At 38.7% G+C, this 208,504-nt stretch overlaps 7 protein-coding genes, 1 long non-coding RNA gene and 1 pseudogene across 16 annotated transcripts; 5 read left to right on the top strand and 4 right to left on the bottom strand.

Annotated features, from left to right (window-relative positions):
• Positions 1-12,909: 12,909 nt before the first annotated feature.
• Positions 12,910-50,201, top strand: rnf24 (ring finger protein 24). 2 transcript variants are annotated; one of them, XM_042484520.2, is made up of 6 exons: positions 12,910-13,407; positions 30,832-30,981; positions 35,630-35,672; positions 36,608-36,649; positions 42,201-42,280; positions 44,316-50,201. In XM_042484520.2, exons 2-6 carry the CDS (start codon positions 30,839-30,841, stop codon positions 44,455-44,457), a joined length of 450 nt encoding a protein of 149 aa, XP_042340454.1. In that variant the 5' UTR covers positions 12,910-13,407; positions 30,832-30,838; the 3' UTR covers positions 44,458-50,201. The 2 variants fall into 2 exon arrangements, with proteins under 2 accessions (XP_042340454.1, XP_087932080.1); XM_088075954.1 differs by lacking the exon at positions 12,910-13,407 and adding an exon at positions 25,981-26,088.
• Positions 50,202-52,505: 2,304 nt separating this feature from the next.
• LOC148190001 (uncharacterized) lies at positions 52,506-73,597 on the top strand. The gene is made up of 4 exons (XR_015776277.1): positions 52,506-52,582; positions 55,509-55,611; positions 66,183-66,346; positions 73,461-73,597. It is a non-coding gene; the product is annotated as an uncharacterized LOC148190001 (long non-coding RNA).
• ccdc86 (coiled-coil domain containing 86) lies at positions 60,298-63,207 on the bottom strand. The gene is made up of 4 exons (XM_088075949.1): positions 62,555-63,207; positions 61,012-61,141; positions 60,846-60,920; positions 60,298-60,610 (listed from the first exon to the last, which is right to left on the bottom strand). The coding sequence occupies exons 1-4, from the start codon at positions 63,091-63,093 to the stop codon at positions 60,458-60,460; spliced, it is 897 nt and encodes a 298-aa protein (XP_087932075.1). The 5' UTR covers positions 63,094-63,207; the 3' UTR covers positions 60,298-60,457.
• On the bottom strand, positions 67,050-81,271 carry LOC121938522 (polyunsaturated fatty acid lipoxygenase ALOX15B-like). Of its 3 annotated transcripts, none has more exons than XM_088075950.1 (21): positions 81,192-81,271; positions 80,903-80,979; positions 80,403-80,562; positions 79,839-80,037; positions 79,554-79,679; positions 78,112-78,192; positions 77,161-77,241; positions 76,306-76,431; positions 75,839-75,916; positions 75,628-75,742; positions 74,295-74,417; positions 74,080-74,183; positions 73,484-73,650; positions 73,175-73,318; positions 71,888-72,091; positions 71,600-71,686; positions 71,319-71,488; positions 69,487-69,608; positions 69,264-69,364; positions 68,158-68,328; positions 67,050-67,896 (listed from the first exon to the last, which is right to left on the bottom strand). In XM_088075950.1, exons 3-21 carry the CDS (start codon positions 80,553-80,555, stop codon positions 67,717-67,719), a joined length of 2,532 nt encoding a protein of 843 aa, XP_087932076.1. In that variant the 5' UTR covers positions 80,556-80,562; positions 80,903-80,979; positions 81,192-81,271; the 3' UTR covers positions 67,050-67,716. The 3 variants fall into 3 exon arrangements, with proteins under 3 accessions (XP_087932076.1, XP_087932077.1, XP_087932078.1); XM_088075951.1 differs by having other exon boundaries at positions 80,903-80,956; positions 81,192-81,238; XM_088075952.1 differs by lacking the exon at positions 81,192-81,271 and having other exon boundaries at positions 80,815-80,958.
• Positions 81,272-90,425: 9,154 nt separating this feature from the next.
• On the top strand, positions 90,426-99,359 carry glb1 (galactosidase, beta 1). The gene is made up of 16 exons (XM_088075953.1): positions 90,426-90,647; positions 91,466-91,635; positions 93,192-93,342; positions 94,212-94,272; positions 94,362-94,456; positions 94,553-94,733; positions 94,959-95,017; positions 95,107-95,228; positions 95,690-95,730; positions 95,874-95,986; positions 96,139-96,213; positions 96,321-96,410; positions 96,521-96,634; positions 96,968-97,099; positions 97,933-98,166; positions 98,551-99,359. Exons 1-16 carry the CDS (start codon positions 90,591-90,593, stop codon positions 98,803-98,805), a joined length of 1,950 nt encoding a protein of 649 aa, XP_087932079.1. The 5' UTR covers positions 90,426-90,590; the 3' UTR covers positions 98,806-99,359.
• A 1,812-nt stretch (positions 99,360-101,171) lies between these two features.
• Positions 101,172-107,937, top strand: cyp2u1 (cytochrome P450, family 2, subfamily U, polypeptide 1). Its single transcript, XM_088075942.1, has 5 exons — positions 101,172-101,750; positions 103,536-104,186; positions 105,712-105,873; positions 106,372-106,539; positions 106,647-107,937. Exons 1-5 carry the CDS (start codon positions 101,330-101,332, stop codon positions 106,826-106,828), a joined length of 1,584 nt encoding a protein of 527 aa, XP_087932068.1. The 5' UTR covers positions 101,172-101,329; the 3' UTR covers positions 106,829-107,937.
• Positions 107,938-109,107: 1,170 nt separating this feature from the next.
• On the top strand, positions 109,108-148,047 carry hadh (hydroxyacyl-CoA dehydrogenase). Its single transcript, XM_088075948.1, has 8 exons — positions 109,108-109,290; positions 110,081-110,209; positions 110,300-110,457; positions 110,678-110,804; positions 112,223-112,312; positions 112,406-112,478; positions 145,564-145,680; positions 146,243-148,047. The coding sequence occupies exons 1-8, from the start codon at positions 109,174-109,176 to the stop codon at positions 146,359-146,361; spliced, it is 930 nt and encodes a 309-aa protein (XP_087932074.1). The 5' UTR covers positions 109,108-109,173; the 3' UTR covers positions 146,362-148,047.
• LOC148190000 (uncharacterized) lies at positions 144,263-145,557 on the bottom strand (annotated as a pseudogene).
• A 1,219-nt stretch (positions 148,048-149,266) lies between the features above and the next one.
• Positions 149,267-201,412, bottom strand: lef1 (lymphoid enhancer-binding factor 1). 6 transcript variants are annotated; one of them, XM_088075947.1, is made up of 11 exons: positions 200,325-201,411; positions 198,318-198,384; positions 197,047-197,171; positions 173,055-173,187; positions 168,402-168,492; positions 165,404-165,523; positions 164,506-164,668; positions 163,608-163,715; positions 161,781-161,820; positions 160,579-160,620; positions 149,267-150,780 (listed from the first exon to the last, which is right to left on the bottom strand). In XM_088075947.1, the coding sequence occupies exons 1-10, from the start codon at positions 200,523-200,525 to the stop codon at positions 160,586-160,588; spliced, it is 1,083 nt and encodes a 360-aa protein (XP_087932073.1). In that variant the 5' UTR covers positions 200,526-201,411; the 3' UTR covers positions 149,267-150,780; positions 160,579-160,585. The 6 variants fall into 6 exon arrangements, with proteins under 6 accessions (XP_087932073.1, XP_087932072.1, XP_042341591.1 ...); XM_088075946.1 differs by having other exon boundaries at positions 161,781-161,823; positions 200,325-201,410; XM_042485657.2 differs by having other exon boundaries at positions 161,781-161,829; positions 200,325-201,409.
• Between the last annotated feature and the right edge of the window lie 7,092 nt (positions 201,413-208,504).

Below are 208,504 nucleotides of genomic sequence, written 5' to 3'. Positions count from 1 at the left end.
GCTGCCTTTCTTACAGAGCTGCCAAGAGGACAAAGCAGCTTATCTTAAGTAAGGCTGAGAAGTGGTAACAATGTGCAAACACAATCATATGAAACATTTTTACCCTGCTTTTATTATATTTTTTTATTCAGAAAAAAGGCAAAAATATATATAGTATTGATATGAGGAACATTTGACTTAAATCATATATTTAGAACTAATGCGATTCGATTTAGTAAAGACTGTTTTGGTTTGGATTTTTGATGTATAAGCATGAAGTTATTAAAGACAATAGGAAACAAAAGCAAAATAGAAAAAATAGAAAAGCAATAGAAAAATAGAAAGCAAAACCAAGGGTTGTTACTCAGTTCTTTAATTTGATATGATTACTTTTAATATCTTTGTGACCATCTAGCCTACTGAAAGACTGATTGTTTTTTGTTTGTTTAAACTTTAAAAAGTTAGTGTCCGAACCACTTTAAAATTTTCAGTTGACTGAATTTAACAGGTATGGCTGAATCTTTACAAAGTTACCTCAACTTGTCTTCTCAAATTCAATCAGCTAAAAATTGGCAAGTTGAGCTAATGTTGTCATGATTCAGCCTGTCAAATTCAGTCAACTTAAGATTTTAAGGCACCCCGGACACTAACTTTTTTTTTACGTTAAAACAAATAGTTTCACTTTACAGTGTGCTTATTCAAACATTTTTGACATAATTTTTCTACTTTTTTGGCGTGTTTTGTTGTTTCCTAACTAAATCCAATAACACACTGTCATCACTCAAGCTTGCTCACTTTGTCAAATCAGTTGTTTGTTTGTCTGAACGTTTGTTTTAGTCAGCATATTAAAATCCTTGGTCCATTTCCCCTTCTCTATATGAAACAGGGGAACAGGCTGCAATCTGCTTCGATGGAGGAAACAAACTTAGAGAAAGACACAGGAAATGTTGAAGAAAGAGGAAACACCCTTTTTATTCAGACAACAAGATGTTAGTTTTTAGCCTTTAGCGAGGAGCATTATTTTTCAAAATTCTAACTTACATTTTCTTGGTATGCACTTCAACCATTGTCAATGGAATAACTAGTACACTCTCATGTATTCAAAGACAAATGAGGGAAAAAAGTTGCATAAAAAGTTGGTCCAGAAGTTGCTGATTTTGTCAGATCATGTGCACAAAGAGAGAGCAGAGATGATCACTCTGTCCTCTGATCAAACATTTATTTCTTTGAATAAATGTTAATTACATGGATTACCTTTTGAATAAATCCAACACAGCACATATAGCTCTTATGATATCGCTCACAGTGTGGATTCTGCAAGTCCACATCCACAAACAAAAAAGAGACAAATAAACAAAGAGGCACTAAACAAGCACTAAACACTTCAAGTTGGAAAGTTTTGTTGGATTTTTTTCCAAGTGAATGAAAATGATATTTACGAAGTAGAGGAAATTAAAGGGTAAGAGAGGTATCCATCCATTTAAATAAACAGTAATTTAGAGCCCCTTTAATTCACCAAGTTGGATGTGAAACGTGCTGTTAGCTTTATACATGTTAAAATTGATGTTTATTTAAATGAAGTCTGGGAGAACAAAGAAAGGCGATTTTGAGTATTTTCCTGCTTATGCAAAAAAAGGCATCTTACTCTTTAACTAAGAGGTATCTCTTTAACGTCAGACACTTATAATAATAATAATATTAATAATGTGAACATGTCAGTTGCAAAAACACACTTTTAGTAGATGTAGAGTGATGATGCGCTAATGCCGAGTGGTTACATTGCAGCCTGTTTTGCTGCAGTCGGCTGCAGTGCTTTCACCCAATACAAGACCAATTTCAAAAATTGTTCTTTTCATTAGTCATTTAGACACAAAAACATGGTAACATAGAGTGTAGGATGAAAAATCCCGAACCCAGTCTTTAAGTAGAACTTTAAAGGGATAGTTCAACATTTTTTGTTGCTCATTTTCTTGCCAAGAGTTAGACAGGAAGATTAATGCCATTCTCATGCCTGTACAGGAAACAAAGCCGACAGACGGTTAGTTACCTAACCCCAGCTTAGCATAAACACTGGACTCCAGGAAGGAGTTTTGCTATTAAAAAAATACTGCAAGCATGCACATGGCCACAAGGTCCCCTATATTTCTTATTATCAATATCATCCACTAATTCTTCTACTAACTAAGGAAAGTAGCCTCCAAAAAGGGGTTGAAATAGATACAGCAAAGGGCAAAAAGATAAATGTTAAGTTTGAGTCGGTAGGAAGCAGACAAAGATAGACATGAAGAAGGAGGGGCAGGATAATAAATATATAGCTTCCTGCCTTACTTTTGGCCTGAAGAACAAAAAATGATGCATGATAATTACATTATTGTCCAGGCCCTTTGCTGTGTTTCATCCGGTGGTCATACAGTGAGGACATGAATGGGAGGTGAGCGATAACCCTCTGACCCGACCTGTGCACACATGGAGGTTATTTTAGAGGTCCAGGAAAAGGATGAGAAACCGACGCCTTGATGCAGCCATTCTATGACGTGCAGCTATTAATACTTCTTTCAATCTGGTGCAAACAACAGCTCTGAACCTTTAATAGCACATTTTACCCACTCACTACATGGCGTGATTTATTAGTTAAATAATGTTATTGGCATCTCTCTTTGGTGATATTATTCAGAAATGTCAATTGTCACGTTTTAGTTTATAATTTAAACACAGGTTAATACTGTACAAGCCTACTGTCCATTCTTAAAGCATGCAGTAAGGTTACTTTTGACACGTCATATCACGGCGTAGCGTAGGTGGTGGTTGTCTGTCTCAGTGTGTCAGCCCAGTGACAGTCTGGTGACCTGTCCAGGGTGCACCTCGCCGCTCACCCAATTTCACCTTGGATAGGCTCTAAGCTGGCACAAATTTTATAGCGTTATCATTTTAGTACTGCAGTTGGCCCGGGAGCCACTGGTGCAGTGAGAGTTCTCCTGTTGAGTTGTGGTGATATAATTTAAGGTTTGCTGTGGCACTGGTAGTAATTTGGGTGTTTTTGTTGGGTGTCTATTGGGGAGAAGGTGTTTTAGCCTGGAAAGACCATCCTGATGATGTAAGCCCAACACTTTGTTTCTCTCTCTGTATCAATGTGGAATTGCTGTCACCCCAAACACTTGGTGGGAGACATGTTCCTCATTAACAACAATCCCAATGAGGTTTTTGCGATACCTGGGTATTATCAGCATATTTTGCCATTTCTCATTCAGCATTCACCTTCCTCTGGACTGCAGAATACCGGTAGGCAGCGTTCTTGTTGTCTGTCCGAAGCATTGTGAACAACGACCAGCATGGCCGTGATCCCCAGCTTTGAAGCCTCTTGTATCGGATCCTCCATCAGCCAAACAATGAACACTGTATTTGTACCGGGGAACATCTTTCTCATCACCAACAGAGCCAGCTGATAAATCAAGCTTTTGCCAAATCCAGTCAGAGACACATCAAAAAAATGTCTTATCCTTTGAGAAAGTCCACATGTACATTATCTTGCTCTTGCTCAGTTGTTGTTATTGACTCTATTTCTGCAATAGCACTTGTTGCTTCAAGAGCCGCCGTTACTGTTTTGCAAGCTGCAGCCTGCATGTCATATCATCAGCTATAAAGTAGTCCCTGATTGGCTGCTTACGTTAACTACAGTGCAGATCCCAGATTGGCCCAAATGGATTGTCTGATATAGAGAAGAGAAACAAAATGTTGTGCTCACATCATCAGGAGGGTCTTACTGGGCTAAAGGGGTTTATCTTGTAGTTTGGTTTACTCACAAATAGTTTATTTCCAGTGCATCCGCCTGCTGATTAGTGCACCGTGCTCCTTCAGCAAGACACTTTAACTTTTAACTTGTTTTAATAATCTTGCCCCATAAAGGCCTGTTATTGCACTTTGACCCACACTGACTGTTGGCTTTGTTATTGAAGTTCATCTGTTGTTATATAAGCGTTTGGTCAGGTGTTGCACAAAAAGAAGTGCTGCCTCTCATGGTCATGAAAAACCTGAAAAAAACATGGCATTGGTTAAAGTTACTGAAAGTTTTGGAAAAGTCATGGAACTTTTTTGTGTGTAATGAAATTGTCACAGTAATCGTCCATTGATAACCTTCCATGTAATGTAACATAACAGAAAATGTTTTTTCTGTTAGTGTAATGTGGCTCTAACATGCCTCAGTCTGTGTCAGCTGTTATTATTACATACGTTTCTTAATTTTTTCCTTGCATTGTGTCTTTCCATGCATTTATACCAGCAAGTTAAAATTACAATTACGGGCAAGAAGGGCAAGAAAAAAAAAATATAATGGGTCCTTAAAAGGTCATGGAAAATTTTTGAAATTTTGCTCATAAAAATGTGCGGGAACCCTGTACAATAAATTTGCAAGAATTATCCCTTTTGCAAACTATGGCAACAGCTGTGCATTGCGGGCAGCAGCACTCCTCCATACTTTGCTCCATGTGAGGTCAGCAAACCCAGTCTTGTTTCCATCTCGCCTGTGTTTGTCACTGGATACGTTGCCTCGTCACAGGCGACTCTGCTATATGTGTCTCACTGGGAGAGCTGGGGGGAGTTATGTGACCGTGGACCTCTCTTGTTACAAAACATACTCGGCAGCTGCACAACCTTGCTGATTCTAAATGTCACATAGACTGCGGGAGATGCTGACTCTCACACATACATACAGGATGTTCTTCTAATATTCAAACCAGGATGGCAGTCCAACACTGAACACTGTCTTGTTCGTGGCTGATCTGTGACTAAAACCAGCAGGAGTTGATTTTTAGTGGAAAGAATGTGGACTCCTATGGGCCTCTTTGTCAAAGTTAGTCAGTAACCACAATAATCTTGTTAAAGTGATAAGAAACATTGACATGTTGCATTGCTAGAAGCTCGTTGAAAATAAGTAAATACAGCTAAACAGATTAAAAGCATGTATTGTGTGCAGCATCACTGGAATGATTCTACCATTGTTCTGATTCTACCACAGTTAAATGCCGTCAGTTAAGGTTAGCTGAGACCCGCCAGATGGCCATTGGGTTAAAATGATTTGGTTGTTTTTGCAAAATAGCTGATAGTCAATCAGGTCATCAATGAGCCACCAGTGGTAAAGCAGGAACAGCTTATAACTGATCAGCTGCTGCAAACATGACTGCAGAGTTCTAGCCTGAAGAAATTCTCTGTTAAAACAATATAATCCAGTGATGGGCTTATCCCTATACCTGGGAAACCTCAGGAAAATATAATTAAAAAGATCTAAAGCTGTAAACTTGCAGAAGACTTAGATGCCAAAAACGTGAGCATTTCAGACTTCAGGGTAGGTCTATAGGTTACCGCAAAAAAAAAAAAAAAAAATTAAAAAATGTATGCCCAGTGATAGCAAACTGTCCAGGGTGCACCTCCACCCTTTTGCCCAGTGTCAGCTTGATTAGGCTCCAGCAGCTCCCCCACAGCTGTGAATAAATCAGAGGTTAGGGATAATGAATTAAATAATGTCATGCCATAAATTTGCAATGCAAGTTTATTTTTTAAAACCCATTTAAAGCAGCAGTGGGTAAGATTTAGGGGAATTTAGTGGCATCTGGTGGTGAGGATTGCAGCTGATTGCAACCAGCTTTAACTTCTCCCAGTATTCCTTCAGTGTTTATTGTTCAAGAGGTTTTTAGTGGGAGCTGAATTATCCTCAGGCCAGGTGACTACGATTCAGCACATCACAGATGGGCCATTAGCGAGGCACCTGTGTGCTTATTTATTTTCTCTGATAATGTGTGCTCATCTTGTTTCTGATCCAGATGTTTAAGGAGGTTTATACAAGGAGCCAAATAATACACAGAGGTATCATCCTCTCCAAAATAAAAAAAAAACCAAATGATATAAACTCCCTCTCGGCACTCCACCAGCTTGGTCTGCATTTCGGATATCCCAGCATGCTTTTTACAGCAAATCCAGTAAACCGGTAAAAACGCTTAAAAAATAAGCTTCACCTTGAGAAAGTGTTGTTCCAATGCTGCTCGTCTCGTAGGGGCTGCCAATTATGATAGCCAATACAAAAACACAAAAGGCAAATGGCCCTGTCTAGAGCCAGTGTTTAGTTTGTCTGTTCTGGGTTACTGTAAAAACATGGCAGTGTAAAATGGAAAATTATAAATAAAGAAAACAGACTTATTATAATATAATATATTTGGTTTCTGCAAATATGTCCCCCTAAATCATATACACTAGACCTCTAAAACACAAGTGCAATTCAAAGCAAATATAAGTCAATAACCTGAAAATATGATCCAAAACACAATAAACTGAAAGAAAAGATACATCTGTAGTCCAATGATTTAAAGTTGAGCACCGTTCCAGTGCAGCTAAAAGTTGCAGAAATAAGTCTCAAAAGTTGAGCACTGAATGAATGTTTTGCTGTGATCATTTAAACAACTTTAAAGATGGTGCAGACTTGATATTTTCGGAAATTCAAGTATCTTGTTTAGAAACAAAAGACTCTCATAATGTTCCCTTTTAATTTTCTCCCATTATACAAGTCCCAGCCTGTGCGAGGTGTGGTGTGTTCAACATGCAAAAGCAGACCAGAAACCTGAAACATTGGGAGTTTTTGTAGAAAAGCAGGGACATTTCAAAATCAATCCTTCATCACTCAGCAGGTCAGTGAAGTGTAGTAATGTGCTCTGTTTTCTTTGCCTGATTAACAGCTCTAGCGGCAGTGTCCTGACTGAGCTACACTGTTTCAGTGCTATTTTGGAAAGACACAAAGTCCAGTACCTGTAACTTAATCATGACATCTGTAGTACAGTGAATGCTTAGGAGTAGATATCATTTTCAAGATGCTCCTAACATGCCCTCTACAGACCAGCTTAATTTAGCCCACAAGGCATGAAACCCCCTACAGCCTAAAAATAGAAATAATAATAATAAAAATAGACAATAAACATGAAAAACGTAAAATGTATGGAACTTATTGAAGAACATTATATAAAAATTAGTCTATTGGCATGCAGAGAACAAAATGTTTATAACAAATTTTAAATAGTAATAAATAGCTATGAATAGTTTCTTTAATTTTTTTTTTTTTACTGCCAAAAGCCATGCTTTACCAAGTGCTTAAAAACTGTCATTTTATGGTAAAAGATGTAGTGATGTGAAGATATTAAGTTCACAATTTTTATGAAATAAAAACAGGATGAATATTCACTGTTGATAATATCATATATTTTATATTATATATTTGCTGAAAAAAAATATCAGTGTAATTTTTCACCATTTTTGAGAGGTTTTTGTTTTTCAGTACTGTACTGGTAAGTATCCAGAATAAATATGTGGAAATAATACTTGTGGTGGTAATAGTACTAGTTCCATATCGATATATAATTATTATAACAGTAAATGATATGTAATATCGACTTTTTTATGGTTCTATTAAAAGGCACTCGCGCGCACACACACACACACACACACACACACACACACACAAAGGTAATTATAGCTCAGAGGAAAGAAGAAATGCAAAGAATTTTTTTCCATCACTTTTTTTTCTTAGTAAGGGCCTTAAATTGATAATCGGGCCTCATATAGCACTCCTGCTGTTAAGTTCCATTTCTTAAGTGTCATCTGTTTGACATATTGTGTATATTTTACGTGTCTTTACATTGTCCTACTTTGCAATTCGAAGCAAATTCTTAAAATGTAATGCATGATGATTGCCACTAGAGGGTAGCAAATGGTGCCAAACTGTAGCTTTGCATTATTGCAAGTCAAACATCACACATTGACCCCTCAGGCGTCTCTCTCATGTTGAAACAGTGCACACAGTACAGTAAGTCTGTGACATATTTCTCTGGCCAACTTCTGGAAATAAAACAACCCAGCAGCTGATAAAACATTTGAAGAAACAACAGGATATTGTCACTAAAATATATAATGGTGTATAATCTTCTCTATTGATTTGTATTACATTAACTGCACTATGCTTATTTGATTGTGTCACAGTGCTTTTAGCATAAGTGCTCCCTACTTTGAACACAGTCATGCTGCTTTTGAGACTGAGTGCACTTTCATCTTAGTCTTCTTCCCATACGGACACATAAATCAGTCCCAACTGAACAAGATATCCTAAACCACTGTCCAGAAAAATTACTTTCCATAATGTCTAAAACTTCAATTTTTGCAGTATTCCTCCATCTCTGGTGTTATTTATATTTCAAGACATTTTAGCGGTCATTGTACTAATCAACTCTGTGATTAGATGCATATTAGTTTGTTATACTGGCAGAATTGTGTGTTGTTTTCTAAAATCCTGGACACAATATATGACTTAATAGACAGCCTAACAGGTTTGGCAGCATTCACAGAGTCATATCATGCTATTATTTGGACTGAAATCTTTGATAACGCATGTTTTTGAAAATCTAATATTGCTCTTTAAGCAAGTGTGAAAAGAAGGACTATTATGGTCTGTATTCAGTATGTTTGATCCCAATGGGAGACAGCTATTGTAAGCTATCATTACTTGTTCTGATGAAGCAACTGTCATTTTCGAGGTGCGAGATAACAGAAAACGTCACATTTTATTTTTGTCATCACTCTGCTTCTTTTGACCCTATTTTCTGTAATTGAATTAAATTACAGTATTTGCCTGACAGAGAACAGTTCTTACTTTGACCCATGTGGGACAGTTTGTCATCATGTCACCACGACTCTCATTTTGTGTCATTTTATGATGCTTTTGCGGTGCTGAAAACACAACAGCCTATTGTGAGCTGCATGATAAAGACATAGTGGTAAATGACACAAGACAGTGTATGTGCAGAAGTGGACATAATGGCCATCAACAGACTGAAGGAAGTGTAACACGGTGATAATAAACCTCCTCTCTCCAATTCTTCTGAAATAATCCCTCCATTCAGTCAGTACCAAGCAGCAGCCTCCTCCTGCCATCCCATGGAAGGGAAGGAGGACCAGTGCCAGTCTTGTACCTAGTCTGCAATCCCTCAATGGGCCATTGTGGATGCTGCCATCCTTCCCCCCCGGCCAACCCCCGGCAGCCCATTCAGGAGTGTCACATGGCACTCCCACTCTGCGCCCATCTCACAAAGCAGCCCTGTCATTCGCACCTCATTGACATGCGCTCGTAGTGATGCGCATTGGGGAATAGTCGTGCTCCTCCTTTACTTTCAAAGGAAATGAAGTGCCGGGCTGGGTGGCCAAAGCGTGGCTTCCTGGATACGGTATTCATATTTCTTAGGAGGAAGTGCTGAAACGTGTATGTGCGTGTGCTCGTGTGTTCTTGGGAACTGCCAGTGAGGTTTTGAAAATGTGTCATACCAACCTCCCACATACCAGTTACCCTGAAAAAATTGTGACAACTCTTGGTTTTATGCTTCAGTGTGAAGCATGACTGATTGAAAGTTACTTTGGAAGAAGTCATGAGTCAGTGCCAGGCTTTGACGAGGTAAGACTGCAAAGGATAAGTGAAACTGGTCAGGGATGACGTAAAGAAATCCTGACTTCTATATCACCACCCACATCTAATTCAGTCTGATTACCAGGCTATAGAAATTGATGATATTAATTAGATGTGATGTGGCCACTCCAGATAACAAGGGTTCCTCCGGCATTACACTCAGACGCAGTATTCGGATCAGTACTTTTAGAGAATGACGTGCAGGTCCAGACAAGTGCTTGCAGCTCAGCTTCCTGCCAGTTAGTGATAATCTTGTTACCTATGAGCTGATAAATAATGTTCAGCTTGCAAACAGAAGAGTTTACATCAGTTAGGTTGAGAATTTTATAGTCTTCCAAAGCTGACATAAATGCTCATGCTTAGGTGCTCAATCATTTTTTTACTCAATGGACAAATATTAATCTGTTACAAATAACCGAGAAACTGTACCCGAGGCTTAAGGACCCCCGGTGATCCTCTGCAGCCCAGTCAACAGAAGAAAATGTTGGCACTGTACATTTCTGCAAACCACGGATACATTACATTTCCATGTTTAACATCAACATTTCTAAAGTGACAATTGTCTAAACTGACTTTGTCATCTAGAGGTGGAGGGGATGGCAACACATTCTCATCAAAATTCATCACATCACTGCTTTTTCAGTGGAGTTTTGAGTCTACTTATTATGTTAAGGTGTCCTTCTGTGTCTGCTGTTTCAGTCTTGGATTTCACCACTACAATGTCAACAAATGTCCATGGTTGGATGATGCTGTATGTGGTTAAATAGTAAAAAAAAAATCAAAGTATTTCCAAAACCTACCAACATGAAAACGAGCAAAATGCGGGGATGTTATAGCATTGCAATACACGTCTGAGATTACAAACGAATTAGTGGGTTCAGAAAAACATTGAAAAGCTTTTCTAAAGATCAAAACTGACTCCAGTCTGACTCGATTGATGATTTTAGATTCGACTTATCAAAATCAAGACTTACAACTCAACTTGGTTTTAAACACCAAAAACTTGTGAATTCACTTGGACTTGAGCCTTTTGAATTGAAGATACTTGATTCACTCAGGATCCCCAGCGGTGGTCAACAAAAAACGAATAGCAGAATGCAAAACATAAGGGTCAAAAATACAAATGAGAACACATTACATCAGATCAGGTGCCACATTCCAAGTTGCACTAAGAACAGTAAAAACATAATACAAAATTAAAAAAAAAAACAAAAAAAAAACATTTGTGTTTTTTTCTAATTTGAATATCTGCATTTATTTTACTGAATAACACATGAAATGTTCAGGACTCAAAACTTAAAGTCTATGACTTGGGAATTGACTCAGGACTTCCATTTCCTTCACTTGGAACATGACTTGGGACAAAGACTTAAGTCTCACTTGTGACATGTAAAACAATGACTTGGTCCGATCTCTACTCATACAAAATAGGCTGCATGAAACTGTCACCCAAACCAGAGAACAGATAAGTGTGCAAAAATACTGTAGTATTAGAATTTCACTGAGTTTAAATTGCCTTTTGAAAATTTTACATTGTTGCATATTCCCATACAGACATTGCACATATGTCTGAGCAAATCCAAACTGCCTTCATGATGAAGTAATTTGAGAAAATTTGATGAGGAAAAATAGCCGTATAAATAGTCCTGACGTTCAAAAACTTAGAATGAGGCAACTTTCAGGTATTACTGTCATGCATGTTTGACTGTGTTTCCCCAGCTGTCTCCACCCCATACTGTAAGAGACAAGAGTCAATTAACATCACAATCACGTTCATTGAGAAAGATCAACAGTTAACTACAGCAGGCAGACGTGAATAAACTTGCTGCTATTTCAACAACAACCCTTAAAACTAAAGGTTCAATGTAGAACCTGTAGTGGTTCCTTATGAGGAAGTTACTTTTACCCTTTTGTGTTTGGTGCTTAAAGAAAACAAGTAAGTGTTATAAAATAAGATGGTTATTACCAGTGTTTGATTTTTTGGACCAGTTTTTATTATCATCACAACACTTTCATTTTACACTAAGGGTTTGTGTGGTGTAGGCCAAACTAATGGATGAATGGATAGTTAATAATAATTTGTATTAGAAACAACTATTTTGGGTTGGTCATTTATGTTCAAAGTTCAATAAATTAAAAAAAAATGTCTGATTTCACTAACCAGCATCATATAAAACACTGATATGTTCCACTTCAACCAGCTACTACAGTAAGATGCTACATGCACATGAATGCATCAGTCTTAATGAGTTATATATAACTCTGAAAAGGACCACTCTGCACAATGAGTACTCTTGATACTGTAATATATTGCATGCAGACCTTTTGCTTGCAATGGGGTATACTTACACTGTGGCTTAAACATCATAGCATTTCACTACCAAATTAAAGCAAAATACACATTAAGTTATTACCTATTCAAACCAACAAAAACAGATTGGTCTTCTTATTTCATTACTTTCGCTAACTTTTCATTTAAAAAGTTAAAAATAAAAAAAGTAATACAAGGTAGTAGTCATTAGTGATTAAAATGCCACAATATGTGTCCTAAAAAGTTATTAAATAGTTAATGTGTGCACTTGTATTGTGTAGCAATGCTGGCTTCACGAAATGGAACTCAGTAATCAAAATTTAGAAAACCACAATCTAAGATTTTGTAAACTTAAAAAAAATTGCCTCTTCAGCTATTGAGTTTCTCAATAGGTTTTCCAGAGGATAATTCTTCCCAGCCTCCCTTGTGGGGTGCTTCCCACCTTACCCCCACTGTTATACAGTTGATTTCTTGAATTTTGTACTCACTAATCAGGCTTTTAAACCTTTAATCTGGACCAACATCAGTTTTCTTGTAGTTTTCAGACACCTTTAGCAAGTAGGCCTATTTAAACCTTTGAAACAGGATTTCTTTCAAAAATATGGAAAAAGAATATCAGCAACTTGACATGAAATGTCCTGTGCATTGCAAAAAATAAATAAAAATAATTAAAAGGTGACAAAAAAAGATCTTGAACTTAGCAATAAACTAATAAATAGAAAAATAGAAAATTATCAAATGACTTAGGAAAAAATAATATATAAAAAAAAACTCAAATCCACTTATAGTTATTAGAATTGAATGTTTGAAAATTAGATTTCGGAAATTATCATTATTGTTGATGTATTTCAGGTAATTTTCTTGCAACTTTTACCAAATTCCTCGCAAAATGTTGGCTCATTTGTTAAGTTTGCAATAACCAATTTGCTCGGGTTTCAAAGGGTTAAAAACCTGACGTTTCCTCCAGCTCTGTCCCTCGGCATCACCATTGAGGAACCAGTGTTGGTTCTGATTTGAACCCTTAATTTTAAGAATCTCTTGCAATCGGCTACGTGACCATGTGCGGCATCCCCTCCCTCACTCCCCCTCTCCCTCTCTCCCTCCCTCTCTCCCATGCAAGCATCACTCCCCTCGTACACGCTGTCCTCAAAACCTCCAGCGGCATTACCCGCATCGGTCTGTGTGTGCTGAGCTGACGGACTGGGAGGAGGTGGGATCTAACTACTGGTGGTAGTGGGCTTAGCCGTACAGATCACCAACCACGACTGCCATTGCCAACGACGGATTTTTGTGGAAAATCACTTCGAGAAAGTCCCTCGCGGGATCCCTCCCCTCCCTGACACACATCCAATCGTCTTTATTTATCGTCGTTTATTTTGCCTGTGCTGCCGCTTCCCACTCATTCCCAGCGAGGCTCCTGTTAACCACAGCCGCCACCAGCGTCACCATCTCCGGCGGGGGCTGTGTGATGAGGTCGCCCTGCAGCAGGGGTTTCGCCACGCTAAGATAAGGATCTTCGCTTTCACTTTTGGGTCAAGTTGTCGCCTTTTAAAGCCTTCTAGCACCCCGAGTGTGTCAAGAAATACACAGCAGAAGAGCACAGCTACTGCTGGAGCTGAGGGAAACGCTGGTGAGTGTCCTTTATTTTTAACCCCTTACTGCTAGCTGCTAACTGTTATAATATATCGAACTTGGTACCAGGCACTGATGCGGTCATATTACGAGTTCAAGTCAAGTCAAACGTGTTGTGTACTAACACGTTTACCACCGCGAGTTATCATTAAACACATCACAGACTTTGCAGAGGGGTGTGTGGATGTTTTTGAGTTGGCATAACGTTATTTAACAGTATCATTTTTAGGTGCTGGCTGTTCTGAGATAACGTAAAGCAATGCGTTTGTAGCTACAGTTAGCAGTTAACGCTGCTAGCTAGCGCGAGCCTACGCCCAGCTGTCCTGCAATAAACAATAGCCACGCCAAGATTTGGTTAACCCCAGCTGCAGCATTAAGATGCACCGACGTAGATGATGTCAGGTGAAATCATTAGGCTCTCATAACGCCCAATGACGAGGTAAAAGTCAGCTCAGTTTAATGATGTCCTGTCACCGACACAATTTTCGCTCATCATAACGCAATCATGACAGTGCTTTACAGTGTCGTGCACAGATAGAGAAGCCACCATTACATCTAAAATCACTTTAAGCCAAACAGTGATGACCCTTGTTGATAGCAAAGGAACAGTAGGGCTTTCTCTGTGTTTCCGTCAACACTGACAGCATTGTGTGGGCTGCAGCACGCATGATCTATAACACGCTTCTACTCAGTGGGTGTAGCTTGCAGCAGTGCAAGACATTTAATATGTGTATACACAGTGTGTCATGCACTTTTTGTGTGGTAAGAAAAATGCACATGGAGCAGAAAATGTGTGCTAATGATCTCCAGTCTGATAAATGTTTCACTGAAATGCAAGCAAGGTTGTTTATGCACTTTGTAGACCTTATAGAGGCAGAAATCATATTCATATACAGCAGTCATGTCCACAGTCTGATCCCCAGTCCAATTTTAAACGGTCCTTTGCTTGTCCCTCAAAATATACAATATGACAATATTGATTCATCAAGCAAGATCACTTGCATTTATTTTCATGGCAGGACAATCATGACACAGACATGCACAAATAGGAACTAGGTAGGTGAAAATAATTTGTTTTCATAAATAGACAGCAAAGAAGCAAACAAATGGAACCTAATGCCAGATTTTCCCTGCGAAGTAGCAGACATGCCCATGTTAAAAAAGTCGACAGCGAGCATTGCAGCTTTCAGGAATGGTGTAAAGTAGCATACTTTTTCATCTTAAGAGGAAACAGTTGCGTTTTTTTTTTTTAATGACTCATGATGCAAGAAGCGGCGGAATATATGGTAACTGCATACTATGTCGTACAGCTGTCGAGTAAGGGCCCATGTCCTTCCTAAAATCAGCCACATTAATAGCATCTTTTGACAGAATATGCATCAAATATTAAATCAAAATACTGAACAACTGTCATTCAATATGAGGGAAAAAAAGTAATGCCTGCATACTTACTCTATGCCACACAAGTTTAATGAAGACAACATCCTACTTCAGTCTTTGTCAGGTCAAAATGTTTGAAAAGATGAAACCACACCTATATGTACACATAAAGCGCATCAGTAGATTGACAAGCTCTGTGGTGGCTGGTGTGGTTAACCACCTGAACCACTCAGGGTGGTTAAACAATTGATTATCAGCAATTCAGTAAATACATAGAAGAAGAATATATTGAGAATATATTCAAATTCATCATCAGTCGACATCACCTGTGTTCAAATGTTTGTTACATTAAGGTTAAGGGAGAACAGAAGTAATCTCCACTTTACACTCATACACACAAAAACCTTAAAAAAACAGATCAAATTTATTAAACTTGTGTGGCATGGAGTGAGCATGCCGGCACTTCTTTTTTCCCTTATGGACGCTGTTTTTTGATAGCCTTGCACCATTGTGATGTGTATATAAATACCCTCTTTCATCAGAGGATGCAGAGTGTCATGTTCAGATTGTAAAGCTCTCAGATGCAAATGTGCAAATAGTACTTTTGTGAAGAGGAGTTATATTGACTGGTCTTTCCCTCCCTATAAAAGTATGTGGTGCATAGCGCACTGCACCCAAAGTTCAAATTTGTTAAACTTGCGCTGACCTCTGAGGGTGATAACATCGACGTCTCTGTACACATGACTTCACATCTCATAACTGAATCTGCAGTGTCAGTAAACTCCTTGAAAAAGCTCCTTCAAAAGCACCTAATATTGTTCATGAACCACGTAGCCATGATGGTGCTATAAAATGAGTACATGCATTTCTGTGTAGTGACTTCTTACTGCGAATGTAGCTATCAAACAATGTTACAATGACCCAAAATACTGAAATCTTTCGAGCAGCTATGGACAGAATATAAGAGGACAAAATCTTTCTGCCCGTCATCTTGAATTCAGGTTATTTGACCGGCTGCAGCCCTGCATCAATGGAGAGCACCAAAAGTTCAACTAAGTTGAATGTTCTGTGCACTGACCTCTGAGAGCGATACCATTATTGATGTCTCTGCACACATGACTGAACCTTCTGTCCAAAATGAAGAAACAGATATGTAGTTACTCTGAATTTTAAGTAAAGCAAACTTAATTTTTAAAAAACAGAAATTTCAATAAAAGGCTGTCCTTACAACACACAGAGACTTTAGATGAAAACAGTCACTTTAGGTGTAACAGCAATGTCCCAAAGACCATATCTGAGACAGTATAGGTGAAGATCAGTGAGGGTTTCGTTAGTGAGCACTGCACTCACCGATCTCGAGATGGAGTGGTTAAACATTGCTCTGCACAGCCCTGTGTTGAGTGACCACTAGCAGTGTCTGCTCTCAGATACCTTAGAGTTTTTTTAGCAGCCTTGAAGCATTTGTGTTTGGAGACTATCATGCATGTTAGGCACTTAAGCAAGGTAGGAAACAGAAAACAAATTTTAGTGACCTGAGCACTGCAGATCATGTTGCAGTGCTTTTAAGGATGTATTATTTTACAGTTGTAGGGCTGAGGAGAAAGAACTATGTGAACACGTTATAATACAGAGCACTTCATCATCGAGCTTTCATTACATTTTCCTGCCAAAGAAGCATCAGGAATCCGCTGATTTGCTAAGTATTACATGGGCCATCTATCCAGCAATATTAATAAACCAATTCATATCTCCATGTTACTTTCCTAGAAGCCAGTACAGATAACAGTTTCATTTTTCATTGAGACGGCATAAAGCAAACTGAAATTACATCAATATTAAAATAGCTTACCTTCCTACGAATAGCTTGCGCAACCCAATCCTGATGAGATTTACTGTAAGAGAACGAGTGGAGACCATGCCTCTTTTCATTAAGTCATACAGAGTGAGTTTTGTTCCAAGGGATCATGTAGGTGAAACACTGGGCTTCTGTAACAGCAAGGTGCTGGTCTCTTTCTCTGACATCACCGTTGTAAATGGTTGTTCTGTTATTTACAGGGCGTCTGTGAAGGGTCTTTAGATGGTCTGAGGAAAAAATGGAGGTCAGCTATGTGTGTGTTGACACATAGTATTACTAAATATAAAAATGCATTGCTGTTATTAAAAGGATGCTGTCGATAGCCGTTTTTTTAGAAGGGGTCGACTGATATTGGTTTTTCAGGGCTGATACCAATTATTATTAGTTAATGAGACCGATAACCGATATTTGGAACCAATGTGCATTTACAATGAAAATGAAAATCTTTCTGTCAGTTTTTAGAATTTTGAATATAACAAACTCCAAAACAGAACTTTGTTTAAATGCCTTTGGCAAATGTTTAATCAAAACCGAGATTGTCAGCATCATATACAGCAAATTCACAGCAACTTTTTTTTTTTTAATAAAGTCAAGTGAAATTTTAAGTAAAAAAATGAATAAATGAAATAACTCCCTGAGGTTCTACAATGTAAAAGTTCCATACTGACACTTTCTTTGCACTTTTTGGTAAATTTATCGGCGATCATTAAAATCAAATGCCCATGCAGATAATAGGCAAAATGCCAAATATCATCCCCACCCAAAAATCAGCAAGGCTGAAAATCAGCCGACCCGTAGTTTTCAGACATAACAGTTGTGGGGACTCCCTGGGGAACTGCCTACTGGGGAACTTCCCCCCAAAACTACATAACTTCGAGGGTTTTTTTGTTTGTTTTTTTGCATCCACTCCACTGATAGGAACACTTAAGTGACGTACTGTAAGATGGGGGGGGGGTTAGAGTTGTGGAAAAGCACCTCCAGTCTGAATAGGCCTTATGTGTTAACACTAGTTATGTCATTTCCCAGTTAAGAGGAACTTACTTGAGGCCACTGGAGGGCAGAGGTTAAAGAGGTACTGCTCACTTAAACCTAACTTTTGAGCTGTAAACCAAATGATATGACTGCACTGTGATGAAGCACATCCACACTGGCGCAAATATGGACATTTCTCACCAAATTTATAAAAATCGACATCAAATTTCTGTTAAAAAAAATGGAAATGCTCTTTAATACCCCTCCTTCCTTATCCCCTTCTCGCCCCTCCTCTCAGCTTCTTGCACACTTTTCAGCATTTTTTCAAAATTATGCAGTGGGTGGAGTTAGGCTCAGACCTGGGGGTGAGGTTACACTTTGAATAGTCAAATACCACATTGCATAACAAATTTGTCTGACTAATGTCTCCTGCAACACGTTTAGCAGGTCCAACTCGTTCCAAATATGCATTGTTTCAACAAGAATGAATGAATGCTTGGAGAACTGATTGCATATTGAATTTATATTCAGAACCTAAAATTAGAGAACACAGCAAGTCCACTGCAAAGGTTGCTTTATCTGCCTGTTTGTGGGAAACAGTTATGTTTGGGCCAAATGCAGGCACAGAGTCATGCAGAAAGCCTGCATCTGCGTTGGTTGTTGGTCAATAAGTGGCCCGCTCCTGTGTCATCACGACACAGAGCAGTTGGCAGCTAACCCTTTTGACATACTTTATTCATTTATTGTGTTACTCTACAGTTTCATCCACTTACCATAATCATAATCATTGTTGATCTTGGCCTCAAGCACAAGGCTCTTAGCCAACGCAAACATATTTTTTTAAATAGACCGACTAAAGGAATGCATTACTGAAATTGAGAGTAGGTTCATTAGTAGACATATAGCATCTGTGTCTGTGAGAAAATAAACATTTGAATATTTTAGATTTAGTCATTGTTTGTGGACTTGAAACTTTGATATGCTTTGTTTTGTCTCAGATTATTTGTTTATTTCCTGTAGGTCAGTAGTGAATAACCCCAAGAAATGGCATGACTTGCGTTGGGTTGTGGTTGTTTTTATGCTTCAGTATGACTTACTCACCCTCACATGACTACAGGTGTTATTTATAGTGCCTGTGACCCTGCACTTTGCAAACTAAGGGTCCTGTTTCTCTAAAGTAGGTAGCTGTGAAAAGAAATATCATAGGATTACGTTTGTTACAATTTAAATATCATCTTGTTCTGAGACACTGTTTTAAAAAGATAATTTCCAGTTGAAATAACACAATACTCTTGATTTAAAGATGTGCGTGTGTGTGTGGCTACGAGACAACCGTAGACAAAAATAAAAATTAATCAAAATGGGGGGAAGTGAGTAAAACTTTGTCGGTCAAATGCTGACAGCTAATGAGGTGACATGGGGCGCTGATAGTAAAAAAAAAAAAAAAACCACCAGGCAAATGTGACACTGTATAGGGAGAGACAAGAGTGCTATGAGACAGCTGTGTGTGTCAGTTCCTCTTGTTTGTGTCAGCTTGTGTTACTATCGGAGTCCACTGAGGAATGATGGGCTGTAAGGGGAGGGTGAGAGAGCAAAAGAGCAAATAAAGGAAAGGTCATAAACTTTTTGATTTTGTTCCCATTTGAACGATTTTCTTTATCTTCTCTTCCAGTCAAGGTCCCAGAAGTATGTCAAGAGCTTTGTCATATTTACAGATACTTGCATTAGATTGTCATACACCGTTCTAGGGATTCATTACTTGCCACATGTATACAGATATTTGTTTACTTAATTTATTTATCATACAAATCTATAACTGTTAATCTCACAAATGAAAAGTATGTTTTTACTTTGAATACATATACATATATATTTTTTTGGAAGTTGGTTTCTTCATAGACTATCACGTGTTTTATTTCATTATTTGAATTGATAAATCCTTTAGATACAGCTTATCTTCGAGTGTTAGATTACGATCAGCTACTGTTAGTGGTTTAGCATAGACATAGAAGTTGTTCTAAATATATAATTTGTTTTGATTAGATTTATAAGTTACATTTTTTAACACCTGCAGTAAAGTCAACTTGTATGGAATGACCGGTTACTGATATGATTAACACTCATTTACACGTACTTTAGCATGTCAATGAGCATTTGTTGCTCTAGAGAGGGAGCTTTAACAGCAGTGGGGGATTTGGAGAAAGCAAAATATCAGATTATTTTTGACCAAACAACTAAATATTGTGATGATATTGAATGTTTGCTATTGATGCTTTTAGAAAAAAAACACATTTTTTTCCCAATGCATTTTGTTTTTTAAAAGATAATCATCGGCAATTGCTAATTTGGTAAAGGCAAACAATAGAGCAGTTTGAACAGTCTGGTAAATTCAGAAAAGTACTTTACTGTAATGCATTCTTTATAACTAGAAAAAGACAACACTTTTGATATTACTATATCCAAATTCTAAGACAATATCCACTCTCATATCACAATATTTATACATTGCCCAGACATATTTAAAATTAATATATTAAAAATCATGATAGCATCTTCCATTTAGCCCATTATGTGCCTGCCAAGGTGTTTAAATGTAAGTGTTTGACAGTACATAGAGATGATTTAGACGTAAATTTAGTAATTGGAATTATATCAGCAGCTGGCATTAGGTTGACCTTGTCAGCTCCACTCAAGTCCTGTGCCTCCCACAACTCCATAACTGGAGTTATAGTTACAGTGACCTACTTACTGTAGAACTTGGTCCAGCTTAAGAAAAACACGCTTTTTGTAATGCATATTTCAGAGCTTGAAGTGGAAACACTAATGGCTACTTTCACAAGTAATGCGGTGCGTGATAATCAATATCGACATCTTCATTCTCTCAGGAAACTGCTTTAAACAGAGAAAGGAGTTTTTAGAGCTTTCTACAGTCCTCGCTGACGGCTGTATCCAAGGCCTGCATTTTGTATGCTTTGAAACTGATCTGTTTTTCCTCCTCTGGCTGAAAGGATGATTTAACAAGCCGCTCTTGTCATAAAACATTTCAACTAGAAGCAATTATGCCTTGATTGACGGTCAGACATGTAAATGGCCAGTGCCTCCATAACATCCCCCACTCAAACTGCTGAAAATCTGATGTGCAAGTTCAGTATCGTATGAATGTGGGCATTTCACTTCCCACAGCCGGCACATTTTGAAGAGCCCTCTTGCTCTGCCTCTGAGGCCCTGGTGTTTGTTGCTGCCCTTTGGCATATTAAGTTTCAGATGTGCAAATCTCATGGCCGGCTGTAGCTGCTAGTGGAAATTTCCACTTCTCATTCGGACAGCATCCCATGAATGTGATGTTGTGGGCTGATTACAAGAAACTACTGAACAGAGCTAAGGTTTTAAGGGTTGTTTTTAAAGGGAATTTGTCATTTAAAAAATATGATTTTAAAAAAGCACCAAAGATGCATATAGAAAAGCTATTTTGGAAATTAAAAGTACATTTAATGAATCTGTTTTGGTCAAGTATTTGGATACATTCTTCTTGAAAAAAAAAAAAACAATGGCAGTTTTACTGAGCAACCTCATGAAACATACTTTATCACATGACAAACAAATACTAAATGTCATGGGTCCAGATGTCATCATTTGTCCATGTGATGTGTGTAATCATGGTTCAGCCCCTATTGATTACAAGTAGAGTGCAGAGGAGGGCTGGAGTGGTTGACGGGTGGGTGACTTGTGTGTTCATTATGTTTGATTAGGCTCCACAGTCATCACATTGTACGATGAATTAGTTACATAATGGCTGAGCAAGGACAAAGGGAGGGTTCTTTGGTCAGATGTTCAAGAATGATCTTGGGTTGTCGGAAAACATCAGAGGTCAGAGGCTTAGTTTCGTCAGGACAGGTCTATATATGGTTGTCTCACATGGTTTTATAGGTCTTTAAAACATACTAGTTTCTCTTTGCTCTACGTATTTGAGTGCTCATCTTGAACGAGATTCTAATCCATGTATTTTGATGTCAATCTGTGGACTGGTATCTCATGCACTGTAATGTATTTTTTAGTTGTTTTAAGAAAGTCTGCATACTTGTTTGACATAGCAAAGGTCGACATGAAACTGTTATGTGACTCTTAATACGTGACGACTCGTTGGCCTATGGTGTAAAAGGTCCTCCAATAAGTGTTTTCACTTAGTGTGGATTAAATGCTCAGAAGACTTTGTGTAATAGTGAAACTATTTACCAGCCAAAAGGGAAAAGTGTAATACTGAGGTGTTGTCTTTCTTTCACTTAGTTAGGGAGTGATGTTATCCTCATGAAGCCAAGAGTTCCCGATCATGAGGGACAGCAGCTCAGTAAATGGTTTAATTCTATCGAGGCTTCGCTTGAAATGAAAACATATTGCCGCTGAAATTCCCCCGACCTAAACAGAATGTAGCTTGTATGTCTGACAGTTTCTCTGTCTCTGGTGGGGGACTGGCCTATATTAAGTTCATAGAGTGAGTGCCCCTGCATGCATTAATGAGAGTTTGGCTTGTTTACATAGTGAGGTAGTGGCATGTATTTTTGTTTCACTTTCTTCATTGCTTCCCGGTTATGCACATTTTCTGTGTCAGTTCACGCTTAATTCATTAGGGAAGAATATTAGTCTTTGTTATTCTACTGTGTCTGAGTTTTTACCACCAAATATGGAAAATATGGTTCAGTCCTAATACACAAACTACAAATTATTTAGTTATATAATCTCAGATAGTTAAAAATATGTGTTGTGAGTAAGATCTTTTTTTGCCACTCTGTCCCAACTGCTACTTTTGAGGAGCAGTCCTAAAAATGTTATATGTGTGTATGTGGGTGAACTGACTTACACAAACTCTAAACTTACTGGGGTTTTCACATTCTCCTTTTTTTTTCCACAAAACAAAACACATCAGTTTGTTAATTATGTTTTACTTTTGCAAACTACATTGGTTTTTTTAGGGTGTTTGTAAAAAATGTTTTGTTAAGTTTTGGTAGGATATTAGTTTGATACCCATATCAGCTTTTCATATCACAGAAGTTAAAACCATACATTTTTCTTTTCTGTTACATCACGACACAGGAAAAGTGCAAATATATGCGAGGAGTGATTTGCCCACTCACGCTCATATCCTATGACTGTGATGTGATGTGATGTGCTGTGCGTGGCCTTGTTGCTGGTTATGTAACAGGGTGAGGCCATGTGAAAGCGTCACTGAGTGAGAGAAGCAGATGGTGGTAGAAATGGTGGGATGAGGAGAGCAGATGCAAATCACATCTGCCCTTTCCAACCAGAAGACACTGTTTGTTGCCAAGCCGTCACATTTCGCAGTGCTGTTTGGTCTTTCGCAGGATTACCCTTTATGTGAGATGCTTTCACATTTGTATCTGGGATCACTTCTACTTCAGTCGGACATTGTGCAGCAGAGATAGCTCTGTCAGCACTGCCTCACTGTACATTCACATTTTTTGGTAGTTTCATACCCAGTGAAGCATGCAAGTTTGGCTTTGGTCCTGAGTGGGCCCTTCCGTTTCAAAGAGGGACGGGGGCAACAAGATATTTTTAGATGCACAGGAAGTTATTTATTAGCAGGAAGCATCGAGGAGGGAATTTCGGACTAAGAGCAAAGTCTGGACTATGGTTAGTTTTTCATGTCATGGCAGATGTCTGCATTTTTCTACAGCTTGATTGTAAGATTTGTTAAATTCACACATGATTGATAAAATAAATCAAAACCCAACATTTATTTACTCAGTAAGCTTCCAGAGGAACTTTAATGGTTCTTGGCATAAACTTCAAGTCTGTTTAACTCTACTTAAAATACACCGTTCTTCCTAAAGGTATTCCCTCATTAAGTGTTTTGTTATCTGTACAGAGGCATGTTTACATATTGAGTTTCTCCAGTCTACTCAGATTTGTCCTTAAATGTGTCATCTGTCTGTGTATGTAATTTTATCTAATGATTTCTGATTGTTTCCTAGCAGTTACTACAGGGAAGAAATACTTTCACCGTGTTTCTGAATGTTTGGCTGCATTTTCACTTCTAATCAAACTATGGCGAAAAATGTATGTCAAGGACTTTGTTTGCCACGATGATGATGAGGACGAGACATTGACGTGCTAAAAAAAGGTCTTAATTTTGAAAAAGAAAAGGAAAAACAATGATGAAAGCTAGGTTTCATTTTCATTGACAAGACAAGACAAAAATGTCGTGGGCTATCAAACATCCGAAATCAGATGAGATGGGAAGAGAATGATAAATGATTTTATGAAATGTATTAAAAACATGTTTTAAAAACAGGAAGCCGAGCACAGATGTGCTTGCATTTTTTTTCTCATGCCTTTATGAGCGGTATGAGATTTTAAATAACGTTATTTTTCTGCTTTGAGGGAATCTGTTGCTCTTCAGACCCTCTACATGCGAAAGTTGGTGATTACAGCAAACACTTCAATGGGCCACTGCATCTTTATCAGAGTCAAACACTTGATACAGATCGAAAAAGTTTAATAATCCACAAAGAACAATCTCACATTGGATAATCAGAGAGGGAAGTACTCAACCCATAGACCACAACAATGATAGCACTCAATAAAAAAGAAAATGACACATTTTGAAACAACAATAAAATATATGTTGCCTGTCACAGGCTATAATAGTAATAAATCCTCTTAAATGAGAGATGGATCATAAATAACATGCTAGGCTCAGTTCTTTATTAAGTCTGTGTTTAATGTGTACATCCAAAAGGCTTTTCTTTTTGGTAATTTGTTGATCATATCACGTCTTCTGTGGAAGGGAGAGGTTTTTTTCACAATACCCCAGAATTATGTGATGCAGGTAAGCCATGGTTTGCCTGAACATAATGTCTCACTGTTGCATAGTCCATGTTGTGAATGCAAATAGCATTCTTGCGTTCAGCAATCTGTAACTTAAGGTGATGTTTGATCTGACCTACATACACGAACCTGCATGGACATTTCAACATGTAAGGATACTTTTGCAGTTTAACAAACTGCAGTACTACCCATGTTCTACATTTCAACTGCTGATATAACTTCTCACTTGATGTCAGTTTCTGATATCCGTATTAGTCCAATTAGATTAGTGCAAATGAAAAAAAAGACTAAAAGTAAAAAAATTCCTAAAATGTTTTTATCAACTAAATTGTTTTGAGATGTTATCGACTAAGTATAAACTCTAACTACGAAGGAAAAAAATTACTAACATGTGACTAAAACTAATGAGCATTTTCTTATTTAGATTAAGATAAACTCTAAAATAGCTGCCAAAATAAACACAGTTTCTAACAAACCTCTGTGTCTGACTATGTTGTAGCCCTGAAGTGTTGTAGTCGTATGTGGGTTGTTTACTCTGAAGGTATTGGATTTCTAGATTGCTTGATCTAGCCAAGAGCCTCTAGGTCAGCGAATCTTGATACTTTCGGGGTGTCGCACATGGTAAAGGGGACAGCCTAAGAGCAGATGTATTTGCAGGAGGACCTTCATTGAGTCTAACTTGCATTGAATGCTGCTATCTCCTAAACTCAGACCAGCTGAATGACCCACATGTCTGTGCCATAGCTTTCCACAGCACTGTATAGATTTATGCTTCCTCATTGGGTCTCCTGGCAGTCCCGTTATAGCTCACTCAAGTTTATAGTTCTGTGTAAGAGTTAACTTGTTCATAGCAGCACCGCAACATAAGAATGATGTGTAATACAGTAACAGGCAATGCCATGCATCCATAATAATACTGTATACAAAATAATTTTGTTTATATGCTTTAATTCACTTTGTGATATAGAGCAATGATTGCGAATCATACAGCCTGTTATTTCTATTTATTGGCACAGGGTACTTTCAGGGTTTCCCACACATAGATTTATTTGTGGCGGGCCGCCACAATTAAAGAGTCTGCCGCCACAAATAGATCTTTGGAGCTGGACCATTTATTGGGAGCACACGTGGGACAGAGACAGCACAGTGGAACATCAGGCGCAGGGAAAGTAAAACTTAACCGTTGATTCTGCTGCGTCTGAAACTTTGCTTTCACTTACATGTCTGGTGTTGAACCACAGCTTACTATTTATTGCTGATCTGTTAACAAAAAGTGCTAAAATTGTCGAGTTATTTCCCACCTGCTCTTCAGAGGTCTCCCTGCTTACTTAATTATCTACTGTTTAGAGTGGTTTGTCAGTGTGTTGCTCAAAAATGTTGCTCCACAGCATGTTTGTGTGTTCAGATAGGCACGAAACTGTTGTGGTTATTTAGAGAGAGTCAGAGTGAAACCAGGCTTGAGATTGGCCTGGAGCCTTTATCATCAGGGCAAAGAAGGGCTAGGATTCAAATATGCCAGCAGGAGGCAACCCACTAACAAGGACTCAAGGTTAAGTTTTGTCACTTCTCAAGGGCCTGTGTTACTTACAGACAGACTTTTCTGCTCTTCAACATGAAGGCGCCACTCGGGTATGTGTGTAGCATGCTATATATCTGTGTGTGTCTGCATTACAAGATTTAGATATCATGATGCAGTTATTGGTTGTCTTGCAAAATTGACACCAATCCTTTTCTTTTTAAACTTGCCAAAAGGGAAGTCAGTTTTAAAGTAAATGTAGACAAGAGTGAATGTTAACAAGTAGTTGGCTAGTAATTTTTCACTGGTTTTAGCTATCTCTAGCGATGCTTGTAGTTTGTGTGAAAAGCATGTAGTGCTGCAGCATGTTGGTGTCTTCAGATAAGCAAGGGGAGGTTGTCTCTGCGGTGTTTAGAGGAAGACGGAAAGAGAAGCGGGGCCTGAGTTTGGCACAGAGCCCAAAATTTGGACAAAAAGGACTTTCAGAATGATAACACATGGGGGTGGCCTATTTCATTTGCTAACTATAATTTTAGAGTCATTGTTTGGACTCTCTTGGTCCTATCCATAGTATCCTGAAGGCATCCATCCCCTTTGTCTTGATGTTTGCCACATCAAATGATTTGCATGGGGCAACTAACTAAAATTAAGCTTGGGCTTGTTCTCCTACAGTATCACAAGGTGCATTTACAGGGACCCAAATTTTGCCACTAATAATCAGAATAGTAGCCCAGCCAAAATAAAAATGAACCAACCATCTCACTCAGAAGAATAACCATGTAAACACTTGATCAGATTGTGTTTCTTTGGGTAGAATGAAAGCGTTCTTTCTGTGAAACATTTGTTGACATAGCTTGTGCATGTGCTGCATACGACATGACGCAGGAGCTGTTTCTTCGTGCCTCCTTCTGCTGATTTTGAAAAATAATTGTTCATATTTACAAATTTAGGGCTCTGCTAGTGCTGTGTTCTTATGTGAGTGCTCTGATTAATAACTATAACTAAGTTGAAAAAGCAGGCTTTTGTAACGTCGCTGTGACGGGCTGCAATGCAATGTGACGGCTGTGGCTCAGGAATTGGAGCGGATCGTTCGCTTATCAGAAGATTGGCGGTTTGATCCCCAGCTACACTAGTCTGCATGTCTATGTATGATTGGTGATCCTACAGGAAGATACTTTACCGCAAATTCCTCCCAATGGCTGTTCCATCAGTGTGTGAGTGCGTGAAATGTAGGGCGGCCTCAAACACCAGTGTATAAATGTGTGTAAATTGGTAAATGACACATGTAGTGTGAAGACACCTTAAGTGGTCGGAGGACTAGTTAAGGTGCAATATAAGTGCAGGTCCATTCACCATTGTGTGGCCACTAAACGTAACAATCGAATAGTAACTAGTAACGGCAGCCTGCAATGGGAGCGCGCTCCAGACGGCAGCATCCTGTTTACTTTTTGTCCCCAGTCAAAAATGTTGTATCAGGATTATCAACACATTGACCTTGTTTTTGTAGTCATTTAAATTTCTGCACTGCCGCAATCATCACACCGTGTGTAATTCAACAATGTTATTCAGCCGTTTTATATTCGCCATTTGCCTTAACGGCCGTGCACAAGTGAGGAAACAGCTTCAACTATGGCTATTAGGAGGTAGAAAGTAGACTTTTTTGTCATCTGTTTCTTAAACATAGTTTAAGAAAGAAAATTGTGCCTAAATCCTGCTGTATACATTACAGTGTCTGGCTGCTGTCACAGTCTGTAAATAGTTATGTTCTTGCCACATTAACTACTAAGTAATTAAGTACTAATTAATTAAGTAATAATAATAATAATAATAATAATAATAATAATAATAATAATAATAATAACAATTATTATTATTATTATTATTATTGCACAGCAGTGGTGTGGAAATTAGATTAACTTTTAAATATATATCGCAATTATCATAGTTTTTAGGAAATACAATTGAATAAAATTATTTAAATATTAATGAGACAAGTTTTTGACATTTATTTTTGGGTAAATTAATTTTTATATTAATCAAGTAATTAAAAAAATAATCTTTAGAATAATCAGTAAATTAGTCATTAGATTAGTTGACTTATCGAAAAAATAATAAGAAATGATTTCAGTCGGGTTAAATAAATATTGACCATGTAACCACAGCTTTTGGAACATACTGTATGCTGTAGAGACAACTACATGTTATTAATCCTGTCATCCCTGTTCTCTGATATCATGAGCCAGGTGTCTTGCCAAGAACATGGTCCTTATGTAAAGCTAGATAGAGCTGAACATATCTCGAACAGCAAACGCCAAACCCTTTTTAAAGGGGGGACAAGAGGCTCTGCGTTAAGGCGTCAGTCAAGACTTCTAATACTGGCTGGAGTAATGTTATATATAGAGGGCTTGAGGGTAAAGCCGAGAGTGTTCCCCATACTGACACCATCATTATATAATAGAGAGCAAGTTCAACTGTACACGCGTGGTGTAATCATAAACGTGGCCTCAGCAAAACCTACAAAACTTTCCACTTTCCAGAGTGCAGAGGAATGAAGCTCTCGGTGTTCAGTGAAGGGGAGGGGCACAAGACAGAGTTCCCAAAGGACACAAAGTTATTCCTGTCCTCTCCTCCTCCTCCTCTCTGGGTTGGCATAGGCATGTCTGGTCTTGTCCCTTTGGTATTGAGTAAGAGCACTTGACCAATAGACCCTTGTCAGTATGCCTTGGCTTCTATGAATCCATTTCAGAAGGAATTTTTTATGTATGCTCATATAACGTTGTCAAATAAATGTTAACATACAACAAACACTGCTTTTTGCCTGTTTTGTAACAAGAAAAAGTGGCGTAGAGTAAACGTTTGTATTTTATATAACAAAAACAAAACAAAGAACTCTTTATCTCCAGATGGCAGATGAAAAATGGAGAGCTTCTGCTGCAGGAACAAAGCTTTAACTGTTTGTCAGTGTCACAGTGTGGTTTCTGGGTTTGCCTTTAGAACGAGAGTCATAAATTTGCTGAGTGGGAATGGCTATTAGCCTATTAGTTAAGGGAGGGAGGGGAAAAAGAGGCAAGAGCATATTTATTTATAACCTGCGGTGGATTTTTATTGGATTGCTCAAATGTTTTTAATTTGGGATGTGACGGTATATTTGTCCTGAACCGTTTGGCACAGGATGTTTTGTTCAGTATGCGACATCCTCAGTTCGGTATGCCCTGTGACACAGACTGTCAAAACAGTCTATTAATGTCTACTACTACTTGCACACGCAGAACAGATATTCTGAAGTGCAAGTGACACTCGCAACACTTTGGCAGTGCACTAGTTGCCGTCTATCAGCTGTAGCATGCTGTGGGGTTAGACGGTTATCCGGGTAAGTCAAGCTCAGTAGACACGCATTGTGCCAAACTGTATGCTGACAGTCTTCAACTGAAGTCAGGTATATCTGTGGATATATTTCAAACATTTCACTTTTGATGACATCATGTGTCAATTAGCAGAACAAAACAAAAACAGACCGGAAGGTGGGTCCTTCTTCTCACAGCGTTCGGACAGCTTCCCGCTGCAAATTCACACCGCGCCAAAGCAGTAAATAAAGTGACGTGTGACCACACCATTATTTACTGTAACTTACACCATGTGACCTCTAATGTGCATTTTAGTCAGTCCGTTGTTCCTACTATATATATATATATATATGTATATATATATATATATATAGGGCAAGAGCAATCTGTAGTTTAGGAGTGAACAGGACAGATTCTTATGATGGAGCATTGCTGACATTTGTGTTATTTATTATTGACAATATGACCATTTGAGTGTGTTACAGTGAGAATTATGGCCAATATGGCATCAATAAATGTTTACATTCTAAACATAAATGGAAAAAACGGTATCCCCCCCCCCCCGCTGTACCGAAAACATACCCAACTGTGACTCAAAATCGGGGCACATAGGAAACAGGAACTCTGATTTGTTTTACAGCTATAGGTTTTAGTGTCAGTGTATTTCTGGGAACTAAAGCACTTTTTCTTTTTGCGTAATTTGAACCACTTGAGTCAGAACAGGTTCATCAGCTGCCATGCCTCTCCTCAAATGTATTACAAATTAGAGTTTCTGAACGTTGTGGAATAATTGTATGGATTAAGTATCTGGAGGCACTGCACATAGAGGATAATCAGGGCTATAGTTCATCTTCACTGTAGCTGAAGGGTGTCTTTTGCGTCATGTGGTGTGACAGTTTGCATGTTAAATAATACATTATCATGCTCCAATATAGACGCTATTTTTTTGGATAGGATTATGTGTTGAGATGCTGGTAATGTTTTTGTGTTCATCCAATATTCCTATCACTGTGCTGTGCTGTCATTTGAAAAAGATCTGTTGAGTATAATTGGGCATATAAACACACACATGATCCGCACTTTGTAGGTTGTTCTCTCTAATGCCACTCTGGGCAGTTGCTTTTTTGCCGATATATTTTAGGCTTCAGAAAAAGCTGTGAAAAAATGCTAATAAGTTATGGTAGTATCTTAACCCTGAAAACGCAAGCTAATAATGTTTTGGGAATAATGCCAAGAGATCTGATATCCAAACGCCTTTGGCTCCTGCAGTTGAAGAAAACTGTGTAAGACTGATAAAGCTAAATTTGGCATTTACAGTAAAATTAAACTGAAATTAAACCAAATTGTGGAATATATGTCCCTGTAATACTGAAAATAAAACTAATTTAGAAGTGGAACTAAATTACCTTTGCTTTCAGTTTTACCTTGTGTCATTCAGTGCTGTGTCAGTATTGTTTATATATAGGGAATATTGGTGGACTTATACTGTGTGTCATTTGTCTCCCTGTGCAGAATATCCATGAGCTCCGATTTCCCACACTACAGTTTCAGGATGCCAAATATAGGGTTCCAGAATCTTCCCCTTAATATCTACATTGTGGTGTTTGGGACTGCCATCTTTGTCTTCATCCTCAGCCTCCTCTTCTGCTGCTACCTAATAAGGTAAGATCCACGCACCGTTTAGCTTTGAACTATAGCTTTGCTTAGAATTTGTTTTGTGTTTGATGTGACTTTGCTGTGGGAGTTTTGCAGCAGTAAGTGTCATACAGGGGTCTCCTTAGTGAGGCAACATCGTCGATTTACTGGGTGCAATTATAAAATTTGGTGGTTAGGGGTTACATGCCCCTAACAGAAAATGCCCGGATGATAAATTAAAATATATCTCTTTGAAGAGACAAATTTTTGGCTTTTTCGGTGCAGTCAACCAGAGAAAGTTAAAACTCAGCTGCACATGTTGAAAACTCAACTATAATGGCAGCAGTTTTTTTTTTTTATTTATGTGCTTGTCTTTTGAATTTACATGTGAATTTACCATTCACATAGCTTTGTTCACAAAAGGCTTCAGGCTGCGTGACTTAAAAGCTTTGATCATAATGCACCAATAAGCAAATAGTCTGTATCTCTACATATGTCAGACTTTTAAAATGATAGTAAGATCTGAATGCTGATTCTCTCAGACTGACATTATGCAACATATGACATTGTACATTTCAGATCACATTGGCTCATGAATTATTTGTTCAGAAGTGTCCACATGTACTACTTTACTATAGCTGTATTCAAATCTATTCCTAAACAAGACACATTAATATATATAGATGTTTCTTAATGCAGTGGCTTAATACTATTAATTTAAAATCTAGTAATCCAGAAAAGAAGAAACACAATCGTGAAGGTCAGTGCAAAACTTGTGTGCACCCTGAGCTGGATATATTATTGATTTTTTTCAAAACAATTAATTTAAATATCTAATAATCATGTAGTTTCTATTCAACAAACTGTATGGCACTTGTCTCTATGGCTCTTAGCTGAGGTTGAATCTATTTTTATTTCTTTTCAGAAATGTGTGTTTTTGCATCTGTCTTGCTAATAGTTATTTTACAAAAAGGCAAAAATGTTTCAACAGCACAGTTTGGAGAACGTAGCTATGACACAATTGGTGACTTAATCTGAAAAAACAAGAAAAACAGTAATTTTATGCTGAGATCCAAAGCTGCTTGTCTACATTATTATGATCATGGCACTTGGCGTCAAAGAAACTAGTTATAACCTGGCGACCCTTTTTCAAAGAGTCACTTAACCTCCTTAATGTCCTCACCATATTCCTACGTTAATGACATTAACATGTGGCTTGTCATTAAATTTGCATTTGTTCATTTCTCTTGTTTGTAACATTAACTTCTTGTTAAGGCTCCTTTTTAAGCATTTAGTCTTGAGAGTAATCCAGTAATTATTTCCCATGATGATAAAGTGGTCTGGAGGTGGTTACTAGTTATTCCCCTGCCCCTCTTTTTAACCCCACTGGTCTAATCAAATGGCTGCTGTTGCTGCAGGAATTTTCTCCTGGCAGCAACAGTTTGAAAAGAAATAATGTCCAGCATCTTTTATCTAAGACAGTGAGAAGCAGCAGTCCCCAACAAAATTCACCCCTGCCACCCTGCCATATCCTATCTTGCAGGGCAAATGGTAAGTAGTTTAACGACTACTGTTTTCCTCCAATTTCTCCTCTAACTGTTAAAAGACACGTTATGACTTTGATGCAGTACCATGATTCAATACTGAATGTCAAGATTGCCAGATTTAGTCATGAAAGGCAAAAAGAGCGATTTTGCTCCATAAAAGGCGTCTAAAGATGCAGTCTCCCAAAGGACTGGCCCAAAATTATATGCACCATCATGCATGATGAATGCACACTTCAAATCCTCCTCACTGCTACATTTTAAGCAAATTTGTTTTGTTTTTTTTTTTAAATTCGACACAGCTTTGTCAAACCACCTTTTCAAATGTCATTGTTCTTGTTTACATTAACAAGTAGATGATGGGACCAAGGAATTAACGTTAGAGTTGATGTGTGACGGGTCATTAGTCCAACAAAGACAAACACTCACACATAGTTTAACACAAGGCAAACTCTCACAGAAATACTCAACCACCTCTATCAGTGAGTCTTCAGTTCACACACACATGAGAAATATGCAGTGCAGTATACATGACAAGGACAGACAAGTATATCTTCAGTTTGGGGTGTTCCTGAAAGTAAGGCTGTGTTCAGACTGCAGGCAAATCAGATCCATTTGTCAAATCAGATCGTAATGAAAGACTGTTTGTAATGTTATTTACAAGTGTGTCCAGGCATTATCAGCTTATTTGCATGGGTTTGCAGCAACGAAGGTGTGAGCTGGTGACACAGCTTTCAAATGCAGAGGCAAGAGAAATGAAGGTCCGTCATTTCATCTTCCAAAAAAAAAAAATGTGCCGTAAAGTCACGCTTAATTATTTCTATTTATTTTAGCTTTTTTCCATGGACTGTACTTCTTCATGTTGTCCTTTATAGCAGTCTGCTAAAAGCCGCATAGATTCTACTCAGCACTTCCATCACTCTGGATTTGACGTCGTCAACGTGTGCCGTGTGACACTTTGAAATCTCATTTTGACTTTCCAAAACATAGACTGTATAACAAAAATGGACGACATGACAGCTCCCCAAAAGTGAAGCAAAAATGTTTCAATCACAAAAACCCCGCCCCTCCCCGTTGGTGGCCAGGACATGAGTCAAACTAAAATATCAAAGTTCATGTCAAGTAAAATTTTCCCAAAGATGTTTTTGTCATTTTAGGCAGGTCTTGTTACATTGATGTATGTTCAAGGGTTCATTTTTCGGATGTTTGTTTTTTATCATTTATTTAAGGCTATAAAATGGGGGTTTTCATGTCATGGTCGACAGCTGTGTGAGCTGCTTGGTGTGCTCATGATCAATAGCACTGCTTGTGATTGATCAGACGCATGTATTAGTAGAATTTCAATTCCACACAGATTGCTACTGTGCAGACTCTGGCTCTTAGTCAGCAGTGCAAGATGGCAGCAGCTTTATCCGGGATATTTTGGTTTCATTTTTGCATAATGAGAGGAAGTGGAGACGCGTGGTCCATCTTTATATACAGTCTGTGGGCCAAACTTAGACGCATCTGTGGAAATCTTTTTTGAATGGCATTTTGCACTTTTTTCAAATGTGTTTTGGATCTGATTTGCAAACAAATCTGCATTTCATGTGTTTTTTTTTGTTTGTTTTGTTTTGTTGGTTTTTTTTTGGAGTGCAAACTTAAAAAAAAAAAAAATCAATCCGGATATGCCAACAAACAGATTTGGGCTGGCAGTCTGAACAAGGCCTAAGAGACAGGACACCTTGGAAGCTGAATTCATGAGCATGGCCTAAATGTTTGTGAATGTGCAATTAAAATAATAAGCATTTCTAATAGTAAGTTTGGTAACATTTATGTCGTGCTCATGAATTTTCAGTAAAGTGGCTTACTACAAAGTAGACAAAACCATTTGTACATTCTTCACTATGATGAAGGCTGTTAGTTTACATTTTGAGTTGCCCGTTGTCCTCAAACAAATTATGATAATAATAGCTTTGAGAGCAAGGTCAATTTGGACACCTGTTTTTCATTTTTCAGCTGGTTGCTCTCCTTGCCCACTTTGACATTCCACTCACGGGTCACTGAGCAACCCCCATCAGTCACCCACAAGCCGCGTCACCCAATGACCAGTTGTCCCCCTACCCTTGGGAGTCTCTGCACCTTTTCCTGCTGACCTCTTTCCAAATGTCAGTTTCTCTCCTAGACTGTGCTGCTTGTTTTACAGATCCCTCTCACTCTGCTGCGAGAGGTTAAGGTTACTTGTAATGGAGGTAAATCTTACAAACCTACGAATTTCTCCTATCTCTCTTGCTCTTGTTTTCTTTGCCTTTTTTCTACATATTTTCTCCTCATTCTCAGTACCTAGATTCTCTTCTCATCCAGTGCTCTTTATGTTCTCTCTTTGTTTCGTTTTTCATTTACAAGGGCAATGTTTATCAAGAGTAACACCAGGAGTTTGATGAAAACATAAAACATTGGTTGTATCTGTGGGTACTCTGCTTTTAACATGCTGTTTGCAAGAGTGTCTAAACAATCTGTAGGAATGCTTTTAATGTCTGATCCAATGTATTTTGGAGGACATTGTGAGTTGATATTTTACTTTATGTCTGGTGCTTGCTTTGACTAGAAACAAGGGCCTGAGGTCCTCTCAGTATATCTGCTAATAAGTAACCTGGCCTACTCTTGTATTACTATGAAAAACAAATGTTTAACTGAGTTCAGTGAAGTTTTATTGCTCTTTTCTCACTCCTTCCTGTAATTGGTTAATCTAATTAATATTTATTCAGTCGGCAGTCTCATTATGGTTTCACCTGACATGTGCCTGAAGCAAAATCCTCTTCTCCATAACACTCATGCAGAACATGAACATTTTTATCTCAAGATAAAAATCTGTTCTGAAACCTATGGTAAAACCATGGTACTATGACATGTATGCCAAATTTTTACTATATTCTCTTTTGATTGACAATTGCTTTTATGCCTATTTGGAACCAAAGTGATACACTAGAACAGACTGGTGTCAGAAGGCAAGTATTTATAAGGAAATTTCATCTATTTTTGTAAAATTTCTCTCCTTTTCCAGGATGTATGAATACTTGGTCTCTACTTGACACAGTCAGTTGAAGGCTGCTTACTAATCAAAAAGATGTTTTGTCCTTACGTCTCCCCAGGTTACGGCACCAGGCACACAAAGAGCTATATGCATACAAACAAGTAAGTGAGCCAGTGTCGCGCATACACACACACACACACACACACACACACACACACACACACACACACACACACACACACACACACACACACACACACACACACACATGCAGCTACAATTCAGAAATTTAAAATCATGCACAATCTCATGCCAAGAAAAAGTAAAGTGTCAGTATGTGTACTTAAGCGGTGAAAATCATGAAGATCCCCTCTGGTCCTTAAATGTCAGTTCAGCTGGTGCATAAATTCATTTGCCGACTCTTGTCGCAGCTGCAGGTGTTTGGAGGGTTATGCTCTCAATGGATCTAGCCCATTTGAAAATATTTACAGGTTTTAGGCCAGCACAAGTGTACTCCAAAAATCCTGAATTGCACTCAAGCTGGAGGGAAGCAAGTGGCTCAGCCGGAAAAATCAGGTTCTCAGTTATCTGTGGCCGAGCATTCCAGAAAAGTATAGCCTGCAAAGCACATAAGAAGGAGTGATGGACGGCATAAACATGACTCATGTCCGTCAGTCATATAATACGAACATGCAAAAGCAGTCAAACATGTTAAAGTTAAACACATGTACACACTGGCATAGTGACCATCTACTCTGCAGTTTTTCTCCTCATTACCTGCCAACTAAAAACATAAACATGTCCAGCTTCCCTGTTGGTTATATAAGACTACCAAGCTCATATAGTACACATAAAACAGGCACCCACACTGACCCACACACACATTTGTGCAAATGCATTTGGTGTGAAACAGCAACTATATTATAGTACTTCTTATCTCTGTGCCCCTTATCTAGCCTGATTGTTTTTTTTTTTCATCACACACTCATTATCAGATGTTAAGTCTTTTATTGTATTTTCAGAAGAACTGGTTTTTTATAATCTTGTTTCTGTTAGCAGTGACTTATCTTTTCTTATCTCTTATGATTCCTCTTAGGTCATTCAGAAGGAAAAAGTCAAAGAGCTAAATTTGCATGAGGTAAGCATTTGTCATCTTTGTTCAGTCATATCTGTTAATGACACTTTAATACCAAAAAAATGCTCTCTTTAAAAACTCGGCCTATCAACTGCACAGAATATTTGTAATGTAACCTGATTAGCACACACCATACTGTCATATCAGCTAATTTGGACTAACCAGTAATGTGCTTCTTAAATTTAACAATGTTTTAGTCACAGTGTTGTCCAATTACTTAGGTCATACTTTCTGACTTTGACAGTCTTGGTTGTGCAGTTAAGATGGTTGTGTCATGGAGTACTGTGATTTCCACTCGCCTAAAATAAAGAACTAACGCTGCGTTTATCAGGCAAACAGTAGATGGCAAACCAGATATTGTTTTAGTAGTCAAGAGCAGAACGGTAAAGTTAGGTTAGGCTGGTGACGGTTATCGTAGACAGCAAAGTTATCCAGAGTTAAAATATTTACAACTTTTTGCCGTCCTTTGTGATGGAATTTACGATCCAACGCTACACAGCTCCCTTTCCACTGGATCAAAACCCCACCAACACTCCCTTACATCATGCTTTTTTATTAAATGGGAAAGATTATGGTCGGCATTTTCAACCCCGGGCTCTGATCGCCAGTCATGGAAATACGACACCTGGGTTTACACCTGGGTTTATAAGCCCCTTTGCCGTGCAATGCAATGGCAGGCTGTCAGAAAATACCATCCGTCTCCACCAAAGCAGCATTGAAACATTGTTGAAAATTACTTAGTACAAAGTTTGAGAGAGAGACTGAAAGATTATGAGATATGAAAAAGTAGTGACCATTGTAACATTTTCACTGGCTTCCATGTTGCTTTCTCCTGTTTACTAATCTGTTTTCTGGCCTGTCTGTGACGACGAACTTGACACACAACTAAAGGGAGAAAAAACAGTTTTCCCATGTTTGTCCCATGTTAAAATAATTGCTTAAAATGTCATAATTTTATGTAATATATTATACATACAATTATTATTGTTGCATGTGAATGCAACATTAGGCCTGGGACTCCAAAGAAATAATTCAAGCTATCTTTATAGACACAAACATACTCAGCTTTGAGATGGACAATAAAAGGTTCCAATATGGTGCAAACTCCTGTTATGTAATGTGCATCAGGAGCAGACATATGCTACTGTCTGAACATTTCAGGACACATGGTAATGTTTGGGCTATCTGTGCAGCTGTACTGTATACCTCTGGGGTTTATATGTCTGTGTTTCTGTTTTTGAGAATTTTCTGGGGTTTTTTTTCTAGAGTTTGGCAAGAGGGCGGACATGTACATGGTTTTAATATCATCTGTCTTGACACACTGTCATGTGAAAACTAATATCTTATGGTTAAGTGATGAGTGTTCTTCCATTATTACATAATGCTGTGTGTCAGCTCAGCTTGGTTGAAAGATTGGAGGCAGCGGCCAGTGTGTAAAACAGAATGACTGGATCTGCAGTGGAAAAATGGTAGACTCCAGCCAGGAACACTATCCCTTTAACACTGTAGTGCAAATGAAATGTTAACAATAGCATCTTCATGTGTGCTTTGACACGTGGCTAAACACAGCTTCTTATCATCGGCGTTGGAATTTCCCATCAGGCCTCGGCTTATATTGTTTATGTTGTTAGAAACTGAGAGAAAGTATTCGAAGTGTCATGTGAGTGAAAACTGTGACAGAAAAACCAAGCTGTATTTGTTTAAGGACAGTAATACACACACATACACACTAGCCTGGGTGGATGACCTAGATTTAAAGTCTCCCACGCCAAAGAGTCACCCTGGAGACACGGTTACAGACTGAGCTGCACGGATTCAGTCTCAGCATTTTGATGGAATATCTAGAATATAGGTGTAATATGGGATCAGTTTACTGGTCAAGTCATGTTCAAGTTTGTTTGATGTGTAACCTGATCAGTTTTCCTTTTTGTAGCATAACATGAGCCCTCTCTCCATTTAACGGTGTCATATGTTGTGTGTTCCCCTCATGTAAGGATTCGTGTAGTACAATGTGGTATAAAGTTACAATGCTGTATGCCACTGATCTTATGAAAAAACACCAACTTACTCTCTCTCAGCCTTTTTTGGTGATGTGCATGAATTCATTTTGCGCCCACAATCTGTGAGTAATTAGTGTCTGTTTTACTAAGGCAGCAAATCATTATATAATCGGCTGCTGGGACTAACTTCTGTAGTAGAGAGAGAATAGAGAGCTTAACACTGCCGAGTGCAATGTTGCTCTGAAAATCTTTTAACACTACAGAGAAGTAAATGAGAGAGTGATGAAAATTTAAAAATTTAAAAAATTTAAATATTGTTATAATGATACAATCAGCACTCATAGAAGTACATTGCAGTCGACACAAATTTTGTTAAAATAATGTGCTGGAAACAAACATTTCCAATGTAGAGTCTATCATGGCAGCAGTTTGGTTTCAGTGAAAGTGACTACATACGGGGTGCAAGTGACGGAAATTTACTTTGCATAGTTACATTAAGTACTTGTAACTGCACAAAGTATTTTGCATAGTTACTTTAAGTCCATAAAAACGGGGTGCCCAGTAGCTCATTTGGTAGAGCAGGTGCCCCATGTACAGAGGCTATGTCCTCACTGCAGTAGCCGTGGGTTCGATTTCGGCCTCTGCCGTTTGCTGCATGTCATCTCCTCTCTCTCCGTCTTTCACACTTTGGCTGTCCTATCTCAAATAAAGGCAACAAAGCCAAAAAATAAGCAATAACAATAATAAATCAATTAAATTAAATTAAATTAAAAAGGTCAGTGAAGTCATGTAACTAAACTGACTTTTGGTTTCACACGGGACACAAACAATGATCTACAACACAACGACCAGCAAAGCTGAGGTTTGGTTGGCCTATCCACCACTCGTCCTGCCCACCATGCAAGGAATTATTTACGCTTCATACTGAATTTGTGTGTCCATCACGAAAGAAGATCTGCCTTGACTTTAATGTGGAATTGTTTGTATGTTGCCAGCACATAAATGTAACACATGTTGTGCCCACCATCATGTAATGCTTTGTTAGCAGTTTATATCCATTTCTATGCTTTGATACCAGTCTCATACAATACATCACAGTATAAATATGCTAAGGAAAACCCAAGAGTCTGTAATTAATCACACTTACTATATATATTCTACCAGTTTTGCAATCTTATTTTAGTGGATATACACGAAGCATAGAATGGCACTTTACTGGTTAGACACAAGGTGTTAATAATGATAAAACATTTTACTGACTTTTCCAAATGCAGTAGGGTCTTTGGCACATTTTAGACAAAGTGCAGCTATTTTTCATGGACTTGTGTATCCAGTACATTCTGTAAAAGGATGGCGGTATCTATAGTTTGCAACAGTCGTCTTGGTATATTCTCTGATAAGCCTCAGATTTTCTTTGCTGTGGGATTTGCAGTGTTGTGGTTTCACGAAACTATTAGAGTTTTACACCTCCACATTAAATTCCCACCTTAGTTTAACATCAGGATTGTCTCCCATTGTTTTATTTCTCCTTCCATAGAGGTAATTACTTTAAATTATTCTCACAGTAATCCTATCTGGCTTTAGAGAGTAAACTTTGCTGTTTTCATTTTGATAATGTAACTGGTTTCATATTTACAGTGCTAGATTAGACTGAAGGCCTTTTAATATTTGTGCCATGATATGGTTAGGAAATAGCCGTCACCTATACCTGGTGTGGTGTATATTGACATTAGCTTGTACTTTATATCTTTATTTTCAGATTAACGACTTGTGAAGAGTTTATTGCAAGGCTTTTATTCTGTTCATGTGCATTTAGTAGTCAAGTATGGCATTTATTATCACTAGTATTGTTTTTGTTGTTAAAAGGGTTTTTTTGGTCAATAGTGTGTCCATGTTTCAACACCACAGACAACAGAACTAATATTATTTTCTGTGTAGAGCATTGTGTAAGGTGTCACTGGGATTTAAATGCTTTTTTATGGCAAGTGCAAATTATTGACCACTTTTTGCAGATACATTTATACACCATTACACAGTTTTAATGAGTTTTTAGAGAGACAAAAATGGAAGAAAGTAGGTGCAGATCTGCAGAGGTGATGCCAAAGATTTAAAAAAACATGGCAACATGTTATTGTCACAAGAGATTCAGAAAGAAGTAGGGGGTTGGTCTGAATACCCACTTAGGTGAACTGGTGCCTATTCTGGTCACAAATGGCTTTTGAGGATTATTCTGCCTTGGCTCTTCTCCTTTCACTAACTCGTGTTGCTTGGTTCTCTTGGACCAAGCTTTTTTGTAAACTGAACATTTTTTTGTACCATATATTTGCACAACATTTGTTAAGTAAGTCATTTGTACCACATATTTCCCCCCTCTAATTAAATCCATGATCTTGTAAAGTTTTTCCACAAAATTAAATCCGTGTGTTTTGCATGGGATTTGTAACCAAGCTCACCAAACTCACAGGGTTTGTTCGGTTAATGGGGAGAAAGGGATTCTGTCAAAAGTTGGTGAAAGTTGCCAGATCCCAGCTGTGAGTGTGACACCATAGACAAGGCAGTGAAAGAAACAAAAACATTGATCTATTCAAAAATAAAGAGAGTAAAGCAGACATTTTAACAGAGGATTGTTCTGTGTCCAAAAATCATCAGGAGAGAAAGCTAAGAGCCCCCATGCTGTTCTTTTCATCCGTCCTTGTCCATCCACCCCTATAAAGCAGAGCGGAGAAAAAGAGAATCTGTGTGGCTAAAGGAGTAATAGTTTCAGGGTTAGAGTGCCAAAAAACAGTGTGCCAAATTAGAACCCTTTTTTATGGAAATGTTACCCACTTATTGGAAGAATGTTTTTGATGGGAATGCTGGACTTTATTCATATATTGCAGTTTTTTTCCCATTTTATCACAATTTAAAACTCCCACTTCTTTGCAGCTATTAGTTTGTCTGGAGAGGGTATAGTCAGCCATGTGTGGCTGACACTACATGTGGTGTTGTCAGTCGCCTATATTCATTTAATTTATTTCAGACCTGTCCTATGGTCATTAGCAGAGATTGTATTAGTTGCCACCACTATAAACCTGTTTTATCTATAATGACAGAAGCTAACAGCACTGAGATCATAAACTCATCTAATCAGCTAGAATGTCATGAGCTGGACAGCCATTAAAAACGTGTGTTTTTCTTTATTGTATAGGTTTTAATATACACTAATTGTCTGTCTGCTGTGATGTGACTACTTTCACGGCTGTGGCTATCTTTCAAATCTTTTAAATCTTTCTAACTGAACAAGTCCCCAGTGTGTGTGAAGTCAGAGTTATATAAGAGAACACAGTTGGTCAGTTACTGCTCTGTTGTTTGTGTCAATTTTTTGCAGATGTTGGCCGCAGTTGTTTTTTTCCATGGGTGTTTGACCTTGGTTGTTTGGATAGACTCTTTCCAATCTACCAACATAGCGTTCAAATTAAGCCTGAAAGAACGAAACACCAGAGAACAACCAACAAATTCCAAATTTTCATTGCCCTCCGCAGAAAATATCTCTTAACTCCCCCTCTCCCTTTCAGATTTGTGCGGTGTGCTTGGAGGAGTTCAAACAGAAGGACGAGCTGGGGATTTGTCCGTGCAAACATGCCTTTCATAGAAAGTAAGTATGAGGTTTTGTTGACATTCATGGACACACACAAGCGCAAACACACAGTCAAGGGCATGTGGATCAGTGCAGATTTTTGTTAACAAAGTAGTACATTTTCATGCATCTGCACCTGCTTTTAGGCATATTAAGTGTGATACAATGAGTGAGTATATGTTTAAAAAGAAACATTTTAAAAAGAAGAGAAATTTTCAGAGACCAGAGCGAAGTTATTGCCATGTCACTGCATTGATGGATAACACGTTGACTACGAGAGAAAAAAAAGTTAATAAGTATATGGTTTTGTACATGAAACTAAAGCCGAGTGTGTATAAAGTGCAGAACCACACAGGACATGATGGATTGCTTGAGCCAACTTTATCCCACACACCTCCCCCCCGTGCCCTGACCATTTCAACTGAGTTGTTTATATCAGCACGACACCTCCCTTGGCCTAGATTTTCCCCCCAGTTGCAGCAAGAGTGGTCACCACTCACTGAATCCACTGTATAAACAGTCCGTTTAGTGTGTGTGCAAGTAAAGCCATGCTGTTCAGCAGAGAAAACACATTCCAAGCAGACCATTACCAAAACACGCAGTGGTAAAGAGCATGCTATCTTCTTATTATTGATTAATTCTTCTATCTTTTTTCAGTTGCTGTATCAATCATTCACTCTGTCACAACATTTTTAAAAACACCCATTAAAATTCCTCAGAGACCATGACGATCTTCAAACAGCTTTTTTGTCTCGTCAGCAGTTCAAATCCCAAAGATGTTCAGTTAAAAATTATATAAAACAGACTAAGGGTGCAAATCCTCACAAAAAAATGTTAAACACGTTGGCTGGGTTCATTTAATCAGATGCTTGACAGTCTCAGCAAAAGAGGTGTGACGAGCATGACTTAAACACAACAGTGTCAGATTCTAGTGTGACATGTTGGCAGCTCTTTATAAACAATAACAATGGCATATCATGGCAACAACAGTTGCAACAGTCAACCGGCGTCCTCTCCTTGGAGGGCAAGGAGCTTGCGGACCCCAATTTAGGGACATTTTTGGCTGCTGTTCTTCTTCTATCTGCTAACTGCTATCACCTGCTTTTTATTTTGCTTGGCCATGAGTGGCACACATAACACGTCGTCAAAACATCACACCCCATCCCGTCCTGCCGGCTGTCCCTTTTACTCAGACGTCCATTCTGGGCTGTTACTACCTCCGCTGCCAGCTTAAAGGAGAGACAGACAACTCTGTCCCCTGTTCTGATATTGTACCTTTTTACTGAGGTGGAATAACAGCACGAAATTCCCGTCTTAAACAGGCAGTGTAAAATGAGCTAGTGATTGACAAAATAGTATTATAATATAAGTCATTAGTTCAAGGTCCAAACATTATATATAATATACTGACTGCTTCAATATATTTACAGCAGTGTTTCTCAGCAGTGTTTTTTTTTTTTTGGTGTCTCCTAAATGCTTTTGTTCCTTTGTACCATTTCTCTCTAAATCCAAACATTTTTGCGGGTCCAGTGTGCGTCACAGCTGGCACTGCTCATTTTTAGCTTGAATATTGCCTCAGCAGGCGATGGCCACTCGCTCCTGTGACTTTGCCCTCATATGTTGTATCATTGCAAAATATTCCCTCTCAGCCTTGAAGCACAAGCCTACCAAGCTCTTGAGCAAGTGTTGATCCATTAAAAGGTGAAGATTGTGAATATAAAGGCTAAAACTTTGAATAAAATTTGTGAGTCAAGCTAACCAAAGTTTATATTTCTGTACCCCTTCACATATCTCTGTCTGTCTCGCTTTATTTAATTATTTATTTAATGTTTATTTAAAATGGACATAGCATATTAATGACCATCAGTATTAAATACAAATGTAAATATGCCAGAGTTAGCAGGACCACTAATTTACATCTGTAGTCCCTTGGCAGGTAACAGATGAAAGAAAGAAAGAAAGAAAAACAACAATTCAAACAGAGGATGAAAAGGCATTAACAGTAGCAATGTAAACTGTATAACTATATGCTGACTGCTCTTCTTTCCTCCAGGTGCCTCATTAAGTGGTTGGAGGTGAGGAAGGTGTGCCCGCTGTGCAACATGCCCGTCTTGCAGCTCGCCCAGCAGGCCGGCAGCACGGAGCCCCCTGTCCCAATACAGCAGCCTCTACCCGGCATTGAGAACCTGGTGTAGCAGACTCAGACCCTCTCTCATAGTACACTACAGACACACACAAACACACATCCCATCACTCATACACTCACCTGTACAGGTACACCTTTGCTATGGGTCTGTGGACAGAGCGGAGAAACTGGAGTTCATGCGCAGACTGTCACAAAACCTGTGACTCTGCAGCCATCGTCACCTCTTGTATCCTTGCATTGGTTCACAAAAGGATTTCCTGTTATCAGTTCTGACTGATAATCAACTGCGTTCATGTTTTTTTTCTTTTCACGGACAATGAAGAAGAGATGATCTAGAAGTTTCCTTCTTGGCCGAGACGTGATCGATAACTTTTTCTCAACCAAAGCACTTTTCTGGGGACACCAGCTAAAGAGAATTACCAGGAGGAAAACAACAACACAAAAGCCAAGAACTACAATACACTAAAATATAAATTGTTAAAAAATATTAACAAGCACTTTACGAGAAGGCAAACCTTAATTGCTTGTGATGCTAGTAGCAAGGTTATGTTTTATATTTTAGTATTAACTATAATTTCTGTGTTCAGTACAAAGCCACATGGGTTTTCATTTGCAGTTGGTAAATTTTGATTTTTAAACAAACAAAAAAATATCTCAAAGGGACAACAAAACCTGTGTCGGCAGATAGATGTCAGGTAATTGCACACACACATACACATACACACACACAATCAAAAAATTAAGCTCAAAGCAACCTTGAGACTTTATGTCTGACTAAATGTGAAAGGTTTGAATGTGTTGAAACCCACCATTTTTCACACTAAGCCTATAGACTTCGTGCTCTCATCGCCTGTTTGTTATTCATTACAATGCGACAGTTGTTATGATTATTATTTTTATTATTGTGTCAATACAGGAAGGTGATTCAGTGAACAAATTATACTCTCATTAAAGGAATTTACTGGGTACAATCCTCCATATACGAACCCTGTCAGGCAACACCCAAGGCATTACTCACAAAAAAAACAGAAAACAAAATCAAAATAATGACTGTGATTATCTAAACCAGTATTAGTCTGTAAAACATGGTGCTTTATTTTTAAAACACTTTTACAGAACAAACACCAGTAAGGAGGCAATATTAAACAAAAGACTATAACATGTTACATATAAATGTTCCAGTTTTACTTTGCTCTGCTGCTGCTGCTTCATTTGATTTTGTTGAAGCTGAGCTGTGTAATTGTTACAGTGGACTGCTTCGGATTGAGACTGAAACACGCCACAAAACAACAAATTAGGGATGCACGATATGTATACATCGGGCTTGTCAATTATCAGCCGATAATGGGAAATTTATATTTTTATATTAAAGACAGACTGTTTTCAAGGGCAGCATCAACACACCCTGTTACAGTAGGTGGTGGCACAACTTTAAAGTTGATTTGCAAGCGGCCAGTAAACACAGAGAAGAAGAAGCACAGTACGTTGACAAGAGAGCCAAACATTTCTTTGCTGTGTGGACATCTTTCACAGTTTCCGAGGAAAACAACCCAATTGCACAGAGGGTCTGATCACAGGCCGCCTGACTCCCAGGCGCCCAGAAAGTGCACCAGGCTTTGAAGCCCATTTTCATAGTGGCCAAAGAGTGTAACTACACCATCAAGTGATGCCCCGCGGCCCAAAAAGGCATTTACCCATTGACTTACATGGCGAAAGAGACACATCTAAGTCAGTGGACACTTCAAAATAAGAGCTCTGTGCCGAATTCTTTTTGCAGATTTGACACATTCATGGGTCATTTTGTGGTCCATTCAGAATGGGCCTGCGACCCATCAGTTGGGAACCTGGTCTAGAAGAACGGCAAGATTAAATAATTTTATCCCCATTCAAGTTAGCGTTGCGCTAAAATGGAAGATAACCGCTTGGTCGCACATGTCCACGCGTTGCTAGTGCGCCTGCTCTATGGACCACACAGTGTAGAAGGTAGTGCTGATCATCCCCAGATGATTCAGGTAATTTTATACATTGCAGTTTTAACCATTTTGGCTTCATACTCCACTGAGCAACTCTTAGAGGAATGAATGGGGACCCACGGTCCAATACTGTATCCAGCTCTCTTTCTCATTGTGCTTGAACAGCAAGTTATAAACTACTTTTTAAAATACAAAAAAGTGAAATAATCAGTTATCTTATCAGTATTGGCCATGAGAAGCAGGTAATAAACAGTTATTGGTATTGGCTGAAAAACAAATTCATATCGTGCATCCCTTCAACAAATTTCTAACAGTCATGTTTTCTCAAACTAGAATCACATATGCTGTTAGAAAACAAATCGCTAATTCATTTCAGGAAGAGACCAGAATGAAGCAGGCTTTTGCCTCCTTTGCTGCTCAGCTCTGACTTAAAATATGCTGCGTACACAGTTGCAGTTATTTTTGCATCTATCCCAATAGATGATTTGTATTTATTTTTTTTAATTTATTATAATTTCTTGGTACAGCTGCATAAAGTGAACAAGTTAGTGGACTGACACCTGCATCAGAATTACTTCCCTCAGCAGATCATCAGCATATCTGTCGATATATACTACTTTATAAAACACACATGCACACAGCTGCCCCCCGCACGAACACACACACACACACACACACACACACACACACAAACACACACTCTGTGCCTGGGCTGCCAGAGAGTCAGTGGTCAGCAGGTTGTAATGAAGCAGCATTTTCATTCATGCACACACACATGCATAAAAGGTAGTTCTGCTCTTCAGGCTGCAGTATTCTGGTGCTTTCGCCTCTCTCCCTCTTTCTGTACGGTACAGAGTGCTTTTTGTTTTGTGCCACACATACAGTAACTCTAAGCCCCTGCCAGCTTTTGTGTTTTTTTTTTTGTCCTCATCCCTTGTGAGCTGCATTTGGTAAATGGCTTGTGGGTAAATGTGCTGATCTAAAAGGATAGCAAAAAAAGGCTGTGTGTCAGAGTGATGGACCTAAGATAGGTTGGAGATTGTCTGCTACCTGTGATATGTATGGTCAAACGACAATCATACATTCTCATTATACGTAGACACAATCCGTGATCCAAACGTAAACAAAAGAGTAGTCCTACTATAGAAAATGAACAGAATGAAAGACATTCAACAACATTTAGATCTACTGTTATAATGTGTCCTGGTGCTATAAAAGGTTTGTGTACATGTTGATAAAGGTTTATTAACATTACTTTTGGACAAATAACAAACTAAACTGGCTTATTGAATCAATTCAGATTTGTTTAGAAGCACGCCAAAACAAAGTTCCCAAGCAGACTTTTTTCTCTAACACTAAACGCTGTAACAGACAGAGTTTCACAAGTTCCCAACACATTGATGGTTCAAAAAGTGACAGTGTTTCCCCTTTTATGGCAGAAAAGCATTGTTACTCTGCCCGCTATGGTTTGCCTGTTTCATCTCTGCTGGATGTCTGCTCACACCCCACAGTGACCTTTGTGGTAGGGTCAGAGCATGCAGCAAGGTGAAAATGTCAACTGCTAGACGACAGCAAAAGCATGATTTCTGTGTCCCGTATGAAAAATATAAGTTGGTGACTTCATGCCCTCCTTGAGGTCCAACAGTAGTGAAGCACGATGCCACCACTGATGAGAAACTATCTTAAAGCAATTCAAATTCAAGGAAACATGTTATCCATTTCAGCCATATCTGAACAAAAACTGCCACAATTACGAAATAAATGACCAGGGCTGTGTTATTTGGTAATATCAACCTCTTGACTCTACTTTTTGTGTAAAGAAAATTATTTTAAATGCCTTGTAGTGAAGAGTTAATGGCTTTATGTTGAAGAAAAAAAGCAGCATAGGCTTCAGTATGGTGTGTGATGTACAGTATTTGGTACCTTTTTGAGCCTTATGCTGTGTTCACATTACAAGTGACAATGCAACCGTGTTACCAGCAACATCATTGCTCAGTCACTGCTGAAGTGTTGTTCAAGAGCTTTCGTCATCACTGTCTTGTGTTTCGGTTACTTGCCACAGAGCACCTTTACCTGAGCCCCATATCATTGCCTTATTGTGTTTCTGTGTTAACTGCAAGACACATGAAGCTAATTTAGCCAAATAACACAGTACCACAGCTAAACACAAAAACATATGATTTATTGATGCTTAGAGGCGTCACTGGAGCGCTGAAAAAAGTTGAGATCACATCAGCTTTTATTAATAGCGCTTCATGTTCGTCTGTAGCAACAAGTGTCAAGTGTCAGCTTGTTGCTTCCACTGAAAATGACCAGTAGCCTGTTGCTGTGTCGCTCTTAGTGTGAACACCGTTATGAAGACTGATTCACTGAACTTGTATCTCACTACAAATTATCCCCTAAGAGAGCCAACCTTCGCCTTCATGCCATTATACCCCAAAGTCACTGAATAAACTAAACATCAGCAAGTATTCCTGCCACTGTCCCTGAAAGACGCCATATTTTGTAGCTCAGTGTGAATAACACAAGTCTTAAGGCTTCGTTCCTGCTAACAATTTTATCTTAGAATGTAAGGTTCACGAGAGACAGACGAGGATGTGAGGAGATTTAATGTGAAAGCATGCTATTTTGCATAGTGAAGTTGCCACTGATATCACCATTGTTAAATGTATGTAGACAGTAGTATCAGTAGTAGTGTATTTATACATGAGGTGCACAGAAAATTGCTCCTTCATATAATCTAAATGGCAGCTGAATACTTCCTGCCATTTGGCCATCTTAAGTGTTGTGTTTGATTGTAAACACTTTTAGCCTTTCCACCTGAAATTCCCCGTTTCCTTCCTGTGTGCCGTCCTGATCCCACTGAAAACAAAGTGCCAACCCCAGAATGAACTGTTATGAATCAACGTCCCAGCCGATGAGAAAGAGAGAGGAAACCGCGTGAGAGTCTCATTCAGTCACATTATGGCCAAAAAGAAAGAACACTGAGCCAGCCATGAATAAAGTAATAAATGGCTTCCCGCCTCTGAAATCACCGCTGGCGTCAGTGCTGCTTCTGAGTAAACTCCATTATAAATAGACGAGACACAATCAGATGAAATACGACAGCCAGGAACACCGCTTCGCATCAAAACATTTACTGATACTCAGAGTAGAAAGCGTCAGAATGATGGCGTCAGAAGGATGGCGTCAGAAAGACGGCATCAGATAGACGTTAATGTGATGGTCCCTTCAGGGCACGATGTTTGATGGCAGACACTGTTCTGACATAAAAACTCTACTGTTTTATTTTTAAAAAATACATAAAAAAGATAAATGAGGTCCTAGAGTCCTCCATTGATGAGGGGCTTCATTATATTTCCATGGTTGGTTTTAGCCAACCATTTTAGGATTTTTAATCTCTAGCACTGCCTCATTAAAGTGAACTTTCCTCTTGTCTTTTTGGTGTGTTATTTATTCCTCTGTAGTGCCCTCCCAACTCACAAATAACTCCCCCCTCTTTGTCCAAACAAACCCTCCCACCTTTACCAGCGTACCCTCACTCCACCCTCCCTGCACCCCTCTTTTTGTTAACACTGATTATGTTTGTGGACTCTCACAGACATTGTTTGTAAAACTAAGAATTCTGCAGCAGAATATTTTTGGAGACAATTGCTGTACAGTATTTGTAAGCTCTATTTTTGTATATTGCTATTTTGGAGAAAATAATATGCATTTTTTTTCTTTTCTTGTTTTTGCTAATTTCATGTTTATTCATTTAAAGAAAAAATGTTGCATGTGACTGACTTGAACTGTAAATAAAATTTCCAAGTTTTGGAAAGGTATGAGTGTTCTTTGTGCCATATAGTCAAAGCGTGTAACAGAAAAAAACCCTGAATATGACCTGAAGTTACATACAGGGTTCCCGCAGTCATGAAATTCCAGGAAAAATTATGAAAAAATGAAACACTATTTTTTAGGCCTGAAAATGGTTTGAAAAAGTTTTGAAAAACTTTTTTTTAAAATGTTCAGAAAAAAATAGTGCTATTATTATTATTATTATTATTATTATTATTTTTAATCTACCACAGAGGGTTTCACACATAATACGCTGTCAAAACTCCACTCTACCCATGATCCTGTGCTGCCAGCTGTCCTGTTCATACAGAGACTGTTTCAACGCTGTTATGCTGCGTTCCATTGGAAGTCAATAAAAATAATTTTATAGCACATTTCAAAGCACAAACACCACATAAAAGCAAAAATTGACAGTGCACCTGGTGGCTCAGTGGATAGGGTGGCACTCCATATACAGAGGTTGTATCCTCCCCGGTTCGATTCTGGCCTCAACCCTCTGCTGCATGTTGCCTGCTGTTTATCTCCCCCTTTCAGGCTTAAACTGTCCTGTCCATTAAAGGCAATAAAAGCCCATTAAAATAATCTTTAAATTTTTTTTTTTTAAAAAGTAAAAATTGACGAACAGGTAATTCTACATACCATTCACCGTGTGTGCCAACATACTGCTTTGACGTCATTTCGACCAACTCGGTGTACATTGATCTTGTCCGAGTTTCTGAATTGGAATCCCGGCTTAAATGGCCTTTCCATTGCACTTTTTGGAGTCTGAGGTTGTTTTTCAGAGTACAGTGGAGCACAGCATTACTTCTTCCCATGGCAGCTTAAATGTGAGGCCGCTCTGTTTCCCCATTCTGCGATAGTACGCTATCAACAGAACAGCAAGGCTGTGTAATGGCGTGCTATCCCGCTTTGAACAGGCGGTGTAAACGTGGTTAGAGAGACAAACAACCATTTAAATTTACAGGCAATTCAAAGTCATCAATTAACCTGACCTGCGCGTTTGGATTGTGTGAGGAAGCTAGAGAACCCAGAGAACGACACTGACACATGGAGAACATGGAAACACAGAATGGCCCCAGCAGGCCAAGGGTGTGAACCCCTAACCCTCTGGCTTTGAAACAACATTGCTAACCCCTACACCACTGTGTTTCAATTTTCCTATGTATGCATACCTATAGAAATTACGTAAAAATCCATAGATTATACCTAGATATTCACAGAGTAATTTAGCTGACTTTGACTGATAAATTCAAGTTCATCTGAGAATACATAGGTGCGTTCATGAACTGTCCCACATACTCGCGAAAATCATTTAAACATCTGCAGACAAAACACTTGATTCTCAGCTAATCAGCCGTTAAAATGATGCAAAAACTCTATCAACTATATCTATGCAGACAATCTAAAAACAGTCCAAACTGACTCATTGACTGATTACAAATGTGTTCACAACTGTAGTGAAGTTGAGCAGAAAACATCTTTAAATGTTGCATAATACCACCACCTGGTGGTTTAAAGGCATCAGTCCAAATTATCTGCAGAAATGGTCTACATGATGACCATATCTTCCTCATTGGTTTCACTACTGTTGATACTGAAATATTAAATGTTCTGCACTGAATATAATTGTCTTTAAAAGGCTGTCTTTGGAGGGGTGATATAACCTCCAATAAGAGAGTAATGACACATCAGAGACATCTAGTGGAGAATGTTAATTCCTCTGTTCCTACACATCTTAAGCCTCGAAGGCTTATGAATTTATTGCTGAGAGATAACCTAACTATTACATGTACACCTATAGTGTAGTTGAGTTCATGATGGAGATATATATATTAATATATCAAAATCAGTGCAGAACACACAACTGCCTTTCCTGATCCTTACTCCGCATCCCCCTTACTTTGCCTTTTTTCTGATTTACACCTGTTATTTTTTTGCTTCTTTTTTGTAATTATTATTATTATTATTACTACTATTAATAATACCAGTAATAATACAAATATATAATTTATTAAATTTTATTCTATTATTTTAAATTGTGTATGGGCTATGTGGATGCAGCAGAGAAAACCTAAAAATAAATAAATAAACTAATATATTTTTAAAAAGGTGGGTAAGATTGTGAATATAACTGATTTTTTTTTTTTTGCAACAGAAGTAAAATCAAAGTTTTAAAACAATTCCGCAGCAGATCCAGAGATATCGTCCTCTCCCCCCATGCAGTCTTTTTCCTAGTCCAAACCTGGGACTACATTACCCACAGTGCAACTCGACCGTTGACAGGTGTGTTTTATTAGCAGCGGCTAATGTAGCCTTTAGCGGTTAGCTTCAAGCAGAGATGAGGACTGGGGCTACTGAGGGTCGGTAAGTTCACTTCTTTCTAACTCCACACCCGCAGAGTCATTTTTAGAGTTAACCGACGAATCACTGGAGCCACTAACGGTTTCATATAACTTTTACCACATATGCATTAACATACTAAACTCCTGTAAACGGGCTACTATGCGAAATAGGAGTATCCGTTTAAGGTAAAGCAGGTGCAGCCTTTCAATTTCTGATGGCGGTTCATATGATGTCACGAGCATCATCGCCACTGACATGTTGTTCTGTGTGAAACAGTGTGGTGTTTCTGTGCAGGTGGTTTAAACCCATCATGTGACCTCGTTTACTCTGGCCTGCAGTAGATTTAATGCTCAGCCTGTCTGTTTAAACGGATTTACTCCGTTTGAACTTATTCTTCAGCTCATCTTGTGTGTGGTGAGACACCTTAGGTGACAAAAAGGCCTAGCTTTTTCATACATTGGTCAATTTTAAGACTTTTGGCTATTTTTCTTCCATGATGTGATTTTTTTAGACTAGTGGAGAGAAAACTTCCAAAATTTAAAATTTAATTTAAAATTTATAAATATTTAGGTGTTTTTATTTCAGATTTCCATTTCGGAAATGTATGCAAAACGCACATATTTAATATAATAATGCTCCATTTGCATTATTAAAAGGGGGTGCATTCATATTTAATTCATTGCCTGATTTATAAAACATTTAATTCCTAAAAATATGGTGATAAATTATGAATTTTTATTGATAAAAACAGTATTGTTTACTGATTGACAAAAAGATTTTTTAAAAAAAGACATTAATAATATGTAAACAAAATATAACAAGAATTTTAACCTGACTTTATCCCATTTTCAGATTTCTCTTCTAGATCTGTCAGTGCATATTTTATTAGATAATACCTTATTTGCATATTTAAACAGAAAATATCTGAATTTGTAATATGAAAAAAAGATTAATGTAAGTAACATATCTGGGAACTACTGATTAAAGTTACAGTCTTACTTGTGGTCTAAAATTGTATAGAATTTTAATGCCATATTTTCAAAATGATTTTTTTCTAAGACTGTGAACCTAAAATCTCCTCTTCAGCAGCATTAATTATCCCTGTCTATATTCTGAAGGTTTTACTGCAGGGGTTGTTCATATATCATTACAGACTGATTTGTATAAGATACTATTTCTAAAAACAAGGTGAAATTTGATTTTAAAAGTGTTGACAGTATTTTTTTGATTTATAAAGTGATAAAACGAGATAATCAGAATTACCTCCTTAATTCTAATATGTCTTCAAAATGAAATAGGAAATTTTGAACCTGCCTGTCTGAACAGTGGATAACACTTTGGATTTCTGTTCTAGAAATATATGGAAATTGGACATATTTCATTAGATCATGAATCATTCTTTTTAATTAAAATATAACATTTCAGAAAACTTTTAACACAAAAAATAATGGTATTATTGTAAGTAATTAACAGGGGAATTATTATGGTGACATATTTTCGTACATTTTTTTTTTACCCTATTCACCTTTATTAATCCCCTTAAGTTATTTATTTTTGTTTCTCTTTAATTTTATCAAACCGCCTGTACTTTTGAATTTTGTTTTACTTTTAAAAATCTTTTTATTTTTCCTATCTTTTGTCTGTAAAGAACTTTGAAAAATATGACATCAGAGTATGATGAGGTGCTTTATAAAATAAATTATAAATGAAATGATAAATTAATTCAAATAAACTTGCCTCATGTTGCCCATATTTAAAGGGCCCATCGCAGTTTTGACCCCAGATCCACAGTGGGTTAGTCATCTGCTAATGTTGCCATGACCTGTCCTTGATCATAACATACTTTAACATTTCTTATGTAGACAAGGTACATCTGTTTCATTTGCTGTCAGAGGAAACATTTTCATTCTTTTCACTTGTTTCGTGTGGGTGAGGCCCATGTTAATGACACAGTGTCACTTTAACAAATAGACCAGTCTCAACAGGTGACTTTGATATATGGTGATGCACCCAGCATACATTTAAGATCATTAATCAGAATCCCTTTTCACTGCCTTGAAAAAAGACATCAGTAAGGAAGGATGTTGTGGAAAATAAAGTTTTACTGTGAAAGGATGAAATATAAGTTTGCTGATGACAACTTGTTCGTTGACAGAAAACAGGTATGGTAAGGTCATCTATTTTTCAAATGTCAAATGGTGCCCAGTCCGGGCTTACAAGACACTACAGACATAACAAAAACAAAAGCAATGTTATAATAACAGCAAAAGAACAAATATATTAGACTACACCTCTATGCAAGTCAAACAAAATCATACTGTGTGAAAGCATATACAAATATCATCCTGCTCCTTAGACATTACTGTTATAAAACATAACTAAGGCTCATCTGAGGTACACATTTAACACATCAAACATAAAGCGCCTGGCTGTGCTATTGGGTAGGCATTTAACCCTTTGAAACCTAGTTAACATGAAATTGGTAAGAAATTTGTCAAGAAAAAAAAAGTTGCAAGAAATTATCTGAATATAAGCCAAACAAGGGGGAAAGCACAACAAGAAAATTAGCTTTTTTAAAAAAAAAAATTTTAATATTTTTTTCTTTCCCCTAAACTAATTTTCAGGTTATTTTCCATTCACTGTTTTCTCATTTCTTGCAAAATCAGGAAACAGACCTTAGTGTCTTGTGAGGAACCTCTTGCTTATTGCCTTTTTCCCCAAGTTTTTAAAGAAACCAAAGACATTTTCTGAGGTTTCAACACATTTAATGCTTGTGGAAAGTGTCTGAAAACAGCACAAGAAAACTGATGTCAATCCAACATTCAAAGGGTTAACACACACAGTGAGCCAGGTGAAACACAGCTACTAAAGTCAACATTTAACATAGAAAACAAATCATTCCACAGAAAAGCCTTTATAAGTGCATTTGTTTTTCGACCTTTCTCAGATCTACTTTCCTCTGGAACTGAGTAGAAGCAACCATTTTTCCACAGACACACGCAAGATGCCACATCTGGACTAAGCACCGACAGACCTCTGTGCTCTGCCAAGTAAGTAGTAAAAGAGAGTATTCCCACACACTATCCTATGACTTGTCGTAAATTTTATTTAAATGCACAATTTTTCAGTTTTCAGACCTACATCAGGTAAAGTGAAAGAAACAAAAAGCATTTATAACCAGAGATGACACCTTCGCAGATGAGGCCAATCAGAGACCATTTCTTTCATTAACATGTGGAGAAGGCAACAGGCACCAAGACTTGACCCAAAAAATCAGCGAGAAATTACAAAAACAAAAGTGAAAAGAAAATGACCTAAATTTAGCACAAAAAAAAAACACTAATAAGAAAATGTCATAGAAAGTGCTGAAGATTTACAAAAAGTTTTTACATTATATATATATATATATATATATATATATAATCTGTATGATCATTCTAAATATAAACTTATAATAATATTATAGTTTTCCAGACATTTTCCCTATTTTTAAAAATGTATTTTCTAATTATCCAGCACTCTTTTTTAAAACTTACTTTGTTACATTACACAAGTTTCTTGCAGTTTGTGGGACATTTCCTGCCAAGTTGCTCATTGCCTTTATCCCATGTTCTAGAAATAAATCAAACCGATATGCTCAAGTTTCATGGAGTCAAATAGCTTGTAAAAGGCATCTGAACAAAGAAAACTAATTTTGATTAAGGGTTAACGATGGATATTATGGGCAACAACTAGATGCATGCGCCTCCACCTTCTAACGCGAATTTCTAGCAAAAAACATCCCTGTTAACCAGGCAGGAGAGGCTTTGAAAAATTGAGCAACTGTTCGTGGTGACAATAAAAGACACAAATCCAGATGTTCGGAGCTCCACCAAACTTTTATTCTAATCATTTATTAATATTTTGACTCACTGAATCATCTAGATTTTCTAAACCTATCAACACGAGAGCTTCATGATGTCATTTTAAGATTAGATATTTTGACATAAATTACATGGTACATTTCTGTGTTACACTGTTTTGATTTTTAGAAAATAGACATCACGCCTTAGTTACTGTGTGAAAAGGAACTTATAGAGAACAACACTGAAGTGACACACAACCAAACTGGCCACCCAGGGGACCCCAGCATGTGCAGCAGCACCAGTGTTAGTGGTGTTTGTTGAGTTTGTTGTTATTAATGGGGCTGCTGTGGCTGCAGCGCTTGTGGCTGCGGCGCTTGTGGCTGCGGCGCTTGTGGCTGCGGCGCTTGTGGCTGCGGCGCTTGTGGCTGCGGCGCTTGTGGCTGCGGGGGATGTGGCTGCGGCGCTTGTGGCTGCGGCGCTTGTGGCTGCAGCACTTGTGGCTGCAGGGGTTGTGGCTGCAGCAGTTGTGGCTGCAGCAGTTGTGGCTGCAGCAGTTGTGGCTGCAGGTGTTGCAGTCTGACCATTTGCCGAAGCTATTAATCAAAAATTAAACATCAATATAAGAAAGAACTCTGTCCCTTTTATAAAAAATTGCAATTCAGTGTAACAAGAAAAACATTTACTCACCAATAATCAGGAGCTGTATCAGAATTGTCAGAAGCATTTTAAATCTCTGTTGCATCTAAAAGAAAAAATGAAAATCCTGATCAAACAAAACAGTTCCTTATACTTTACATGCAAGTTAAAGATAAATCAGAAATAAAAAAAATACTAAAAACCAATAAATCTGAACAGCGCTTTATCCATTTTCTTCAGTCAAAAAGACTACTTACAAACTTCTCCGGATTTATCTTGATCCTGAACTGTGATGCTGCTCTCTCTCCTCTCGCTCTTTAATCAGTTCACCGTCAGATGTGCACCTTTAAGTCAGCTTCTGAGATTGTCACTGCTTATATAGGTTGAATGACAGCAGCAGTGGAAAATGACACCCAGTTTTAAACGTGTTTGAAGGATGATCATTCCTTTCACATCGGTCACCTTCGTCTATTTGTGCATTTCAAAAAGGATGCAACATTATTCAACTGCAACTGTGAGGATTTACAAAGCAAACAGGTTGATGATGAACTGAAGGAGTTGTCTCAGCGTATGACACAAAGAGAGTAGTGTGTACCTTCAGCATGAATGTCATGTTAGGTCTTTGGAATGAGAATAAAGGTGAAGAGAGAAGCAGGGTGTCTGCGAGCACAACCTGTTCTTCAAATTTACTCTGCTATTGTGGGTGAACATACAATATTGTTTCTCACTGAAACCAGTGTCTTCTGATGCATTCATTTACGTAGATGCTGTGTTTTAAAGTTGTGTGTCACAGTCAGTGTGCACACTCATGTCCTCATGTGATAGTTTCAGTCAGCCTCACGTGTTTCTTTGGCGCCCAGTAGCTCACCGGTGAAGTGGGCAACCCATGTGTTCGGGCTGTGTTCTTGCCGCGGTTGCCGTGGGTTCCACTCCAGCCTGGGGCCCTTTTCTGCGTGTCATCCCTTCTATCTCCCACTATCATACGTATGCTGTTTCATACAATAAAGGAAAAAGCCCCCAAATTATGTGTTTCTGAGCAACTTTGATCATAATGGCCATTAGCCACTGCTAAAATGTCATTCAGTACTGTACTTAAATACAAATTTTAGGTTATTGTACTTGAGATGTGATTGAGACTTTTTTCATGACATTTTATACTTCTTTACATTTAAGATGGAAACATTGTACTTTTCACTTCACTGCAATTATACGGCTGCTTTTGGTACTCAGCTTTGGTCATTATACAGATTTTTGCACACAAAACATATGAAGAGTTTGTAAAATGTGTTTTGTTGTTAATTAGGCCACCCAGACAGCTCAGGAGGTAGAGCGGGGCGTCCACTAATCAGAGCATTAGAGATTCGATCCCTTGCTCCTCAAGTCTGCATGTTTAAGTATCCTTGGGAAAGATACATGACCCCAAATTGCTCCCGATGACTGTCATCAGTGTGTGTGTGTGTGTGTGTGTGTGTGTGTGTGTGTGTGTGTGTGTGTGTGTGTGTGTGTGTGTGTGTGTGTGTGTGTGTGTGTGTGTGTGTACACGTGTGTGAGAAAGAGAATGGTTACTGAGTAGCAGGTTGCATCCATGGATGTATTAAGCAACATTTACCCAACAGATAAAAATATATCACTGTATGAATATATGATAGATAATAATATCATTGATGTTGTCTTGTGCGATATATCATTTTTGGCTTCACAGTAAACCAACATTATGGCTTTATGAGTTTACTTTAAATCAGTGGTTCCAAACTGGTCCAGCCACATATTAACAAGAACAGGGCAATTAAATAGTTACTGTTCTTGGGGAAAAAAAACACTCTTATTCTACAGCAGAAAGCCACACTTCAAAATGAAATCTCTGTGATAGAAATTTACTGTACTTCAAAATAAAATGTGTTTTCACAACAAACAAAGGAGTCACTTGAGATCTATTCAGAATGGACCTCTGACCCACCAGTTGGGAACCACTGCCCGAAACTGAATCAAATATCAACAGTAAGATATAAAATTTTATTCAATATTAAATCATTTTAGTGAGACAAAGTTGGTTATATATGATGTCCCACAGAAACCCAGGCTTGTTAAGAGAATTTTAAAATCTTAAATCTTGTTGATCTAGTTAATGATTACCTTAGTGCCTCACAGTGGTGGAACCAAGTTATTGTTTTGCAAGTTACAAGTACAGTAATACATCTTTCCCACCAAAGTTAGCATGTGCGTGCGGATTTGTCAAAAACTGGTAAACCCGCTAAATATGGTCCATAGCCTGCATTCCCACTGCCAGTGAACACACAGCTGCAGCACACGAGTCTGCCTTTCTGTCAACTGGTGTGTGTGTGCTTGTGTGCGTCGGTTGTTTTGTTGGTGTGACTGTGCGACGTCACGGGCAGGCAGGAGAACAGGTAACAGTAGACAAAAGCAGCAACAGAGGCCTTTGAAAACTTTTCATTGGGTTTTTCTTTTTATTTCTCCTACGTGTTCAGTCTGTCTTTCAAACTCGGTACAGATGTATTTGAATCTAAGCAGTTTTAGTGCTGCTTAGAAGGAGACCGGCAGTAATTAGTGGTGGCGTATTATAGCGCCTCGCCGGTTTAAGGAGCTGAAATTAGCATGCTCACCTGGGTATTGTGTTCCCATGAATGCCTATCAGAGCTGGAGGCCATTAAAAACCTGCGTCTACTGCAAAGTCATTTGACTGGGATGTGAATGCTGATCCAACGCATCCCAATTGATTAAAAAAGCCAGATGTTTGCGGGGTTTTTGTGCAGTGGGAATGAGACTAAATAAGTCTCACATTTTTCAACATTAAGTCCAAAGTCAAGACTGGCAAGTCCCAGACTTTCAGTTTCATGCCCCGAGCAAGTGGTAATACACTCTTCACCAAATGTAATTACATCTTAACAACAGAGTTAATGTTTGCTAAAAAAAAGTTTGTTAAAAAAAAAAAAAAAGCAACTGAACTTAATCTAACCAAAGTAGTGCTGACTTTGCACTTTTATCTAGCACTTTTTACAACAGAATGACTTTTGTAGGTTTCTTCCGGTCGTGTTGAATTTAACTCATTCGAAAAATGTTTTACTTTCCCTTCCTAAATTGGCTTCTGAGAAAAGGCTCAACTCGTGAAGTAATTTGAGTTACAGTCCAAGGATAGTTGCAAATCTTACATGACTGTCAAGTACAGTGTCATTTAATATGTGACTCGATGCTGACTCCAGACTAAGTCATGTGATTCGCGGCAATCAATCACACCTCCTATGTGCAACATTTATTTATTTTTAACATACCAGTATGTTAAAAAAAAACCTTTGGTAAATACATCCTCCCATAGAAGTATGTTTGTTGTGTCTAAGACACCCAAATATAAGACACATGGGTTAAGTTTTGAACTGGTGCATGTTTATTATCTCTGTCTTTAGGTCAAATTTTGGTCAATCTTGTGACTTTTTTGCCCTTTGGCTTTTACACTCTGCTTCTGTGACTTCTGCAGCAGAGCTAGAGTGTCTCTCTTCTCAATTTTTCTGAGTTGTTTCTTTTTCATCCTCTTGATCTTTGTCGTGTTCTTGATCTGTGACAAGAAAGAGACAAGGAAATTATAAACAAAAGTTAAAATTAGTGACTGAAAGGTTTTGTGTGCTTGTGTTGTTAATTAGAGGCTTTTGCCTGTTAAGCTCTTTTTATTACACAAATCAAATTCAGAAAAAGTTTCAAACTTTCTCCAGAATTTTAATATGACAAATGCAATCGAATACCATATTTAACCTAGAAGCTAAATCATTTTATCTGAACAACAGTTGACATACCACTTGCACAATCTCTGCTTTGCGTTCATTCTCTGCACGACGTTTCAAGTTTTCTTCTCTCCTTTTTCTCTTTTCCTGTAAAGCCAGAAAATATAGAATAAATGAAAAAAAATGTGCAAATATTTTAGCTTTACAGGGGATTAATTCTTCCACAGCTTTAGCTGACCTCTTTCTGTCTGGATTTCTCCTCTTTAAGCTGCAAAGAATACTGTTTCACCAGCTGCTTCTCACGCTTGGCCTCCATCTTCTTCTCCCAAGATGAGCACAGCTGTTTATCTCTGACCAGTGCAGAAAACCTAAAATACAAAATCAGAGCAGATTAATATATAACACAAGATGCTTTGTATCAGTGCCTCGTATTCAGTTTGCATCTTGTGTAAAGAAAGGATGCACTGATCCATCGTTTTTCTCCCTAAGAAAAAAAATCTGTATCTAATCTTTTCAGTATTTCTACAGTGTAAGGCAAATAAATGTTATATTTCTAATTATACTTCTAAATACTTTTTAATGCCAACCAAATTGAAATTTGAGATCAACTTCGCAATAACCTAACAGTTATAGGTTAAAAGAAAAAAAAAACATGTACCAACATTTTTTTACTGTGTTAATTTTGCTCAAATGTTTATTGTTACATGAAACATTTTTGGCCAAGTGAAAAAGTCAGATTTGGTCAGACCTGTGGAAATAGCCAGCATTTATTGGTGATTTCTTATTAATGATTTTGTGCCCTTATCACAATACTCAAGTCACAATGCAATACTTAAGTCACAATGCCCCATAATATTTTATGTTGTATCGTGGGGCCTCTGGTGATTCCCACTTCTTCTACACTGTAAAATCTGACAAGCCGATTTGACTTTAAAAATAAAATCTGGGAAACATATTGCCTTAAAAAATTTAAGTAAATATAACTATTTATCTTACTTTATATGTATTATTAAAGTTACTTAAAATTGAGTTATATTTACTTAATCTTATGAAGTTGTTGCAACAGAAAAATCAACAAGTTTAATTAAATCAATCTTTCTAAGTTATAGTAACTTCAGTAAACCAAGTATATTGCGTTCTACATTGGCTAAATCAATTTTTGTCACAATCAAGTAAGTCAGACTAAGTTGTTTTTTTTAAATTTTACTTATACATTAAGAACAAGGTTATTTCACTTGTAATGTTCAACTTGCAACAACTTAACAAAATTAAGTAGATACAGCTACTTTTTAATGCATCTTAAGTAGAAAGTAAGTAAACATAAAGTAAGATAGCTGGGCCCATATACACTTAACCATTTTGAGGCAATAAGTTTCCAATCGGTCCGTTTTAAACTGTTTTAAGCAAGATCAACCTGTCGGAGTTTACAGTCCAGCATCATTTTATATAGTGATCACATTTAGTATAGGAAAAAATCCAGATCTAAAAGTATTAAAGCTTTTAGGTAAATAACCTGGAGTAGAAGTGGTATGTTGTGAGTGTGTGTGTGTGTGTGTGTGTGTGTGTGTGTGTGTGTGTGTGTGTTATGCTGTGCATGTTGTTGTGTGCACTGTGTTTTTCACAAATGAAGTTCCTAACAGATACAGTTCTTTGAAATTGATTTGAGAAGTACAATTTCCCTCAGTAGAAGTATGCATTAGCAGAAACTGAAATAAACATAACATTAAAACGTGTAAACTACTTAGGTACTCCTCTGCATACAGCCACGGTGATATCCTCACCTCTGTTTGTTTCGGTTCTTCCATGTTCTCCCAGATTTGGGCTTTCCCAGCGGGATGACCGGATTGTGTTTTCCGCTAGAAGCCAAACGAGGCTTCTTCTCTATTGGGACGGTCTCGGGACTCGTGGGTGCCGTTTCTGCCGGGGCAGGTCCGGACTGATGCGTATCTCCGCCGCCGTTAACCCCGGCTGCGTCCGTCTCTGCCGCAGCCTCCGTCTGCAGCTCCGCAGGCTCCGGCCCGGTACACACCTCCGGTTCTGCAGACATACCGAGCTTCTCCTCGGTCTCACTCTCGAGTTTCCGACCTGAATCCCCCGTGTTTTTCTCTTCTACAGCCGGCAGCTCCTGCAGGACAGACTTCCTTGTCCTCCGGCTGGGAGTCCTCACCGGGGGTTCTGAGTCCAGCAGTGCGGCAGGAGTGCGCACTTTGCGGCCGCTGCGGGTCCGTCTGGTCTCCGGGGGATCCTGGACCTCCTCCTCTGCGGCTCCCACTTCAGAACCGGTATTTTCTTCTGACATGGCTGGCTTTCTTTTCGACATGTTTCCTGGTTAAATTAACTCTACCACATTACTTCGATAAACGTCTGTACCCACGTGTGTTCACCGCCAGCGCTGTGTACGCTGCTTTACTTCCGCTTCCATGGCGGAAGGTAAACAACGTGGGAGCGCAGCACCGCCGCCTCCTGGTTTGGAGTGTCAGCTGCAAACTCGATGCTGCACAAACTTTTGGTAAAATGGGGACAGTGAGGCATCTGATTCTGATTTTAATTATAATGTATTTAATATCGTTTTATATTTTTGTTTTATTTTTAATCACATAGGTAAAAAAGGTACCCACAGCTCAAGGCTGATTGGATTTAAGACTTTTAAGGACTTTTTAAAAGATGTAACTCAGAATGAAATTTATGGCCAATTTTACAGCAACCATATTTGAATAAAAACAGAAATCATGAACCAGTGTCAGTTCCTAGGGTTGGGGACATTTTTCCCAAATATTGTGTGTAACATAAAACATGACTATTTTGGTAATATTCATGCCTGACAAAGATTTGACATATTTAATAATAATAATAATAATAATAATTATTATTATTATTATTATTATTATTATTATTATAATGAACAGAACACCTTACCAGTTATTTTGAGATTTACAATGCAACATCAGAAAAAACATTTATAAAGTCATATTTCTCATTTCTGAGCATTTTTAAGACATGTGGAAGACATATTTAAGACATTTTAATACCAACTCAGACCTTTTTGGCCTCTAATGTTGAGATTGAAACTCTCAAACATTATTTTTTGAATGTAATTAAATACATTTTTGGGAATCTTTTCACTACTGGATACCAGAAAAAGACCCTTAATCTACTAATTTGGGATGTAATGATCTCAAATTTAGTGTTTTAATTGCAGATAAACTATGTGATATGTTGTACAATAATTTAATTATTATGGCGACACAATTTATTCACTTGTGGAGATTTTTTAATGGGAAACCACCTTTCTTTGTATTCACGAGTTATTAAATTTCACAAAAAGTGAATGTGTTTATATTTGTTATCGACAGTGCATTGGCTGCACGGCCCCATAAATTAGTGTAGCACCTGATTTTAATTATGGAAATACATTAGTTGTAGCAGCAGGCAGCTCTGCAGCAGCGATTTTGTTTGTGTTATCACCACAGCGCATGAGCAACAGCAGTTTAGCCAGGTAGCTGTCACGTGCTGCTCACGCATGCACTGTGGCCCGGCCACGATGAAATGTGAACACCCTGCTGGTAACCGGAAGCAAAACAAAAAACAAAAAGGGAAGGAAAAATGACACAGGATAGTGGTCAGGGGATTATTTGGATTGATTTGCATTTTACTGTCTGTGCTGCTGGCAAATGTGTTAGCATTACCTAGTTGCGTAGGGAACATCAATTTATCTCATTAAGCATTACTGCTCTGATGATCCACACAGCTTGTGTCAGTGTCTCTTTGAAAACTAATTTTCTAATCAGTTGACAAGTAATATATGCCATTTGCAAAGTGACACACAGACATAGGCTATAAAAAAGCAAATTACAAGTTAATTTAGGCTTTAACATCATCCAAGTGATTGGCAACCTGAAACTTTTACATAGGGTATGATAGCTGGCTAAGTTTCTACCTAACTACCCAGTTAGTTTACAGTGGACTAGCCTCTTTCCTAGTAGTTTTATTTTATGAATTATGTTAAACCCTTAAGGACAGATGCATGATAAGGTAATGTAGGAAATTGTGCTTACATATTAGTAATCTTGATAGTTAAAGGGAAACTGCTGATTTTCAACCAGCTCTCTCTGTGTCATAGCAGTGTGCAGATGTTGGGCTTCGCTCTGTGTTGCCAGCACCTGGAGGCCCCCAGCAGGGGTCTGCGGTGTAGTAGAGCTTAGCGTCACACAATTTGCCTGTTAGTCAGTTAACCTAGGGAGCAGAGTCTTATGTTAGAGCTGAGCTTTTGCCATCTAATATATTACCATTAGCCCAATACAGGTTAATTGTGCTAGTATTTTCTTAATCTATTAGCAAAATCACTTTGTTGCCATGTCTTTTTATTCCTTTTTTGGCCCTAGAATCACTGCTAAAATTCTTCGAGCCAGTCGAACCATCTCCTAGATGGAGATGGTTCGACTGGGACTGACTGAGACTGACTGTAAGTTCAGTGTATTGTAAGCCTCCTGGCTGCCTTTTTTCATCACATCTCTCATCCCTTTATAGGGATGTAAAATGAACATTTTGCATTCATCAAAGTGTTTGAAATACAATATACCACCCCAAAATTGTGCATGGAGGTTTTTCAAACATGTGTAAAGGCACTAAATAAAGGCAATCGACTGCGGTTCTACTGCCGTTAACACACTGCTGCAGCAAATGAGTCTGTCAGCTTTTATGATTGTGTTGGTTGTTTTGCTGGTGTGTCCGTGCGACATCATGGACAGACCGGAGGACAGTAATCGGTAGACAGCAGCATGAACAGAGGTCTGTGAAACCTTTACAGTAGATAACTTGTCTTTTTATATCTCTTACTTATTCAGTTTGTCTTTCAAACATGATGCAGACTAATTTGGATCAGTGTTTTAGTGCTGCTTATGAGGAGATGGATGGTAAATAGTGGCAGCACCTCACTGCATCTCACCAGTTAAGGAGCTGACATTAATGCATTCACCCTCTATGTGTTCCCATCAATGCTGATCAGAGCCAGAGGCAATAAATAAATGTGACAACTGCAGAGTCATTTGACACAAATGTTGCTGATTGTGTGCATTCCCACTGCATTAAAAATTGCGTTTTTTTTGCGCAGTGGGAACGAGCCATTAGAGAGCCTTGCCTAGTGGCCAATTAAGACTGTTTACACTGTTACTCTCCTCCACGAATCCTGCATAGACAGATGATGACCATGCCAAGTTGGGAAAAATGGCACTACTTCAATTCAAACTGAACTTTATTGGGATGTCATATGAACATTTAATGTTTTACAACACATTATAAGACCCCGATATTGTGCAAAAATACACTCACACAGACTAACAAAGCAGATAAACAAGTATATTTAAACATTCATATCTCTCACTCTCCCTCTCTCTCTTGTGTGTGTGACAGGAGACGTTTGTAAGGTGGAAGAGGATCGTCTGCCTCACCATGGTAACAAGGATACCCTGTCCCCCAGTGCCAGCAGCAGCCCCACCACCATCAAGCCCTCTGTGGACTTCTTTGCTTGGGTCCCACTGAAGCACCACTGCTACGAGGCTTGCTGTGGATGTAAGGTAGGACAGTCTCCTTTGTTTTGGGGTTTTGAGGGTACATGTTTGCTTTGATTTTGATGGTAAACTGCTTGTTTTTACATCTTATTACATACACACTCACACACGTTTTTGCTATATTTTAAGGGACTGCATTGTAGTTTTGGATGTTATATTGAATAACACTGAGTGTGTGGGTATGCAGTGCGCATTTGTAACTAATTTAGCACTGTATGTACTGATGCTGTGGTATAGAAACTACCAGCAGTTGGCAGTATACTGTGACTCAGTGTCCACCTCACCTAAGTTTGCCTGGCCAGGCTATGTTTTTATTAAGTAAGCCTTTATACAACCCCTTAAGTAAGGAGTTGTATAAACTGAGGACGCAGATGTCAACAAGATATCCTAAAGTGTCTTTAAGGACTTCATTGTCAAATTCTCTTTATATGACAAAACTGCACGTGTTTAAATTCCTGCCCTCTCTGTCTCAAAGCCCCGAGCTGAATTTCAGTTCCAATCCGCCCTAATTATTTTTATTTACCAACTCATCATGTTTTTTTACCTTTCTATAACACATAAAGTTGATGCCGACGTGCAAATTTTAGCCTTTTGTTTGTGAAAGATTTAGATTGTAAGAAACTTCTCAGTGCAGCTTCACATTTTGTTTTTTACAATCATAATTGTTAGGGAAATGCGTCTTCTTTTAAGAGAGTAAAAACAGCCACCGTATGAACCAGTTTTTTATTAAATGCAGCATGGGTGAAACTTACATCAGAGAAGAAAGCACAAAGTAAATTCAGTTTTTATGCAGAGAAACAAGTCTTCGACAAAAACAACTCCCTCTTACAACACAGGATCATCAGAGTAATTATTCTTTCGATGGTGACAGACACTTTTCTTTTACAAAATTAAGCATATTTTGTCCTGTGTGATTAGCACTTGTTTTTCATATGAGATGAAGCAGACACACAGTTCACTCAGGTTTCGTCTTCCCTTTTTTCTAACATACAGATACACAGTAAATCTAGTAAAACAAAGGTCCCTAAAACTATTTATATTTCATTATGACAATAAGTCAAAAGGCACAGTTTACTTCTAAAGTGTTACAATCTTAATGCAAAATAACATTTTTCCCCACAGTAATTTATTTTGATGAGATACTCTTTATATTCATTGACGGCCTGAAGATTTAACATGTAGATTATAATTAAATCGGTATATGTTCACCAAAGTCAGGCTGTTTTAAAGAACAGATCAGCATAAAAGGATCATGTAGTAAGTTTTCCTCCACCGTAATATCAGTTAAAACAAAAAATGCCATTTTTCCCTTTTCCACTAATGTTAATATGAAGCAGAATTTCCCCAACACCTTAGGAGATCACAACTTTTGATATTCAAACAGCCACACTATTTTCCACCTCTTTTGGATCCATGTATGTGTATGGCACCGTCAGACTCCTGTTTCTGATGGAGATGCGTGAACTCAGCGCTTGGAGTTCTCCTTGAAAAGCCTTTATATGGTGCTGAGCAATCTCCTCATCATGATGGTCCTCCAGGGACTCGCCAAGACCAACCTGATGAAATAAATGATTGATTAGAAGTTCTTTTTCCCACTAACATTTTTAATGATTATAAAACATATATTATTGGCAATATAATTCACAGATTTAGGACGAGAGTAGGACTTTTGTTCAGCAGTTCTACGAAGGGGTTTTGCTCTAATCACATAGGATGTCTTTGGTTGCTACAATACATAACTTATAAATGTGATTTATGTCACATGTTTATAAATGTGATTTATGTAATTACAATTTCACTAGGTGTCAGTCACTTACGAAGTCAGCAGATGGCTTGCTGAGTAACCATAGGGCGGCCATTGCGTTGGCTGTTGTGCCCATGTCAGGTAATGTCTGCAGTATCGTGGCCTCGCTCGTTGTTCCCTTTTTGGTTGGTGGAGGAAGCTGCAGGCTGGTGGGAGTGTTTGGCATCCAGCCTCCATAATCATACTGCAATGAATGAATGATTAGCAGATGACTAAGACTCTTTGAAGTGTAGCACTATGATCATGGTGATACAAATGTTATTCAAAATGTACTTTAAAAGCTGCATGTTTTAGCAATGCTAATGGCGTGGCTCCATCCCTAGAGCCATGGCAGTCTGTTGTTCAGTTGGTACATTACATTAGTCCACAGTAGGGATGATACGATCCGATCTCAAACATCGGGGGCCAATCAAGGCATTTTATGACTGATTGGGATCATGAATACTTAGTTTACAGAGCCTGATTTAATCCGTTGTTTTTTGTCAGCTGTCACACAGATTAATATTTGTGGCTTTGAGACAAATGTCTTTACAACTTTCTGCTGGATCGCCCTTAAATTTGGTTCAGACTAAGGTTAAACTTGACCTCAGGATAAACTGATAACTTTGGTGACTTTCTGGCTTTTCATCCACCGCCATCATCACAATATATATGTTTTGTTGTCGTTGTTGTTGTTGTTGTTGTTGTTGTTGTTGTTGTTGTTGTTGTTGTCGTCGTCCAACACTTTTTTTTATTTACAAATACCTTCAAGACATTGTGTTTTGTGCTAATTAGCAAATGTTTGTGATCTTAGTAAGCTTTACACCTAGTAAAAATTAACATGTTAGTGTTCAATTAACTTTTTAGTACAGCACCATATTATATAGAAAACAGATCAGAGTATTTTAAAAAACAACATAAATATATTGGGTGTAGCTGGCAGTGTGTGGTGTATTTTGCCTTCAGCATGACTCCTCTGCATATGTGAGCTACTATTGGAGAGCTGGAAAGATGATTGTGTAAATCCAGCTTGTTTCCTGGTGTTTGAAATGTGTGCAGCAGGCTAATCAGAGTTTTTTGGTGGTGTTGTATCAGAAAAACTGCAGACCTCTTCTCATTTCGGTAAATTAAAGGCTTCACCTGTCCAGTGTTCACAGCTGAGTGCTGTCCCGAGCAAGTGAAGATCACCATGGTGACAAACTTGACCAACTCAGCCACATTGGTGAAGCTCTGTGGAATTCCTGAGAATGAGAGGAAATAAACTGCATTTCATAAAGACATCTATATGATGAAATGAAATGTTGATTGTTTGCATTACGATCATATAATATAAAATATAAATGTGCTTTTCTGTAAAGCCCACCTGTGTCTTCCTGGGAAAGGAATCCATGTTCAAAAATGTCTGAAATCCACAGCTGCAGTTCAGAGTCTTCCTGGACATCAGTGTCACTCTTGTAGTAGAAGCTGAGAATGCCCTTCACAAACCTTTGAGAAATGTGGATAAGTAAAAATAAAAAATACATTCTTAGTTAAATTATGCATTTTTTTTTTACACAGTGTAGCGTTATTACTTCTGTTGTTTTTAAGAATTTAGTGCCATATTTGACACAGCCTGCTGAGTTAGATAAGTAGATCGATACAACTCTCACATTTGTGTTAAGTACAGCTATGTGGCAGTTAGCCTAGCTTAGCACAAAAACTGTTAGTGAGGGGAATTGGTAAGCCTGCCTTGCTTCAAAATTCAAATATATGCAGATTAGTACTTCTAAATATTACTAATAAACACATTTTATATATTTTGTTTAAGCAATGCAGAAACAGAAGCAGTGGGTTTTAATGTGAGTCACGTGCTTGAATTATCTCTTGGTAAACAGGTGGTCAGAGGCAGTGACTTCCTGGAGCCTTAAAATTCCAGGCGTAAACAAACAATACAAAAAATGTTCATTAATGAGCTTCAGAGATGTCGCTGGCATTTTGTGATGTTTGTTTGAGATCTTCCAGTCTTTGCGTTTAGCTAAGATAATAGCCTCTTTATTGTTGCTCCATACTTGACACGCAGACATGTGTCACCTTTATTACCTTTAGTTGATATCTTTAGGTTATTGACAGGAAACTCTTCACACATGTTGCAGCTTTTCAGAAAGACTGATAAAAGAAATCATTTTGGGGGGAAATGACTTACTTACATAATAACAAACAAAAGGTAGCTAACAGAGATGGTGTTCGAGAGGATTTGGGCACTCTACACTCTATAGGAAATAGTCTCCACGTGAACAAGCATTGTATCCCCATTACTGATTGCCACTCTGCACAGTAAATTGCTTAACTTTAGTTTACAGTATACTGGTAAACACAACCTCATTCAACAGTAAGTCATCTACTGATCAAATCCGCCAAGACTCTCTCTGTAGGATTCCCTTCCAGGCATCATTTACCTGAGCTTGGAGCACAATTTAGGGAAGATCTCAATGTTGTGAAATGCACTCTCTGATCCTGCATTTATACTCTCACGGTGCTTTCCTGGAGGGACTGCTGCTCCCTACTGGAACAATCTGATTAACACAGATGTGTTGCTTTTGTGCTGGCCAGCTGATTTGCCCTGTCCTCAGTACAAGTATTAGTATACCCCTTTCCCTCCAAAGATAGTGTGTGATGGCGTGACATTGCATTTCACCGGTTAAGGAGCTGAAATTACAACATTCACCTGGTGTTGGGTTCCCATCATTTCCAATCAGAGCTGAAAATGATAAAGACCTGTGTCTACTGCAGAGTCATTTGACCCAGGTGTGAATGCTGATCGTACACATTCTCATTGCATAAAAAAAAACAGATGTTAGCAGGTCTTATCACATTTTTTGTGCAGTAGGAATAAGGCCTTATATGTGAGTCTGTTGTTTGCTTGGTTCCTTTCAAGCGAACAACAACATTATTAGCGTTGAACAACTTCTCCCAAAAATTGAAAAGGAAACCAAATCCTGTGCAGAAATTTAAACCTAACTCTCATGTGAGAGACACACTGTGCAAAGCATGTTTTTTCCCTCTTCAGTAATCTTAAGAGCTTTGAAATGCATTTTAATTAACCCTAATTCTGTGTTGGTCTTTATGGTGCACAGCATGACAACTACAATCACTGATCTAACTCACTAGTAGTATATAATTAGTATACCAATGCAGAATAGAAACTGGCTATAGTACCCGTGGATGATATCCCAAAGCCTGAGTCCATCATCCCTGTAGTAGAAGTTTGGCAAATCCATCAGTCCACGATCTACAATGTCCTCTTTTATGCAGAGGGACCTGTAGGTCACTGAGGACAGTGAGCTCTTCAGGAGTGCTGTCATACCCTCTCCACCAGAAGCTGCAAACTAGCAAACAGTCAAATATGTAGAAAATGTAGTAAGAGACAAATACTGCAAATGATATTTTAAAAAAACATTCATTGTTAATGTCTACTGAGCGAGTTGGTCTTTTTGTACCTTTGTGAAAACTCCAGTCTCAGATATGAGATTCTCTCGAGCCAAGAAGTTGATATGCAGAGTGTAGCGAGTGTGGGGTACAAGGACCTGAGAGAAAGCAGTAAAACTATTACTTGTTAACCAAGTTGTTCATCTTGGTGCTTCTGTTCCTTTTAGCAGTTTGAAATACTTGACTACATATATATATATATACACTGAAACTATTTGATTTTTCATTTTGGAAGATTCAAAAATCAGCATTTTGGAAAAACTAAGAGTTCAGTAAGTTCAGTACTCTCCTTCAGTTACCTTGTACAGTGGATGCTTCCTGGACACGTTGCGCAGCAGTGACACTGTAAACACTTCAGCCAGCAGATGAGTGCGCAGCAGATGAGCATTGAGTTGATGTTCGTTGAAATCTGCACTTCTCACAAAAATCTTGGCCGTCAACCAGTCATACTCAGAATCAGTAGGAAGGAAGATGGGGTTATCATCTGCTGGAGTCTGCTTCAGCTGCAGGAGAGGGAAGGGTGTGTGATTCAGTCCTTGGATCCAGTGCCAGTACTGGTCAATAATGTAAACAGGTTTTCCATAACTGTATGTTTGCCTTTTTACTGTAGTTTTCAAAGGGTCAACTTGAGAACATTCCTTAATTTTACATACACCAAGGCTTGTGTGTTAATGAAATAATAATGATTTGACTTGTTTGTGTCAGACTCGACTATAAGCCCGTCCAACTTGGATCTGGCAATGGGAGGAATTTTAATGCCTCTGCACTAGTGATAGCCGAGGCCAGGGGCTTTATGTTTTTCAGTAGTCTAGCTTGCTGGCCCATTCATGTCAGTGCGATATCTCAAGAATGCCCTCAGGGAATTTCTTCAAATTTAGCAAATTTGAACTCAAAGATGAGCTAATTAAAATTTGGCGGCCTTGGTCAAAGGTTAAGATAACTATGACCCTGTCTGTCTCATTCTTGTGAATACAGTATCTCAAGAACACCTTGAGGAAATTTCTTCAAATTTGGCACAAACATTTGAGTGGACTCAATGTTAAAACTGATTAGATTTTGGTGGTAAAAGGTAAAGGTTACTGTGACCTTGCATCATAAATGCAATATCTGAAGATGGCCATGAGGGAATTTCCTCAAATTTGGCACAAACATCCACTTGGACTCAAGAACGAACTGATTAGAACCTTGACCTCCCAAAACATGGTTGTCCACCTTAAAACTGTGCTGATTGTTTAGATCTTCTGTGCTGGGAAGATCAGTGTGAAGCATTCATGATGTCAAAGACATGACGACACTGTAAGTGCAAGTTGACTGGTGCAAGTAGGCATACAGCCGCATGGCGTTATTTCTAGTTTGACATGACTCAGCCACAGGCTGGAAGAAATGAACTGTCTTTCCTAGCAGCATCACTACTATCTAGATACTAGACATGGGAGCTGCTACGTGCATAGAACACAGTATCTTGCTGAAAGGTGGATGCTTCCTATTTCCGGGTAATGTAAGTCTTACAGTTTGAATGATCATTGCCTTAATTAATACTCAAACTTAAAGCTTCACTATAAGCTATATTTGAGTGCTAAACTCACCTGAATAGCAAGTGGCATCAGCTTATCATCAGGTGTTTTGTGGAGCAGGACAAGTGGAGCCATCAAGTACTGTTGCTTCCCATGAATGGTGTTTGCTTTCACTCCATCCAAACGCTTGTAGTCACACAGGAATATGTTGCCAATCTGTTTAAGTAAGGATGAGAAATGATTTAATTCACATGCATTTAATGTGGATATGACATATACTGAGTGAACATGAGTGCAACATGCAATTCCAAATTTAATGTGTCATGGGGAAAAACATATTTTTTTTTCTAAAACTAAGGTCAATCAGTGTCAAGACATCACCTCCATTTCATCTTCCAAGCTAAACTGACCACTGGGGAAGACCATGCTGTCAGTGACAGGAAAGTTATCCGGCAGAGCTGAGCAACGTTGGATGATCATGGGGTGGACACCATTTAAAAACTGGTAGCCAAAAAAATCATCCTCCCTCCAATGTTCCTGGACATAGTCTGGAAAAAGAAAAAAGTTGAACTTAACTGATTTTCAAACTTTGGCCATGAGAATCTTGCTGTTGTCAGCTTAACTCTACACTGTATGTAAAGTGAAACTTTGAAATAGTAAAAAATATTTTACACAAAATTTGGATTCCAAACATGATACTTCCAGTTATGTCAGAATCAACAAAATCACAAATTGAGTATTGGATGTTCAAATATTCTTCGCAGTTTAATGACTGCAAATCAGAAATATTTATGTATGTAAATATGTATGTATTTAAGTACTACATATGGCCCAAGAACTAGCAGGCTTGAGAAACTGTCATCTTGTCTGGATGCTAATCATGTTAAATTAGGCTGCTACTAAGGCTATTATTATTATTATTATTATGATTCATACAGTATCAAGTATTCCATTAAATTATCATGACAGTACAGTACCTGATATGTCAGTGTGTTTACACCAGAACACCCCCTTGATATCATCAATATCACGCCAGTTCTCTGTGGAAGTAGCCAGTCCCTTCAGGTGCAGCTCAGCCAGCCTAGAAAATAAAAGTAAAAAGTAACTTTACTATGATGCCTTAAATTGTTTTGATTGTCAGGTACATATTTACATTGATAGAAAATTATCTTATGGAATATGAGGACTTCACCCTTTTACTGCAGTTAACTTAAACCCAAGGTCCTTGGTCCAGGAGAACTTGACCTCAGAGGGCAGATCGGAAAGGTCTTCTGCCTCCATGATGTGGGGTATTCCTTTTTTATGCACACTCCAGCTGGGAAAAAAATGAAGAGTAGAAGGTGAGGAACTATGGACAAACTAGATACCAGTGCATCTGTAGTTGTAATTCAGAGCATGCAAGCATTGTGTTGAGACATATTCATGTATTCAGTAACTTTCAGTAACTTAGATTTTAATATGCCCCGTCAAGTGCAACGATGTTGGTGGCTAGTTTATCATTATACTCATGAAGACTGGAAAAAATTACTGGAAATCACACAACAAGCATATACATTCCAAAATATCAAAAAGCATTGCAATATTAAACAAAGCAAAACAGGTTTTAGATCATAAGTCACTCCACATTCTGTCCTGTTCACTGGTTTCATCTTATTGAAGTTACTGTGCAGAGGTGCAGAGGTCTGGGGCAACAATTACAAAACTGCACTGAAGTCACTAAACATTCTTCAAAAAAAAAGCAATATGCATCTTTCACAAAGCTGGGTACCAGGATCATACAGACCCATTATATTTACAGTCAGAAATAATAAAACTTGAAGATCTGGTCCATTATCAAACAGCACAAATATTGTTTAAAGCAAAAAATAATTTACTAGCATCAAATATTTAAAAAAAAGTTTACAGGAAGAGAAGGCATTTATAATTTAAGACGTTTATTTAATTTTAAAACTCCTAGCGAACAATAAGGAAAGGTTTTGTAATTCTCTCTGTGAAGTGAAACTATGGAACAGACTGAATGAGGATCTTAAAAACTTTGAAGACATGAAGCAATTTAAAAAGAGGTTCAAACTACTCAAATTTGTAATTTATATTTGTAATATATATTTTTGATAAAAGTACATGCATCAACCATGAATTTATAATTGTGATATATTGTAAGACTATTGACCTGGAGAAATATATAATTTGATCAGTTTACATTATTTATTATTGTTAATAGGAAGCTGGATAATTAATCTTCAGGGATTTATGGAGAAGGGGTGGGATTAAATAAGTGTATACTTCTTCCCACTCCTTTTCGGACATGTAAATCATACTATGTGAATTGTGTTTTAGAATCCTTTGTGTGCTTCTTGTTTATTTAGCTGTATTTTCATTCTTGTATCATTTCTCTTTACATTTTCATAATAAAACCAGAGCAAAGCAATCCCAACCAATATAATTCACAAAGGCAGAGGAGGTTTGGGTGCATTTTAGTTTTGAGGTGGATTAAGTTACACTTTGACTAGGGTCTGAGTACTCACCGATAGTCTTTCTCTCGCTGATTCCGATCTGGCTGCCGACTGAACCAGCCAAAAAAAGCCTGCCTGGTGTTGGTTGTTAAAACTGTGGGCACTTCTGCTTCTTGACCTGCAAACTCTGTATAGTCCATATTGCAGAACTTGAATGTCTTTTATGTCAACTTTTGTCAGTGAACACTGTACAGGATGTAAGACAAGTACATTTTTTACAAACCATTGTAAAGTCCGATTTTATTTTCAGGCACTTTGTTGTCAGTGTTGCGGCAATAGATGACAAAGTTAAAGGTGTCTCCTGTAGAAAAAAATAACCCAATGTGAGGATTTCGGAAGGGCTGTTTGTCCAGCTCTGTCAGGAACACATTTTTATAACAAAGAGGAGGCAGACAACAAATAAAAGTCATATAGAAATAAATTAGGTACTATAAAACAACACTCAAGGAACATGGAGGATGCTAAACCAATTCTAATGAAAATTTCATGCTGAAGAGGAGATTGTTTGTCAGACTCCCAAAGCTTGAAAGAGATTCACAGCAGGGTTTTAAATTGTTGAGGTATTCAGTATGTTAGAATTAATTTACTCCAGCTTGTTTATCGTGCAGCCTCCAGGACTGAACTTTGTTCTCTGTCTGCTGTCGTCAGTGAATAGCATACAGCATGTCAGACAAGCAAGTTTCCACAAACCTTTTCCCTCTCTGACGCGGGGCCCCGTGCTGTCAGTGTTTCCGCAATAGATGGTAAATTTGAAGGTGTCTCCTGCAGGGGAAGAGAACCCAATGTCTGGGCCTTGGAAGGGCTTTTTGTCTGGCTCTATCAGAAACAGATATTCAGAACATAGAACAAATGAGGCAGGTTACAAATATGAGATAAAAAATAAATAAATTAAATATTATGATATCTAATAGGAAGGACACATTTTGGAACAAGAGTTACACTCAAGGAACATGGAGAGTGCTTAACAGCATAATTTAAAAAGGCACTGGAAAAGCAGACAATCCAATTTTTTTGTAAAAGATAGCAGTATAATATTGAATACAGCAAGAGAAATTGGCAATAAATTGATTTTAAATGTTGAATACAATGTAGCTAATGAGACTGTGGAACCAGATAGAAGATAAGAACAGTTTACTTGAAAACCTGTTCATAAAAAACTCCAGCTCCATTATAATTAGGTGTCTTGATGAAAAGGAAAGACTTGATATTGTTTAAAAAACACTATCCACTATCCCAATGACAATGTTATAGAAAAGAGCTATTGTAAATTGTAAATCAGTTGGATTATTACAAACCAATCAATGCACTCTTTATTAACTTGCATGCTTTAAAACTTTGTAAAATAATTGATATTTCCTGTCAGTATGTCTTGTTTACTATTTAAATTCATGCCTTATTGTTATTCATTCTTTTCTATGTGCATTGTTTTTGGAATATATTTCTGCTCCAGCTTGTTTGTAGTGCAGCTTCTAAAACTTGTCTTTTTATGTCTTCTGTGATCAGTGAACAGCATTTAGGAAGCCAAACAAGCAAATTTCCACAAACCTGTTCCCTCTTGGGGTGTACCATTCTGGGGATCGCTGTTAAAATCTAAGGTGTAGACCTCGGGGGCAGGTAAACCAATATCTGGATTTTGAAAAGGTAAATATAACAATTAAAATGGAAAATAATTTAATCAAAGCTGAAGTGTAGAGCATAGAAAAAAATGTGTGTGTGTGTGTGTATATATATATATATACACATATATATATATATACATATATATATATATATATATATATATATATATATACACATATATATACACTTAGTTTAGAGTAAGTTATTAACAACTTACAGCAACATTGCGTGGTTTACCTTACAACTGTACATAACACATTCTCTTCCCTTCTCACTGTGACACTCTCTGTCTCAAACAAACATGTACACACACACACACACACACACACACACAAACACACACACCCACACACACACGCACACACACACACACACACACACACACAAACACATAGCTTGGACTCAGCCCTTGTCTTTGTCCTCATCTTAGTCCTCAGTGCTGATAATAGTGCTATTATAATGCATAAGGTTGGCTGTTTGTGGGTCGGATTGGATTGGGTTGATTGATTAACACATATTTTTGTGGATTGGTTGGTGCAAATTCACTGTAAAATCTGAAGAGTTTATCTTAGTTGAAATAATCTTGGGAACTGATTTCCCTGAAAAAGCAAGGTAAATATAACCATTAATCTAAATTTATGTTTCCTTTTATATCCAAGTTATTGCAATTTAAAAATGACAAGTAAAATTACTTGTTAGCAACTTCAGACAACCAAGGTAGTCTAACTTAACATGATCATGACAAAGAGGATTTTGTAAATGATAAAGTTAGGAGGTTACAAATATGAGATTAAAAAATAAATCACTTAAATATTATGAGATTTAATAGGAAGGGAGGAGACATTTTGGAGCAAGAGTAACACTCAAGGAACAAACCTTTTTCCTCTTGGGGTGCACCAATCTGGCGATAGCCGGGAACGTTGAAGGTTACTCCCTCGGGGGCAGGGAACCCAGTGTCTGGATTTTGAAAGGGTAAAGATAACAATTAAATTGTAAAGTAAATTAATCACTGAAGTGTAGAACATAGAAAATAAACCTCTGTGTGTGTGTGTGTGTGTGTGTGTGTGTGTGTGTGTGTGTACTTACAGTGTGCGTAATGACTGTGTGCTGCTTATGAATTTTCCTGGGGATGTTGCTCTTGACACCCACTGCAAATGTAAGGGCTACCATTGGTGGGCCACAGGCTCAATCATTATGCTCGTCTACCTCATTTAGCAATAGATAGTAGCGAAAACTCATCACTTATTACCTATTTTGTCATAGTGTAAGCTGTTTTGTTGAGTTGCTTGTTAGCAAAATACTGTGAATTGTTTAAGTTTTTGGAAGGTAAAAAAGGGAAGTGAAGCTGTAATGTAATGCTGTGGACAATTTGGGAAAATAATAAAGAGTGTTACTGTCTTGGTTCACACTGGTTCAACTTAGGCTTGCCAATTTACCAACGCCTAGTCCCAACCCCAACCCAAGTCTCTGTGCTTTGGAGTCAAGTTTCTCTTCTGCATCCTGTTTTTACTTTAGATATCTGCTTTACTTCACTGTTTCATTTTTGCTTTCAGCTTTATAGGAGTTGTGTTGAGTTACTACTGATAAAATAAACCCAACATTTTAATATTTTGCTGAATCATAATAAAATCTTTTACGTAACATGTAAGACATGTAACATATAGCCTTTTTAATTGTGAAGAATTTATAGGAAATTAAATGTGTTCATCACTGAATTAGCTGAACCTCATTAGCAGCTTTTCTTTAATAAAAATAAGTCTGTTAAGCAAGAGTACAAGCAGAAACAGCCACAGTTAGATGAAGGGGGGCAGACAGCGGGCTCTTACTGCACCTCTGCAAACAGCTCACCCTCAGCACTGAAAAACACTTGATCAGCATAACCTCAAGGGAACTTAAAGCTGTGGATCAGCCCACTGTTTTGAATGTCATCACTCATCTGTCAGTGGTTTAAGACACAGCTACAAGCTGATAGCCTTGTTTTAATGGAGACGCACACCCCCGCTGCACTGGGCTGACGTGCTGAGTCAAACCAAACCAAACCAAGCCACTTAGGGCGGCTACCATGGACACAGACGAAATCCACATAAAATTTATCAAATTTTCCCTTTAACAGATGTTTATTGTTGATATTATTAATAGAAGAACAACAATTTCCACAATAGAAAGCTATATAATGTGTCGTGAAACGAGGTTTAAAAAATCTTGTAATTAATTTACTCCAGCCTCATCGTAGTGCAGCCTCCAGAACTTGAATCTCTTTAAATCCTTTGCGGTCAGTGAACATTGTACAAGAGTCAGACAAGCAGATTTCCACAAACCTGTTCCCTCTATGAGGCTGGGCACCTTGCTGTCACTTTTCTCAAGATTGATTTGAGGGCCGTAGATGTTTCCTTCAGGCAAAGAGGGCCCACTGTCTGGGTTGCGGAGGGGCTGCTTCTTTGGCTCTTTAAGGAACATTTTTTTTTAAATGGATCAAAAGAGGCAGAAATTCCAAAAAAGGTTGGACACACCTACATATATATGTATATAGCTAACTTGTCATAAATGTACTTTGTAGTCAGTGAACTGTGTACAGGATGTCAGGCAAGCAAATTTCCACAAACCTTGTCCCTCTCTGAAGCTTTGCATCTGACTGTCAGTAATCCAGCTGTAGATGGGAAACTTGTAAAGATCTCCCTCAGGGGATTTCACTTCCACCTTGTTAGGAAGCCAGTTTTCTGGAGTAAATAAGGACTGCTTGTCCAGCTCTATCTGGACCAGCTTTCCGATAGAGACAGGGCAGGACACGGTAAAACTACACACCTGGAGCAATGACAGAAATGATTTGAAAAGATGATTTGATAAAGTGTATTGACTGAGCTTAATCATCCCAATAAATAGCATACGATTACTGAAGGTGAAACCTTGTGCACTAAGCACAGTATGTGCACTGCATAAAATATACATTTTTTAAAGATTATTGGGACCTTTTGTTGCTTTGGTCATCTTTGTGGCTGTCGGTTGAAGATTTGTGGCACATATCCCATTTCTGCCCACATCAGTCTGAGTTTGTGAGGGCTTTCATCAGCTTCTCTAAATGTATATTTTCTGTGCTTATACTTTTATATAGTTAAAGCTGAGGAAGTGTGTGACGTATTTAAACATAGAGCAGAATAATCCAAACTTACTGATCCTCTCATGAAAGATGAATCTCCGTCTGTGTCCATGAGCCTGGTGCGCTCGCTGTTCCCATCTGTGCCCACCAGCTTAATGAAGACCTGGTCAGAAGTGCCGGCATCGTCCACATAGGAAGTGGATACGGTCACTTTATAATCCTCCATTGTCACTCTGGAAAGCAAAAGAATCATAGCGAGGACAAATAAATTATAACTTTTTTTTTCTATAATAACCACTTCAGCACTGATTAGGTTAAATGTCACTACATGAAGCAGAAAAACAACCTTTAAAATACAGGTAATTTGTATGTCGTGGTTGCTGAACCTTTATCTTAACTCTTGGAAGTACTGCAACAATCTTGGTGTCAGTATTGCATAACATAGATTTTTCTTTTGTTATAGAATTCAGTTTCTGTATACCCACCTCTATGTATGTACTGATGTTTAGTTATTCATTATCCATATTTTACATTTTTATTATTATTTATTTTTGTTTATACTTATTTGCATACTTATTTTTGTTTAGTCCTGTCTGCTTGTTCTCATTTATGTCCTGTGGAGGAAGCCTGTGGGGAGGAGAGAGGGGGTTCTGGGAAAAAAAAATAGAAAATGCATTCTGTAATACCTGTCAGTACATGCGCAACACAATTTCTGATTTTTTTCAATAAACTATTGAACAGACAAGACTGGTATCACAATGACAATGGCATTAGCAAAGGGTATTATAATAACTAAATCATATTTTCTTCTCACTGATTTATTACAGTCCATTTGCTAAAAAAGTAATTTTGTCGCTCTCACCTTTTAATGAGACCAGAAGTTCATTTCATTCTGCTCCGCTGATAAAAATGTCCCCACTGATCTCTCTTTTTATACAAACAGTTTTTGGGAGTGTCTAGTCAGTGAAAGTGAGCAGTCAGTGAAAGTGATGTAACCTGGACATATTTAAACAAGTTAAATATACAGTTATGATTACCGTTAAAGGTGGGGCCATCACAGTCAACTTATACTTTTAGCTCTAAAAAACAAGAGACAAATGTTCACTTGGACAGTCTATCCAGATTTATCTGTTAGTTAATAGCTGTAATATGATGGTACCAATTTGTAGAAAAAAAAAAAATTTACAGTAGAATATACAGAAGTAGAAATCTCTTTGCACATTATTGAATAAGGTCATTCACCGTGAATCTGCCCCTAGGCCTACTTGTCTTTCATGGGAACGATATTAAAGAATAGCAATTACTGTTGACAGGTATAGGCCTGACTCGTAAATCCATCCTTCCATCCATTTTCTTCCGCTTATCCGGTGCCATGTCCTGGGGCAACAGGCGGGGCAGATCATTCCAGATGTCCCTATCCCCAGCAACACTTTCCAGCTCGTCCTGGGGGACCCCAAGGTGTTCCCAGGCCGGACGAGATATGTAATCCCTCCAGCGTGTTAGATTCACCCAGAGGGGACACTCCACCATTTTCCAGCAGAGAACCAAGGCCTCAGATTTGGAGGTGCTGACTCTCATCCCGACCGCTTCACACTCTGCCGCAAACCACGCCAGTGCATGCTGAAGGTCACAGTGTGATGAAGTCAACAGAACTGCATCATCTGCAAAAAGCAGAGATGCAATTCTGAGGTCCCCAAACCGGACCCCTTCCTCCCCCCGGCTGCGCCTTGAGATCCTCTCCATGAAAATCACGAATAGGTTTAAAGACAAGGGGCAACCCTGGCGGAGGCCAACACCCACTGGGAGCGCGTTTGACTTTACGCCGAGTTTGCGGACACAGCTCTCACTTTAATTATACAGGGACCAAATGGCTTGCAGAAGCGACCCCGGTACCCCGCACAGGACTCCCCGAGGGACACGGTCATAAGCCTTCTCCAAATCCACTAAACACATGAAGACCGGATAGGCAAACTTCCACGCCCCCTCCAGCAGCCTCGCAAGGGTTAAAGAGCTGGTCTGTTGTTCCACAACCAGGACAGAATTCACATTGTTCCTCCTGAATCCGAGGTTCAACGATCAGTCGGAGCCTCCTTCCCAGCACCCTGGAGTAAACTTACCTGGGAAGGCTGAGCAGTGTCATACCCTGATAAATAGAGCACACTCTCCAGTCCCCTTTTTTTAAAAATGGGAACCACCACGCCGGTCTGCCACTCCACAGGCACTGTACCCGACCTCCACGCGACACTGAAAAGGCGTGTAAGCAAAGACAGCCCAGCAATGTCCAGAGCCTTCAGCATCTCAGGGCGAATCTCATCCACACCTGGCGCCTTGCTGCCTAGAAGCTTTTTGACTACAGACTCTGCCTCCTCAACGTGAGACGTGACGGCAGGGTTCAGGAGTCCCTCAAAGTGTTCCTTCCACCGCTCAGCAATATCCCCAGTACGGGTCTGCAGCTCTCCTCCCCTGCTGAGCACAGCGTGAGACAAACACTGCTTTCCCTTCCACTGACTGGTAAATAATTACACACAAACATACTGTTCAAGTACTTATTAAATATTCTGAAAATTTGTTGATACACTTTGTGTGTGTGTGTGTGTGTGTGTGTGTGTGTGTGTGTGTGTGTGTGTGCTGTGTGTGTACTGTGTGTGTGTGTGTGTGTGTGTGTGTGTGTGTGTGTGTGTGTGTGTGTGTATATATGTGTGTGTGTGTGTGTACGTACCATGAAGGGGGTAAAGCTGCATTTTATTGTGAAATCCTGGTTTGTTAAAGGGAAATAATAAATCCTTGAATTCAGCTGTTGCAAAGAAACTTTCTCTTGATATACTCAGGCATCACACTGTTTAGCTTACCAGAAAGTTTCTGTTGTGGCCTACAAAAACAATGAATTCAACTTTCTTTTTTGTGTTTTTGCCTTCCATTTTACAAAACAAAATGTTGGTCATGATTATCTGCTGAATGTTAAAATGATAACCTGACTGAAGAATTCTCTCATTAAAGAAAGTCAGATATATAATATAATGTAAAGGGAGACGCTGTGGTGGAGCCAAGAGGCTCAGAAAAAGCATTTTGCACTGATTTACAGGCTGATCTTCACTGCTTTATGTCACTCAGACTGCAGGATGTGGTGGGACTGGGTGGACATGAAGGGCCGAACTGAATGTCTGAACTGGAAATCTCTTTGCACATTAGTGAAGAAGATCGGTCACCCTGAATCTGCCCTTAGGCTTACATGCCTTTCATGGGAACCAGGGTATTAAATTACCTGTGCTGTCAATCAGTGTAATCTGCTTATTTATTACTGGTTAAACTGCATATCTCCGTTACGTGAGAACTAGATCAGCAGAGCATTTGTTTTATTGTTTTTTATTGGCACAATCCAAGGTTGTTCAAACAAGTTCTGGAGTTCTTGAGAAATGTTGAGCAATATTAAATAATGGTAATTATTGTTCACAGGTGAAGGCCTGACTGGTAAATAATAACACAGAAAAAGTTAAGGTGCTCCTCTACACCGTTGATGTCGACAGCAACGATTTTGGGCTTTCTGGCTTCGGTCGTGTTGGTGGGCCCGACCAGTGACAGCTCACAGAAGTCTATTAAGGTTGGGCAGAGATCCTCAGGGTTATCTCTGCTTTCAGGTCACAGTGCCAAAGGCTCCCGAAACTTTAAGAGAGGAAGTTACGGGAGATGAGGTGAGGGAGAAAATAGGTGTTGGCTTTCGGAGAAGTTCTGAAAATAATTTAAGTGAATGAATTTTGATAAGTAATTTATGTACACAAGAGAGGCAGAAGATAATAGTGTCATGTTAGATATTATTGTTTTTTCTTTAAACCAGGAAACCAGTGATTCGGCCTGAATGCCTTCTATGTTAACTAAACCTGCATTAATGAAAAATTTGACACCGTCCTTTTGAACAGTTTTCACTCTTTATTTTCTTTATCAGAATCAGATTTCAATTTAATTCATACTAATGAAGTTCAATTTTGTTGAGCATTTTGAATCAGCTCTATGGCACTTTGATATACATTTTAATCCCAGATTTCAGCTCTGAAGAGATCAATAAAACTAAACAAGTATGAGACACTGACTGGTCCTTACTTTGATGGCAGAAACTAGTGAATGAACGGTTAATTTAGACGACTAATTTTAGTCTCTGGTATGTACCGAGTCAACCTGTTGCTTGTCCGAGTACTCATGGATTACCGGTGTGTTAACGTAGTGCAGCAACAGCTCTGTATGAGCGAGGACAGATTAAATCAGACTCAAGTCGAGACCTCTGTCAGCCAAGGCAAGTGGTGCATTCACATGCTCTTTGGATGGTCATTCTTCCAACTTTGTTGTGTTCAGCTTTGAGTTGTAGTGTGCAAACAATATGGATGCTACAAAGATTTTATTTTCAATGTAAATCTGGGTAATGAATATTATATGGTGTTTTACTGGGTTATGTACCAATCAACCATTGGTCTGGGAAGTGTGACTTGACAACCCAGATTGTTGGACTGTAAAATGTTTCTTGAGGATGAAGTGGTGGTGCAGATATTAAGAGCTGCCATGGATGAATGTCACCACCCACCCTTTATTATTCAGCTTTGGCTGAATGACAAGATTACAACTGTCATATGCGCAACGGCAGACAGGGACTGGCAGGCCTGTGCCAAAAAAAGCAAACCTACCAGTTTCTCAGAGTCAGTTTGAGATATGAATGCACATTTTGATACAAACTTCTTAAGTAGTAAAACCATGTTCTTGTAATACTGATTCAGTTATTTTCAAAACTGAGTTCCAGGTTCAAGTGTGAATAAATTCTATGTCTCTGACTTTTCATATCACCTATGATTATATCTGTCTTGTCTTGTTTGTGGACATCCAGGAAATAAAATCATTAATACAATTGACTAGTTTGTTAACGGGACTGAGATCATCAGAGGGAAGTGAAATTAATATTTGCGTGTCATCGGCATATGAGTAGTAAGAAATATTGTGTTTTTGATAATACCAAGTTGAAGCATGTTTGGTACTATGTTTAAGTGAGACTTGTGATTATTAAATAAAAATCCAGCCACATTCATTTGATATTGATATGCACTATGTTGGTTTTCATTTCTGTAGCACATAAAGCTCAAACAAGTGCAAACTGTCACATGTTGTTCATTAAATATATATGTGTTTGTATACCAAGAAACTTCTCAATGCAGCTTCATATTTTGTATTTTACATTTGTAATTGTGAGAGAAAATTCATTTTTTAAAGAGAAGAAAAAACATCCACCATGTTATGTGCATCAATATTATGTTTTTTATTGTGATTTCATGCATCATGAGAGGAATACACTTTAGAGATGAAAGTGAGGTTCCTCTCAAACACTAAGGAAATGCAGTTTTTGTACAAAGAGAAAAACAAGTTGAAGAACACAAGAAAAGCCCATCACTATTTCAGAGGAAATGGTAGTGCACAGTGTGTGTGCGTGCGTGTGTGTGTGTGTGTATGTATGTGTGTGTTTGTATGCATGGGGGGTGGGGGGGGTTATAGACAGTCACGAGGACTTCTCTGCACAGTCAGGAGGCATTATCAAGGCACTATTCCAAACGTATAACGAACTAACCGCACCCTATTGTGATGAGTTACAGCTTGACTTTCTCATGAAACCATAAACAACCCAGAACAAAACAGGATATAATAAACCTGTTTGTTAGACATTTCAATAATAATTCTTAAGACAGTTTTTTCTCTTAAGTGTTACAGTCATAATGTAAAATAGTATTTTTTCCCCATAATAAGTTATTAGATGTCCTGCATATGCATTTAAAAAAATTATATAAAACTATAAATAAGATTATAATAAGAGAGGACTTCATTTGGACTTCATCATTTAAAACTATATTTTCACTATAGTTAAATTAATCGTATTGTTTACAAATAACTACTTGAACACTAAATGACTGCATGCAGTAGTTTTTCCTTCCACCCTCGTATCATTTTTATCAGAACAGACAGTTGTTGCTTATTCTCAGTTTCATATTTGGCCAACAGCTGAGAACATCAAACCCTCTTATATTCAAATGGCCACACTATTTTCTATCCCAGTTGGATCTAAGTATGTGTATGGCAACTCCAGACTCTTGTTTCTGATGTTGATGTTTTTACTTAATAGTTGAAGCTCTCCTTGAAAAGTCTTCATCAGCCTGCAAGGAATCTCCTAACTAAAATAATCCTTCAGGTACAGGCCAAGAGGGACCTGATGACATCAAAAATATATTAAAATGATCATTTTTCCACCACTATTTGGAATATAATATACAGTTGTAGTACATGAGCAGGATTTTTATCAGTGACTCAAAGGCGGTATTTTTCTGTAATTACATAGGTTACTGTGGGCTTCTACGAAACATAAATGTGATTTGTGTAATTTTTCATGAGTTTTAAGGCACTTACAAAGTCAGATGACGGTTTGCTGAGTAAGCACATGACGGCTGTTGCATTAGCTGTTGTGCCTTTGTCCGGGAATATCTGCAACATAGTGGCCTCGCTTGTTGTCCACTTTGTGGTTGGTGGAGGAAGCTGCAGGTTGATTGGAGTGTTAGGCAATGATGATGCGATGAACGAATGATTGGCAGATGACTGATTAATACTGTTTTAGGCCATACCATGCCATTTTGTTGGTCAGCTGGTCCACCGCTTTGATCTACACTGAAGTATTTCAACAGCTATAAGATGTATGAAATTTGGATTAAAGCTAAAACTTGCACAGACTGTCATTGTCCCCAGAGGATGAATCCTAATGAGTGATCCCCTGACTTTTCCTCTAGCACCACATGAGGTTAACATTTTTGGTTTTCAGAGTAATGTCTTGCCATTCAATTTGGTTTAGAAATTCATGTTTACCCTTGTATGACCTGTGATAATTGTGGTGATAACTGTGGTAATAACTGTGGTGGTTTTTTGACCAAACACGTACAAAACTAATGACATAATGTTTTTTGCTATCTTGCAAATGTTTGTATGCTAACTTTCTAAATAAGGGCCTGTGTCCATATTGCTTATTTTTTCCCAGTATTGGCATCGTTTTTCAATTGTTTCCAATAAGATAAGAGCGTACTGCAGCCACCTAAAGAAAGCGCACTGCAGCCAGCAACCTTTTTCTGAGAGCTCTTCCGTGTTTCTGTCGCCTCTCCGACCACTTCTTATTGAACTTTTCAGAAAGGTACCTCTGACATAATTGCTGCTTCTGTAGCAAAGCCACTGTCCACTGTCAGAACAAAAACAGAACAGCTTATTTTTTGGGGCAGGTTGGCTGGCGGACATTAGATGTTGTGTTATGCTTTTATACTATTCCCTTTGTAAGTTTGTGTAGTCAACCCTTTGCTACCCACCTCGCCTCATGTTAGTGTCTGGATATTGTTGTCATGGAAACAAACCAGTGCAAAGCACATAATTAAAAAAAAAGGTTCTGGCAGAGCTCTTTTATGAGGTGCTGGGATGAAGCGTTTCCCAGTGCCCTGCCACTGCCCTCTGCTGAAGAAAAAATGCTATGTGGACACATGACCTATAAGATTGTGATCTCAGTAAACATTTCACTTCTTAAAAGTCAGCATTTTAGTGTAATTGTAATTTTTTAGCATTTGCAGTTGCATTCAGCTCAAAGCACTGGTGAGCCTATGTACAGCATCACAGGCCTGCTAGCATGCTTGTAGACTCTTGTTTATGCCATCCATCTCTTACGAATTCAGAAAAAAACTCCAAAACCTCATCAACTTATTCCAGATAAATAGCAACATTACAACTGGTCATCACCTGTCCAGTGTTCATAGCTGAGTGCTGTCCCGAGCAGGTGAAGATCACCATGGTGACAAATTTGACCAACTCAGCCACAGTGGTGAAGCTCTGTGAAATTCCTGAGAATCAGAGGAAATAAACTGCGTCACTTAAAGGCATCTAGATGGTTAAATTAAAGTTTGACTTAGATTTGATTGTGATCATATAATATATAAAATATAGATATGCACATTTCTCATCATTGAGATTGAGATTGAACTTTGAAGTTCACCTGTGCTAAATACAATGCAAAATACATCACTAGTTAACTTGTGCATTTTTGCACACATTGCAGCCGTAACTTTCTCTTTTGTTAGACAGCTGAATGGCCATCTCTGTAGAATAATATATTTTTTTAATTGTGTGCGATATTCAACACATTACATTATACAACCTTTAAGGAATAGTTTTACATTTACAAACTTGCCTGTTGCTTTCTTGCTGAGAGTTAGATGAGGATATTGACACATTTAATGTTGCAGTCTGGCCTTTGTCCATTTATGACCTTTACCACAGCTGACCACAAGGGGGCAATCTATATATATTTTGGCTTCATCCTTGGAGAACTGTAATGCCGTCCGTCTTTCTATACAGACTATGGTCCAAAGTGATCCTTCACTGTCTGCATGAGGCCTCCGGAAATACCAAATAATGACCATGGAAGAATCATACAATCATACAGTTACTATTACTGTACATGATGAAATTCATAAACCAAAGATCCAAAACAGTTCCTCTCTTTTTGATCTTGATATTAACATCACTGACCTCATGTGTGCTAAAAGAAAAGAGACTACAAGTGTAATGTTTGGTTCAACGTTAGTGCCCTTTGACCTCAGTCAGAGATCTCACCCAAGTCTCTTATGGGGTGCATGAGGTCAGTGATGTTGATCACAAGAGTAAAAAAGGGAGGAATTGTTCTGGAATATTATTTACTGTGAACGTATTAGGATGTCATCATGTAAAATGATAGTAATTGTATGAATGTATGATTCGCTTATGATCATGGTTTGGTATTTGTGGAGGACTCAGAGGACGTCTGACGGTTCAGACATTGTAGATGTTTAGCCTTCAATGTTAGACACATCTGTATGATGTGTGACATACACTATTTAAGACTGAATCATTCTTTTGTTACTTTAAATTTTTGGTATGTCTTTGTCTATGAACATGCTCTACAAAACACTTCCTTCCAAACGTGTCACCTCACAGAAGTTTGTCAAGATTGCTACTACTACTACTGGATGAGAAGCTCATGCTTTAACAGCACAAGATGTGTATTAATGCACCATACACTCCAATGGTGCAATTGTTGGTTGGTTTGTTGTCTATCATTATGATTTTGCAGAAAAACTACTGGCCCAATTTTCATAAAACTTAACAAAAAGGGTAAAACATGGACCAAGGAAAAGCTCATTCAATTTTAGAGAGGATCAGAATCATAGGGCAGATACACAAATTACTTTCACTTTCATTAACATTGTGAGATAGGGCATTTGGCCTAAGTGCGGTACTGTTCATCTTAAATCCAGTCCAGTCTGTGCTCTCTGAATGCTCTTTTATTGATGCCTGCAATGTGTCCATAGAGTTCACAAACACTGTCAGCCCCTATTTGCCCAATATTTGCTGTAATCTGTCTCATTCAGCTCTGGCTTGGTGGGTGTTGGCATCTGTGTGCTATTATGTTGATGTTGACAACTACAGTTCATATACTTATCTTCATATTTTCTTTTATCTATTCTCTTTAAATTGAAAGCACTTTGAGGTATATATGTGGAATTGCCATTGTCATTGCTTTTGCCTGTGATCTAATTTCTTTCATATTTTGTAGTGATAAACAATCCAGTGTATCTTAAACTGTAATAAGGATAGATAAACATTATTTCATCACCACACATATAAAGATATCTGTTCATCTATTCACCATTTTTAAAACTGGCCTAAACATGTTTCCGTCTGCATGTTTACTTTTGAAAAACAACGTGAAGCAAGAGATATAATGATCTTATCAGACCAATTTCTCTGTTTCTTGTAACTTTAAACCATTTCCCTCTCTGGTCCATATTTCATAATACTTGTGTATTGGTGTATACTTGTGTATTCATGTATTTTTTTCACCAAAATTTGATTGTAATTTTAAACCATTGTGTGTTTTAAATTTTGTTTTGCATGTTTATTTGCTCTCTAATTGACCACATTTTATAGCAAAAGCTGATGCCCTTAAACCATAAGCATTTGAAATAAAAGGCGCGACACTGCCACCTCCTGATAAAAACGCATTTGCACACCACAAAAATAAAGCATCACATGATCTACTTCCGCAACTCATGCTGACACACTCATTCAAAATATCTCAGGGAAGTAAAAATCGTAGCTGATGGTGTTCAAGTAAACGCTGCATGAAAAGGCACATTGATTAGTTTTTGCTCGCCTTGTGTGAGGAGGACTCATCATGGCTCCTCTCAGACCTGGACACATACTGCCGCTGCTGCTCCTGTTTGGACAAACAGTAAGTAACGTTACCTCTGGACTTTTTAAAGGGTTTTATACACTGTTGATGAGCCATACCTGCAGCCTCGCCTTAATAACATTAAAACTGCTCAAAACCAGTCTGATAAAAAGCCCTGCTATCGAAATTAAAAACAAAGGATAAGAGCTTGCTGCCAAATGGATTGCCATTTCCTCAAATACATAAACACTTATATATCTTAAAGCGAGTAATTATTGACAGAACTTAAGGCAAGTTAACACCATTAATGTTGAGTTGAATCAGTTCAGTAAAAGAAATGCAAGCTTGTTTCAGATCTAGATGTGTCAAACTCGTAAGTACACTGTGTGTGTGTGTGTGTGTGTGTGTGTGTGTGTGTGTGTGTGTGTGTGTGTGTGTTTCCAAATGGTTAGTCGTGGGTCCTCTCTAAATGGAGTGGCTTGTGAACAGATCCATCATCTTGAATTTTCATTTGTTTATTTTAGAAGCATGTTTTATTTATTAGTGTTGTAAATCTACATTCTGTTTCACATTTTGTTAAATATAACTGAATATGTTGTAATTTATAATGTTTGGACTTTGAAGCAATGACTAAAGAGATGTCTGGATTCAATAACTGGACCAGTTGGGAACCACTTTCACATCGAAGTATTTCAAGTACATGATGGCTGGTATTTACAGTACAACCTGTGTTTGACAGTCAAGGTTGCCATGTCTAAGTGACACATCCTTAAAGTCAGCTGAGATGTCAGCTCTGCACCATAAACAGGTGAAACTTTAACCACATTGTGGAACACCACATAAAACTGACTCATCATGACTTGTGTGTTGGCCTGCAGCTCGGGGCACCTCGTTCATTCAGCGTGGATTACCAGAGCGACTGCTTTCGGAGAGATGGGGAAGAGTTTCGTTACATATCAGGAAGCATCCATTACAGCCGGATCCCCAGAGTCTACTGGAAGGATCGACTGCTCAAGATGTATATGGCGGGACTGAATGCCATCCAGACGTAGGTTTACTCCGTCTTTACTCTTGGTTTGTTGTTTCAGTCGCAGGCTGTTGTTGGGTTGGTGCTGTGTTTCAATGCAAAACTAGTCAAGGAGGAGAGTTTTAAACTTAGGTTAGAGCAGGGGTGTCCAAACTTTTTTGGGGGGCCAGATTAGATGATGTGAAAATACCTGGGGGCTTGCTGCTTTGCACAACATAAAGGTTACTTTAAAAAAGATCTATACAAATGAGCCAACTGGAGCTGTTTCATCTTTCAATGAAAAACTTTTCACTCCTGAAAGCAGCAGCCCCTGCTGTCGACTTTACGCTTTTTTGCCACGGCCATTTCTGCTGCCATCTGCAACCTACCTACTTGGTGTATGTCTACAAACTGTATGACAGTCCCACCCTTGCAAGGTAAACCGGAGAAATACAAAATAAAATAGCTTGATTACCCAATTTTTTTTTTGCTAATAATATTTGCATTCATGTTAATGCTCATTTTCTGACATATTTTAATTTTTGAAAAAAATAAAATCCTGAAATTAAAACTTATTGTCAAATACACCTGCAGTAACTCTGAGAACCTCAGAGGGGTCACAGACCCCCTGTTGAAGACCCAGGGGTTAGAGGATTGAGAGAAACCTGTTCACATCGCTGCTGGCTCTCCAAATGTTTGCATGTTGTTGTGCTGCAGTCACTCACCAAAATAGATCATTTATAAGCAATCACATGTGCTGCAGCGTAGTGATGTTTAGAGCAAAGCAACAGAAGATTATTATTTTGAATAATTTTCTAAGAAAAAAGGTCTTAATTTTCTGGTCCCAGCCTCTCAAATTACAATAATTTCCCTTCTGTTATTTTAACTTGATTATTTTTACTTGAATAAGTTTTGGACTACCAATTTGACAAAAAAAAGCCATTTGAATATGTCGCCTTGAGCTTTTAAAAGTTGTGGTGGACATTTTCCCCATTTTATGACATGATTAGATGCTTAACCTAGAAAATGGTCAACAGGTTAATCTTCAGTAAAATGAAAATAATTGTCTGTTGCAGCTGTAATGCAGCAAAGCCACCATGTGCATCCTCCTGCTGAAAAGAAAATCATCTGGGATGTTAATGTGCATTTTCTACGGAATCCCAGATACTGGATTAAAAAAAGATTTGTTTCATATTTGCTAAATACATTTGATTGTCAGTATTATTAACCAGGTACAACAAGCGATCGCTTTTGACAGGCTATCAAACCACTTAAAGATCCATAAACCTCACCAAAGTGCATGTATTAACAGTGTAGTGGACGGAAGTAAATTACCAATATGCCGTGTCACACTGCCTGTCTATACTTGACATAAACCTACATGCTTTAAAATTTGGACTGGATTCTTACACTCTTTGGTAAGCTTAAACCACCCTTTTTTTTTGTTTGTTTTAACAAATGCACCAAGGACGTCCTGTGAAGTAGTACTGATCCAGAGTTGACATTGCCGGTCTCTTGTTTATATGAGCCAGTCACAACCTACATAAGTAACTTGACTGTATGTTTGCTTAAAGACTGATACTTTTTTTACGTTAAAGGTACATTCCCTGGAACTACCACGAGGAGTCTCCAGGCCGGTACGCTTTTAGTGGAGATAGAGATCTGGAGTATTTCCTTCAGCTGGCCCAAGACATTGGTTTAATGGTCATCCTTCGTCCTGGACCGTACATATGTGCAGAGTGGGACATGGTGAGTGCGGTTGCCAGTAAATGTACATATTATGAGTTATTGATGAAACACTGAACATATTGAACTCTTGAGTATCTCTGTCTCATGCTACTTTGTATTTCTACTTAAGCACAATTCGGGGGGAAATGTTTTCTTTTTCACACCACTGCATTTATCTGACAGCCACAGTTACCAACTACTGTGATCATCAAGATTATACAGACAACATCTGATCAACTTGTGGAATATGATGCATTCATTGACTTAACTACCCAACAGCATATAAACTTGTCAAAATGATAACCTCGGCCAGCTAAAACATTTAAATGCAGCTTACGCAATAATGCATGAGTAAAAATAATCTAGTAGTATAGTAACATAAGTACATGTGATAACACTTTTCAGGGGCTGCTGTTGCTTAATATCTCAGTACTTCCTCGATACTTCCTCTTTGTGGAATACAGTTTAATATAGAGGGATGATGCAGTATAACTTCATTATTTTTGTCCACTAGTTCCAAACTAATAGATTTATTGTTCAGTAATCAAGGAATCATGTGAGTCATGCTTTAGTTGTAGTGGTGGTGGTTGCACAAGTGTGTAGTTTAAACAGAATATGTCTATGGGAGAAGTATTAGTGTTCTCAGCATGGTGGGCACATGGATGGGCAGAGGAGGATTATGCTGCAGGAGTGGTTTTAGATGCATCTATGGATGTTCAGGTACCTTTTATCCAGTATGAGAACCATCCAATCTGTTGTAATTTGTTGTCAATTAAAGCTGACTGCAAACATTGTTCTTTACATAGGAAATGTGTACAGAGGGTGTCTGATTTACCATTTAAGCTGCACTAAAAACCCACAGCTGTTGTTTGTGTTATTCTGTCACCCAGGGTGGGCTGCCTGCCTGGCTTCTCAACAAGAAAGACATTGTGCTGCGGTCTTCAGATCCAGGTGAGAATCAGAGAAAAACAGTATAAATTATTAAATATAGTTGCATTGCACGCTACAGTTCACACAACACTGTAATTTGTGTATTTCAGATTACATTGCAGCAGTAGATAAGTGGATGGGGAAGTTGCTGCCAATGATAAAGCCCCATCTCTACCAGAACGGTGGTCCTATCATCACTGTTCAGGTGAGTGTAGAGTCCTTCACTACATTACGTTTTATGACCATACTTAATTCAGTAATGGGAATAACATCTCCTTCCTGCTGTGTCGGTGTTTTGTAGGTGGAGAATGAATATGGCAGTTATTTCGCCTGTGACTACAACTACCTGCGTCACCTGACCAAGCTGTTCCAGTCTCACCTGGGCAACGAAGTGGTGCTCTTCACCACAGATGGAGCTGGGCTCGGCTACCTCAAATGTGGCTCAATTCAAGGTCTCTATGCCACTGTTGACTTTGGGCCAGGTAAGTGTCAAGTCAGTGCAATGTTCAATTTACAGCAAATAGTGATCATTGGTTAAAAGTTTGGTTAAAAGCAACTTTAGATAAAAATTACATGATGACTTATAGCAGATAAATCTTACAGTGTCTTGTTTTTTTGCACATTGACTTAATGTCATGTGTTCGATGAGTCAGAAGTCACAAGGAAGTCACATAAATACATCTGATACATGTATCTTTATCTGTCAGGTGGAAATGTAACCGCTGCATTTGATGCACAGAGACACGCTGAACCTCATGGACCTCTGGCAAGTACTTCACATGATAGGTTTTACAAATTTAAAACTACACTGCAGTTTCCTTTAGACAATCACATGATTTTGTCACGCATTAACAGGTGAACTCTGAATTTTATACCGGCTGGCTGGACCACTGGGGGTCACCTCATGCCGTGGTGTCATCTGCCATTGTGGCCAAGTCCCTCAACGAGATGCTGGCCATGGGAGCAAATGTCAATATGTGAGTCTACAGATTTCTATGAAAATTTTAGACCATGGACTGTATATATAAATGGACATGTCAAAGTACATATCAAAATCAATTTGTTTCCTCATCCCGATAAGCGAATCGGAACCACACGCCACCACCATCCAAGAGTCTAAATTTAGCACAAATTTAGTGTAGCTGACAGGAAGGCGACTGGAAATGTCTGCGCCTGTATCAGTTTACAGTCTATAGTTTAGACACAGAGATGCAGACAGATGGAGGCATACAGAGTTTCCACCTACAGCAACACTGTGGCATTCGCAAAAGTTCATCAGCAAGTGCTGGAGATGTAAACAAGAAAACAAAGCCAGGCAACAAAAATTATAATGTACATCTGTCAACACACTAAGAGAAAAATAATTTTTCAAATAAAAGTTATAAGAATCTATTTTTGCTTTATTTCTGTCACCTCAGTTTAACTTCTCTCCTCACAGGTACATGTTCATAGGAGGAACAAACTTTGGATACTGGAATGGTGAGTGCACTACTACAGACTGGTTTGTTGAGATGACATAATCTTTTTGAGTGACTCACAGCAAATCCACTTGGATCTTTCTTTTTGCCAAAATGATGACCTTAAAAAGAAACTCACCCTCTGATTACCTCTTGATACCTCAGGTGCCAACGCACCATACGGCCCGCAGCCAACAAGCTACGACTACGACGCCCCGCTCACAGAAGCAGGCGACCTCACGGAGAAGTACTTTGCTATTCGAGAGGTGATAAAAATGGTGAGGACCCAAGTGCAGGCCTCTAGTTTGAAATATCAGTTCAACTGTATTTTGTGTTCAATTTTGTGGTTATCAATGTGCCATTTCCATAATTGGCATTTTTTTATTTTTTCATAGTCATCTGGAAGAGCTAATGTATCTTTTCACAACAGTACCACAAGATACCAGAGGGACCAATACCACCAACAACTCCGAAGTATGCATATGGGACTGTTGTGATGAAAAAGGTGGGTAGTCAGTGGACACACAGTGTGATTTTTTTATAAACTCACCATTCCAAGACTTTTTGCCATATGAGTTGAAGCATTAAGTGCTAAAAAGCAATCTTCCACAGCTCCAAACGGTAGCAGATGCCTTAGAAACTCTGTCTTTCTCCGGCCCTGTCAAAAGCATGTATCCTCAGACTTTCATTGATCTCAACCAGGTAACCTTTAACTTTTTCTGTGGTGAAAAAAAAACAGTATTTGTCATTTGATGTTTACTTATTTAGTTTGTGATTTGTTTAAGTGTGTTACTTTCTTATTTGTCCTGTAGGCCTTTGGTTATGTGCTGTACAGGACCACTCTTCCTGTTAACTGCAGCACACCGACTCCACTGTCATCTCCACTGAACGGTGTCCATGATAGAGCGTATGTCTCAGTGGACGGGGTGAGTCTGATCGTTCCTTATCAGATATTACACACACATCCATGCACATGCCTTTTGTTGTTTTTGCTTTTCAGCAGATCAGTTAAATGTAAGGCTGACCGTCAAACCTCAATATGCATGCCAAACCTTATTATGTATAAACATGGAAAAAATGTAGATTTGTTTATTTTCATAGTAAGGTATAGAAAAAAGGTATTGTTTCGGTATCTGTACTGAAACTTGGGTTTTTTTATTTACACTAGTACAGAAAAATGCAAAAAATATACCTAGTCCTAGTAAAAATTTAGCAAAGTCTGATTACTTCAGAGATAACCATGCTGATTTCTTCTCAAGGTGGCTGTGGGGATTCTTGAGAGAAACAAAGCCATAACTGTGAACGTGACTGGGAAAGCTGGCAGTCAGGTGGACATACTGGTGGAGAATATGGGCCGAATCAACTACGGAAAAGACATCAATGACTTTAAGGTTGTTTTTTTTCCGAACCACATTTTAAAGTTACCATATGTGCTTTGACATATACTAGGTGTCACAAGGTTTAAATGGATTTCAGATTGAGAAATGTACAAGCCTAAAAATAGTCACGATAGATTAACTGCAGCAAAATTACATTTTATATTTAAATTTTACAATCACACAATGCAAAGTAAAACTCAGACACTAACTTTGTTTATATATAGCGCCTTTTATACAAACATCTAGCACTAAAGTGCTTCAGATAGCAAAATTAAAATAAATCCAGGTAAATAAATAAAGATAAACAACAACAAAATGAGAATTTTATAGACTAAAAATTAGAATAATGAAACTGTAAAATACCACCCATTTCATAAAGGTCTAGCATGTATGATTCAGGGAGATGTATTGGCAGAAATTGAATATAATGTTAATAATTACATATTTATCAGTATATAATCTCATGAAACTAAGAATTGTTGTGTTTTCATTACCTTAGAATGAACTGTTTATATTTGGAGAAAGTCCTCACCCACAGAGTCACCATGTTGCTTCTACAGTACCCTAGAAATGGTCAAAACAAGCACTGGCTCTAGTTTGAGCCTTTTGTGTTTTCACATCGGCCACTGTAGTTCTCCCACACACTTGGCACACAAGATAAGTTTCAGCTGGTTGCAGTCTGCAACTGCACCACAAGATGGCACTAAATCTCACACATTTAAGTCTGTCGGTTTAAATATCATTGTCAGTTGTTTGCATCCACAATTATGTCTTTGCAGTTTCCAACAAGCTGGGATGTCCATATCAGTTCTCTTCTCTTCCTGTCTGGTGTCTGTACTGCACAGGGCCTGGTGACCAACCTGACTCTGGGGAAAGATACGCTCACCGGCTGGACCTCGTACAGCCTCAGTATCGATGAAGCGGTCAGTCAGGGCCTCCTGGGTACAACGAAACCCACAGACCCCCCTCAGCCTGCTGTTTCCTCCCTTCCAGCCTTCTACCAGGGAAGCTTCATCATTCCTGACGGCATCCCAGACCTGCCGCAGGACACCTACATCAAGCTGCCCAAATGGAGGAAGGCATGTGACCCATATAGGGGTGTTTTCATTTGGTCAGAATTAAAGCGATTTTGCCCTTAAAATATATACATCTTCACAATATTAATGGAGCATCAGAAGAAAACTTGATTTTATGTGGGAACATTTTTCTTGACCCCAGGTTCACAATCGCTTTAAATTTGTTTTGAAACCATTAGGTAATTAGATAAGACCCCTGAAATAAAATCAATTGCCAAGAATTTTGTCAACAGATTAATCGTTAAAGTCATCCATCATACAAAAATGCTGGTTCAGTGTACATGCTGTTTGATCCTTTAAAGATATTCCTCATTTTAAACACAATGCATATTAAGAGTAATTGCTAATTAGTCCTTTGTCGTTTTTTCTGATTTTTTTTTTTTTCAGGGACAAGTTTGGATTAACGGCTTCAATTTGGGACGTTACTGGCCAACTCGAGGCCCTCAGGTGACCCTTTTTGTTCCTGCAAACATCCTCAGCACAGCTGCACCAAACAATGTGACTGTGCTGGAGCTGGAAGCGGCTCCCTGCAGCTCAGGGCTTTGTAGTGTGGAGTTTACTGACACCCCCATCCTGAACGCAACAGTCCAGTCTGAGAGCAAACAGCACAGGAGACCCTTCACTAAAGACAGTTTGTTGTGATGATAAGGGAACTCACTGCTTCACACATACAAAAAAAAATCTATTTGCACTCTTATTTGCTGATGTACAAAGTCAATCAGCACGTTTTGTGAGCTCGATGAATGTTTGATTTTAAAAAGCTGCAATATGTGAAAGATGGTTAATTTTGGACATGACATTAGTGATTAAATGTGTCCTTATGAGCACTGAAGAAATGTGTTTGTAGCCAAATATTGAATTTGACATCATACCAACTGTGGGCATCTCTACCTCAGTGATTCTATGTAACATTTTTATTTACAGCCTTTTTCTCACTTCACAAAGGGATTATTGTTAAATGAAGCACTGCCAAGATATGACAGCAGCCTCTTTTTCAGAGAATATTTTATTTTTTATGTGAATGACACATCAGGGAAGTAGCATAGGTATCATCATACAACTAGAGACACATTGTTGGAATACTGATGTGCAGCTTATATTAATTTCATAATTTGCATAGAATCAGAACCTGTCTGATTTAACTCATGTAAAGCATTTGCCTTTTAAAGCAAAAAATAAAAAACTATTTAAAAATACTCCAATGATCCCCTTTCTTTTTATGTGACAATATGCGAGTTAGATATACACATATGTTAATTGTTTCTAATTGTTCAATTCAATCACACATTGCCAGAAAAGTCTGGTGATGAAATGTCCTTTATTCATGTGTTTTGCTTGAACACAGTCAATTTGAAAGATGCTATGTTTGAAATATTATATTGTTCATTTTATTAGTTTAACACAATATTTTATGCATTTATTTATTTGACATTTTTATGTATATTTTTAAATACTTAATGAATTTATTTTATATTTGTAACATGAACACAGTCAATTTAAAATATATTTGAAATATTGATTTGTTAATTTTATTTTAAAAATGAATTTCATTTAATGCATTTTTTTTCAATTCAGAATCTTTAAACTTGTAACTTGTCAACTTGTTTAAACTATGTAATTTAATCGATCAATTTAAAGATACTGAATCTAGTGAAGTAGTAAAGTATAATATACCCAATGGAGATTAGGTGAAGGACTCTTAAAATTAGTTGATAAAATAAAACATCCAAAATAAATTAAAGTTCACTTAGTTTCACCTTTCAGCTGATAGTTTCTGGTGTTTCTGGTGTACTGAGGCCCTCTAGTGAACATCAGCAGGAATTACAGGCGGAGTGCAGACAAAACAGACTAAAAAGTTTTTTTTTTCCTTTTAATATTATTTTATTGTTTTATTTTCATGCATTTATCCAATAGACCTACCCAACTGTTAATGTGTGTGTGTGTGTGTGTGTGTGTGTGTATGTGTTTGTCTGTGTGTGTGTGTGTGTGTGTGTGTGTACTTTTACTCCACTGTACTGTTGTCTACACTTGCCATATGTCTTTATCTATGATATCTTAACTATATAACCAATGATTAGACTGATGGCATAAATATCTTGGGACAATTTAGTTAGTGTTGGGGAAATTAAGTTCGTCTCGGGAGTTTTGTAAGTTGTAAAAGTCATTGTGTTAAGCATGTACTTTCTTTCTTTCTAGACAGCATGTTTGTAAACACATTTAAAAAAAAAATAAATAAATAAATTTGCTTCGTGTCTGGGCCCCATTCTCAAGCTTTAGCTAGCGTATTTGGGCGTCCCTTTTCTAATCTTCATTATGTCTCTTGAATTGCACTTGTATCTTTTAACTTTTTTGTGAATAAAACTTAACTGATCTTCTCCCTATGGATAAGGAATCTTATCTTAAGCTACTCTTGAAGTCTTGAAAAGATTAAAACTAGGGGATCTAAGCACGTCTGCCCCACCTGGACCCCTGTCATGTCCTATCTCAAACTTAAAAAATAAAATCCCGTCCTGCCAACTCAGGGTGAGCTATTTTGTGTGTTTACGGGGGAATAGGATGGGAAATGTTACCCCTATTTCTTGGAAAATCGAGGGAGGGGGGGTCCGCTGTCTTACTTCTATCTTATTTCCAACTAAAAACGTTTAAGATATTGAACCGTACCTGACTGATTTATCTCTGTTATTTTTAATTGAGCCCCGCGGGGCTATATCTTATCTTTTTTTTTTTTTTTTTTTTAAAAAACTCTTTTATTTACATCAAAGAAGTCAAACAGCAACTGTGGTTCAAATAATTAAAAAAAGGCAACTTTGTGCAAACAAGAGGTATCCAAAGTCTACTGTAAACCAGCGCCGCTAAATAAATAAGCTTTGCTGTAAACACTTTAAAGGGTGAAAAAGTCTGCTATCGTCACTTTGAAAGTGCACCAATCACAGCAAGGCACAGCGCTGTAAGCCAATAGGAGGCCACTAAGAGCACTACGTAACTCTTGCTGTTTCACAACACAGGAAGTGCGTGAGCAGATATGGCGGCAGTGTTAAATACCAGCGTCGTGAAGTTAGCATACTTATTTGGTAGTTTCACACGGTTTTTTTACGAGTACTCTTGAACATGGGGTAGTTAAGTTATCGTCCGCTTAGTGAAATAAGTGTATTTAAACTCTGACACCATGAATTCGCTCTCCTGGCTGGAGCCGCTGAGCGCCTCCGTGCATGTAAACACTGTAGCATTGCTCGTGTTTGTGCTCGTGTTTTATGTAATAAAAGCTTATCAGAAACGACGCTGCCTTGCTAACATCCCGCCAGGTCCGAAGCCGTGGCCGGTAGTCGGTAATTTCGGCGGTTTTTTCATCCCCTCTTTCATCCAGAGGAGGTTTGGGCTGCAGTCACACGGCACAGGCAAAAACGCGACGGTTATTTTAACGGAACAAGCCAACGTTTACGGTAACGTGTACAGCATTTTTGCAGGGAGTCAGCTGATAGTTGTGCTCAATGGCTATGAAGTGGTGAAGGACGCTCTCTCAAACCACCCCGAGGTGTTCTCCGACAGACCAGATATCCCCTCTATTACCATCATGACTAAACGCAAAGGTAAACACCTCTCCTCATCTATCCAAACACATGAAGTCAAATAAAAATCGTGGAATTTCAAACAGCACTAATGATGTTTAAGGCTGAAAGTAACCTGCAACCAGAAAGTATTCAAAAATTGTTCAGTGAATTTCAAAACGCAGGAGCATACCAATAGAAAGGTTTTTGTTTGTCTATCCGTGTAGTTAAACTATGGAGCAGTTTTAATGTGGAGCTAAATCAATTTCCATACACACACAAGTTTAAAATAATGTATTAAAATCTGTTTTTCAGGAGGTGCAGGGATGGACAGTCACCAGGTTTTTACAGGGGTTATTGTTTGTTTATTTTTTAATTATTTATAGTTTTTTTTCCCTTGTTTCTGTAAAAAACAGTGAAAAAATTGTAGATATTTGTAGATATTTTGAGTATGTGGGTGTAAGTATATGTCCAATTACTTACAGTATACATTTAAATGAATAAGTATACAAAAATAATGAGTTATAAATAAAAATAAAAAACAAAATATGTTTTTTACTTCTTCTCACTCCTTTTGCATGTATAAATCAAGTCTTCATGTGTTTGACCCTTTGTTTTTCTTTACGTTTATCATTGGCTGTAAATATTACGTCGTCGTCTGTTTGCTTTTATACAATAATTTACTTTTTACTTGTTCGAAATGAATCAAAATGAAATCAAATTTAAATGATTTTAAATTATCCTTATTTGTATGGTGAGTAAACATTAAGCACGTAGCCTAATGGAGAGACACAAATAGTTTCCTCTCTGTTTGATACAGTCTAAACTAGTGAGTCTAATAAACCCTGCAGTATGTTTCTGTTTAATAATAGGGGTACGGGTCAGTAGAGATGAGTGTTTGTATATTAGGTAATATATTTGTCATAATTATTTACTTATTGTTAATCATTATTCTAGATGGTTGCTTCAATTAGATTATGGTGGTGTTTTCGTTTGCTAGTTATTTTTTTAGGTTAATTATTATTTAAGTGAGCAAATTTAGGCATTGCATAATTATCATTTTGTTTTGTTTGTGAAGTGGGTAATATGGGGCACCTGTAAGTGCGAAGATAAGAGGGCAGGTATAGGACAAGCTACACTTGTTGTTTTTTGCTCCTTTGATTGCTTGCTTGTTTGTGGATTATCATCATTATTATTATTATTATTATTATTATGAATTGCAGGAACTTCTGTAGCCTGCTTACATCAATAAATCAACACCTCTCTGAAACAGTTTCAATCAATAACTGGACTTTAGCATATAAACATTTTATGCAAGTAGAATTTATGGTGGCACTGTTATATTAGACTCCATCTGGTTAAAAGGTGGACCTGATGTACTGCCAACTGACTGTACACATTTACACATTTCATTATAGCTATATTACAGAGACAGAATTTTCAGATTGCAGATAATAATAATTTTCATTATCAATTAATCTGCCTTTTTTTATTTGAATTTTTTCTTCCTTTAATCAATTACTCATTTACTCTCTATTTTTTTTAAATGTCAAAAATACTCATCAGAATCTCAGAGCCAGCGAACAGTTCAAAACCCACTCCCTCTCATTTTATCATTTTAGCTGCAAATACTTTCATTAAAAAGAAAAAAAGAGACATATGTGCCTGCTGTTAAAAACAGTAGTGGTAGTAGATGTAGTAACCTTCTGACAGTATAACTTTATTTATTATGCATTTATGGATATGTTGCAGTTTGATAATGCCATAAAGATTAAAATGAAAACTGACTAAATGGTCTGTCCCTTTTCTGGTTAAATTGAACTTTAGGAATAGTCTTTGCACCTTATGGGCCAGTGTGGAGAAAGCAGCGCAAGTTCTGCCACACTACACTTCGAAGCTTTGGCCTGGGGAAGTTGAGCTTGGAGCCTTGCATCCTGCAGGGTCTGACTTCCATCAAAACAGAGCTGCTGCAAATTTACAAGGAGTCTGGTGTCATCGGTGTGGACCTGGCACCATTGATCAGAAACGCTGTGTCAAACGTCATCTGCTCACTGATCCTGGGACAGCGCTTCGATTACAAAGACTGCGAGTTCGGCAACATGCTGAGCCTTATGGATCGTGGGCTGGAAATCTCTGTGAACAGTGCTGCAGTCCTCATCAACATCTTCCCACTGCTGTACTACCTGCCTTTTGGGGTGTTTAAAGAGTTACGGCAGGTGGAGGGAGAAATCACAGCGTTTCTGAAGAGATTTATCGCAAAGCACAGAGAAACATTAGATCCCGACAACCCGAGGGATCTTGTAGACATATACTTGATCGAGATGTTGGCCCAGCAAGCTGCCGGAGAGAAGGACAGCAGCTTCACCGAAGACTATCTCTTTTATATAATTGGAGATCTCTTCATTGCTGGCACTGACACCACCGCCAACTCAGTTTTGTGGGTTCTGCTCTACATGGCCTTATACCCTGATACCCAAGGTAAAAGTAAAAACAGTCCTCTGCAGACTGCTTACATGCCATTGTGAAATTAAGGACTTGGTGTTCAACCCCATTTTCAATAAAGTTTCAGATGCTGTGTAAAACATAAATAAAAACAGAATGCAATGATTTGATAAACTTTTCTGACTATATTCAATTAAATACAATGCACAGACAAGATATTTAATGTTCAGAATTATAAACTTTTTAATTTTTAGTTTCATTCTAAATTTGATGCCTGCAACACGTTCCAAAAAATTTGGGATAGGGGCATGTTTAGCACATTGCAACATCACCTTTCCTTACTCAGTACAAGTTTGGGAACTGAGGACACTAATTGTGGATGTTTTGAAAGTGAAAATCTCTCCCATCCTTGTGAGTGTGAGTTGTTCTTAAGCTGTTGGATTGTGCGCCCACACAATTTATCATAAAGTGACCTGTAGCCTTTTGAGGATGCCCCTTTCATATGCAGTAATGACACTTAAACCAGTTTTAGTTAACCTGTTTACCTGTGAAATGTTCCAAACTGGTGTTTTTTGAGTATTCAGCAACTTTCCCAGTCTTTTGTTGCATCTGTCTCAACTTTTTTTGGAATGTGTTGAAGGGCACCAAATTCAGAATAACTGTATTTTTAAAAAAAAACAACAAAAACAATAAGGTTTATGACTTTGAACTTCACATATATTGTCTTTGTACTGTATCCAAATGAATGTTGATCAAAACAGATTTGCATATCATTGCATTTTGTTTTTATTTATGTGTTACACAATGTCCTAACTTTTTCAGAATTGGGGTTGTAGCTTGCTGCAAAATTGACGTCATTGACACTGGAGTGGAGCGTTGAGCGCGTCACCTGTGATATCTGAAATACCTCCAATTGGATTCTGTCCTATTTTGATAAAATTATAGTTATTCTATCTTTATTGGCCAACCAGAAAGTTACCCCTGCTCAGAGTTTCCATGTCAGATTTTCAGTGATTTTTTTTACACAAGGTTTTGATGAATAAAGATAATAAGAACAATAATAAACAATGATATGCATACAAAAAACAAAGTAGTAATGATTTAATTACAGTATAACCAATTCTGTAATACAAAATAGAATTTCGTTATACAACATTGCAGAGCTTTATAGTTAATGTTTGAGATTCTGTCGTGTAAAATTTATGCTGTAGAGCCAAATGTAAGGTGTTTTTAGCTGTGCACAAATCATGGCCATTTTCTACAATAATGGAAACTCTTTGGGGGAAGTAAATTGGAAGTCTTGCTGTGGAAACCCACGTCTCAAATACTTCCTTATTTTAGGACAACAAAATGTCTGGCAAGATCATGCATTTAACCACTTCTCCAGCTGTTTTGCAATCACCTTTATCAGCACATGAAAACAAGCATTTTACTTCCACTTTGAAATTATTTTAAGTGTTTCCAAACACCACACTTAATTTTACTAATTTTTTGAGATGAGGACTTTATTAATCATCCAAGAACAAAGTGCTCACTGTTGTTTCTACTGTTCTGATTTCAGACAGGGTCCAGGCAGAAATTGATGCAGTCGTGGGCACACAGCGGGACCTGTCTTTGACTGATAAAGGGAGTTTGCCTTTTACTGAAGCCACCATCATGGAAGTGCAGAGACTGACTGTTGCAGTTCCTCTGGCTATTCCTCACATGGCCTCTGAGACAACAGGTAAACTTAAGGGTCCACTGTGTAGGATTCAGGGGCATCTATAGGGAGAAATGGTATATACTATTCTTAACTACATGTTTTCTAGTTTATAATCAACTTGATGAGAATCGTTGTGTTTTTGTAGCCGTTGAATGAGGCATTTATATCAATATTCAGAGCAGATACTCCTCTATAGAGTCAGCCGTCTTGTCTCAGCAGTAGCCCAGAGCGGAGAAATCAAACACTAACTCTAGATAGAGTCATTTAAGTTTTTACATCAGCCACCATAGTTCTCCTACATGGTTGGCACATGGGAGAAGTTTCAGTTCTGCAACCTCACGGCTAGATTTCATCAAATGCCTCAAACGGGACCTTTAAACAACACAGATGACCCCTCGTGTTTCCTCCCACCCTCTGTTAATGCTCAGAGTTTCAGACAATAACTGCATATCAAGCAGAATAAAGATCTACAGAGGTACATTTGGTGATGGCTTTGTAATTGTTTTTTCCCTTTTTCAGAGTTCAGAGGCTACACTATTCCTAAAGGAACAGTTATTGTGCCCAACCTGTGGTCTGTCCATAGAGATCCCACTCTTTGGGATGACCCAGACACTTTTAACCCAGAACGTTTCTTAGACGATGAGGGAAATTTGCTCAGGAAAGAGTGCTTTATACCATTCGGGATTGGTATGTTATTTCTTTCTCATGGATTTAATAACTGAAACACTGATCTTTAAATTAATTAAATTCTCCGTGCACCAGGCGCTCATGATTTCCCCCCGTGTATCCCTCAGGTCGCAGAGTGTGCATGGGTGAACAGCTGGCGAAGATGGAGCTGTTCCTGACGGTTTCCAGCTTACTGCAGGCTTTCAGATTCAGACTCCCAGAGGGAACGCCTCTTCCTTCCCTGAATGGGCGATTTGGACTGACACTGGCACCCTGCCCGTACACTGTGTGTGTGAGCCCTCGTAGGTGAAACAGCAGGTTATTTGGTTGAAACAGATTTTCTGAAAACCAAGGACACTTACCTACCAAGATGTGTTCAAAGGTCTGCTGCAGTTCGGAAATCAGCACCAGTCACCAGCCAAATGCTGGTAAAATATGCAAGTGGCTGCTAGATCTGCTTCACTAACCAGCCAAAAAAAAAAAAAAAGATAATCTATGTAGTGGCCGGTAGATTTTGGAATCAACCAGCCACATTTGCAGGTGGACAAAAAAGTTAATGTCCAACCCTGGTCTCCTAGAGAGAGAATGCAATCTGTGCAATGTAGAAAAGGTATTTTTTTTGTCTGGAATATAGCTTTCTTGCTAATGCAACTGTCGCTGCTTATTATTTTTTATTATCAGTTAATTTATCAAGAATTCAAGCAACCATTTAGTCCATAAAATTATAAAAGCAATGTCAAACACCCATCAGAAATGACCACAATCCAAAGAGGTGTTTCACAATTAGTAATAATTTTGCAATGATATGATCCAGAACAGCTACGAAAAATCTTCTTTAGGAAGCTGTGGCCAGTAAATGTTTTTTATATTTACTTGATAATCAAGTATAACTTAAGATATATTATCCAAGCTCTGTTGATTTTTTTACATCAGCTCAGTCTTGATTACCAATGAGAGTATTGTATGCCAGATGCCTTTTATTTTAAGGATACCTGCTGAATATCTGTCTTGATATTACATCATTTTACTGTTTTATGATGCATGCCACTGACCGACAGAAACCAGCACACATATGTCTATATTATTATGGCATTAGGGAAAAAAGAGTTCAGCCTAAAGACTTTAAAAGTATATATGTTACCTAGAGACTGATTATTGGCATTGTTTCAGTAAAACAAGTTTATTTTTACAATGATAATAATAATAATAAATATATATATATATATATATATATATATATGTGTATATATATAGCCCTTTGAGGACACATCAGACGTCTTTCTCGCAGTACAGTGGAAGAAACCCTTTGTTCAATGTTAGAGTCTTTGTTACTGCTACAAAGAACTTGTTTTAAAATGCCGCTTAGCAGTTCTCAAATCACTGTAAACCACTTATTCCTGAAATAAATACTGAAAAGGAGCTTGTTCTCATGAGTATTTACTTTTGATACTTAAAGTAAATTTCCTGGAAGTACTCGTGGGTGATTCCTCAACTATTGTGATTTTTGTGTTCCTTGCAGATTTTCTTTTTTTTTGGTCAAATTAAGATGACACAAAAAGGAACAAACAAAATTTTATGTTAGGTTTACATGAGGTTTATGCATTACCTCTTTTGTCATTTAGCCAAACGTACGACATTTAGTCCTGCTTGATTTTGATTTAATATTGACTTCAAATACAAATGACACATAAAAACATTTTAATGAAATGTATCAGAATACAGGTGTGTTCAGACAGACACTATAAAAAATGTGCTTTCAACATTAAAGCATATTAAAGTATGTTCTAGTGAAAACCCAAAATACAAGTATGAACCTGAAAATTAGAATAATGTGGGACCCTTAACCCTTTGAAACCTGGTGTGACGTCAGTTTTCCTGTGCTGCTTTCAGATGCCTTTCACAAGTACTTGTATCTTTGAACCCAATAATTGGTGCAATTTCTTTAAAAAACAGAAAAGCCAAAGAGCAGCTTGGTAAAAAATGTTTCACTAATTGCAAAAAAAAAATAGATTTAGAAATTATTTATTTTTTAATCTGGTGTAAAATGTCAAGGGGAATTAAGAAAAAAGCTATGGAAAAACTACATTTATAGCTTATTGTCATTATTACATATTTAGAAGTATTTTACAGAATTATTAATTATTATTTTCCCAGGCCATTTAATTTTCCATTTTCTGTTTTCTTTCTTTCTTTTCTTCTTCTTCTCGCTCCCTTTTTTTTTTTTACTAATTTGTAATGGCTCATTTCCCCTCCTCATGTTTTTGAAAGAGTTAAGTAAGGGATCTGAGAACCTCTTCCATTATTGGTCATGTGTTTAAATAGTACATAATAGTATAACTCTGGTCATTCTTCGCGCAATTGCACTTTTACTTTTTCATTTAACATTGTGCTGTTAATCATTTTGCACTTTCCCTGTGTAGTATTTTAAATGCATTTTTTTATTCAGTGCTAATCCTGAATGATCGGATTCTCTTAGGTTGCCTTTGTGTTTATATTTACTAAGTTAATATGTAACGATGACAGCTGAGTATATCTGTGTGAAAGGTCACTTAAGTGTCTGCGTGATCACGTGACCGCCGACCTTCCTCTCCTCGTTGCCTCGGGTCTGTTTAGCTTCAGTCCCCCTGACGTCCTGCAGCAGGTGACAGAAAAATCATGGCTTTCTTTACTCACCAAATCTGCAGAGGTTTGTCGTCTTCGGCTGTCAGAAATGTTGTCATCAAGCATGTGACGATCATCGGCGGTGGACAGATGGGTGCAGGAATCGCACAGGTAAGAGACGAAATGGACTTAGTCGCTATTTAGCCATGTTGCTAACAAGTAGCTTCATTGCAGCTAGTGAAGTAGCTGCTCTGACGCTGAGCCGGCACGCTTAACAAGACCCACATTTGCAAAACTAACCAGTCAGTCTTCATTCTTGTAAGTCTTTTCTTTCGTAAAACCGAGAAATAGCATTTGAAAACGCATTGGTGTCGTGTACCAGTCGTGAAACCTGCAAGTTGTTCCATAACTTCAGCATAAAGGCTTATGAAATAAATGCTTGTCGTTGACTTTAAAGTTTTCCTTACAGTAAATGGTAGTTTTTATTCTCACTGCATAATCAACCATTGATTCCTCCAGGAAGTCGTGTTGAGAAAGTTTGACAGTATGACAAGACACGTCAAGCTTTCACCTCAGATGCACTGCAGGAAACATATTTACCCTCAAGGTGTCTCTCTCCAAATATGGTCTGAAGTCAGGGTGAAGTCAGGTAAAATGAGACAAACAAGGTTTTACATGTTGGGCTCTTGAAACTGTCAAGTATATACACTGGATTGATTTTAATAACTTGAAGAAGTTTGCATTGTACAGCTGTATTATTCAGGTAAATATAAGTATTGGGTCGGGACTCGGTATCAGCACGTACTCATTATCAGATGACTTGGATCAGGATCAGGGGCAAAAAATCTTGATTTTGCGACATCCCTAGCTGTTAAGATCCCTTCCTTTTTCCTTCCACCTCCACATCACTGACATTGAGGGCTCTGTTTGTCGTTATCCTGAAGTTATTTCTTCCTGAAAGGTTGCTGCATCAACTGGCCACTCGGTGACACTGGTGGACACAAGTGACGACATCCTCAAGAAGGCTCTCAAAGGAATTGAAGGGAACCTTAAAAGAGTGGTCAAGAAGAAGTTTGCTGATAAGCCAGAGGTGAGACACAGTAAACCACCAGGCAACATAAACACAACACAGTGGAGACTGAAATGTTAATGAGAGATGATGCATTTTGGTTTGATTCAGGCAGGTGAAGAGTTCGTCCAGAAAGCCCTGCAGAATGTGTCGACCTCCACAGACGCTGGATCTGTAGTTCAAGGCTCAGATCTCGTGTTGGAAGCGATTGTGGAAAATCTGAAAATCAAACAGGATCTTTTTGGTCGGCTTGATAAGCTGGCCCCAGCGTAAGCATTGTCCCATTTCTATGTGATTTGTAAGACGTAATTGTCACATTAGAAGCTGATAACTTTTTGTTCTCAGTTTCATGGTGCTGTCTGTGTGTGTTGGTATCAAAAGCAAATTTCCGCTGCAGTTTTATGTATTTTAAAACACAGAATTAACTTGTGTTGATTCCAGTATTCAAAACCAAGTTATGCATTGTCTGTTTTTCTGTACATGTTTTAGGCACACCATCTTTGCCAGCAACACATCCTCCCTTCCAATTACTGACATCGCCAGCTCCACCAACAGGCTGGATAGATTCGGAGGCCTTCACTTCTTCAACCCGGTCCCTGTAATGAAGCTTGTAGAGGTACAGCCCCCCCAAAAAAGTCACTGTGTTTATTTTCATTGATTTGTTTGTGTAGTTAACAGGGGCAGTACAGATACATGTTGGTATATACAAATAAGTAGTGCAACAGATTGTCCGTCATTTCAAAGCAATATAGAGAAAGCTAGTTAATACAGCGATTATGTTCCAAGAGTAAAAGGGATTGTTGAAACGGAGCATCTGCTTGACAAAGCCACAGTTCAGTGGGATGAAAGGGCACTCAGTATTAAAATGAAGAATATGAATATAATTATGCTCAAGGGCAACGCGGCAGTGCCCAGGAGGTGAACTGGCACCTCCTCAGCTAACACTCCACATGCCATACTTGGTCCTGACGCGGACTTGAACCGGCAACCCTCTGGTTCCCAAGTCCCTATGGGCTGAGGTACTGTCACCTGTAAGTACCATGATACTGTATACTGTAGCATGTGTTACAATGCTACCACAGTGTTGTGAAATGTCCTAAACAGTGTCTTGCACACTCCAAAGGACCTCAGTCTCTCCCAGTGTCCAGTCCCTGGATATTCACTGGTGAAGTCTGAGGTGTCTTCCTGCTGAAGTCTATTACCATCTCCTTTGTCTTGCTGGCCTACAAGTTTATTACTTGACTATTGATTACTATAAAGCCGTAAGGAATATAGACAAAGTGTCTCCAGACTGATAGCTCAATAATAATTATAATAACAAATAATAATAATAATAATTTCAACAATATTAATACCAATTACAATAATAAATAAAAATAATAGAGAGATTTTTATATATTTTTCATATTTTGTCTTTTTTTATTGTAATTTTTCTAAATCATAATATGTACTTCAACTTTTGCACTGTGTTTATCATATCAAGAAAAAGATCCTTATATGTGCAAATCAACATGGCAATAAAACTCGCTCCCTGTCCCTGTGTACATTCAGTAAATGTTGCTGAAAAATATCAATAAATTACTGTGCTCTAGCATTTTGTACTTGTTTATAAAAAACTTCTTTAGAAGTAGCTTCAGTGCTGTGCTGTAGCTCAATAAAATAAAATAATGCTTCCCATGAAGTCTCATAAGTATGGTGTGAGTCTTAACTAAATCCTTTTAAGGACATGTTACACCATTGCTTTTTCTGACATTTTTATTACATACCATACTATGACCTTATATACCTCCATGCAGAAGGCATTGTTTTCAGTTTGTGCCATGCTTTTAGTCAGTTATTTTGGTCATATTGTCCAACAGTGTACAGACACAATTTATAGAATACAGTGATTCAGTTTGTGATTTTAGTCTTTTTTTCTCACAGCTTCAAGAGGGAGGGAAATCCTAAGAATTTAAATGTGCCCGAACATATTGTATAATGCTAGGAACACCTAATTAGGTTATTTAACTTAAATTTAGTATGAATCTTTCACAGGTCATTGCAACCTCAGCAACAAGCCAAGAAACTTTCGAGTCCCTCCTGAACTTCAGCAAAGTACTTGGAAAAACACCAGTGTCCTGCAAGGTGAGATTTGATGTCTGATGTCATTAAAGCTGTATTCTCTTAAAAAATATATGCAACAGCCCACTCAACAGCATCAAACATCTCTTTATACAGGATACACCAGGATTCATTGTAAACCGCCTGCTTGTTCCCTACATGTTGGAGGCTGTCCGGTTGTATGAGAGAGGTATGTCAATCCTAAAATTGCCACTTTGTGTGTACTGGGATTGTTAACTCTGATAAAGTGTTTGTTACTATGTTTTTTGGGGGGATTGTAAGAGGAAAAACATCTAGTTCAAGTAACTAGATATGGTTTGTTATTTCTCTACAACGGCAATAGCCGAGGCCATGGGCATAATGTTTTGGGGTTGTTTGTCCGTCTCATTCCTTGAGGGAATGTCTGCAAATTTAGCACAAATGTGCACCTGGAGACAAGGATGAACTAAGTTCATTTTGGTGGTCATAGGTCAAAGTTCAAGGTCAGTGTGACCTTGTCTGTCTGAATCTTGTGAATGCGATATCTCAATAACACTTTCAGGGAATTTATTCAAATTTGGCACAAACATTCACTTTCACTTCAATTCATTTAGGCTATTGCTTCTATTTTTCTCTTACAGCTCCAAGAGAGAAGAAAATACTAACAATTTCATTCTTTCAGGGAAAATGTTTCTTAAACATCCATGTTTTTACCAACATGGATGTAAAGAATATTTTGTGTAACTGGTGTGAGGAGGCATACGACCGCGTGGCAGTAACAGATTTTAATTCATGAGGTTAAACCTATTTATTTCAAGTATTTTCCCTTTTCTTGTTTTCAGGTGTGCAGGTAAGCGCCCATTACAATTCCTTATTCTGTAAGACAGAAGGAAAATAGTCTTTTATCAGCAGTTCGTGCAGTGGCAGACTCAGGTTGGGGTGGGGGTGAAAAAATGGCACCAGCACACGTTAAGTATATTACCTCGTAGTGGGACAGCATGCATCTCATTTTCTCCGCAGGGATGGCACCCTAGAGGGCACTTTAACACTTCTTATCTGTCATAGGGGCACCCAAGAGGGCACCTTTGTGGTGTTTTTTTTTGTATTTGGGGGCACAAGGTGGGCCTTATAAAATTTGGCACTTAATGAAAGAAATATAGCCTTTCACTCTACTCAATTTACCTTAAATTGAGTATTTTTGATGTTTTATGACTAGATTTTTTGACAGTTTTTTGATATAATTTATCTTTGACATTTTTTTCAAAATACTATACTATGATAATATTGAAAGTTTCTTCGACTTGCTATTTTATGATTGTCAAGGAGCCGCAGCTTTCCTAATTAATGGCATGGAATGGCGTCCACTCTCCCTCCTACCTTATGGACCACCTTGGTACCTGAGACTGCCACCACGTTGGAGTCCACGCCTGGGGTGACTCATATGTCCCAGGGCCCCCTAGAGCAGGGTATACTGGGGACAGTAGTGATGTCTGGTGTTGGTAATAGGGAAATTGGTGTTCACCTCATCTCCCCATCCCATCTTGGTCTGAGAATGCAGGCTCCGACTGTCGCTGCTGTCTGGTTCCTCATCTGAGTCCCATATTGTGTCCCAGTCTTCTCCCACGTGGGTGGAGGCTCCTTCAGAGAGATTATCTGCCCCTGATCCATTTATCAGAGGACTTACAAGTCTTTTTCTTTTGATTTTAGTCTCCTCCCCTGCAGGTGAAATCAGGATTATTATTATTATTATTAATATTCCTGATTTCTTGACCAATGCGCTACTTTTGGTTCCCGCATGAGAGCCGGAATGTGTCTGTAAAGGACTATTTCCCGAGTTTCTCATCAAGCCTTATAGCTGTTTGCATATCCATGAAGGGATTCATTTCCCTTATGACAGCTTTTTCAACACACTGAATTATCATTTTTGACAAACTATACCCAAATTTAATGAAATTTTGGACATACTATACTGTGTGTTTTATTTTTATCTATACATTCTATACTGTTTTTTTGAGATTTTTTTTTATATACTGTGATTTTCTTTTCTTTTTTAAACTTTTTTTACATACTTTACTCTGATGTTTTATTGACTTTTCTTTTTTGGCGTATTGTACTCTGATGTTTTTTATTGTCAAACTGTACCATGATTTATGACATTTTTGGACATGGTATACTATGTTTTCTTTTTGTAGTTTTTTTTATACTTTAATGTTTTTCAGACTGTTTTTGACATACTTTACTCTGATATTTTATTGACATTTTTCGACATACTATGACATTTTTTTCATAAAATGATTTAATGGTAGTTTTTTTTTATATACTGTAGTATACTATGTATACTATTATTTTTCTTTGGCAGTTTTTCTGTTATACTTAACTATGATGTTTTCATGACTTTTTTTTCTGACATAGTGTGCAGTGATGTTTACTTTGACAGTTTTTATGGCACACTTTTCAAGAGGGCGCATGTTCGTGCAGCGAACAGCAGCATGTGTGGGCCTTGTGTCTGTCAGTAGTTTTTATCCTTGTTTTTACTGTGGTTGTGGTTTTTCATCATCAGAAGTTTCTTGTATTTACCAGTAAGTGTCCACCAGGAGTTACCTCAGACATTGAGATGTTTGTCTACACACTGTCTTCTTACATTTGATGCTGCATAACTATAAACTCCTGACTCTGCTACTGTTTGGCTGGCCGGTCTGGAGTTTTGGACACATTAACATGTCGACTACCAACCACCTTACCAGTATCCAGTACAGCAGAGAGCTCTTTCTCAGGCCAGAATAGCCCTTATGATAACAGATTCATTGTTGCTGATGACTCTATAATTGTCAGTTGTCTTTGTGATGAAGAAGTTTAACATGGCCATCGCAGATTTTTGTTTTCTGGCATGAAAATGCACGCCATGTCTGTACAATGTCTGTAAAACAAAAGAAGTGTGTTGATTACAGGTTACTCCTCCCAGCTCCCCAGAGTGCTGTTGTAAAGGGTCAGACAGTGGAAATAGTTACCTACAAATATTTGACTCCTGCCTAAAATTTTAAATACACTGACATATGCAAGAAAGGCCAGAAATGCCTTTTCTGCTTTCGCAAACATGCAAAGATTTAAATTGACCCTGATGACACTGTTCCATATTGAGTCTTTTTTCTCATTTTCCGTCATCTGTTGTTATGACAGCTTTGGTCTAAAAAGGAGGAGAAAAATGCTCTAGCTAAGATTTTAAAAGAGGCAAATAAGATAGAGGGAGTACAGTTTAAGCAATTGAAATGACTTATGTAATACACAGTATACACATACACATAGTTCAAAAAGCAAACTAGCAAGCAACTGTTGCCACAGAACACAGCAATAAGAAGAATTCCTTTATTCCTGTTTCCATTCATGCTTTAAATGTTAATAGCATTATTTATGATGAAGATAATGTTGATAGAGTGACAGTACGGTACTTAGTATACTTGTAGTTTGATGATGATGATGATGATGATGATGATGATGATGATGAGAGGGTGACAGTAACAGTACGTATGTGCTTGCAATATGGCCCTGAAGTGCAAAACACAACGACAAATCACAAAACACAACCGCAAATCAGAAAACACAACCACAGATAACAAAGCGCAAGATTAACTTAACGGATTGGGTTTTCTGATTTGCGGTTGTGTTTTTTATTTGCTGTTGTGTTTTCGGATTTGCGGTTGTGTTTTTTATTTGCTGTTGTGTTTTCCGATTTGCGGTTGTGTTTTTTATTTGCTGTTGTGTTTTCTTATTCTTGGTTGTGTGTTTTGATTTGTCATTTGCACTTCAGGGCCACTGTAAAAATGGCATTAAAATGTGTTAGTACAGAGTGTCGTCCAAATAAAAAAGTCTACTATACTATACTATACTATACTATACTAGCCTAAAAAAAATCATAAAACGGTCATACTTAAGTATGTTGTCCAAAATAACATAAAAAAGTCATACTATAACAGGGGTATTGAATTACAATTCAAAGGGGTCCAGTTGCTAAAGTTCCCTCCTGGCAAAAGTCTGAACCTCATACCTAAAATCAGAATCATGATTTCTGGAACATTTTTACCTCAATTACGATTGATGAATGATTATTTTGCTTTTTTTGTGGTTTGTTCTTTGCCCTCATAGTTCAATGACACAGTTTCATGTGACCATGGTGTGTTGGAGTGTAATAAACATATGATTTATGATTATTTGTTAAACTTTCAAGCATTATATGAAAATGAAATGAACAAACTTCAGGTAAATGTAAGTACATTGTGCTGATAATAGGCCAACCTCTTCTGACTGCAGAACTCTGACTTCAACTTCTGTGAAACTTCTGTGCTATTAATCATTTTACCCAGGAATTAAAAACTTTTGCGTAGGTCTGCTTCTCCTATAGCTGCCAACAGCTTGCCATCCTTCCCAGTTAGAGAAAAAGGGAAAATAAGGTAATGTGCTTGTGGCCCCAGGCCCCCAAAACATTACATCTGCCCCTGGTGATAATAATGAGAGCTCAGTGCGAGCGGTTGGATGAGACACAGAGCAAAATTTGACATATTTGGCCATACAGTACTACTGGTGTTCTTGGCCATTTCTTTGACCAATTTCCTATGCCATAGCATGTCTCGTCACGCTATTGTATGTGGTTTAATGTGGTTTTGGCAGTTTTTTGAACATGTCGTATTTTGACATTTTTGCCAAACTATAGCCTTGCTTTTTTGGTGGATGTTTCAACACGTTATTTTATGGTGTTTGTGGTCATTTTTGCAAAATCCTATGCTGTAGCGTGTCTCAGCAGGATATTTTATGTGATTTATTGTGGTTTTCAGCTGTTTTTTGGACATGTCATATTTTGACATTTTTGCCTTGCTTTTTTGGTGGATATTTCAACATGCTATTTTAAGGTGTTTTAGGTCATTGTTGCAAAAATCTTCACTATGGCGTGTCTCGGCATGCTATTTTATGTGGTTTAATGTGGTTTTCAGATGTTTTTTGGACAGGTCATATTTTGACATTTTTGCCATACTATAGCCTTGCTTTTTTGGTGGATTTTTCGACATGCTATTTTATGTTTTTTTTGATCATTTTTGTAAAATACTATGCTGTGGCGTGTCTCGGCACGGTATTATATGTGGTTTAATGTGGTTTTCAGCTTTTTTTTGGACATGTTATGTTTTGACATTTTTGCCATACTATAGCCTTGCTTTTTTGGTGGATTTTTTAACATCCTTTTTTATGGTGTTTTAGGTCGTTTTTGCAAAATCCTTCACTATGGCGTGTCTCGGCAAGCCATTATAAATGGTTTAATGTGGTTTTCAGATGTTTTTTGGACATGTCATATTTTGACATTTTTGCCTTACTATAGCCTTGCTTTTTTGGTGGATTTTTCAACATGCTATTTTATGGTGTTTTAGGTCGTTGCTGCAAAAATCTTCACTATGGCGTGTCTCTGCACACTATTTTATGTGGTTTAATGTGGTTTTCAGATGTTTTTTGGACAGGACATATTTTGACATTTTTTGCCTTACTATAGCCTTGCTTTTTTGGTGGCTTTCCCAACATGCTATTTTATGGTGTTTTGGGTCGTTTTTGCAAAAATCTTCACTATGGCGTGTCTCGGCAAGCTATTATAAATGGTTTAATGTGTTTTTCAGCTGTTTTTTGGACATGGCATATTTTGACATTTTTGCCATACTATAGCCTTGTTTTTTGGTGGATTTTTTAACATCCTTTTTTATGGTTTTTTAGGTCGTTTTTGCAAAATCCTTCGCTGTGGCGTGTCCCGGCACGCTATTTCATGTGGTTTAAAGTGGTTTTCAGCTGTTTTTTGGACATGTCATATTTTGACATTTTTGCCATACTATAGCCTTGCTTTTTTAGTAAGTGTTTCAGCATGCTATTTTATGTTTTTTTAGGTCCTTTTTGCAAAATCCTTCGCTATGACGTGTCTCGGCACGCTATTTTATGTGGTTTAATGTGGTTTTCAGATGTTTTTTGGACATGGCATATTTTGACATTTTTTGCCTTACTATAGCCTTGCTTTTTTGGTGGATTTTTTAACATCCTTTTTTATGGTGTTTTAGGTCGTTTTTGCAAAATCCTTCGCTATGGCGTGTCCCGGCACGCTATTTCATGTGGTTTAATGTGGTTTTCGGCTGTTTTTTGGACATGGCATATTTTGACATTTTTGCCTTACTTCATGTGACCATGGTGTGTTGGAGTGTAATAAACATATGATTTATGATTATTTGTTAAACTTTCAAGCATTATATGAAAATGAAATGAACAAACTTCAGGTAAATGTAAGTACATTGTGCTGATAATAGGCCAACCTCTTCTGACTGCAGAACTCTGACTTCAACTTCTGTGAAACTTCTGTGCTATTAATCATTTTACCCAGGAATTAAAAACTTTTGCGTAGGTCTGCTTCTCCTATAGCTGCCAACAGCTTGCCATCCTTCCCAGTTAGAGAAAAAGGGAAAATAAGGTAATGTGCTTGTGGCCCCAGGCCCCCAAAACATTACATCTGCCCCTGGTGATAATAATGAGAGCTCAGTGCGAGCAGTTGGATGAGACACAGAGCAAAATTTGACATATTTGGCCATACAGTACTACTGGTGTTCTTGGCCATTTCTTTGACCAATTTCCTATGCCATAGCATGTCTCGTCACGCTATTGTATGTGGTTTAATGTGGTTTTGGCAGTTTTTTGAACATGTCGTATTTTGACATTTTTGCCAAACTATAGCCTTGCTTTTTTGGTGGATGTTTCAACACGTTATTTTATGGTGTTTGTGGTCATTTTTGCAAAATCCTATGCTGTAGCATGTCTCAGCAGGATATTTTATGTGATTTATCGTGGTTTTCAGCTGTTTTTTGGACATGTCATATTTTGACATTTTTGCCTTGCTTTTTTGGTGGATATTTCAGCATGCTATTTTATGTTTTTTAGGTCCTTTTTGCAAAATCCTTCACTATAGCGTGTCTCAGCACGCTATTATATGTGGTTTAATGTGGTTTTCAGATGTTTTTTGGACATGTCATATTTTGACATTTTATGTCATTTATGACATTTATGCTATTTTATGTGGTTTAATGTGGTTTAATGTGGTTTTCAGATGTTTTTTGGACAGGTCATATTTTGACATTTTTGCCTTACTATAGCCTTGCTTTTTTGGTGGATTTTTCATCATGCTGTTTTATGGTATTTTAGGTCGTTTTTGCAAAATCCTTCACTATGACGTGTCCCAGCAAGCTATTTCATGTGGTTTAATGTGGTTTTCGGCTATTTTTTGGACATGTCATATTTTGACATTTTATGTCATTTATGACATTTATGCTATTTTATGTGGTTTAATGTGGTTTAATGTGGTTTTCAGATGTTTTTTGGACAGGTCATATTTTGACATTTTATGTCATTTATGACATTTATGCTATTTTATGTGGTTTAATGTGGTTTTCAGCTTTTTTTTGGACATGTCATGTTTTGACATTTTTGCCATACTATAGCCTTGCTTTTTTGGTGGATTTTTCAACATGCTATTTTATGGTGTTTTAGGTCATTGTTGCAAAAATCTTCACTATGGCGTGTCTCGGCACGCTATTTTATGTGGTTTAATGTGGTTTAATGTGGTTTTCAGATGTTTTTTGGACAGGTCGTATTTTGACATTTTTGCCATACTATAGCCTTGCTTTTTTGGTGGATTTTTCGACATGCTATTTTATGTTTTTTTTGATCATTTTTGTAAAATACTATGCTGTGGCGTGTCTCGGCACGGTATTATATGTGGTTTAATGTGGTTTTCAGCTTTTTTTTGGACATGTTATGTTTTGACATTTTTGCCATACTATAGCCTTGCTTTTTTGGTGGATTTTTCAACATGCTATTTTATGTTTTTTTAGGTCCTTTTTGCAAAACCTTCACTATAGCGTGTCTCGGCACGCTATTATATATGGTTTAATGTGGTTTTCAGATGTTTTTTGGACATGGCATATTTTGACATTTTTGCCATACTATAGCCTTGCTTTTTTGGTGGATTTCTTAACACCCTTTTTTATGGTGTTTTAGGTCGTTTTTGCAAAATCCTTCACTATGGCATGTGTCGGTACGCTATTTCATGTGGTTTAATGTGGTTTTTGGCTGTTTTTTGGACATGTCATATTTTGACATTTTTGCCATACTATAGCCTTGCTTTTTTGGTGGATTTCTTAACACCCTTTTTTATGGTGTTTTAGGTCGTTTTTGCAAAATCCTTCACTATGGCATGTGTCGGTACGCTATTTCATGTGGTTTAATGTGGTTTTTGGCTGTTTTTTGGACATGTCATATTTTGACATTTTTGCCATACTATAGCCTTGCTTTTTTGGTGGATTTTTCAACATGCTATTTTATGGTGTTTTAGGTCGTTGCTGCAAAAATCTTCACTATGGCGTGTCTCTGCACACTATTTTATGTGGTTTAATGTGGTTTTCAGATGTTTTTTGGACATGTCATATTTTGACATTTTTGCCTTACTATAGCCTTGCTTTTTTGGTGGATTTTTCGACATGCTATTTTATGTTTTTTTTGATCATTTTTGTAAAATACTATGCTGTGGCGTGTCTCGGCACGGTATTATATGTGGTTTAATGTGGTTTTCAGCTTTTTTTTGGACATGTTATGTTTTGACATTTTTGCCATACTATAGCCTTGCTTTTTTGGTGGATTTTTCAACATGCTATTTTATGTTTTTTTAGGTCCTTTTTGCAAAACCTTCACTATAGCGTGTCTCGGCACGCTATTATATGTGGTTTAATGTGGTTTTCAGCTTTTTTTTGGACATGTTATGTTTTGACATTTTTGCCATACTATAGCCTTGCTTTTTTGGTGGATTTTTCAACATGCTATTTTATGTGTTTTTAGGTCCTTTTTGCAAAATCCTTTGCTATGGTGTGTCTCGGCACGCTATTTCATGTGGTTTAATGTGGTTTTCAGATGTTTTTTGGACATGTCATATTTTGACATTTTTGCCATACTATAGCCTTGCTTTTTTGGTGGATTTTTTAACATCCTTTTTTATGGTGTTTTAGGTCGTTTTTGCAAAATCCTTCACTATGGCATGTGTCGGTACGCTATTTCATGTGGTTTAATGTGGTTTTTGGCTGTTTTTTGGACATGTCATATTTTGACATTTTTGCCATACTATAGCCTTGCTTTTTTGGTGGATTTTTCAACATGCTATTTTATGGTGTTTTAGGTCGTTGCTGCAAAAATCTTCACTATGGCGTGTCTCTGCACACTATTTTATGTGGTTTAATGTGGTTTTCAGATGTTTTTTGGACAGGTCATATTTTGACATTTTTGCCATACTATAGCCTTGCATTTTTAGTAAGTGTTTCAGCATGCTATTTTATGTGTTTTTAGGTCCTTTTTGCAAAATCCTTTGCTATGGTGTGTCTCGGCACGCTATTTCATGTGGTTTAATGTGGTTTTCAGATGTTTTTTGGACATGTCATATTTTGACATTTTTGCCATACTATAGCCTTGCTTTTTTGGTGGATTTTTTAACATCCTTTTTTATGGTGTTTTAGGTCGTTTTTGCAAAATCCTTCACTATGGCATGTGTCGGTACGCTATTTCATGTGGTTTAATGTGGTTTTTGGCTGTTTTTTGGACATGTCATATTTTGACATTTTTGCCATACTATAGCCTTGCTTTTTTGGTGGATATTTTAACATGCTATTTTACTCTGTTTTTAATCATTTTTTGCGAAATTCAATGCTGTAACGTGTCTCGGCACGCTATTTCATGTGGTTTAATGTGGTTTTCAGATGTTTTTTGGACAGGTCGTAATTTGACATTTTTGCCATACTATAGCCTTGCTTTTTTGGTGGATTTTTCGACATGCTATTTTATGTTTTTTTTTATCATTTTTGTAAAATACTATGCTGTGGCGTGTCTCGGCACGCTATTATATGTGGTTTAATGTGGTTTTCAGATGTTTTTTGGACATGGCATATTTTGACATTTTTGCCTTACTATAGCCTTGCTTTTTTGGTGGATTTTTTCAACATGCTATTTTATGTTTTTTTAGGTCCTTTTTGCAAAATTCTTCACTATGGGATGTGTCGGTACGCTATTTCATGTGGTTTAATGTGGTTTTTGGCTGTTTTTTGGACATGGCATATTTTGACATTTTTGCCTTACTATAGCCTTGCTTTTCTGGTGGATTTTTCAAAATGCTATTTTACTCTGTTTTAGGTCATTTTTGCAAAATCCTATGCTGTAGCGTGTCTCGGCACACTATTTTATGTGGTTTCATGTGGTTTTTAGCTGTTTTTTGGACATGGCATATTTTGACATTTTTGCCTTACTATAGCCTTGCTTTTTTGGTGGATGTTTCAACATGCTATTTTATGGTGTTTAAGGTCGTTGCTGCCAAAATCTTAACTATGGCGTTTATCTGCATGCTATTTAATGTGGTTTAATGTGGTTTTCAGCTGTTTTTTGGACATGTCATATTTTGACATTTTTGCCATAAGGACCTAAAACACCATAAAATAGGCATGTTGAAAATCCTGACAAAATAAAACTAACGATAAAACTATAGGCTAAAAATAGCGATGCTGAAAAATACAACATTGGTTTTGCAAAGGTGACAAAACAGGTAAAATGGCAGGTTTTAACAAATGCAAAAATAGGCTGTGAAATTTAAAAAGGAACTGCAGCTACACTACAAGCATCAGGATTTCAGCAATGAAAAGCAGAGTAAAATAGCATTTTGAAAATCACCAGACTTAGCAAAAACATGTCAAAAAGCAGAAAACCATGAAGTTTGAAAAGACACTTTGAAAGTCAAAGCGGGGTATGGCAAAACAAGTATAGGTTTTGCAAAATGCAAAGAGCCAAGTGCTGCCAGGCAAAAAGTGCAAATTGCCACTACAACATAGGATTTTGCAAAATGACCCAAAAACAGATTAAATGGCATTTTGAAAAATCCACCAAAGCGACCATGTGAAGGACAAAAATTTTGCAAAGCATAAATTTTGCAAGTGCCACTATAAACAACCCTGATCATATAGTTTTGCAAAAATGACCAAAAACAAGGTAAAATGGCATTTTGAAAAATCACCAAAAAGCAAGGCTAGTAGTGATGGCAAAATAAAACTAATACAGACCAGGATAAAATGAACCTCCCCACAGCAAACTAGCATTTGAAAATCCTGCTGAAAAAGCAGGCTATGGTAAGGCAAAAATGTCAAACAAAAACAAACACTACATAAAAACACACAAAACCTAGATGTAAAACTACGCCATAGTGAAGGATTTTTAAAATAAATAGCATGTTGAAAACTGCATGTCACCAAAAATGTCAAGAATATATGCCATGTCAAAAATGGCGAAAATATGCCCGTCAAAAAAGCATAAGCTTCAACATGAGTACCTTTACCGCCATAGTGAAAGGATTTTGCAAAATGACCTAAAACACCATTAAATAGCATGTTGAAAAATCCACCAAAAAGCAAGGCTATAGTATGGCAAAAAATGTCAAATAATATAGCCCCGTCAAAAAAACAGCTGAAAACCACTTTAAATACAATAAAAATAAGCTGAAACTGCACGCCATAGTGAAGGATTTTGCAAAAATGACCACAAAACACCATTAAATAGCATGTTGAAAAATCACCAAAAAAGCAAGGCTATAGTATAACTTAAAATGTCAAAAATATGCCATGTCCAAAAAACAGCTGAAAACCACCACATAAAATAACGTGCTGAGACATACGCATACAGCATAGGATTTACTGCAAAAATGACCCAAAACAAATAAAATAGCATGTTGAAAAATCCGCAAAAAAGCAAAGGCTATAGTAAAGGCAAAAATGTCAAAATATCTCATGTCAAAACAGCGGCTCTGATAAAACCACATAAAATAGCTTAAGGACATGCCAACATAGTGAAGGGATTTTGCAAAATGACCTAAAAACACCATTAAATATAGCATGTTGAAAAATCCACGAAAAGCAAAGGCTATAGTATAGGCAAAAATGTCAAAATATGCCCACGTCAAAAACAGCTGAAAACAGCCTATTAAACCACATAAAATAGCGTGCTGAGACACTTGCGCTACAGCATATTTTGCAAAATGACCCAAAACAGAGTAAAATAGCATGTTGAAAAATCCACCAAAAAGCAAAGGCTATAGTAGGCAAAATGTCAAAATATTTTTACGTCAAAAAAGCCAGCCGAAAAACCACATTTGACCACATGAAATGGCTTGCCTAGACACGCCATAGTGAAAGAGATTTTGCAAAATGACCTAAAACACCATTAAATGGCATGTTGAAAAAATCACCAAAAAACTGATATGGCAAAAATGTCAAAATATACCACGTCAAAAACGAAGCTGAAAATTTTGCAAAACCACATAAAATGGCGTGCTGAGACACTGCTACTTTGGGATTTTGCAAAAATGACCCAAGACAGAGTAAAATAGCATGTTGAAAAATCCACCAAAAAACAAAGGCTAGTAAAGCAAAAAGTGTCAAAATATGCCATGTCAAAAACAGCCGAAAACCACATTAAAGCTCCCATAAAATAGGCGTGCTTAGACCGCCATAGTGAAGTTGCAAAAATGACCTAAAACACCATTAAATAGCATGTTGAAAATCCACCAAAAAGCAAAGGCTATAGTATGGCAAAAATGTCAAAATATGCCATGTCAAAAACAGCGAAAGCCACATTAAACCCACATAAAATAAGCGTGAGACCTTACGCCATACAGCATGAGATTTTTGCAAAAATGACCCAAAACAGGTAAAATAGCATTTTGAAAATCCACCAAAAAAGCAAGGCTATAGTAAAGTGAAAGGCAAAAAATGTCAAAATATACCATGTCAAAAAACAACCCGAAAACCACATTAAACCACATAAAATAGCGTGCTGAGACACACGCTACAGCATAGAGATTTTGCAAAAATGACCTAAAACACCATTAAAATAGCATGTTGAAAAATCCACCAAAAAAGCAAGGCTATAGTATGGCAAAAATGTCAAAATGTGCCGTCAAAAAAAGTAACCGAAAACCACATTTAAACCACATAAAATAGGCGTGTATAGACACGCATCATAGTGAAGGATTTTGCAAAAATGACCTAAAACACCATAAAATAGCATGTTGAAAAATCCACCAAAAAGCAAGGCTATAGTATGGCAAAATGTCAAAATATGCCATGTCCAAAAAACAGCCGAAAACCACATTAAACCACATAAAATAGCGTGCTGAGACGCTTACAACATAGTGAAGGATTTTGCAAAAATGACCTAAAACACCATAAAATAGCATGTTGAAAAATCCACCAAAAAAGCAAGGCTATAGTATGGCAAAAATGTCAAAATATGCCATGTCAAAAAACAGCTGAAAACCACATTAAACCACATAAAATAGCGTGCTGAGACACGCTACAGCATGAAGGATTTTGCAAAAATGACCTAAAACACCATAAAATAGCATGTTGAAAAATCCACCAAAAAAGCAAGGCTATAGTATGGCAAAAATGTCAAAATATGCCATGTCCAAAAAACAGCCGAAAACCACTTTAAACCACACAAAATAGCGTGCCGAGACACGCCATAGCATGAGGATTTTGCAAAATGACCTAAAACACCATTAAATAGCATTTTGAAAAATCCACCAAAAAAGCAAGGCTATAGTATGGCAAAAATGTCAAAATATGCCATGTCCAAAAAACAGCTGAAAACCACTTTAAACCACATAAAATAGCGTGCTGAGACACGCCATAGTGAAGGATTTTGCAAAATGACCTAAAACACCATAAAATAGCATGTTGAAAAATCCACCAAAAAAGCAAGGCTATAGTATGGCAAAAATGTCAAAATATGCCATGTCAAAAAACAGCCGAAAACCACACTCACATAAAATAGCGTGCTGAGACACGCCATAGTGAAGATTTTTGCAAAATGACCTAAAACACCATAAAATAGCATGTTGAAAAATCCACCAAAAAGCAAAGGCTATAGTATGGCAAAAATGTCAAAATATGCCATGTCCAAAAAAAGACGAAAACCACATGAAACCACATAAAATAGCGTGCTGAGACACGCTACAGCATTGGATTTTTTCAACAATGACTAAAAACAGAGTAAAATAGCATGTTGAAAAATCCACCAAAAAAGCAAGGCTATAGTAAGGCAAAAATGTCAAAATGTGCCATGTCCAAAAAACAGCCGAAAACCACTTTATTAAACCACATAAAATAAGCGTGTATAGACACGCCATAGTGAAGGATTTTGCAAAAATGACCTAAAACACCATAAAATAGCATTTTGAAAAATCCACCAAAAAAGCAAGGCTATAGTATGGCAAAAATGTCAAAATATGCCATGTCCAAAAAACAGCCGAAAACCACATTAAACCACATAAAATAGCGTGCTGAGACACGCTATAGTGAAGGATTTTGCAAAATGACCTAAAACACCATAAAATAGCATGTTGAAAATCCACCAAAAAGCAAGGCTATAGTATGGCAAAAATGTCAAAATATGCCATGTCCAAAAACAGCTGAAAACCACTTTAAACCACATAAAATAGCGTGCTGAGACACGCCATAGCGATTTTGCAAAAATGACCTAAAACACCATAAAATAGCATTTTGAAAAATCCACCAAAAAGCAAGGCTATAGTAAGGCAAAAATGTCAAAATATGCCATGTCCAAAAAACAGCCGAAAACCACATTAAACCACATAAAATAGCGTGCTTAGACACGCCATAGTGAAGGATTTTGCAAAAATGACCTAAAACACCATTAAATAGCATGTTGAAAAATCCACCAAAAAGCAAGGCTATAGTATGGCAAAATGTCAAAATATGCCATGTCCAAAAACAGCTGAAAACCACTTTAAACCACATAAAATAGCGTGCTGAGACACGCCACAGTGAAGGATTTTGCAAAAATGACCAAAAACAGAGTAAAATAGCATGTTGAAAAATCCACCAAAAAAGCAAGGCTATAGTAAGGCAAAAATGTCAAAATATGCCATGTCCAAAAAACAGCCGAAAACCACATTAAACCACATAAAATAGCGTGCTGAGACACGCTACAGCATAGGATTTTGCAAAAATGACCTAAAACACCATTAAATAGCATGTTGAAAAATCCACCAAAAAAGCAAGGCTATAGTATGGCAAAAATGTCAAAATGTGCCATGTCCAAAAAACAGCCGAAAACCACTTTAAACCACATAAAATAGCGTGTATAGACACGCCATAGTGAAGGATTTTGCAAAAATGACCTAAAACACCATAAAATAGCATGTTGAAAAATCCACCAAAAAAGCAAGGCTATAGTATGGCAAAAATGTCAAAATATGCCATGTCCAAAAAACAGCCGAAAACCACTTTAAATCACACAAAATAGCGTGCCGAGACACGCCATAGTGAAGGATTTTGCAAAAATGACCTAAAACACCATAAAATAGCATTTTGAAAAATCCACCAAAAAAGCAAGGCTATAGTAAGGCAAAAATGTCAAAATATGCCATGTCCAAAAAACAGCTGAAAACCACTTTAAACCACATAAAATAGCGTGTCCAGACACGCCATAGTGAAGGATTTTGCAAAAATGACCAAAAACAGAGTAAAATAGCATTTTGAAAAAATCCACCAAAAAAGCAAGGCTATAGTATGGCAAAAATGTCAAAATATGCCATGTCCAAAAAACAGCTGAAAACCACTTTAAACCACATAAAATAGCGTGCTGAGACACGCTACAGCATAGGATTTTGCAAAAATGACCAAAAACAGAGTAAAATAGCATTTTGAAAAATCCACCAAAAAAGCAAGGCTATAGTAAGGCAAAAATGTCAAAATATGCCATGTCCAAAAAACAGCCGAAAACCACATTAAACCACATAAAATAGCGTGCTGAGACACGCCACAGCATAGGATTTTGCAAAAATGACCTAAAACACCATTAAATAGCATGTTGAAAAATCCACCAAAAAAGCAAGGCTATAGTATGGCAAAAATGTCAAAATGTGCCATGTCCAAAAAACAGCCGAAAACCACTTTAAACCACATAAAATAGCGTGTATAGACACGCCATAGTGAAGGATTTTGCAAAAATGACCTAAAACACCATAAAATAGCATTTTGAAAAATCCACCAAAAAAGCAAGGCTATAGTAAGGCAAAAATGTCAAAATATGCCATGTCCAAAAAACAGCCGAAAACCACTTTAAATCACACAAAATAGCGTGCCTAGACACGCCATAGTGAAGGATTTTGCAAAAATGACCCAAAACAGAGTAAAATAGCATTTTGAAAAATCCACCAAAAAAGCAAGGCTATAGTAAGGCAAAAATGTCAAAATATGCCATGTCCAAAAAACAGCCGAAAACCACTTTAAATCACACAAAATAGCGTGCCTAGACACGCCATAGTGAAGGATTTTGCAAAAATGACCTAAAACACCATTAAATAGCATTTTGAAAAATCCACCAAAAAAGCAAGGCTATAGTATGGCAAAAATGTCAAAATATGCCATGTCCAAAAAACAGCCGAAAACCACATTAAACCACATAAAATAGCGTGCTGAGACACGCCACAGCATAGGATTTTGCAAAAATGACCTAAAACACCATTAAATAGCATTTTGAAAAATCCACCAAAAAAGCAAGGCTATAGTATGGCAAAAATGTCAAAATATGCCATGTCCAAAAAATAGCCGAAAACCACATTAAACCACAAAAAAATAGCGTGCCTAGACACGCCATAGTGAAGGATTTTGCAAAAATGACCTAAAACACCATTAAATAGCATTTTGAAAAATCCACCAAAAAAGCAAGGCTATAGTATGGCAAAAATGTCAAAATATGCCATGTCCAAAAAACAGCTGAAAGCCACATTAAACCACATAAAATAGCGTGCTGAGACACGCCACAGCATAGGATTTTGCAAAAATGACCTAAAACACCATTAAATAGCATTTTGAAAAATCCACCAAAAAAGCAAGGCTATAGTATGGCAAAAATGTCAAAATATGCCATGTCCAAAAAATAGCCGAAAACCACATTAAACCACATAAAATAAGCGTGCCTAGACACGCCATAGTGAAGGATTTTGCAAAAATGACCTAAAACACCATTAAATAGCATGTTGAAAAATCCACCAAAAAAGCAAGGCTATAGTAAGGCAAAAATGTCAAAATATGCCATGTCCAAAAAACAGCTGAAAACCACTTTAAACCACATAAAATAGCGTGTCCAGACACGCCATAGTGAAGGATTTTGCAAAAATGACCAAAAACAGAGTAAAATAGCATTTTGAAAAATCCACCAAAAAAGCAAGGCTATAGTAAGGCAAAAATGTCAAAATATGCCATGTCCAAAAAACAGCTGAAAACCACTTTAAACCACATAAAATAGCGTGCTGAGACACGCTACAGCATAGGATTTTGCAAAAATGACCAAAAACAGAGTAAAATAGCATGTTGAAAAATCCACCAAAAAAGCAAGGCTATAGTAAGGCAAAAATGTCAAAATATGCCATGTCCAAAAAACAGCCGAAAACCACATTAAACCACATAAAATAGCGTGCTGAGACACGCCACAGCATAGGATTTTGCAAAAATGACCTAAAACACCATTAAATAGCATGTTGAAAAATCCACCAAAAAAGCAAGGCTATAGTATGGCAAAAATGTCAAAATGTGCCATGTCCAAAAACAGCCGAAAACCACTTTAAACCACATAAAATAGCGTGTATAGACACGCCATAGTGAAGGATTTTGCAAAAATGACCTAAGACACCATAAAATAGCATTTTGAAAAATCCACCAAAAAAGCAAGGCTATAGTAAGGCAAAAATGTCAAAATATGCCATGTCCAAAAAACAGCCGAAAACCACTTTAAATCACACAAAATAGCGTGCCTAGACACGCCATAGTGAAGGATTTTGCAAAAATGACCTAAAACACCATAAAATAGCATGTTGAAAAATCCACCAAAAAAGCAAGGCTATAGTATGGCAAAAATGTCAAAATATGCCATGTCCAAAAAACAGCCGAAAACCACATTAAACCACATAAAATAGCGTGCTGAGACACGCCACAGCATAGGATTTTGCAAAAATGACCTAAAACACCATTAAATAGCATTTTGAAAAATCCACCAAAAAAGCAAGGCTATAGTATGGCAAAAATGTCAAAATGTGCCATGTCCAAAAAATAGCCGAAAACCACATTAAACCACATAAAATAGCGTGCCTAGACACGCCATAGTGAAGGATTTTGCAAAAATGACCTAAAACACCATTAAATAGCATGTTGAAAAATCCACCAAAAAAGCAAGGCTATAGTATGGCAAAAATGTCAAAATATGCCACGTCCAAAAAACAGCTGAAAACCACTTTAAACCACATAAAATAGCGTGCTGAGACACGCTACAGCATAGGATTTTGCAAAAATGACCTAAAACACCATAAAATAGCATGTTGAAAAATCCACCAAAAAAGCAAGGCTATTGTATGGCAAAAATGTCAAAATATGCCACGTCCAAAAAACAGCTGAAAACCACTTTAAACCACATAAAATAGCGTGCTGAGACACGCTACAGCATAGGATTTTGCAAAAATGACCCAAAACAGAGTAAAATAGCATTTTGAAAAATCCACCAAAAAAGCAAGGCTATAGTAAGGCAAAAATGTCAAAATATGCCATGTCCAAAAAACAGCCGAAAACCACATTAAACCACATAAAATAGCGTGCTTAGACACGCCATAGTGAAGGATTTTGCAAAAATGACCTAAAACACCATAAAATAGCATGTTGAAAAATCCACCAAAAAAGCAAGGCTATAGTATGGCAAAAATGTCAAAATATGCCATGTCCAAAAAATAGCCGAAAACCACATTAAACCACATAGAATAGCGTGCCTAGACACGCCATAGTGAAGGATTTTGCAAAAATGACCTAAAACACCATTAAATAGCATGTTGAAAAATCCACCAAAAAAGCAAGGCTATAGTATGGCAAAAATGTCAAAATATGCCACGTCCAAAAAACAGCTGAAAACCACTTTAAACCACATAAAATAGCGTGCTGAGACACGCTACAGCATAGGATTTTGCAAAAATGACCAAAAACAGAGTAAAATAGCATGTTGAAAAATCCACCAAAAAAGCAAGGCTATAGTATGGCAAAAATGTCAAAATGTGCCATGTCCAAAAAACAGCCGAAAACCACTTTAAACCACATAAAATAGCGTGTATAGACACGCCATAGTGAAGGATTTTGCAAAAATGACCTAAAACACCATAAAATAGCATGTTGAAAAATCCACCAAAAAAGCAAGGCTATAGTATGGCAAAAAATGTCAAAATATGCCATGTCCAAAAAACAGCCGAAAACCACATTAAACCACATAAAATAGCGTGCTGAGACACGCTACAGCATAGGATTTTGCAAAAATGACCTAAAACACCATAAAATAGCATGTTGAAAAATCCACCAAAAAAGCAAGGCTATAGTAAGGCAAAAATGTCAAAATATGCCATGTCCAAAAAACAGCCGAAAACCACATTAAACCACATAAAATAGCGTGCTTAGACACGCCATAGTGAAGGATTTTGCAAAAATGACCTAAAACACCATTAAATAGCATGTTGAAAAATCCACCAAAAAAGCAAGGCTATAGTATGGCAAAAATGTCAAAATATGCCATGTCCAAAAACAGCCGAAAACCACATTAAACCACATAAAATAGCGTGCTGAGACACGCTACAGCATAGGATTTTGCAAAAATGACCTAAAACACCATAAAATAGCATGTTGAAAAATCCACCAAAAAAGCAAGGCTATAGTATGGCAAAAATGTCAAAATATGCCATGTCCAAAAAATAGCCGAAAACCACATTAAACCACATAAAATAGCGTGTATAGACACGCCATAGTGAAGGATTTTGCAAAAATGACCTAAAACACCATAAAATAGCATGTTGAAAAATCCACCAAAAAAGCAAGGCTATAGTATGGCAAAAATGTCAAAATATGCCATGTCCAAAAAACAGCCGAAAACCACTTTAAATCACACAAAATAGCGTGCCTAGACACGCCATAGTGAAGGATTTTGCAAAAATGACCTAAAACACCATAAAATAGCATGTTGAAAAATCCACCAAAAAAGCAAGGCTATAGTATGGCAAAAATGTCAAAATATGCCATGTCCAAAAAACAGCTGAAAACCACTTTAAACCACATAAAATAGCGTGCTGAGACACGCTACAGCATAGGATTTTGCAAAAATGACCCAAAACAGAGTAAAATAGCATTTTGAAAAATCCACCAAAAAAGCAAGGCTATAGTAAGGCAAAAATGTCAAAATATGCCATGTCCAAAAAACAGCCGAAAACCACATTAAACCACATAAAATAGCGTGCTTAGACACGCCATAGTGAAGGATTTTGCAAAAATGACCTAAAACACCATTAAATAGCATGTTGAAAAATCCACCAAAAAAGCAAGGCTATAGTATGGCAAAAATGTCAAAATATGCCATGTCCAAAAAACAGCCGAAAACCACTTTAAATCACACAAAATAGCGTGCCGAGACACGCCATAGTGAAGGATTTTGCAAAAATGACCTAAAACACCATAAAATAGCATGTTGAAAAATCCACCAAAAAAGCAAGGCTATAGTATGGCAAAAATGTCAAAATATGCCACGTCCAAAAAACAGCTGAAAACCACTTTAAACCACATAAAATAGCGTGCTGAGACACGCTACAGCATAGGATTATGCAAAAATGACCTAAAACACCATAAAATAGCATGTTGAAAAATCCACCAAAAAAGCAAGGCTATAGTAAGGCAAAAATGTCAAAATATGCCATGTCCAAAAAACAGCCGAAAACCACATTAAACCACATAAAATAGCGTGCCTAGACACGCCATAGTGAAGGATTTTGCAAAAATGACCTAAAACACCATAAAATAGCATGTTGAAAAATCCACCAAAAAAGCAAGGCTATAGTATGGCAAAAATGTCAAAATATGCCACGTCCAAAAAACAGCTGAAAACCACTTTAAACCACATAAAATAGCGTGCTGAGACACGCTACAGCATAGGATTTTGCAAAAATGACCAAAAACAGAGTAAAATAGCATTTTGAAAAATCCACCAAAAAAGCAAGGCTATAGTAAGGCAAAAATGTCAAAATATGCCATGTCCAAAAAACAGCCGAAAACCACATTAAACCACATAAAATAGCGTGCTTAGACACGCCATAGTGAAGGATTTTGCAAAAATGACCTAAAACACCATTAAATAGCATGTTGAAAAATCCACCAAAAAAGCAAGGCTATAGTATGGCAAAAATGTCAAAATATGCCACGTCCAAAAAACAGCTGAAAACCACTTTAAACCACATAAAATAGCGTGCTGAGACACGCTACAGCATAGGATTTTGCAAAAATGACCCAAAACAGAGTAAAATAGCATTTTGAAAAATCCACCAAAAAAGCAAGGCTATAGTAAGGCAAAAATGTCAAAATATGCCATGTCCAAAAAACAGCCGAAAACCACATTAAACCACATGAAATAGCGTGCTTAGACACGCCATAGTGAAGGATTTTGCAAAAATGACCTAAAACACCATTAAATAGCATGTTGAAAAATCCACCAAAAAAGCAAGGCTATAGTATGGCAAAAATGTCAAAATATGCCATGTCCAAAAAACAGCCGAAAACCACATTAAACCACATAAAATAGCGTGCTGAGACACGCTACAGCATAGGATTTTGCAAAAATGACCTAAAACACCATAAAATAGCATGTTGAAAAATCCACCAAAAAAGCAAGGCTATAGTATGGCAAAAATGTCAAAATATGCCATGTCCAAAAAATAGCCGAAAACCACATTAAACCACATAAAATAGCGTGTATAGACACGCCATAGTGAAGGATTTTGCAAAAATGACCTAAAACACCATAAAATAGCATGTTGAAAAATCCACCAAAAAAGCAAGGCTATAGTATGGCAAAAATGTCAAAATATGCCATGTCCAAAAAACAGCCGAAAACCACTTTAAATCCCACAAAATAGCGTGCCTAGACACGCCATAGTGAAGGATTTTGCAAAAATGACCTAAAACACCATAAAATAGCATGTTGAAAAATCCACCAAAAAAGCAAGGCTATAGTATGGCAAAAATGTCAAAATATGCCACGTCCAAAAAACAGCTGAAAACCACTTTAAACCACATAAAATAGCGTGCTGAGACACGCTACAGCATAGGATTTTGCAAAAATGACCCAAAACAGAGTAAAATAGCATTTTGAAAAATCCACCAAAAAAGCAAGGCTATAGTAAGGCAAAAATGTCAAAATATGCCATGTCCAAAAAACAGCCGAAAACCACATTAAACCACATAAAATAGCGTGCCTAGACACGCCATAGTGAAGGATTTTGCAAAAATGACCTAAAACACCATAAAATAGCATGTTGAAAAATCCACCAAAAAAGCAAGGCTATAGTATGGCAAAAATGTCAAAATATGCCACGTCCAAAAAACAGCTGAAAACCACTTTAAACCACATAAAATAGCGTGCTGAGACACGCTACAGCATAAGATTTTGCAAAAATGACCCAAAATAGAGTAAAATAGCATTTTGAAAAATCCACCAAAAAAGCAAGGCTATAGTAAGGCAAAAATGTCAAAATATGCCATGTCCAAAAAACAGCCGAAAACCACATTAAACCACATAAAATAGCGTGCCTAGACACGCCATAGTGAAGGATTTTGCAAAAATGACCTAAAACACCATTAAATAGCATGTTGAAAAATCCACCAAAAAAGCAAGGCTATAGTATGGCAAAAATGTCAAAATGTGCCACGTCCAAAAAACAGCCGAAAACCACTTTAAACCACATAAAATAGCGTGTATAGACACGCCATAGTGAAGGATTTTGCAAAAATGACCTAAAACACCATAAAATAGCATGTTGAAAAATCCACCAAAAAAGCAAGGCTATAGTATGGCAAAAATGTCAAAATATGCCATGTCCAAAAAACAGCCGAAAACCACATTAAACCACATAAAATAGCGTGCTGAGACACGCTACAGCATAGGATTTTGCAAAAATGACCTAAAACACCATAAAATAGCATGTTGAAAAATCCACCAAAAAAGCAAGGCTATAGTATGGCAAAAATGTCAAAATATGCCATGTCCAAAAAACAGCCGAAAACCACATTAAACCACATAAAATAGCGTGCCTAGACACGCCATAGTGAAGGATTTTGCAAAAATGACCTAAAACACCATAAAATAGCATGTTGAAAAATCCACCAAAAAAGCAAGGCTATAGTATGGCAAAAATGTCAAAATATGCCACGTCCAAAAACAGCTGAAAACCACTTTAAACCACATAAAATAGCGTGCTGAGACACGTTACAGCATAGGATTTTGCAAAAATGACCCAAAACAGAGTAAAATAGCATTTTGAAAAATCCACCAAAAAAGCAAGGCTATAGTAAGGCAAAAATGTCAAAATATGCCATGTCCAAAAAACAGCCGAAAACCACATTAAACCACATAAAATAGCGTGCCTAGACACGCCATAGTGAAGGATTTTGCAAAAATGACCTAAAACACCATAAAATAGCATGTTGAAAAATCCACCAAAAAAGCAAGGCTATAGTAAGGCAAAAATGTCAAAATATGCCATGTCCAAAAAACAGCCGAAAACCACTTTAAATCACACAAAATAGCGTGCCTAGACACGCCATAGTGAAGGATTTTGCAAAAATGACCTAAAACACCATTAAATAGCATGTTGAAAAATCCACCAAAAAAGCAAGGCTATAGTATGGCAAAAATGTCAAAATGTGCCATGTCCAAAAAACAGCCGAAAACCACTTTAAACCACATAAAATAGCGTGTATAGACACGCCATAGTGAAGGATTTTGCAAAAATGACCTAAAACACCATTAAATAGCATGTTGAAAAATCCACCAAAAAAGCAAGGCTATAGTATGGCAAAAATGTCAAAATATGCCATGTCCAAAAAACAGCTGAAAGCCACATTAAACCACATAAAATAGCGTGCTGAGACACGCTACAGCATAGGATTTTGCAAAAATGACCAAAAACAGAGTAAAATAGCATGTTGAAAAATCCACCAAAAAAGCAAGGCTATAGTATGGCAAAAATGTCAAAATGTGCCATGTCCAAAAAACAGCCGAAAACCACTTTAAACCACATAAAATAGCGTGTATAGACACGCCATAGTGAAGGATTTTGCAAAAATGACCTAAAACACCATAAAATAGCATGTTGAAAAATCCACCAAAAAAGCAAGGCTATAGTATGGCAAAAATGTCAAAATATGCCATGTCCAAAAAACAGCCGAAAACCACTTTAAATCACACAAAATAGCGTGCCTAGACACGCCATAGTGAAGGATTTTGCAAAAATGACCTAAAACACCATTAAATAGCATGTTGAAAAATCCACCAAAAAAGCAAGGCTATAGTATGGCAAAAATGTCAAAATGTGCCATGTCCAAAAAACAGCCGAAAACCACTTTAAACCACATAAAATAGCGTGTATAGACACGCCATAGTGAAGGATTTTGCAAAAATGACCTAAAACACCATAAAATAGCATGTTGAAAAATCCACCAAAAAAGCAAGGCTATAGTATGGCAAAAATGTCAAAATATGCCATGTCCAAAAAATAGCCGAAAACCACATTAAACCACATAAAATAGCGTGCCTAGACACGCCATAGTGAAGGATTTTGCAAAAATGACCTAAAACACCATTAAATAGCATGTTGAAAAATCCACCAAAAAAGCAAGGCTATAGTATGGCAAAAATGTCAAAATATGCCATGTCCAAAAAATAGCCGAAAACCACATTAAACCACATAAAATAGCGTGCCTAGACACGCCATAGTGAAGGATTTTGCAAAAATGACCTAAAACACCATTAAATAGCATGTTGAAAAATCCACCAAAAAAGCAAGGCTATAGTATGGCAAAAATGTCAAAATATGCCATATCCAAAAAACAGCTGAAAACCACATTAAACCACATAAAATAGCGTGCTTAGACACGCCATAGTGAAGGATTTTGCAAAAATGACCTAAAACACCATTAAATAGCATGTTGAAAAATCCACCAAAAAAGCAAGGCTATAGTATGGCAAAAATGTCAAAATATGCCACGTCCAAAAAACAGCTGAAAACCACTTTAAACCACATAAAATAGCGTGCTGAGACACGCTACAGCATAGGATTTTGCAAAAATGACCCAAAACAGAGTAAAATAGCATTTTGAAAAATCCACCAAAAAAGCAAGGCTATAGTAAGGCAAAAATGTCAAAATATGCCATGTCCAAAAAACAGCCGAAAACCACATTAAACCACATAAAATAGCGTGCTTAGACACGCCATAGTGAAGGATTTTGCAAAAATGACCTAAAACACCATTAAATAGCATGTTGAAAAATCCACCAAAAAAGCAAGGCTATAGTATGGCAAAAATGTCAAAATATGCCATATCCAAAAAACAGCTGAAAACCACATTAAACCACATAAAATAGCGTGCTTAGACACGCCATAGTGAAGGATTTTGCAAAAATGACCTAAAACACCATTAAATAGCATGTTGAAAAATCCACCAAAAAAGCAAGGCTATAGTATGGCAAAAATGTCAAAATATGCCACGTCCAAAAAACAGCTGAAAACCACTTTAAACCACATAAAATAGCGTGCTGAGACACGCTACAGCATAGGATTTTGCAAAAATGACCCAAAACAGAGTAAAATAGCATTTTGAAAAATCCACCAAAAAAGCAAGGCTATAGTAAGGCAAAAATGTCAAAATATGCCATGTCCAAAAAACAGCCGAAAACCACATTAAACCACATAAAATAGCGTGCTTAGACACGCCATAGTGAAGGATTTTGCAAAAATGACCTAAAACACCATTAAATAGCATGTTGAAAAATCCACCAAAAAAGCAAGGCTATAGTATGGCAAAAATGTCAAAATATGCCATGTCCAAAAAACAGCCGAAAACCACATTAAACCACATAAAATAGCGTGCTGAGACACGCTACAGCATAGGATTTTGCAAAAATGACCTAAAACACCATAAAATAGCATGTTGAAAAATCCACCAAAAAAGCAAGGCTATAGTATGGCAAAAATGTCAAAATATGCCATGTCCAAAAAATAGCCGAAAACCACATTAAACCACATAAAATAAGCGTATAGACACGCCATAGTGAAGGATTTTGCAAAATGACCTAAAACACCATAAAATAGCATGTTGAAAAATCCACCAAAAAAGCAAGGCTATAGTATGGCAAAAATGTCAAAATATGCCATGTCCAAAAAACAGCCGAAAACCACTTTAAATCACACAAAATAGCGTGCCGAGACACGCCATAGTGAAGGATTTTGCAAAAATGACCTAAAACACCATAAAATAGCATGTTGAAAAATCCACCAAAAAGCAAGGCTATAGTAAGGCAAAAATGTCAAAATATGCCATGTCCAAAAAACAGCTGAAAACCACTTTAAACCACATAAAATAGCGTGCTGAGACACGCTACAGCATAGGATTTTGCAAAAATGACCCAAAACAGAGTAAAATAGCATGTTGAAAAATCCACCAAAAAAGCAAGGCTATAGTAAGGCAAAAATGTCAAAATATGCCACGTCCAAAAAACAGCTGAAAACCACTTTAAACCACATAAAATAGCGTGCTGAGACACGCTACAGCATAGGATTTTGCAAAAATGACCCAAGACAGAGTAAAATAGCATGTTGAAAAATCCACCAAAAAAGCAAGGCTATAGTAAGGCAAAAATGTCAAAATATGCCATGTCCAAAAAACAGCCGAAAACCACATTAAACCACATAAAATAGCGTGCCTAGACACGCCATAGTGAAGGATTTTGCAAAAATGACCTAAAACACCATAAAATAGCATGTTGAAAAATCCACCAAAAAAGCAAGGCTATAGTATGGCAAAAATGTCAAAATATGCCACGTCCAAAAAACAGCTGAAAGCCACTTTAAACCACATAAAATAGCGTGTATAGACACGCCATAGTGAAGGATTTTGCAAAAATGACCTAAAACACCATAAAATAGCATTTTGAAAAATCCACCAAAAAAGCAAGGCTATAGTAAGGCAAAAATGTCAAAATATGCCATGTCCAAAAAACAGCCGAAAACCACATTAAACCACATAAAATAGCGTGCCTAGACACGCCATAGTGAAGGATTTTGCAAAAATGACCTAAAACACCATTAAATAGCATGTTGAAAAATCCACCAAAAAAGCAAGGCTATAGTATGGCAAAAAATGTCAAAATATGCCATGTCCAAAAAACAGCCGAAAACCACTTTAAACCACATAAAATAGCGTGCTTAGACACGCCATAGTGAAGGATTTTGCAAAAATGACCTAAAACACCATAAAATAGCATGTTGAAAAATCCACCAAAAAGCAAGGCTATAGTATGGCAAAATGTCAAAATATGCCATGTCCAAAAAACAGCCGAAAACCACATTAAACCACATAAAATAAGCGTGCCTAGACACGCCATAGTGAAGGATTTTGCAAAAATGACCTAAAACACCATTAAATAGCATGTTGAAAAATCCACCAAAAAAGCAAGGCTATAGTATGGCAAAAATGTCAAAATATGCCACGTCCAAAAAACAGCTGAAAGCCACATTAAACCACATAAAATAGCGTGCTGAGACACGCTACAGCATAGGATTTTGCAAAAATGACCTAAAACACCATAAAATAGCATGTTGAAAAATCCACCAAAAAAGCAAGGCTATAGTATGGCAAAAATGTAAAAATATGCCATGTCCAAAAACAGCCGAAAACCACATTAAACCACATAAAATAGCGTGCCTAGACACGCCATAGTGAAGGATTTTGCAAAATGACCTAAAACACCATAAAATAGCATGTTGAAAAATCCACCAAAAAGCAAGGCTATAGTAAGGCAAAAATGTCAAAATATGCCATGTCCAAAAAACAGCTGAAAACCACTTTAAACCACATAAAATAGCGTGCTGAGACACGCTACAGCATAGGATTTTGCAAAAATGACCCAAAACAGAGTAAAATAGCATTTTGAAAAATCCACCAAAAAAGCAAGGCTATAGTAAGGCAAAAATGTCAAAATATGCCATGTCCAAAAAACAGCCGAAAACCACATTAAACCACATAAAATAGCGTGCTGAGACACGCCATAGTGAAGGATTTTGCAAAAATGACCTAAAACACCATTAAATAGCATGTTGAAAAATCCACCAAAAAAGCAAGGCTATAGTATGGCAAAAATGTCAAAATATGCCATGTCCAAAAAACAGCTGAAAGCCACATTAAACCACATAAAATAGCGTGGCCTAGACACGCCATAGTGAAGGATTTTGCAAAATGACCTAAAACACCATAAAATAGCATGTTGAAAAATCCACCAAAAAAGCAAGGCTATAGTATGGCAAAAATGTCAAAATATGCCATGTCCAAAAACAGCTGAAAACCACTTTAAACCACATAAAATAGCGTGCTGAGACACGCTACAGAGGATTTTGCAAAAATGACCTAAAACAGAGTAAAATAGCATGTTGAAAAATCCACCAAAAAGCAAGGCTATAGTATGGCAAAATGTCAAAATGTGCCATGTCCAAAAACAGCCGAAAACCACTTTAAACCACATAAAATAGTGTGTATAGACACGCCATAGTGAAGGATTTTGCAAAAATGACCTAAAACACCATAAAATAGCATGTTGAAAAATCCACCAAAAAAGCAAGGCTATAGTAAGGCAAAAATGTCAAAATATGCCATGTCCAAAAAACAGCCGAAAACCACTTTAAATCACACAAAATAGCGTGCCTAGACACGCCATAGTGAAGGATTTTGCAAAAATGACCTAAAACACCATTAAATAGCACGTTGAAAAATCCACCAAAAAGCAAGGCTATAGTATGGCAAAAATGTCAAAATGTGCCATGTCCAAAAACAACCGAAAACCACTTTAAACCACATAAAATAGCGTGCTTAGACACGCCATAGTGAAGGATTTTGCAAAAATGACCTAAAACACCATAAAATAGCATGTTGAAAAATCCACCAAAAAAGCAAGGCTATAGTATGGCAAAAATGTCAAAATATGCCATGTCCAAAAAACAGCCGAAAACCACTTTAAATCACACAAAATAGCGTGCCTAGACACGCCATAGTGAAGGATTTTGCAAAAATGACCTAAAACACCATTAAATAGCATGTTGAAAAATCCACCAAAAAAGCAAGGCTATAGTATGGCAAAAATGTCAAAATATGCCATGTCCAAAAAATAGCCGAAAACCACATTAAACCACATAAAATAGCGTGCCTAGACACGCCATAGTGAAGGATTTTGCAAAAATGACCTAAAACACCATTAAATAGCATGTTGAAAAATCCACCAAAAAAGCAAGGCTATAGTATGGCAAAAATGTCAAAATATGCCATGTCCAAAAAATAGCCGAAAACCACATTAAACCACATAAAATAGCGTGCCTAGACACGCCATAGTGAAGGATTTTGCAAAAATGACCTAAAACACCATTAAATAGCATGTTGAAAAATCCACCAAAAAAGCAAGGCTATAGTATGGCAAAAATGTCAAAATATGCCATATCCAAAAAACAGCTGAAAACCACATTAAACCACATAAAATAGCGTGCTGAGACACGCTACAGCATAGGATTTTGCAAAAATGACCTAAAACACCATAAAATAGCATGTTGAAAAATCCACCAAAAAAGCAAGGCTATAGTATGGCAAAAATGTCAAAATATGCCATGTCCAAAAAACAGCCGAAAACCACATTAAACCACATAAAATAGCGTGTATAGACACGCCATAGTGAAGGATTTTGCAAAAATGACCTAAAACACCATTAAATAGCATGTTGAAAAATCCACCAAAAAAGCAAGGCTATAGTATGGCAAAAATGTCAAAATATGCCATGTCCAAAAAACAGCTGAAAGCCACATTAAACCACATAAAATAGCGTGCTGAGACACGCTACAGCATAGGATTTTGCAAAAATGACCAAAAACAGAGCAAAATAGCATGTTGAAAAATCCACCAAAAAAGCAAGGCTATAGTATGGCAAAAATGTCAAAATATGCCATGTCCAAAAAACAGCTGAAAGCCACATTAAACCACATAAAATAGCGTGCTGAGACACGCTACAGCATAGGATTTTGCAAAAATGACCAAAAACAGAGCAAAATAGCATGTTGAAAAATCCACCAAAAAAGCAAGGCTATAGTATGGCAAAAATGTCAAAATGTGCCATGTCCAAAAAACAGCCGAAAACCACTTTAAACCACATAAAATAGCGTGTATAGACACGCCATAGTGAAGGATTTTGCAAAAATGACCTAAAACACCATAAAATAGCATTTTGAAAAATCCACCCAAAAAGCAAGGCTATAGTATGGCAAAAATGTCAAAATATGCCATGTCCAAAAAATAGCCGAAAACCACATTAAACCACATAAAATAGCGTGCCTAGACACGCCATAGTGAAGGATTTTGCAAAAATGACCTAAAACACCATTAAATAGCATGTTGAAAAATCCACCAAAAAAGCAAGGCTATAGTATGGCAAAAATGTCAAAATATGCCATATCCAAAAAACAGCTGAAAGCCACATTAAACTACATGAAATAGCGTGCTGAGACACGCTACAGCATAGGATTTTGCAAAAATGACCTAAAACACCATAAAAAAGGATGTTAAAAAATCCACCAAAAAAGCAAGGCTATAGTATGGCAAAAATGTCAAAACATGACATGTCCAAAAAACAGCCGAAAACCACATTAAACCACATAAAATAGCGTGCTGAGACATGCCATAGTGAAAGATTTTGCAAAAATGACCTAAAACACCATAAAAAAGGATGTTGAAAAATCCACCAAAAAAGCAAGGCTATAGTAAGGCAAAAATGTCAAAATATGCCATGTCCAAAAAACAGCCGAAAACCACATTAAACCACATAAAATATCGTGCTGACACATGCCATAGTGAAGGATTTTGCAAAAACCACCTAAAACACCATAAAATAGCATGTTGAAAAATCCAGCAGAAAAGCAAGGCTATAGTATGGTAAAAATGTCAAACTATGACCTGTCGGGGCCCCTCGTGGCTTTGTGGATAGAACGGGAGCTCCACGTAAAGAGGCTGTGTCTTCACTGCAGCAGCCGCGAGTTTGATTCCAGCCTGGGCCCTTTGCTCCATGTCACCCCACCTCTCTCCTTCACACTTGTGCTGTCCTATCAGTCAGTCAGTCAGTCAGTCATTTTCTGTAACCGCTAGTCCTCGTAAGGGTCGCGGGGGGCCGTCATCGGGCGGAAGGCAGGGTACACCCTGGACAGTTCGCCAGACTATCGCAGGGCCGACACATATAGACGAACAACCATACACACTCACAGTCACACCTAAGGGCAATTCAGAGTCACCAATTAACCTGAGCTGCATGTCTTTGGACTGTGGGAGGAAGCCTGTCCTATCAATTAAAGGCAAAAACGCCCAAAAAATATCTTTTTAAAAAAAAATAAAAAATGACCTGTCCAAAAACAGCTGAAAACCACATTGAACCACAAAAAATAGCTTACAGAGGCACGCCATAGCATAGGATTTTGAAAAAATGAGGAAAACACCATAAAACAGCATATTGAAAAATCTACCACAAATGCAAGGCAAAAATGTCAAAATAAACAAAAAACAGCTGGAAACCACATTAAACCACATAAAATAGCATGCTGAGACACGTCTTAGCAATGGGTTTTGCAAAAACAACCTAAAACACCATAAAATAGCATGTTGAAAGACCCACCAAAAATGCATGGATGTAGCATGGCAAAAAATTCACAATATAACAAAAGATGAAAACCACATTAAACCACATTAAATAGTGCGCTGAGACACGGCATAGCATAGTATGTTGCACAAAACAGCATGTTGGAAAATCCACCAAAAATGCAAGGTTATGGTTTTTTTTCCGCTGTATCATGAAAATGTTATATATAGCATGTCATCCAAAATAGCAGTCATACTATACTATGTTGTCAAAAATAATATCAAAGTCATACTAAACCATGTCGTCCAAAATTTCCTGCTGCCCTAGCAAACAACAGCAAACAGGATAAAATTGCACAGATTGGTTTGTCTGATTTTACAGTCTTGGCTGACTGCTCTGTTGATCCAATACTTGGTGTTTGGCTCCCCTGGTGTTACTGCGAACTTTCTGGATTTGTGGACCATGTCAGGGCCAGGTGCTGTCCAGCTCTTACTATGTGACACTCTTCCTTGGGTCCATCAAGACCCAGTGCAGATCAGTGTGATCTGCACTGGGTCTTGCTCTGAGAGGTTGCTGCAGTCTGCTTTTGGATCCACCAGCCACTGGGTGGTGTTTTGTGTTGCTTCCTTCTCCCACGTTCTTCTCCAGTACTGTTTGGTCTCAGCTCTGGGTGGTTCTGCTGTTGCATTACCTTTACCCTGCCATTGTGGGTACACTTTGGATGGTTTGTTGGCAAACATCCCGTTTATTCTCCTGCCTTCTACCTCCCTAGTGCATCTCTTCAGGCAGTGCTGTCAGCCTTTGTTTGGCAGTCTCCAGAGCCTCTGGTATGGACAGGATGGTGTACTTCTCAGATGGCCCCTTCTTGGTCACACCTTTCTGCAGCTCTGTTGGAAGACTCCGTGTTGCCTTGATTTTGGCCTCCAGCCTTCTCTTCCATGAGTACTTCTGCTTTTGGCTCCTGCTGTTCATCTTATATCAAGCATCTCGAGGATCACTGTTGCTGTACTGTCTATCAGCTTGTTGGTCTCTGTAACTGTCTCAGTAGGGACAGTTAGTAGCGCTGCATTCACATCTTCTAGCAGACTTTCAGAGGGTACTGCTGCCATTGCGTTCAGTGTATCCATCTCTGGGACTTGGAACCCAGTCCTGATTGTGGGGGTGATGACTGTCACTCCCATTCTGACCTGTCGTCCTGGCTCCGCCTTGCCGTAGCATCGTTGTAGCTCTTCAATGTCTTGTCGTGATAGCAGCTTGCAGTTGCTGATTTTTTTTTTTTTTTTTAATGTTTCAAAATTCAGCATCCCACACTAATATTTTCTTGTTGTAGTTTTTCCATTAGTTGAAATCTTCAGCTTTGCATGTTCAGCGTTTTTTTTTTGTTTTTCTGTTTTCCCCCTCAGGTCATGGATCCAAGGAGGACATTGATATTGCCATGAAACTTGGTGCTGGTTATCCCATGGGACCCTTTGAGCTCTCGGACTATGTAGGACTGGACACCCTCAAGTTCATCATTGATGGTGAGTGAAACAATGTTTAATAATTTTATTTTAAACATAAGTTACTTTATAAATTCAGATTTTTGCATACATAAAAATATAAAAAATATAAAAGTACAGCGGAAAAAATAGTTGATTGTTTGATTTGAAGATTAATTTTAATAATTGTTTGTCATCTTCAGTGCAAAAATCATTAGTAATAGTAGTCCTTTTAAAAATAGTAAGTTTTACATTAACCAACAGCAACAGTAAGATCATGCTTTTACATTAATGCATGAGTAATAATAACCTCATGATATATAATCTTATAACAGTCACGGGAGACATTTTTCTTAATATTTAGAGTACATTTTTCTGATTACACTTACATACTTTAATTTAAATAATATTTTCAGCTCAGGCTTTTAACTTGTAACAAAGTATTTTTACAGTGTATCGTTTGTATTCTAGTAAAGGCTCTAAATACTGCCTACATCACGGAACATGGTTTAATTTAAACGTGTGTGACAAGATGAAACAGCTGCAAATACGAACAGACGAAATGAACTGTTATTATTTCTTTTCTGTTATTGTATGTCTTCAGGTTGGTCTGCAGCGAATCCTGGTAACCCTCTCTTTGCCCAGAGTGAGCTGCTGAACAAGCTGGTTGCTGAGGGCAAATGGGGCAAAAAGACAGGAGAAGGATTCTACAAGTACAAATAATTCAGTTTAACAGTGTTGCTAGTTTTGTGGGGATACACATTACTGGGAAATTAGTCTGAACTAGAGGTCGACCGATTTGGATTTTTAAAGAACCTTATAATACAAGCTATAGATTGGAATAGAAAAAAGACTTTTAAACAGCTGATGTCATCCCATCTTGTTGCGCAAAAAAATTTGAAAATGAAAATCCCTGAACTTTATTAGAAACTGAATAACTGTTGAGCTGAACATCTAACTCAGTGGTTCGCGTACTGTGGAGCTGTAGATAGGAAAAACTCTTCTACATCTATGATTTTAATCATCATTTAATATTCCTTTCAGGTCTTTTAATTGTAAATATGGAACAGTGTTGTTTGCTAAAATTACTTTGGCTCTTTATTTACATGTGCTACTGTTATCTACACAATAACACTAAACAGCTACGCAAAAATGTCAATTGTATTGGAAAATAAAAGAACAATCTGTTTCTTTGTGTAATGCTACCACACTTTGCAATAAATTATATATTCTAAAGTGTTATATTTATCACACACAAAGTGACGGCGCATTTTATAGCATCTGCATCATGACGCTGTTTATTGTATTATCTGTTGATCCCTTTATACAACACTACAGAATAAGCGCTTTGGAATTAAACTGTGCAAATGAAGAATAATTTGGAGGTACGACATTACTTGACAAGGAACACAAAAAAAAAGTAAAAATAAAAATCTCACCCCAACGCTTAGGGAGGTCTATAGTCATGCCACTTGTTAAGGACTTCTGTGTACACTGGTGTTTCCTCGCTTTACTCTCCTTTACTCCGTGCATTTAAGGGATTGAAAGATCTTTTGTGATGCTGAAGAGGGAGTAATTCCTGGAGAGAGAGGAAGTGCAAGTTAGCATAAAGAAAAGCATCTCGTCCTGGACTCTCAAGTGAAAATATGCTAGGATGTTAAAAAGACACAACCCATCCTCCTCTGACTGTCTCATCCTGACATTTGACCCCTAACCATCCCCACTCCTCTTCCCTAAACGTAACTGACCCAACAAATGATGCAATGAGTACTAGCCAATCAGAGGAAGAGTAGGATGGGCCATGCCTTTGTTATCTCAGGAAACACAAATTTGCCTCCAACATTTACACTCTTGCACTATAACGCTGGACCTGCTGTGGTGGTCCAGCCAAAAAATGTATGTAAATTGACGGTAAAATGAAGAATAATACACTTAGATGCACTTACATAATAGAAGAGACGTGCTTTCTCTGCAGCTGGATCCACTGATTAACTCCTGTTTGCTCCATTTAAAGCAGGCCTCTGATAACGACAGATTGGAAAAAGTCCCGTCTTCCATGATTAATCAGCCAAATCGGTCGACCTCTCGTTGGAATAGAAAAATTGCCAGTGCCTTTTGCAATAAAATTTTGTCTGTTGGTCAGTTTTCTTATGGCAACCACTGAATGACCTCTTTTTGTTTGTGAAGAGATTAGATCTGATTAAAATACATTTTAAAATACTTGGTGTCTTTTCTGGTTGCAGGAGTAAAGGATGTGTTTGACTGTTTGGTCTCTGAGTTAAAATAGTTAAGACTCTGATTACTAAAAGTGTCCTGGGATAACTGTCATGATTTGGTGCTACATAAATGAAACTGACTTGACTTCACTGTAACTCTTTCAAAATAAACATTTACCATTTTCAAAATACATTTTCAGACCTATATTGTTTACATTGACTGGCTAGACATCTTCTTCTTCATTGCCTTTGGGGGCATATTACCGCCACCTGTTGGTTTATCTGAGGCTAACATGAGGCTTGGATTTACCAAAGTGAAAACTTCTCTGTATGACATTACCTCTTTTTGTTGCTATCCTTCCACTGTAGCTCAGAGAGCTAACATTTCATAGGCAAAAAAAACAAATAGCCGAAGCCTCACATTAGCTCCATATAAACTGTGAAATACATTTTTGCACAAAACAAAGAATGTGGATTTTGTCCGCCATCACTTACACTTAAAGCGACTGAAGGGATTTTTTTATGTCCGGTATGAACAGCAGGAAAAGTTATGGCAAACAGAACCCTGAAGTTCATTTTGGCACCTGATTGTTGAAAATGGTAAAGAAGTACCTTGTTAAAAACCTTCAAGATTGCATCTATCACTTCTCACTCACTGGAAAAGCCAGAACCTGTGAACATACAAACCATTTTTCAAATTATTCTGCACAGTGAAGCTCAAACATCAAGGTGAGTTAACAATAAGCAAAAACACATTTTTAGCGGAGGGTCATTCTACTATTGTTTTGTGTATCCGGCTAAAAGAGGTAAAATATGACATTTGGGGGCTTTATAAATAAAATGGACTTGAAAACACAGAATGAATCATTTGTGAAATGCTTCTGGGAACATTCAGCCACTTCGAAATGTCCTGTTAACCCAACAGGAACACAAGGTGGTGCTGTTTTACTTAAAATGAAGGCATTTGAGCAGCACAATTCAGATTTGTCTATAAATACTTTTCCTTTGATCTTGGCTGTTTAATCGAAGATTTTGTTTAATTTGAAAATTCAATTGTTACCTGAGGAGTTTTTACAAAATCTGAAGTCTAAAGAAATGTTTTACATTTAGAGAAAGACAGTAAAGATGAATTTCTCCCTTGAATTCAACTTGGTACCCAACTGACAAAAGGTTTTTATACTGTGATGATACAAGTCTCTCTTTTCATTATCATCACAATAACACAGCGTAAATGTAGCGCTGAGTGTTGTGGGCTTTTTACTTTAGATAGCTTTGATTCTTTAAAGCTTAAAGTTTCCACAAAGACTAAAACATGTTATAAGCAGTTGTGTTTTCTCCACCTTACACCATCAATACATAGCACATCCACCCATGCACATTTACATAATAACCTCCAAAGATGACACACGGACTGCTACATCTGGCACTTCCAGCTCTGGTCTTTCCACCAAACAAGTGATCAAATGAGCCAATGGTGCCTTTTTATTTTTCTTACAAAAAAAAAAAAAAACATGAAACAGTTCAAATATGACCACTTGGGAAGCAAAATGCTATACCAAGATGACAGTGACCCAAAACATGATAATAAAAAAAGGAATTCATCAAGTAATACTAAAATAGAGCATTAAAATCAAAATGTTACAGAGATGCTTGCATGGAATAAACAACATGGCTAAAGACCACACTATTAGCTACCAGAGAGAAAAGACAAAGGTCCATTGCAATAAAAGAAAGACTGCCAAGTGCTGGGGTAAATATATATATCTGCTTCATTTGTCATGTTTTAGAACAATAAAATATAGGCCTCTGAGCTATCACTCTCGCCTTTGTCCTAATGTTGCCTGCAAAAATACCAAGAAAATTGACATATCCTGACAGTTTTTAAAAAGTACACATACTGAGCATTATTTTACATCTGAGCAAGACTCGAGGTCACTATTTGTTACAAATAGTTATCAAAAGAAGCCTTAAGTTTCAATTTTCTGCAAGACGCTTCAACAAGAAAAATGGCTTTCCTGTGTCCAAAGCTTATTTTCATATATACCACTATATAAAAAAAAAAAAACAATATTTAAAAAAAAAAAATCACTAAAATATACACCGAGAAATTGAAACAAGGGTTCAAAATACAAAAAAGCATTCAAAATAAAATTCAGTCTAAAATGAAAAGCAAATCAAAATGTTGATCCTTTTTTGCACCAACTGGTCAGCGACAAACTAAAAATGGCGTCTTGAGGACGTTTCGTAGACAAGATGAGATCCCTCCGGCTTCCTTAGTGCAGTCTAAAAAGAGGTGTTTGGTCGGTCGGGCGAAACCCCAAATGGTCTCAAAAATCCAGGGAGAGAGAGAGAATGGAGAGGGGGAAGGAAGGTGTTGAGGGAGTGAATGTCAGCCTAATGAACTATACAAAAGGAACCGAGGTGACAAATAACTTACAGTAAACTTGGAAACAGGGGTTTGGGTGGTGCAGTGAAGAAGTTTGTGCGCACATCAAAATTGCTGCTGTTTTCAGTGCAGTGCCTTAAGAATTGCGATAAAGCTGATTGTAAAAAGGAAACTGACAAAAACACAGACGTCAAATTGATTTCGGTGAGAGGACGTGGTCGCGTGAGGGTGCTCCTACTAATCATGATTGTCTTGTTCAGTTCAGTGTCTCTACAGCAGGCGCCTTTAGGACGGGAGTAGAGTCAGACAGTGAAGTGTTTTGGGTGGTGGTGGTGGTGGCGGCATGTGACTGTGTTGAAGAAAGGGGGCGTAAGGGTTAGGTGGGTTTGGGAGGAGGGGGAGGTGGGGTCCTCTGAGAACGGGAGGCTTCAGTTTGGAGATTTAAGGGTCTTCATGGAATCTAACAGGCCTCCATCTCTAGCAGAGGGCCCGTAGCTGCTGCCTTCGCTTTGCATGTGGAGAAATTGTTCCGTTTTCCTCCTGGAGAGAAAAAAAAGACAAAGACAGGAACAAAAGAAAAGCACATCAATCAACCGCTCTAAGTATGAAGTTACTGAATCTGTATACAAAAAAAAGAAAAGCTTTTTTTCTCATCAGCAAAAAAAATAGAAACACGTCTCACACCAAAACACAGGTCACAATCACATCACATTAACCAAAACCAGACACATCAAGATGACTCAGAATGACTCGAACGTGTCTCACCACGCAGGCATGCCTCCCCGGTTCAGCAAGGGACAAATTACCTGTCATTACACATCATCAATCATTATTTCTTTCTTCGTAGTGTTACAGCTGATTGAATGAAAGCCTTTTTGCAGCAGGGTTGCGCCAAAGCGCTGAACTACAGAGGGGTTATAGGTCAGCGGCAGGATGTGGGCCGGCCTGGCTTTGATCTGCTTTGACATGGGGGTTGCCGTGACCCAGCTGGCAGTGTTACGCTCTTCCTTGCCCTCCCCTGACTGACTCATTCCTCCTCTCACTCTTGAGGCGAGCTCCCAATTGTGTAGCTTCTGGATGACATTTAGGCTGCCGCTGCAGGTGGGCGATGGGAAAACAAGGCGAGGAAATGCTCTCCACACAGAAGGATCACCGCATTGACCCAGTTTGTTAAAACTAGCAGAGTTCATCTATGTTGGTAATTATGTGAACCTGCGCGGTTCAGGTGCAGATTGACGCTGCCGTGTAAAAAATGTTACCTGACTGCTCAATCCACTTCACAGGACTCTCACGAAATTGGCCCCCTTCCCTGACGGGGAAATTGTTTGTCAAGCTGCAAAAGTGTTCTTTTCCCTCTCGTGATTCAGGCTTGAGCTAACGTAACAGAGTTAGCTTCAGTTATTGACAAGCCAAGGAGAGTTATTTTAGACCCGAGCAGCATCAAATAGAATCTGTGATCAAAGTGGAGAGGCAGAGACAGAGGTGGATGGATGCCTCCTGCGACTAAAAAGATGGATGTTTTGTGAAGACGAAAAAAAGGGGAAGAAACGGTATTAGTTTGCTTTTCCCTTGTGGCAAAGCCAAGAGTGTGTTTTTGTAGGAGAGAAGTCAGCTGAGCCCTGCTGCTCGCTGCATCTTAACACTCAAAAGTCTTAACACACACACACACACACACACCACCCTGCAGACTGCTTTACCACATGTGGATAAAAGAGAACAGGACAGAGGCCACCTTTCCCGAGGAGAGCTGACCCTGAGCGGCACAGAGCAGAGACTGAAAGAAGCACAGCGCTCGGAGAGAAAGAGAGAGCCCCTGTCGCTTTTATTTACCTCCACCGCCCTCTCTCTTTTCATCCCAGGATCTCAAAGCGGGCCCGCACGCCCGGCACTGCACCCTGTTTCCTGGGGAGCATTTTTCCTTCCCCCACCACAGACATGAAAAGCTCTGGCCTTCCTGCCTGAGGAAGAGGCCTGAGGGGCTGCGGGCGAGAAGAGTGTGCATGTGTGTGTGCGCACAAGTTTCAAAAAAAAGATTGGTGGTAACAGCAGGGGTGTGTACTGGTGTGGTGGTTGGTTGTAGGGGGGCACCAGGCCAGCTCTTCACATGGTCCAACCAACACAAACACTGGGATTCAGGAGCAACTTGACCCCTCCTCTCCTCTTCTCTCCCCTCAGCTCCCTCCCTCCATCCCCTCCTCCTCCTCCCTCTACATTAGTGCTCAGGAATGCCGGCTGGACTTTTTTGCAGGAAATGAAACGCTCCTCTGTTCAGAGGGCTAGTGAAGGTTTAGTCTTCCCCCCTCTTCTCTCTCCCCCCAATTCCTTTCCCTCTATGGGACGGAGGGGAGGAGGAGGGGAAGGAGTCGGACAAGCTCTCGCCCGGCTTTTGAAGTGTGGGAGGTTAAGATAACTGGCACAACCTCGCGTCTCAATCGCCGCTTTCACCTCCCAGGCCAAATCAAAGCGGCCGCAGCTGGGGCCCGCCTGCCTTATAGCCCCCTAACCTCCAAACCCACCAACCCACCCGCCTCCTCAGCTCCTTCTCTCCCTGCGCACAGCTCTGGGGTTTCTTTTGGTGCCATTAAAAAGGAAAACACTGCCGACAAATTACCCTAAAAATAAGCCAAGTGGAGAGAGGTGTCTCCAGCTCAGACTGAGACGCAGACTTTACCATGGCACAGAGAAGAGGCAGAGAGAAGGGGAGATATTTGGAGGAGAAAGGAGATATAAGACAGAAAGCAATAAAAGTTAAAAAAAAAAAAAAAAGAAAAGAAAAAAAGATGGAGATGAATCTGATTTATTACAACTTTTGTCCTATTTTCATGTCACATGGTGATGAGAGAAAGTCCAGCAGGGCAAAAAACAAGTGCAGTTACATGATTAGACCGGTTCAGTCAGATTACCAAAGTCACTTATTTTGAGGTGAAATGGAAATTTATTGCATCTCAGCAATTAACTGAATGAGTACAGTCTTCTTGTTACTGATAGGATGACGACCAAAATTAGGAAAATGACACTTAAGTTGTATCCTTTAACTGTCAGGTCTAAGGAAGGACATAACAAGATTCTTGCTGACTTTAACAAACGTCTGACAGTAAGGACTGCGAATGATTACTTTTGTTACACAATAATCTGTTAAATTGTTCTGACTGTTTGGTAGAAAGATAGTCTAGAGAAAAAAAAAGTTTAAAAATGCCAATCATAATTTCCCAAAGGAACAAAAATATTTGTTTGTTTTTAACAGCAGTCAAAATTTTCAATTTACTTGACATAAAACTTCTTCTATAAAACCAGCTGAAACCAGTGAATGTTTGGAATTTTTACTTGTAAGTAATCTAGACGCTTGAGTTAAAATGACTACAGATGACCCCCTAAAGTCAAATATTCAAATCATCAGTCAGAGGCCCCTCATTTGACTGAGATTTCTTCAAGTCAAGCAGTTTTTTCGTCAGTCATTGCACCTCTTGGGATGTTTTGACCCCCAAATATGTGAGCAGTCATCATTTCCACTCTGCTCTCCAGTACAGGCAGCTGCAGACTCAGATCCAGTGTGAGTCAAAGTGAGACGGAGGCAGCTGCTCAGAGGAAGATAGGCTTTTCCTGAACATTATCTTCTGCCTTTTGCTTAGAAGTGGGGAATTTACAGCTCACAGCAACTTAATACATCAGTGCCATTTGCATTTATGACATTTGGTGTCAACAAAAAAAGTATTGGTGCATCTTTCTGATCCACTGTTAGCTATCTTAGCACACATTTGCTTGGAGGGCTAACTTAGTTTGTCTACTATATGTCCAAATTCTTAAACACTGTACAGAAAACAGGGTTCCTACAGCTTTAAGAAAGTGGGATTTAAAACTTTTTAAGCTTTTTAAAGCCACTCAGACTTAAATTTAAGCCAAATTTCTCAGCAGACAAAACTTAAGGGAAAAAAAACATGAAGTGACATCAGTTACTTAAGATAAGGGAGACAGTTGCCCAAATATTTATTGTAATAGAAAACTTGCAATGTTTTTGGTAACGTTAATGCGAGAGGCATTCTTCATTATTTAGATTTTACAATGCAACATCAGTAAAACAATTTGGAAAAATCTTACTTCCCATGTCTTAACATTTATAAGGCTTTTAAAAGATCTATTTTAGACATTTTATTACCAGTTAAGGTCTTATTTTTAGATTAATGGATTCAATGCCTTTTAAGAAGAAAAAGAGGAACAAACAGTTGAATACTTATATTAAAGAGCCAAGTCCGACTCGACTGACATAATTTTGAGTCCAGTTCAGCCCTAAAAATCGTTGTCTCTAAAATCTGATGAAGACTGAAACTGATGCCATCTTTTAGTTTCAACCTGAGATCAAGTGAACACTAAGTGCCAACCCTTTGTTACATCATCCACTGAGATCAGCTCAGTCTGGCTCAGACTAACAGACTTGGGAGCTCTAGTAAGTATAATTGTCCACACATTTAGAGTCTGGTGCGGTAGTGTGTCTTGGCAGTGACCTTGGCCTGGATCACACAGCTGGCTTTGGTGACACCTTTCCAAAAGGAGCCTCCTCTTTCTACATTTGTGGCAGCGGCACTCTTAAAGACACAAGGGGAAAATAAAAACGAGCGGGCCAATAAAAAAAAAAAAAAGCACCTGGAAGACAAAGCGATGTTTGAAACAAAATGCTCTGCACTGTCAGCACTTTCTCCGGCTCTGAGACATTCCACATAAAAGAAATCGCCTCTTAAAAAAAAGCTTTGAAATTTTTAACCTCCAATCAAAATGCAGACTCAGGGGATGTTGTATTTTTTCCACAGGGGCTATCAGAAACTAACAAGTCAAGTCAGGAGGGGCTGAAACTAAGAGGGCGAAGAGAGAGGAGAGAAGACGGTGCCTGTGTTAAATATTGGAGAGAGGGGAAGGGTGGGGTCTGGTTGTGGTCAAAAGGGGAAAGGGGAGGGGGAGTCACCAAAACCCAAAACCTCAGGCATGTGTGGGTGAGACTATGGGAGTACAGGAGGGTGTGGGAGGAGGGGGGAGGCGTTGCCCACATCTGAGGCGGCATCACTGGGGGGCCCGGGCAGCTGAAGTCTGGCCGTGTGCCCCCGCATCGCTCAGTCTGAGCCGCTGCAGGCCGGGGGATGTCGGGAGGGAGAGGGGTTTGCCGCACATTCAAAGAGCCGGCACAATGACTGCTCCCTCTGCTGTGGTCTCGCTTCAAAGGCTTTCGCCGCCACTCATATTCACCGACAGGACAGAGGAGAGGAGCAGGAAAAGGAGGAGCAAAGAAAGGAGTGCTTTTGCCCAATCAGCCCTCTCATACAAGGCCATGGAAGACTGGAATAGTTTCCCTGACAATCTAAAAAATATCACAAAATATTATAGGTTTTTTTTGTGACTCAAACTGGATTTTGAGCGATCAGTCATGTCAGCACTAATCTTAGATAGGCGTCAGTCGGTACGGATGTTAGATGCTGCCCTTGTGGGTATGTGCGCTGACAATTTTGAAATCTTTAGTGGAGTTAAATGTGTCTTATATTGTGCAATGTGTACTTAGGGGTTTTATTGTGTAAGGCATCTGCACTTTATCCATTTGAAATATATCTTAAATATTTCATATTGTAATTTGTATTGTGCAATTTGCTAATACTGCTTATATGGCTTAAGGCAGTGGTTCCCAACTGGTGGGTCACGGCCCTAAAGTGGGTCCCAGGTCAACTCTGAATTGACCACAAATGACTCGTAACCATGTCAAGTTTGTGAAAAAACTGGCTGTCTTTTGTTTTGTTTTGTCTTGTTTTCGACTTTGCCCAAAGCTACAGACGTTGTTCCTTGAGCCTCCCTGAGTGACTCAGGGAAAATGCATTGAGTTCTCCTCACACGATGTGTTCAATTGGAACTTTGAAAATCCAATGATAATTTCTGTTTCTGACTGTCATTTTGGCAATTTTTATTTTGGCAGGCCTGTGGTTTGAAAGGCAAGTTTTCTTTCAAAATTGAACAAAAAAAGCTATAAAAAAAAGAAAAGACAAAAAAAGGGGAAAGGACTGCATCAAAGATTTTAAAAATCCTCCAATATTTTGAAGGGAAAAAAAATGTTTTTTTTAATTTAACAAAACATGCCTTCCAAACCTGCGGGCATAATTTCTTTTAAAAGAACTGGCCTTTTTTTTCTACAGAGGTCCAGGCTAAGCCCCCAATGTCCTCAAATCCTAGAAATGTCCCTAGTTTTAACTAATAGCACTTAATTCTTGCAATTTGTTTCATTTCATTGTGTTTTAAGCCAACATGTTATTTACTTTTTGTCAAATAAAATTGAATATGTGGTAATTTTTCTTATTTGCTGACTTTGACTGATTTAATGACGAAGGAGAAATCTGGACCCAATGTGTGAGTCTGCTTTTCGTGTGTTCTGTATTGTAAAAGTATGAATTGCATCAGTCTGTTAAGTGTAGGGCTACAGATGGAAATTAGCATCTGGCTAAATCTGGTGCAACGATGTTTTCATTCTTTGTAAATGATCAATGTAATCACATGCTGTCCTTTTGATAAATTCAAATAAACTAAACAAGGACAACAAAGAATGAGTTGGAGTCGAGGTTTTACCTCCTTCAACAATAGCCAGACTGACTATGAGTAAAATAAAAACAAACACTGCTTCCTCCAGCTCCCCTGTCCTCTTCCTGTCTGTGCCCCTGTGTTACCTGGGGGCCTTTCATTCAGAGATAAGCATCTCACGAGGGGGAGCGTTTTATAAGGTCATATATCTCCGCCTCTTCCGAAAAGGGCTGTAGTGCCTCAAGGAGCCACAGGGGTGAGGCTGAGAGAGAGGGGGAGGAGGTGGAGGGGGAGAGACACAGAGATAGAGAGAGGAAGTGGAGAAGACATCACAAAAAGCCAAGAGACTGGACCCTCATACTGTTACTGCAGCTGGCCAAACCACAACACAATAGGCCCGTGACTCAATCAAAACAAATTTCAAGCCCCAGTCTAAACAATGGGAGCAGTATAGCTGCATTTGCTCACATGTAAACAAAGACATTTAGGAGGGTTATACCCCCCTCTGAAGGTTGCCAGGCTGGGAGAAGACAACTCAGATTTGTACTTCTGAGCCAAAACCACAAACTTAAGTTGCATCGAGTTTGACATACGACCACCCTCTGGAAATCCATATTCTAAGTGCTGAGAGGGTCATTTTTCTTCACAGAGTGGGCTTTGTGGAGGTCATGGGGAGTGAGAGGACTGTGGGGGTGAACATTTCCGATTCTATTTCCTACCCACAGAAACATTAGCCGGGGCGTCGCTCTGATTTAAGCCCAAATCTCTCTCCTCCACCTCCCACTCATAACTATTTTTCCCCCCATTTTTTATGCATGTGTGAAAGTACAGTTCTAAAAACATCCTCTCATCTCCTGCGCGCTGCTCAAAGCGACTCCCAGAGTCAGTTTTGCAATCCGGATTCCTTCCCCAATTATCCCAGGTCACTAATAAGGCGGGGTGTGGAGGCACTGGGCTGTGCCGCAGTGGCCTAGAGGCTCGGTGCCAAATTGAAACGGCTCGGGAAATAGAGGCAGACGCTGAATCTTGCCTAATTGCAGCCGGAGTGTGTGGCTGGCTGCTCACATGTGTGTGTGTGTGTGTGTGTGTGAGAGAGAAATGTGCGGAGAGTGATGAGGGAGAGAAGATGAGAGGCAACAAATAAAGAAAAGGGAGAAAAAGGGGAAAGAAATGGGGGATGGAGACTGAGGATGAGTGGCAGTTGAGAGAGATTGGGTAAACTCAGAACTCGAGAGAATGAGGGATTTTCTTCTGGCCCTTTTCTTACCCCCACCCCAACACACTCACGCCCTCCTCTCTCCTCTTCTTCTACTCCTCGCTCATCAAAGTCTTTTGACAGCTGACTTCTGGCTGCACACATCAGAGGGAGCAGAGCCGGGGCACGACTCAGACAGAAAGAGGAGGAGAGAGAGTGGCCACCAAAGCTCCGGCTTGAACAACACTTTCTTTCATGTTTCTAGGCCAGGACATGTGGTTAGAAATGACCCTCGATGCACTTACCAAACTTTATTAATTGTAAAGTGTCATTTTAGAAAGGATATCCTGGATAACCTGATTTAAAATACAGTGTCTTGCACAAGTGAATGGGAAAACTGGTATCTATTTTGCATGTCAACAAAAGATCACCGCAACAACATTACTCAGTTTTATGGCAGTTTGCAGGTGTTTGCAACTCCGTGTACAGCCCTCGCAGGCCAGATTAAAAAGCCACCTTTGTTAAGAGTGTCTCCCCCCTGTGAAAAAAATGTGCAGTGGCTGAAACGGGAAAAAGCCTGGAGGGCACGCATGTGTCTCGGCCAGATAACTATCTCAAAAGGCTGTGAATCAGCGGGCTTAGTCAGACAAAAGGCAAACAGCACGAGAGGAAGCAAGACAGAGAGAAACTAAATAAAGAGGGTCGCAGAACCAGTGAGGACAGGAGGAGTTAAAACTGCACATTTCCAGTCAGTTGAAAAAAACAGGGGCTGGGGCACGGAGTGACGAGGGGAAGAGACGGAAACCCTAATTTCACATTGTCAGAGTAATGACTTCTCAGAGTGCTGTTCCACTGTGGTGAGAGCCAGCTGTGTGGCGGCCCCAGTGTTTGACATGCTAAAGATAACAAAGAGAACCAACGTCAAGCCATAAAACACTGCTCCACTACTCAACTCCTGGTTTGCCTCACAGGCAGAAAAACTCAGCAGAAGCCATAAAATATGTTAATATGAAAACGCATTAAGTCAATTTTCCCTTCAAAAAATCGACCAAGAGTGGAGCACTCCACTTTGTTATGCTGATCTTCGTTTTGAATGTACAGATGCTATAAATAAAAACTGATGGAGCGAGTGTTCAACATCCTACAAAAAGGTGTTCGAGTTACATCTTCAAAATTAACTCATTAACAAAATGTCCTTTCAGATTTTTCATATGGAGGAGACACCGATGGGGTAGAGGCGAGGGCAGATGAAAAGAAATAGACAAACGAGTTCATTTAAAGATGTTTTTTTGGCGTCTACACCAAGCTAACCTCAATCCAGCTCTTTGGGATCTGCATAAATTGAGGGCTTGGGGAGTTGTGGCAGTATCCTTGGTATTATGCATATTAGTTTAAGGCTGTCACTGAGAATCAGCAAGGGTGTCCATCCCGCTGCGGCTAGGCGCTGCTAATTATTGGATCAGAGATAAAGTGCTTTTTAGCGCTTGCTCTCTCTGCGCTTTGAAAACTGTCTGTGGTGAAAAAAGAAGAGTGAAAAAAAAGGAAAAGAAAAGCAGACCAATTTTGGGTTCACAGAGAGCCACCGGGTCAGGAATCGATCAAGTGGAAAACCTTTGTCTGGTTGGGGTGATTTCGACGTAAGACCAGATTTGCCACATCTGCCCGACTTTTTCTGCTGCCGAAAGGGAGCGGAAAAACAGGATGCTACCAGACTCAAGGGGGGGGGGCAAACAGATCCAGAAAGACACTGACAATAGAGTTGCCTTTGCCACATATTGGGAACATTAAACCTTCTTTGCACAAAAAAAGCATAGGTGACAGTTCTGTGAAGGTTTGACATGTCATCTGAATCAATATATCTCAGCATATCATTTACATGTAAAAAAAAATACCAAAAACCCCCCCAAAAAAACCACTACGGAGTGCCTTTGTTATGAAGGCATTATAGACACCCTGAAATCCCAGATACCATGAAATCTTATTAAGGTATAGCATCTCATTAAGTTCCTGCCAAACAAGCTGCTGGATCCTGCTCTGCTTCACAAAGATGCAGAGAGAGACAACACATGTAGTCCATATGGGGCTGAGCTGACATCTTAGAAGAAAAAAAAAAAGTTCTGGGCTAGTAAAACTGTTTTCAGATGTATTACTTAGTCCATGTTTAGAAAACACTGAGTGGATGAGCTGTCTGATTTATTCAGCCATATTTTTCAAAACTCTTTTTATTTTTTCGAACTCATGATGGATGAAAAATAAGCCACAAACTGCTGACACAACATCTGACCTTTAATCCAACCCATGCTCGACAAACAAAAAAAAACATTGAATTCAACGCACACATGCACGTTTGCATACACACAAACACAGAAAAAAATCCAATGGCCATTGTGCTGAGGCCATTGAGCAAACTCCACACACAAAGCACAATCCCTCTTCAGGCCTTAACACCACTGACACAATGACTATGGCGAGGTTAGGGTGGACCCTTTTCAGGATTAGTCTGTGAGTACATACTCTCGAGTCAGTGTTTAGCAGTTTAAAAAAGACTTGACATATATTGAACTGATCAGACAGGGAGGGGATAGAGGGGTTTGTCTTACCATATTCTCAGATGTACGCCGTTTTCATTCTCTGGCCTGTACCTGCAGAAAATTGCATCTTTTTTAAAAAAATTTTGACGAATCCTGAACGGCACAGATCTGTACTGTCCAGAGTGTGGACAGCAGGGTGTACAGACCAAAAAAAATGCATTTTACTTAAAATGTAATTCTCAATGGATTACAGTTGCAGTACTGAGAGGAGGCTCATAAGCGCAGCTAAACAAGGTCAGCAGAAAGACACACTGTAGTGCAGCAGGCAAACAAATAGTGCAAAGCCCAGAGTCGGTAAGTAGTCGCATAGAATGGACAGACTAATCCCAAAGTAGGTGTAATTTGTGAAGACGGGGATGAGAGAGAGGCAAGGGACAAATGGATGGCGGGATGTATACAAAGAAAGTCTGCAAGAAAGCTGAGTAAAGGCCGGCACAGTCAAGCCAGTCTACTGAATAAGGATAGTAGGTGACACTAGTTTAGAGTATACACTACTGTGCAAAAGTCTTAGGCCTCCACAGATTTGTTGTGTTGGCAAAGTTGTAATGAGGATATTTATTTTTTAATTTCTCAGTCAAACAAAGACTACAGAGACAGAATGTACAATGCATTAAAACACCAAAAAAGTCAGAACAAAATGGTTTTGTCAATCTGAAGTCAATATTAAGTGCGAAACATGGAATCTTACAACCATCACAAAAAGATAGCTCAAACAAACAATACTGAGGTTTGGACAAGTCTGGAATATAACATGGTGTAAATACACCAGAGGACTAGTATAGTAAATCTCATGTTGTCTGCCTAAGAGTGTTCAAAACATACTAAGTAGAAAGAGAGGTCACACTAAATACTTGTAACTTTATACTGTTCAAATTGTTTTGTTTTGTACTGTATATACATTTCCTGTATATTCTGGTTGTATTTTAGTGGAATAATTACTGAGAAATATACATGTACAATCACTATAACCTTGCTGAAACAAGAAAGGTAGCCTAAGAATTTTGCACAGTACTGTACCTCCACTTGTCACTTTTATAGGCGTTTGTCCCTGTCAATAGGGAGAATTTTTATAGCTTTACGGAGTTTTTATTAGTAAAAATGTAGCAGCTGTAAACAATCATGTGTAGTCTATGGAAAGATGGTGTAACTCGCAACTTCAAAATGCAACAGACAATAAAAACAAACAAGGAACTGGAGGGACAGTTGCTTACCTGGGGCTGATTCCTGCATCTTCTCCCTCTTCCGCTTCTTCTTCTTTCCCTAAAAAATATACAGAGGAACACATAAAGTGTGGCTCCAGCACTCACGCTCACTAGACCACTCTGATATCCTGCTGCTGACTGCCATGTTCACTCATCCCCTGCTGGGCATCCAACCAGCATCCCCTGGACTCCGGACTCCGCCACAAACTGCCACGCTGAGAGGGACGGACCAACCCAAGAGAGTGTGAGCTGATGTTAAGTGTGCTGCTTTCAGCTGGTCGCAAATGACTTCTATCATTTTTAGGCCTTTTTTTTTTTTACTTGTGACCATCCTAACAGACTACAGACAGCTTGTCCTGCCGCTGTGACCAGTCTGTGTCATATTTCCACTGCCTTTGAAGTCCCTCTAATGACAAATATTAACATGAAGTGCAATTAAAAATGCTCACTGCAATTAGGCTAGTCTAGCTCAACGACTGTGAAGAGCACCACTCTCTTTCCAGAGAGGTGGTGGGAGTGTGTAAGGATTTATAGCTTATGCTAAATCCCCAGGGGGGAGACTATAGGTATAGATAGCAGCGTAGAGTCGTTCTAGTCAAATATGAGCAGCACTTTGGTTTCCTGCTGCAAAGTCTGCTAATCCACTTATTCATGAGCTAATCTGCCTTCTACTGCTGCGGCAGACAGGGAAGACGACAGACTAAGTGAGAGTGGGTGAGAGAAAGGATGAGAGAGGGGGTACACAGCAAAACTATGAATGCTGCACGCTCTCCATGCCAGTACGTTACCTATTTTGGGTGTTTCCAGGCATGATGTGCTGCCTGTGTGCAGCTGAAGATTTTGTTTGTGGGAGGGGTCGCAGAATGGCGCTTTCAGGGATACAAAATTTACTTGTAAGAAATGTTTTGCGTTAAACATATCGTTTCCCTTTATCTCTTTGGTATGCCAAGTAGAAAGCCAGTCCTCTACTTTTTTTTGCTCTTACCCGTCAAATATGTTTGTACTAACAAAGCAGGAAATTAAATGGGCTGACTGTCACTAGCTGATGCTGTGTATCTTTAACTGTGGTGTGCTTCACTGGGAGCAAAGCTGCGAAACTGTCTCCCCCTCAGCGAGGCATTTTGGCAGTGGAGCAGTGGAGGCAGAAGGAGGAGGGGGATGCTGTCGGTGTCCGAGGGGAGGCAGATAAACACCACAAAGCACTTTGGTGGTGGAGTGAATGTGAGTGCCGGAGCCACACTTTTAATAAAGGCTGGTGCTCTCTCTCTCTCTCTCTCTCTCACACAAATTCATTCACGCCAGAGAGACACATGTGACAACTTCCAAGCAAAAACACATATGCACGCATGCACACTGTTGATAGACACCAAAAAACAGACTGCATCTTAAATCCAGCTGAACCTCCCACATTCACAAACAAAATGGGCAGCTAGAGGAGCAAAGGTTGCTGCTGCTGAATGCTGTATGCATGATCCATCCTCCTTGACGCAGTCTAACAGGTGCTTTTTACATCCGAAGCTCCATGCTGATATGGAACATCAAAGACTAGCAAAACCATTACCAGGCAGTTTTCACTCACTGTGGCAATAATAATGTCCATGATACTACAATCCATTTTACTGTGGATGGTAATATAATCACAGTGTTATGAATTACACATTAGGCTGAAACAAAGGGTCCGAAAATGGACCTTATTAGCATGGAGCCGACTAGTGTGAATTAGTGTGTGTGCGCCACTTAAAGAGCAAGTCATGCAACACTGACATAAACAAACAACATAAATCAACATACACACACGCACGCGCACCTCTGCCAATCTGTTCTGTTGATACTTACATAATTGTCTCGAGCGGACCAGCCAGGGTAGAGCTGCATGTGGAGCTGCCGTTCCTTGCGGGCTAACTCATAATACTTAGCTTGCTCTTCCCGAGATAAAGCATGCCACTGTTTCAGTACAAAAGGAGATTAGGGGGAAAAAATAGCATACAGTCAATTACTGGCATGCACTTGCATGTTCCTTGCATAGAGAAGTGTGCTGGTGTTTTGGTAAAAAGAAAAAAAAAAATCTTTTCAACTTCCAAACGTGTGGTGTAGGGGATAAAAGAGGGAGAAAGAAGAAGGGGGACACATGATGAAGAGATTAACATGCACAAGAGTCAGAGGGAGGGAGAGAAGAGACGGAAAAAAAAAAAACTTTGATTTCATATCAAAACACTGGTTCCAATTTAGCAGCGCTTTTTATTCAAACTATGTCAGCGAGCAATTACCCTATGCAGGCCACAAACTAGGCTTTGCTGTGGCTGGCTGCCTCAACCGCTAGGCCTATTCGTTAAGGCTTTTAACATGGCTCTGTGGTTCCACTCTTTTCCCAATCCTCAAAAGGAACAAATTTTGTCATTTCCAACCGTGCCATTATCCAGGCATATTTTATTAAAGCCAATTTGATTAAATGTCAGTTAGATAGGCAGTCTGTATCTGTGCTGCTGAGAAGGAAGTAATTGGCTGGGGCAATCATTATGACAATAATCACAACTAGTTCATAAAAGACTGTATGTTAATAGAGAGAGGGATATCTGTTCTTTTTTATAACTAATTGGGCCCCGGAAGTCAGTCCATGTGGACGCTTTAGAGCCACGGTTTGAGCTGTGATCTTTTGGCGCTTTAACTCAGTCACCAAAGATAAACTGCAGAGACAAAGAGATCGGTGCATCGGGGTGCAGACTTTTTGACCTACCCTTCGTCCCAGGATCTGATTGATGGCGGCACTCTCCTTCAGCGTGCACTCGGCGACCACGTTCGCACGCATTTCTTTCATGTAGAGCATGAAGGCGTTTAGCGGCTTCTTGATGTGCGGTCTTTTGGGCTCCTGCTCCTTTCTCTGTTCGTGCTGGGGTTTCCTGTAAAGACAATAACAACAACACCACGGGTGGAGGTAAAGAAAAGGGGGATACAAAATAGCAAAAAGAAGAGGGGATGTTGTGGTGCCGCAGTGGCGACAAAAGCAGCGAGGGTCTGGTTGCTGTCAGCGTATGGTGAGGCAGCGTGAGAGGGGTTGCCACGCCACGGGCCCCTGCCTCTTTAATCATGTGCAGTTGCACAGTCGCAGCCCTTCATGCAGAGAGATTACTCCACCAGTAATGGCAACCAAACCTTCTCGTCCACAGCACATTGGCAATCGCTTAAAACCAAATGCTCACACTCAAAGACACTCTGCTCCTACTCCTGACTTACTTTCTAACAACCTTTTTGATAAAGTACAGTCTTGGTGTCGGAATGGCCATGAATAATGGAAATATCAGCGATAACCACTTCAGGGCGCTCACAGCACTTCCCACTGCACACACTGGGGATGCGAATTCAGTTCATCCGAGCACTAATCTAGGACCTGTATCTGTTGCTGGCTAAGTGTGTTGTGATCCCTGAGGCCGAATGAAGCATAGGCCTGTTATCAGTAGAGCACGGGCACTCGCTGCTTATCTGCTCACATCAAGGGAATGAGAACAAGGCTCTGACAGAGGGTTTGCTCAGCAATGGCCTACTGTCGTGGTGGAGTGCACAAATACCTGGAAGTGTGTCGTCTCAGAAAAGAGTGAGAGTGTTTGATGAAGGCATTCTGTGTTTGCAGGACTCACATGTGCATGATATCTGTTTCATGCGGAGGCTCGTGTTTGACCTGTGGGTTGACGATGGCCGGGTGGGGGATCCCTGTGGCGTGGGGACCTGGGGGGCCGGGCACCATGTGGTGTGAGAACCTGCAATAACAGCAGACAGCAGGCTTTGATTAATTAAGAGAGGATGAAGAAGGACAGTTGCATGGAAAAGGGTGCCCTGCATGTCCAGTGATAGTGGATACACACTTACAACAGCATGTGCACAAACAAGTAAAGAAGTCTATGCACATGTGTTTATTTGCTTGATGTTAGATGTGACAGGGATTTTTCAGATTTTTAAAGTGGAGTTGCATGAGGTGTAGTGAGAGGGCATACACAAGCACAACTCACTGAAACAATGGCTCTCTGGTTATCAAAGTTCCTTGTTTCTAAATGGCATAGAGTGAAAGACAAATAAATTCCCTTATGATCATATAAGCCAGTGTAACCCAGCCTTTTTAAATTGTCATCTCTTGATATAAAGCATATGTCCTTGTGACCCTCTACTCTGATGCTGTAGGAAAGAGGTGTCTTTTAGAATATTTAGCATTTAAAGAAATAATATTAAATCCACAAAAAGTGAATTAGGGCTGTACCCAACTCAGAAGTTTGCCAGTCAAATCAGATTTGGTGGTTCAATATAAATATTCAGCAATATTGTGTGTGTGTGTATATATATATATATATATATATATATATATATATATATATATATATATATATATATATATATATATATATATATATATACACATCCATATAGGGTTTAAGTTTGATGTTGGTTCAGCAGGACCCGCAACATTAATGCAATGCAGTAAGCGAGCTAACAGCACTAATGACGGATCAAAAAAAAAGACTGATCGACCTTAAGCACTCTCAGTTGACAGGGGTCTTCGACTGACTGAAGTGCCTACAGTGTATTACATACAGTGGAAGTCTGTTGACACACTCCCAGTTTGGAGAAGGAGGCTGGAGTCCGCAAAGTCCAACCTAAGAAAATCCTAAATAGTTTAAGTGCACACTACATTGAGAGTTTTTTCACCGCTTTGCCTCTCCATCAGACAGCCTGTTCTGATGGGGAAGCCGTTAACGACTTTAGTTCAAAATATCAGACTCTGCTGAGAAGTACAGTAACTCTGGCTTGCTAAACTCTGACTGAGCAGTGGTAGACCAGCAGATACAGTTAGTTTGTGTTATTGTGTGACTTTGGCAAACTGTACAACCCCAAAGTCAAACAATAACACAAACAAAATAAATGATCGAGGCAGCAGTAGAGCGGAAGCTCCTGTGTTCATTTAAATTAAATCACTGTTTTTCTCAATGGAGCCTGGCTTTGAATACATAATAGCTTGAACTCTGTGTGACAAATCACTGATTTACCTTCGTCACACAAGGTTTAGTAAAGGTATTCTAAATATAGCGTTAACTTAAAACTGATTTTTTTAGGTGGGTCTTTTTCAGGTGGCTAAAATACAATTTGCCGCGGACCAAAATCCACAACCGGAGACTGCTTATCAGCAGTGTCAGGCTCCATTTTGCTTCTCCAAACTGGTGGTGTGCCGACATCTAAAGCATGTAATACACTGACTATTGATAAGTAACCGATACAACCCCACTTCAAAAGATCCGAACTATCCCTTTAAATGCTAAATATTCAGAAAGAACATGCCTTTTTCCTAAAGTATAAGAGGTCACAAAGTGACCTTCTTCTCTTATAAAAAAAACAAAACAAAAAAAACATTGGGTGCCAATGGTGTATGATTACATGGGATTTTTTTTGTTTTGTGCTCTATCCCATTAATATCAAAGGAAGTACGGTAACTACAAGTGATGCAGAGCATGAGTTTTGCTTGTGTTGCCTCCTCACTGCACCTCAAGAACAATGAAGATCAGGCAAAATAAGAAGAACTGACACAGTAATGTTTTGTGGTCTTTAGTGTTTTTTAAAATCTGTTTCCACTTGTTTGGGTTTCTTTCTAAAGTGTTTTGAATATCAATTTTCTTCTAAGCATGAGGAAATCTCCAGATATGCTTTTCTTTCCTGGTCACTGTCTCAGACTCTTTGAGACTTTTCTTCTGAAATAATAAATCATTTTCACTGAGTTATCAGTGGGTTCATTATGTCTGTGTCTCTATTCTTCTATGTTTCAAAAGTCATCATGTTGTGGTTGTTTCATTCAGCTGGTTTGCTGTTTATTTTGTTGTAAAAACAAAAATTCTTGTGAAGCATTAAAATTTTCTGATCAGCAATGTTCAGTGCTGCAAACACAATACTTCCTCAGTCTGGGTACAAACCATGGCCAAGAATCCAAAATATTTGGTTCATCAGCTGGGAAATGTCCCTAAATTTGGAAAAGTTACTGAATCAAAAAATGGGTTAATATACTGCAGGTATTCAGAATAATACAGGAGGAAAGCAGAAGGAGACTGTCTGAGCTTCAACTGTCGCCCGTTCCTGCACCTTACATCTGGCTTCACTCAGAGTATGCCTAAAGCCCCGTCTTTACAAACATCACGCTGACAGAGAAAGAGATACTAAGGAGGAAGAAAGAGGGAAAAGGGAGAACAGGGGAAAAAAGTACAGAAATGGCAGTGACAAGGATGCAGTCAAAAAAGAAAGAAAGAAAAGCGGGGTAAAAGATGCTAAAAAAAAAAGGACATCGCAAACATGAAGTGACGCTCAGAGAGAGAAGTGCTTCCAGGAAGCTTTGATGGGGGTTAAGCAGCCATATGGTTATGCAGGGGCATGCATGCGGTGATGTGTTTGACATGTGCTGGGCACACAGAGGAGCGGTGTGGCTGAAGCCGCAGCAGTAACAGCAGGAACAGCCAGAGGCAGACCTCCCTGTGTAGGCTGCTGCTGCAGGCCAAAGCCAGCACAGCGTCAGTGTGCATCTGATGTGAAGAGACAGGATAGTAATTGCTCCTTGTTTACATGAAATCGACTGTGCATGCTTTTGCTTTTGTCTGTCTGACTCACCATCCCAGCGGTGGCGTGATCTGTCCGACTCCTCCAGGAGACAGAGAGTAGAAGTTGGGCATGTCTGGTCCGGAGTGATGCCTCGGCATTCCTAAACACACAACAATGGTACACAACTGTTACAAAAGAGTCAGATTAAATTTTTCACTTAAAGAACTGCATCCTGTCAGTCTGCGTACCACTGAAATGTGCCCATAACTTAGAGAATCAAAGGCTGGAAAGTGTCAAAAGTTACAGCAACACTTCTCACATAAAGAACACCTTTATTTTGAGACCAACACGTTTCCACTTTTGATCATTTAGGTCATTTGACGTCCGTTTAACATAATTTCATATGAATTAGGGATTTTTTGCAGATATCTGATATGCGGATATAAAACAACTCATTTGGCCAATAACCGGTAGATATATCCATTTTTTCCCGAACTAATTTTACTTATCATCAAGTCTCTTCTGTAGTAGAATTATTAACATATTATGCATTCTCTTATAGATAGAAACGGTAAATACAATGCTTTTCAGTGTGTGAAATATTCATACATTGTGCAAAATAAGAAAAATACTCTATACTAGGGTAGATGTTTTGTACATGTTCACTTTTTTGTTTGTGACGTAGACAGAAATCAGCATGTTGACCAATGTTCGATGATTCATTTTAAAGCCAATATCTGCAGATACAGACTGCATGTCGACATTATTTTGCATCCCTTATTTTAATTTTAGCTCCGTGTGAAGTGAATAAATATTGTGTTTTCAAATTAACACTTGTTAATTTACACCCTCCCAATGTTGAAATGTCTGTGGCCTACAGTGGATTTATAATTTCTTAACTGTTCACATGTTAACCTGTAAACAAGCAGGTTGGTAATATTCATGTTTGAGATTAAATCAATGTTGTGAACATAAAACATTTTAGCCTAGGAATGGTTCCTGGTATCCTTAGTTAGTTTGTTTCTGTTTGGTACTTCTCTCAGTTTGCTTTTGCTTCTCCAGTTCGACTATTTTTAGGTTGGATGACCGATAAACTTCTGTTATTTACTGTACCACTAACTGTAGCTATACCTGCCAAATGGTGCTCTACCTCTTCATTTTTTGCCAAACCCTAACAATCAACCATATACAAAGCCCTGCACCATAAGTTATCATCAAATGATTTGTCATGTTTGGTTTACATGTTTTTTGATCGGACATTTTCTGATCTGATTTTCTTTGCCAATTGTAAACCATAATATTATGAACCTTTTTCCTTTAAAATCCATCAGTCCTTCTCACTCTTCCCATCATGTTTCACTAAAAGTCAAAGACGGTGCATGTGTCAGTGCTTGAATGAGCCTCTTGACCTCACCTCATCAACACCCAAGAAAAGGATAATATTTTCCCCCGCTTAGCTTGAGTCCTTCCAGTGTGTTTCAGCGTCTTTAAGCTGGTTAATTGAGCCTTCCACTTTGTGGCAGAGGCTGCAGCTTTCCCTGTAGACACAGGATTGACTTGGACTAACTGCCGGTGGATCTTCAGGACTAAGCTCCTCCATCTCTAGCTCGCCTGCTCCTACTGGGTTTCAAGGTCGAGGGGTCTCTTTTTGTAGAAAAGACTTAACTGGGAACGGGGCTGTAAAATAACTTAAACTTAACAAAATCTGCAAGACTTGTGTCTTCTTGTCTGACATCTATTTGTGACTTATTCTAGGCAGAACGAGTGAAAATACAACTGAAAAACTGTAGATATCAGAAAATACTGTTCACACACATGGAAGCGCGCACACACACACACACACACACACACACACAAAGAAAAGAGGGCAAATGCCTCCAGATTAGCACCATCTTCTAATCCCTGCTGGAGCCAGCCTTTTCTCCCTGCCTCTATCTTTTCTCTTCTTCTTTCTCTCTCCAGGCTGTGGTCTGAAGGGGCCTCCCTCCTCGGAGAGGCAGGGCGAGCGGGGGGCTTATATCTCCAAAGCCAATGTTGCAACGCTGGATTCATAGCACGCATAGCACTACCCCCTGCCAACTAATCCACCACCTAACACTCCTGAGGGCCCTCCTGAGGGCAGAAGGGAAGGAGGCAAGGGGTGAAGTGGTGAGGGAGGCGGAGTGAGCCCCAGCGTGTTAACCTTGTCGCTCACACCCTTAAGGTTCCTAATTACTCACCCCCTTATTTGCACGTTTCTATTGACACCCAACAGGGCTATGCATTTCCTCTCAAAACAAGCAGTACTAACCCACTTCTCATGGTAAAACCTAGAAATAACCTATGTAGAAATGAGCGTCCAATGATAGATTTCAAGTTTTTTTACACAGTAAACATATAAGTGTTCCAGTGTAAAAAATTCAAAGCCCCCCCTCCGCTCGACCTTCCATCCTGCATTGCGGCCCTGTGCATATTAGAGCTCATAATGAGAAAATCCATGATTGTTTTTCATAATTAACGAGCAGATCAAAGTCTGAGCCCACTAAGTAAGGCAGAGCAGCAATTGGTCGATATGAGAGAGCGAGAGAGGGAGGGACAGCAAGAAAGAGAATAAGAGAGATTTAAGCATCTTCAGCTTAGCTCTGCTGGTATACACACATGAATATGCCTAGGGAAATCATTTGCAGCTAATTCTGCAACTGGATCGCTTGGACATGGATTTCTGTTGAGCTGCGAGTGCAAAGATCAAATATAGTAAAAAAGACCTCCAGGTTTTTTTTTTTTTCTTTTCTTCAGTGTTTGTCAGAAACTTCTCTATGGACTGGCAGGACCAACATGAGCAGTAAAATGGACAGCATTACTTCATAAACTGTACTACATGACAAAAAAATTCTGAAATCTGATGTGCGCACAGTGCTCAACAGCATGTCAACACAATTCTTCCCTGCTTCCCTTAGAAAAAATATTCAACAAAACTGTGTCTGATGCATGATTCCTCTGACATATGTGGAGCACAGTTTCTTTATATGTCCCACTCCCTTCATCTCACTACACTGTGTACTCTTGTGCTCAGTTCTACATTGTTATTTATAGCTGGTCCCTCAGAACCTCCCAACCTCATCATCATCTTCATCATCGCCTACATCCTGTCTGATCCCTCTCCTCCTTTTCAACTGGCAGCCGCGGGAGAAGAAAGCCGGGAGAAGAGAAAAAGGTGCGGGACAAAACTATGGCGGGGCCCACGTCTTTTTTTGCATTTCGTGAGAAGCTGCCAAAGTCTCCGGCTGTGCGGGGCTAAGGAGCTCGTCCAAACTGCTGAGGAGCTCCTCTGCAGCTGTCAGAGCTCGAGCTTGATGTTGTTACTGAGAGGCAGAGAGTGCAGAGGAAGAAGGGCAGCGGAGCTCAGTGCGCCGTCCCACAGGCTGCATCAAATGAGTTCATGCTAAGAGCTGATGGAAAGGATGACTTTGCTGTGACACATTTTGGTTTGTGACTCTATTGATTTTCTGACAGTGTTGGCTCAAAGTAATGTAAAAAAAAAGCTTAGGTAGTGCACTGTTTGCATTATTGCAATATTTTGAATAAAAATCAAATTCAAAATGCATATTGACAAAATCTGGTACTATGAAAGTTCTCCAAACAGCCCATTAGTATTTTTTAAGGCAACAGACAGGGTCACTATTTTTTTTCACTTCTGCAAATTAAAATAAGATGTTAGTGTTTTATTAAACGGACTCTAAATATGAGCTGGAAGTTGAAACAATGCAAAAATTATATCAGCACTGAGGGTTTATGTTTTGTTGGATTAAGTAATGAGGATGTGTCCATCTGGATGTAAATCGTAGAGGCACATATACTGATCTTATTATGGTGAACAGGTATCAGCCAGTATTGACCTATTTCGTCATATACAAATTCTTCTTCAATGGTATCAGAAATTTCAGTGTTTTCACTGTTAGTTGGCAGAATGGCATGACTGATGGAGTATAAGTAGGTTTTTAATCCCACAGCAATCATGTTAACATGGAGAAAAATTATCCCAATGAGTTCAACAGATTTTAAATTTGGAAAAATACAGCACTGGCATCTGATTTGTATCATGATATCAAAATACTGGAATTTCTAACATAGTTACCATACCTTGAAAAACATAGATATTCGATACCATTTTCAATACAACAGAGAAAACTTCACATTGAGGGTATACGATGTAAAAAGAATTAGTAAAAGATAAATGTAAAAAGGCTATGACATGATAACAACATCTACGCTTCTACATGATAATGTCTTCTCTCCTAGGTTATTAGTTGAGGTGAAGCACAATAATTGTGGTAAACATTAACACTAAGAGACAGCGAAAAAGTGCAGCTGGTACCGAAGTATCGATACTACGGGAAATGAGAAACTGTTTCCAATAGTCAGAATCAACACTTATACAATACTTAAATACTAGGCATTTTTTAAGAAGTGTTGGCATATACTCTGTCTCTGGAGAGACAAAAATAAGATCTATTCACTTTTTCTTTTTAAAGTAGTTCAAATGAGAAATGGAAAAAAATGAGTTTTGTCCATTTTGAAAATACTGCCTTCTTTTAATTTGCAAAGCAAAAGGAGACGAGAAAATCCAGAGTAATTGGAGACATGGATCATTCACAAAGTTCTATTTCAGCAACCCTGCAGCCCACACAGTTGTTGTTGAGGCTTTGAGTGTGTCATGTTCAGATCTGTTTGCTCGATCTCTACCTTGTTTGTTGTTCACCTCCTGGGGGTGAAGACCAGAATGGGATCCTGGGGCGAAGTGCTCATCACTGTACGTGATCAGTGGGGTGAGTGGGTGGACTGCATGGGACGGCTGCACCACAGGGACTTTGTTGGACTGTGGAGAAAAAAAAAGAAGATTTAAAAACAATATGAAAGAGGGATGACATTATACATGAACTTCAATTTCATTATTCCATGCACAATATGGCCCTGCTCCCTGCCACATGATCTGGGGACTGGTATGGCACATGTAGTGCAGGTGGTCTGCCTCCTTGTAGATGTGGGTGAAGCTTAATAGTATGGTCATGAAAAAAGTAACTAAAGAACATTTATTCCAATTCCTTCTCTTTTAGTAGCCTGAGCGCAGCACCTCAAAACTTTGTTTAGCCTAGGTCAGCAGGACCGAAAACCCTATCCCCTGAAGGAACGAGGAAAAACAAGTCAAAGAGGTGCATGTTTGAGACAGCAGAAGAGAGAAACAGAGCTGGAGCGAATAGGAGCAAGCGAGCGATAGAGCAAAGAGAGGGGAGAGAAAAGAGAGATTCGCAGGGTAGAGTTAGAGCAGAGGTCTTAGGCGGGAGATCAAAGGCAGTCATTAGCTGGTGAATAAGGGGAGTTCATTACAGAGCAAGAGCCGGGGGAAGGAGAGATGAGGGATGGAGGAGGAGGAGAAGGGGGTTGGCTATAGAGAGAGAGCGCTAGTGAGACAGATGTCTACAGCGGTACTTAATGCAGGGGTAATCACGTCAACAGTGGCCTGACCACAGGCCCCCCATCCCCGGCTGACTCACAGAGACCTGCCTCCTGACAACTAAAATAGACCGAGCCAGGCCCAAAAATCCCCGGCCCCAACCCCCAGCCAATAGCGCTTACATGCTTCAGCAGCAACGAACACATGGCAATGCTTAGCCATGCTAAATCTACTATTCCAAATCTGAGCCCAGAGCAGAGTTGGAGTCAAAATATCACCTCCACAGGATATATGGCTAATCGGAGAGACGTCAGTTCACTGTTGGGTGAGACACGTCTTACACCAAATGGCTCCCACAAGCTTTGAATCAAAGAGTTTCATGAAATTGTAATCAGATGCTCTCACAGGAGCAGTCACCTGATTAATAATATTGTTGGAGATACTCATCTAAATTTAGTATGAGCATAATTTTGAGAAGAGACAATATAATCAGGGGACCGCTCTTTATTAGCTCTCACGTTGTTGTCCTAGTGAGGTGTCTGCCAAGGTGACATTCCTGCAGTGCTAACTGGTGATTGGTGCACATACACACCCACACACACGCACACAAAACTCCTTGGACACAAGGAAGGCTGGAATGTCTGCGTTTTCCCCGAACCTCTCGCAGACTGGCACCGGTCTCAACTTAAGACCCCTCTCTCCCCCTCCCCTCCTTCTGGGAACCTCCTAACCGGTTACACAAAGGGCAGTATGTGTGCTGTATGTGTGTTTGTGTGTGTGTGTATGTGTGTGTGGGTGTCAAAAAAATCTCCTCTACCAAATGACGCATCATCTCCAATAGATTCCTTATCAGGATGGGAAATCTCATCTCCCAGGGCCCGTTTCGTTCCCAGTTCCTCTCTTGATGTGCACCTCGTATGCCATCTATCATCTGCCACATTAGCCCCTTTAACAGTGCCTCCTCAAGGCGGGAATATTGCGCTATTAATATCGTTATTCGGCCTCACCGTTCTGCATGAAAGGTATAATAGTGGTATGGGGAGAAAGAGTTCTCGCATTTGAGTCAGCAACAGAGGTGGCAACAACGTCAAATCAAGGTCTATGTAAAAGGGACAACCCGTAGGACAAGATCATGGGTGTGACGTTTAAAAGCAGCTAGGAGCAGCTGGCAGGTAACTCAAACAAGACGAACAGAAGCAAAAGATGTCCACAACTTGGGAAAACAATGATTCAAGAGCTCTTTAGCATCCAAGCAGAGGACAAGATGGGTCGCCATATAAGAGAGAGCGTAAATAAATGTTGTTGCCATATTATGCCATTGTTATTGTTTACAAAGGGCTGCTGACATGTATGTTATGTCACATTAGAGACTGAAGCTGTTGTATCAAACATCATGCTCGTCACACATCAGATTCTGCAATGCCCGCATGCTGTCTAAAAATCACCCATTGGAGCATCATGATGCTGCATTTGTTTGGCCTTGTGTTAAAATGCAAAAACAGCACAAAGAAGGGACTTTGTAGCAGTCCTATGGCACAATTGCTGTGCGAAAAGGGATACTGTAGCATTTCAGGTAGCAACACACTGTTCACAAACAAGAAAAATCCTGTCTGGATACTAATTCAGCATTGATACAAAGGCTTTTCATGTTAGCCCAGGTGAGTGCGGTTCTTTGACCCTGGTCAACAAGAGTCAAAGGTGACGGGATAATCTGCAAGTGTGGGAGTGTCAGACCTGATCCTACAGAGGAGAGGGCTGATTAGTGAGGGCTGCTAACCCTAAAGGAGGGCTAACCAGGACCAGGGTGGCTGGGACATGCCTACACCAGAGGCTAAATGATAGCATTCTCGCCCATATTATTTTACGCCTCTCCACTCCCATTTGTTATCCTGTTGGAATGAGATAAGAACCTGAGGGATTATCATTTTAGCTGGAGGTCCTCTCCAACTTGTCGCAGAGAAAGGAGAAAGAAAAAGCGAGCGAAACAAAAGTTAGGCCCTCATACACACACATAAACTACCATACCGTAAAATAAATAAATAAATGAATAATAAAAAGGTGATTGACTCCCAAGCATCCAGGAGAGCTAAAGGCTTCCGCCAGAGAGGAGAAGCCCTCTTTTGTGCTTTTCCCAGTTACAGCTGTCAAATCCCATTTTTCTCAACTTCTTAATAAAGTGCCTCCATTGTGGCAAAAATCCACCAGAGAAAAACGTGCAGGCCTCTGTGACCAATACACAATTTATGGCTGTTTGGGTTCACATTTACATAAACTGCATGCCATAACTTTGCATGGTTTACTCTATGAAGAAAGGCAGAGGCTTCTTACATCTACACATCTTGCTATAATGAAGAAAATTATATCAGGGTTGAGTAAAATCCTCACGTTTTAACTGTTAAGTTGCAGTTTTTACGTGCTAACAGCCGTCATGGAGGCTCCATTTTAATTCCTCCAGGTGAAGACTTGTTGGCTTGCTGCACCCACTTTGCAGCTCTTTGCAAGTTTACACACAAAAAGCATGACACCCTTTTACTGATTTTCTCAAGGATGAAGACTGAAACACTCAAGTCACCACAACCATGAGGGTCATGGCGTATCGCTGCAATCTGACCCCCTCTCATCTCGCATCCTGTTTCTAAACGCCCTTCGCAGCAGCAGCAGCAGCAGCAGCAGCGGTGTTGTGATGGAGGGCGGCCATATTGGAGGTCCCTTTTATTGTATAGGAGAAATAATAGGCTTAGGATCTTTCTATTCATATTTTTCAGGGAGAGCGAAAGAGGAGAGGCGGCGAGGATTGAAAAGAAAACGTTCCATTTGGAATTTCATATCCAGGCTTGGCCGGCCCTTCTAAAGAACCCCTCAGATGTGGTTTTAAGAGAAATTCATTGTGCGGAACTGGAGCTGGCAGGAAGCCCTCCATGGAGGAGACACTCCAGTGTGTTTCAGCACAGGGAGCCAGTGACTTGGCGTGCTGTCTGAAATTGGGGGTGGGGAAGGGAAATGGGACGTTTCGTTTTTGTTTCTTTTTTTTTTTTTTTTTTTTGAGGGAGGATTTTTCTGACGGCACGCCGGCGTCTGTGAGCTTGTATTCTGTCAGGTTCCACCAGCATCCTGCCATGGTTTTCTGAGCAAGAGTGTGTGTTTGTGCATGTGTCTATGTGGCGTATGTAATAACTATCCCTGCAATATTGCCTTTTTAGCATCTCTCTCACTCTCTCCCCTCACAGCACGGCTTTTGTACTCCACTCAATTATACCACTTCTGCAGAGTGGAGTGGAAAAAAGGGAAAGCGGGAATTTTATAATAATCACTTCCCACTTCTGTAATTTATATGCAATGAGGACTCTTCGCGCCTGCAGCTACAATCAAGTGTGTAGAAACCATGTGAGGTGTTTCACAAACAGCTGGGGAGATGGCAACTCAAGTGGTGGCTATGGATTCCCATGCTGCTAAATCTTTTCACTCAGATCCCCTTCTCACCCCAAAAACCCAACCTCACCTACTCACGGGATTTTCTGCAGACTAGAGGAAAAGGATGCACATGAAAATAATAAGGCCCAGGACATTAACAGGAGAAAAAGATGAGGCAAGAAATTGTAGTGTGATTGCAACCACTGCCATCAAGGGTTTGCTGTAAATTTTCTATATGATATTGATTGCCGTCACCTGAGAGAATCACTGGCAGAGAGCACGCACGACCTTAAGTAACATCTCTGGCTGGAGTTTCCACTGACAATGTGATCATAAAGAAGACAAGATCTTGAATGGAAAGCCTCTGTAAACGGAAGTGGAGGTACAAAACAACAATGTGCTATCTTTTTCAAATATTTTTAACAGCAGGAGTTACATAAATTACAATTAAGTGGTTAAAACCTGACCCCCCAGTGTATAACATATAGACTGGGAGGGTATGAGAGAACTACCAGATGGAGCGAATTATGTTGTAATTATGTTGTAATTACGTACTCCTTGAGACTCCAAAGAGACACACATTAAGAGGTGGGATCCTGCCATAGCTAGTCAATACAGTAAAGTGTCCTCGTCTTTCAAACACAGTCTGAATAGATTCCTCCTGTCTCATCACACATACTCTTACATCACTGCACACATTCAAACACAACTCCCCTCCCTGACCCCCCTTACCCCATCCACCTTTCTTATTTATCTTTTTTCCTCTTTTTTCGTTGTTCTACTGATTCACACCTCTGTTCTTTAAGTTTAAGTGGGTTTTTTTCTTCTCATTGCTTTTTTATTTAATAATTTATTATTACCTACATGTTATACCATTATTGTGAAATGAAGTATGGTCTGACAGGACGGAGCAAAGAAAAAATTTAATTAAAAAAAAAAAAAAAGGACAAAACTGTGGACAAGATTGTCAATAGGATCATATGATTTGTTGAATCAGAAATAAAAACGAAATAATTTTTTTTTAAATGGGTGTGCCCAGTACAGAGTCTCACCCTCAGACCAGGTGTTCACTCTCAGATGTGTTTGTGCACAAGTCGTCCGACCTTTTCCCAACAAAAGTGAGCAAACAATCTCCTGTCATAGCTTTACAGCGCAGAAAAGAAAAGGGACTGCACCTCCCTCCTCCCCTCCCTTTTTACCAAAACCAGTGGAGACCAACCTGAGGAAGCTTAAATAAATAACCAATTACCATTCGCAGAGCGGGTTGAACCCCACCAGCTTCAAGTGGAGTGCTAAAAATGGAATGTTTTATTGGCAGGATGGCCCCTCGGCCAGGGGGCTTAATGTAACGAAACCCAATTAATGGAGAAGAAAGCCGGGCCGCCAGCGAGCGAAGGAGCGCCACGCGCCCGGGGTAATGAGACGAACAAGCGAAGCCAACCACAGGGACAGGAGTGGAGGAGGCTACAAATAACAGGAAAAGCCTACCCTGGAGAGACATTTACATTTGTGAAGCCCCCTCCCAATCTTTCCTTCTCCCCCTTCCTTTCATTTCAATCATAAATCCTGCGTGCTTTTTAGAGTCCAAAAGTTGAACAGAAGCGGTGACACTGAAGGCGGAGGGCCATAAAATGGGAAAAACATTAAAGTATGAAAGGATATCACAAACTTGTAGCAGAATGATGCTTGGTGCGTTACTTAGATAACAGATATCGGCATGTACCACATATGCAATGTTATGCTCTTAGTAGCTAAGTCACAGCACAAATTCATCGTGCAAGGAAACGTCACGCTGTCCTCTAAATACCACCGTTACGCCCACACAAGCCACACGTCAAACACATATTAACCACACATGACCGACACATGCTACTGTATTAACACGGGACACGGAAAGACACATAGACACGCAGTGAAATACAGTCATGCTACATGGTGATGGATCAGATACACGTGTTTAATGAATTTAACACATACATGCTACATAAGAACACAAAGGAGCTATTAACAGCTGACTGTGTTCTTCCACACTGCCACCGAGCACAAGTGAATAGGACGAGGTGGATTACCCATCATCCTTCAGTTGGCATGAAGAGCGTGTGCTCCAAGCAAACCAATCACGCTAGTTCTCGTGCTGACATTCTGAACGTGTAAAGGAGATAATTTGTGTGAAATATGCCTGCCCCAGATGAAAAGACTTTATCCGCTTTTTAAAGTGTTCAACTCTTAATTTCTATATGTCGCGGAGCTATAAAAAAACTGAGGGAAGAGTAACAGAACATTAGAAATGATACAGTTTCTATTTTTCTCCTTCCTGTTAAGCCACAGTGAGTTAAGAAGAGACACAGAAGTACTGTGATAACAACCAGTCCGTTTTTGAAGAGTTCAGACTTTAAAAAGGTCATGCAAGAGGTCACGGAGGTCTGAATTAGAAGCTGCAGTACACGGCTGGGCAAGAGTTCAGCAATGTTGTATGTTGTTGCAGATATAGTGTTCCTGTTTTTCTGCAAATTGTTATTAAAAGAACTGTATAAGGTTTTTTACTAAGGTGTCCAACAACGTAGCAAACAGCGATCAAAATGGTTACAAAATATATCAAGCGAAATGCGGTCTGCAAAAAAATGAGGGCTTCCCCCGTCACCCCTTCTCCTCCATTCATTCAAAAAAAACTGACAGCAGTGACATCTGTGTTCCAGCACCACGTGACCCAATCACCTAATGTGACGACATAGAGTGAATAATAATAATCAAAATAATAATCTGGCACCTGCAGTTATGATACGGTACGATAACTGTCTCAAAGTTTCACCTGATCAGGGTACGCTACATTACATAATTATTAGAATAATTATCAGATGACATGAATGAATCAAACAAATGCTCTACTATGATTCAAAATTGAAACCAAATGCCTGAGAGGCAGTCAAGGAGGAGCAGAGTTATGCTATACAGCTACTTTTTTTTTTTCAATACAGTAGAGAATCAAGTGTACGAGGTATGATAATCATCAGTTTTCATACCACATTATATATGATTTCACGGTATACCACTGCATCTCTATTTCACTTTTTAAAAAGGCTAATTGCAGTTTTTTGGAAAATATGACTAACAAAAGTAAACCGTGAATTTGCTACGGACTATTTTCTGTAGCAAATTAATACAAAGGCATTCACGGCAGCAGGATGGTGTATGTTGTACTTATTCAAAACAAACTGCAGCGACTACGTTCACTGTAATGATGTCACTCGGTGCAACACTTTGGTTGCTTCTGGTTTGGCCCAATGATGTGTTTTTAATTGATTTTTTAAAATCAGTCTGAAACACAGAAGTAAGAAGCAAGTCAGGCTTTAGCTGAACAAAAATATTTGTTGGTAGGATTCATTCATTGCTGATTTGGATTTTACGTTGAATTTGTTTTACCAGAGAAAAAAATATTATCATCATCCTTGACGCATTTTAAAAATTAGATTACTTGTATTTGTAATTTTGCATACATGTTTCTAATTGCTAAATATCTACATTTTGGAAGAACTGAGATATTGATCCCATTATCCACCATACCAACACACTTTAATGTAGTATGTTCTGTGCATACAATGTCAGGCTTGTGCCACATGAATGATTGTCGTCGTTTTCACACTATCCTCTCACCGTGTGGAAGTTGATCGGCTCTGAGTGGTGGTTGGCTCCTCCACTGTTGTATTTGCAGTTTGTGTGTGTGTGTGTGTGTGTGTGTGTGTGTGTGTGTAGTGGAGGAGTGTTGGGGGTTGGGCTGCAGCTCTGGCAGAGCCCTGGGCGAACTGCAGGATGTTCACCTTGCGGCGGGGCACAGGGCTCATTATCACCGCAGGACCTGGTCACATCAAAGGACCGAGGAAAGGGCAAACATTCTGCTGAAGTGCCACTGTCAGCAGGCCTGCAAGCGCACACGCAAACACATACACAAAAGGCAGACCGCACACACACTCTAACACCCACTAGGCATCACCCCCACAAAGAACATGGCTGCTCTCTGCAGCTCCATTACTTTCCTTGGATCTATCGAGACATGCTAAATGAAAATCCCAACAACACTTAAGTACAATTGTGTCATTTCACAGCACCTGAAGAACAAACGAGACTAAACAATTATCTGGTATATCTGGACACTGCCAATGTGTCAAACTGTATGAAAATCGGAGTCGTGAAGCTGCGTCATACACCTGATCAGCTGTGTGCTTCAAACCAATCTTAACCTTGAGGCCCTGTGTTTGAACTCAGCCGTTAAAACTGACCACAAGCAGAAAATGTTTGGAGCACGCTTTATTTTTCTTCCTGAATCAATCGTCATCGCTCTCCAGCAACTATTTATAGCAGCCCTGCTGCTGCATTAACACACTGCATGATTTATCATTAGAAGCCAGCTCTGGTCTGCTGAGTAGCTACATTCATGCCAGGCAAGCACGGTGGTGCCAACATCCACATTCAACAACAACACTCGGGAGGCCCTGAGAGATGTACACAAATAAAATCGCAGCACAAGCTAACTTTGTGTGGCAAGCACGCTAAAACCTTAGCCTGCGCACAATACCAGCGACGGAGAGAGAAAATGCAGTGCAGAATGGGGAAAAGTGCTGATGAGTTGCCTTATGCAGGAGCTTCATAGATCCGTCGAACAAGAGCGGATTTGCCTGCTACACCTAGATAGTGTTTCCCCCCCTCAGCTTTCGCCCAGGTATTCTGGGCATGAATGGCTGTCAGTTTGGATTTGGGAGCTCAGCGTTGAGGGGGAAAATAGAGTCTGGTGGGGGTCTTTGTGTGTCTCTACCTGTGGAGACGAAAGCTAGAGACAGTACTCTCCTTGCTAAGCCCCAGCTAGCTCCTATGCAACATTGCACATTACATCCACGAGAAGGAAGGGGTAAATATTAGCATTGCAAGCTAACCAGGGAGAGGTGGACGAAGGCAGACGGCGGCAGGCTGCACAGGCGCTGGCGTATTTTTGCGGGGAAGATTTTCAGTGGCACACACTAGGAAAATGTGGATGGGGAGGTGATTTGAATGAGAGCGGCTTCTGCCTGAGCTGTAGAGAGTATTGACCTAGTTTTCCTTCTGTATTTCACTCAGACAGACGCACACCCACAGACACAATGTGTAAGAATAGAAGGAATAAAAATATTGATGGGTTAGTGAGCCTGTGCCGTTGACGACTTAATGGAGCAAAAACCAACATCCACAGAAAAATGCTTGAATTTAGTAATTAGGAAGAAATTCTCTTGATAGGGTTTAGGATGCAGGTTATGTAATGCTATAAAAACTGCAGGTCACTAGAAACCCCACTGCCTCAGGTGTCATGACACCTGTGTCCTGGCCTTGATCTGAACTTTTGACCCTGAAGTCACATGATCAGTGCTCTTTTCACCTCACTGAGCCGCAGTGCTCTAAGCTATACACCTTCTGCATCTTTTTACTTCCAAAATGATTTTTACATATTTAGACAAACACACAGAAAAAGCTGTGTTATTCTTTGAGTTAGATATTATATGTAGGGTTTGGTATTTGTTGTTTTAACACTGGTATCGAGGGAAAAACAAAACGTAACCAGTATGGAAAGATGCAAAACCACCAACTATAATCCAGTGGATGCAGAGACTCAAAAGGGTTTACTCAATGAAACGAATGACGGTAAACCTGCCACTGAAAATGGACACTTTTACACAAAGGTGGACTTTGTTACATTATATCTGGGGGTTTAAACAAGCAGAATGGGTTTAGACTGTATTATAATGACATTTCATTCAAAAGGTCATTGTTGGGGCAACCTCTGTGTGCCCCATATGGCTGAGGCTTCCCGAGTTCGAGTGCGGCCTGTGGCCCTTTGCTGCGTGTCATTCTCCTTTCTCTCTCCTACCTTTCCTGTCTATCTTGAGCTGTCTGTCACTAAAGGGAACATGCCCCAAAAAATAACAATAAAAATGTCATTGTGCAGCTAAACCTGCTCTGCCTCCCCTCTCTGTAAATCTGTTTTTCTATTTGCTTGTATTATTGTATAACAATGTACTTAATTATTTTTATAATTATTATATTTATTTTTTAAAAAGGTTCTATGTCAGGGAATGCTCTCTCATTTCTCTATTATCTATTTAGGAGATTTTCACTGCAATGGGAATAACTGGTTCACCATAACAGTCCAACTTAAGGGTGGCTTACCCTGCTTGCTAACTTAACACAAGTACTAGTTGTCTTGGTTGTATAAGTTTCAGTAACCAACCCTAATTCTATGACTGTTCTGGTCCTGGTTATAATGAGGCAAGGTTCACGCCACAGTGCTAAGACGCCTTCACGGTTGTGGATCACATTGCAAACCTTTCGGTTCATTCACATTATAGACCGTACAACAATACCAGCAGCCCACTGTTTGGGTGTGATTCCACGTTTTAAGGGATTAACTGGTAAAGACTACCAACAACTGCCTTTCAGCCTGGAATTAGTCATTAATCAAACCACACATTTTAGGGTTTCTTTCCAGCCAGGCGCACACGCCCCTGTAAAGATCTGAATGAGAAGCACAAAGCTATTCAAATCTGATCCCCTACGAACAAATGGCTTTTCTCCATCCCTACAGAAGCAGGGAACACTTCAAGAACCTCTCCAAGGATCTGAACGGTCACACGAAAACCCCGCCCCATCAATTAGCTCTGTGGCAGGGTTTTTGTGGGCTTTAATACAAACAAAACAATGACCATGTACAACATGGCAACGGACAACGTCTGCTTATCCCTTGATACCTCTAAAGAAATGGTAATAGTGAATTTCTGGAGCACAAAAGGGGCTCCGTAGGCTCAGGGCATATGGTTACAGCAACATTACAGGGCACACTCGTGCACCTGATGCCACAAATCTGAATGACAAGGTATACAATGAACACTCCATGGTTGTAATTCAGATTGATTTATTCATAGTGAACTGCTCATGTGTTTTAACATAATCTCATTCTTCTACCAAGAAAGCAATATCAGATTGAATGAGCTGTAACATGTCTGTGTTGTGACATTTTTTAATTCTCTGAGCAAAGTTTTATGTGTAGGTGTCATTTTGTAGAATTGAAACAATGAGTTGATCAACTGAAAATTAATTTGCAACTACTTGAATAATTGATTCAGTCATTTTTTGAGCAAATGTATTCAAATGTGAGAATAGAATGTCTTTCTTCTTTATATGTGATCAAAAACTTAATTTTGTTTGTCTTTTTTGGTTGGATAAAACAAGCAATGCAAATATGTCATGTTTAATATTTTAACAGTCAATTCCAGCTACTGTCAAAATAACACCTGTCCCCAAATCTAATCCAAGGAGCAACATGTATTAGAGCATACAAAAACGAAATGCCACAATTTGTGGCTACAATAAATGTATTACTCTAATGTCATTACCGGTAACTTGAAATCTTAACGAACCAAATCAAGCCTTTGTAAAATTCAATTAAATTATTGTTATATCGATATCGTGATATGAGATACTGTCTTAAATTTTGGATAGTAACATTGCAAGTGTTGTGTTTTCCTGGTTTTGAAGGATGCATAACAGTAATTGATGCAATTTTCTGAACTCGGACTGTTTTAGCTTTTCTATCATGTGCCTTTATTCACTTAGTCATTATATCCACATTACTGAATAGTAAAACCTGGTCATAAATAATGACATATTTGATTTTCCCCATATCCAGCCCTATGTAAAAGTTGTGTATGTCAAGCTGTGTATCATGCTCCCACATTTTTGCGATCATGGGAAGTAGGATTTATAAAGAACAGTTTGAGGTACAAATATCCACCACAGTAAGGGTAGGCTATATGCACAAGGACATGGAGCTGTGGAGAAGCAAGAGTTGGATCTGACTCAGACAGTGGTGACGCATGCAGACAGCTTGTTATTAAAAGCAAACCTGCCCTTAAATATGCGTATCTTAATGCCCTAATAAAGTATAAACTGGTGAGTGATATAAAAACTCAGTGCCCATAAAGTTCTCATGAAGAGCGAAAATAGCTATTGAAACCAAACTGATTTTTGTACCAAGCTGTGAACGTGTTTATTTCTGCTGTTAAGTTGGGCATTTTATCATGGGGGTCTATGGTGACTGATTTGCTTTGAGAGCTAGCCTCAAGTGGCCATTCAAGGAACTGCAGTTTTTTCTGCATTTCTGCTTTGACTTAATTTTTCAGCCCATAGGTTTGCTGTTGGTTTCTGACCTTTCATAAGGTGAACCCACTTAAAGGGCCAGGTCTCTACGGTTGAACTTTTCAAATAAAAGTTGAGCACAACCTTTCTACCATATCACTGCTTCAGTATAGAGTGAGTGTGGGTGTTAGCAGTGTGAGAAATGTAAATGCAGATTTGTGCGGGGGCGCAGTGGGCACTTCCATTTCCCCATCTTTCATCTCAAAAGATAGATACAGTGGGGGTGAATTGATTTGATGTTTTGATGCATTGTTTGATGACGGGCAGCTCAAAGTGGAGGATGCCTCTGTGATGTCTCTCCATTGGAGGACATGAAAAGCGTCACCTGGCCCCTGAGCTGAGGGGTTATGGCTGCTAGTGGATTTAAGGGCTCCTGCTGAGCTGGACGGTGGCTCCATTGATGCCACATAATCCATTCAGCGTGACCTTTATATTTTTAGAGTCAGCTCCACTTCCCTGTCAGCTTGCCTTGTTAAAACTATCGCAGACATCAAGGTCCTGATCAACTATGTTCTATTATAACAGGACGGTATATCTAATTTATTCATTGTGTACATCCCGCGAGGAAAATAAGTGCCTTCAATCACCAAGCGAGCAGTTCAATGATCAAAAGAAACATGGAGCACAAGGCGAGCTCATCAGATGAACAAACACATTCTTGCTAGATATCTTTGTGGGTTTCATCATCCTGCATCAAGTGACTGCTGACGAAAAAAACAAAGCCTTGTTCTCATCCCTGTGACATCAGCCCTTACAGGGCGCAGGGGAAGATTCAAAGCCAAGGCAATCATATATTTCCAATTAAACACCAATAATGTCAATTTCTCCTCTGCCCCCTACCCAACCTCCAATTAATTGTCTCTAAAACCTCCAAATGAAAATATCAGAAGCTTAAAAAGTCATACAAATAAATAATCGCATAACGTACGCTAGGTGGTATTAGTCATGAGCATCAAACTCCTACCATGTTCTAGATTTGCCTAAACTAGGAGCAAACATAATTGGGATAAATCTCCTCAGTAAGCCACATAAAAAAGCAGAAGGGTGTAAACTGTTACACTGCTGCGTGTTAAGACACTGAAACAGTTGCACAGATCAGACGAACTGCAGCAGCAGGGAAAGAGCAGCATTCAGCTCTGCTGTTTTCCTCTGTGACTTGGGGCCACTGAGTTTTTCTCCAGCCATAGTAAATTGGGCGCCTGGGGCAGGAGCCTTGGCCAAGCTTGCATTTCGGAGCCGACTGTGGAGGGCATGAGGGATAGAGATATGGCACTGGGGGGGACAGGGCAGTGGATGGTGGGGAGGACTAGAAGCGCAGCGGAGGTGACATTACGCACATGTTTTAACACAAAAGAGACCTGGCTCGTTAGCACACTAACTAGGAAGCTCCATGGCAATCAGCGCTCGTCATTCTTTCTGCTCGCTCTATCCGCCTCGTCATAAATATGGCTACATCTGCAAGTGTAATCACTCCATTGTACTCTGATTTTCTGCTCTGCTGGACAGCAGCATGGCAGCCTGCTTTTCAGCACCTCTCCCTCTCCCCTCGGTTCCCTCAAGTGCCCTCGCCTGTTCCTGGCTACTCCTTTGCTGGTGAGGCCGGTGTGTCTCACAGATTACAGAGCTCCGGTCGCTCAGGTAACAAGAGTCACTAATCTGGCTGGGGTTGAATTACACATAATTGCCTCGGCACCGTGATTGATTTCAGCCCTGGAAAGGAAAAGACGACGGCTCCCCCCCAAAAAACACCCCCCCCACCTCCCTCCCTGCCTCTCTCCAGCGCTCACGAGCGGCAGCCAAGACTCTCCATCTAGTAGGAGGCAGGAGGCTTTGAAGAGATCAAAGCCAAGGCCGGGAGCAGTTGCGCGCCCTGGGAATACGGGAGAGAGGCTTTCTGCTCCTCAGCCCTATTTTCTAGCGTCATGTCGGATTGCAGCTGTATTGCATTTCGCCAGTTTTCTTAATGCTCTTGGTTTTGACTTTGACATCAGTGATCCCCCCTCGGTTTCTTCAAAAACAAGGGGGGAGGAAAAAAAGAAAGTGACTGAGGAAGAAAGAGAGAGAAGGGGGAAGAGAGGGAAGGAAAGAAAAGAGAGGGGGGTAAAGAGATCTACAGACTGATTTTTATTTTCACAACTCCATAATTGGCCAGTTCAAAGGAGAGGAGGGGAGAATGTAGCATTTGTTTTCAATTGTGCAGCCGATATGAAAGGAGCGACAAACTTTTATGGGTTTCCCAAAAATTAAAGACAGGCTTTTTTTTCACAGTCAAAGAACAGCGTGTTTTTTATGGCTGAGACCACACAAAATGAACTGATAGCAAAGCCCTCCTCTTTGTCCTCCCACAGAAAAGCTCAACAGTGTAGCTCTTACACTCATGCACGCATGTTTGTGTGTGTGAAGACACGTTTGGTGTAGTTGGAAATTGTTAAGACGGAAAGAAAGTGGTCCGGTGTTTAGCGCAAAAACACAAAAGGAGGCAGGAAGAAAGCTACATCCATCCATTCATTTAACAGCTCTGCTAATAAAGCCTGGTGGCGAGAAGGCACCCTTTGTACTGTAACTATGCAGGCCCTATACCAACCTCCTACACTGGGGACCATTAATATTTCAGCGCTGTCAGATACACATTGCATGTGAGCCTCTTTAGCACTCACACCCACAGCAGAAAGAAATAATGAGCTTCTGAAAAATATGAAACAGCAAAGAGAAAAGGAGGGAGGGAAAGAGCGCGCCAGAGACTGACCAACTTCATACAAAACAGAGCAGCTATTGATCACAGCTCTATTTCTTAGCTGGACAAAGTGAGGGCTGTTTGAGTTCCTCTGAAGTCTGAACACAGCCGGCAGGATTTGCACCCATGTTTCACTCCTGTGGTCCTATTGTTCCCCTTGCTGCAGTTTACTAGCTGGAACACTGCTCGCCTCTATATAGACCTACAAGGTGTCAGGACGAAGTCAATAAAGCCATTCATGTTTTTACTCATCGCTGAGGCTCTGAGATCAGCTTTGAGGGACCATGTCAAGCTTCAATCACAGCTTTAAGGCTGACCCAGGCCAATCAAGCTTGTGCTGTAAACGTATATAACAAACCACTAAAAATAGTTCTGAAGCCCACATAACATCTTTGCCGAGAGAAAACCACTTTACCCAGTGTCCCATTTAACCAACACAGTCATAACATCACCAACAGTTACGTCACTTGCGCAACAAATTGACAAAAACACTCTTAACACCGCCCTCTAGTATCCATTTCTGATCCACCCTTACAGGAAGTCCACACCCAGGCCATTCAAACAGAACTGGGAATGAGGGACAACCTTGGCGAGGCCCTCCACTGACCCCAGGAGATCAGCGGCAGGCTGCTGGTGAAGAGTGAAGTCCCCTGAGCAGGTGTTGTGGGGCTTGTGCGGCGGCCCGTCCGCAGAAGCCTGACTGGCTGGCTCCAGGCTGCACCGCTTGATTGGTTAAGCTTCATCCAATTCAGTAAGAGGACGGGGAGCGAAGAAAAGTGTCATCATCTATGAGTGCTTCACTTTGAGCCGTAACACATGCCCAAAATAAACATCGACTGGGGTTAAGTGTGCGCCTGCATGTCACGCTCCCAACCATGACACACCCGATTGCTTTTCTCGCACACACATATAGAAACACACATTTTCAACACTTAATGATTTTAATTTACGTCTTTCATCTGCATCACTTATTTTAAAAATGGCAAAAAACAGGCAATACATTGCCTTACAATTGGCATGTGCATTTTGATGTGTTGGAATAACACAGATAATAACACAAGTAAAAACACAGCTTTGTGTTTTTTTTTTATCAAATCAAGGTCCAGTGTGTTGGATGTAAGGGGATATACCATCAGAAATGGAATACAAAATGGTATGTTTTCTTTGGTGTATAACCACTAGAAATTAAGAATTGTTCTAGTAACCTTAAAAAGAGCTGCTTATATCTACAAAAGGAGCTGTTCCTTGTCTACAGAGTCTGCCATGTTTCTACAGTAGCCCAGAATGGACAAATCCAACACTGTCTCTAAATAAAGCCATTTGCATTTCTGTGATGTCCACTGTAGTTTGCAGCCCTGTGGCAACAAGCTAAGCAGCATAGCAAAAACACTGATTTTTCACACTACATTGTTTTATTCAGTGTTTTTACCAATTTGAAACATCGAGTCAGTTGGTTCTAAAGAGGAAGAGAGCTCCACGGATAATTCAGCGCCTAGTAAAAACCTCCTGAATATCTGGATCTTACGTAGTCAGAGAAAAAAGGTGAGCGCACATTCAGAAGTGCTCGACCAGTGGCTCATCTATGACAAAACAAACAGCGTCGTAGAAACACCGATTTGTAACTTGAAACCGTTTTATTCAATGTTTTCACTGGTTAAAGTCGCTTATTTCTGAAAGGAAGAGACCTCTGCGAATAATTTGGCTTCCAGTAAAAACTACCCGAACAATGAACACTGAAGGAATTTTAAGAGAGAGTTTAACGCTTGGCACATGGAAAAAGTTTCATTTGGTTGCAATCCTCAAAGCCAGATGCCATTAATTCCTACACATTGCTCCTTTAAGAGTATAAACATATTTTAAAAAAACTATTTATTTTTTCACTAACCTCAATCAGCATGCCCTCACACAACAAAAAAATTAATCAACCAGAAACTTTACCCATGATCATCTTACTTTTGGTTCCCATCTTAAACAACAATACATATCTCTTGGTCCTGGAAGACAATCACTCTGCTGAGCTCGATTTAACCAGATGAAACACACTGATAAGGTGATTGCAACCACATGGCGTCATTAGCACCGTGCATATGGAGTAAATGTGTCAACCAGCATCACCATACAGCGGAGGACGAGAAGAAACCTTGGCGTTAATGGTTCTGTTTATAAAACACCGCGACCCGGCAGCACTACAAAGAGCCTGAGACGCCAAGTGTTTCTTCTGTGTGAGGTCCCTGCTGCTGTCCTTCATTTGTACACACACGTTTCGCCGTTTGTTAGAGCTGCACAGCAGATGACATCGACGTCAGCGTAACTCTTTGATATGTACTGATTTGGTATATACAGGCAACTATGCTTCTGTCTCTTTACAGTTGCTATTATTTTTAGACTGATGACAGTATTGCACTAAATACTACTTATAGAAAAATGAGCTCATAGTTGGATGATCATATGGAGTCCAGCTCCTTACAGGCAAAATGCTGCATTCAGCTCAGGTAAACTTCACACGGTATGTTCACCCTATAGTGAGACTTAAAAAAAAACTACACAAGGTGCCATAAGCTGCCATCTAGAACATTATGTGTGGACATGGAAGGCTGCTGGTAAATGTAGTGTTCTCTTTAACAGGGATCTTCCACGGTAGTGCTGGGGGCATGAGCTCAGGACACACATGGCACTGAGGGACACCAGAGCGGTCCTACCAAATCCCGTTAGGTAAGCCTGGGTTAGTGATTCCACGCTGCGAGACACTGGCTAGCAGATCCGTCACGTTCCCACTACATCAAAGGAAAGTACAGCGCTGCACCCCCTCCACACCCCCTCTTTCTCGCCATGAGGATCTGCAATTGAGGGTCCAAAGGGAAAAAAGAGTGCACGGGCAAAAGGAGAGAGGGAGCTCTCTTAACTCCCCCCACCACGGCAGAAAAACTCAGCTTAAAAAAAAAAATAAAAAAAATCAGCGATTCAATCCGCTCCTCTCCTCAAGCTGTTGCTCAAGACCATGAGACTGTTCCAACACAGCTGGAGATCACCAACATATCTTCACAGTCAGGTGAAAAACTCTCTCTGCAATATCAACATTTCAGAACCAGGAGCACGCAGTTTTGTCTTTATCTTGTCAACCTTGCATTTATGAGTTCATTCAAACGGTTTCAGAAGCATGTCATGAGCTCAGGAGGTTTTAGGGTTTTGTTTAACCCACAGGGTAGCACATTAACTCTTTGAAACCTGGATTGATATCACTTTACTTGTGCTACATTCAGACACCTTCACAAGTATTTAAACCTTCAAAATCTTATAAAAGAACTGTTCTGCAAATTGCAAGAAATTAGTAGATTAGAACAATTATTTTTAAAGAAATTTGGGGAAAATGTCCAAAAAAACAAATTCATAATTATATATTTAAAAACATTTTACAGAATTATTATTATTTTTAAACAGTTTATTTTTTCCCAGTTTATTTCCTTAGGTTTTTGTTTTTTGTCTGTTCCTTTTATTTGTCTTTGTTTGCTATTTTTCATGTACTTTTTAAAATATTTTTTTACTAGTTTTTGGGTCATTTCTTCCTTATCTGCTCATTGCCTTTTTACCTATGTTTTTAAAAGACATCAAGCCAATTTGCTCAGGTTCTAAAGGGTTAAACAAGAATTATGGTGTATTTTTAACAAAGGGGGGCAACAGCAACATAATCTGAGAATAGATTTCAGGTCATTTAAAAATATGTACTGTCCATCACTTACATGTTGATCTTTATTTAGAAGTTGCCGTTTTCAAATCCTCACTTGAGTCTAAAACGCTGAAGGACCACTTATTTAAAAGATAAGACAAAAAATGCCTCAAAGCAGTGAACTTCTCTTCTTCCACACATCAAACCTGGAGTGATGACATCCTAAATACTTTGAAGATTTATACTTGGCAACCATTCTCATCAGTACCATTGTGTAGTGCTATGATAATTCTGACCAAAATCATAAAAGCATCTTTCATTTGTCAACATAAAGACACAGAGGCCAGATAGAAAACAACCCTTCCCTGTCATCATAGTCTTTAGTGTTTTTACAAACCAAAAGTTACAACAAACAGAATCAATAAATGTACGCCAGTCTCTTCATATTATCTGATACATCTCAAAATGCCATGATCGAGGCGGCAGACAAATTAATCAGTGTGCCTAATAATCTGATTATTGTTTAATTGTTTTACAATAACTTAAACATTATTTAAATAAGAAAACCAGTTTCATTAATCAGGCTAAATAACCAAAACCTAACACATAGCTAGATATATTCAGGAGAATTAGATTTTTTGAAGACAAATATATTGACTTGGACGCGGTCAATGTATTGCAGTATACCAGGGCCATTAGAAATCCTGAAGGTATTATTTCTAATACGATCAAAAATACAATCCTATTTTCATTAAATTGATACATATATGCTGTATTGTGGCGATGTATTGCAGTGCACAGCATGCACCACTAGAGGTCAGTTTCCACTGGTGGAACAGGAATAGTCGTGGGATAACGTCACAGGACTTGTAAAAAAGGAAAATGCCTCTGCCCCTGTTTGTAAGTCACATATTACCTTATTATAAGATGACTTCATCCTGTGACAAAAGCAGTTTATTAGCCAAGTGATTTTATTCAACAAATCATATCCGTTCAGCCCACTGGAGGTCCTCCAGCAAGAAGGACACCTATTTCCCATCTATTCATTATTCTGTAAACTAGAATTATTTAAACCCAGCAAAACTTTAAGTAGGCTAATTTCCTATAATAAAAAGGGGGCATCCTAGGCTAGAATATGACATACATGCTACAATGACTTCTATACCAACTTAAATTCAACTTAAATACAGTCATATACCAAATACCCCGATAAAATGTCACAAGGATATGAAGGTATGAAAAAAACAGATGCTCCCTGAGCTAATATTAACATATGTGTGGCAGTGAGGTGAGATGATAGAAAAGATCACAAATAATAAAATGACTAAACCTCCAATTTGACTATAACTGGGATAAATAATGTAATATATATAATATACCAGCCGACTTCCTGATTTGACCTTATTAAAACAAGACGTTACTTGGGCACCAGTCCCAAGCATCATCTATAAACAAACACAATGCCCTTTTTTTGCTACTTCCAAGAGGATTACACTCACATGATGATGAACTCTCCACTCACTTCACTTTTTTGCTCAGGATACCCTGCAGACTCCACATCCTAAAACAGCTATAGGTTTACGTAAACATGAGGGTATTCATAACACGGCGCCAAAACTCTGAAGTGGTCAACATGTATATGCAACTGAACACCATTAGGCATCTTGACACCAAAATCTCAGCTCTTGTGGTGGAGGCGACCTCTCAAGCTCGAAGCCCTAAAATCTGCTGACAATCAGCTACTCCCAACAGCTCCATCATGACTGGACGGCATGTGCAGGAATGTCATGGTCAATGGAAATCAATCTAAACTACTGGGATTGGGGGGCGGCAGTGGGGCTGGGGATGGAAGAGAATGAAAGGGAGAATGTGCCTTTGATCTCGGTGAAAACCGATCCCAGGCCTGCAGATACTGTGGCTGCGGTGGCCGGCAGCAGAGGCAGCAAGCTGACATTAGTGAGAAAGCCAGAGGACTCATGTTCCGTGATCCTTCCACCAAGCCTTGGCTCTTTTTATTGGATAAGTGAGAGAAACGTATATAAAATGACTACCGTTTTATTGAAGACAGGGTGAGGGGGAAAATTGGGTGAAAAAAAAAAAAAAGCAGCCATGGTAAATGAAATGAAAGCGGGGCTTTAAAAGTTTTGGCAGCGAGTACGCTGCCTAACTGCCTGGCCTAATTCATCTGCAGTGAGGGGTAATTTCCTCTCATACAGTCAGCTGGTCTCCATACAGACCCTCTACGAATTTTTCAGGGCGTGAGATGCAGTAATCGATAAAATTGACCAGAAAACAAGCCATAAAAAAAGAATTTGGAAAGCATCATTCTCCACATTTCATAAACCACTCTATTTGTAATCTGGAGAGGGCAAATCATGAGGTAATCACGTTTTCTCCACAATGTCACATACTTTCACCCTCTGCAACTTTGGCAGAGGGGAAGCAATGCAATTTTAACATCATCCCGTGATAGAGTTGCGTGTGAATGAAGTTCCTTTACACACAGCATGTGGCATCTGCCCCCGACAATCACATCTGCCTCTGAAAGACGATTCTTATAATAACGCAGAGCTCACATTTCACAACTTTACCCTGATGAAACTAACGTGTATGCACTGCAAAAGCACAAACAACCCAGGGCTTGTGTGAGTGTTTCCTGTATGGAGACACCAAACCATAGCCAGACTAAGGCTGGTTTGTCTCCCCAAGTGTGATACAGAGACGTGGACAAAACAGGATTAGAGTGGACAGCTGCTGGTGTGCCCTGTGCTTTATGTCTGTCTTGAGAGGAGAAATTTGCAAACGGGACAGACACAGGAAGCCGCCAGTGAGAGACCTGCAGCTGGCCTGAAATTAATACCATTACAGGGACGAAATCTGCAACGGCACACGCCACCCCCGGACGGTACTATAACCTCCTCTGCAGGGCAGCCTCGGAGATGTGACGTTGCCTTTAGGCCTCCTCAGTCATGCTGGGCTAATTAGAGGGCTTACTTGGGTCATGCAGACATGTATCACTTAAGATTTTAACAAGATGAGAAATACTGTATCTCTCATGTTAATCTTCTGGGACAGCAGGCATTTGATTTCCAGGGGTCACATCACATATGTTATTGGTGTCAACAATGATGGTACATAAGAGTCAATATTTTATAAAGATACAGAACAACAACACAAACCTTCTGAACATCAGAGGGGAATATTTTTTTGGTTTATTTCATAGATGTATTAAATTTTTAAGTCGAGAAATGTGATCTTACCTGAAATGCTGTCTTTTATTTTTTTTTAAATCCATTAATTTTAATCCACATTTCATAATTTCAGGTCAAAGGTGATGTAACTTCATAATTTCTGAGTTTTACAGGAATGGTTTTCTCATTAAAACTTGATCTTCCAAACGAAATATGTTACTGAATTTAAAGCACCTGATGTATTAAAATTAAAAGTTTATTTAATAATATATTATGCTGAGTGCATTTTGACCCAAGAGCTTAAAAACATTCTACTTTTATCTAAAAGGGAGGCCATGAAAACAGTCCTATATTGGCTGTTAATCTTTTTTAATATAATGTTGGACTGCAACTAAGGACTATATCTTTGTCAGTGTAACCTGATTAATAAATTAATTGTTTGGTCTCTCAAATTTTCAAAAAATTAACAAGGACATGTAAGAAGTTACAACACGCATCTCAAAATTGTTATTGTCTAACCAACAGTCCAAACCACAGTATTGATAAGTCATCAACATTGAATTAGTTAACAAATATTTGATTAATCGGTTTGAGAAAGTTTAAGGACCAAAAAGTAGAGATTCTCTGATTCCAGCTTCTTAAATGCAAATATGTTCTGGTTTCTTTACTCTTCTATGACTAACTGAATTTCTTAGGTTTAAGTGTGGATAAAACAAACCATTTGAGTGCATCATCTTGGGCTTAAGGAAACACTGATCGACATTTTTCAGCATTTTCTGACATTTTATGGGCCAAATAACTAATCAATAAATCGAGAAAATAATCAACAAATTTATCACAATGAAAATAATGGTTAGTTGCAGCCCTAGTCAAAACTATTAAGTATTCAAACTACAATGACTGAAAAATAGTGAATTATAGGCAAATGTTCACATAACAAGATTGAGGTTTTTTTACTTTTTGACCAATCGTCTGGCTACTGAATGCTGCTAATTTTAGTTATTTGTTGTAAACTGGCTGATTGTTTTAAGTATGTTTTTGTTTGTGAAAATCTTTATGCGTCTTTTTTGTAACTTTTTGCTACTTTTTTTTTAATCAGTTCTTTTAATGCGAAATTCATGATGCTGTCTTGGCCACGACTCCACTGAAAAAGAGATTTTGAATCTCAGTGGAACTATTTCAGGTTTAAAAAAAAAAGAAGTATAAATAAAATTAAAAATAAATCAAATAAAAGAAGTCTGAAATCAAAAATTGCTCCTGTTTTCTAAAATAAAAATTTTAAAAATCGCCTATCAAAATTAAGCCAGGAAGCGATGCACATTTTACAATACCTTATAATTTCTTAAACACTTATTTAAGTGCTATAACTCTTTAATTGAATTTCTTTCCTTTTTTTTTCCTTCATAAGCATGGCAAACAACTGATCATGAGTAGGATGTTGTAAAAGTGAGACAGCGTAGCAGAGTCTGTAAACAGATAACGCAACAGGTTGCCCACCTTCTTCTTTCTCAGACTGCATGCTCTATGTCACATTATCAGAATATTTGGCGCTATTATGACACAGTTTACAAACAACTTTTATCACCTCACTTCAGGTCGTGTTTTAAACTGTGAAACCTGACACAGAGCCTAAACCTCAATTTAATCCAAGCAGGTGCAACATGAAGTTAACTCTCTACAGGTCTATCATTATCCTCCATGTTTGTTTTAGATCTCACAAGCGTGTGTTCATAACAAACCAACACTCTCAGCATCGTTTTAACAACTTCTAGCTGCATAAAAAAACATAAACCTTGCACTTAACCAAACAAAGATATACCAAATACACTTGACAAAACAACATTGATTTAAGAGTCGGTTTTCTCACCCCTTATTAAAATAGTCAGCGATATACTGTCACTAAAAATTAAGAAAAGCTCACACCTTTGTGCTCATTATGATTTTTGAACAGCTTTACTTAAGGAGATGCTGATTTTTATTTTGTCGACCTCAAGCAAAAAGTTTTTACATCAAGCATTTCACATCATGACATCATATGAGCTGCGTTAACAAACTGAGTTGGTACTGACCGTTCTGGGCATGGGCGGCGAGAGGGAGCCATTGTTCATGTAGGAGTCGTTCATGTTGTTCATCATGATGTAGCCTGGGTAGCCCGGGTACGGATGGCCTTTACTGTACAGGTCCTGGAGTTTTCCTGATTTAAAAAAAAAAATGTAAAAAGTTACAATTTGCTGTGTGTTTGCAAAAGGCTCACGTATGGCTTTTTTCAATTTTCTTTTTTTTTAATTTATCATCATCAAAACTCTTCGGCTTTCACTGGAGCTTTAAACACAAACAGATCTTACAAATGTTCTTAATGTGTTTCAGTCAATAAATCAGGCCAGTAATAATGACAAAGCTGTGCACAAAGTTTGCTGGCCCATTTTAATGCTGTAATGATATCACTGTCGATCGCTTTAACCCGTGCCCCATTTCGCCTCGGCCTTTTGTTTGTGCCCTTTCTTCCCGTCTAGGAGAGGAGGGTCGAATTATACAAGGGAACAATGGAGCCCCTCTGTGCCAATTAGCACCAATTAGAAGAACATACAGACTGTGTCAAAACAGGAGACGCCCCAACTGTTCCTCTATGCCTTTGACCTCAGAGAGGGGGAGAGCTTTATACAAGAGGCCTCAATGCAGCGCCACTCACCACTCAAATGAGCGCTGCGTAATAAGGCCGGGGGGCTGGGAGTGTTAGTGGTACATAGCCTGATGGTAACATGGATCTTGTTGTGAAGAAAGCCAGTGTTTGGTTTGAGGGTATCCTATTCAGGATTGAAAGAGGGGAACAAAGAAGAGGCACACTCTTCCTCAAAGCCCTAATGATGACCTGCAGCGGCGGGGTCAGACTACAATACCCAAAGAGCAAAGAGCCCCGAGCGGCAGCAACATGTTGCAGCCGCAGAGCTGATGGGGAAACAGTTTATTGGGGTAAAAAAAAACAAAAGACATTCTGGATTATCTTTACTTGTAGGCTTGTGCCACATGTGCCATACTGATCATTCGTAAAATTTAGTGCAACTCTGTTTTTGCACGCACCCCCATCTTTGAGGTAGGTAACAGGTAGCTGGGTCCATGGTGGTGTAGCATGTCCTGACTAGACTTGAATCTGAGATTATCTGTCTGAGAGCAGCAGAAGACAGGGGCTCTGATAAGAAAATGACCACCAGTGCACAAGTGTGACTGATCTCTTCTGTGTGTGTGTGTGTGTGTGTGTGTGTGTGGTGTGGGGGGGGGCACACTGGCTGTCCTATAAAGCATGCTGAATTAACAAGCTCTTGCTCAAAGCAGTGTCACTTACCATCATCCGGATGGTCTCTGTGTTTTTCGTGATATGAATCTTGCGGTATTTGGGACTGTCTAGCTGCCTGGAAAAAAAAAGAAATAAAAAAGAAAGAATAAAAAAATTGAAATGATGGTGAATCAATTAGCAGGGCCTTCAAAAGCAGTTACACACACAAACATGCTGATACGGTCAAACACCCACAAAACCCTGCTGGGACATATGCCGCCCCTTTTGCTTGTCACCAAAGCAGAGCAAGCTTGCTTGCACACACACACACACACACACACACACACACACATTTCTATCTATAGAGAGGTGATGGAGCAGCCTGCATCAAAGCTTCAAAAGAACCACTTAATTAAGCTTCATGTCCTTAAGGAGCTTACAAATTAACTTGTTTTCAATACTATAGGTCCACTCTCAATTTCATCTCTGTTTAAGGCTTCTTCTAAATTCAAATGAATGGAGCGTATTTGTGTTACAAATTAAAACGTCTGTGCAAAGTGAAATAAAATCATCCCATGATGAGAAGGGAAAAATGGTGGAGACAGTTTTTGCCTCACAAAGAAAAATGAACTGCTTTCCGCACATCCATTTCCTTTCTGTTTCCAAATCTGAATTGGTAAGAGGACCTCTTTTTGGAGTTCAGACCCCTCAGGATGGCTTCAAGCTGAGTGAGGGGAACTTCACTGGATTCCTAATTAACATTCAGCCTCTGTCTCGTGCGTCTCCAGGATATTCGGTGGTGGATGTGTACAGTCTCGTTCAGGATGTGGCGAAAATTTCATTAACACTGCGGTTAATGACAAAAACAGCCGAGTAACTTTGTGATGGGGGGAAGCTGCAGCCTGCATCCTGAGGTTGGTGCACGGGTACACGGATGCAGGAAAAAATACATTTTGACTGTGCTGTTTCATGACTACTCCCTGTCTTTATGTATGATCATAAAACAACAACTTGCAAGTACGGAATATAACGCGAGAGTAATAATCATAGAAACTTTAGAAATCCATAATTCATAATTCTTCCATTGAGATTATTTATACATTTACATACATGGTACATTTATTCTGATTTACCTCTCCTTTAAACATGATTAGTAAGGGCTAGTAAAACCAAATGCAGCTGTAAATGTGTTTAATATTTTCTAAACACAAAAGCATTAAAAATAATTTTTGGGCACCATTAGTTGAACAAAAAATGAAATATGAGAAACAACCGGATGAAAAAATAATTGTTGTCTTTTTGTTAATTTAAAAGTTTTGACATTCAAAATAAATTAATCACACTATTTGTCAATACATTTTAGAACACGTGTGCTAAACAGATACATGTGCTGGTGTTTACAGCTGCTGAAGGTTAAGTGTACGCCTGCAAACACAGCTATTAGCCTACTTATCACAGCAAGCACACAAGGCCCAATTCTAACATCTAAAAATATTCTGTGTTTATTTTCCCCAAATGTCATGACAAATTAATGAACTATAGCTGCCGCAGACAAGTTTAAATGTCAATTTAGGCCTGTAATGTCTTCAAAAATAAAACGATTTGGTGCTGAATATGTAACATATAGAGGAGGTTTCTGGAGGTGAAGCTGGTGCACCTGAGTCTGCAGACTGCGGTGGCATCATTAAAGCCATTATTTTTTAAAATATAATATAAAATACAAAGTGCAAAAGAAGCTATAAATGCACCTGAACTCAGCACTGTACATTTTATGATAAAAATGCTTCACATGCACTATAGAACGGATGGGCTCTGCAGGAGAAAATTATTTAAGGCCTATATTGTCAATTTGCTCTTTGAAGCACCCCTTTTATTCTGTGCTGCCAGATGATTCAGACAAACCCAGAGTCATTAGAAAAAAATGCCAAAAGCTTAAATGAAAACCAGGTGCTTTAAGAATTAAAAGGATAAAAACAAGTTTGTTCCCAGGCTTGATGCAGGCTGTGATGGAGTTCAGAGTTGATACCCACCTTCTTCCTCATCATTCACTACATCGGTCTACACACAGTTACTCACATCGTGGCTGTTGCTGTTGGGGCTGCTCTCTGACTCGTTGACCAGAGATGACTTGATGTCTGCCAGGTCTCCCTCTTCCTCCGAGTGGCTGAGCTCGGCGAAGATCTGCTCCTTATGCGGGTCTCCTTCGTCTTTGAACGGGATCATTTCGTCTGTGGCGCACAGCTCCGGGTCTCCGCCGCCGCCTGATAACTGTGGCATTTTTTTTTTTATTTTGTTTGTTGTTTCACCAAGAAATTGGGAAGCCGACACACACACGCCAGCAGTGTCCGAAACTACAGGAGGGGGAAAACTCCCACTAAAATCCCCCCGAAACCGAGTGAACGTCCCCCTCTTTAACCGGAGCGTCGACCGGGAGTCACTCGGAGAGGAAGCGGCGTGCAAACACGCTGCCGGTGTGTTTTTAGTGAAGCAACAGGAGGAGTGTGGCTGCTTTCGGCGTCCTTTTTTTCACCACGAGTGCTTAAAACTAAAAAAGAGCCGAAAAACTTAAAGTCTCAGATTGAGAGTCCGGTGCACGCCTCAATGTCATGAGGGAAAAAATAAAAAAAGGAAGACAAACCACGAGTTAAAATCTCATCACTATTTTTTCACTCAATACACACACACACGAAATGACGACGGATACGGTCCAGTAAAAAAATGACTTAAAAAGTGCATTTAAAAAAAAGTGAGTTTATTTCCTCGGTGGTCCAGTGAAGAAGCTCCTTGAAAGTGTGGAGTGAGAAAAAAGTAGGCTAAAAAAAACCAAAACACCGTGTGGAGGTGAAAAGGTAACTGAGGGATGTGCAGTTTTAACACTTAGCGAGGACAACAAGCGACGCTGCTTTCATGCTTCAAATACATCCTCAACGCAGGAGGGATAAAAGCAAAAAAGTCATAAAACAATCAGAAAAAGACTGGAAAAAAACATCGACTTCCCACTGCTCCCGCACTGCTTCCACAGTGTAATGTAACCAGTGTGTGTATGTGTGTGTTAGTAATGTAGCCGTGCGCCCTCCTCCTCCTCCTCTTTCTCTCTCTTCAGTCATTGGGAGGAAGGAGAGATGAAAGGGAAGCCGAGGCTCTGATTGACACCGCACCGATTGACACTCCTCCTGAGAGAGAGATTTATACACAGAGAACAACAAATGGGCAGACAGGAGAAGAGAAAGAAGAGAAGGAAGCGGCGAGGCACGCGCTGTGTGTGATGAGTTAAAACAACCAGGACAAATAAAAATAATTGAAAATAGAAAACAGGTCGAGTTTAACCTAGTTTGGGTGGAATTTAATCTAAACGCAAGAATTGGCAATACTGTTATTTTTGTAGAAATGCAATTAGAAGAAAAAACACACATTAAGGGCTGGTTCCATGTGTAAAAAGCATGTGGCTACACATTTCCATCAACATATAAATTTGTTGTATGGATTTATTTTTGTATTTAGGCTATTTGGCAACATCTGGGAAAAACAGGGGTGTGTGTCTGTTTTTTTTTTGTTTGTTTATTTTTACGTCTCTTTAAATTGCTTTGTATTAGCAATATCAAGAGCATGTTTGTGGTTTCCCAGTGCTGTTGATGTTTTATGACAATATGTTCAAATATGAAATGTATACTATTTTTATTTAATAAAATAATATTATAGCCTATTAATTTTGTTGGCCTCAGAGGCAAGATAACAAAATGTGATTGGGGATAATGGTCTAGTTAAATAACTTGAAACAGGCCAGGGCTCCCAGAACTTTTGCCCCCTAATTTTTTAAAGTCTCATACGACCATTTATTTGTCTTATTTATAGTAGATGTGTATTGATATGTTATGTTAGTGTATTGTGTTGTGAAGTATGAATGTGTATTTTTGTACTGTAAACATGTAGGCCTTACTGAGTTCACCCCAGAAAAAAATGCTGCTGCAAATGGGGATCTTATTAAACAAACAAAAAGAATGGATTTACTTTCTAAATGAAAAGATGACAAATTTGACCAGATATTATTTGCATTCATTAATACACTCACAATAATAAAGCCCAGTTTTGGGATCACAAGAGGACTAGGTTTACTGTTTTCCACAATTATTGAAAAAATACGCGCACACACGCTCGCAGATACACAAAAATTATAAATCGTGTCATTAATTAAGAGTAAGAAATGTGCAAATATCAAGCAATGTACACATGGAAAGATGATTAAAAGGAAAGAAGAGTATTTGAGGCTCAAATATTTCACAAGAAAATATAAGAAAAAAGGAAATAAACAAAAAAAAAGGCAGCAGAAGTGGCGTGTTTTCTGTGTCTGTCTGAGCAGTGAGAGATTGCGTGAGAATCAAAGTTGGGATGGGGAGGCAGATCTTTATAAAGCGCGGAGGTGGGGTTAGCGGGGCGGAGCCGCGGCTGCCTTTGATCTTGCGGCGGCTGGCTCTTTCATCCCCAACTCCCCCCGCCCGGTTTCCCCCACCACCACCACTAGCACCACCACCCTCCCTCCCTCCTCCTCGCTCTCCCTCGCCTTTGTATGACTAAATTTGGTCCGAGTGTGGAGCCGGGCCAACATTTCCACGTGTGCGTTCATCCCAGCTGAGAGAGAGAGACAGAGAGAGAGAGAGAGAGAGAGAGAGAGAGAGAGAGAGAGAGAGAGAGAGAAGGGGTTCTCTTCCGGGTAAGGAGACAGCGCAAAAAAAAAAAAAAAGATCAAAGGCTTTTGGGTTTTGGAAGCAGAGTGTGGATTCAAAAGAGCAGAGACTGGCTGCATTCCAGAGTATAGCGGAAAGCGCGCGCTCCCTCACGCGCCCGCACTCACATATACGACAGCACGCACCAGCGCACGCGCGCGCGACACAGGCACCAACACGCGCGTAAACACAGCACTGAAAGAGAGAGAGTTAATTAGAAAGATTTCACACAGGCAGACCCGAACAACCAAACCTTTCATTAAAAAAAACCTTTAACATAACGTTTCTTGTTTCCAGCCAAAAAATTACACTGTAAAATCTGACAAGTTTATCTTACTTAAAATACTCCTTGAAACCAATTGCCTTGAAAAAGGAAGTTAGATGTAACTATTAATCTTAATTTACAGTACTGTGCAAAAGGCCACCTCAAACACCTATTTAAGCATGTTGTCATCATACGTCTTTATTTCTTAGTAGTCTCTTTACTAAACTACAAACAAAACATACAGGAAATATGTAAACACTAATAAAAACGCAAATATTTCAGAGTAAAATATCTTCAACAGGCTAAAGTTGTAAGTATTTAAAGTGACCTCTATTTCCATTCAGCATGTCTTGAACTCATTTGAGCAGACAATAGCTGTGTTCAAAACCATTCCCTATCACAGAAATAGTGCACTATATAGTATGTTCACCATTTTGTAGTATTGTTTGAATTCTTAGAGGTCAATTTCATCCACTATATAGTAAACTATAAAATACCCACATTGCACAGCAAATTTGAGTTCACATATGATTTACCCTACATTTTACTCCCGTATATTAAAATGCAAAGTGTTTTTGGTGTATTTCCACAAGAAGAAAATTCCAACCTAGTTTCCAAAATCTCATTTGGTTATTCCCTATATAGTTCACTATTTAATACACACCACATAGAGAATAGTGAGTGAGTGAACAGTTTTAAACACAGCTAATATATGATTTACATCTGGTGTATTTACACATTGCATTCAAGACATGTCCAATGCTCAATATTTATTGTTTGAGCTACCTTTTGTTATGGATGTATGATTCCATGTTTCACACTAAATGTTTAATTCAGTCTGTACAAGCCATTTTGTTCTGATTTTTTTTGGTGTTTTAATTCATTTTGCGTGTTATCTGTATTCTTTGTATCTTAATGAAGAGACTAAGAATAAAAATATGTTCTCAATACAACTTTGCTAAAACAACAAATCTATGTTGGCCTAAGACTTTTGCACGGCACTGTATGTTAACCTTATATCTAAATTTTAAGATTTCTAAAAATTTAGCTGTATTTACTTCATTTTGTGGAGTTGTAGCAACTTAATGTCTATTTAAATTACCTTGTTCTGTCTAAGTCTTTGCAACTTCAGTAAACCAAATTAGTCTGATTTAACTTGATCATCACAGAGGATTTTGCCAAAGATGATGTTAGGATATTTGTGAATTCTGTTTTGTCAACATGTTTAGGAAAATACAAATATGACTGACTAGTTTGCAACCAGCAGAATACAAATATATGGCACAGTTAACTTGGTTTACTCAAGTTGCTAAAACTTAGACAGATTTATTTTTTTAAACGTGTCATTTAAGTTGCAACAACTTCACAAAATCAAGTAAACATAACAAAAGTTTAAGTAAGCTTAACAATTAGATATAATGTAAAAATAAATTAAGATTAATATATACATTTTTAATTTTTAAAAATTAAAGTCAACTTGTCAGATTTTACAGTGTAGAAGAGTAAAAATGTGATACAAGGTACAAACTCTGGCTGTTTCCCTTCCTACTCTGTGAAAAGTGTCAGTTCTACCTAATTATCTTTAATTTAATTATCCGACACTTTTTTCTGGCACAAGCTGAAATGATGCTACCTTCATCCACCACTGCCCTAAAACCACGCTAGGAACAACCTCATTGCCTTGAAATATATTTTTATTCCGTGTCTTTTACAGCATTCACCTTGGATATGGTCTTAATCATAAAACTGGGAGAAAAGGGGGAAATGAGGGGGGAAAAATGATTTTAGTAGGCCTATTAAGATACTAAAAAGAGACAGTGCAGGCCTGCAGGGCCTGAGGTAAGAGGTGAAGAGATCCAAACTGTGAAAAATGAAACAGATTAAAGAAATCACAGGACTAAATGATTCATGTTTGGTTTTTGGCTTTGGTTATTGGCATTGTAAGATATAAAATGTAACATTTGTGAGGGATATCAACCTTAATCCTAATGTTCTGTTTGGGGTGCTGTGAGACCTCAGGCCCTCTTTGGCAGCTATTAAAACATACTTAACATTGTTTTAGTACCTTGATATTTAATGACGCTTACTAGTTTTGACTATAAACATGATTTTGAACTGCAGAAAATGGCACTTCTGTTTGGAGTGTCTTTAAAATGGTTAAATACATTCGATTCATTGAAGTATGATTGGTAGCAATACTTTTTATGCAGTATACTCCTCCCAATTCCCAAATAAATGTATTTGGGTTTCTAAGACTGAAATTTAGAATTAGACATCTCAAACAATAATGTCACTATTTAAGATAACTAGGGCTGCACCTAACGGCTATTTTTTTTATCGATTAATCTATCGATTATTTTTTCAATTAATCAATTAATCTATCGATTATTTTTTAAATTGATAGGCCCATAGCCTATAATATTAAAACATGCTATATTTTTGGTGTCGCCTAGTAACATTGCTTTATGGTCTATGGTCAATTCTGCCTAGTTTACAAATTCTAATTAGTTAAGAAGAATAGTAAAAACAAATGGACAGCAAGTTTGTCCAGGGAGCTGATGTTAGCTTGCAGTCTATGGTAGCTAGCTAACCTTCAGTTACCAACTGTATCCAACTTAACTGATTTAACAACAATTTACCTGTAAGCCAAAATCAATGAAAACAAAGCTTAATGTTTGTTACCTTTTAAAATATTGTTTAAGGTTTAAGGCTGGATCTAGTGGTTGTGTGGGTTTTTTATCCACCTCTACTGTGGTTGAACATTAAAGTGGCTGCAAAAAAGCACGTTCCAACAGGCAGATATGCATCTTCAAGTGTCATCTTCTCTCTGTAACTGGTATTTGTTTTATATGATACTGTTTTTCCTCTAAAAGTTAATTTACTTTGTCAACTTTTTGTTATCTCTCCTCTCAGGCACCTCAACACTAAGGCAAACAGAAGAAAAGAGTATGCTCCGGAGATAGTGACGCTGTTCCCCTCCCTTAAGGATCCATTTACCAAGGAAGGCTATGTAAGTCATAATTATTGTTGGTATAATGCTTTCATGTCATACTAACATGTTGTGACCTGATGCTATGTGCATAACATTGATATTTGAATTCTCTTAAATTTCTTGTGATTTTAGAATTAAACGGCATTTACTTATTTATTTTTATTTTAGGAACACTTCTATGATGCTGCAAGCAGCACAGGATACATTTCTTGGCATCTGAAAATAGTCCAGAGGAGGATCAGGATCCCCATCTTGCACTGGCTGGTAAAAAGATATTAGTGAGTTATCACTTCTTTAATTTAGTTTTCTCTGACTGCCTATTGCTTGTGTCTCATTTGAGTTTCAGTTATCTGTATAAATGACTCTAAGTTTGAAAAGTAAAAATAAATGCTACTTTGGAAAATTGTTTTGTTTTTTGGAATTAATTCTTCTGTACTTTGTTAATTAATTATAACATTTTTTTCTGTGAAGATCAGGACACTTAGTGGCTTACTAACACCACTCAACTAGTACAAAATATAACTCAGGACAGTGTTATAGATCTAATCTCATGGTGTTGCTTTAACTCTGTTTGGTGAGTTATAAAACGAACTCTGGCATAGTGTTAAATGTTTAACTATTTCAAAAGTGTTAATTTAACCCTGAAAGTGAGGAGCTATATAAATCATGGAAAGGTGTTGAAAACAATTCTGTGGGAGTTAATTCAACAATGGACTTTTTGCTGTGGCAGAAGACAAATTTGCTGTTATGTTACATCATGCAAAAAGGTTATCACAGAGGATTGCTGTAAAAATGTATTTCATTATATTCCAAGACTTTACCAAAACTTTCAAGAATCTATCTAATTACATGACTTCCCCAGGCCTGGAGGACAAGATAGTTAAATTCCATGACTTTTCCTGATTTCCCATGACCATGGGAGCTCTAACAGCAATGGGTAACAATGAAGAAACAAAGCCAATATTGACCAAACACTGGGGTTAATTAAAAAATACACATTATCTGTCCAAAGAAATATTAATAAACATATCACTTAGAAACTATGCCAGACACTCCAACAATCATAAAAGCCAGTTGAATGATGCTATTCAAGGTGCAAACATCAGATAATTAAGAAGAAAAAATAACCTATAGCGAATTATTGCAAATGTTACATAATGCAGTTTTGTGGGTTGCATATTAGCTCACAAAGGAACAAGGAAAAATACAGTTCGGGTAGCAATTATGTTTTCTGCATGGACTTTATTTCAAATAAACTAAAACTTACTAGGTTTTTATATTCTGGTCTTGCAAAGGGAAGTGTAGTTTGGGTGAGTGAGAGATTCATTATTTAATGCCCTCTGCTGCATGATGAGAGACCACTGCAGAGAAGTGAGGAGGGGTCATACGTTCACCAGGACACTAATGTACATATTTCACTGAGCAATATGGATTTTTTTCATTGAATTTTCATTTATTTATGGAATATTGTTTGCAGCAGTGGAATAAGTACATCAGTGATAACCCAGCATGGAGAAAGATACGGCTTTGTTTGCTGTGTAATAATTCTAGTTTAGCGACTTGATGACAAGGCGACCAGCGGCAGCCTCTCTAATGAAGACGCTGTCAAAACCACCTTACACACTTTTCTCTTGACATCAAAATACATTATATTCTCAGGCGAGGCTCGGTGTATCTCAGCCCTGGTTGTTAAAATAACCAGGAAAGTCGAAGTGGGGAGAAAAGAGAGAGAAGGAAGGAGGGGGAAAAAACAGAGCTACATTAGCATTTCTCTCCTAATGAGTTCATAAGAGTGACCCCTCTGGATCTCACATGAAAAGAAAGATTTCCTGCTGAGCTGTGACCTGAATTCAGTTGTCTCTCACTTTAGATACTACATTTTGCATGTTATATAAGGAAGGAATATATCAATACACACGGCATAATTTATCGTCAGCGGATTTCGATTCCTTATCTCCCTTCTTAAAAAAAAACATTAGTCAATCTGAGGAAGAAACTATATATATTATACGACTTCACATCAGGGTGAGACACAGAGTATTGACGAACATAATGCATATGTAGCACATTTTGTTTTAGATGTTTTTTTCCCACCTCTTATAAAGTTAGAGAGCATATCAGTTTAGCAGACGAATTGTGTCAAACAAAATGCTCTTTGTTGGTACAACATTCAGTCAAGGTCCTCTTTAGATCTATTATTGTCTCATCTTTTATCTGTTCTATTTTCATTGCAATGCACAATACTTCAAACAGAAATTACCCTAATTATCTCCCGTTC

Source organism: Plectropomus leopardus, chromosome 3 (assembly GCF_026936395.1).
Source record: "Plectropomus leopardus strain MGB_pleo_1.0 chromosome 3, ASM2693639v1, whole genome shotgun sequence".
In the NCBI taxonomy this organism is placed as follows: Eukaryota; Metazoa; Chordata; class Actinopteri; order Perciformes; family Serranidae; genus Plectropomus; species Plectropomus leopardus.
This window is presented reverse-complemented; position numbering and strand designations above follow the sequence as displayed.

What these genes read in the sequence shown, in the direction of transcription:
- rnf24 (XM_088075954.1), top strand. An exon ending in AGCTATATGCATACAAACAA is followed by an intron (nt 35,673 to 36,607) that starts GTAAGTGAGCCA and finishes GATTCCTCTTAG; the next exon opens with GTCATTCAGAAGGAAAAAGT. An exon ending in AAGAGCTAAATTTGCATGAG is followed by an intron (nt 36,650 to 42,200) that starts GTAAGCATTTGT and finishes TCTCCCTTTCAG; the next exon opens with ATTTGTGCGGTGTGCTTGGA.
- ccdc86 (XM_088075949.1), bottom strand. Translation starts at nt 63,093, where the DNA reads ATGTCGAAAAGAAAGCCAGCCATGTCAGAAGAAAATACCGGTTCTGAA. An exon ending in AAGAACCGAAACAAACAGAG is followed by an intron (nt 61,142 to 62,554) that starts GTGAGGATATCA and finishes TTTGTATTTTAG; the next exon opens with GTTTTCTGCACTGGTCAGAG. An exon ending in AAGCAGAGATTGTGCAAGTG is followed by an intron (nt 60,611 to 60,845) that starts GTATGTCAACTG and finishes TTCTTGTCACAG; the next exon opens with ATCAAGAACACGACAAAGAT.
- LOC121938522 (XM_088075950.1), bottom strand. Translation starts at nt 80,555, where the DNA reads ATGGAGGATTATAAAGTGACCGTATCCACTTCCTATGTGGACGATGCC. An exon ending in TGCACCCCAAGAGGAAAAAG is followed by an intron (nt 77,242 to 78,111) that starts GTTTGTTCCTTG and finishes TTCAAAATCCAG; the next exon opens with ATATTGGTTTACCTGCCCCC. An exon ending in CAGCTGTGAACACTGGACAG is followed by an intron (nt 68,329 to 69,263) that starts GTGAAGCCTTTA and finishes CATTCATTGCAG; the next exon opens with TATGATTATGGAGGCTGGAT.
- glb1 (XM_088075953.1), top strand. Translation starts at nt 90,591, where the DNA reads ATGGCTCCTCTCAGACCTGGACACATACTGCCGCTGCTGCTCCTGTTT. An exon ending in TGCTCCTGTTTGGACAAACA is followed by an intron (nt 90,648 to 91,465) that starts GTAAGTAACGTT and finishes GTTGGCCTGCAG; the next exon opens with CTCGGGGCACCTCGTTCATT. An exon ending in TTCGAGAGGTGATAAAAATG is followed by an intron (nt 95,987 to 96,138) that starts GTGAGGACCCAA and finishes TTTTCACAACAG; the next exon opens with TACCACAAGATACCAGAGGG.
- cyp2u1 (XM_088075942.1), top strand. Translation starts at nt 101,330, where the DNA reads ATGAATTCGCTCTCCTGGCTGGAGCCGCTGAGCGCCTCCGTGCATGTA. An exon ending in CATCATGACTAAACGCAAAG is followed by an intron (nt 101,751 to 103,535) that starts GTAAACACCTCT and finishes ATTGAACTTTAG; the next exon opens with GAATAGTCTTTGCACCTTAT. An exon ending in CTTATACCCTGATACCCAAG is followed by an intron (nt 104,187 to 105,711) that starts GTAAAAGTAAAA and finishes TTCTGATTTCAG; the next exon opens with ACAGGGTCCAGGCAGAAATT.
- hadh (XM_088075948.1), top strand. Translation starts at nt 109,174, where the DNA reads ATGGCTTTCTTTACTCACCAAATCTGCAGAGGTTTGTCGTCTTCGGCT. An exon ending in CTTGATAAGCTGGCCCCAGC is followed by an intron (nt 110,458 to 110,677) that starts GTAAGCATTGTC and finishes TACATGTTTTAG; the next exon opens with GCACACCATCTTTGCCAGCA. An exon ending in CCTCAAGTTCATCATTGATG is followed by an intron (nt 145,681 to 146,242) that starts GTGAGTGAAACA and finishes GTATGTCTTCAG; the next exon opens with GTTGGTCTGCAGCGAATCCT.
- lef1 (XM_088075943.1), bottom strand. Translation starts at nt 200,525, where the DNA reads ATGCCACAGTTATCAGGCGGCGGCGGAGACCCGGAGCTGTGCGCCACA. An exon ending in CCAACAGCAACAGCCACGAT is followed by an intron (nt 198,385 to 200,324) that starts GTGAGTAACTGT and finishes TTTTTTTTCCAG; the next exon opens with GCAGCTAGACAGTCCCAAAT. An exon ending in ATCACGCCACCGCTGGGATG is followed by an intron (nt 165,524 to 168,401) that starts GTGAGTCAGACA and finishes CTGTTATTGCAG; the next exon opens with GTTCTCACACCACATGGTGC.